The sequence below is a fragment of the Paroedura picta genome, chromosome 3 (genome assembly GCF_049243985.1).
Source record: "Paroedura picta isolate Pp20150507F chromosome 3, Ppicta_v3.0, whole genome shotgun sequence".
NCBI classification, from domain to species: Eukaryota; Metazoa; Chordata; class Lepidosauria; order Squamata; family Gekkonidae; genus Paroedura; species Paroedura picta.
This window is the reverse complement of record NC_135371.1, coordinates 13,469,212-13,695,813: the sequence shown is the minus strand read 5'-3', so window position 1 is coordinate 13,695,813 and position 226,602 is coordinate 13,469,212. Positions and strand designations below refer to the sequence as shown.

The 226,602-nt window shown below is 47.8% G+C and overlaps 11 protein-coding genes and 1 non-coding gene across 26 annotated transcripts; 5 read left to right on the top strand and 7 right to left on the bottom strand.

Annotated features, from left to right (window-relative positions):
* Nucleotides 1-2,859: 2,859 nt before the first annotated feature.
* On the top strand, nt 2,860-16,673 carry LOC143831594 (uncharacterized). Its single transcript, XM_077324698.1, has 8 exons — nt 2,860-3,265; nt 4,338-4,433; nt 6,976-7,188; nt 8,032-8,054; nt 8,931-9,034; nt 10,544-10,723; nt 13,580-13,720; nt 15,758-16,673. Exons 2-8 carry the CDS (start codon nt 4,368-4,370, stop codon nt 16,300-16,302), a joined length of 1,272 nt encoding a protein of 423 aa, XP_077180813.1. The 5' UTR covers nt 2,860-3,265; nt 4,338-4,367; the 3' UTR covers nt 16,303-16,673.
* Nucleotides 16,674-19,460: 2,787 nt separating this feature from the next.
* Nucleotides 19,461-20,912, bottom strand: LOC143831606 (histone H2A-like). The gene has a single exon (XM_077324719.1). It carries the CDS (start codon nt 20,759-20,761, stop codon nt 20,285-20,287), a length of 477 nt encoding a protein of 158 aa, XP_077180834.1. The 5' UTR covers nt 20,762-20,912; the 3' UTR covers nt 19,461-20,284.
* Nucleotides 20,913-23,326: 2,414 nt separating this feature from the next.
* LOC143831611 (histone H2A-like) lies at nt 23,327-24,537 on the top strand. The gene has a single exon (XM_077324730.1). The coding sequence runs from the start codon at nt 23,462-23,464 to the stop codon at nt 23,936-23,938; it is 477 nt and encodes a 158-aa protein (XP_077180845.1). The 5' UTR covers nt 23,327-23,461; the 3' UTR covers nt 23,939-24,537.
* Nucleotides 24,538-26,818: 2,281 nt separating this feature from the next.
* On the bottom strand, nt 26,819-31,872 carry LOC143831588 (uncharacterized). Its single transcript, XM_077324684.1, has 3 exons — nt 31,620-31,872; nt 30,299-30,400; nt 26,819-29,966 (listed from the first exon to the last, which is right to left on the bottom strand). The coding sequence occupies exons 1-3, from the start codon at nt 31,645-31,647 to the stop codon at nt 28,594-28,596; spliced, it is 1,503 nt and encodes a 500-aa protein (XP_077180799.1). The 5' UTR covers nt 31,648-31,872; the 3' UTR covers nt 26,819-28,593.
* Nucleotides 31,873-34,563: 2,691 nt separating this feature from the next.
* Nucleotides 34,564-47,973, bottom strand: LOC143831595 (uncharacterized). 4 transcript variants are annotated; one of them, XM_077324699.1, is made up of 6 exons: nt 47,666-47,973; nt 44,457-44,605; nt 44,198-44,314; nt 39,809-40,390; nt 36,739-36,819; nt 34,564-35,178 (listed from the first exon to the last, which is right to left on the bottom strand). In XM_077324699.1, the coding sequence occupies exons 2-6, from the start codon at nt 44,488-44,490 to the stop codon at nt 34,736-34,738; spliced, it is 1,257 nt and encodes a 418-aa protein (XP_077180814.1). In that variant the 5' UTR covers nt 44,491-44,605; nt 47,666-47,973; the 3' UTR covers nt 34,564-34,735. The 4 variants fall into 4 exon arrangements, with proteins under 4 accessions (XP_077180814.1, XP_077180815.1, XP_077180816.1 ...); XM_077324700.1 differs by lacking the exon at nt 47,666-47,973 and adding an exon at nt 46,932-47,561; XM_077324701.1 differs by lacking the exon at nt 47,666-47,973 and adding an exon at nt 46,638-46,858.
* Nucleotides 47,974-53,469: 5,496 nt separating this feature from the next.
* Nucleotides 53,470-53,559, bottom strand: TRNAY-GUA (transfer RNA tyrosine (anticodon GUA)). The gene is given in 2 exon segments: nt 53,470-53,505; nt 53,523-53,559. It is a non-coding gene; the product is annotated as a tRNA-Tyr (tRNA).
* An 8,572-nt stretch (nt 53,560-62,131) lies between these two features.
* Nucleotides 62,132-105,840, bottom strand: MGAT1 (alpha-1,3-mannosyl-glycoprotein 2-beta-N-acetylglucosaminyltransferase). 9 transcript variants are annotated; one of them, XM_077324691.1, is made up of 3 exons: nt 105,704-105,840; nt 104,261-104,795; nt 62,132-66,924 (listed from the first exon to the last, which is right to left on the bottom strand). In XM_077324691.1, the coding sequence occupies exon 3, from the start codon at nt 66,847-66,849 to the stop codon at nt 65,503-65,505; it is 1,347 nt and encodes a 448-aa protein (XP_077180806.1). In that variant the 5' UTR covers nt 66,850-66,924; nt 104,261-104,795; nt 105,704-105,840; the 3' UTR covers nt 62,132-65,502. The 9 variants fall into 9 exon arrangements, with proteins under 9 accessions (XP_077180806.1, XP_077180804.1, XP_077180805.1 ...); XM_077324689.1 differs by lacking the exon at nt 105,704-105,840 and adding an exon at nt 105,570-105,668; XM_077324690.1 differs by lacking the exon at nt 105,704-105,840 and adding an exon at nt 105,542-105,628.
* A 7,220-nt stretch (nt 105,841-113,060) lies between these two features.
* LOC143831598 (carbohydrate sulfotransferase 6-like) lies at nt 113,061-125,780 on the bottom strand. Its single transcript, XM_077324705.1, has 2 exons — nt 125,750-125,780; nt 113,061-114,393 (listed from the first exon to the last, which is right to left on the bottom strand). Exon 2 carries the CDS (start codon nt 114,370-114,372, stop codon nt 113,221-113,223), a length of 1,152 nt encoding a protein of 383 aa, XP_077180820.1. The 5' UTR covers nt 114,373-114,393; nt 125,750-125,780; the 3' UTR covers nt 113,061-113,220.
* A 9,554-nt stretch (nt 125,781-135,334) lies between these two features.
* On the bottom strand, nt 135,335-222,458 carry LOC143831597 (olfactory receptor 2G3-like). Of its 3 annotated transcripts, XM_077324703.1 has the most exons (5): nt 222,343-222,458; nt 216,856-217,476; nt 194,183-194,208; nt 174,881-174,948; nt 135,335-136,681 (listed from the first exon to the last, which is right to left on the bottom strand). In XM_077324703.1, exons 2-5 carry the CDS (start codon nt 216,984-216,986, stop codon nt 135,725-135,727), a joined length of 1,182 nt encoding a protein of 393 aa, XP_077180818.1. In that variant the 5' UTR covers nt 216,987-217,476; nt 222,343-222,458; the 3' UTR covers nt 135,335-135,724. The 3 variants fall into 3 exon arrangements, 2 of the variants coding, with proteins under 2 accessions (XP_077180818.1, XP_077180819.1); XR_013228927.1 differs by lacking the exons at nt 135,335-136,681; nt 174,881-174,948; nt 222,343-222,458 and adding an exon at nt 190,266-192,206 and having other exon boundaries at nt 194,183-194,205; nt 216,856-216,980; XM_077324704.1 differs by lacking the exons at nt 135,335-136,681; nt 174,881-174,948; nt 194,183-194,208; nt 216,856-217,476; nt 222,343-222,458 and adding exons at nt 154,482-155,643; nt 159,809-160,550.
* Nucleotides 148,770-149,726, top strand: LOC143833774 (olfactory receptor 2G3-like). The gene has a single exon (XM_077330007.1). It carries the CDS (start codon nt 148,770-148,772, stop codon nt 149,724-149,726), a length of 957 nt encoding a protein of 318 aa, XP_077186122.1.
* POLR1H (RNA polymerase I subunit H) lies at nt 165,636-173,767 on the top strand. Of its 2 annotated transcripts, none has more exons than XM_077324732.1 (5): nt 165,636-165,881; nt 167,079-167,229; nt 168,018-168,118; nt 169,924-170,033; nt 171,164-173,766. In XM_077324732.1, exons 2-5 carry the CDS (start codon nt 167,100-167,102, stop codon nt 171,186-171,188), a joined length of 366 nt encoding a protein of 121 aa, XP_077180847.1. In that variant the 5' UTR covers nt 165,636-165,881; nt 167,079-167,099; the 3' UTR covers nt 171,189-173,766. The 2 variants fall into 2 exon arrangements, with proteins under 2 accessions (XP_077180847.1, XP_077180848.1); XM_077324733.1 differs by lacking the exon at nt 165,636-165,881 and adding an exon at nt 165,892-166,101 and having other exon boundaries at nt 171,164-173,767.
* On the top strand, nt 173,993-183,673 carry PPP1R11 (protein phosphatase 1 regulatory inhibitor subunit 11). Its single transcript, XM_077324731.1, has 3 exons — nt 173,993-174,234; nt 176,759-176,867; nt 182,184-183,673. Exons 1-3 carry the CDS (start codon nt 174,169-174,171, stop codon nt 182,402-182,404), a joined length of 396 nt encoding a protein of 131 aa, XP_077180846.1. The 5' UTR covers nt 173,993-174,168; the 3' UTR covers nt 182,405-183,673.
* Nucleotides 222,459-226,602: the final 4,144 nt, after the last annotated feature.

The window sequence follows — 226,602 nt, the reverse complement described above, 5'->3', positions numbered from 1 at the left end:
ATTACAGCCTTGTGCTCTTCGCATCTTGATACATTTCACCATACAACTCAACTTCGTATTTGCTTCACCCAAGGGAAGTGACACAAAATACAGCCCTGACCAGGTATGTTCTTAGGGCTTCCAGCTTGACTCAGAACATGGGCTGCAATCAGCCAGCATCAAAGCCTGCTTTAAATAGAAGGAGTGACTCCACAGCTTACTGCATCCCATACTAAAAATCCCAGCTGAAGTGTGAAGCTGTGATATACTGTATAAGGAACTCTCGGATCTGTAATGATTTGGAGAGACAAGGAAGGAGAGATCCCTGCCTGTGCCATGCTAGAGTTTACAGCATTCTCAAGCATTTTTGACCTTATTTTTAATTTAAATGAATGGGACTTCTAGACAAACCTGCCTGGGTTTAAGAACTAAGAACAAGTGCGCTTAAATCCCACTGCCTTCAATATCTAAGGTTAATATAGGGCATGCGCCATGTGCGGCCGAAATCGCGCATGTGCGGCAGAAATCGCGCATGCGCAAAAGCGCCACACATGCGTGATTTCGGCTGCGCGATGCGCGGCCGTGATTCCCTCTCCCCGCCCTCCCGCAGTAAGAAGCTTCCCGGGCTGCAGGCTTGCGGCCTGGGAAGTTTTTTACTGCGGGGGGGCGGGGAGAGGGAGCCGCGGTCCGACACCAGGCCGCGGCCCACAGGTTGGGGACCACTGTTGTAGAGTCCAGGACAGCAGAATCACCTTGTTGGGATGAGAGGTAACACATTTCTAGAACTTTTGCTCAGCTATTAGCTACTGAGCAATGATTTTGCAGCCAGATTTATTTTCTGATTCAGCAGGCTTGTTCTATAGCAGAGAGTACAATTTGCTGTCCACTTTCTCGATAAGCTGGTAGAATGAGGCTCACAGAGAGTAACGTCTATGTTAAAACTAAACTCAAACTGCTTGTCTCAAGGCCAGGATGAAGAATGGGGAGGTACCACGGCTTCTGCTCATGTAAATATTGGAGGTTGGGAGGGGTGGGGGAGGCATGCAACTTTTTGAACCCTGTCAGCAGATGATGTCCGGGATTGCAGCTTTAGCATGTCACCTGCAATTCTGATGAACACCATTTGTTAGATCTGAAGGCTCAGTCAGAACACAAACACTTCAGCTCCCACAAATAATCTCAAGAAGGGGGGGGGGGAAACTGAACTGAACCAGGGGGCACACACAGGCTAACGGGCATCTCCAAGTACTTCAGGACATGTCCCCTAGACCCGGTATTGGCTGTTAACGCTCCCTTATGATTGGCTACTAACACACTTCTCGGATTGGTCGCTTGGTGTAATCTGACGAATCCCAAGAGAGGAGCAAGGAGCCAGGTCCTGGCTCAAGCCCAGAGGCCTTCAATTTACTTCATGAACATTCACAACACCATAAATGTAGTAGTTTCTACTCACACCAGCAGTGGCTCTCCAGCAGAGGTCTTTCACATCACTTCCTGCCAGATCTTTTAACTGGAGATGCCTGGGATTGAACCTGGGACCTTCTGCATGCCAAGCAAGGGCTCTACCACTGAGTCCTATGTCATTACAAAGATGTCCCACATTTGGAGGGGAGGAGGGGGAGCAGCATGGAAAGTTAGGGAACCCAATCTTTGCGTTACATGCGGTGATTCAAAGTCCTTGATTCTCTTGATATGGTTTATGGGGGCAAACAATACTAGACCTCATTCCAAAGCCTGGCCTTGTGGGCAGAATTTTGATCTTGGTTCTGGAAGATGTGTGTTCGAATCCTTCCTTTGCCACTGACTAAATCCAGGAAGATGAAACTCAAATACTTTGGTCACCTCGCGAGAAGGAAGGACTCCCTGGAGAAGAGCCTTATGCTGGGAGCGATTGAGGGCAAAAGAAGAAGGGGGCGACAGAGAATGAGGTGGATGGATGGAGTCACTGAAGCAGTCGGTGCAAACTTAAATGGACCCCGGGGAATGGTAGAGGATAGGAAGGCCTGGAGGATCATTGTCCCTGGGGTCACAATGGGTCGGACCCGACTTCGCACCTAAGAACAACAAAATCCAGGAAGCCAGTTCTTTTCAAATATTTCTCCATCTTGATGTATCTTGAGCCCTTTGTGAACAGATGGGGTCCGAATGTTTAAGACACACAGCGTGGCATAGTGGCTGAAAAGCTGGACCTGGGAGACATGAAGGCCCAGGTTGCCATGAAGCCTGACAAAATGTAGAGATGACAATGTCTGCCATCCTACAGGGTCTTTTTGGCTTTTTTTTTTTTAAGATTTCTATTTGTTTCAGATTTAATGCAAAATGGGGGGCACAAACCGCTAAGGAGAAAAAAAATAAAATAAAATGACGGTCTTGTGTAAAACGTGGTGCAATTTTGACCTTGGTCGTCTTCGGAGCAAAAGAGGAAGTAGGTCACTATTTTCAATTGCAGGTGGTAAACAGACTGGTACGTAAGAATGTACAAAAAGCCCTGTTGGATCATAATTTTTTTACAAGCCTTTCTCAAGCCCCCACTTAGTCACCTTCTTCTCCACAAACAATCCTGCCATTTCCTCCTCGGAAACGGTCCCGGAAGAGAATTTACACGGCACTTGAACCCAGCTCCAACGCGCTTTCCCCCGAAGCGTGTGAACTTCTTTTCTGGATAGTTCACTTTTTTTGTCCACCAATGAAATTTAGATTGTTCAGCCAATGGACAGTTTTCTTCTTCCCCGCCTCGCCCATACTTGTCTAGAGATCACCCCCACCCCACCCCCATTATCTACCCAAAACCACACGGGTCCGTGCCTGTCGTGTGTGTGTGTGTGTTTGTTTGTGTCTGTTTCTCTATGCACGCGGGAAATCCCAATGGCCACGGGAGGGGATCCAGTTGCAGCTCTCCAAGATGAATCGACCTGCGCCATCTGCTTGGATTATTTCCAAGATCCGCTGATGATCACCGACTGCGGGCACAACTTCTGCCGCGCGTGCATCACCCGGTTCTGCGGCGGAGGGCCGGATCGCGGCGTCTCGTGTTGTCCCGAGTGCAGAAAGCCCTTTTCTGCGAGCAAACCGGCACTTGGGGAATCTGGCCGAGTTGATCCAGCGGTTCCCATCGCAGTGGCCGAGCGAGGCCGAAGGCGCGCAGAAAGTGTGCTGGAAGCACAAGGAAGCCCTCAAACTCTTCTGCCGAGAGGATCGAGTTTTCATCTGCGTGCTCTGCAAAGAAGCCCCAGATCACAAGACACACGCGGCGCTTCCCATAGCCCAGGCGGTGAAGGAGTACCAGGTAGGCGAGGCATAATTTAGCAGATACGCACCAGCATGAAGTTGTAAAAAAGGTCTGTGAGCGGCTTTTTAACAATCAAGACTTTTAGGCCTTTTTGCATTATAAGAGGATAGTTATTTGCTGCCGTTTTGCAAAAGAACCTCAGACTTTGGAATCTTTCCACTCTGCCTTTAGGATGAACCCGGTTTAGATTTACTTGGGAACGGGGATCGTGTCCAGTGGGATCTACTTTCAATTACACGGGCACAAGAGTTGACTGCAAATTTTCTTTTTCTCCAGACTAAGCGGACCAAATTTTGTAAACCTTTCCTCGTGTGCCTTGGCTTTATCCGTCTTTTCAAACTCTTGTGCAATCCCGTTGCTAGGCCTAAAAGCCACTTAATTTACTGTGTAATCCACCTTGAGTCCCAGAGACATAGGTGGATTATAAATAATATAAATAAATAAGCAGATCCCTGTCGGATCATAGAATCATAGAATCCTAGAGTTGGAAGGGGCCATACAGGCCATCTAGTCCAACCCCCTGCTCAACGCAGGATCAGCCCTAAGCATCCTAAAGCAATCAGACCAATGGATTACCTAGTTCAGCATTTTATTAGCAGAGTGTCCAAGGAGATACCTTTGAAAGACCTGCAAGCAAGGTACAGAAACCCAAATCTTCCCCTGTAGCCCCCATCAGTGATACAGTGCCTTTGGACATGGAGGTTCCCTTAGTCACCATGGCCAGTAGCCAGTGATGGAATTTCCCTCCAAGAGTTTGTTTAGTCAACTAGTAATCACAGGACTGCCTGGCTTTGCTAGCAAAGAAGGATCACGCTGCATATTTGGACTTATGATACTGTTTACTAATTTGCTACTAATTTACTTTCTCCTTCTATTTGTACTCTTATGATCTTTGTTCCATTGTCGGAGGAAGCTCACACCTTGAAAAAAAATTTGTTGGTCTTAAAGGTGTCACTGGACTCTAAATTTTGTATCACTACAATAGTTATCTTGAACTGCACAATGCTCTTAATGAGACCGGTTCTTGCTCCCGTGATGATGGACAGGTTAGATATCTTATTTCTTTTAGGACCAAATCCAAAATCACTTGACGTTGCTGATGAAGAGGAGAGATGAGATTCGGAAGACAAGATTGAGTAATAAGAAAGTAATTCAGGATGTTATGGTAAGTGTCATTTTCATTTGCCATCAGTTTTCTTTTTTCAATCACATGAATTCTTGTAGTTTGCAACATAGGTATGTTCTAAATAAACAAATCCTCCAAAACGTATATCATGAGCCTAGAAATTCCACTTTGGGGGTCCTCCCTTTTTACTCAGCCATCTTATACAAAATTGACCATCACAACATGCATTGGGATCGTGGTTTTATTCCCAACCCTGGTGACATAGAATTAGCAAGGAAAGTTGAAAGTGTGTGCTTGCTTAAACAATGTATGTCTCAAATGTAATTTCTTTTCTGCAAGTCAGGGGAGGCTGATGAATAGGGTGGCCAGTCTCTTGGTGTTGAGCCAGGAGATCTCCTGCAATTACAACTGATCTCTAGGCAACAGACATCAGTCTCCCTGGAGAGGCTGCTTTGGAAGAGGGACTCTATGTCACTAAATCCCATTGAAGTCCATCCCCTCCCCAAACCCTGTCTTACTAAGCCCTCCCCCTCCCAATCTCCAGGTGTTTCCCAACCTGGAACTGGCAAAATTCTGATGAAGTTTGCATACTTGAGGAAATTCTGAGTTGGACCATTGTAGAGATAAACTTCTTCTATTGAAATAATTGAATATAGTTTACGAAGTATGGGCCTGGGCCAGGTTCCGCCCTGTGACCCCTGTGGGAAATTGAGAAGTCCACACCTCTGCTGAAAAGGGGAAGGCTCTACCCTTCCCGGAATGCTCTGTTTTGCTGTAAATCAACATTTTTTTGTTTTTGTGGTTAGATTAACAAATTAGTGTACGTCATCTTTTAGGAAAGATATGACATACCAATGGGAAACCTTGTTTACGCCAGTGATTTAAATGAGCTTTTATTCTTGGTCATTTTAGTTGCTGCTTCAAATTTCCTAAATCAGTTGATCAGGATGCACCTCTACAAGATACTGAAAATTGATTTGTTTCCTAGCACAGTTTAGAATGCTGGTTTTTTACCTAAACACCTTGAGATCACAGTCTTTTTGTATCTGCTTACACCCTTGTCAGCTGAGATCAACGGCTGAGACCTATCTCCATGTTTTCCTGAGATCAGATGATTAGAGAAAAGCCCCCCCCTCTCTTTGCAATAGATGGAACTCTCCCCCCCCCCAATACTCCTCTAATTGTTCAGCCTCCAGGTGCATTCTTTCCTGTTTATTGCTGCGGTTAGCATTTAAATAGGAGGTTACTAGCTGGTCTTCTCTAATTGCTCTAAGTCTAATGCTCTTCTGTGCTATCTGATTTGTTATTATAGTCCTCATCTTGCATCACCGAGTTGGAGGCTATTTTTAAAGAAAGAGTTTCAAAAATTAAAACGTGGCTGCACTCCCTGCTTTAGGTGCCCTTTGTCACTGGCGTTGAAATAAAAAGCACTGTAAGAATTGCTCTGCTGGGTGAGACCAGTGTTCCGCCTGGCACGGGGTCCCCTTGCACAACGGCATGGCATAGAGGCCGTCCTTCCCTTGACATAAACTCATAGCAGCGGGTTTCAGAATATGGACATGGAGGATCCCTTCAGTCGCCACAGGGGGTAGCCCCTGATGGATCTCTCCTCCATGAATATCTAATGCCCTTTGATAGCCATCCTTGCTGGTGACCATCACTACCTCTGCTGGCAGGGAATGCCACCATTCAGTTAACTGTTAAGTGAAGAAGCATTCCATTTTGCCCATTCATTTCTTCGGATGCCCTTGAGGTCTAGTGTTTTTTTGGAAGAGGGAGGAAAAAATTCTGTGTTCACTGCCTCTACCGTATTCATAATGTTATAAACCTCTCCCACGTTGCCTCTAGTTGTTTTTTTTTTCCAGCATGGCAAAGCCTCAGGCTCTTCGGCATTTCGTCATAGGGAAGGTGCTCCAAGCCCTTCGTTATTGTGCCCTGTGCTTTTTCCATCCCGGCAATATCTTTGTTGAGAGGTGGCAACCAGAATCGCGCACAATAGTCCAAATGAGGCTACACCATAGGGCCAATATCAAATTGGCACTCTTATTTTCCGGCCAGATCCGAATAACCCCTAGCATGGAGTTTGTCTTTTTCCCTCCTGCATCACACTGAGTTGACCCAGAGAGCCAGTGTGGCATAGTGGTGAAGAGCCATGGCCTCTATTCTGGAGAGCCGGGTTTGATATCTCACTCTTCCACATTCAGCCAGCTGGGTGGGCTTGGGCTATTCACAGTTCTGTTAGAGATGCGCTTACAGAGCAGTTCTGTCAGAGCTCTCAACCTCACCTAGCTCCCAGGGTGTCTGTTGTGGGGAGAGGAGGGGAAGGAAATTGCCAGCTGCTTTGATACTCTTTCGGGAAGAGGGGGAAAAAACAACCCTCTTTTTGCTGAACTATCTATTTTAAGAGGTCTCTTTCCCTCTCAGTTTTAGCCTTCAAGGAGGTGGCAGGTTACAGTGAATGAGCGTTAGGGTTGTGAGTGTCCTGCGTAGTTCAGGGGGTTGGACTAGATGACCCAGGAGGTCCCTTCCAACTCTATGATTCTATGATTCTCTCTTTTTTCCTCATGCCTTTTTTCTGCAGAAGGGCATCATAGACATTAGAGAATGGAAAGAGCGCGCCTTTCCAGAGAAAAAAGTCCACACTTTGTCAGCACTGCTGAGAGACGCAGAAGAGAAGACTCTGCAGATGGCAGATGAAAACGCAAGTGACGCCCTGGAGCACAGTGCCCATCTCACCAAGCTGATCATGGAGATGGAGGCCAAGTGCCGGCAGCCGCCCTTTGAATTCCTGCAGGTGAGCCCGTGCCTGTAGCTCCTTTGTGCAGAAAAAGGAGAGGAGCCAGCAGGGTCCAGTTCACACGTCTTACTGTTTTAATCAGTGTTACCTGGTCATTTCTGCCTCTTGGCCCAAAGGGACCATCCTGTCAGTTGATGGCAGCTGGCTGGCAAAATCTAGGAGGCAGGAAACACTCCAAGGCAGGAATGCAAGTGCGGAATCTTGACAGCTGTCCGTCTAGCCGTTTGATTCCGCACTGCAGAGATACGGTGAAGGCCGTTACCTTGAGGCAAATTGGGACATCAGATCCTTTGTCAGACACCAGAATGGGACTGTGCATGCTGCACCGGCTGTGGCATAGATCAAGAAGGTGTGAATTGAATTCCCATGCAATGAAATCTATCATATTTTGGCTCGACTAATATTATAGAGTCCTAGAGTTGGTCAGGGCCATACAGGCCATCTAGTCCAACCCCCTGCTCTACGCAGGATCAGACTAAAGCATTCCACGAATATGGTGAGTTAGCAGATTGTTTGTGTCCCAGAAAGCCTTTTATGCACCATTGTAAAGCACCAAGGAAGTGACTTGTGTACCTTTTGTCTGTGTTTCTTGTTCCTTCCGAACAAGTTTTGCCTCTTTTAATATTTTAACCCAAGGTTCTCCAAATAATTGGAGGCTTGCATGTGGCTTCTTTAGATTCTGGTGTCAGATTCTGTGTTGTGGCTTAAACGCCATAGGTTCACAGCTTCAGTTGCTACCTTTGTTGAGCTTTGGGTATTAGCACCCAGCTGGCCTGTATATGGGAAAGTTTTGTGTCAGTACAGGGCATGAGAGGCTGATCTCTTTTCTCTCCCCTCTAGGACATTGGGGCCTTCCTGAGCAAGTAAGTAAAACACTTCTCTTTTGTAGGCATGTGGAACGTGCTCATCCAATTAATGTACAGTCAGCTGTGGCTCTCTAGGACAATAAAGAGTGAATGTAAGCCCAGCTGAGTAATGCAACCCCCGATGTGCATTTTATTTATGGCTAAGTTTACTTCTTTCCCAGCGTGAGAACGGAATAGCACAGTGTATGGGGACTCTGTCATGACCTCTGCTCCTCTTGCACATCGAGGAGAAAGGAGGTGGAAGAGAACTGAGCCTTTAGACTCATTCCGCACACAGTAGATAATGCACTTTCAATGCACTTTACAAGTAGATTTTCTTGTTCTGCATAGGAAAATCCAGCTACAAAAGCACATTGAAATTGCATTATCCAATGCATGCGGAATGGGCCTTGGTCTTCCTGGGGGGCCACTGAAATATTAGTCTTTCCCCTTGGATTTTTCTCGTGAAGGGACCAAAGGATCACGCGGCTCCCACTGAACTTAACAGTATATCTTTGTTGTTGTTAAATATGTTATCATTTTGTTGGAGGCACAACTGGTATGCATGTAGGGAGGAGTGAGTAGGCTGGCAGTCACGAGGTGAGAGCGGGCAGGAAAGGGGTCTGTGTAATGCGGAAGAGGAGGCCTTGTAAGTCAGTGACATGCAGAAGGTTCCAGGTCCAACCCCTGACATTTCCAGTTCATAGGACAAGATAGGAGGTGATGTGAAAGACTTCAGCCTGCAGACAGCCCCAGCCATTCTGAGTAGACTGTAATGCCTTTGATAGACCAGGGGCCTGATTCAGTATAAAGCGGCTTCATGTGTTGGGAGCTTACATGTTGGCTCCTTTAGAGCAGTGCTCTGTTTTAATAAACATTTTTTTCTCTTTCCAGATGTGAGATAGAAATGGCTAGGACACCCAAGGCTGAACTGGGGATGCTAGCCAATTCTGTCCTTCAAAACCTGTTGATTCTGCGCAAAATGGATCTCTTGGCAGGTAGCAGATTGTTATTTAAATATCCATAATAACCAAAAGACCTAAGGGTGGCCTGGGGTAGCCTGATTTTGTCAGATCTCAGAATCCCTGGGCAGCACAGCTGAGGGACCGCCCAGGAAGTTCCAGGGCTGCTGTGCAGAACAGGCCTTGACAAACCACCTCTGAACATCTCTTGCTTCAAAACTCTTCGGGGGGTCACCATAACTTGACTGTGACTTGATGGTGTCTTCCCCATTCACTGCAGGGATCAGCCAGCTTTCTTTTGCTTTAAGAAAATTGACAGTGTCTTAAACCACAACAGGAGAAATGGTTGTCGTGACGGGTATATATAGAACTGCTTTCTCATATCTGCAAACCAGGATTGCTGCTTATGGAGTTAAACTCTCATGCTTTGTTCCATCTCTAGTCATCGGACCAAATTTCTGCTCTTGCAAGAACATCAGTCAGTTTGATCTTTATGCTGCACCTCATTCCTTTTTTATGTGCAGTGGATTTTACTTGCATTTTGCAGAGGATATGCCTCTTGGAAACTGCTTGGGTGGTTCACTGTGGAGGACACTGCATTTGATAGGGGCAGACTAGCTATTTCTTTCTGGATCACAAGGGCCCATTATGCACGGCCGCCGAACCGGCGATTTCGGGTCACATGGAAAACGCGGAGGGGGAAGACGCGAAGCACACCGGTTATGCACGGGACGGGGTGCGACGGTGGCAAAACCCAGAGTAACTGATTATGCACGCGGCGACCCAGGTGCCGCCTCTGGTTGCACCCCGGTCACCCGGAAGCTGCGCTTTCTTCTGCGTTTCGCTAACGCGGCTTTTTTTGCGGCCTGCACCAAAGCTGCAGCCGGTTGCAGCCGGCACCGTGCGTTATCCGTGATTTTAGTCGCGGCCATTCCACCCCGAATGTGCGTTATTCCCCCCGTGCATGATGGGTCAAAGTGATGTATACAACGTTCCCGGCCCTAGGGAACCATGCCTAGCCTCGACCAGGGCCAGGGCTTTTTTGGTCCTGGCCCCTACCTGGTGGAATGAGCTCCTGGGTGAGCTGCGGGCCCTGTGGGATTTGTCAGCTTTCCGCAGGGCCTGTAAAATGGAGCTCTTCCACCAGGCTTATGATTGATGCTGGGGTCAGCGAATTAGAGTCATCGCCCCCCCCCCCCACCTTGGGATTGGAAGTATACATCATTCCTCTCCACTCTCCCTGCCGCTTTGGTAGTGGGGGTGGTAATGTGGTTTTTCCCATCATGTTGGGATTTTTAAAGTCTTTAATGGGAATTTTAATGGAGTTAAGACTATCGTTACCCGCCACGAGCCTCTTAGGGAGTGGCAGGAAATAAATCCAGTAATAATAATAATAATAATTGCAGGATTTACACAGACACGGATAAAAAACTGCAGTGTACCAGTAGGCCAACCTGAGGTTTTTTTTGAGATGTTGCTATGCCCAGCCCTCAAAACGACCCACGAAGGGAATTAGGTGATGACAACTAAACTTTTTCCATGTAGGAGGCAACCCGACACGTGATTTCAGCAAGCCCAGGGCTTCAGGAACCTCCTTGCTACTCGCCCAACAGCCTGCCAATCAACAAAGAGGATCTCCAGCTTGCCTGCCTGCCAGTCAACGAGCTCATTCCCACACTTTTCTGCCTGCCCATCCTGGGCAGCAGCCAGGAGGAGCTGAGACAGGTGAGAGGATGGCTGGAGACTGGGGGAATATACCCTGGTGCCGAAGAACCCCCAGAAAACCGAGGACTGGATCACGGGTGCAGCTTCCTAAATATCTTTTTCAGCAATTAACAGCATGAGAAACTAGTCAAGGCAAGGTCTTAGCATGTTGGGAAGAAAGGAGATAGTGATGGTCATAGTTGGCAGATGCCTAGTATATGTTTGGTTTCTTAGCATCCCTGGACAAATAACTCAATGTGATGTAAGAAGCAAGAGTTCTAGGGGGAGACCTTGGCTACCTTTCCTGAGTCCCTCTGTCCTGTACCTGTCTTTTACATTTTCATTCCAGAGGAACTCCAGGCAATGTGCATGGTTTCCCCATCCCCACTTTATCCTTGTGAGGTGGGTTAAGCTGGGAAGCTATCCGTCCCAGAGTTACCCAGTAAACTTCATGGCAAAATGTGTGATTTGAATGGAAGGCTCTTGAAGGTCACAGTCTGACATGCTGATCACTGTGCTGTGCCAATCCCAAGACCTGGAATTCTGATACAGGGTGTTGGGTGCAACCACAAAATGGCTTCCAATGAAGGTGGAGCCAAACACAAAATGGCTGCCACAAGAGGCGGGTGAGTATTGGTGAGAAGAGAGAGTTCTTTTTTAAAAAATACAGTGGAAAGAGGAGGAGTACATGAGAATAAAGTCAATACTACACTGGCAACAGCTGCTGAAATGTTTCAGTTAGCATTCAGAATCCCAGAAGGACCAGGTGTTCCAAAAACACTCAGCATGCACCCCAACAATCCCTCTCGGTGCCACCTTGGGGGATGATAGTGTAATGGTTCTTCTAATTAATACTGAGGTAATAATCTTTCCGTATCCCTGTTTTCTGAGGATTTAAGCTAAATGTCAGGTTAGAAGACTTGTGAACAGAACTGCAGGTTTCAATTTCAGCCCCTTTGTAACCTTAAGTATTTTGTCTTTTCCCTGATCGCAGCCACCCCCTTCTCTACCAGCTTCGATCAGTTCTGCAGGGTGGAAATGACCAGATAATGACACTCAATATATTGCAAGCCCCCTGGCCATTGTGGTGTTACCCCCCTGGAGTAGGAGGAGATAAGTCTCAGTAAGGGGTGGCATATAAATTCAGTGAATAAATAAATAATAAGGTGCAAGCTATATGTTATAAACATTTCAGTGCTTTATTGCTTCTATATCAAAATTTCTGATTTTAAACAAGTGCAATATTCTCTTTAGTATTTTTAAGGCATTTCAGGTGGATAACTGCCAATCTGTTGCTGAAAAAAATAAATGAGAGTCTAGTGTAGGGTTGCCAGTGGCCTGGAGGGAAAAATCATCCTGTCCTTTTAACAATGAGATTTTATTTACCGGTGATATAATTTACCTCCATCCCATGCAAAGCTTCAGCTGCCCATTTCCACATCTTAAGCCTCTGCTAAAAGGGACAGGAGATTTCCCCCCAGATCTGTTAGCAGCCTTTGATGATACCTTAATGAGCAGAACAAACTTTTACAATCTAAAGCCCACTTCATCAAATGAATGTTGTGGGTCCTTCTAGACAGGTGTTATAATCTCCTTGAAAATGTAGACTGGAACATTTTTTGTTGAATTTAAAAGTGCCTGACTCCTTTATCTCCCTTCAGATATGTAGGTATGTGGTCCTTTGTATTTTGAGGAAGGTGTGTGTGTTTAATTTTTATTGTTCCTTCTCTGCTGTAGTTCATGGGAGTATTCCTCCCCTGCCCCTCCGTTGGAGAGATAAGGCTGCAACCCACATAGGCTTGTCTTTTCAGGAAGAGTAGATGTGAGTGTGAAATAACTGATCACAAGTCATTGCTCTGAGAATTTTGCTTCTTGCTCCAGATAAAGTCAGGTACTTCTCTAAAAGAGCCTCTTGTGGCGCAGAGTGGTAAGGCAGCCGTCTGAAAGCTTTGCCCATAAGGCTGGGAGTTCGATCCCAGCAGCCGGCTCAAGGTTGACTCAGCCTTCCATCCTTCCGAGGTCGGTAAAATGAGTACCCAGCTTGCTGGGGGGTAAATGGTAATGACTGGGGAAGGCACTGGCAAACCACCCCGTATTGAGTCTGCCATGAAAACGCTAGAGGGCGTCACCCCAAGGGTCAGGCATGACTCGGTGCTTGCACAGGGGATACCTTTACCTTTACCTTTACTTCTCTAATGTTTCTGCTGTTCACAGTATCTGCCCTCTGGACACTTTAAATCACTTCTTTTTTTCTTAACAAAAATAGAGTCCAATAGCACCTTTAAGACCAACAAATATTTATTCAAGGCATGAGTTTTTGAGTCGGAAGCTCACGCCTTGAATAAATCTTTGTCGGTCTTGAAGGTGCTATTGGACTCTATTTTTGTTTTGCTACTACAGACCGACACGGCGGCCCACTTGAATCTATTCTTTTTTTTTCTGTTTCCTATTAGCGCTTGAGATTGTTCTCACAATGTTTTCTTCCCCTGTGCCTCCTCGGTTGACGTTACTATTTCAACATTCTCCTTCTCAGCTCCAGTATGAAAAAAACAGACCAACTCTGATGCAACTTTCTCTGAAGAATTTCTCACACACCAGACTTCCCCACCTTTTTGCACAACAGCATCTTTTGCTTTTCCTTTCACAGCATGGTGTGCGTTCATTCCTGAACATCCTTCATTTCCCACAACAAATAAGGACAATGCAAAAGAGAAATGTCATCCCTCTGTGCTGTGGCCAAGGTTCTCTGCTGGCCAGGGAAAAGAAATGCCCCATCTATGGTTAAATATGCAAGAATAGGCAGTTGACACTTTTCATGGCATGGAAGGAAACTACAGCCTGTTAAGCCTTTATTAAAGGGACTTTTCTTTTCCCCAGGCACTTGGGAGCCCGTAACTGTGCTCAGCTGCAGAGAGAACAACTTACTCAACATCATAACATTGTGGTCCAGAAGATTTCAATCCTGTCATGTTATTTCTCCTGAAAAACCTCTGATTCTCGCGCCAGACACTGAACCATGTAAGTTTGATTCTAATTAGAAGAGGAATGCAATGATGTTTACACAAAGGGAGGGGGAAGATGCAAGTTCTTAGAAGGTTCCAGGCTGTGAAGGGAGGACCTCTGTCCACTGATAGAAGGTGTTGATTGTCACATTTTCATTGCCTTTTTCCTCCGAGTTTGGCGTGGGTTTATCCTCACAACATCCCTGTGAGGCAAGTTAATTTGACAGGGTGAATGATTGGTCCAAGACCACGCAGTGTCCTTCCAGGACAAAGGGGGACCTGAATACATATCTCCCCAGTGCTGATCCCATAGTATAACCACAACAACCCCCCCCCCCAACACACACGCACACACACACATGGATCCACAGGACTGAGTTACAAGGAGAGAACGACTTCTGCTCGTGTGTCTTGATCATCTTTTTGCAATTTTTATCACTGGGAGCAATATTTTGGGCTGATGGAGGAGTGGGGACATGGGAAAGTTGCATTCTGCAGCCAGAAAGCCATCTGCAGAAAGGTTCTGATGAATCCAAGCCGCTCACTCCCCAAACAGAGTATTCTCAGAGCAGATTAGAAATGCAGTCAGGGTCTGAACAGTAATGCTTCTAATCTAGAATTTAGCGTCTTGCTTTCCTTACAGCAGTTCTCAGGGTATTGTGTACTGCTGGGGTTGAAGAGCAATTTACTTAAAGCCACATAAATCAGGGCCTTCAACTCTCTCTTAACCAGTTTGTTGGACCAGTTATGAATACCATCCCGTTTATTTTATGCTATCATGATACCTTTCAGAGTGACAAGCAAAAAAAGACCTATTCCCTCTGCAGACAGTAGCTTACAATCTAAATTGCAACAAAAATAGAGATTTGGGGGGGGCATCTTTGAACATATGAAGCTGATTTTTACTGAATCAGACCCTTAGCCCTCTAAGGCAGTAGTACGGCCTACTGCAAGGTCTTTCACATAACCTAACTACCTAATCCTTTTAACTGGCAATGCCAGGAATTGAACCTGGGACCTTCTGCATTCCCAGCTTATGTCCTACCACTGAGCCACAGCCCTTCTATGTGAAGACAGATTTTTTTTCCATCTGTGGACTAGAAAACATATGCTAGAATAGAGTCTGGGGCCTATTATGCACGCGTTGGATAAAGCACTTTCAATGTGTATTCGCAGCTGGAATTTTCTGTGTGGAACAGGATAACCTCCTTCTGAAGTGCATCATTCAATGTGTGCATAACGGGCCTAGTTCAGTCTTTCTTAACTTTTTTTTTCCATTGAGAAACCCCTAAAACATTCTTCATACTTTGAGAAACCCCAGAAGTGGAACCATATGGTCTATTCTGCTTAACAAATTAAAAATATATATATTAAAATTAATTAAAACTCCCACCCATTCGGGGCATCCTTCATGGGCCGTCAAGAAATCCCAGGGTTTCATGGACCCCTGGTGAGGAAAACCAGGTCCAGTTAGTCTTTCAGGGTCCAGAATACCCCTGTTTAATCTAAGCCAGGTTTTCTCAATCAGGGTTTCGTGAATCCCGGGGGTTTCTTGGCAGCCATGGAAAGGTTCCCCCAAATGAGTTGCAGCCATGGAATGGTTCCCCCAAAGGTTCCCCCAATTTTTTAAAACATATTTTAAAAACTTGTTAAACATTTATTGCAGGGGTAGTCAAACTGTGGCCCTCCAGATGTCCATGGACTGCAATTCCCATGAGCCCCTGCCAGCAGGGGCTCATGGGAATTGCAGTCCATGGACATCTGGAGGGCCACAGTTTGACTACCCCTGATTTATCGGGTGATAGGACCATATATGCCCATGTCGACTTGTGCCCCCCCCTCCAAACTGGCCTGGAGGGGAGGGGCAGGGGAGGGGTCCCGGGTGAGTGTGTTCACAGCTATGCTATGAGAAAGGCTGATCTACACTGTCGTTCTTGCATGTTTATCAAAGTCGGCTTTATTGCTCGAGATATTATTCGGCGAATGTCGGAAATTCTTCAGCCATTAAGCTGTCTGGTCGGTTTGTGTGCGTATGTCTGTCTCCCCCCTCCAGTGACTTTTGATTCACGGACAGCTCATCCTTTCCTGGTGGTCTCCAGGAGCGGCAAAAGTGCAAGGTGGGGAGGGCTGATCCGAGAAGACCTCTGCCCTGGCACCAAGAGGTTCGTCTGCAGTCGCTGCTTGCTGAGTAAACAAGGATTCACCTCCGGGACTCACTCCTGGGTCATTGAGGTGGTCAAGGAGGGGCCCTGGGCTATTGGGGTAGCTCTGGAGTCCGTGCCGAGGAAGAGGTCGGTCAATCTGAACCCCAGGGAAGGAATCTGGGCCATGGCATTTAGTGGCAGCAAATACGTGGTTCACACACCTCGTACGACCCCTCTGATTCTGAGCTCTTTACCCAGAGTAATCCAAGTGTATCTGGACTACGAAAAGGGGGAGATTGTTTTTCTGGACTTTTACAGTAAAACTCTCCTGTGTGCGTTCCTCTACATCTCTCTGTCAGGGCAGAAAGTCCATGCTTTCTTCCGTGTCGGTGGACCGTCAGCACATCTCCGGCTGTGCTGTCCAGGCTACCTTGCCAGACTTCGCTTTCCGTAACATGTGACCTTGGATGGGAAAAGAAGAAGATCTCGCGCAAGATCTGAACTATCCCATCAAGAGAAAGAAACAACCCCAAACTTAAGCCATTCTGAATAACATTTATTCAGAGGATCTTCGATTAAACTCTGATCGACAACTGAAGGCAGCAGCAGAATACAGGATGATCTTGATAGGCTTGAGAAGTGGGCTAAATTGCATAGTGCAGGCGGTTGGACTAGATGACCCACGAGGACCCTTCCAACTCTGTTATCCTATGATTCTATGAACCTGCCCAGTCTAGATTTTTTTCCTCCCCTCTTCTGTGCCAATACAATACAATACAATGTAAGCTTTAAAAGACTGGACTCGGTGGCTATCAGATTAAAACCAGCACAATCTTTGCTCTTGCTTTCTGTATTTTCTGGCTCCGTAGTGCCCAACGTGGTGGTGGTAGAGTGGTTAGACTGGGAAATTCAGCTGTACATTCACTGTGCCGCCTTAGGCCAATCCCTCTTGCGCTCTGCCTGTTCAACCCCACAAGATTGTTGTCAGGTTAATATGGGGGGGAGGGGTACAACACATATGCTGCTCTGTATTCCTTGGAATAAGGGTGGACTATAAATGCTAAGGGCTCTGGCTCAGTGGTAGAGCATCCGCTTGGCATGTACAAGGTCCCAAGTTCAATCCCTTGGCATTTCTAATTAAAAGAACGAGGCAGTTGGAGATGGGGAAGGCCTCTTCCTTCAGAGCCTCAGCCTGTCTGCATAGATTATACTGACCCTGTTGGACAAAGGGTCTGTGTCGGTAGAAGGCAGCTTCATGCAACATGGGACAGGCAGCTGTTCTCATGGTGTTCCCATCTCCTGGATGATACCACAATACCGACAACCAACAATGTGCATTCTCTTCTCTGGACAGAAGAGAGTCACTGGAAGGTGCACCTTATCTCTCTGTGGCTTCCTTTGTGCTCCTGACATCCCATCACAGACAGAGGGAACACTTGTGCTCTTTTTTATTTTGCCATAAAGTGCAACGTTATTTTGGGCCTCTTGTGGCGGAGAGTGGTAAAGCAGCCAATATGCTGTTTGAAGCTCTGCCCATGAGGCTGGGAGTTCGATCCCAGCAGCCGGCTCAAGGTCGACTCAGCCTTCCATCCTTCCGAGGTCGGTAAAATGAGCACCCAGCTTGCTGGGGGGTAAATGGTAATGACTGGGGAAGGCCCTGGCAAACCACCCCGTATTGAGTCTGCCATGAAAACGCTGGAGGGCGTCACCCCAAGGGTCAGACATGACTTGGTGCTTGCACAGGGGATACCTTTACCTTACCATGCTTGGCAGGTCCTTTGCGATAAAACAGTGTGTACCTGCTCTGGACTTAAAGCTTGTTCTGAGAAACCTTCCCTGCCAGAATGGCTTTTTGAAATCTTGCTACTGGTGACATCTTGTGGGCCAGAAAGAAATTACTTCAGTTCCTTCCAGTTCCAGAATAAAGTCGTGACAATGAGACTCCTGGGAAGGGGTCCCCCCCACTTATAAATCTTCATAAAGACTGGGGAAAAGGAAGGTCAGCTTTTCTTAAAAACTAGCCATTTTGGAGCTCTTGTGCTACCTGAAACATGGTCTAGTCATACATCAGGTGAGGTGATAGGAAGGACGACACCGTTGCATTTTGCAAGTTCAATGTTTTGCAAGATAACATGGTTCAATGTTCCCCTGGGATTTCCCATAAATGGGGAAAGTTGCAAGGCAATCCTAGGGCAAAGGTAGAACCTTTTCACCTTGACATGCCTTTTGAGAAATCTTTGCTTTTAAAAAATAAACGATTCTTAAATTCTTGTTTTAATGTAACTTTTCTGTGACTCCCAGAACAGCTGTGGAAGTGCTCGCATCTTGCACATCTGACCCCTTCTGCCATGAAGGTCAGCGTAGTGCGCATTTTATCCTCACAACCCTGTAAGGTAGATTAGGCTGAGCCTGTGTGACCCGCTTTCCACCACTCTGAGCTTCATGGCAGAGAGAGGATTTGAACCTGGGGTCTTCCAGATCTTAGCCTATTGCACCATACTGGAGTTCTCCAGTAAATGTCCTCACGATGCACACACTAATTTGCAACAGCCATTCTCCAGGTAAAGCTTTGCAATGGAGTGCAGAGAACAGATTTCCAATGTTTCACTCTCACAAAGCATGCTACTAGTTACTTTACTAGGCCATATTTCAGTCTGCTCTTGTTGCTTCCCCTACATCAGAAGCTGCCTAGCAGCCAGCAAACCCCCCATTCCCAAATTGAAGGATAGTCCAGCCCAGGGGTAGTCAAACTGCGGCCCTCCAGATGTCCATGGACTACAATTCCCAAGAGCCCCTGCCAGCGAATGCTGGCAGGGGCTCCTGGGAATTGTAGTCCATGGACATCTGGAGGGCCGCAGTTTGACTACCCCTGCCAGCCACAGTCCCCAGGGCATTTCTCCCAGAGAAAAAGGGTACGGGTCCAGTGGCTGAGTATACAGGGAACATGGGCAAGAAGATGAATGGATATTTAAGCAAAAGCATATTTGACAGTCAAGGGAATCAAGCAAGGCATACACACTGATGGGAACTTCTTGTTTTAGCCCATTAGCTGGGAGCCAGCTTGGTATCGTGGTTAAGAGCGGTGGCCTCTAATCTGGCGAGCCAGGTTTGATTCCCCACTTGATCTCCACATGCAGCCACCTGGGTGGCCTGGGGCTAGTTGCTGTTCTCACAGACCTGTTCTGTCAGAGTTCTCAGCCCCACCTACCTCACAGGGGTATGTATTGTGGGAAGAGGAAGGGAAGGCAACTGTAAACCGCTTTGAGACTCCTTTAGGCAGTATTAAGTGGGGTATAAAAACCAACTCCTTTGGTTTTCATACCCCACTTAATAGAACAACTTTGTGCCTCTGCAGTTCCTTCAGGGTGATTTGGCTAAACAGGTCACAACCCAGTATCTCTCAAAGGATGTTGGAAAAAATTCAAAAGACAGAAATAAAGTGTACCAAAAAAACCCCAGGCTGCTATGGAATTTAATTACAGTCTTTACTGTTAATGCCAGCCAACAAAGCTTTTACTGATAACATCTTTTTAGCAATTGATATTAGTATACAGAAGCATCATAAACAAATGCTGAAACAAAGAGCACAAAATGCTGTTCAAAAGACATTAGTTAAAATATTGCTGGCAGCATGCCAGGAAAGGCAGGGTATAACCCGAAAAGTAATTTAAAAAATAACAGTAAAGACTATTAAGTTCAATATCAGCTTGATTTTTTGCTTCATTGAGACCTTTCGCTTTATATCTAAAAATTGACAACCGTATTCTGAAATGATAGTTTAGAGGCAAGTCCCACTTGGAAGAAGTTTGAAAGCCCCTGGGCTAAGATAAAAATATCATTTAGCTTGGAGAACTGAAGACATTATGTTACAAAGCAGAGATGTCTCAAGTTGTAAACAGAGCAAGAGCTGCAGAGCCAACCAAATGTCTCCTCTAAGAGGTTTGTCCTCGTCCAGCCACTTCCCCCAAACTTTAAATCAGCTGCAGCCACTATTACAGCTGGTATATAAAGGCACTTTCCAAGGATGCATTTGGCCCTCATATTATATTACATAGAAGCCTCCATGTTCAGTAGTGGCCATCCGATTACTATTAGGAGCCCTGGCTGCTGTTACAAGCGAAATGCTATATTCCACCTTTGAATATTCATCCCCTCTTATCAAGCTAAGGGCTTTTCTCTAAAACTTGTTAGCCGGTTATTTCAAACAAGTGTAATCAGCTCAGAGACTAGGCAACGACTCTTGTCCTGACTTGAACCAATCATAATTCGCTCCAGCCCGTTTTTCGGGAGCCCTGGGACAAACGGATTTGAGTATCATGGACACCAGGACACGTAAAGAAGACAGCCGCTTTTTCAGACTTGTGTGGGTGGCTCTGAAAAGAGCCTTTGGGTCTTGACTAAGATTTGCTCCTGGCCGGGATAAACCTGTGCTGCCTTCACTGGACGGCCACCGGGGCGGTGGATGGCTTGAGGGCCGCCTTGGACGCTTTCGTGGACTTGCTCATGCCGCTGCTGCCACCCGCTTGTTTGGTGCCGCCGTGCAGCGCCTCCGTCTTCTTGGGCAGTAGGATGGCGTGGATGTTGGGCAGCACCCCGCCCTGCGCGATGGTCACGCCGCCCAGCAGCTTGTTCAGCTCCTCGTCGTTACGCACGGCCAGCTGCAGGTGGCGCGGGATGATGCGGCTCTTCTTGTTGTCTCGCGCCGCGTTGCCCGCCAGCTCCAGTATCTCGGCCGTCAGGTACTCCAGCACGGCCGCCAAGTACACGGGCGCTCCGCCGCCGATGCGCTCCGCGTAGTTGCCCTTGCGCAGCAGACGGTGCACGCGCCCCACCGGGAACTGCAGCCCGGCCCGCGACGAACGAGACTTCGCCTTCGCACGCGCCTTCCCGCCCGTCTTCCCGCGCCCAGACATCGCACCACGAAGCAACCAACTGCCACTGGGTGAGAACCGCCGCGCTCGGACGCCTTTTATACGCTCGCCGGAGACCCTGGCTTGTCGCGATTGGTCGAAGAGGGCAGGCCAATGGGGGGACGCATTCGGGTTCCACCAATAGGACGACAGCATTCGCCGCGAGGGAAAAGAAACACCTCGTGTTCGTCAGCCTTCGCATCCGAATCCCATTTGAAAGGAAACAGTGGAGAGCGTCAACGGTTCTCCCGTCCCTCGACTACCCGCGCCCGCCCTTGAGTGGTCTAAATGAATCTTGCCGCTCTATGGAAGAGCGGAAGGTCCTGCCGTACTTAGCGCGCATGTTGAATGACAAACTTCACTTTAGTCTTTGTTAAACGTGTATCAGTTTCTCTTGCTGAAGAAACGCCAGGCTCAGGCTTGAGGGCGCCCCGCTGAGCCCTTCAGAGGAAGGGGGGAAAAAAGCGCGCGAAGAGTTGCCCTCCCTCCCCGTATCTACCGCACCGCTTTTTACTTAACCACAGCGAAGCGGGCAGAACTTTGTAGGGCGGTCCCGAAACATTAAAAGCTTGAGCATGGCTAAAGCGCTGAAATTTAAGCGCTTTTTATCCATTGAGGGAGCGCGCGCGTGCTTTTTAAAAACCCCGGCCAATACTTCCCACTTGAAACGCCCACGTTTTGGGCCGTGCGACGGTAGCGCTTCTTACTCGCGACCTTAGTCTCCTTAGGACGACAGCATTCGCCGCGAGGGAAAAGGAACACCTCGTGATTTTCAGCCTTCGCATCCGAATCCCATTTGAAAGGAAACGGTGGAGAGCGTCAACGGTTCTCCCGTCCCTCGACTACCCGCGCCCGCCCTTGAGTGGTCTAAATGAATCTTGCCGTTCTAAAACTGAAGGTCCTGCAGTAAATTGGTATGCATGCCGAGGCAAATCGCGCCGGTCCTTTTCAGACGCGGATTCGTTTGCTGAGGAAATGCCAGGCGCGAAAAGTGTATAGAGGGGCGAGACTTGAGGGCGCCGGTCTGGCCCCTGAAGATGGAGGATGACCGCTCGGGTAATCGCCCTTCAATGTCAAACCCCCCCCCCCTTTATGCACTCCTGTAATTAGGCAGCGGAGAGGACGACGTTTAAACAGCAGTCACTAAATAAGTCAAAATACTGGCATGAACAAAGAGTGGAAGTAATATATTTTTAGGAGGGTTGCATTCATTTTTTACTTTATACAAGAGGGCAATTTTTAACAGCGAGACCCTCCGTGCTGCCGCCAGCTCTGGTATTCAGACGTTTGCCCTCTTTGCATATGGAGTGCCCCTTACTCGCCATGACTTGTCGCAGCCTGAGCTTCATGGTATAAACAGCGTGCAACAAATGATTTATTAAGCACGCTTCGGTCAACGGGAGAGATTTTCGGACTGCTTGAGCGGCTCGTAAATCTCGAGCCTCAGGATAGCTCCTACCTCCCTCCCCACCCCCGCCTTTCAGGCCGGTGCTATTGATTGTATTTCCAGGCACTCACGGGACGGGAGGCTGCGGCGTAAGAAACCTTGTATAAACAAAGAGGACGACGGATATCGGGCCAAGCCTTCCAGCTGCTGATCCCAAGTCGCTGTCGGGGCTAGATTCCCATCCCTGCTGACTGAGACGTTTAGTTCAGAGTACGAATCTCCCCGAGACTGTTTCCCGAAGGACATGATAATACGTAAAGATCTGAGAGATAATTACTATTGAGACACACGGGGGAATTCTTAAGCAAATTCATATCCAGTTTTCCTTGCTGCTAGCTGTCATTTGAAAACCACGCAGATTTCTTAAATGGCTTCCTATATATGGTGCGACTATCCGTGATCCCAGCTCAGGACAACAGTTTGAAAGGCAAGGCCGTGAGAACCGAATCAACATTAAGCAAGAATTGGTTCCTGCAAATGAAAGTGAGGTAGAGCAGCACTGTGGGATCCGCGAAGACTAAGGTCGCGAGTAAGAAGCGCTACCGTCGCACGGCCCAAAACGTGGGTGTTTCAAGTGGAAAGTATTGGCCGGGGTTTTTAAAAAGCACGCGCGCGCTCCCTCAATAGATAAAAAGCGCTTAAATATCAGCGCTTTAGCCATGCCCAAGGTTTCATTTAATGTTTCGGGACCGCCCTACAAAGTTCTGCCCGCTTCGTTGTGGTTAAGTAACGAGCGGTGCGGTAGACACGGGGAGGGAGGGAAATACGCGGCGCCGGACGGCAACTCTTCGCGCGCTTTTTTTTTTTTTCCTCTGAAGGGCTCAGCGGGGCGCCCTCAAGCCTGAGCCTGGCGTTTCTTCAGCAACAGAAACAGATACACGTTTAACAAAGACTAAAGTGAAGTTTGTCATTCAATATGCGCGCTAAGTACGGCAGGACCTTCCACTCTTCCATAGAGCGGCAAGATTTATTTAGACCACTCAAGGGCGGGCGCGGGTAGTCGAGGGACGGGAGAACCGTTGGCGCTCTCCACCGTTTCCTTTCAAATGGGATTCGGATGCGAAGGGTGAAGAACACGAGGTGTTCCTTTTCCCTCGCGGCGAATGCTGTCGTCCTATTGGTGGAACCCGAAGGCGTCTCCCCATTGGCCTGTTGTCTCTGACCAATCGCGGCAAGGCAGGGTCTCCGGCGAGCGTATAAAAGGCGTCCGAGCGCGGCGGTTCTCACCCAGTGGCGGTTGGTCGCTTCGTGGCGCGATGTCTGGGCGCGGGAAGACGGGCGGGAAGGCGCGTGCGAAGGCGAAGTCTCGTTCGTCGCGGGCCGGGCTGCAGTTCCCGGTGGGGCGCGTGCACCGTCTGCTGCGCAAGGGCAACTATGCGGAGCGCATCGGCGGCGGAGCGCCCGTGTACTTGGCGGCCGTGCTGGAGTACCTGACGGCCGAGATCCTGGAGCTGGCGGGCAACGCGGCGCGGGACAACAAGAAGAGCCGCATCATCCCGCGCCACCTGCAGCTGGCCGTGCGCAACGACGAGGAGCTGAACAAGCTGCTGGGCGGCGTGACCATCGCGCAGGGCGGGGTGCTGCCCAACATCCACGCCATCCTGCTGCCCAAGAAGACGGAGGCGCTGCACGGCGGCGCCAAGCAAGCCGGCGGCAGCAGCGGCATGAGCAAGTCCACAAAAGCGTCCAAGGCGGCCCTCAAGCCGTCCACCGCCCCGGTGGCCGTCCAGTGAAGGCAGCCCAAGCTTATCCCGGCCAGGAGCAAATCTTAGTCAAGACCCAAAGGCTCTTTTCAGAGCCACCCACACAAGTCTGAAAAAGCGGCTGTCACTCTGGAGTGTCCCTGTGTACAAAGCTCAAGAACTTATAGGGGGTTCTGCAAAGAATTGGCAGACTGAGGCACCATTTGCTAATGCTTAAACATACTGTACCCAGCCAAAATTTATCTTTGCCCACCCATTAGATGCACCTTTGGCACTGTTGTTTAATGCACCATGAAATACAGCCAGCAGTGGATGTTCTGACCCAGTAATGGGAAGGGTGGCAGCATCACTAAAGGTTTATGCTGCCCTTCCCAGGAGCCCTAGGCATTGTATTTGATTCATCTTTACTCTCCTGGCTACCTACCATAGGCTGAGGCTTAATGTCCACTAATCTAAACTTAGTGCACTCTTGGCTCTAACTACTTTGAGGTGATGCCTTTCCCTCTTCCTTCTGTGACTGACACAGTCTGGTTTCCCCGGGGCACAACACTTTGCTTTCACCTGGACCACCGAGCTACTGCAGCATTTTTGTTTGGCAAAAGCAGTTCGTAGGACAATTGCAAGATGATTGCTGGTATCACTATTAAAAAAATATAAATCTGCCTTTCTTGGTCATCTGGATAAACCCAGATTTCTCTAGTCCAGGCCCTATGCCAGGGGAAGCCAAACTGGCCCTCCGAGTGTCCATGCACTACAATTATGAGCCCCTGCCTGTATGCACTTCCAGGGACTCATGGTAATTATAGTCTATGGACATCTGGAGAGCCACAGTTTGGCCACCCCAGCCCTACATGGTACCCATGGGCACCACAGTATTCTCCCAAACCTTTCCTGTTGTTCCCCAAGTATTTAAAAAATGGGTGGGGCCAGTGAGGCCTTTGACCAGCAGGGCTTCTGATCGGCCTTTGGACACCTGACTGGCTATACAAGAGTCTTCATTATGTGACTGAATATAAGCTGTTTATATGCAAGGAAATATTTCCATCAAATAATATCCATTTTGAAAGGCTTCCTGTTAAGAGCATCCGTGTTAAGTGCTGAAGAGTCACTATTAGAGTTACGCATAACCCCTTTATCTGAACATAGTATCAGAGGGTAATATTGTGATATTGTTACCCGCCACGAGCCGCAAGGGAGTGGCGGGCTATAAATCTAATTTTTAAAAAAATAGTGTTAGACTGCACTGCAGTAGAACTGCTAAATTCAAGTCCAGTAGCACCTTAAGAGCTCAGCAAGGTTTCCAGAGTATGTGCTTTTAAGAATCTGAAAACTCGGGCCTTGAAAATCTTGCTGTGCTCTAAGATGCTAGCTCATTTCCTGACATTGTAGCTCTCCCTCCTATGGCATCCATTTTGTTGGCTTAACCTCCCATGGCAGCCATTTTGTGGCTGCCCTCAACAACCTATGTCAAAATTCTAAACGTGTCTGCAGGCTCAAAAAAGTTTGTGGATTCCAGACCTCTGCTGTTGCAGACCTGGCCAGACCTTTCTGGTTGGAAGGCCTCATCCACATCTAAAGGTTGGTCTCTCAGGTGCTTCTTGCTCTTCTACTGTAGACCAGCATAACCACCAACCTCATTTTACTGTTACCCTCACCCCCTCTGTTACACAAAATGCAGTTACATAAAACACAGCCTGGTATAGCAGGATGGGATTGGGCCTGGGTTCAAATCCTTCCTCAGCTGTGAAGCTTTCTTGGTCACCTTCAGAATTACAGTTGAGGGATAAGGGCTGCTGGGTTTTCGGTCAGCTTCTAGAATTGATTGAGCAGATATTAGCAAGAGAATATTGGAGATCTCTCTCTATATATCCAATCAGCTGGATCTACATGATTCCTGCTAACTGAAGGGGAAATGTGATTTCCCACGAATTCCCCCTTCCTGCTATAGACCCTTCATGTTGCCCCTCATGCCATTCCTGAGGGTACCCTGTCCTACAAGAGCAGCATTGAAAGGACATCAATAGCTTATCCTAGGATGGGTGTGAAGAAGTTCTGTCATTTCAGATCCAACTTGTTGATTCCTGCAGACCAAGAGGCACAGGAATAACTTCACACTCTATTTTCCCCGTGGCCTGTCAGCAACTTGATACCATTATAAGGTGGGTTTGACTCTCTGCTTTCAAAACCCAGTTCTTTTGAACATCTATTTTTTTGGGAATTAGAGGTTCTAGCCCATGTACCTTCTTCTCTTCTTTCTGCCTGCTTCTCTCTCACCCCTCACTTCTTTCTGAGCATTACTGCCTTTTACTACATTGTTTTCCTCACCTTTACCACTGACCTACCCAATAATTATTCACAGGGAATGTATCTAATGAAATTGGCTAACCCTCCCCTGCCGATGCTTGACAACTGTTTTTTTTGAGAGCCAGAACTGCCTCTTCAGTCAGAGATGCACTGATGAAACTCAGATAAACTGAGATACCCCCCCTTTTTTTTTTACAGGTCATAGTAACCCTGGGGCAAAGTATATGGAGGGCTTTTACATGCTGTGTCCACCTTCTCAGGTTGCCTCGCAGAACCCTGCCCCTACAGAAACCCTGAGAATCCTAGAATCCTAGAGTTGGAAGGGGCCATACAGGCCACAGAATCCTAGAATCATAGAGTTGGAAGGGGCCATACAGGCCATAGAATCCTAGAATCCTAGAGTTGGAAGGGGCCATACAGGCCACAGAATCCTAGAATCATAGAGTTGGAAGGGGCCATACAGGCCATCTAGTCCAACCCCCTGCTCTACGCAGGATCAGCCCTAAGCATCCTAAAGCATCCAAGAAAAGTGTGTATCCAACCTTTGCTTGAAGACTGCCAGTGAACATTTGGAATACCTGTAAATTACACAATGACCACTTTGGATTGGATGTGATTGTTTTTATCTCTGAGATACTTGGCACACGGATCACTTGTTTTCAAACTTCTGCTTCCAGGCAGCCAAGAGACAACAAGCCTTGTACAACGAAGGACAACCTGACTGGTCAGCAATGCCTGGATGCAGGGGCGGCATTTTCTTTGTGCCTCTCTCAGCTGCAGTGAGGCTCTTCCTTGTGTTTGGTCAGAGTCAGCTAAATTCTTCCTGCCTTATCGCTCCAGCCATGTCCTCTCCGCTGCCCGTTGCACTGAAGGCCTGGGCATGGGAAGACTTGAGTGACAGGTGAGAGGGTAGCACCCAGCTCCAGAGGCCCACTAGATCAATAAGAACAAACTTTATTTTGGCATCCCACCCTTCCTACTAGGTAGCTCAGGGCAGGTAAGAATATGGTTTAAAACAATCCATCCATCTCATAATAAAATCAAATGTTAACAGCACAAACATTTTTATAAGTTACCCTAGCTAATCAGAGCAGGGGGAGGAGATTCCATATGCTTGAAGGGAAGATCTTCTTCTGCTTCAGCAGTGAGGCCAACATTGCTTGGTTGTCTATTTGGGCCTCAACCACAGGCCTGGTGGAACAGCTCTGACTTGCAGGCCTTGATCTTGCTTGGGAGAGCATTCTGCCAGCCCCGGGCCAAGGGTAAAAAGGTCCTGGCCCTGGTTGAGATCGATCTCATGTCTTTGGACCAGGGATCCTAAGGAGGTTTTGGTCAGATGACCTTATTGCTCTTTTAGGGACACTGTAGAAGAGGCGATCCCATAGATATGCTGGTCCTAGACTGTCTAGGGCTTGAACTTGATCCAGTCTCCAATCTGGAGCCAATGCAGCTAGGAGAACGCTGGTGTCATATGTGCACTCCACTGGGTCCCTGTGAGGCCATGAGCTCCCACATTTTGAACAGGTTGGGAGTTTCCGGAGCCGTCTCAAGGGAAGCCCCGTGTAGAGCAAGTAGATCAACAGCATGCTTCCTGGTCACCTGTTCATCTGTTTTGTCCTCACAACAACCCTGTGAAGAAAGCTAGGCTGAGATGGTGTGACTGGATCAAGGCCCCCCACCAACTTTCCGTGGAAGAGCGGGGCTTTGAGCCTGGGTCTCCTATATCCAGCATGCTAGCTGCGATGCCACACTGGATCTCAGCCGGAAAACAGTTAGGATCCCTCTGGATCCAACTTTTCTCTGAGGGCACAGCATTCTGAGTCTCTCTCCCTGCAGTGTCTGTGCTTTCTAAAACCGAAACTGAACCTAAATTGTCTGTAAAAAAGGAACCTCCCCCCCTCCTCCTTCTCCAGTCCCAGATCATTATCCTCACCTGTCCAGATGATGAAATCCAGGATGTGACCTGCTATATACATTGAGTTTGACATCAGTTCAGCGTTGCCCAGGATGGTTATTGAATCTTGAGTTACTCTAGATAGATCAACCCCAAGAGAAAAAGCTTTGGGAGCTCTGGCATCAGTGCCGAGGCCAAATTCATCGGCTCAGGCAGGGGCACCAGTAGGCAGAGTATGATTCATCAACAGAATAGTCTCCTCTTAAAGAGACAGATACTCAAAGTGCAGTGACCTTGACAGAGGCCAGCTGGCCAAGGTTATGGAATCACAACAGCCCAAAACAGGAAACCAACACATCAGGCCGTGCTATCAGAATTGTTAATGGGTTTCTTTTTAAAACAACTGTACCAAAGAGATGGGATTTCACTTATACCAGAAGCCAAGTTTAGTACGGGAGGAAAAAACTCCACTAAACAGATCCAAATTTTAGCTTCCCTGCTCTCTCCTTTGCAAGTACGCACTGAAAAGGTCCCTGATCTCCCGAGCATGGGGATTTGAGACGTACACAGGCTGTCGCTCTGGCTGCTGGTAAGATCTCGAGACAGATCTCACCACCTCTTCCCACCCCTCCTGAAGGGGTTCCCCTCTGGCCTCACAGATATTGTGCAATATGCAGCAGGCCACAATGACCCTGGGCGCATACCGCTCCCGCACATCGAGCCGGGACAGCAGGCATCGCCAACGGCCCCGGAGACGGTCAAAAGCATACTCTACCACCGTCCGGCAGCAGTTCAGGGTGTTGTTGAACCGCTGCTTGCCGGGGTCCAAGTAGCCGCCGTAAGGCGTCATTAACCACGGCAGGAGAGGGTAAGCAGGATCCCCGAGGATCACCGGCTCCACTTGCTCACCCTCCATGTCCATAACAACCTTGGGACCGAACGTGCCTTGATTCATAGCACGGAAAACGGGAGAGCTGCGGAAGATCCTCGCGTCGTGGACCTTCCCGGACCGCCCGGCATACACATCGGTGAATCGGCCCTCGTGGTCCACGAGGGCTTGCAGGACCATGGAGTAATAGCCTTTGCTGTTGATGTACTCTGCCGCTCGGTGCGCAGGAGCGATGATAGGGATGTGCGTCGCGTCGATGGCGCCGATGCAGTGAGGAAACCCTTTGGCTGCAAACCCTTCCATCACCTCGTGGGGGCGGGCCAGGTGGACCACGTGGTGATAAACGTCGTAAAGGGCCTGGCAAACCTCCATGACTATCCTGGAGACGGTGGAGCGGCCGACACCAAAGCACTCAGCCACTGACCTGTAGCTATCGGGGGTCGCCAGCTTCCAGACGGCAATGGCCAGCTGTTTCTCCACCGTGATGGGGGCCCGCATGTTGGTGGTCTGCCGCTCTAGGACCGGCCTCAGCATGCCACACAGCTCCGTGAAGGTCTGCCGGCTCATCCTGAAATTCTCCTGCCACAGCGGGCCGTCCCAGTGCGGCAAGACCACCTTCTCCCACCACTCCGAGCGGCCCGGCTGCACCCAGAAAGCGCGCTCCATGATGTACAGCTCATCTATCAAGCCGGCGAGGACAGCCGGTGACTGGAAGAGGCAGGAGCACATCATGGCTTTCAAAGAGTCGATGCTCGATTCGACGACCCCTCGGAGGCGAGCGGTGGCGGCACTTTCGACCAGCTGCCCAAGCTCACGCAGGTCGTCCCGCTCCCGCCTCAGGAACTTCCGCCGCGTGGCCAGTCTTTTGAAGACACGGGATTGGATTCCAACGATCGTCTTCACCGCGGCCACTGCTGCCGTGGCAACCGTAATGGCAGCGGAAGCCATTTTGTCGTCATCTGGACTCAGTTCTGAAGGAAAGGAGAGAGAGAGAGACCTTTTGAGTGGAGATGATTCGACAACTGGTGTTGGGAAAGCCTCATCTCATCCCGTTGTCACAATCAGTCAGAGTAGGGGGGACTAAACTAGACGGACCCAGGGCAAGACTACCAAGTTACCAGGTGGTTTCATAAATTCAAGAGCTCACTCTATCAGATGGATTAAAATGATTCACCGTAATTAACCAAAACATTTTTATTCTACCTTTCCTTCCACAAAACCAGTCAAGATTACACAATTAAAACATTTCAGTTTTAACTGCTGAATATTTAAAAAAACAACAGTTCTTTGTCAAAAGTGATACCTTCTGAGGACTCCCCTTCAGGAGGGTTTCCTGGATCCAGATCCTGTTTTTCCTCCCCTCTCTCCATGCCGAAGATGACCTTAGGTTTGGCGTTTGGAAATCCTGATTATGGAAGAGAAGAAATGTAGTCAAAAGGTGATACAAACACCAATGAAGACTGCTATTCAGAGTGTGCCAATATTTTAAACCTAACCCCGTTCTTTGCAAGAAGTCATGTGCACATCTGTGCAGTCTTGCAGAAGGCAAGCGCATGTTGTACAGAGTGTGTTCTGGGGCAGATTTGTGTAAGATTCCCAAAACGACTGGCAATCCCTTCTAAATGCTTTGAATGCTGCTTTCTCCTTTCCCAGCTTGTTTCAGGTATTTTTATTTATTATACATGCATACCACTCTCCCTTGAGGCTCAGGGCAGTTGACAAGGAAAATGGAGCTACAATACAATTTGTGGTATTATGAGGATAAAGGCCGTTTTGTTTTCCATCACTTTCATCACCCTAGAATTCACCCTTCTCATTGCTGAAGGTCTTTTCCCAGCAAGACCACAACATCCCTTATTTGGATAGCCTCAGCCAATTCAGGCTAATCCTAAATTAGGGTTTAAAAAAAAACCCAAACCCTGAAGATGCATGATTATACTCTAATCTATTTACCATTCTTTTTGCCAATTCATGCAATTTGGAGACACTTTCATATCATAACAATTGATAACCAGTGTGCATTTTCACCCTCCTGAATAACTTTGTGTCTTCTACGAATTTAGCTAAATCGAAGAGATCACATAGGTCCCCAAATGAATGTCTGCACAATCTTGATGCCAACTTTTGTCTATTGCCCTCCAGGTAGTCAGTTGCCCTCATAAGAAGCCCAGCCGCGCCCACTCAATTTAGGCCAGGCCACGAATCCATGCATCTGCCAAAGGGATGTGCCAGTGTTTGCCTCTTGTGGCCCTTCCTTGCAAACCCTGGGAATTGCTGATCGCCACTGTGCGATGGTAGGTGAATCCCTTCCAGGTCACGCTGGATTCTGGAGATATTCGGTGTCACTCGAGCATGATATTTGGGGGTGTCACTTCGGCATGAAATTGGGGTCACTGAGGGTGGGCGTGCAGTTGTGAGTTCCTGCATCGTGCAGGGGGTTGGACTAGATGACCCCGGAGGACCCTTCCTTCCAACTTTATGATTATGACTCTAAGAGAAGCGCCGAGTCCCTCCCGCTTGCTCGGAGGCCTCCAGGGGCAGCTTTCTAAAGCGGATCATTTCCGACTCCCAGCCACCCTCCGCTATGCACGTGTCTCCCCTCGCCCGCGGGAGTCCTCCGCTACCTGGGTCGTGGGAATCGTCTCTCCGCATCCATGGAGGAAGGGGCCTCTCCGCTCCTCGCTCCCTCCCTCTTCCTTCCCTCTGGAGGGGCTGCCTCGGGAGCGGCAAGGCCGAGAAGCCGCTCTCCTACGCCCGGAGGGGGCGGCTGCAGCAAGGCCGGGCAAAAGCCAGCTAGGATCGGGGCGCGCAACCCGGACCCGCGGCCGGGCACAAAGCGGTGGCCGCAGTTTCTCTTCCTTGTGCGCCTGAACCCGGCGGTCCCGCCCCCGCGTCCGCTTCCCCAGGGTCCTAAAGGCTGCCTTAGCACTAGGCAGTCTCGTTTAAACCGTGGTCTTAGTCCGGCATAATTTCGAGTTGCGCCGAGTGGATCTTTTGTGTGCTTTTTTTTTTTTGGGGGGGGGAGGGGGGGTTAAGCTATGGAGAGGAGGGGAAGGCCCCAAATTTTACAGCAGGGTCAAGGGGAAGTGCAGAATCAACGGAAATTATGTAAAATTCAAATCTGGCCAAGGGAGGGAGGGAACAATGCAGAGACTTTCCCTTAGAGCAGGGGTAGTCAAACTGTGGCCCTCCAGATGTCCACGGACTACAATTCCCACGAGCCCCTGCCAGCAAATACTGGCAGGGGCTTGTGGGAATTGTAGTCCGTGGACATCTGGAGGGCTGCAGTTTGACTACCCCTGCCTTAGAGTCAGACTCTGTCAGACACAAGGGCCTAGTCTGCACACAATAGATAATGCACTTTCAGTGCACTTTAGAAGTAGATTTTCCTGTTCTGCACAGGAGAATCCAGCTGCCAAAGCACATTGAAAGTGCATTATCCTATGCGTGCAGACTAGGCCAAGGACTGTAGTCAAGTCTCGTTTCCGTACAAGAGGCTTGCTTCACTTTTACTAAAAGGATTTCCACCTGTCGGCGACCACTTTGTGCTGGAGGCCGATGGAGCGCTGTGACAATCTCTCTTGATTACTCCCAGGTCCCCCAATTGGGAAGATCTCTGTCCAATAATCTTTCGTCTTGACATTTTTCTTTCCTTTACAAGGTTTTTTTCCCCTCCATCCAGGGTCCAACCCAAACAAAACAGGATCTTGTCAATTTAGCTTGTTATTCCTGCCAGGCCTGTGCATCTGGCAAACATCTTCATTATGTTGTGTATTAATCCTTACATATGTGGCCTCCTTCCATTTCATTGTCTAACAACTTCAAAGTGCCATACATGCAGAAGCTGAGCCTTGAATAACACTCTGTTAAAGGTGCCACTGGGTTTCAAATGTGTTCTGATGCTTCAGAAATACTCAGCTACCTGCTTAAATAATGCATATCTAGTTTTATAGACATAACCTTGCATATCTAGTTTTATTGTACCAATACTCCACTTTTTATGTATGAAAACAATAGTCTGCCTGCAAGTGTCCAGCCTCTGGTATTGTGTTTCAACCAATGAGAAGCCTGTATTGTATTCCATCCAACCAATCAATTGCATATCTTATTGGCCAATCACAGGGTCTCACTAGGAACCAATCAGGTTCCACTTTGGAAAGCCCCAGTCAGGTATAGAAGACCATGGGCTTGGGTAGTCAAACTGTGGCCCTCCAGATGTCCATGGACTACAATTCCCAGGAGCCCCCTGCCAGCAAATGCTGACAGGGGCTCCTGGGAATTGTAGTCCATGGACATCTGGAGGGCCGCAGTTTGACTACCCCTTAGTGTTTCTGGTTGGAGTTGGTGTTAATTTAAGAGCTGTGTTCTCAAAGAACTTGAGCCCACAGGCAATGTCACTTTTCTTCACACTGGAACTTGGATTCCTCACAATTCTGCTGTTCAGACAGGGACTGCCTGTTCAGTGCAATGCTATGCCAAGTTAACTGCAGAAATGAGATGGGGCTGGGACTCTTTAATATAGGATTGCACTCCAGGGTTTGTTTAGCTTCAGTAAAGCTGCTGCACTGTGCACTTTCATACTATAAACTCATTCCTAAATCATGATTCTCAATGTTACAAAGATAAATGAACAGTTGGACACTTATAACAGACATACAACTTTCAAGTTCTCCAGAGTTCCTCACCTGCCAAAGAGTTCTGCAAAACTCAAAAGCTGACATGCTTTGTGTTATTTTGGTGTAATATATAAGAATAGCTGGTCCTTGTACCTCCCAGGTAGGTAGCTTAGGACATTTATGGAGAAAAGGCAGGAGTGTCCTTTCTCTTGGGTTCAATTGCCTCTTCCCACAGCAGATGCAACTGGACAGACGAATCCAATGAGGTCTCTTCTGTTCTTTCCGTCTTGCATTGTCGCCAGATTGGGTTGATGGAAACAAGGGACTGGCCACTTAAGCTGTGGCCTTACAGCCTTTCTCCAAAAAGCATTATGCGTGCCATCCTGACTTTAGGCTTTGTGGGAAGTTTTTTTGGCCAGCATATTCCTGGCTCATCCACCCTCCTTCCCCACCACCACCACCACCACCACCCTCTCTCCATCAAATTTTCTTAGCTTCTTCCACCTACAGCCACCTTGCTCTTTACTTGAGTCTCTTGAGCCCCAACACCTGACTCTTGTGCTGCATATGTGAAATTTTCCTTTCCCCCAACCCTACTTCTTGTAACTTTTCATCTTCCCTACACAAAACCAGATCTGTCTAGTTCCAGCATTGTTCCCCCTGGACTGGCTGAAGTTCCTCCAAGATCTCAAGCAAAGATCTTTTGGCAAACTGAAGCGGAAATGCTGCAAAATGGGGCTGGAAGCCTTCTGCATGCAAAGTATATGCCCTGCCACTCAACTAGGGCTCCTCCCCAGTCCATTCGCCTTTTGCATACAAAATCACCACTGAGTCACAGTGTTCACAGGGAGGTCCTGGACAATCTAACATGGGAAATGTCTCACTGGTCTTCTTCCCCTTGCTATTCCTCATACTCATATAACACACAATAAAAGACACAGGGCTACTTAAATTTTCTCTAGGCTTTTTTTATACAATCAGCAAATAAAACATCATTGTAAAAAGCTTTGAAGTTCCTGAAAAGTCAATCCACACACCCGTTACAGAGGTACCACTCCCAAGGTCCGGCATGCCAAGAAACTCTCAAGCAAAAATCGATCTGCGAAAGTGGCGCCGCTCCGGAGTCACCTTCGGTACCTCGCCCTGGAAACGGGCCGCCTGGGAACAGCCAGCCGCAAGGGAGGAGGTTCCACTGGATGGCTGGGCTGCCCGAGCCGCTGTAACCGGGCATGCCGGGTGAGCGTGGGAGTCGCCAGGGCCTGAGCCTCTGCCTGCCTCCGCACCAGGGACTCCAGCAGTTCCGTCTGCCGATTCATGAGAGCAATGATCTGCTCGGTGTCCATGCGGTCTCTCTCGCGGTCCTCCAAGTCCGCCTTGGCATATTCCCCGAGGGCGGCAAGGATCCGGTCAGTGGCCGCTTGCACCCTCTGGTCGGCCGCCTGGGTGATTTCCAAGGCCAAGTCTTGCCTGTTTTTCCGCTTCCGTTTCCGGATGTTGGCAAGTCGTTCGGCGGCGTAAGACCTCTCGGGGCCAGGAGAGGGACTCTGGCAGGGGGTCACGGCCCCATCTGAAAGACAGAACAGTGGGTGGAGTCTCTGAGGTGGCCTAGCTGAGACGTGTGCCAGAAATATAAGCAAGAGAGGCTCAGATTCAGATATCCCAGCCGTTCATCTGGCTTTCCAAATGCATATTCTTGGACCCAGCACTAATGCTCACAAACGGACAGGAGGAAGAGGGTGATTTTTGCTGATTTCCCCCTACCCAATGCAAACCCATAATCCACCCCTCATGCCACTCCCTAGGAGACCTAGGACTAGCGTTTTGGGAGCCATGCTGGGCTGAAAGAGGCCAGAGATTTCCATTCCACTGATGGAATTCCCTCTGTGCCGGGAATTTCCACGGGATCCAAGCTTAGCCCAGCCTTTCTCCACTTTTTCACTGTTGAGAAAACCCCTGAAACATTCTCCCGGCTTCGAGAAACCCCAGAAAGTGGTGCAATGGTGCAGAGTATGCTTGGGAAACACAGCCCCTGCCCTTCCCACCCCCTCCAGACCCATCACTGGCCATTTGGGGAGGGGAGGGTGGGTCAACATGGCCATATAGGGTCATATCACCAGAAAATGCTTAGCAAATTATATATATATATATATATATATATATATATATATATAATTGGAGGCTGGCACCCCTACACTGTACTTTCCTTGATGGGACACAGAACATTTGCTCACCTTCCTGCTGTGTTGTTAGGCTTCTAAGTCCCCCCACTAGATTGCTTGGAGCAGGCTGGGATTGCTTTCAGGAGATCCGGCGAGGATCCTTTTGAAAGCTGGCTACTGAGTCACACACTACTAACATAAAGTGAGTTCTGAAAAATATTTATGGACTAGTAACTCTTGTGGCTCAGAGTGGTAAGCAGCTGAAAGGCTGTCTGAAAGTTATGCCCATGAGGCTGGGAGTTCGATCCCAGCAGCCGGCTCAAGGTTGACTCAGCCTTCCATCCTTCCGAGGTCGGTAAAATGAGTACCCAGCTTGCTGGGGGGTAAATGGTAATGACTGGGGAAGGCACTGGCAAACCATCCCGTACTGAGTCTGCCATGAAAACTCTAGAGAGCGTCACTCCAAGGGCAGACATAACTTGGTGCTTGCACAGGGGATACCTTTCCCTTTAACTTCCGGGAACTTATTTGCAAGGTCTCCCTTCTTTCATGCCTCAGCAGCAGAGCAGGTCCCCGGTTCAACTCCCAGCATCCCAGAGGAAGGTAATGAGGAAGAGCTCTGCTTTAGACTCTGGAGAGCCACTGCCACTCAGAACAGGCAGCAGTCTGGCTCAGGGTAAGCTACCTTCATCCTGCTCCATCTTCTTCTCTCCTTCTGTTCTCCCCCAGGGCAGGGCCAAGTGTATCATTGCTTAGGCTTCAGGGTGCCATACAGAACTCCCTGAAGTACATTTGTACTTTTACCTGGGGCTAAGCACTATGAACTCACTGAGATTTCCCTGTTGGTCAATAGCCGTAGGACCAGGCTGCTAGCATTCTGGACACTTAAAGGTGATTTGACAGCTGACTACTTAAACGCTTGGGTGATTTGGGTGTCAGCACCAATCACAGGAGTTCTCTGTTCGTACCTGCCGTCGAGGCAGAACTGCCTGGTTTATCACTAGGAGCAGAGGCCAAGTGAGGACCCGGACTGCCGTCTTCCGCAATGCCTGAAAAGACACACAGAGGACAGTCGTGTTCATCTGCTGCAGGGAAAAGCCCAGTGTTACACCATCATGCAAATGTCTTGAGACTTTCCTGCATCCATCTTCTCCTTGCTTTTGAGTTTTCTTGTTGCTTTGGTTTGTTCCCCCCCCTCCATGTTCCACAGGTGTTTTGCACCCTCTAGTGGTTGATTTGTTATCACCTTGCTTTCTGTCTGCAATATCTCCCTGCAGCTCTAAACTGGAGATTTTTATGCAAGGTGTAAATCTATGTAATAGCGAATCATTAGAGAAAGCAAAACACCTGTGGAACTGATAACCTCCCTCCCCAAACAACAAGAACACACAAGTGAGGAAAAAAAGAATGCGGAAAAGCCTTGGTTTATTGCAGAACAAACACCATGCAAGCAACAACATGTTTCATCTGATGCCTGGAGAGACAGCATGTTGTATTGGTTAAGAGTGGCAGACTCTAATCTGCAGAACTGGGCTTGATTCCCTACTCCTCCACATGCAATCAGCTGGATAATCCTGTTGGAGCTGTTTTTTGCAGAACAGTTCTGTCAGAGCTCTCAGCCCCATCTATCTCACAGGGCGTCAGTTGTGGGGAGAGGAAGGGAAAGGTGTTTGTAAGCTGCTTTGGGATGCCTCTGGGTAGTAAAAAGCGGGGTATAAACAACAGCCTTTTCTCTTTCTCTGCAATGGTGGGAACTTCCATGTATGGTCAAGTAACAGCAGAGGACAAGGACATTAAAAGTGAAAAACATGATTACTACAGCAGTGACATTATATGTGAGAGAGGTCAACATGAGGGCAACACAGAAGCCACAAAAAGATTTTTTTTTCCTAGAGAGGGAAAACATCACGTGCTCCTCGTTCAGACCTTTAGCAACGTTTCAGCTCTGTGACTATCTCCCCTGAGATTGCTCTGAACCTTGGGAGGTGGGAGCGTCTATCAACTTTGGCACAAAATCCCGGTCACACCTGAAGCTGCTTTATTTTGAATCAGATTGCCCATCCCTCAAGATCAGTATTGTCTACTCAGAATGGCAGCAGCTCTCCATCTCCTCAGGTGAAGAGGGCTTTTAACATCACCTGCTCCCTCAGCCTTTAAATAGGAGATGCTGGGGATTGAACCTGGGACCCTCTGCATGCCAAGCAGATCTTCTGCCACTGAGCCATAGCCCCTGCCTGTGGCGAGAACAGAGAAATCCCAATGAATGCAGATTACTCTAAAAATCTGACAGCATTTCTCAGGGATTGAGTGATTGTTTGCTCAATTATCACAGGGGGCTGTCCCTTTGAGGTGGGTATTGTTTGCATGTCAAAGCACTTTTAAATCTACAGACACTGTGGGTGGATTTAGGCACCCCCCCCATTACCTCTTGGGTTCATCTTCCATTATAACAGGAGAGTGAGAAAACTGGAACTCCTCCAGTGCATCCAATTAAACTAACCCTCAGGACATCCAAGAGGAAATACTTCTTCACACGAGCTATTAAAATGTGCAGTTTGCTGCCAGAAGATGGAGTGATGGCCACAAACATAAACAGCCTCAAAAGGGGATTAACCAGATTCATGGAGGAGAGGTCTGCCAGCGGCTACTAGACACATTGACTGAAGGGAATCTCCATATTCAGAGGTCCTAAAACTCACAATACCAGTGCCAGGAGGCGACAATGGGGAAGGCCTTGGCCTCTAGGGAAACAGGCTGGCCACTGTGTGAGACGGGATGCTGGACTAGATGGCCACTGGCCCAATCCAGCAGGGCCCTACATATGATTTTACAGCATAATTTATCAGAATACATTGTATTCCTATCACATTTTTATACTGTCCTTCATCCCCAGAACTCACAAGGGTCTGTTTTACAACTGCCCTGTGAGGTGGGTCCAGCAGAGTGATCTTCCTAACTCTCTTTGTGCCTCGCATGAAACAGTCTTCTGCTTTTCATGCCATTGTGCCAAGAGTTCTCCCTCAGGGATGGCCTTCAAGGGCTTCCATTCACTTGACTCCCCACAAGCCCTGGCATCCCCCCCCCTCCACTAGTTAATAACTCCAAGCCCCATCTACTGATGGGCTCTACCATTTCACCTGCAGGTGGGGGGGGGTGTGATTTTTTTTTTTTACTGCTCCTCTATATAAAATATACTCTACCATTGCAAAACTCCCGTCCCGGCGTGGTGGTTAAAGAGCAGTGGACACTAATCTGAAGAACCGGGTTTCATTCTTCACTCCTGTACATGCAGCCAACTGGGCGACCACAGTTCTTTTAGGGCTGTTTTCAGAGCAGTTCTGTCAGAGCTCCTTCAGCCCCACCTACCTCACAGGGTGCCTACTGAGGGGAGAGGAAGGGGAAGTTGTTTGTAAGCTGCTCTGGGACTCCAGCCATTGAAAAGCAAGGTATAAAAACCCAGCTCTTTTTCTTCTTCTCTTGCCAAGAGAAAGGCTAGCCTTCAAACCTTCATCTATAGGGGATACTGGCAGGATATCAACATTGAGACACCCTCATGGGGAAACAGTGCATCAGCTATCTCACAGGTGACTTCTGCCCATCTGTTTTTGTGCTCTTGGCTTCTTCTGCTCCCTGAATCCTCAAGATGCCTGTGGGAGGGGCATTCTCTATATAGCTTCCATGCCACATTCTTGAATTACAAGCCCAAGGAATATCAAGCAGCCACTGGCCACCTACACACTGAGAGAAGACCATGAAAATGTGAAATCACAGACTCTGCCGTCTAAACGTTTCCCAGTGGCAGAGAGGGGGGAAAGTCCTATGGCCATCCGCATAGCACAAGCTTTGGGCTTGGGAATGATATCCATGCTTTAACTTTCAAACAATCCATGCTAGCCCGAATGACTTTCGAGTACCGCAGCAAACTTGTGCCATTGCCACAAGTCAAAGCGGGTCGATTGTGCAGAATTCACCCCCAAAAGCCATCTTGGAAACATTGTGCCAGTGGTCATCAAGAGCCCCCAAGAGCCCCCCACTCACCCATCGGAGGCGTTACTGGGGTTTCCTCAGGGGCTTCTTCCTTGACAACCAAGACAGGACAGCAATCGGTCATATTGGAGATCTCGGTGGGCGACTGAGTTCTCGCAGCAAACGGCTCCTGACTGGCCGGGCTGCAGTCCTTGGGCCCCTCCGGCAGAGGCTCCTCCTCTGTGGAGCATGGAGAAGTTGTGTCTCCTAGGGATGCCCCTCGGTGACTGAAACTAGGCAGTCTATCTGGAGGCGGGATGTTGGTGTCATTGGCCAAGAGGTGATCCAGCTGATCATAGAAAAGCCAAGCTAAATGCCCTTTGCCGGGGGAGTTGTTGGCCTTGGCGATTCTATAGTCCCTCTTCAAGGTTTTGATTTTGGACCGGCACTCCAAGGCGGAACGCTTGTGGCCCCTCCTGGCCATCTTGCTGGCAACCACCTGAAAAGTTTCGATATTCCTGTGGCTCCGCTGAAGCTCCTGCTGGATCTCCCGCTCCCTCCAGATGACCAGGAGGTCAATGACTTCCGGGTAGGTCCACGTAGTGCCTCGGTACTGCCTGTAGGGAGTGATGGTGGGTTCTGACGTCACACCACCTGCGGGGAAGGACGAGAAGTAAAGGCCTGCAGCGCTGAGTCAAGCACAGGGGATACGACCAGGCAGGAAATGCGTCTGTGCTTCTCTTTTAGCCCAGCGAGCAACTCTGAGAGGCTGTCGGGTAAGTTAGGAACTTTGCAAGCCGATGACTTGGGTGGGATCGTGTTAAAGTTGACTCATAGAATCATGGAGCTGGAAGGGACCACCAGGGTCATCCAGTTCAACCCGCTGCACAATGCAGGAACCTCACAACTACCTGCCCACCCACAGTGACCCTAATTCCATGCTCAATAATGCTCCTCTGCAAAAAGAATCCCAGCGTCCCTGGCCTGTGTGGCCTGGAGGAAATTCACCTCCTGACCCCAAAGTGGCGATCGGCATTCCCCTGGGCATGCAAGAAAGGGCCACATGAGCCAACCACTGACACAGCTGTCCCTGCCTACCCACTCACAGTCTGCCTAAGATCACAGAATCAGTGATGCTCCTTATCTTTTCAACTTAGTAGGGGCAAGCCCAATTTTACCAGGTCTCGGTAGATAAGCAGGGTTGGACTGGTTATTACTTGGGTGGGAGACCAGGGGGGAAGCCCCGGGCTGCTACACAGGCAGGAAATGGCAGACAACCTCTGAATGACTGTTGCGTTGAAAGCCCTTGCAAGTCGGCTGAGATTTGGTGGGGGTGGGGAACGGAAGGGGATAGGACACAGAGGAACAAGGGGAGGAGCCATCTCAGGAGCTCAAGGCATCATGGAGAACAGTCCTCACTGAACTCTGTGAACTAAGATCAGGACGAGGGATGGCGACTGACCAAGCTTCGTTTCATGGTGGGATGTGAATCCTAGACACTGCAAAGGACCCAGAGGAGGAATCCTAGATCTTTTTCTCATTCTACCTCACCCCTTTTCTGATTCCAGGGAAGTTTATTCCCAGGGCCCCAGTATCCATGTGGACTCACAATGGGTTAGTGGACTGCAGTGAGAAAGGGGGGGAAATGGTTTCCTTCTTCCTCTCTTGTCTATGGAGCTTTGTTGACAGAAGAGGCAGGAAGGGAGTTTTCGTCCTCCTCTTCTGCAGTTCACCACCCCATTTGGCTGCTAGTCCTTGTGGGTCTCACAAGTGCAGGAAGAAACTTCTCCAGGGTCTGCTGAGAAGGGAGAACCCCTCATCCTGGATCTAGCATGCACTTTGCCCAGCATGCAGTCACACCAGGCTTTCATTTAACACCGCGTCAGCGAGAGCTCTCCGAGGTTTTTTGATCATGCAAGAATCACTCAGGCTTGAGATGCTTAAGGTAAGCCTGGGAGCTGCTGCCTGCAAGACCTGCCCCACCGCCCTTTCCGGGAGCTTCGTTCACTGACGGAGGGTATTTCTTCGCCTGCACCAGCTCCCCGGTTCAAATGGCGGCTTCTCCATCGAAAAGCATGAAGCACAAATCAGTTAGAGGGATTTATTCATTTATTGTATGGCATGTGCGTAATATAGCCAGGAGATCCTCAGATTGTTTGACTACCTTGCAAGAGATGTTCAGAGGTGGTTGGCCATTCCCTGCTCCCACGTCATGACCCTGGTATTCCTTGGAATATTCCCTCCCGATCCTAGCCAGGGCTGACCCTGCTTAGCTTCCGAGCTCTGATGGGATCAGCCTTGCTGGGGCTGCCTACGAGCCTGGAGAGCATCAGCCAGCTACAATACTGGTGCTTAGCCCAGCCCAAATTGGGCTGTCACTCAGGATCGATCCACACATCTTTGGAGACGGGGCTTTGGCTGTGCGGTAGCGGCCATTCAGAACCGGACTGCCTTCGCCACAAGGGAGAAATCCAGTGGCGAGAACCGAGTGTCTGGGCAGGAGCCCACAATGCGTGGATGCAGCCACTCTTTTCATACTGTATATTGGCAGAATTATTTACCAGCCACTTCAAATGCCCAGTCTTTAATCCCCCACATCTCCTGACCAGGAGAGGCCAGACCCACCCTGATCTTATCAGATCTCAGAAGCTAAGCAGGGTCGGCCCTGGATAGCACTTGGAGGGGAGACCACCAAGGAAGTTAGGGTTGCGAAAGAGGTAGGCAATGACAAGCCGTTCCTTGCTTTAGAAAGCTGTGGGGTCCCCGTAAGTCAGCTGCGACTAGCCTGCGCTTCCCACCTCTGCCGTCTCCTGATAGGCTACCTCAGGCGACATGATTGGGAAATCCCTCTGTCAAGCCTGCTGGGTCAGTTAGGCTGGACTGGATCACCTGGGCCCGGGTTCCGACTCAGAGGAAAGCGGCTCCACATGAAACCTCCACTCCCAGCCAAACTGAGACGGGCTCTGCTCACCGGCAGGAAGTCAAAACCTCAGATCTGCAAGATTTCTTCTGTCTCAACACGTTTCGGCAGGGGGAGGTGAAGCAGACAGACCTGCCTTTCTTCAAACCGGTATGATCCTCAGCCTGGTTTAACATTAATTCTGAGGGAGCCGTTTCACGGACTGTAGACCAGGAAGGGTTGTGTATTTCTGGGGCCTGCAAAACTCAGCGTAGTAAGTCCACCCGCATCAATAAGGCCTTCAAAGAAAAGCCCCTTTTGATGGGCCATTCGTTCTCAAAGCTTCAAGCGCTCTCTCTCTGTCCTCAGCCTGCCCAAAATCCAGGTGTGAGATCAGAGCTAAGGCTCTCAACCATACTTTGGCTACTTTTTAACACTGGCTGCTGCTTCCAGCAGCCAGGAAGGCTTGGCTTTCTTGCTTCCTGTGCCAGCAAGGCTAAGCAAGTTCGTTCCTCCCATGACTGCTGGCTGGTCAGGGAGCATTATAAGGGAGAAACAACAAGCAGTAGGGCGCACGGTGAGCGAGGCACCCCACCACAGTCTACTGTGGAAGCTTGCTGGGTGATTGTCGGCCAGTCACCCACCCTCAGCGGTACCTACCCCACAGGGTTGTCATGTGGATGACACCCAGAAGGTAGAACCACACATGCCACTCTGGGCTCCTAGAAGAAAGGGCAAGGCTTGTGTTCCACCTGCTCTCTTTTGACTAGGACATTGGTACTGCATCCCAGGACAAGTCACACCCCGAAATCATCCAGAGAAGCCTTTTCCCACCTTCCGACTGGGGAAGAATCCCTGAAATATTTTCCAGGCTTCAAGGGAGTGGCGACATGCCTCTTCTGAGAAGTGGGGACAGAAGTAAGATGCGGGAACTAGCATGGCACTGTTTCATAGGCTACGGGGGGAAAGTCCTATGGCCACGGCTGACACGGCAAAGAGGATAAGAAGCAGGATGGGGTGGGAAGTCTTGACCCACTTCAGACTGTGAGACTTCAAGACAGAGAATGATTTCCAGTCGTGTAGAACTGTATCCTTTAGCACACAGGAAGATAAAATCCAAATACATGGATATTTGTTTAAGAGATGAGCAAACTCGGCATGGCTGTGTCCTACACTGCTAACCAACACACCTCCGGCATCCATTGAGTTCATCAGTGGCTACTAGCTAAGGTAGCCAAAAGCAAATGCCATATTCAGAAGCCAGAATTCCCTGAATCCCAGTGCCAGGAGGCAATCAGGAGAAGGCCTTGGACTCTCTGCCTGGCCGATAACCCTCCAGGTTACCTGGCAGGCCACTGTGTAACATGTGCCAGTCTTCCTGCCCTGGGAAGGACTTTTCAAACCTAAAGCATGTGAAAGAATCACAAGCAGAACATCTCTGAACATGCACAGAGTACATTTCCCCCCCCCACACACACACACACACTGCTGGACAGCCACAAACAGCTTCTGCATACTCTGAAAGACTCCGATCAGAAAAGAGGAGAAAGGACATTCCTCACCCAACTTGTTTCCAGGCAAGATCCGCCTCTCTCTGGGAGCCTTGGGATCGCTTGGGATCCACGGCTCTTCCCCTGGCTCAATCTTGCAGATCAGCTCCGGTTCATCAACAGGCAACCCTGCATGAGCGTGAACGAAAAAGTGACACGGTTGCTCCAAGCCAATCCCTAGCACGACAAGAAGGCATCACCCCCCACGGCCTCATCCCATGCCTGAAAGAGAAAGGAGGTTTGCCTACCAAGCAAGGAGAGGGATCCTTACCCATCAAGGCCACAGGCGTGAAGTTATTCTGCATGGTTTCCAGCTTTTGGGTTCAAGGCGAGCAAGGCTCTCTGGGGAAGCCCACCGCTGCCACCTCGGGGGCCACCACCCGGCGCTCACAGTTTGGTCCCCCAGCCTGGTCCTGGAACCTGTAGCAGTAGAGACAAGGAAAATGGGGAAGGGAACGGTCAGACTGCTAAGCATTATATTTGATCCTCCTGTCAGAGGTGGGTCTGACTGATGCCAGGATATAAAGGAGCTCCAAGCAAGCGGTTTGGAGCATGCCCACAGCTAAAAACGGAGCTTTATTTGTGTTCCGCACAAACTGCACAGATCCATCACTGCAGAACAGCAGTATCAAAATAGGGTTTTTTTAAAAAAAAAAACCAACCTATACATCATCTTAGAAAGATGATACAAAACGATAAAAGCCCAGGGAATTCATTTTAAAATCCTGGCGCAGGAATTGGCAGGCTCCAGGCAGGTGCGTTGGCGAAAAGTGCCATCAAGTTGTGGCTGACTATGGCAGCCCCTTGAGGTTTTCCGGGCAAGGGACATTCCTCGGTGGTCTCCCATCCAAATGCCAACCAGGGCTGACCCTGCTTAGCTACCAAGACCTAGCCTGGGCTATCCAGGGCAGGGCAGGCCTGAGGAAGTGAGGCACACAAGTCAAAGCCCCAGTGTAGGCGCAGGAATATCCCTGGTGGGAGACCCCACAGTTCTCTCAGAGGGCGGCACCAGCCCTGTGAACAGATCCTGAGAATGAGCAGTCAGCCAATCAAATGCTTGGGAATCCAAGGGAAACACAAGGCCTGGGGTCCGTACCCACCAGCCATCTTGCTGCTATGTCCTCGGCCAGTTTGCAAAGGCAGCCCCACAACTTGAAACATTTCCAGTGTTATTTTGAACTTCAGCTTTAAACCACTGGGGGGCGGGGGGAAGAATTGAAAAAACTGAGAATTAGCCCAAAGGTACAATCACCTGTGTGACAGCCAGTGGCCCTCCACCACCTTTCTCCCAGAGCAGAAAATGGGGAGTTTCTCAACCCCAGCCATTTCAGGGCTGTTTTTTCCCCAGGCGGCTGCCTCGAAGGGCTACCGGAGCCTGCAAAACCAGTCGGAGCAGCGACCACAGGAAAAACAAGCAGCGAGTGTGACACAGATTGAGCAACGGCAGCGGGAGACGTCGCCTCCGGAAAAGTGAGCGTCCGAACACGGTCCCCGTCCCTCGTAGAAAGCAGAATTAGCTGCCCTGCAGAGCAAACACCTGGCCGATTCTTCCCATCAAAAATGGGATGGAGGCCATAGAGACTGGAGGCAGGAAGAGAGACCTTTGCAGAGGAAGGTATACCAGCAAGGGGTGAGGGGGCATCTAGAGAAGAAGAGGTGGGGTTTTGTACCCCCCATTTCACTGCCCAAAGGAGTCTTAAAGCAGCTTATGATTATCTACCCTTCCCTATGAGGGAGGTGGGGCCGAGAGAGCTCTGAAAGAGCAGTGCCTGGCCCAAGGTCACCCAGCTGGTTGCACATGGAGGAGTGGGGCATCAAACCCGTTTCTTCAAATTAGAGCAGGGATAGTCAAACTGCGGCCCTCCAGATGTCCATGGAGTACAATCCCCATGAGCTCCTGCCAGCGAAGGCTGGCAGGGGCTTGTGGGAATTGTAGTCCATGGACATCTGGAGGGCCGCAGTTTGACTACCCCTGGATTCGAATCGGTCGCTCTTAACCACTACGCCAACCTACAACAACAATACAATTTCAAATGCCCCTAAGGTTGTCAGTTCCAGGCTGGGAAACTCCTGGAGATTTCGGAATGGAGCCTGGGGAGGACAGAGACAGCAGAGACAGCAGTGTGATACCCTCCAAAACATCCCATTTTCTTCAGGGGAACTTTTATTTAAGTCTGGAAATGGTCTGCAATTCACAGGGATCCCCAGGCCCCACCTGGAGGCTGACAATCCGAAATCCCCCTCTCCATTGTGATCAACATAAACTTTAAATGAATGGGGGGGGATCAAAGCTGGAGACACACCACCTTTTTATTTTTCATTTTTAGAGAAGCCAAGTTAGCACCAGAAAGCCATCCTGCGCAACTCATCCCACTGTGAGTGTTGACCACACTTTGCAGGGTTTTTGTTCATGCTTCAAAGCAAACAAACAAAACCTCCAAATCCCACTAACCTGTAGAACTTCTTTATCCAGGAAGAACAAGCCCTGCTGTCTCCACAGGACCACCTTCGACTAAATAAATGAACAGATGAACGAATACCTCGTGTGTGAGCCAGACAGGGGGTTGGAAGGTGGGGTGTCAAAAGGGCAGAGAAGCCCCGGAAGCCCCTCTCTTCTGCAGCAAGAAACTGGTGTCTCAACCAGGAACAGGAAAGAATGGAGGAGATAGATATCTCCCCCCCCACACACACACTTTACACACACACACTTTACAGATTTTGTATGAAAGAGGAACCAGCAACCCACCACGGTGTCCAGAGCTGCAGCCTCTAATCTGGAGAGCCGGGCCTGATCCCCCGCTCCTCCACATGCAGCCAGCTGAGTGACCTTGAGCCAGTCACAGTCCTGTTAGAGCTGTTCCCATAGCAGTCCAGCCAGAGCTCTCTCAGCCCCACCTCCCTCACCGGCTGTCCGTTGCGGGGCGACTGTGAGCCGCTCGGAGACCCCTCCGGGGGCTAAACCCCCCCCCCACTCTTCTTCTCCCACCCGGCGTTTCCTTCCCTCCTCCAGCGGGAGCCCGGACGGATGGAGCCAGCCCAAGATCCCGCGCACTTTTCTCCTTCCGAAAAGACCCCCGACGGGACTCTTCCACTCCACGGGCCGACTGACTTTCCCCCCTCCCCGGGGTCCGGGGCCATGCGGGTCCCGTCGGGGAGGGGGCGCCGCGGGGCTCCCTTTCGCGTGGCCCTTCAGGGAGGGAGGGAGGGAGGGAGGCCGTCGGGCTTCCTTCTGCTCCAGGCAGGACGCCTCGCCTATTGTCTTCCGACGGCCAGGGACAAGGGCGAGGGGAGATCGGGGCGCCGGGAGACGCGCATTGCAGCGCCCCTAAGAACTTCCAAGGCAGAGATTTGCTCTGGGGGGGAGACCCCCCCCAGCTGCGCCCACGTGACGATTCCAGTCCCCCCCCCCCCAAAAAAAAACCCGCGGCGCTTCCTGCTGGAGGCAGCGCTGGGCCAGCTGGCTGCCCGTGGATGACTCACCCGTCGGCCGACTCCCCCGAGGTCCTAGAGACGCGCCTTTCCGGCCTCCTGCCTTCGGAAGCCAGCGGGGCTCGCCGGGACCCGCGCTGCGACCATGGAGAGGCGGTGGCCTCGCCGTGGCGGCAATGGCTGCGGCGGCCGCCCAGGAAGCGTGGCCCGGGAGGCTCCGGAGCGCGTCCGCCCGCCGAGCGCAAACACACACAAAAACCCACCCTTGCCTTTTCGCTGTCGTGGCTTCCCTTGCCGGGGAGGCCGGGGGTTGTAGTTTCGGCGAGCGGTCCGGCGCGGCTGGAGAAGTCGCGCCGAGAGCCTCTCGAAACTACCGTTCCCGGCGTGCCTCGGGAGACGTTCGTACTCGCTCGACCCGTTTGGGAACCAGATTCGAGTTTGGAGCGGCGGGGACGTCGAGAGAGGAACGAGCAGCAGGGAAGCAACGCCTTGCAAGTGGGGCTTCGCGCCCGGGACGCTGCGCTGAGCGGAGGAACAAGGCTGTGGCAGGCTCAGTTCGCAGCCCCAAATTTCCCAGAAGAGTTTTTAGCCAGGGCAAGCACAATAACAGGATGCACACTCTGCACGCCGCCCAGTTCTCCTGAAGTCTTGGCCAGGCTAAGGAAGGCAGGGAGGGAAAAGGAAGGATGGAAGAGGGTAGGAAATTAGGAAGGGGGTAGGTGGTTTTAGGGCAGGGGTAGTCAAACTGCGGCCCTCCAGATGTCCATGGACTACAATTCCCAGGAGCCCCTGCCAGCCCCTGCCAGACTGTCCGACCTCTTGAAGAGTCAGAACTTGAAACCTTTCAGGCCACATTGTGTCTTGGTTGCATTTATGCCTGACCTTGGTCCTCTGCATTTTGGTGGGCAAGGGACAATCTGAGAATGAAATGTGATTTAATAGGCTTTATGGAGCCTGGAAGAGTAATGGGGGGGGGGGGGGAGAGAGAAGTATTTTGAAACAATTTAGACCTGCTGTTGCCATGATTCTGTTTTAAGAGAAAAGAAGCAGCCTTATTAATCTGTTGTTCCAAAATAAAAGCCCAGAGGCAACTTCAAGATTAACAACATGTATTTGAACATATATATGTTTCAGTTATTTATTTATCCATTGTGACATGAGCCTTTGAGAGTATTTTGTGACAGCCCAGCACGCAGAAATTGAGCAGAAGTTTCCCACGTTATTTTGGAAAATACATGCCCAGCCCGTTTACTCTAAATGACAACCGTGCACTCTGGGAGATGGTGCGTAATACAGGCGCCTGTTGTAAAGGTGGAAATGCTGGATCAGGGTTGGCAGCAGGCCTGGAGTAAAAAAAAGGCATGTCCCTTTCATAGAAGCTTAATGTGTGCGTAGGTTTGCCAGCCTCCAGGTGGTAACCTAAGTTTCCAAAAAGTCCTGGCGGTCCAACGAAGTTTCAAAGTGTCACTATACCTTTCAAAATGGTCTCAAATGTTCACCATGTAGAACTCTTTGTATTATAATCACCTTTTAGAGAACTAATGTTCAAACCAAGATATGTAAATTTATCAGTATACAGATTCATATTCATATTGAAATTCATACACATGAGATAAATACCTACTAGTTCATGTGATAATGCTGTATATTTATGGATTATGTTTATATCTAGGCAACACCACTGATGACGCGTTTGAAAATGGATGTTGTTTTAATCCAGATTCTCGTTTTGGCATCTTGACCTGGTTGATACACATAATAAAAGAGACCATGTTTTTCAAAAACTGAATTTATTGCATGACAAGTGTTGGTCCTTTTCCTTCTTTTTTGAGCTTCCAGGTGGTGGCTGGACATCTCCTGAAATCACAACTGATCTCCAGGTGGCAGGATCAGTTCACTTGGAGAAAATGGAAGGTAGACTTTATGACATCATACCAAACTGAGCTCCACTCCGGTCCCCGCCCTAACCCCAGCCTTCCCAGCCTCTGCTCCAAAATCTCCAGGGATTTCCCAGTGCAGAATTGGCAGCCTTATTTGTGGAAATGGGCGACTGAAGGATTTTATGGCATGGAGGCCTACAGAAAAATATTGCCAAGAGACCTACAGAAAAATTGTCTGTTTCAAACAGGTTTAATGGGATGTTATTTACTGGATAATGTTTTTTACATTATCTGGTAAATGAACCTATGTGAAACAGACAATATTTTTCTGTGGGCTTGCTGGCAACCCTCGCTCCAAAACTCAACCGTTAAAAAAATGCTGGTGTTGTGTGGATACAACCCAAGTAAACTGGCAGCTGGTGCAGATATTTAGCACCTGCAGAGGCAAGACCTGCATAATAGTCTACATGCAAACAGCACCATGACAGTCACACATCTGATCATCTCTTGTTTGTTCAGATAGCCCTTCTAGAAAATACCTCTTATTTGAGGTGTATTCTGAGTGACACCTTCAGCCTTCATATCAGAAAAGGCAAAAGAGCCCCTGTAAGGGATCAAGAAGGTTGGTCAGAATTAGTTTTGGAGAAGCTGCTAAGCCTGGAAGTAGGGCTGCTAACCTCCAGGTAGGGTTTGGAGCTCTCCTGGAGATCACAACATCTCCAGACCACACTCACTCCCATAAAGAAAATGGCTGCTTGGGAGGGTGGATTGTATGACATTATATTCTACTGAGGTCCCCACCCTCCCTAGCTTCCCCACCCAAACCCCACCCTCCCTAGCATCCACTTCCAAATCTCCAGGAATTTTCTGACCCAAAGCTGGGAAGCCTACCTGTGTATTCCAACAGTTTTAAGCCATTCCAGCTTTCCAGATTATTGAGCTTGTTTTCAACATCTGGTTTCAATCAAAGTTCTGATGAAGACATTGCCTCTCGGCATGTACAGAGTACTTCCCCATTCATAGAAAGTGATGAAGAGCTTCCCTGGTCAGAGGATGTGATATTCAGGCACACTGGATTCTTAGCACCATAAAATTAATACTTAATTCTAAGATTGATTGTCCCTCTAGATTCTAGATGCCCAAGGCACATTGAATTCAGAGCAGTGTTCCCAGACACCAAAGATGGGATCACGCCAAATTCCCCTTCCCCAGCCTGAGAGAGGGCTGATCTACTATTTTTGGCAACTGCATAACTTCACCATGAGGCCAAGTTATGTCTGAATAGAAAATTGCCCCATAGTATCCAGAAGGAGGCAGCAGAGAGTTAAAGACTTATAAAGCCTGTGTTGGTGTGAAGCAGCACAAAAACCTCAGGCAAACTGAATTTACTGTGAAAGACAGAGAATAATCAATTCCCTGCTATCTCTTCCCCCAGATGTTCTTCCCAGATAGGGAACTCCAGACTATTTCATCCCCGGGCCCACCATTCCTCTATAGCCATAACATTTTCTTCCATGGGATCTTATTCCACATTTTCTATACATATGTGTATATATATACAGACTCAGGAGAGTACCAGTGTGGATCTAAAGCAGCAGACCAACGTTTGAGACCAGTAGCACCTTTAAGACCAACAAAGTTTTATTCAAGAGATATCTGCTTTTGTGGGCAAGCTTATACCTTGAATAAAACTTCATTTTCTGCCATTGGACTCAAACTTCATATGTTTGTATGTTGTCCATAGTCTGTCTTTCATAGCCAGACTGATTTACCCAGTCAAATACAACCAACAGCATGGGACATCTGGTAAACAACGTTGTAGGATTTGGATTGCAGAAATCTGCAACAGAGCTGCAACAATGCAGAAGCATTTAAATGGGGCACATTAAATTACACAGCAAGAGCTGATTTACAGCAGCAAACGGTCCACAGTACCAATCCTTTTATCCCCCTGAACCATTAATTGAAATACAGCCCAATCACTTACATTTCAAAAACCCCTCCTGAATAATTCAGTTTTAAATAGTTCGCAGAAAGCCAGGAGGACGGAGGAGCAGTCTTCCTGACTTCCTCAGAACGGCCATTCATAGAATCATGGTCTTGGAAGGGACCTCCAGGGTCATCTAGTCCAACCCCCTGCACAATGCAGAGACTTACAACTGCCTGCCCACCCACAGTGACCCCAATTCCATGCCCAGATGATGCCTGGAGAGTCTGGCCTGGAGGAAATTTGCCTCGCACCGACACAACCCTTCCTGCCCGCCCACACACAATTTGCCTAAGTACACAGAATCAAAGTTTTCATCCCATAAGGGGGAGTCTCCAGTGGAGAATTCTCATGTGCAGGCTGTTGTTAATTGTGCCCATCTCAGGCTGGCTCCTGGAGAATGCCCAGCCAGACAACCATACAGGGATACCACATTACTTTCCCCAACACAAGAAACCTTCTGAGGACAGAAAGTAGGCAGAAATCCATTGCCTCTCAACAGGATCACTTGGGGCCAGGTAAGGGTGAGTTGGGGTGAGTCCAGCTAAGGCATTTTGGGTGAGAGCCCAGAACCAGTTGGCAGGCGCTGCAGGAGCCACACACACGGTCATGAGATGGTCGCCAGGCAGCGAGCAGACCAGCCTACTTCCCGGAACACACATGGCAAGGCGAGCGGGCAGGCCTCACAGAGTGGTTTGTCCCCGGTCTCCTACCACCCTAGGGATAGCTCTGTCTGAGGCTATCCCACACCATTGGCCAGCGGTCAGAATTAGGATTAACCAACCTTTATGGGCTGAGGTGCACAAGAAATCCCCCCCTGACCTGGACGGCCCAGGCTAGCACACTCTTGTCAGGTCTCAGAAGTGAAGAGGGGTCAGCCCTGGTCAGGGGTCGGAGGGGGGACCACCATGGAAGATCAGGGTTGCCGCACAGAGGCAGGCGACCACTCAGTGCTGGTCACCAACTAATTTTTTTTAAGAGTACAGATCCTTCACTGCAGCTAAGAGGGACCGTCCGCCATTTTGGGGGGGGTTCCCCTCTCTCACCTCCCCCCCCTCCCCCTCCCCGCGCGGTTTCCCTGCAGCACAGCTCCAAATCTCGTCTCCCCTTCGGGGCATGTCCGTGCTTCCTCGGCTGCTTCCCACCCGCCCTGTCGGGCCAGCCACGGTCCTGGGCCAGAGAGCAGCCCCTGCGGGCCAGTCCTGCTCCCCGCCTCTTCCCCCAAGTTCCCTGCCTGCCCAGGCCTTTCCCATTCCAACCCTTTGTTGTCCGTCTGAGCGGATTCTTTGAATCCCACGACACTGTCTCCGAGGAAGGGAGCGTGCACATGGATGCTCATGCCTCAAACGCAACTTGGTTGGCCTAAAATAGGGTGACCCAATTTGAACATTGGTAAAGCGGGACACCATTGACGGGGGGGGGGGGAGTTCTTAATTAAAAATTTGGTCTATATGGAGCAACAAAAAGTTCCATAGAATCCATAGAATGCAAAAATAGTACTGTCATATATATTTTTTAATTTCAACATAAGTACAATTTGCCAGGCACCCCCAGATGCCCCTCCAAAAGCGGGCCAATCTGGTCGCCTTACCTTAGCCTAAAAGCCCCCCTCCCCGACTCTAAATTTGTTGGCCGCTTGTATTATTCCGGGGGGGGGGGGTGCGGCATTAAGTTAAACTTTGGTTTCTGCAGCGGAGCGAGCCGCCGCCACCCGCCCGATCCCGGGCCCCGACAGACGGGAGCGCAAGAAGAAGCGCGATCCAAGCTCGTCGGCTTTCTTCCCAGCGAGGCACGGCCAGGGGAGGCGCACGTGGTGTAGATCTGCGGGATTCCCGACCCTCACAAATGGCTGCTGCAGGGTCAGGCGCACAAAGAACCCCCCCCCGCCCCCAAAATCATCCCAGGTCCAGGAGATGCAAACTGAAGTTAAATGTGGGCGATTTGTAAGGGCAGGATTATAGGGGAGAGAAGGAAAAAAAAATACAACGTCCTTCGAGCCGGAATCGAACCAGCGACCTAAGGATGACTCTTGAGATATCCTCTACAGTCCTCCGCTCTACCAACTGAGCTATCGAAGGAACACGTCAGAAGCGGTGGATCATACCGTATTCATGCTTCTTCCGCAGAGCTCGGTTATTTTCATAGCCGCGTTCCGGGAAAGCCCAGCCGGGGGAGCTTCATAATATATATGTTGGAAACGCTTTGATCCACCTGCTTCTGCTGCTCAGGAATCTCGTTCCAGCGAAGAGGCGTCGCGTTAGTCTCGTCCTTTACCGATCAAACGTGTCTGGTCTTTCCATCCGCATTTAGGGTGGTTTGTTTTGTTAGAAGGGTGCTCCAATGGGCGCCTTACAGGGACCTTTGGCTGACCCGCTGCTGAAAGACCCCCCAGCAGGGCAGCGCCGGGCGCAGAATTGGGGGTGGTGGGGGGAGGATCTAAACAGGCGTGGGCTTGTTTCCTTTTCTGGGTCTCCTGGGGAAAGCCTTTCTCCGCCATCCGCCAAACACTTTAAAACCGGAGACGTTACCAAAACCGGCCCTGCACAGGCCAGTTTCAGACCCCCGGAGGCTGCCCAAGAGAAAAGCCCCCCTTTTGCCCCTTTTGCAAAATCGCGCTTTGATGGGCGCACCAGGCTGCCGTCCTACCCTTCGGCCACACGGGGGCAGCACGCCAACGGTGCCAAGGAGCCTTCGCTCAAGACCGGCCGCCGCCACCGCCGCCTGCCTGGAAAAGCGTCTGAAAAATCAACGCGAGATGGGATCAGAGAATCGCTTTGCTTTGGTCACCGTCTCGCTTCTTCACCTCGACAGCCACGAGCTCGACTGCCGCGACGCTTATCATGCTCTGATTACAGAACAGGCTCTTGAGAATGACGGTAGGGGGATGTTCCTGGGCACGTGCAGAGTGCCTTATTTGGGGGAGGGCGAGGAGAAGAGATGGAGTTCCAAGTCAAGACGAGGTCAAATTTGTGCAAAGCACTTTCAGTATGTGTGTGTGTGTGGGGGGGTATTCTTTAAAATAAACATTTAAAACGTTAAGCATCTTTTGTGCATATTTCTTTCCTCTTTCATCTTTGGAAGATAGATAGACCGGTGGCATAAATGCCGACCACCTATTTTTCTGGGCTTGATCTGGCTTTGCTCTGAAATTCTTTACTTCGCACAGATTACTCGTTCACAAAGGTGGGGAATCGAGATCTGACATCCTTTAAAGATGTTGGCGACCCTAATTGCCCCGTTGTTTTAAAACTGGTCAGGATCAGGCTTGCTTAAGAAGCACAGGGCAGGAATAGACGTCTCCCTTGGAGGATGGGGATCGAATTAAAGGGACATAGCATCACACCATATTGCCTGCACTTACTGGCTCCTGGTTTACAAAGAGCCTACATCAGTGGTTCTCAACCTTCCTAAAGCCAAAACCCTTTAATGCAGTTCCTCACACTGTGGTGACCCCCAACCATAAAATTAGGCAAGTATTCTTTCACAGAAATTAAACCAAAACTGACCAATGGTGTGAAGATCCATTGTTCAGGATTGTATATAAATTGTTTTTCCCCCAGGGTTTCTCAGTTCAGTTCTGCCTCTTGTCCCACCATGCTGATCTTGCTCTTTTCCGCTACTCCAGACAGATTAATGTTCTATCTCAATCTACCCTACAAGGCTGTTGTGTAGATTAGCGATCCCCAACCTGTGGGCCATGGAGGTGGGCCCCGAAGGATGCCTTCTCCGCCCCCCCCCCGGCCCTTTACAACACACTTCGGGTGTCATTGTCTCCCATCACTCCCAGATGGGACTGTCTCGTAGCAGAGAAACAAGCTCAGGGTTCCCATTGATTTGTCATTGTCATGAGTTAAAATTTCCATGAAAATAAAATGTTCCTTATGTTCATTGTTGTGGCGTGTCTGCATCTTATTTTGAAGGGATGTTTAAACATTACCATAGCGATCAGAGAGCGTTAGGGCAGTGGTTGAGAGTAGAGGAGTAAATTACCCCCCCACTGGCCCTCAGTTAAAGACACTGAGTGGTCCCCGGCCGTCGTTGAGTGGTCCCCGGTGATAAAAAGGTTGGGGACCACTGGTGTAGATGGCATCCCACAGCGACCCGTGTGAAAGGGTCGTTCGACCCCCAAAGGGGTCCTGACTCTCCGGTTGAGAACCACTGGCCTACATGCTGGTGGGGTGCCATGAACTGCCATCTGCCCCTCAACAAGAGAGATCTATAAAAACTCCATACTGGGAGAAATTTTGCCCCTGTGGACAAGGAGAGATAGAATAGCTGGCTCATGGTTTTTAACTCTAATAACAGCCTTAAACTCCATAGCTCGTTGTTTGGTGATGGGAAATGCCCATCTGAGGACTTCAAGGCAAGATTGAAGCTGTGGTGAGGTTTCCACTATTGACAATGAAGTATCGTGAACTGAATGTATTATGTTGTAATGCCCGATCTAATTTGTGCCGTGGCTGTCATCGGTTCCCTGGACAATCTTGGTTTTGTATGCCAATAAAAGTGATGCTTAGAAATCACCTTTCGCGGACAGGGAAGCCTCAGCTCGATTGGGGGGAGGTGGGGGGAGGAGCTGGAGGTGGCTAATTGTGGTTACTCCATGGAAGAAGAGTCAGGCACTTTAACATGATGTAAACAGCCCAGAGCCAGCTTGCTGGGAGGACAGGCTAGAAATGGAATAAATAAACAAATTGCACTCCTGCCACGCTTCCCGCTGCTGGTGACCGTTTCAGCCTGAGATGATGCAAGGAGAGGTGATCTTGATGGTCCTCTGGCCTTCTTAAGCTGCCCCTCACTTGGGAGCATCGCAAGAAGCCCCTGCCTCAAGGGCCCCTGGCTGTGCTTTCTCACAGTTGTTGTGCCCCACCTGGGGCAGTGCTTGTGACTGATGCCCTCGCCTCCGCTTGGGCTGAGCGAAGTCTCTCTCTGAAACCTCCTGCTGGACGGCTCACTGGCTATGAGTTCATTGCTCCTCTGTCTGTGTATGTCTGGCTCATGGTGCTTCTATTTTCTATAAATAAATAAAAGCCACTCTCCTTGAAACTACTTGGATCGACTTCATTGAGGCAGAAATGAGATAGGATGATAGAAGACAGATGGATGGACAGACAGATGATTGATAGGGGATAGATTGATTAGGTAGGTAGATAGGTAGACGATAGATTGATAGGTAGATAGACAGGTGGACAGATAGATGGACGGACGGATGGACAATCGTCAGGATCTACAGCCTTGACTCTCCCCACCAGAAGAGCGGCAGCCTAATTATATTTTTAGGTGATTAACAAGGATGGACTCGATCTGCTACTGATGAAAGCACTGAAAACGGAATGCAATCTAGACCGTTCTGGCAGAGTCCAAGTCTAAATAAATATAAGAGATAAAAGAGACTCTTAAACTTTTGATCTTTAAGTAAGCCATTGGACAGATTCTTTCCTTTGTTGTATTTCTGGAATCGTCCACCTTCTTGCAGCACTTTCTTTGAAAACATCAGGAGGTGTCATCATGAGTCAGTTGCAGCTTACTGGGCCTTTACAGCACAGGCAGAACAACTCCATCGCCCCTAGGCGGTGGTCAGGATGCCAGCCTCCAGGCGGGACCTGGAATTACAACTCATCTCCTGACGACAGAGCTCAGTTCCCCTGGACAAAATGGATGCTTAGATCATTATTCTCCACTGAGAATTATTCTCCATTCTAATTATTCTCCATTATTCTCCTTTCCGGGCTGCATCCACAAATCCCCAGTGATTTGCTAACCTGGATCTGGCAGCAATGCCCCCCCCCCCCATCTTCTGCCAGTGGCTGGGGGGGGGGCGGGGGAACTCAATATGGTGCTGACCCCACTGGCTGTGAGGCGGGGGCACGGCTGTGCCCTCCTCATATCCAACCTGCAACCTCTCCCTTTCCTTTTATACAAGCAAACAAAGCTTGCAAGGAGCAGGTAAAAGACCTGCCGCCAGGCAAACCTTGAAGGAAGGAAACACCAGTCTTCTTCCCGCCCCCCTGCAGGCAACAGGATACAGTATAGTTGCACAGATTAGACCCTTTGAGTCAGGCCAGCTCTGGTGAGAAAGAGCTCAATGAGCGTTCTCCCTTGAAGGCAACGTTTCTCCTCCACAGACCATTTGAACACCGACCTTCCTTGACCCCAAAGACTTTTCCTGGCCAGACTTGCTTGCAGAGAGGCCTGTGATAAAACCACCCTTTGACCCTTTTCCTTTCGTTGGCACACGAGGGCGTATACGTCCACAGTTCCAATCACCACATCTCAAAAAGGGCACTGCAGATGTGGGGAAAGTACAGGAAAGATCAGAAATCACACGGCGATTAAAAAGCTTATTAAAGTGATGGAGAGAGGGGACAGAGAGAACTTCTCCCCTCTCTCCCCAAATTCTTGAAACCTCAAAGGTATCCAGTGAGGTTGGTGGGGGGGCAGGAGATTCAGGATGGACAAAAGGAGATACTTCTTTGCAGGGTGATTAAAAGGTGGGATTTGCTGGTAGAAGATGTGTTGATGGCCACAAGCAGAGACAACTTTAAAGGAGGATTAGACAGATTCATGCAGGATAAGTCTATCAGAGGATACTGGCCATGGTGACAAAAGGAAACGGTGCCTCATGCTTGCACTGTGGTCAAGCTGAACTTCTCTTTATTGTTCCAAAGTGAAGAAACTTCCACATTCAGGGGCAGTAAGCCTCAGATACCAGTGCCAGGAAATGATGCCCAGGATAGAGAAGGCAGAGAAAGAAGTTCTTTTCTCCCTTTCTCACAATACCAAGAACCTGTGGGCTCTCAATGAAATGAATGAGCAGTAAGTTTAGAACAGATAAAAGGAAGTCCTTCTTCACCCAAAGAGTAATTAACACATGGAATTCACTGCTGCAAGAAGTGGTGGCAGATACAAGAACAGACAGATTCAAGGTGGGGTTGGATATACATCTGGAGCAAAGGTCCATCAGTGGCTATTAGCCACAAGGTATAGATGGGGCAGCGATGCTCTGTATTCTTGGTGCTTGGGGGGCCATAGTGGGAGGGCTTCTGGAGTTCTGGCCCTGCTGGTGGACTTCCTGATGGCACCTTTTTGGTGTGATCCAGAGCATGAGACTGGAGGGGCCATTGGCCTGATCCAACATGGCTTCTCTTATGTTTTTAACGTCAGGAGAGTGTCTCAGCCTCTATGCCCTGTTGTTATTCTCCAGAGTACCTGGTTAGCCACTATATGAGACAGGATGTGGGGCTAGATGGTCTGACCCAGCCAGGCTCTTCTGATGTTTACATGATAAGATTTAGTCATCAGTGTGTTATTTCCTGGGACACCCCCTCCCCAAACTTTGAGCGTGACTTCAAATGGGCTTGATTTGAGCCTGACCTTGGTCGTGTAGCATCCTCTATGGCAGAGGTAGCCTGAATGTGGCTCTCCTCATGTCCCTGGACCACACGTGCTGGCAGGGGCTCATGGGAATTGTAGTTCATGGACATCTGGAGTGCTACAGAGTAACCCCCCCTGCTCTATGGGACAATTATTGAAATGGATACAAATTCTCTCCCCCACACATGTACCTTCCTCAAAGGATGAGAAACAGTCTTATACCAAGTCAACTTGGTCAGCATTGACTAGCAGCAGCTAGCTCTCCAGAGCCTGAGACAGAGAAAGGACTTCCCATAACTTGCCACTGGAAACTGCTTAATTGGTGTTGCCAAAGTCTTGACAGGAGACTTTCTGGGTATAAAAACACACATTTGTCTGCTGCACCAGGCAACTCCCCCCCCTCCCTGGGACTGCTACTAGTACAGACAGTTTGGTGTAGTGGTTAGGAGTGCAGACTTCTAATCTGGTGAGCCAGGTTAATTCTGCACTCCCCCCACATGCAGCCAGCTGGGTAATCTTGGGCTTGCCACAATGCTGATAAAGCTGTTCTGACCGAGCAGTGATATCAGGGCTCTCTCAGCCTCACCCACCTCACAGGGTGTCTGTTTTGGGGAGAGGAAGGGGAAGGCAACTATAAGCCGCTTTGAGCCTCCTTCGGGTAGAGAAAAGCGGCATATAAGAACCAACTCTTCTTCTTCAGCATTCTCAGCTCTGTGGAGCACCGTTGAATACATTTTAACAGGAAGATGACCACAAGAACTAGGCTCAAGTTAGGGTGGAACAATGTCCTTCTCTTGTCCCAATTCCATGCAGTGAGGTTGGCCCATGGCAAGAAACATCTGGAACCATTTGGGTCGGTATGCGATCAAGGCCACGAAAGACAGAATTTTGTGTTGCTGCTGGGTGGATGGTTGGGTCTTGACGGTGGGAAGGAGGCGGGGAGCAGAGATGTCGGGTCTTGTCCTAATTCTTGGGCATATAAAACTGGCCAGCCAAGAGCCTGGAGAGATGCCAACCATGGCATATCAAAGAAGGCTGATCCATACCTGGTAATGAGATGCTGGGATTTCTGGAAAGAGCACTTCACAGGGAAAAGTAGCTGGAGAACGGGGACCCTGACACCACCCCCAAGTTCAAAAGTGACACACCCTTGACATAACATTTTGTGCCTTGGGGTTCCCTGGCATAGAAGGTCCTCTAGCTGAAACTGCAGCCCATTCAGGAAGCTCCTCCAAGGTAGACGAGAACATTTTCAGCTGTTGAGTAGGAGTCCCTCATCCATCTTGACCCATTTATACGGCCACCTGCTTTGAAACAGGACTATTAGAGCACCCCCCCAGCACACCCTCTTGACTGGAGCAGGCACTAGCTGCATTCCTTTTAATAGCCAGTTATAGCTGGGAAATGCTCTTTTCTCCTAAGTTGTTCAAGCCTTCCCTTCCTTTTATTATCACAGTGATGTTTTACGCTACAGGTAGGTTGTCCTGCCTCTTCTTGCTCCTGCATTTGGCTCGGTGCCCCTCTTCCACCCCAGATTTATGCTCCCACGCAGGAGCCAGGACAACAAAGTTCCCAGTGCAGAAAGGGCCCTGACCTAGACAGCCCAGTCTAATTAGATCTTGGAGACTAAGCAGGGTCCACCCTGGTCAACTACCGGAATGGGAGAAATGCAAAGAACATCAGGGGTGCTCTGCAGACGCAGGTCATGGCAAATCACCTCTGAACATCTCTTGCCTTGCTGCCGTGTCAGCTGCGATTCGAGAACCAAAAAGTTATAATTGGTGGAGAAGATGGACATGCCCAGCCCTTCCCCTTCCAGGTTTAGGAGCTATTGAATGGACTTGCTCTGTACCCAGCACCATCTACCCTGCTTCCTTAAGAAAAGTACACTTTGGGGGAGGGGGAACACACACACACACACACACAGAGGTACAAGTATGGTAGAAACCTACTTTAGCCCCTTGTGTCATAGAAATAACTTCACGTACAAGACCAACGGAGCTGGAAGCATCCCTAAGATTCATGGCTACATCAGCTGCTCCACCCAAAATGGCAGGGGAATCCTGAGTGGGCAGTTGTCTGGCCAGCTTTTCTGCTAGGGGTCAACAAAAAGATTCTCTGTGGAGAGAAAAGGGATGGAGTAGAGGGGAGGTGTTCCGATCAGGGGAACCAGATGAGAGCAAGCAGAAAATCCAGCAGGATCTGACTCACTGGCAGCGAAACCACCTCCTTGGCAGAGGACGAGAGGCACAGTGGGGCAGCCTCCTTGAGAATGGAAGAGTCTCCGGTGACAGATGGCATCCCGCCAAAGCCAGGCCTCGCAAGAACTAGGCTTGTGTCTGGACACTGGATCCGTCTGGCAAAATTTCAAGGCAACAACAGGTTGAGGGGGAAGAGCTGGCAACAGCAGAATGTAGGCTGCACTCCGGAAACATTTTTAAGACGGAGGTTTCTTTGGGAGGATGAAATCGTGCAGAGTTATTTCACACAAACTTCAGTTTGCAAAGAATCTGAATTGGAGGGGAGGGGCTAGAGAAACAGCAGCATGGAAATGAGGACAGGTGGGATGGAAACCGCAGCCATGAAGGACAAACATATTCAGCGGACTGAAAAATCACATTCAAAGGCCTCCAAATTGCACTACTCCACGGGTGGGCAAACTGTGGCCCTCCAGATGACTATGGACTACAATTCCCATGAGCCCCTGCCATGGACCTCTGGAGGGCCACAGTTTGCGCACCCCTGCCCTATTCAATGGGGCTGGAGATTTCGCCAGCAGTCGCCGCCCAGCAAGTCTTTTAAGCTTATTCTTGTGGTTCCCTCCTGTTCTCCAGAATCCCCATTTCCCGTATGCATTTTCTTTCTTCAGGGCCAGTTCTGCAGGGGCACAGACTGCCTCCCATAGGAGGGGCAGCACAATTCCGAGCCAAGCTAGAATGCAAAGATTCACTCTGATATCCCTGATGTTAGCACAGCCTAAAGCCTCCGTCCTTCATGTGGCATCTCAGGTTTACATGGAAGAGGATGAAGGGCAGGCGTGGAGCTAAGAATCAAACTCCGCACTCCTCCAGTTGCACGCTTCCCGTCCCCCTCCCCCTAGGGAGCCCTGCTTGCGAGCTTCCCACAAGCTGCCCTTGAGCTTTGCTAGCAACAGAAGATGGGACCAGATGGAACTTCAGTCTGAACCACCCAGCCCACGCTTGTGCTTCTAAGGCCTGCCTGCTTCACGCTGCCTGGACAGATCTAGGCATTCCACAGCAACCAGAGACACCAGGCTTTTTCTTGTTTCTTGGAAAAAGAACCAGTATTTTTATTATGATTTTATTCTGGAAAATAACTTTTTGCAATTTTGAACTCTTCTTTCACAGGTTGAAATTTGGACGTGAAAAGAGCACCTCTCCAGCAAATGGTGCTTCTCCCCCCCTGCCCCAAATTTGCACAGTTTTATTTCCAGCTGGTCATCACTTCCAGACAGACGGTTCCAGCAGTGGGAGGAGGCTAGGGAAAGGGCGAGCGAGCGAGCGGACACCTTGAAGGCTGCTAAAGGAGAGCTCCTCCAGGGACCCAGAAATTTGCTCTCTTTCTTGGGGCCTCCACTGACCACTTTTCCCATTGCTCTTCTCTGAAACCGACTGCTTGGAATGGAAATGGAGGAAAATAGCACCATGGGCTAGAACAAATCAACACAGGATGAGCGACAGATGGGATGAATGAAACACTGACACAGGATTAGGCCATCCAGAGAAGGAGAGGGGGGGAGGAGGGAGAGAAGTCCTCATGGATCAGGCTCTTTTGATACAGGGACGAAGGGCTACGTCGGTCTCTTAAGACACCGTCCATTTGCAACTTTGGGTGGCAACAGCAGGGGGAAGCTGTACATGCCAGAGAAACCCTCCAGAGTCCTACAGAGGGATGGAGTGACTCCTTCCTGGAAAGAGGGCAGAGGTGCGGGCCAGGTGAGCTGATGTGGCGGGAGAGAGGCAGCTTCGCTGGCCTCCTCCTGCCTGCTCTGCTCAGGAAGGCTAGCTTGGTGCCTGCACCCTTCGGGATGGAAGGCGGAAGCAGCAGACGGGAGCGGAAAATAATCCACCCACCACTGTCTTTCATAGACATGAGGGTCCATTCATTGCTGGTGGCACTCCTTTGCGAAAGCCCCAAGGGGGAACAGCACGGGAGTCACTTCCAGCGTAATATTCCAACAGCTGAAATTCAGACCTGCTGGGAGCACCAGGTGGAAACCCCAACACACACACACACACCCACACACCTCCCCCCGCTCTAGGAGGCCATTCCCACTCCTGCACACTCACATAAAAATGCAGGAAGGACACAAGGAACCGCCTCCTCAAAGGCCTCCCTCTGCCCTCATGCGCCTGAAGACTAATTCTGTTCCCACGTTGTTCCTTTTCCAAGCCAGGTCCTTTCTGACGGCCCCTCGTCCACAGGCATCTCTTCACCAAGGTCCCTCCTCTAAAGTGAATCCCCCCCTTTAGCAGTGACAGCCCCTCCTCCTCCCCTCAAGAGATCCAGGGCTCCATGGCAATGCTGGTGCCTCACCCGGTCAGAGCAGAAAGCAAACTGGAGAAACCAGGTCGTTTGTTGGGAGTCCTGCCCACCCCACAACCCAAGGCACCATATCTTGGCCTCCTCACCATCGGTCACGACAAGAGAGGGAGGAAGACCTCCTTCTCCCCCTCCAACCCCCACATGCACGCACTCTGCTGAACCTGGTTCACAGGAATTTCCTGACCGGAATCCAATTCTAAAGCGGAGACAGCGTCTTTTGTCCCTCCACTCACCGTGGGGACAGCTTTGTTTGTTTTTTTTTAAAGAAAAAGAAAAGACAAAAGTAATACAGCATCCAAACAAAATATTACCCTTTGGTGTGGTCTGAATTTTGGCCAAATGAGGTCTGAAGCCCCCATCCCCACCTCTCCAAGTGGCCCCGGAGCAGCTCCGCAGCACTTCCTAGACGCTAGGCTGGAGAAGCGGGACTCCACACTAAGGCAGCGCCCCCAATCCCAGGGAGCCCCTTCTGGTGTTCCAGGCATTCTCTCCTCCCGCGGATGTGGCGGTGACCGGTTCTAACGTGGCGGCCCCAAAAATCGAGCTTCAAGGAAATGGTTTATAGGGGAAAGAGTAATGTCCCTCCGATTCGTTTAGGAAAGACCACTGCCCCCCCTCCCCACCACTGAGCAGAATTAAGGCAGCCTTGTGGTAGGAGGGGGGGCACATCTCCTTGCTACAACCTATCAGGCCATGGTGACTCAACCTCCCCTTGAGCACTATGCAGATTTTCTCTAACGTGGCTACAGAAGATACTCGGGGCTCAACCAGAAACCACACAGGGCATCACCCATCTTCCACTGTAGCACTTCAAACTGCAGATGGGGAGGGGGGTGGGCATAACCTTCCACATATAATACTTCACACAAGGGCACTCATGCCCCTAGCATGCTGGAGGGGATGGGGGGGACACGAGCCCACCACCCTTCCGTCAACATGCTGGCTCCACACAAACGTTCATGCCGAGAGGCTTTCAGACATCTGATTCCCAGACCTGCTATGGGAAATGCTGCAACCCGGGAAGGTTCCCTTTTTCTGGCCGGCTGACTGGATGGTTCTTTTGAGCAGTGCTGAGTGCAAAGGCCATCTCAGCACTGGATGGGAGAATGAAGGCAGCTGGAAGATCAGTGGCTGCCTCTTTCAAAGTGTGCGCTTAGGCGACACTGAACAGGCCTGGCATGGAGCTCTGCTTGCCCCCATCTACTTTAACCCTCCAGCACTTGGGGGTCAACGTGGCTCATCTCTCCGGAGTTACTGAATGATGATCCGCTTGGCCTTTCTCAGCGCTCTCCTCTTCCCCACTGTCTTGTCCTAGGTGATTAAAGCAGTATCTCGAACGTCCAGGACGCCCGAGCGAAAGAGGCCAATGTGGTCAATAAAGATGATCTTCCAAAGGGGCTTAGCAATCAACCAAAGGAGCTTCCTGCCTTCTAAGCTTGCACTTAAAATGAGAACTAATTGGGTCAGCAGGAGAAGAGAGGCTCTCCCTCCCTCCCTCTAGATCAGGAAGGAAGCAGAGAGCTCTGCACCAACGGCGACCCCTTGACTACGGCAGACAACCAACTGGGCTTCCGCCTTCATGCGTCTGGCACTGCAAAAGCAGATGACGACCTTGGCGGGTCATCCCCAACAGAGATGGGGCTGCATCTAGTTTGCCGAGTCACAAGTTGCTCAGGCCCGTGACGGATCTAACGGAGCTGAGGAAACCTCAGCGGGTGGCTGCTTTGGTTCAGTGCTGGCTCTGGCTTCAAAATCACCCACTTTGGGACGCCACCAAGGATCTAGCAAGTAAGCACACCGCCACATCCGGAAAAAAGAAAGAAAAAGAAAAGTGGAGGATAGGCACTGGAGAGAAGAACTGAGAACACTCAGAAGGCTCCACATCACCCCTTAAGCTGGGGCTTCAGAATATCTCTAACCACCCATCCCCACCCTATCCGGTATTTTAAGTGCACAAAAACAAGCCTCATCTCTGGAATGCACTCGAATGCCACACAGGAAAAACAAAATACAGCGTTTCCCTCCCCCGCCCTCAAGCAACCCCCCCCCCCGAGTCCAACATGCTTCCGGATCATCAGCCGCTAACTCCAGCTGGGGTCATAGCCTATCCAGTCAGAAGGGGGCGCTAAATAAACACGCCGGCTTCGGTAAAGGAAGCTGACAATGCCCCGGTAGCCGGCACGAGGCACTCCCGACTTGAGGTCGTCCATGACGCCCAAAGCCTTTGCAAAGGCCTTGAAGGAGTCCCGAGTGGTATACTGCACCCTGACGGTGCCCAACTCCCGGCGCTGGTTGCCCTGCAGCTCTTCTACCCGCAGTTCGGGAGCGGCGTAGACTTGGTCCCGGAATGAGCGGTCGTACTCATTCTTCTTGAGGTAAGAAAGGTCCATCTGGGTGAAAGGCACGAAGCGGTCGTTGAGCTTGATAAACTTCAGGTGCTGGTCAAAGAACTGACCGTGGCTCACCCCCTTGCGGCCGAAAGTCATGGTGCGCGACACTTCGGGCCTGATGCACGAACGGCCCTGCCGCTGTTCAGGCTGCCGCATCCAGTCATCCCAGAAGGCCTTGGGCCACTTGGGCTCCAGCTCGTTCCACAGGTCGGACAACAGAAGCCAGCCCAAGCCGGGGAAAAAATCCGTGCGGTAGAGAAGGTCGGGGTGGGCCGCGTCGACCATCTGTTCCTTGCCGTTGTCGTTCCAGGCAGAGACGCACCAGAGGGTCGGGTCGGCCAGCAGGAGAGGAAAGGCTGCCTGGAAGTACTCAAAGAAGTCTGGAGCCACTTCCAGGTCGTCTTCCACCACAATGGCCGCTTGGTGCTGGAAGGTCCGGAAGACCTGGCTCAAGGCCCAGTGGTAGTGCCGGGCGATCTTGTAGTAGCCCTGGAACTTGCGGTGGTCGGTGGGCACGGGGATGTCGCTCAGGTTGGGCTGCTTGATGTGCATGATGGCGTCTCCGTAGGAGGCGATGACCCGGGCCGTCTCGTCGTGCCCACAGTCCTGGCTCACGATGATGGGGAACCGCTCCGGCGAGGGGCGGTAATGCAGCAGCTTGTCGAGGCAACGGCGGACGGTGCTGCGGTCGCAGGCGATTACCAGCACCGGCAACACAGCGTCGGGAGAGATCTGAGAGTGACGGGACAAAGGGGCGGCTGTGGAAGGCTGGACCGAGGCAGCTGCTGGGGGGTGAAGCTCGGCCTCGCCGGCCTTCCTCCTCCTCCAGAGGTCACTGTAGCGGTAGATTTGCTGCAAGAGGTCCTTCTGGTGCTCTAGCTCCGATTCGGCATCCTGAGCCAGACGGATGACCTCCTCGGTGAGGCGGCCGTGGTCTGAGAGAGACTGAGGCCGGGTCCACAAGAAGAACAGGATCAGGGCGTTCCAGGCCACAAAAAGCACCACGCCCCAGAGAACCAGACTGCTTTTCTTCAGCATCCTTCACAGGCGCGGGCCTCCACGCTGTCTTCTTGTGCTTTCCCCTCTTATGGGTATCACGCTGCCACCATGGACCTGCAGAAGGGGTGGTAAATGAGAGATTGTTAGGGGAAATTCCCAGCCTTCTCAGTTTGCCTCCCTTCCCAATCTGCTAGAAGTTACACCCTTGTCCTTCGAGGTCTGTTTCAAGTGCCAAAACAGGATGGGGTTTTGCTATAGATCAGGGGTAGTCAACCTGTGGTCCTCCAGATGTCCATGGACTACAATTCCTATGAGCCCCTGCCATCATTTGCTGGCAGGGGCTCATGGGAACTGTAGTCCATGGACATCTGGAGGACCACAGGTTGACTAACCCTGCTATAGAAGACACCCAAAGCTCCTAGAGTCAATACCATTCTTCCCTAGGTGGGAGAGACCTATGAGGCCTTCTCTTTGAGGTTCTAGAGGAGTTAAGGGGAGTCACAAGCAGCAGCTGTGCAGAGTTGCTATGTGGTACCTCTGTTGTTCTCCCAAACAGTCTGGAAGTCCCTTGCCTTTTTGCTCTCTATAACCATGGGACCTATTTAAGAAGCATTAAGAGAAAGCAAAACAAAAGCTGCGGCGTAACCAACTTTAAGATGCATCCAGGTTGAGGTGGAAGGTGCTGGGAGCCTTCCTATTCGAACTGATGACCTTTGCTTTGTAGGAAATGTTAACTGTGAAGAAAATTCTTGGCCATCTTTCTCACATCACATTAAAACAGCCGCTTTGTGAATATGTCCAGAATTATTTCTATCACCCTGACCAACCTTATTGATTAGTGGACTTAAAAAAAAAAAAAAAACCAGAAAAAGAGGCACTAATTTCTGCAAGATCTGTTTGGTTGATCTTATTTGCACCAGGTGAGCGGACAAGGGGCTATTTGCATACATGAGATGCAAAAAATGTACAGGCTAAACATATTGTGTAAGTAACCATTCTAAAATAAGGGGGAAAGATCTGAATTTAGCAATGAAAAACGCAAATACAAGCCTCCCCATATCTTCTCTCACCACCCCAAAGAGGCATTTATTTCTGTTTATTCATATCCCGCCTTTTCCTGGTGGCTCAGTGTGGATCACAACAAGTCAAGGCAGTTCCATAGGGCTGGCAAGGCAGAGCTCTTTGAGAGCCAGTTTGGTGTCGTGGTTAGGAGTGTGGACTTCTAATCTGGCATGCCGGGTTCGATTCTGCACTCTCCCACATGCAGCCAGCTGGGTGACCTTGGGCTCCCCACGGCACTGATAAAACTGTTCTGACCAAGCAGTGACATCAGGGCTCTCTCAGCCTCACCCACCCCACAGGGTGTCTGTTGTGGGGAAAGGAAAGGGAAGGCGACTGTAAGCTGCTTTGAGCCTCCTTCGGGTAGAGAAAAGTGGCATATAAGTACCAACTCTTCTTCTGAGATTACTGATTAGGAGTCTGCACTCCTAGCCAACTACATCAAGCTGGGATAGGGAGCTAGGATAGGGAGGAGGCTGCTTTTTAAACCCACAGTACTCTCCTAAGGATGGGGAAGAGTTACCACTCCCTCCAGGTTTCAAGAACTGTCTCCAGGCAAATAATGTTGAATAAGCAATGTCAAGATGGCTGCTGTGCTGTTTGGGCAAACGGACCTCAAGGTAACAGGCTCTTTCTCCTCAAAAGCCAACGGGTGCCCTTAACTCCTCGCATCCCTCCACTGCTCTTCATTTCCCACCAGTGTCTCTGAACACCATAACAGCTTCTGCCAACCTCAACTCCGAGAACGAAGGCAGCAGCTCATGTAGTCGTAGGGGGAAGCCAATCCACGCCGCTGTCATTTGAGTGATTCATCTGATGGACAAAATATTAACAGCTCCCCTTTCAGAGTAAAGAAAAGACCACAGCTAACATCCCGAGGGAATCACAAGAAACCCTCACAGAACAGAGCCTGATATCGGCTGGCACAAAACCTAACCCAACAATGCCAGGCTGTGGCTACAGGACAGCTGCTGAGAACCAAGATGGGTCAAAGCCAAGGCTGGCATTCAGCCTGGCGTGTGTCATCCTTGCCCTTCTGGCTCCACTAATTCTTCAATATTCACTGACACGGGATCTGAAAGGATGTGGGACGGTACTTGACAGAAACCGTGGCCAGTCTGGAGGTTGGAAGGCTTACATGACAGGACTTAAGATGAGCCAAACTATTTGGGGGGTTTATTTTTTGCAACCACTCTGGAGCACATCCCTCCAATTCCCAACGCTGCATTCATTCCCCCCCCCCTCCAATAAACTCAAGCTCCGCGACAAAAAGAAAAGAAAAGAAAGAAAAGCTATTTAACTAGAGCAACTAAAACGTGTTCGTTGCTGATATTTAAGGCTGTTTTAATCAGCTTAGTCGCTAGACTAGTTGGAGCATCCCTTCATTGATAGGCAGGGGCATTTTAATCACTAGGGCTGTATTTTAATGGGTGGGGTTGTGAGTTCGGGGCATGCTCGTTCCCGTCTCAAGAAACCGGTTCTCGCGGGCATGAAAGAAAGCAGACCCGCAAAGAGCTGAAGTCTAGGGCAGGAGTTACTTGGCGATCGGCCACAGTAATAAAACTCAGGCAGCGTTAAGTCTTTCCTGTGTGTGTAAAAATGGGTGTAAAGTCTAATTTCCTGTGGCGTGACTTTATAAAACTTGCAGCAGCCAACAGTTGCAAAGGGCTTCAAATTATGTCCGGCTCAGGAGGTGATTCTGCTGCGTTGTTGTGAGATAGGGAGCTGTGGTTCGTTCCCAATGACAAGAAAACACTGCAAACTTTGGAAGAGCCAGTGGGGGGGGGGGAGTGAAAAGATACAGCAAAAACAGTTTTCCGTTTTTTTCCTCCCTAAAGCAGGGGTAGTCAAACCTGTGGTCCTCCAGATGTTGTTGGACTACAATTCCCATGAGCCCCTGCCAGCAAACGCTGGCAGGGGCTCATGGGAATTGTAGTCCATGGACATCTGGAGGACCACAGGTTGACTACCCCCGCCCTAAGGGACATTTATCAATTTTTTGAAAGGAAAAATGGGCAAATTCCAGAGAGTGCTAAAAAAAATCCTGTGAAATATTTTTTCTTCTTTTTTTGTTGTGAATCGGTGAAAATGCTTCTTCAGGCATGAGTTTTAACAACCGAGAGATATATTATGAAAAGACTGGAGACATCTTCCTGGGAAAAACTCTGCCACAGGAGAGCCAGCTTGTTGGAGTGGTTATGAGGGGCAGTCTCTAATTTGGAGAACCGGGTTTGATTCCCTGCGCCTGCACATGCAGCCAGCCGGGTGGCCTACAGCCAATCATCAGTTTTCTCACAGAGCCCTCGCAGCCCCACCTCCCTCATAGGGGAGAGGAAAGGGAAGGTGAATGTAAGCCGCTTTGAGACTCCTTCAGGCAGTAAAAAGTGGGGCACAAAATCCCAGCTTTCCTTCTACTATGTAACATTGTCAAGGTATTATTTTGCTTATTTTTTGGTTGCTACAATGATGTGTTCTCCTTAAACATGATGGAGGATCATATCTTTATTCACTGGTTTCAATGTTAAAAGGCTTAGCTTAAAAGCAAAATATGCACTGAGACTGGGTTTTGTCCAATTACTTTCGTTTGTTACGACCAAATTTGTTTTCTCCCTTTACATTTTTCTTCCCACTCAGTAAAAATTGACAAGCACGTGTTCTATGGTAGCACAAAGAGCAGCAATTTACAACTCTCTCTTTCTTATAGAAAACATAGATATTTATACTTTAAAATGTCATAAATATGCTGAAGAGTATAATCAATGAGGAGGAGTGCTTGCAGGAGCAGGACTGAAGTGGCTGGTAAGTGCTTAGTACGATGCTTAAAGTGAGTGGCGTCCTTGCAGCCCATATTCTGGATTGATTCCCTCGTCTCTGACCTTCGCTTATGTTCTACAGAAGAGCCCCTTGTGGTGCAGAGTGGTAAGGCAGCCGTCTGAAAGCTTTGCCCATGAGGCTGGGAGTTTGATCCCAGCAGCCGGCTCAAGGTTGACTCAGTCTTCCATCCTTCCGAGGTCGGTAAAATGAGTACCCAGCTTGCTGGGGGGTAAACGGTAATGACTGGGGAAGGCCCTGGCAAACCACCCCGTATTGAGTCTGCCATGAAAACGCTAGAGGGCGTCACCCCAAGGGTCAGACATGACTCGGTGCTTGCACAGGGGATACCTTTCCCTTTCCCTTATGTTCTAGAACTCTGCTTTGGATTTCCCTTTGGCCTTGAAGTCATAGATGAGGTCTACCTGGCATCTGGATTCTGGAATGATATTGTGACAACCTACTATGTGTCTGCAGTCAGGACAAATATACAGTCAACAGAGCCTGATTTTAAGCCTGTTGTTCGTTCTATATGCCGTGGACTACAGCATGGATAGCCTAAAATTATTCTCACACCCCATCTAACTTCACAACTGATCCCTGGTTGCAGACCCCACTCCTTCCTTAGATATTAATCCTCAAATCTTCTTACCTCCTTGACTGGCCTCTTGCCCCTGCTGCTTAGCATCTGTATCAGGAGAATTCTTAATCCTCCCCACTCACAGGGAGGATCTCGGCTACATATTTAACAGTGCAGCTCTATGTAGACTTCACAGCCAGATATTATTAGAGCAAAGTTAGCCATTTCAAAGTCTTCACATCTCCCAGAAACTGTACGCAAGCCGCAGAGAGCTGCTGTTGAGGATCTCGGTAAAGCCTCACATACAGCTGACTCTAATTTGGGACAGTTCAATTATAGCCACATCTCCATTATGGTACTGGGCTCAACACAGCCATCCTCAGGTTGCAGCAAAATTCCAGAGGGGTAGCAATGTGTAAATTTGCCACGACAGATTGAAAAACGGGTCCTTATGGCATCCCGAAGACCTCCCAGTTCTACATATGATGCCCCCCCAAGTCAAAACGTTGACTGCCCATACTATTTGCAGCACAGCTGAGCATATGAAACACTTTTACACCCACACACAAACTCCAGTTCCTTATCCATCAGGGAGAACATATGGCATTATGTACAGAGTAGCATAGTCACTAAAAGCTACAAATCAGTCCTCACAGTTTCTGTCTCTGAAATGAGCCCCCGAGGTATCCCCAGGAAAGACACTCCTGCCTCAGCTAAGATATGGCAATGATGCCGTTGACCTTCCTTGCAGGGGGGTTGTAATTATAACAAGGCAAAACACCTGAAGGCAGTCTGTGCATGGCAAGTAATATTTTACTAACCGTTTACAAGACTGGCTATGGAATTGTATATAATGGTCACAGAGGAAGGTGCCTTGCCCTTAGCTGATCCAGGTCGCTAGTGGTTATTCTGACGGGCAGTGGCTCTGCAGAGTCTCAGGTTAAGCTCTTTCACATCACTGGCTTCTCAATCACTTTCATGGAAGGTGGCGGGGACTGAACCAGGACCTTCTACTGGCAGTCTTCAAGCAAAGGTTGGATACACACTTTTTTCTTGGATGCTTTGGAGGTTGGACTAGATGGCCTGTGTGGCCCCTTCCATGATTCTAGGATTCTATAAATCAGATGCTCTGTGACTGAGCCACAGCCCTCCCGTTTCACACTGGAAGGTACGTTTGACAACTAAGTTGATTCCAAGAATTGTTAGGTCCCCACTAAGCCTCACTTCTACCCATTCACTGCAGATGGATGGGTGGTGGGCTGGCTGCACCAACGCTAGAAGATGCCTCCTAGTCACCTGAAGCAGACTAGGATGCAGTATAAAGCTTCAAATAGTAACTTATTTTATGGGTTTAAGATTGGGGATTTTATTGTCATCAGATTATTCTTATGTAAATATGTAAATGCAAATATTTACATTTTTATATTTTTATTTATTTATATACATATGTTGTGAACCCCCGCGAGCCAGCTTGCTGGCAGCAGCAGTATAGAAATCAAATTATAAATACAAAATAAATAGCCCCAAGAACAAAGAACCCAGCCGGTGCCTTGCTTTCCCTTTTGATCTCAGATCTAAGTTTGCCAGAATCTAGCTTCCTGAAGGAGAGGACAAAGGACCATAATATTTTAAACAAATAAAATAGTGCCCCCCTCAACCTGCTACATACTTATTTTTCTGTATTCATGACTGAGGCCATTCAAAACATTACACAACTCATAAAAACAATCCAAAGTAAACCCAAAATTAAACCCAGCAACAATACAAATCAGAATGCTAACATACCCCCTTGTCAATAGAGAACATCCCCTAATAATTGACAGAACACAAACAGAAATACTTGATAGCTTGGTGCCTGAGGATGGTCATTTATAGGACAGGGCATTTCAAAGTCAGGGTGCCACTATTAAGTAGGCCCTACCTGTAGTGCTTACTCAAGTTACTTCTGAAGGCAGGTGATCCAAAGCAGGGAATGTGATGGTCATGTTTCCCTTGACCAAAGTCTCAGCAGCCCTTTGGGATGTCTGACCTGTAACTGGCCTGTCCTCCTCCCCCTCCTCTTTTCTCAGGCTCTGGAGACATCTGGCCCCCTATCACACATGCTGGGATGTTGTGTCTAATTCTCCCAGCCCTGGCCTGTCTCCTTGTAAACTGTACTCCCTTTGATGATAAGCATTATTCTGTGTGATCCTGTACTGTACGCACAAACAGCTCCAAAAGGAGGTGCTGTTTTACCTTATATAAGTTTACAAGAAGAAGAGCTGGTTTTCATCCCCTGCTTTTCTTTACCCGAAGGAGCCCCAAAGCAGCTTACAATCGCCTTCCCTTCATCTCCCCACAACAAACACCCAGTGAGGAGGTGGAGCTGCTCTGTGCAAACAGCTCTAACAGGACTGTGACCGGCTCAAGATCAGCGTTCTAAGTGTTTGCACGTCCCCACCTTCAACAACGCCTACAGCCTTTGTTTACTATATGCAGTTCTCCTGGATAAACTGAATCCGGACGCTGAGTTTGTCTTTTCTGGGGAAAATGCCATGGACCGTGACAGTGATGCAAAGCACATCACAGGGGCGGGGACAAACGGAAGCAGGCAGTCCTCCAAAAGCTTTGTTAACAGGGGCCTGGAAAAGGACACAGGAACACCTGCAGCTGCCTAATACTGCCTAATAGGAATCACACCCTTGGCCCATCAAGGTCAGCACTGCCGACTCAGACAGGCAGCAACTGTTCAGGATTTCAGGCAGAAGAACCGAGTCCTTTTAACTGGAGATGCTGGGAATGCAGAGCCAGTGACTGGAGGTAGGTTGTCTGGGGCTGAGGAAGACAAAGGGGATGGCCTGGGTATCTGTCTGGGGCCCATCTGTCCTGCTCAGGAGGATTCCTGCTAAATCAGTTTGCTTCTTTACATCTAGGGCACCCAACATGCCTCACAGGCCTAATGCAGCCTGCATTTTAAACCTAATTAGCGAACACACCCGGATCTACCACCTGTCCGCCCCAACTGTTGTGAGAGGAGGAAAGTACAAATAAAGCCCACAGTGCACTTAATTCAGATTTGAGTCGTGTAAGACACTCATGCAACCGGCATGAACCCTTTCAACTCTGACATTCAGGGGGAGCAGGTCTGTTAGGGACAAAGGACCGTTCTTGGCCTCTTTTACAGTAAAAGTAAAAACAAGAATCCTTACTGGATTCCCTACCAGCGTAGGACTTGCAGGCTGCCAGCCCCACCCCACCCATTACAGAGCAATGTGTTAAAAGCCGTCAGGAACCACCAAAGAAGACTCAGACTTCGTGTGCTGAAAATCACAGGATCAATCCCGAGTGGGAAACAGAAAAGGAGACTAAGCAATATTGCGTCCTCTGCCACAACGTTCTTTCCGTTGCTGAGAAATACAACATTAAGGACCATTATGCCTTAAATCACAGTGGAATGAAGAAGAGATTTCCACTCCAGTCGGGGGAAAGAAAAGAGGCGATATTGGGCGAAGAACACCGACAAACTGAAAACGGGACTGAATTGCTGCCTGGCGTGTAGTTGTGCGCTTAATGAATCCAGAGATACGAGAGACACAGCACAGTTCTGCACCTGGATTAGACTGGACACGGAAAACTTTGAAGTGCAGGAAGAATTACTAGCTGTGTCCCTGCTTCGAGACTGCAGAAAGGCCCCGGTGCAGTGGAATTTGCCAGGAAGGAATATGAGACGTTTAAGTGCGGAAAAGCTGAGATCACTTGTCAGATGGGGCACCAACAGTGAAAGAAAGAAAAAACAAACCAAGTTTTGAGCAGTTGGTTCAAGGCAGAAGAGAAGGCTGATGTGCCCTGCTTCTGTTGCATCATTCATCAGGCAAGACTGTCCTGCAAACAGGCAGGTCAGGCTCACTGCATGAGGTGATGGAAGAAGTGATCAAAACTGTGGATTTTCTTCTTGCTTGTTGCGCCTTTAACCAATGCCAGCTGACGGGATCTTGGGAAGAAGGTGAAATGGAGTATAGAGATTTAGCGTATTTTAATGCAGCCAGGTAACTTAAGTCATGGAAACTTGAAGAGATTTACTGAGCTGCTGGTTTCTCAGATCAAGGGCTGTTTGGGAAGATTTCAAACTTCTCAAACTTCCATTGGCTCAAAAAATAGTGTTTTTTTTTTAATTGGGCAGTGATGCTCCGCATCCTTGGTGCTTGGGAGGCCATGGTGGGAGGGCTTCTGGAGTTCTGGCCCCACTGGTGGACCTCTGGATGATGCTTTGGTTTTGGCCATTGTTGGACACAAAGCATAGAATTGGATGGGCCACTGGGCTGATCCAACATGGTCTCTCTTATGATTTTATGTTCTCTGAATTCAACAATATATCTGAACAACACAGAATTTGAAATAACAGCCGGGGAAACAAGAGGCTACTTGATCTGTCCAAGGAAGTGCAGGTATTGAGACTCAAGCTGCATACGTGCATTCAGCAGATGGCAACTGGAGACTCCATTTCTCCTTGCTGAACTGCCCGGAGCGCAATGGAATCAGATTTCCATGGGATACATTGGGATTAGAAGGTTACAACACTGATTATTATTATTATCTAAATTTCCAGACTGCCCTTTGAAGACTGGTTTGGGGAGGTGTACATACATAATGATTCAATAAGCAATAAACACATTAAATAGCATCAAAACATTAACCATTGCTAGCCAGGAGGTTCATCTCTGCCCAAAGTTTATCGCAGGCTGGATATTACTAAAGGCGTGTTTTTTGTCAGGGGGGGGGGCATAGATCTTACCTGATCATTGGCTCCAACCAAGAGCTGTCTCACAGGCCCTGTGGAATTGTGCCAGCTCTGACAGGCCCTGATCTCCTCTGGGAGCTCATCCTACCAAGCGGGGGCCAGGACTGAAGATGTCCTGGCCCTAGTTGGGTCCAAACGTGCTTCCCTGGGACTGGGGACAACCAACCAGTTGGATTTGTCGAGCGAAGTGCTCTCTGGCGGGATAGGCAGAGCTTTCAGAATATATCAAAAGCTGTTGCCCCTGAGGAACCCGGACCCGGAAAGGCTGCAGGCAGTTGTTAGGGAACTCACCGGCAGGGGCAGCTCTCACGCAGCAGGGATCTGTAGCCTTGAAGCCTCGGAGGGAAGTGGAAGGAGGAGGGAGTGGTCAGGGTGGGGGACGGAAGGCGAGTGGCTGGCCGCTTGACTGACAGGCAAGCCGGTTGGAGGATGAGAGGGCACTTAGGGGTCCAACAAATACTAACAGGTATGCCAGCCCAGACCACGATTGCACTGTGAAATGCACTTCTTTCTACCTATCATTTTTACATTTTTTAAAAGCTCCGGCCTAAAGGGTGTATTAGGAAAGGAAATCTCCTACCAAGCAGCATCTATTGAGTAAATAACAGCTGACATTTTGAGTCAACAACAGCTTAACAAAAGACTGGCCTGCCACCAACTGCCAGTTAGGAACAAGCTCCAGAACCTAAACATCAGCGCCAATGTTTGTTTTTCCTGCTGGTGAGCTTCAATTTGGACTTGTTCAGCAGCCCTTATTTTGCTTCTCAGCTTAAGGGAACCCAAGCGGAGCACCAAAGATCAAGTCACACATGTGAAATGCTTGCACTCATCAAGTAAACATGCTTCAGGAGGGGACCTGGTCAAGCTTCCAGTTGCAGGGTACTTCAGTTGCCTCCTCCAAGAGGTTAATTAAGGCCCATTTGTGAGGAAGGGTCATAGGAGGAGCCTTGAAGAGCCAGCTGCTCCCATGTTCCAAGAGGAGAGTGCAGGGTTCAAAATGGAACCTAGACTAATGGGCCCAAGAACTGGCAGACTCTTAACAAAGGCCTTTTGTTGCTTGGGTACATGAGTTGGCTAGTATGATTGAGATCCTATGTCCTGAGCTGAACAGCCCAGGCTAGTCTGATCTCACTAGATCTTGTAAGCTAAGCAGAGTTGGCCTCGGTCACTATGTGGATGAGACACCATCAAGGAAGTCCAGGGCTGCAATACAAATGTCAAACCACCTCTGAATATCACTTGTCTGGAAAAGCCCATGAGGTTGACATAAGTCAGCTGTGAGTTAAGAGAAAGAAATGCGCGTGTCTGCAGAACTCAACCCTTCAGAGAAGGAGGTCCTATGGCTGGGTAGGACAGGACCAGGACGGTGTACAGCTTACGGATGTGTACACAGCCACGAATCTGGGTGTGTGCTTCAATGCCTTCCTCGCTATGGAGGCGCAGATCAAGAGTTCTTCCGTTCTTCCACCTTCGCTGTTCTTCCACCTTCGCAAAGCCCAACTACTAACGCCCTACTTGGCCCCTAGTCCCAGTGATCCATGCCACAGTTCTAGATTAAAGGTAAAGGTATCCCCTGTGCAAGCACCGAGTCATGTCTGACCCTTGGGGTGATACCCTCTAGCGTTTTCTTGGCAGACTTAATACGCGGTGGTTTGCCAGTGCCTTCCCCCGTCATTACCGTTTTACCCCCCAGCAAGCGGGTACTCATTTTACCGACCTCGGAAGGATGGAAGGATGAGTCAATCTTGAGCCGGCTGCTGGGATCGAACTCCCAGCCTCATGGTCATTAGACTACTGTAATTCACTCTTAATGGTCCTACCTTTATCCCTGACCCAGAAGCTGCAACTGGTCCAGAATGCAGTGGCTTGGGCCATGACAGGAACAGCTTGGAGGGCCTCCTGCACTGGCTTCCAGTTGAATTCGGGATCAGGTTTAAGATATTGGTACTCACCTTTAAGGCCATCTGCAGTCCGGGCCCAGCATACCTGAGGGACTGCCTCTTTGCCTATGTCCCCCTAAGAGGCCTCTGCTCTGCGCATACCGATCAGTTGGTGATCCCTGGCCCCAAAGAAGCATCTCTGGCCTCAACCAGGGTGTTTTCAGTCCTCATCCCAACTTGGAGGAATGATCTTAGAGGAGATCCAAGTCCTGACAGAGCTGGCTCAGTTCTGCAGGACCTGTAAAATGGAGCTCATCCACCAAACCTTTGGCCCATGAATCTATAACATCAATGTCCAACCCCCCCCCCCCCATTTTTTTTCTTAACTGGAAAGACCTACCGATCAAGTGAATGTGCTAGGAGTTAACAGTTATTAGAAATGTACTAATTCCCATGAGCCCCTGCCAGCGTTTGTAGTCCATGGACATCTGGAGGACCACAGGTTGACTACCCCTGAGCTAGCTGCTGTTTTATACCACCCTAAGCTTGCTGCGAGGGTGGTATATAAATCAAATAAATAAATATCATAAGTATGATTACTAACTCTAGAACACACGTTCTTTGACACAGAACGGTTTTTGCATGGGTAGACATCAAATTGAGTGAAGAACATGAATTAGACAAAACAGTCAAGAGGTTGAATGCCAGCCGAGGCAAGTATGATGCAACAAAACAGGTTTGCTTTCAACGCTTTTCCTCCTCTGCTAAAAGCAGTACAGTTTCTCTCAAAACAGGATGTTGCATTCCCCCCCCCCCTCTGTTTCACAAAACAAAGGATTAGTTAGGGGGGAGAGACGATGATATAAACCTTTCTCTTAACGTTAGTGCTTGTTTTCCAGAATTTTACTCCACCACTAAAGACTTCTGGTTTGGAAGGATGATCTCCCAAAATGCTTTGCAGTGAACCAAAGGACTGAAGACACAGTGTGAGAGCCCAGCTGTTGGCCTGGAAATGATGAGAACATGAGGCGCTTGCAAGGGTAGTCATGCTACAAAATATGGGATGGATGAGCTGAGATTAAAGGCGGCAGCAAACTTCATCTCCCTGGAGGCCGGCAAAGAAATATAAGAACAAAATTTCAGTCTGGCACTTCAGCAGACTTTTGTTCTGGAACCGAGGACACATTCCCTGCTCTATCCATGGATCCCAGAAGAAGCCATTTGGAAGCAAGGAGGCTGCTGGACTGAAACAATTTTGCGGCTCAGCAACAGAAGACACATAAAAGGACTTTGGATGAGAAACTTCCTTGCTCGATGGAGTTAATTATAATTGGCACAGTTACTTGCTAGTGACATGTATCCCCACAAAGGCAATCCCTAGCACCACACTGGCACCAAAAGCCAAATTCCTCAAGCCATCTGTTCCACTTAATATTTATGGTAAGGGCTTGGAGGAGGAGCATGTCTCATGGCTTAAGTGCCACTCAGCCCTTAACACCCACTCATTTCAGCTGTCCCCACCCATGAGTGCCTCCTCCTCCAACCGGCTTGCCTGTCAGTCCAGTGGCCAGCCAATCGTCTTCCGTCCCCCACCCCTGACCACCCCCTCCTCCTTCCACTTCCCTCCGAGGCTTGGAGGCTACAGATCCCTGCTGCCTAAGAGCTGCCCCTGCCGATGAGTTCCCTAACAGCTGCCTGCAGCCTTTCCGGGTCCTGGTCCCCCAGGAGCAACAGCTTTTGATATATTCTGAGAGTTTTGGCTCAAAACTGGTGCCAAGGGGCAGGGGAGCATAGAGGCTTGCAGCTCTGCACATTTCACTCAGGCATTTGATGTTGATATGCTGATGTGACTTTGGCAAGCACATACATTTAGGGTTGTTATTTGGTTTACTTAGCTTCATATCCTGCCATTTTGTCAAAGAGCAGGGAAGCTAACAAGACATTAAGTACCACCACCCAAGATGTCTACTGTCTCAAACCTCCAGAATCCTCCTTATTGGGAAAGGGGTTGAATATAAGACAGCCAATATTATAACGTCCTCTGTAGAAGATCCATGATGGGTCCCCATTTGGAACACCGTGTGCAGCGCTGGTAGCCAGGTCTCAAAAATGACACTGCAGAGCTGGAAAAGCCAAATCACAATCTGGAACACAAGGAGTTGGAGCACTCTTCCTATGAGGAAAGGCTGAACATCGTGGGACTTTTCTGCTTAGAAAAGATGACTAAGGGGAGGACATGATAGCAATCTATAAAATTATGCATGGGGTACAGAGTCGACAGAGAACCCCCCCCCCCCCCCCCGCAAAAAAACAAACGAACTAGAAATCAGGGGCATCCACTGTAATTGACTGGCAGTTGATTCAGGTCAGACAAAAGGAAATACTTCTTTACAGAGAAAGTGATTAAAATGTAGGAAGCGGAGGACATAGAGATGACAACAGATGGCTTTAAAAGGGGATTAGACAGATTCATGGAGGCTAAGTCTAGTACCAGCAATGGACCATGGTGACCACCATTGATCACTCAATGGAATGAGATGGTGGTTGTCCCACGCAAGGAGACAGGATGTAAAAACTAGTTTCCAGAGTGATTGGTGGGAAAACCCATCCAAGATGTCCTCCACCTCAGAAGGAGGACTTCCATATTCAGAGGCATCAAACTTCTGAATACCAGTGTCAGGAGGCAATCTCTGGGGACGGCCTCAGTCTGTATGCCCTGTTGTTGGTTCTCCAGAGTAGCTGGTTGGCCACTGTGTGAGACAGGATCCTGGACTATATGGACAACTGGTCTGATCCAGCAAGACTTTTCTTATGAGCCTGAATTCTCTTCCCCAAACACAAATGCAGTACCATGACTCTCAGCCTATGGAAACCCACCACAGAGCTATCCACTCCAAAATGAAGTAAGCAGAAATTTAGATTCGACAAAAAGCACAACTCTTTCACATCACTTTAAAAGGAGCGCAAGCACTAATACACATACATGCTCGCATGCCCAGAGTTCCACTGGAGCTGTGAAACAATGGCCCAGGGGACAGGAGCAACGCCCTGCCAAATGGAAGACTTGAGCTGGATTTCATTGCTTTGCGTGTTTTGAGTGTTCACTGTAGAGACAAAAAAAAAGAGTCATGTTGGAAACTTGGCAACAAGAAGGATAACTCAGCTGTAAGGCACCAAGTTCCAAAGATTGTTTTAGGCCAAAAGCCAAGGCAAGGAGAAGCATTGCTTTGTGGGTAAGTAGATGAGATCCAGAGATGACTCTGATTTCACAGCCTCCAAATCATCCAGATTCCCAAGTGGCCTCAAGTGCCCTGGGGTCAGCTTAACGCTCCTTTATTACATCTACCCCTTTATCACCCCCTCCCATGCTGGCGCCCCCGTCACCCTTTTGTCCACCTACGGCTGCTTCAAAATGGGCAGCCTGGACAGGACCACTTCCTTTAATCAAACGCCCGGTGTGCGGTGCCAGTTTTCTAATCAGGGAATTCCTCTGGGCATACGAGGAAACAAGAAAGAAAGTGAAAGAGATTGCAAATGACAGCCTGCCCAAGAGACAACTCGAAGGATTAGCAAAGAGTTGCTGATAAATTATAGGAAGACAGCAGCGAGGTGAATGACAAGGAAACGATTCGAGACGGTAAGCCTCAAGAGAGACCAGAAGAGGCTCCCAAAGTGATCTGCACTGAAGTAGATTAACGGGCCTCAGGAAGGAAGAGGAGCTATGGTAAAGCGACTGAACATGGGGACCAAAATATCCTTCCATCCCGAGTGCGCTGATGGGGCCTAAACTGGCAACAACGCACAAGGAGAGAGGCCATGAAAGCGTGGCAAAAATCTCACTGAAAATTTTACTCTGTGCACCGTGACAATAAAACAGAATCAAATGGGTGGCCAGGTTGGTCTGAAGTAGCACAATAAAACCAGAGTCCAGTAGCACCTTTAAGGCCAACAAAGATTTATTCAAGGCGTGAGCTTTCGAGTGTTCATAGTCTGAGGAAGGGTGCTTGCACTCAAAAGCTCACACCTTAAATAAATCTTCCTTGGTCTTAAAGGTGCTACTGGACTCTGGTTTTATTGTAATAAAACAGAAGTTAACTTTGGGATTCATTACCGCAGGGGGCAGCAATGAAGCACCATGATAAATACCGTTTTACAAAAGCTCGATGTGACCGACATTTGGAATATTATTCGGATTTCCAATTATCTGATAATACAGCAAACGGGAACTGAAACAAGGGCGGGACAGAAGCCTCTCCTGCGTAAGGGCTTTCAGCCCAGGATGAGGCAATATACTGTGGGGGCATAAAGATCCATCACACGAGGGCAGCCTGGGCACAGCGGCTAGGCCGAAACTTCTCTTTCTCACTCACCCTCACCCACCCACCCGCCCGCCCACGCAGAGCAGAAATGGGAGCCATCCGACAATAATGAGCGATGGCAGATTAAGGACAGGCAAAAGGAAGTACTTTAAACCAGGCGTAATTATCTTAAGAGAGTCATTACCCCTAGACAGAGCGCTGGCCACTATTTTGTGATGGCTTTTTAAAAAAATGAGACAAATTCAGAAAGGACAGGCCTATCAACTGCTATGACAACCCACGGAAAACCTCAGAGCACCCTGTGCTTGGGATGAATGCTAGGAGCTCAGGGTAGCTCGGAAGGCAAGGCGTGCTTCTTGGCAGTGCTGCGCTGTGCAGAACAGCCACCAGGAATGGAGAAGGCCAGATGCAAGGCATGTAGATCCCAACCACAAGCTACGCATGACTGCAGGTCTCTTCGGAGTCTGGTCTTTCCTGAAGCTCTGCCCTGCCTGATGGCTCTCCTTAAATGGAAAAAAAACAAACAAACCAACAGCACTGTCATGATCCAGTAACTTTCTATGGGCCCTGATCTTTATTTTAACAATGACGGAAATGCAGCCAAACCAGCAGAAACGATAACTCGAATACATTTTGGGCACTACCTGTCCTTCTTATGTGCTCCTCGGCATTAAGGCAAGCATGATCGAAGAGCACAACACGCCCCAAATGTGTCCATTTCCCAAAGAAGAGGAGCACTGTATATTCTGATTGCAATACCTGCAGCTATTATTTATTTATTTAGATTTTTAGGCCGCCCTTCCCTACGGCTCTGGGCGGTTTACTTTACATAATACATTCTGAAACATTGACATAGAAAGGGGAGCCACAAAAGAGTAAGGCATGAAGGCACAAGAGGCCGTCACCGCATGGAAACAAGCCGTTATCAGGGCAGACAGAAAGCGTTGAAGGACAAAAACAAACAAAAAAACCCCCACACAGTCCAGCTACGGGAAGGGGGAGGGGAAGGGCCTTTCGGGAACTGAACTTTGAGCGTGGACTGCTGACGTGTGCTTCAGGACTGCTTTAAACAATGAGAACTGATAGGACAGATTGCACAAGGCAGAGTGCACGGGCACGTGAGCCCAAAATTGAACAAGTCGGGATACGGTTGGAGTCTGTGGCCTAAATGGAGGTCACACATCCTCTGTCGACAGGCACAGCTCGCCACAGAATAAAAGTAAGATGAACCTGGCCTGTATTAGCACAAAGGGGGGCTGCGGGATGCCAAACCACAGGGCAAGATGGCCCACCCCCCATCCCCCTTTCTAGGCTCCAGCAAAAGGCCAGATCTTCTCTGAGTCACATTAGAATGCCTCATAAGCTCAGTTAACGAATTCCATGTCTCCTTTAGAGTTTGGAGACCAGGGGAGGGGGAAGTGAATGGGGGAAACCCCGAAGCTGCATCACACTTCAGAGATGCTCCAAATGCTTGGGGAAGCATGCCCCAGATGAATTCTACCCCTCCTTCTAAGTCAGAGGTATGAGAAGGGGTTGGGGAAGATCATCTCCTCAGAGGTGGGGTGCTTGTGAATTGTTCTGGGCACCTTTGGCACACTGGGGCCCACCAAAAAGGACTTGGGACATGTGACATGACAAGCGTATTTGCAAAGTGTGTTTATTAAGGCCAAGTATGGCTGCAAGTTTATAAAGGTAAAACTCTATATTGAGAATGACAGCTAAAGAAGGAGACTGCCGTCTACCTTGCTTACAGACCTGGGCTGCCTGCCTGCTGTACCATTTCCTGACCAGGGCAGGGTGGGCAGGGAGGGTCTATACCTGGTTCTACCACCGTACACCACATCGTTCCGCCTGATATGAGGTGAGGGACGAGAGAAAATTATTTCGTTAAAAATTATGTCCTGCTTTGTTGTTCTGCATAATTGGCCCCCAAAGCAGCTTTACATCATTCTACCATCCTCTGATTTATCCTCAAACCAACCTCCATGTGTGGTAGGCTAGGCCAACAGACTGTGACAATCCCAAATTCAGCCTGCCAGTTTCCATGGTAGAGCAAGGATTCAAATCTGGCTGTGCCAGATCTTTGCCCAATGATCTAATCACCACCCCAGAAATGTATTAATACATGATGCATAAACGTATTAACAAAGTGATATATATTTAAACAATGCACACTTGCACAACAGGGGGATGGATGAGGGAAGGGAAATCTCACCTTCCTTGCTGGCCTTTACTTCCTTCGCATTTTCTCAAAGTTTCCTGATCCTCCCACCCCAACCCATCCATTTTTTCCCCCTTGCATGATATGTGTGTATGTGTTTGCGCAGAGTTTTTTTTTTTATGTGGCATCCTTATATGAACAGATGCTGAAGGTTCTGTGAAAGTTTTAATGCCTTATATTTTTAAAATAAGTGTTTGTGTTTCCACAAACCTAGGGAATTACCATAGCCTTAGTTGGCAGCTGTCCATTAGTATCTGATACATTTAATTTGCACAGCATGTTTCCCTTCTCTTGGAGTTGCAAAATCAAATGCTAGATTTTATAACTAGAAATGTAACTAGAACGTGGCAGGGTTGTCCAAATTCTGATGCATGACACAATTCACACTTGCACAGCCCTAAATTACAAAGGATCTGCAACCAGATTTGCTACTACAGTGGATTTTGGCTGTTCATCTGAGAAAAAAAAAAACCCAGCAGTATTCTCTCCACATCCTTCCTTCCACAGCAGCCTTTCTCAACCAGGGTTTCGTGAAATGTTGGAGTTTCTTGATGGGTGGGAGTAATTTAATTTTGTATATTTTAAAAAAATGTTAAACACTGATTGCATGATATGACCATATATGGTCATGTTGACCTCCCCCCCCCCCATGGCCAATGATCAGTCTGGAGGGGATGGGAAGGGGAGGCCCCCAGGCGGACATGCACACAGCTACACTTCTCAGCTATATTCTGCACAATCCTGCCGCTTCTGGGGTTTCTGGAAGCCTGAAGAATGTTTCAGGGGGTTCTCAATGGTGAAAAAGTTGGTCAAAACCCCAAAATAGCCTTATCAGTATTTTCTGGCTATTCTTTCAGCTTAATAAAGATTGGAGCTGAATTTCAACTATCCAAAATGGCAGCCCCTACCTCCCCAAATCCCTTTAAATGCCCTCTAGGTGAACTCTCCATTGACAGAAAGTGTTTTAAAGCAGTGGTCCCCAATCTTTTTAAAACCAGGGACCACTCAACACTTTAAACATCCCTTCAAAATAAGATACAGACACGCCACAACAATGAACATAAGGAACATTTTATTTTCATGGAAATTTTAACTCATGACAATGACAAATCAATGGGAACCCTGAGCTTGTTTCTCTGCTACGAGATAGTCCCATCTGGGAGTGATGGGAGACAATGACACCAAAGTGTGCTGTAAAGGGCCAGGGGGGGGGGATGAAGTAAAGGGCTGGGGGGGGGGAAGAAGGCGTCCTTTGCGGCCCACCTCCAATTAGTCGACGGACCACATATGGTCCACGGCCCACAGGTTGGGGATCGCTATTTTAAAGGACAACAAACTCTTTAGATACCTTTGAAGTTCACTTGTGGTTTGCAAAGGGCATTTAAAGGGGCTGAGGTCCCTTTAAATGCTTTCCTTGCTTTTCCATTGAAAGCAATAGAAGATGGGGACACCTTCTTTCGGAGGTCCCTGTTTAATCTTTTCGAATCTTCGGGGGGGGGGGAGGGTTGAGGAGAGGCACCAGCAGATATATTGCAGATTTGGTGCCTCTAGCTTACAAAAACAGCCCCCCCCCAAAAAAAAGCCTCAGATCCATTCTCCATCTTTACACCGCCCGTGGCGCCGCGGGCGCCATCTTTACACCGCCCGTGGCGCCGCGGGCGCCATCTTTACACCGCCCGTGGCGCCGCGGGCGCCACGGACTAAATAAAACAGTAAGCCCTTGGAAGGCGGGCTGTGTCCGGGATGAGGAAGGGTACCGATTGGCCCCTTCCTCATGACAGACTATCGGAGGGACCAATCGGCAGGCGCTTCGCGCCTGCCGATTGGTCCCTCCGATTCCTTGCCGGAGCAACTGCGAGCCGCGCGTAGCGCAGCTCGCAGTTGCTCCAAGCCAGCCGGCCTCTAAGAACCTCTAAGCCAGTGGTCCCCAACCTTTATTAGGCTGGGGACCGGCAGGGCATCGGGCCGCGCCCGTGGGGGCCGCCCCCGCGGGGGCCGCGCCCACGCATCGGGCCACGCCCGCGAGCCGCGCCCGCGGATCGGGCCGCGCCCGCGGATCGGGCCGCGCCCGCCGGCCGCGCCCGCGGATCGGGCCGCGCCCGCCGGCCGCGCCCGCGGATCGGGCCGCGCCCGCGGATCGGGCCGCGCCCGCCGGCCGCACCCGCGGGCCGCGCCCGCCGCCGCCCAGGGAGCCCCCGGCCTCTACAAACGCATCGCCGGCACAAGAAGATGGCCGCCGGCAAGAAGACCGAGCCAGGGAGCCGCCCGCCGAAGGAGCTGCCCACCGCAAAGGAGCTGCCCGCCGAGAAGGAGCCACCCAAGGAGCTGCCCGCCGCGAAGGAGCTGCCCGACGTCGCTACAGCCCTCTCACCGGTAAGCTACCTTTCCTCACCCTGCCCTCGCCAGTCTCTCGCTCTCCACCCCCCTGCTAGGGCCCATTGTATTTGGAATACAATGGGCTTTTTTACTAGTTATATCCTATTTTCCATTACACCACTCTCAAAGTTTTGAGAAACATTCAGGATTCCCATATATTTTTGAAATTGGAATACCATCCCAGTATTAGGATTCAGGAATATTGGGAAATACTGCTATTTTTGGGGATTCAATACACTTGAACCTGAAAAATACCAGCATGGGACCTTTCCAGCCAAGTCAGATACGTTGACTAATCTGTTTCTGATTAAAGCTAGCCTTGCTTGCTTTCAAAAGCCACGTCACCGCTAATTCACCAGCAGCTGAGCTCCAATCAACTCCACCTAGGAAAGCCAGAAGACCTATCCTTGTCCCCAGACTACCATGCCAACACCTCAGTATACTGCAACATCCAATCTATCCCTCAGTGCAAAGACTAGTTCATCTGCCCAAAGCTGAACTCTGCCCTTTTTATTAAGAAAAGTATTTTATTAAGAAAAGTAGAAGGATCAAGGAGTTCTTGCTCTCTCTGCTTTAGTCTGATTCCAACTCTGTTCGCCATAAGAGAAAAATCCTGCTCCAAATTCAACCAACCAAGACACACTAATCCCCAGCAAATTTCTCAGAGCTGCCTGCCCCAGCAGTTGTTTACCACTAAATATTTGCTTTTGCAAGGCTTCAGTGCAAGAAGAGTGAATAAAATTTCCCTCCCAATACCACGTGGAATTTTGAAGCAATATTTTGTTTTTTTCCCCCATCATATTTTTTAAACGCAGCACCAAATATATAACTATATATATCATTCACCCACTGCTATTGTGAAGGTATTTTGGTTCTTAATGAAATCAAGTACTCAACTACAAGATAATGATTACAATCAATGTTCAATTATATGCAACCTACCCAGAGGGGGAGGGGGGATGTCTTGTCCACCCTCCCCCAATATTGGCATCCCAGCGGTGAGAGGATTTTCGGGAAATTTTTGTGCCATTGCATATGGGATTGAACGTTTTTTTAGGGTGCTAAACATCCTTTTCATTGCTGCTCTCCAGAAAGCTTTTCTTTAAAGGTTCTCTGTACCCAGTGACTGAACTTTATTAACTTTTGAAGAATTCAGTGGCAAGTTAACCGATGCTATGATGCCTCTCAAGTTTATACAGGCAATACATTTCTCTCTGTATACAATCTGTTTGTTAAACTAAGTGGCATATGTTGACTTTGCAGAATGAAATTATTTATTGAACGGGTGAAGGTCTTAGGGGCCAGAACCTTTTCTTTTATGCACTCTTAGAATCATCAAGCAATCAATAAGAAAAGACCAATGCTCTGAGTTGTTTTAGGACATTCTTCAATTGCCTTACATTTCCTCCTCCCCATTGTCTCTTACTGAATGTGTCATTCCTGGTCTTCTTGAGAGGTGGTGGAGAAACATTCCCCCTCCCGCTAAGGCACAGGCAACGCGGAGTGACTGTGATGCACTAGGTAACGTATGACTAGTGCAGGAAAGGGGAAAGAAAACAAAGTGATTCTTGGCAATGGGAAGAGACAATCCAATGCCATGACTGGTCGCATTTCCTCACACGGTCAGAAAGCAACATGAAACAGTCTGTTCCGAGCAAGCCTGTTGAAACCGCTCCTCCCATCCCGGTTGATAAAGGACTGGCAGCCAATGGGCTCCCAAAAGCCTTAACGAATACGAATCTACCAGGGAATCCAGGTAAACAGTGTTAACAATTTGACTTTCTCTCATGGATCGGACTGTCCTCTCTGGGAAGGTTCAACGGGGAGCTTTTTTAAACGCTTAACGGTGGACTACTTCTGGACTCTTACCCTTTTCTGCTACTAACGGCAGGTTGCTGTCACGTCCACGTTACTATGGCTTCACAGAGGAGACTGTGACCTCAGTGTCGGATCAGGGAAGCGGTCTTTCTCAAACACAGCCAGACACACACCCCCTCCCAAAAGGATTCAACACTCTCCTGGCTTGCTTCCACTTCCAGTGACTGCAAGGCCAAAATACCTGCCTTAGCCTCGGCCGTGATAAATGCAATCAACAGGTAAATCAGATGACTAAGCAAGTTGCAAGACGGAACACGAGATGCCGCTTGGATTACCAGCTGTTCCTCCTGAAGTGGCAAGGCAAAGGAATACGGTCCAAAGCCGGTCAACCGGAACTCCAGACAACAGGATCTTCTGTGCAGAGACAGAAAGGGGCTTTGGGGATCCAGTAATATCATTACAAGGCTGGAGGCTGTACCCTTAGAATGGGTGAAAAAGCATACGTTGTAAGCCATGGTAATGACCTCGACATTATTAGTGAAGAAGCCCAGGGCAACTCTTATCTAGACCCCAGAAGCATTACATTCTGTGAGACTGTTGCCATAATGATTCCAGTCTCCTGGGTTTGCCAAAGCTTAATGTGCATATCTCTAAAGGACCGCAAAATCTTCTGCCTAAATATTTACCTACAGTCATATCTCTGAAAGAAAGCGATTTAGCTAGGTGCGTGCGCGCGCGATACGCAAGGAAGGGGGCCCTCAAGGCAAATTCTAAACCAGTTCATCATGTCAGAGATCTGCTTAGTTAAGGGATCCTGCCCAGAGGAAGTAATTACTGTGCTCACACTTTATTGAGGCTATAAATGCACAGATATAGGTCTTGCGGAACAGCTGCAGATCTAGAGCTAACTAAGACACCATTGTAACCCAAAAAGAAATTGGAGGGGTGGGCAACTCTTCTCCATTTGGGTTTCACATTCACAAGTGTTCGATTTTGCTCTTCACCGCTTTTACAGTCCTAGAGAAAAACCCTACTAAATTGCCCACATAGGATCTGCTACACTGTTATGACCATGGAAATGAAAAACATGACAACTTGCAACACCAAAAAAGCCAAGCAACCCACAAAACAGAGAACATACACGAAGTTCTGGGGTCTCACCTATTCAGCAGGCTGCAATGCTTGCTAACTGACCACCAGGCAGTCCAAAAATGCGGCGCATCAGGACAGCCCCCATCCTTCAGCCTTTGGACTTCAACCTAATTCTAGGCAGGGCACAGGCAAGTTTGTTGAACTGGTGGCCCAGCCACAGCTGTACTTCAAAAAATGCAAGGGTCAGCAATAAGGCCGCCTACAAAGGATTTCTACCACCTTCTAGTCTTTTAGAGAACAAACAGCAATGACAGAAAAGAGAACAAGGATCATGCGTCATAGTCCTTTTACCGAGAAATGGTTTCGCGCGGGGGGGGGGGGGGAGTCACCTGTAAAAAAACCCCAAAAGATACAGTCCCATTAACTACATTCATTTTGCATACGCTTTCTGACAGGGACTTCTTGTTGTACGTTAAGAGATATTAGAAACAGGGCTAAGAGGCCTAGAGATAACAAAGGGATGCTAGAGGGTATGCAATGGGGGGGGGGGAGAGAACCGTAAGTGTCTGGCACAGCACATTCGGTGCACAGTCAACCCTGAAGCCAAAGTTGGGGGATCTTGTACTTCCAGACGTCAAAGCTCTGCATACATGAATATAACGCAAGCGTGACCATATGGACATACAAGAAGCTAAAGTAATGGCAGACATATGCTCTAACATCATCAAACGCACAACTGTATAGATACGCTTTACACACCAATGCCTCCACATGGACAAAGAAAATCACAGGAAAAGTCGAAAATTCAACCAGTTTTTCAAAGGATCTCACCGCTTCAAGGCTCTCTTGCAGGTTTTTGCATAGCTCCCTTTTTGAGACGTGTCGTCAAGGTTTAGCTGGCTATTACCACGGGGTGCCAGTGCTTCTCCTTCTACCAAAGGTCTGTGTACTCAGAACATGGTTGTTCTTGGATTACAAAAGTTGGAGACATTTGCCGTTCGATGACACAGAAGACTCCAGCTCGAGCGTACCTTGTTGCTGTTAAGTTCTGCCTTTATTTTCTCTCTGACTCTCTCCCCCTCTCGGCATTACTCCCCGACCAACCATCCAAGTTCAGAGTTGCAAACTTGCTTTCAGTCTTTGGCAGCTTTAGTTGCTTGGGGGGGGGGGGGGAGGGAGAACTACAAATCTTCCTGCTGGTTTCCAGTTTCCGATCCCGAGAGAGGAGCGCCTTGTCCGATCAGTTTGGGACACGAGCCTGGAGAGCGGCAACGCACGCTGCCCTGAAGAAGTTTGACGCCCCGAATGCCGGTTGTACTTTTCTGGGGAATTCAAGAAGCACAGCCACTCCCTAGGAGGAGGAACTAGGGCAGGGTCAGAGAGGTTGCCACAGGGCGGGCCCTCCCTATCAGGAAGTCACAGCCTTTCTCTTTTCCAACCTGAAGAGGGAAGACATAACATACACACACACACACAGAAGAGCTGCTGATTCACCCGCAAACACACTAATGGAGAAAGGGACTGCTGACGACCACAGACCTGAGCTTACACCTTGCCACGTTTTCAGTTAGCCCAGTGTGAACGCGACACCATTCTACTGACCAACATGAGCAAAGCTGAAAGGTCAGGGATTGGATTCTGACCTTAAGGTCTTAAGTTACCGGCGTGACTACTCCTGTCACAGTGATTCCACTGAAGTCAAAACCGGGGGCAGCTTCTGATCTCGGCTACAAGAACGGATGAAACACAGCCCTTGCTTGCTGCCAGCAAAAGTGACACGCGTGGAGGGGAAAGTCAGAGGAAAATTTCAGCAAGCCACGGGTGTTGGGGAAGTGGTGGCTGAGAAGACATTCTAGAAGAGAAGCAGCTTTTCTGGAGATGATTAGCCAGACGGAGCGAGCAACAACCACCACCGAGAGCTAATTTCTGTGACCACATTTCCCTGTGGAGAGAGCACTGTTAACTATTAACTGTTCTTCCCCCAGCCAGCTGGTAGCCTGTTTCTGCTGCGGAAGGCAGAGTGAGCCAGCTTAGAGGTAAACAGGATGCAGAACAGGAAGGAGCAAAACTGCATGGAAATCAGTGAAAGAGACCCCAAGGCTCTTATACTTTAGGGCAGGGGTAGTCAAACTGCGGCCCTCCAGATGTCCATGGACTACAATTCCCAGGAGCCCCTGCCAGCATTCGCTGGCAGGGGCTCCTGGGAATTGTAGTCCATGGACATCTGGAGGGCCGCAGTTTGACTACCCCTGCTTTAGGGGTTGCAACATGCACATTGCAGGATGGGACAAAAGGAATGACAGAGTGACCTGCAGGTCCCATGCTATTCCAAGATTGAGCAGTTACAGTGTCACCTGTGGCATGAAGCACAGCTTTCCTTCCCACGGCAACACAGCACAGTTGTGAGGAAAGGGAAGTGACTGTCCAGAGGAAGGAACAGGAAAGACAATGAAGATAAGCCTCTTGGGGCCCTCCAGCAGATAAGCTTACATGCCATTTAAGCACTCATTAAAGACACATAGGGGAGAAGGAAAACGGATTGGCACTGGGGGGCCAGGATGCGTGAGCAGGCAGTTTGAACCTTATATGAAACACCCAGGTTTACATCTCCTCTTATTATTCACCTCCCCAGTGAATAGCACCGGTCTCAATGACTTTACAAGTTTGCTCTGAGAACAAATCCGACGGCAGTGCCCTTAAAAGTGCCACATATAGAATAAATAAAAGCATTTATGGGATCATTTGGATGCCATTTGCTTCAGAAGATCAAGGCCACCACGGAACACAGGGAGAGCCAGACAAATGCGGAACAGACGGCCTAACTCTATGCCTACCACAGCTGTCTGTTCGCTAATAGGAAACAGAACTCCATTCCAGGTTGCCAGGTCCCCTGCAAGATTATTCCGGGGGGGAGGGAGAGAGTAACCGAATGGACACACACAAAATGGGAAGCCGAGATCAAGTCCTAGAGATGAGACGAATGACCAATGAACTGAAATGGGACAAGATCCAAATAATGGAGAAGAAGAAGAGCTTTTATACTCTGCTTTTCTCTGCCCAAGGGGATCTCCAAGTGGCTTACAATCCCCTTCTCTTCGTCTCCCTACTAAGGGCTTCTTGTAAAGTAGTTAGGGCTGAAAGAACTGTGACTGGCCCAAGGGCACCCAGCAGCCTTCACATGGAAAAGGAGGGGGGAATCAAACCCGGTCCTCCAGATTAGTCCACCATTCTTAACCACACTGCAGTGAACAGAAGGGAACAGTGTGTTAGTTGCATATGGAAACAATGTGTTAGTTGCACATGGAAACAGGTTGACTTCCAAGAGAAGGCTACAGCAACAGAGGAAGCACGACTAAATACCTAGGTTAGCCCTCCCTACCATGGTAATAATGAACGCCATTCATGATAATCCCTGAGCCTTTGAGGAGGGCAGTATGTAAATGTGAAAAATAAATATAAATAAATAAATAAATAAATAAATAAATAAATAAATCATATTGATCACAGCAGGAAAAAAATGGAGGACTGGATGATGTCACTGAGACACCCAAACCATCCAGATCATCGGAAGGAGTATTTCCAGTTTACACTTATGAACTGAGAACAAAACAGCCCAGTGCAGTCTCTTTCCAGACAGACTGAATCCTTACGCCTAACCTTAAATCCTCCACACCTCAGGCTCCCAGGCACTGTGGCCAGAGAAAGAAATGTCCTGATATTCTACCCCCAGAGGGAAGAGGCTTCAACAAGAACAGCATGCTTCCCCCCCCCCTCTACCTCGCCCTTCCCAGTCAATCTCATTTGCCCCATCAATCAAGCCCTTTATAAGATTGTCATCTCGCATAAACAACCAGCACCTTTTTCACAGGAGCACAAAACACACGTTCCTTCCAGACCCATGCTCTGTTTCCAGACCCTCCCTCATACTGACAAGCACCCTTACCTTGCAGCCATCAGCTGCCAGAACGGAGAAGACAGAAAGAAAACGATTCCTTAATGCAGTGACATATTGGTGCAATCATTTCTGTCGATGGAAAGAACTTTCCATCTGTGGACTGTATTTTCACTTTGCCTTCCTTTCCCAGTTGCGGCCCACATGTTCTCTGAAACGCTGCTCCTGGGGAACAGGGGGCCTTAAGGGAAGAACTGGCAAAATTAAGCAAAAATGTACTGCTGGATCTAATCTGTCGTCTGGCCTATCCCCCACTTAAAATCTGAGAATCTTAAAATGGAGATGAGGAAATTAGAAAGAGAACTTGGGAGAGTAAAAACTCTAACATCATGCACGGTGTTATGGAATGCTTGACGCGTGGAAACAAACAAAGACAGCTATCTGGGAACAAAGTTGGTCCTGGTTCAAGATGGGAAATGTTTTTAAAAGAACAGGCTGGGATTCGGCAGCCATTTGCAGGGGCTGCAAGGGAGAAATGGCACCACCAAAGCCATTTTGGTGTAGTCGTTAGGAGTGCGGACTTCTAATCTGGCGAGCCGGGTTCGATTCTGCACTCCCCCACATGCAGCCAGTTGGGTGACCTTGGGCTCGCCACAGCACTGATAAAGCTGTTCTGACTGAGCAGTGATATCAGGGCTCTCTCAGCCTCACCTCCCTTACAGGGTGTCTGTTGTGGGGAGAGGAAAGGGAAGGCGATTGTAAGCCACTTTGAGACTGCTTCTTGTAGAGAAAAGCGGCATATAAGAATCAACTCTTCTTCTTTAGAACAGGGCAGAAAAGAAATAAGCACAATAATTTCACTCTAAGAAGTGTCAGTTTCAAGGACTGAAGGTTCAGACTGAAGGTCAGGAGGGGGAGGCTCTCTGAAAGCCCCCAGGAGAAGTGGCCTCTCTCCAATCAGTACTAATACACACTTTCCTGTCATTTCTCTAGGAAAACAGAAAGCTGGAGGAGGACTGAGTGGGCCAGATTAATGTCCAGCTAGGCAAGCATCCTGTTGCCTCCCCTGGCTTGGAAGGGCATCGACCCACCAGAAACTGCCATTCGGAAGTCCACTGCCTTATGACATGCAGGCCTATAGCTACTGGCATGTACTTGTCCCTAACCCTATATTATGTAAGTAGCGAACCTCACTAAATCCTGTGGCAGTAAGTTTAATAAGCTAAGTATGTGCTATTATCAAGCAATAGTTCCTTCTGGCAGCTGTGAATATGCTACTCATCAACTTCACTGGGTGTTCCAGCATTATTGTGAAGAAGGAAGTTCTCTCTCCCTTATGATGCCTAATTTTGGAAATTCTAGGATGTCCCCCCCGCCATAGACATCCATACTGAGAATGATCTAGCCTTTCCTCATAGTAACTTGATAATTTTGGTTGCCTTCCCCCACTTTGCTCCGGCTCTACAATTTTATTTTGGAAATAGGGTGACCAGACTTGTGTACAGTATTCTAAAAGTAGCTGTGCCTAAATCTGCCCTGAGTTCAGGGCAGAATATAAAGGAGTCTCGAAAAGGTTTTGCGAAACAGAACTGCAGGGGCCATTTACTTCTCACAATCCTTAGGGAACCAGGATCTGCTAAGTGTCACTCACAGTTTTGTAAACTTAAAGTGTCTCGTGGAAGTCTGTGTTTATATGAGACTGCCCTGGAAGACTGGAAAACCACAGCTATTTAGAAAATTTCCAACTGATCCTTACAAGGCTGCAAACTTAAGAACACAAACGTTATGTAGTATCTGGGCCCAGTTTAAGCTGACGATTCCCTTAAGAGCTCCCTAAGCATTCTTGCATGTTCATTTTTTTCTAACACAATTTCATTCAGCCATTCAGATCCATAGGGAAGCCTTCTTCAAATTCTACCAGCCCATGAATGTCTGGCCTCCCTGAATATGGTCCCTGACCCGTTGAATTCTCTTCCTGGGACAGCTCACCAACCTCCAACTCTATATTTATAGGAAGAAAATGAAAACTTCGTAAAGAGGTTTTGACTTCATATTCAGAAACCAGCATTCTGACCTTTGCTTTCAAAACAATCTAAGAAGCTGAGTGTTACTTTATGAGTTTTGTTACTTATCTCATGCTTTCTTCTGGAAAGAGGAGCAAAATAAAATGTCTAGGAATAGACAGACACCTCATTCTGAAAATCTGATCAGCAGGCTGCTTTTACCACCCACTGCCCTGCTTTATCGTTTGTGTCCTAGCCGAACAAACTAGTGACAGATACCTTCCCTGGACATAATGGGCGAGGGAAACTAATCTGCTCTGCTTGGGACATAATGACCTAGCTGGCAGCGAGGCAAAGGACTACAGGTTAAGCACGAGAGGCTGAGAAACTAAACCACTTCTCCAGCCGTACGTAACAAAATACAGTTGAAACATTTATTTCTGAGATCTCATGCTTTTCCAGGTCGCTCTCCAAGTCAAAGGACCAGCATTTACAAAAGGCTCCACTGCCTGAGGTGCTTCAGGTAGTCATGAGATCTAGGGCACCTTGGACATGGTGCCCGAGCTTCAGAATTCCTTGTTCACCTGGCCAAATCTTTAGAAAACAGGTGAAACTGGTCTTGTCCCAGAGAGGATATTCCTTCCTGGAACTACTTTAGAAGCTGGTATTTACACACTCCTTCATTTTTGTTCTCACTCGGCTGTTCCCTAGCTGTAGGATTATTTTACCACTGTCGTTTTCAACTATTATTTTGCTGCATTTTATGGTTCAATTTGTTAACCCCCTTGGATGCCTCATCAGATAAACAGGATTGGAAATCTGAGCAGGAAAGCAATAAAAATACAACAGAAGATGGGTAGACCCATGCTGGGAGATTAGAGCAAACAATAACAGGGTGTGGCAGAAGGAGTCAACCAACGAAACAGGGCTTGATCGTTCCTTATATGTCACAACAGCCTAAGTATGCAGAGTGCCTTGCTATCCTGCAGATCTGGGGCTGTGCTTCAGAGTGACCTAGTGCTGCATTTGCTTTCTTCTGCCTGGGAAAGATCTCTCTTGAAAGGAATCGGATCACAGGCTTAACCAAGAACACGGCTGGACAACTTCAAAGGTATTCAGAGAGACAGAAGCCTTTTGCGCAATCCAGGTTAGAGGCCAATCTGAAAAGTTTCAGTTTCAAGGAAGCTATTTTTATAACATTCGGCTTGTTTATGACACACAGAATGTTCTCTCAGACCTGACAGTTACCACGTTCTCCCCCCCCCCCCCATCTGAAGCCATGCACCTCCTTCCTTCCACGCTCTATTCTACCTTCCTGTTGCAGCTGCCTCTATTCTAAGCGACACATTGAATCCGAAGACGATTGAAGATGATCTGATCTTCGCAGAGAATGATCAAAAAGTGTGAGAGAGAGAGAGGGGGCAGGATACCATCATGTTCCTAGGCAAGAGATAAATGGATACAGAATATCAAGCGGCATATCTAGGGCAGGATAGTTAGGACTCCCAACTTTAATAAAACCAATCGATAGCTTTTGTGGTTTAAGAACTGAAGGAGCTAAAAAGATATCTCTGGCATCACGCTGGATTTGGGATTCCGGGCCTTTCAGAAGCCATGGCACCTGCTTTCCTGCCGTTATCTCATAATGTGAGAATGCTTACTGTATGTTCCCTTTTAGAAAATGAAACCCTGCCGGTTTGCTGTAGTGGTTAGAAGTGCGGATTTCTAATCTGGCATGCTGGGTTCAATTCTGCGCTCCCCCACATGCAGCCAGCTGGGTGACCTTGGGCTCGCCACGGCACTGATAAAGTTGTTCCGACTGAGCAGTGATATCAGGGCTCTCTCAACCTCACTTTCCTCACAGGGTGTCTGTTGTGGGGAGAGGAAAGGGAAGGCGAGTGTAAGCCGCTTTGAGCCTCCTTCGGGTAGAGAAGAGCAGCATATAAGAACCAGCTCTTCTTCTTCATATGCCCAGTTTAAATTTAACTAACAGGATACAAGCTCGAGAGTTTCTTGTGCTACAGCTGACTTTGCCACTTAAGGTACTTTGTGCCAGGATCAGTCAATGTACAGCCACATCCAACCCCACCACAGCCTGAGAAAACTTCAGCGACTGCCATGCAACAACTGACCCAAAGAACAGCCCTGCTGCGGAAAAGGGGAACCCCTTTCAGAGAAAAGGCCTTCCTTCATCTGCTATGTGTTGCCTACAGCCATACAAGACAGCCCTCCCACATGACCCCCACCCCGAAAGAACTCCTCACATGCTACTCCCATTATGAAAAGCTTTGCATTGCAACAGGGCAGACTGACTCAAGCCCAGTTGACTTTTGAACAAGCTACATACCTGCTGATTTAGAACTGAACAAGCGCTTTCAATTTATTGCAGGGGTCCCCAACCTTTTGGCACATGGGGGCCACACTAGCATGCTCAGAGCCTAAAGAGGGCCACATCTTAAACCAAAATGTAACAAAATTATTAACCTACTTAATTAGATCAAAAGTTAACATTCAAAGGTAAATGAAGAAATGTTAACTGTAATTTTACTGTGGATTCTAAACATGCTCACCTAGTTGGTGTGATTTTTGTGGCCGTTTTCTGTTAGCCAAGGCATTGATGTCCAAGACAAGGGGCGCACAGAAAGAGGTCGGGGGCCGCATGCAGCCCATGGGCCTCAGATTGGGGACCCCTGATCTATTGCCATCCCTTCCTAAACTACAAGTCACATCAAACGTGGGTCTTCAGTCAAAACAAGTGTTACCGCAAGGAATTTCCCAAGTGCAAACACATTACAGGGAGCAGGTTTGTGTTTTTCTGCTCCGAGAAAAACTGTGCACCTCTTGGGAATCCACACTGATTGAACAGCAACTATGTTTTTCTCAGAAACAGACACAATGCTCGTGCTTTCAAAACACATCTTGTACAACAACTCGCACTATTCCAAGTGTTCAGGTTCCATTCTCTTCCCCAAAGCAGCAAGAACCCTACAATTAGATCATCTAGTGCAGGGGTAGTCAGCCTGTGGTCCTCCAGATGTCCATGGACTACAATTCCCATGAGCCCCTGCCAGCCTTGCTGGCAGGGGCTCATGGGAATTGTAGTCCATGGACATCTGGAGGACCACAGGTTGACTACTCCTGATCTAGTGCAAACAGCGGTCCTAATGCACACTGGGAGGGGGGGCCCTCTCCTACTGCTTTTTATTCCAAAATGTAACATTATGAAGATCCATTATGGGCTCCGCATATCCCACATAGCTTGTTACCAAGTTACAGCACAAAGATGGCAGGAAGAGAGACTGAAGAAATCCTCATTCTATTATGAAAACTTTGTGTGATCTATACTGCAAACTGTGTAGCTTGCCTTTCTATCTCGGAGGTGCTAGTTTCTCTCCCTTTCAGCACTTTCCTGCTTCAGGATGCTTAGGGCTGATCCTGCGTTGAGCAGGGGGTTGGACTAGATGGCCTGGATGGCCCCTTCCAACTCTATGATTCTATGATTCCTTTTACGCCATTAGGAATGGATGCTTGGGCTTTTGTTGGCACTGCACACTTCGGATTGCCAGGCTCATATGCAGCAGAGGTCACTGTGAGTTCCTAACCACTTGAGTACAAACCGGGCCCTCATGATGCACTCTCCCCAACAATTATTAAAACTCTTTTCTGAAGGCACTACACATTATCTAAGGCGGTGGTTCTCAATCTGGGGGTTGGGACCCCTTTGGGGGGTCAAATGACCCTTTCACAGGGGTCGTGGCAGGGCAAGCAGCTTGGGGGTGGGCACCTTGTGGGGTAGATCGAAATCGAGCATTTGCCTGTCTGGAGCAGCAAAAAAGAGCATGGACATTGTGGGACAAGAGGTAGAACTGAACCGAGAAACCCTGGGGGGGAAACCAATTTATATACAATCATGAACAAGGGATCTTCATGCCATCGGTCAGTTTTGGTTTAATTTATGTGAAAGAACACTTGCAGAATTTTATGGTTGGGGGTCACCACAACATGAGGAACTGTATAAAGGGTCGCGGCTTAGGTTTCAAAAAGCCAATATGGTCACACCAGTTTCTATCCTTGTTTGGTAGGGGAACAAGGTAATTCCAGTAGAGTAGACCCATTAACCTACTGGAGCAAAATAAAGCAGAAGTCCACTAGCACCTTATTCCAGTACAAGCTTCTGTGACACAGAGCTCACTTCTTCAGATATAAAAGAAGAAACAAAGTCATTTACCTCACAAACAATGACAGAAAGGCTGGGGGAAAGAGGGAAGAGGTTGAGCAAGTGAGGCCTGATATGATAAATCTGGTGATATGCTCTGCACAGGGATTTGAACTGACTGGGGAGTTTAATAGAAGACTGCAAACAAAAGTGCAATAACAAAATGTGCATCCAAAGGCACCTTTAAGACCAACCAAGTTTTATTCAAGGTGTGACCTTTCGTGTGCATGCACCCTTCCTCAGACAAGAAGGTTGGGTAGGAAGAAAGAAGAAGCAGCACAGAGCATGAAAAAACAGAAAGACTTCAGTAAAGGGTTATGGCGTGATAAAACATGTTAACATCAGTCTGCTGAAGTTCTTGGGTTCAGGATGACAGTCAACTGACAGTTTAAATATTAGCAATTGACAACCTATTATTTGACACTGTTCAGAAGCGGTTAAATATACCATACAGTAAAGAACACAGCTTGCCTAAGTAGCACCCTTCCCTTTTTATTGCATTCAAGTGTCATCTGATAGCAGGAGTGAAGGCTCCTTGTCTCTCAGGGCTGCAGCAGACGGGATTGTACTTGCACAAGTATGCCCCTCCCTCCCTCCTGCTACTCAAGAAGTGAGGGGGCAGGAAGTATGCTTCTGCCTTCTCCCCATTAAGCGGCATGGCCTAACTTCTCCCATTGGTTTTTTTGCTTACCGTCTGAACAGGAGAAAAGACAAGAGAGTTCAGAACGGAAGCATGTACTAAACACACAAACAGGCTAACAGTTCAGCGAGTTGTCAAATAAGATGGAAAATGGAAAGAAATTCCACCCATGCAGTTTTTGCTGTTTGTGAGAGAGACCCGAATTTGATCTTGCATTCTAGAAACATTGCCATTTGGCCGGGAAAGGGCTTCATTTTTTAATCTCATTCGTTAACATTTAACACTGCTGGGGGGAAGGGAAGGAAATCTTACATACAACTAAGGAGCAATTACACGTCTCCAGAACACAGGGATTCGAGCAAATCTCAGCTGGCCTCTTGATCTGATAGCTAGACAGAATGTGAGTTTCAGAGGGCAGCTGTGCTAGCCTGCAGTAGAACAGCTAGGTTCAAGGCCAGTAAACATCTTACAGCCCAAGAAGATTGTCAGGGTATGAGCTCTCGAAGAGTCAAAGCTCTCATATGGCGAAAATTTTGTTGAATCTTGTATGTGCAATGGCCACTAAGTAGTGATGGTCGCTATCTTAGACAGCTTTTTAGAAGGGCAACAAAGATTCATGATAATTCTATGGACAGATGCAGTATTCAGCTGCAACTGACTCCAAGCAATTATACTGCCTTCATTGATAGGAAGAGGAAGGAAAGTCATAAATTCAGCTGTCAGTTGCAGAGGCGTTTCAATACCTCTAGATTTAGAGTAACGCGATGAAAGTTGGGTTTCCCCTATAGTCAACGCAGGAGTTAAACTATGAAACTGGTGTTCCTAGCTATCTGCCAAGCTGAATTTATTCACTTCATCCTGAGACCTGAATGATACAGTCGCAACCAGGAGCTCTTGGCTGGTATGCTGGTATGAATGATTATGTAATTATGTGAGGCTATTTAAATACTATGAAAGTATTTCAGCTAATCAGAAATGAGTGGCTGTCACGCTTGGCATCAAAGACCTGATAACAGGGTGTAGCTGGAGCATCACACCCACAGAAGAAGTCTAATGACCTACCACTGAAACCACTTTAGTTATCACTGATCTTTCAGCTAACACCTAAATACCAACTTAATTTATGCGGTATATTTTACTCAAGACGTGCAGCCATTGCAACCCCGTGGAGAAGCAAAGCTGAGCCCGTCTAAGGGCATCATAGCCACAGGAAAATATGATGTCAATATTCTAGAAGCAGATCATCAGCACGGTTTCCTCCAAAGTTGCAGGACAGCAGAAGCATGTAGATCCTCCCCCACCCGGGTTCTATTTGGTTAGGATCTTCTAACATTCCCTTCTCACCCCCCCAGTTCCAAACAATGGCCAATTTATAACATGAAACCCAGAGCGACACAAAACGCTCTCTCTGTACTGGCGAAACCCAAATCTAGCTTTTGGAATAAACTGTCCCTTTACGGATTTGCTGTACTCAGAATAAATCATGCTAAAGTGCGTAGAGATTTAATATGCATATTAGCTTCTGACTAGAATCAGGGGTTTTGAGAAATGGTCTTTTTTAGCAAGGATCGGAGTGGGAAAAGGTGAATGAAGACTGTGGGCATGCTAAGGGCAAAGAATGGCGGAACGACGACCAAGTTTTCCGAAACAACATGTGCTGCGCAGTGAACAGATACTACAAGTACACATCCAACGCCAGTATTCTCTGACAGTCACCCAACTCAGACTGCCTCACTGTGTGGTCTATTATACCAGTGTTCAAATTCCTTGGGCATAAGCCATGTCCCCATCAGCTGTAGCAACGGTGACTGTGATTTGAACCAGAAGTTTTGTGGCTCAGACCCCACCTGGGAATGATCTCAACAGGAGGCCTTAGGCAAGCAACAAGTTACAGTTGTGGGGATGACAGAACTGTGATCTCATGCCAACCAGATACTCTGCCACAGAGTCACAAAACGACCACTGAAAATACTTAATACCAAATGAAATTCCTTGGTGCCACGGAACCTGCAATTTGCTAAACCCTGGGTTATGTATTGATTTCAGAATCTTAGTCTCTGTATAGTAGGCACCACAATACTTTATCCTGCATGCCCCCCCCTAAACTTCTCACTTTTACTCTATCTCCTCCCCTTGAGCCCAGTCTTTACAATTCTGGCCCCATGACTAGCCCTTGCCATTCACTTTCAGTTCCCTCTACTATTTTTAAGAACCTCAGCGTCAGCTCTCCTGAATCATCAACATTTCTGCTGTTCATCTCTCCCATCCTACTCTTGCTCTGCCAGAATCAAGCCTTGCAGGCATCAATGATAAGCTCTTTTGGGAAGAGAACACGTTCTCTAAAACATCTAGTCCTGGAAGGGCCATTTTTTCCTTATATCAGTCATATTGGCACCCAGTACATTCAGGGATACCTTGTTGCAGGAGCCTGCACTCTCAGCAGGCTTCTGCAGCCACCAAACTGTGGAACCTTTTCCCTATCAAGGCATAGCTCTCCCCTTTTGTTTACTTTCCCAATGGGGAAATAAAGTAGCTTACATTATTCTCCATCTTATCTTCACAGCCACCTTGGGAGGTCACGCATCAAACTTCATGGCAGAGGGTGGGGGACTCAAATCTGGTTGTCACAAACCCTAGTCCAACAGTCCACTACACCACACAGACTACTCTTTGATGGCAATTCAGGGACATCTTTAAAACTCCTCTTTTCTGAAAGGCTTCTGATATTTAACTGGCACTGTGGGATGGGATGGGGATTTTTTGACCCGCTTTAAATCAATTCTATACTGCTGATCTAATCTGCTTCAAATTGGGTCTGCACTGCTGCTATTCAGATATGAACTAATGCTTCTATTCTATATTGCTTCTAATTGTGTTTGTTATCTTCTATTTTAAGAACCTTCATTTTTTTAAATAAACTAACACAAACTCAAATACTTTGAAACTCAAATACTTTGGCCACCTCATGAGAAGGAAGGACTCCCTGGAGAAGAGCCTAATGCTGGGAGCGATAGAGGGCAAAAGAAGAAGGGGACAACAGAGAATAAGGTGGCTGGATGGAGTCACTGAAGCAGTGGGTGTGACTCCGGGGAATGGTAGAGGACAGGAAGGCCTAGAGGATCATTGTCCATGGGGTCGTGATGGGTCAAACACGACTTCGCACCTAACAACAACAACAACACAAACTTACAAGAGACCAAACTGTACACGCCTTATACTGATCTAGGATATACAGAAGCAAGTAAAACAGCACAGCTGTAAGACACATTCCAAATAACTGTATACAATTAGCACAAGAAAGTACATCAATATAGAGAGATCATCAAGAAAACTCTCATTGTTCCTTGGCAAAATGACTAACATATCTAAAGCAAGACTGCCATTACTCTGCACCAAGTCAAAGGCGATTCTGAGCCCAGAATATATACCGAAAAAGATATGTGTAAATCTACTTAACTTATTCAGTGCACTAGAGCAGAAGTGTGACACCAGCAACAACAAAAGCAAAGAGAACTAGAAACCATGAAGAGAAGCCTAAATCCTAAACACAGGTCCCACCCAGTCAACCTCACAGCAGATTCTAATGTGAGGGCTAGGAGCTTAGGGCTTAATCCATTTATTTCATGCTTGAGCAATATCCTGAAAGCAGAGTGCATAATGCCTAAATAAAAGTAGTAAAGCAGGCTAACAGAAAGTCTGCTGCAATGTAGAACAAGTTGAAGGTATCCATGCACTGCAGCTATCCCTCCAAGATAATGACTCTCACCTGAAGGGTGGCATCTTCACATAGATGCAGGGTGGCCACCCTAAAGTTCTTCTCTCCTGGGGGAGGGGGGGTCTTTTGGCACCCCCCTCCCCCTTCAAAGTCTCCACCTTGAAAAATCAGTGCAGGAGGATCTCAGAAGAGGTCTTGTTTCTTCAACTGTATAGACAAATCCCAATGTCTAGAATGCAGGGGAGGGAAGCGTTGTTTTTGTAGTCCCCACTACTGACTCAAGAAGTGACAGTCTTGTCTTCTGATGTCAAAATTATGCATACCTCTTGCAGAATCTCCCATTCACAGGGAGGGATGTCTTGTTCTTCAATAATGACCCAGTACCTCTTTGCCATCAGTATCCACTTGCTCTGCACAGTCAGTGTTCTCACACACAGTTCTGTATATTGAAGCGTAGCAGTTTTGATCAAATGCAGCGTAGAGAAAGTGTTACACTCTCCACTGGATTTAAACTGGCCAAGTGTGATCTCCCAGAAGGAGGCACAACGCAGCACCTCCTGTTGCGTCAACCTCAGTCACCATGATCCTGTATAACAAATAAATCTGGATTAGAATCCACCTTTTGATCTCCAAGCCCAATAAAGTTGATCGCTGCTGCTATTATTACCCAGATTATGACCTGGCTTGATAGCTTTTCCTATACGTGGATCTACTGCTTCACACTGACTCTGCTTAAATAAATAAATAAAATCATCTGCCATATCTAGAATGAGTTGTAACATTGCATCAAAACCCAGAACACTCTCCCCTCCACCTACCCCTAAAGCATTCCATTTTCCTAAACACAAACGCACACTATAGGAGTGTCCCCCTGAAAGACAGAAGCAATCAAATTTCTGTAAAAGCAGACTTTGCCTGAATATGCAAAAGGGTGCTTGACACTCATCCCCTTCCCTATATATATTTAGGTTTTGGATTCTTTGCACCGATGCAGTTACCTTCTGCCTCTTTCAACACAAATGCTCTATACGTCTATCTGGGGAAAGAGCCACAATTGACAAAGCACTAGGACAGCCAGATACTCTGTCACTCTCCTCACAGGGAGAGTGTTCGAGACCCGTTTGAGGGTTTCGCCTTAACCCCACTCTGCCAGAAGCCGTCCTCACACCCCCTCCCCCTTCCCCCGTATTAAATAAAGTATGACAGCCCACACAGCCAGAGGATTGCGCTTTCTCCGGCCCCCTGTCCCTCGCGCGCCTCCGTCGCCGTCCCTCTCTCCTCACCCCCGACCGCGTCTCCCCCTTTGCGCGAGGAAAAGCGCTCGCGTCTTGCCTCTTCTTCCCCCCCTCCGCACACCGACCGGGAGCAACGGCAGCAAGCGCCTGCCAGCACCAGAATTCCAGCCACTTCCGTCTGGCAGCGCCGGAAGCGAACCCATGGCAACCAGCTGTCCCACCCACCCCCGCTCTCGGCTTCCCATTAGGCCCTGCCCACCTTCCCGCCTCCTACGAAAAAAGGCCTCGACGCGGCTTCTGGGGGTTTCCATGGCAGCCGCTTATCTCAGTAGCGGCCACGCCCCTAAGGAAGGCCGCGCGCCGAAACCAGGCGGGTGCGCTCTCCAATGACTGCCCTCCCTCCAGCCCCTGACACGTCAAAAGCAACGCCCCTCCGGGATCAAGGGGAGGGGTCGGAAGGAATGGGCCCGTTCTAGTCTCTCTTGTGCGCGCGTGCTGGGAAACGACGTAAACGAACGTCTCATGCCGCCTCGGAGGTCCGTCTAGGCCACGCCCACGGTGTCAATCACGGTGGGGGCTGGCGCTTTAACTCACCCACGTGCCTCTCCTGCCCCCTAACGGCTCCGAATGGCCGTTAATTAATTTCTTCTCCTGCCTGGACAGGCCTGATGCAAGTGAGGGAAAGTGATCGGTCCACCGGCAAAAGTCCCACTGGCCATAATGGCCGGCGCACCCTTGGGAGGCGAGCGCCACCCTCTGTCCCCATGTGCCAAAATCCCATGCAAATGGAGCTCTTGCAGTCCTGGGGAAAGTTCCAAGCACAGAAGGCCGGGATATGACTGTCAACAGGACTAGGGGCAGACATCTGGGCATGTGCAGAGTGCAAACACATAGTCTGAGCAGTCCCCGAGTTCCCTCAGCACTGACAGCATGGTTGCTGCTTTCTTGTGAATGTACAGTGAGGAGGCCAAATAAGTGAGGAGGATCACCAACAACACGTGGGCCCCACTGCATCAATGTGCTTTATTTATTTACTAGGGGCAAAGCCCGTTGTATCCAAGAATGCAGTGGGTGCTAGAGCTTGGCAGTGGGAAGAGGAAGGGGAGGAGTTGTCCAGCCTGTAAGGGCATGGGGTTGAATGTGTGTGTTGTGTGGGAGGTTGTGGTGGCATGGTGGCCAATGAGGCCATGGGTGTGGAGATATGGGTGTCAAGAACCTGTGGTGTGGAATGTTCGTTGAGTGTGGGAGAGGACCGACCTTTGGGAATTGTGGCATAGTGGTTACAGATGAGCTTTCCAGAGCCATGTACTCAGATATGTGAAGGGAAAATCAGACTGGAGACTCTTCTTAGGGGAAGATTACATGGCAACCAATTCCCCCCAGTTCTGCGTCATTTCCCTTCTTGTGTGAATTAGGCCACATTCATCGAAATACCCCTCTGCCCTAATACACATGGGGACACAGTACACAAGTGTCCACCCTATTCCTTCTATCTCCCATGTTTTCACTGTTGGTAAAATGTTATGTGCCCACATGCTTCTTTCATGGTTGCTCCTTAGAAGAACGGATTTTTGTACCCTATTGCTTACTACCCAAAGGAGTCTCAAAGCGGTTTACCTTTTCCATTCGTCTCTCCACAATAGTCAACCTGTGAGGTATGTAGGGTTGTGAGAGATCTGAGAGAACTGGGAATGGGCCGCAGTGACCCAGCAGGCCTCAGGTGTCTCAAAGCATTTTCCAATCGTCTTCCCTTTCTCTCCCCATAGCAAACTCCACATGAGGGAGGTGGGGTAGCAAGCTTCACATGTGTGGCCTGGAGAGCTCCTGGAATTACAGCTCACCTGCAGAGTATAAAGATCAGCTCCCCAGGCAGAAAGGGCTACTTTGGACAGGGTTGTGGTAGAGAAGAAACATTTAAGGCTTCCCACACAGGTTGTTGTTGAATTGAAATACTTGAGGCCTACTGCACAGGGTTGTTGTGCAGATGAAACAGGAGACAAAAGAGCCAGTTTCCTCTGCAGAATAACGCTGTGCAGTGGCCTCAAATCTGCAGAGAGTTGCAAAGAAGAAAGGCACATGGCTTGGCTGTGTCTAACCTCTGGGCAGAGCAGTATTTTAACTGAGAATGGGCTTTTCTGTGGCCTCCCTGTCAGGCAACTGTTTGGCAGAAGGGGAAAGTCCCCCCCCCCTCAAAAGGAAGGCCCTCAGTCTCCCCTGCGTTGCTCTTGGAAAGGCCTCCTTCCCTCAGTCAGGGCCTGTCAGATGTTCCTTCGCAGCAGGCCTGAAGGGGGGAGGGGGAGCACTCTGCAGCCTCCTGCCAGCTCTGTCAGGGTTCTGAGGCAATTTGCAGTTGGACATGGCAGTTAGGACAGCCTTGGGGCAAAAAGGGCTGGCGCAGCTTGTGTTCTCATCCCCCTTGGCAGCTCTACTGACCTCCTCTCCCTGCGGTGGTCAGGAGCAGACTGGCAGCCAGACTGGGCTGGGTGAATGGAATTTTGGTCTGTCCTGGTGAGGGGCCAATAGGAAGTCGCTTTGCGCGCCTCCCCATTGGCTGCTTGGCCCTGGATGGACACTCGGAGGGCCCAATCAGGAGACGCTTCACGGCTCCTGATTGGGCCCTCTGAGTTTTTATCCTGGACAGGGCCCACCCTAACTCCTCCCCAGGTGGCCTTACCCTTTTATTTAATACCGCAGGAGCGGATACCGCAGGAGCGGTTAAAGATTCCATTCCTTAGATTCTCCAGGGACTCATGGTGGGTTACAATATAACCCCCCCCCATAAAACACGATAAAACCGCATCCCATAATGATAAAACTAGATTGGCCGTATAATCCCTCCCCCCATCCCTGCAGTTGTCTACCTTCCAGAGTGGAGGTAACCACTAATGGTGGCATAGGTATGATGTCCAAACCACTAATGGTGGCATGGGTATGGTGTGGCACTCTTGTGTGATTTTGGCTACAACTAAACGGTTACAGTAAGTAAATATTATTGGCCAGAGGGAGGTTTAACTTCTGTATGAATGGCCGTAGGATTATGCTGTCAGTCACCCAAAGCTATCAGAGCAGGATAAGAACTAGCCATGGAAAGGGGCAATTGGGCATCTCTGGCAGGTATGCTGCATTTTGGCAGGCCTTTCCAATGTCACTTGACACAGCAGCCGGACACAGATGTTTCCCAGGCGAAAGCTTTCCTCGTAGCACCATGCCGGAAAAAGCGTAGTCTTCTGCATTTCTGCAGCAGCATTGCACAAAGAAGATAGTCACTGGGTGCTGCAAGAACTTAACTGGGACTTCAGGCACTGTTAGATGTTATTGCAACTGGAGCCCATGGGCAAGGCTGTTCCTGAAAGCGCCCTAATGCTGCCTTTGTTCTCGAACCACTCTCCTTGAATGAAGCCTGTCAACAGTGCTGAGAGGCTGCTTCAGCTCTAAGAGCTTTGTAAACAATTCGCTGTTAAGTGAGCAGTCAGACAGTGATGACTGAGCGTTTTCCCTGGCAAGGTTTTTAATTCATTCTCAGCCTTCTGGTTATTCAAACAAACATGACAAGGAGCCAATAAAGTTCTCAGGAGCTCAGACCTCCTGTATATGTTGCCTCTGAGCAAAGTAGACTCTACAAAAACTTACGTCATCATGCTCATATTAGCCTGAATTCACAGGCAGGTCTGCTGTTTCCTTTTGGGTCAATCGGGACAAAAGTTCTCATAGCACATTTTTTTCTTGTTGGAATATGCAAGATCTGCCATGTTCATGATTTAACAGCAAAAAAAAAAATTCACTTGGCATTGGAAGAGAGATGTAGTTCGCATATTTAGATTAGGAACTTCCTGGTATTTTCAAATAATCTCTTTCTGATTGGCTCAACTGCAGACTTCCTGCTCTTTTGAGCACACTTCCTCCCTGATTGTCTGAAGAACAACAGTTGGTTAGACAGTTAGGACTATCTCTCTCTTCTCTTACAAAGTTTGTTTCGCTTTTCAAAATTTATTTTCCAGTTTATCCCCTGCATGCTGGCGCTTCTCGAATAAAACTGTTTTATCCTTTTAAGCAGCTTGTGCTGTGCTTTCCTGCATATTTAAACTCTGCCAACATTTATGCCATGTTTCCTTCAAAGAGCAATAGTGTATTTCAGGGCCATTTTGCCCATTCTGCCAAGCAATCGCAAACTCATCAAGCCCTCAATCTTTCTTGTAAAGCAGGTGTCTTTTTCTTCCATGCGACAACTGCAGCAAGGATGGTGATCGCAAGAAGATGGAGACAAGATGATATTCCATAAATAACAGACTGGATTGAAAAGCTGGGAGACTCACTAAAATGGCAAAGCTTACTAATCTAGTTAATGGAAGACCAGTAGAAGAATTTGAAGAACATTGGGGGTACTTTTCACAATATCTAGCGAGATAGGTATATATGTATCAACAAGTATCAATAAGCTAGTAGGGTAAGCTAACTTGTCATGGAATTATCATCTTTTGCTCTTCTCTCTGTGTTATTTCCTTTCTTAAACTAAATAAAGGCTGGAGCTATCCAGCATTAAAAAAAATAAAAATAATCAAGCCCTCCAAAGCCTCTCTCTGCCCCACCTCCTTTCTGTCCCTGCAATACACTGATAAGAGAGCCATAACCTGCTTTGGGGTCCAAAACATTGTCTGAGCACTGATCAAGAGTGCCACCAAGTTGCAGCCAATTTCTGGTGACTCCATAGGAATTGCAAGGCAAGTGGTAGCTTGCCATTGCTTGTAGCTGTGTAGCAACCCAGGACTTCATTGGTGGTCTCTTCTCCAAGATACTAACCAGGCCCAACCCTGCTTAGCTTTTGAAATCTGATGATATTGGGCTAGCCTGGGCCAGAGTTGTGTGAGGCTTGGTTAATATGGTGCCTTGCCAAATAATGAAACTCTCCTTAGCCGCACTTAATCATTTAGGAGTTTTACCATTTTCCTCCCTGCATTTGTCTCCAAACATATATTATCTTCCAGAGTGTGCTGTGGCTGCCTTGGGGTCTGGAGCCTGATCAGGGCCATCCTGTTTACTTCTCCCAATTGGACGGGCCTGCTGACAACATATTTGAGCTCTCAGATTCAGCAGGTAGCCAAATTAGCCATCTGTGCTGGAAAAGGAACTTTGGCTTCTTTCCCAAGAAGAAAAGGGATCCTTTAATGGTACCCACAGGAGGTGTGACTTGGGAGACCCCTGATTATGATCTCCTGCCTTTTTCTAAAAGGATAAAAACTAGGGGGGGGGGGGAGTAATTTGGAATGGGGACACCAAACTGGGGAGGGGGGAATGGAGTTAACCCTTTCCTCCCCAAACCATTCTTCTGATGTAAATCCATCACCCCTTCCTCTCCAGGGCTATTTACCATGGGGGAGAAGCCCACTAGAGTCAAAAGACATATAAAGATGCTGGATTAGAATAGGAATGTTATTACTCTCCCTCCCTGTCTGATCCTGGAATATTACCCAGACGCTCTCCCTCCTCCTGACACACACAAAGCGGCCCGGCTGGTAGTGTTGCACTTTCTCTCTGTCTTTTCCCCAAACCCATTACAGGATAGGATTGATTCCTCAAACTGCTAGAACCTCTAAAAATACCATTAGAGGTGGCACCACTTCAGGTGACCATTAATAGCTCCAGAGATTCTTTAAACATGCTTATTTAAATAAAGGAGAAAGAACCCCGATACAATCTGAGTTTAAGCCTGCTAACATGACCAAGCAGCGCTTAGCAGGTAGTCTGTATAAGTCCAGCCACAGCATTGCAATACACCAGCCTTTCTCAACCTTTTAACTGTTGAGAAACCCCTGAAACATTTTTCAGGCTTCGAGAAACTCCAGAAGTGACGCTATCATGCAGAATATGGTTGAGAAGCAGAGCAGTGTACATGCCTACCCGGAGCCCCTCCCCTTCCTACCCGCTCCAGGCCCATCATTGGCCATTTTGGAAGGGGGGGTAGGTCAGCCTATGGCCATGTCACCCAATAAATGTTTAACAAATTCAAAAAACATATTAAAAAGTAATTAACTCCCACCAATTCTTGGAAGCCTTCCAGGCCCATCAAGAAACCCCAGGGTTTCATGAAACGCTGGTTGAGAAAGTCTGCAATAAACTGAACGTATTATGAAAGAAATCAGAATGTCCTACATGGCACTGCTAAAGTTAAAAAGAAGAAGAAGAAATGTTTAAAAAAAATAGCATGTTTTCTCCACCCCCTGGTCCCGAAGATCTTCTAGCTAGCAGGACACCATTTATTTGGTTTCCAGGACATTCTTTTACTTGAGTCATATCAAAACAGGGTTGATTGCAAAACCAAGGAACAGGATGCTTATCTCGTGTTCTGCCAAGGTAAGCTGAAGCCAGCTTTGGATGACTAATTCCCCCTGGAGGCTCCTTCGCCTTTGCATCCTGCAGCCTCCTGTCCTCAGAGAGCGGTTGTCCATATCAGATTAGTCAGAAAGGGTTCATGGGGGGAAAAGAATGAAAACGAGCCAGTCCCAGAAAAGCGGACAGTGCTCTGTCTTCTTCACTCTTTATACTAATAATTAGACTGAGTTTCCATAAGAGGCTGAGCCTCACTTTGAGGAAGGAAAGAGGCCATTTCGTACCACCTCCAGGTGGTTCTCTGTATTTATAGGACACACACTCTGAGTCAGCGTAATGTAGAACTACAGTTTAATGCAATCTCTGGTCATTCCACTGTGTGGGAGAGCTGGTGAGTTTTCAAACAAAAAATCAGAGCTAGGCTAGCTCTGCACGACATATTTGTGCTATGCGGAAATCAGTCCCCTGAAGGATATGGCTGCTTTGGAGGGAGGACTCCATGGCCTTGTACCCCGCTGAGGTCCCCATTCTCCCCAGGCTCCACCCCCAAATCTCCAGGAGTTTCCAAATCTGGATCTGGCAGCCCTCCGCCTCCTCTGCCAGTGGCTGGGGGAGGGGCCTGGAAACCCTAAAAATGAGAGTTCCATCTCCATACTTAATTCAAACTCCACAAAACCTGAGTAGGAAATGTCCTCCCACAAAGATGATACAATTTCTGTTTCATTGTTTTCAGTTTAGTCTTAGTAGCACTTTGACTGGCCATAGAAGATATCCAAAATGAGTTCTTAAAAAAAAACAACCCCTGAAAACACTGGAAAAACACTTTCTTACATTTAAAAAATTTCATGACAGTGTGCTTTGTTCTCTTTGGCTGTGTTTTATCCTAGGTAGGGATACGAGAGAATGACAGGCCTATCAATGCTATGGCAAGCCCAAGGTCACCCAGCTGATTGCATGTAGGGGAGCGGGGAATCAAATCCAGCTCGCCAGATTAGAAGTCTGCGCTCCTGACCACTACACCAAGCTCCTAACCACTACACCAGAAAGGAAAGTGACATAATGAGATTGGTCTTCTAGAAACTGCTGTTCAGGCCAAAATAGAAAATTGACACCCAACATTCACCTTTTCATGCAGCATGGAACTGCTGTTAAGGAGGGCAGCAGGGATGGACAGGTAGTTTCGCCATCCTCCAGGTATGCTGGAGAAAGACTGTCAATCCAACAAAGATGCAAGCCAAGAACAGAATCGACAACAGCTGTCCAGTAAAGATATTTATTCAAAAATTCCCCTGGTCTCCAAGTCTCTCTATCTTGTGCCACAGACACTTTCCAAATAATAATTAAAAACTCTCCTTGTTCCTCCACAAATCACCAGGGATTTCCCAGCCCGGAGATGACCACCTTAGCAGACAGGGCTTGTTTGCCCTCCTTATTCTCCCTTATGTGATTTCTTCAGTTCCCTTGTTTGAGATTTAATCTCTCTCTGGGAAGGACCAGGCCCAACGTCAAATCTCTGTGCTCCTCTTCCGACGCCACCTGCCTATAACCAAAGACTTGCATGGCTAGTTGGCAGATGCTTTGCACTTCTTTCACCTCCTGAAAGTCGAGTTGCTTCCTCCAAGCCTTGGAGACCACCTCGGCATTCTTCTGTATCCCCAAGGGCTTGACATTGGATCGGTCAGTGTCGCTGGCGGGCCAGTGAGTCATGTTGTACACCCAGGCCTCAAGCCTACGGGAGGCGGTCAAGCCTGTGAAACGGTACCACTCGGCCAACTGCCCCACGGGGTCCCTCACTAAGTCTTCGTACCGGGTTAGGAGATACCGCTTCCTCAGAGCGGGAGGCATGCGTTGCGAGGCTGTGAGGTACATCTGGACCTGGCTGTGGCAGACCTTGTGCATGACCAAGGGGGTGCTGGGGGTGGCGCTGATTGCCGTGCTGATGAGCAGATCGTCAGGGAAAAGGGAGATGATCTGCCGGGAAGCGTACACAGCCCGGGGGTCCCTGACCAAGTGTATAATGTGGAGGTTGAGGGAAGGATCTGTCAGGAGCGGATAGAGCGCTTCCAGCTGGAAAAAGCGTACTGCCTTGACCACCACGTGGCTGTAAGTGGTGCAGGCCTCTGAAACCTTCTCGATGGGGCTGTGACCACAATGGGCTTCGCAGGCCTCTTGGTCTACGATGTCCGAGCGACTGAAGGCTTTGCAGGCCGGGGGAGAGCACAAGGCCCGGCTCATGGGCCACATGAAGAGATGGTGCACCTTGCTGGGAGCTTGAATGTAAGAGAAGAGGGCCGACATGTCGCACAGGAATACGGAGCGCAACAGGTCCCTCAGCGGCCCCTGGAGAAGCTCCGGGCTGCCCCAAGGCATGCTGTGCCACACGTGTTTGGCCGGCTCCATCAAGTAGAAGACGTCCGGGTTCTGGTTGAAAAGCTGGCCTGCAAAAGTGGATCCGGAGCGCCAGGTAGAGAGAATCAGCACATGGGTCTTGTTGGGAGAACAGGCTCCCTGGTGCCACTCGTGTCTTCTCCAAGGCAAAAACACGAAGAGCAGGAGTAACGCCGAGGCAATGAGAATGTGGCAAGTATGGACTCTAATAAGCATCTTCCCAGACTGAAGAGGTGCCTACAAATGACAGAACAAGAATCAGAAACACATTCCTCTGGGCACGGTCAGACACACAGGGTACGATGAGCAGGTTGTTCTCCTACAGCAGGGATAGTCAAACTGTGGCCCTCCAGATGTCCATGGACTATAATTCCCATGAGCCCCTGCCAGGGAATGATAGTCCATGGACATCTGGAAGGCCGCAGTTTGACTACCCCTGTCCTATAGCATGTTTTGCGAGCAGAAGTTCCCAGGTTCAGTCCTTCTTGCGACTCTCATTCAAGTCCATCCTGTATTAAGTACCCTCCTCCAGTGTCCCTCAGGATCCCCATCTGGGTAACATCCCCTTTTAGCAGGTGTTGGCAGCCCAGGGGATTATGTGGGTGGGAGATGGGGGGAATTTTATGCTGCTTTAATGTCTTGGTTAAATTTTTAACTTTGTATTCAAATCTGATGTCAGCCGTCACAAGCCGGCTGGTTGAGAGTGGCAGCCTAAAAATATGATGTAATTAATTAATTAATTAAAGACTGGGGGTATTTCTCACGCGGCAGGGATCTTTCTTAAGCTAAGCCTCCAGAGGGCTACATCCTTTTAAAAAATAATATATTTTTATTTTCAAAGTAGCCATACATTTGTAGGCACCTTTTTGTTGTTTCATGTAAACCACCCTGAGCCTTCGGGGAGGGCTTTATATAAATATAATAAATACATACATACAAACATACAAACATACCAACATACATACATATTTGCAACAATAGCGATAAAGACCTGTGCGTTAACATTGTTGCGGTTTCTTCAGAGTCCCTCCTCCTGAGCCTGTCCTCCAAACTTCCGGCGAAGCGATCGCCATTTTTTTTCCCCCGAGCGAGTGGAGATCAACGCACCGGCGAGCCTCCGTTTAGCCAGTGAGGCTTCCCAGGCTGCAGTCCCTCCTCAGAGCTGTTTACAGTCACTAAGCACAAGAAGCCCGCAGAAGCCCGTTTGCTGATGTATTTTCCCTTTATTTTTCACACTGTTTCGGCTGAAAATCGCGCCCGTGAGGGGGGGGGAGGGGGGGATTTTTTTTTTCCACTCGGAGGCAGCGTGGCCACGATCAAATGACAGCTCAAACAGAGGCTTCCCGGCTTCAGTCCCTCCCCTTCAGTTACTAAGCACACACATTTCACACATTCCATTCAGCCGAAAATTGGGCCCGTGAGAGGGGGGGGATTTTTTTTTTTCACTCGGAGGCAGCGTGTTAACGATCAAACGATCAAACGACAGCTCAAACACCCCAGGCAGCCGGATGGGTCTCTCCGTTGCAACGAATCTACCCAGATTCGTTACAATGGGTCTGTTTTTTTTTTTAAAAAAAAAACCTTCCTTAAAGGGAAAGGGGCTGTTTGGGAGCATGCTAACAGCTGCCCATTGGCTGCTTGACGGCCAGGGGCGGGACGAGCTTGGCAATAGCGCTTCCTTTCTAGAGATTTCTGCCGAGACCGGAAGCCTGTGGGAAATGCTAAAAAACGCAACTGATTCCACTACAAAGGCAGGTATGCATAACGACGAATTCCACTATTTTAAATGGCGATTTTTCATTCAGTGACCAATTTGCAACAAAGATCCCCGTGCAAAAAGGCCCATAGAGTTGGAAGGGACCTCATGGGTCATTTAGTCCAACCCCCTGGATGTGAGACACCATTTCTTCCCCATTCTTCACTCTTGCACTGGACCCTTCCAGAAGTAAGTTGCCTTTAAAAAAACGACACTATAATGATATACCTACTATGGATTTTTTAAATGGCAGAAAGTCTGCCAAGGACGGAGGAGAGAATGGGGGAAGGGAACCCCATGCAGCAATAAGAAATTGTCCCATGTGGAAGCAACCTAAGTGGCTTCTTGACAAAACAGGTAAGATCTGCAGTGTGCATGACTGAACAGAACATGAAGGATGTCCAGCAGGGGGTGTCAGAAGAGATGAGTATTTAGCATAGTTAGATCAAGAACTTCCTGATATTTTTCAGTTATTTCCTCCAGTCCTGATTGGCTTCAGGAGAGACAATCTGCTCCTTTGAGCATACCTCCTCCCTGCTTGCCTCCAGAACAGCAAAACAACAGAAGAATGACCGCAGGCAACAGTTAGAACAATTGGTTAGGCCTCTCCTCTCCTCTCCTCTCCTCTCCTCTCCTCTCCTCTCCTCTCCTCTCCTCTCCTCTCCTCTCCTCTCCTCTCCTCTCCTCTCCTCTTTCTATACGCAGTTGTTTCTCTTTTGAATAAATTTTGCTCTTTTTCAGCAGCCAGGTGCTTTGCTCCTCTTTACATATTCAAACCCGGCCAATGCTGCTAACATTCAGGATGCGCATCTGGCTGGGATCGCTTAGAATACTTTGTGGGTATAAATGTAAGCGCAACAGTAAAAGTCAGGGACATGGAATCCCTCCAGGCCTGTTGGCCACCCTGGGGAATCCCTTCAGACAAATCTCTCTGAAAACCTGTCCAAGTAGCTGGCTGACCTGATTGTGAACTGGGTCATTTGCCACCAGAGTTTTTACAAAGAGGCTCCACGCCCAACGAAGACTTGGCAGGAACTGAGGGTTAGTGATGGCAGGAGTCCAACTGCTTGGGGAATAAGGAAAAAAGAAAGGTATGATGTGGTTGCTGAAAGCCACATGGTGGGGAAAAGACAGCTGGAGAGAATGAAGCCTTGTATTTCCTGGAGCAAGTGGAGCAGAATCAAACATCAGCACCAAGAGCTCACCAGATTGCCCCCCCCCCTTTGCTTGCTTTCTGCTGAAAGACAGTATGCTCAGTCCTATTCCAGCGGAGAGGCTGAGCTTAGGAGTAGTTTTCCTGAAGCCCATTGTCTGTTCTGCTGGGACCCTGAGTCTGCAATCGCAAGAGTTTCCTCTCCCAATTGCAGTGACAAGCTGTATACCTCCCAAAGAATCTTCACTCCGAAGCTGGCATCTAGATCCTGAGAAATCTTTCCGAAACATTGTATTATAAAAACCCTCCCTATTTCCGCCCCTGCCCATTTCATCTTCATTTGTCTGCCCTACATTTTCAATAGGTGAGCTGCCTGGAGTTCTCAGAGAAAGAAGTTGGACTAGATGGTCTGTATAGCCTCTTCCAACTCTAGGATTCCAGAAATAAAGAAATAAGTTCATTTGCACTTAAATCTACTATAGAGTTACTCATTGAGTAAAGAAGCACTTCTTTTTGTCTATCCTTAATAGGGTTGCCAACGATCTGGAGAAAGAAATCTGTTCTTTTTGTAAGCATACTTTTTGTAACATACTGTGGTTTAAACATATTTGTGACGTGGGACAAGAATGTTCAAAGGAGGAACAGTTCTGTCCGTCACCACAAGATGGAAGCTTTTACCAGAGGAGCGTAAAAATCACCCGACTGCCCTCAGAGATTATTTGGAAAACTGCATTTTATTAATCCTGGGAAAAACGTCGTCATTTTAATCCCTATGGATATTATAATTCCCACCTAGAAAAACTTTATCATGCTAGATGCCCTAGTCCTACGTTTTGTAAATGCCTGCAAACAAGGGGAGGGATGAGAGGAGAAAGATCTCTGCTGGACGGGACCAATGATCCATCTAGTCCAGCATCCAATTACCTTAAAACCTTCTGAACTAGCCGTCATTATATGCCATCATAGGGAATTTTATAAGTTCCCTCCCCAGACTCTATCCCTAAATCTCAGCCTGGAGTTGACAGCCCAACTAAGAATACCAGGGAACCCTGCGACAGGAGCATGCAGGAAAAATTAATGCCTTGTGTTTAGATCTGTGGCGCATCACCACCCTTTGTAAACAGTGCTTAAGGAAGAGGTTTGTTTCCTTCCCCCTTCAGTGGAAGCCAATCTAAACAGGCTTTGTGCTTATCCCTGCAGTGCCTCAGTCCATGCATTGTTCCGTCATGAAGAACAGCTAAGCCATTAAGTCTGCAGTTGGCAGAAAAGGCCAATTTTTTTAAAACAGATTGTATGCTAAGTCAGTCCCTTCCCCCAGGTCCTCCAAGGTATGGGAAGCTTTACCAGCTTGCATGGCATGGAGATACACCTACCAGCTGCCTGGTGAAAAAATGCTGTCCTTCACATGGGATAGAATCCTAAACTCATATAGTTTGACGTGGCCATACAGGCCATCTGGTCTAACCCCTTGCTCAATGCAGGATCAGCCTATAGCATCCCTGACAAGAATTCACCCAGCCTTTGCTTGAACATAGCCAGCAAGGGGAGCTCACCACCTCCCAAGGCAGCCTGTTCCACTGCAGAACTACTCTTCCTGTAAACAAAGTTTTCTAATATCCCACCAGTACCTTTCCACATATAATTCAAACCCAATACTGTGGTCCCGCTCTGCAGTCAACAGGAACAGATCCCTCCTCTTCTCTATGGGACAGCCTTTTAGATATTTAAAGAGAACTATCATGCCCACAATGAGCCTCTTGTGGCGCAGAGTGGTAAGGCAGCAGACATGCTGTCTGAAGCTCTGCCCATGAGGCTGGGAGTTCGATCCCAGCAGCCAGCTCAAGGTTGACTCAGCCTTCCATCCTTCTGAGATTGGTAAAATTAGTATCCAGCTTGCTGGGGGGTAAATGGTAATGACTGGGGAAGGCACTGGCAAACCACCCCGTATTGAGTCTGCCATGAAAACGCTAGAGGGCGTCACCCCAAGGGTCAGACATGACTCGGTGCTTTACCTTTACCTTATCATGCCCACTCTCAGCCTCCTCCTCCCCAAACTGAACATTCCCAAGTCTCTCAACCTCTCCTTGTAGGATCTCCAGGCCCTGGGTCATCCTCGTTGCTCCCTTCTGCCCCAGACGCTCATGACTGAAAAAATTAACCTCCCAATGTTACTGTTAATTGTTATTTATATTACAGATGTGGTTTTGTAATCTTTTGATGCCATATTTGAAAGTTGTTGATGTTACAGTCTGTATATCGTTCCATGTAAGTTATATAATGTCCAATGTAAACCTCCCAGAGCTGCAAAGAAATGGGTGGTATAGAAATCTAAACAAACAAACAAACAAATAGATAAATAAATACTCCATTCTCTCCATATCCTTTTGGAAGCAAAGAGGCCTCCACAACTGCACACAGCGCTCCAGGTGTGGCCTGCACAATGAGATGAACAGCAGCTCTATGACATCTTGTGATTTGGATGTCATGTCTCTGTTGATACGCCTCAAGACTGCATTAGCCATTTTTGCCACTGTATCACACTGTATTTAGCTTAAGTTTACCTGTGCCCCCCAAGATCTTATTTACATGCACAGCTGCCCAGAAGTGTATCCCCCATCCACTATGCCCGATTCTCCTTTTGATTACCCAGAAGCAGATCTCTCTGCACTTCTCCTTGTTGATTTGTACCTTGTTCACATCCTCCTGCTTTCCCAGTATGTTGCTTACCAGGTGGTGTTATTCAGTGGTCCCCAACCTGCGGTCCGCGGCCCGGTGGCAGGCCGCGAAGGCCAGGGTGCCGGGCCACGGTTCCGTCTCCCCCGCCCCCCCGCATTTAAAAACTTCCGCGGGCCGCAAGCTTGCGGCCCAGGAAGCTTCTTACTGCGGGAGGGGGGGAGAGGGAATCAGGGCCGCGCCGCGCATCACGCATGTGCGGCCTGGCCGCGCATGCGCACATGTGCCATGCGCGGCTGAAATCCGTGCATGCGCGATTTCGGCCACGCATGCACGCTGCGCAGGCGCGGGCGCACATGCGCGCTGCGCGGGCGGGGTAGTTGCCCCGCTGGTCCCCAGCCGGAAAAAGGTTGGGGACCACTGGTGTTATTGACCTCCGCACTATGAAAAGCTTCAGAGCCCATTTCCGCACACCAAGCCGTTACTAAAGGGACAAGAGAAGCCCTGATAATAACCCCCAAACTGGCCTGCAATATTCTCAGCTCTGAAGCTCAGCATGGTGTAGTCTGCATGGGGATTTTTGGGCACTGCGAGCTCGAATAAATCCCTGCTGTCTACACTGAATTCGATTTCCACTTTGATTTGGGGCGTTTTAAATTTCCCCTCTGCAGCATGCATGATTGATCCGGAGTGACCTTACCTTTCCCCCACAATATCCAGAAGTGGATATAACCCGAAATATTTGAAAAATCGGCATCAGGAAGTGTGCAGATTTTTGCATGCCCTTCTCCATGCCTTGTAGCAAAGCAGTCTCCCGTGATTGGCCAGGGCATCAATTCAAAGACTTCCTGGTTCCTGGTTGCAAGGCTTGTTTTAAAGTGACTGCGCTGCAGAAGCCCTAACTTCTCTCAGCAGAGATTTGCCTGTTGTTATTTCCCTCTCCCCTGCTTTTATTTCCTCTCCCATCCCACTCCCATTCAAGAAAAGAAAGAGATTCCTGCTGCCCTTGGCTCCCCACCCCATTCCGAGCTTCCCCAATCAAGCACAGAACACTCTATTTCAGTGGGGGGGGGGGGAGATAGAGGAAGAGCCAAATTTAAATCGATCTGAATTCAGCAGGATCTAGAACAGAAAAAACAAACTAAGTGCAGAATCAGCTAGAACAGAAAAAACAAACTAAGTGCAGAATCAGCCCAGGTTTGGTTAGCATTAATATTTGTCATGAGCCAGCAATGACTTGATGGCAGTTATTTTCCTCATGGCTTGCTGGCAACTCTATGTGGAGAAGAATCAAGGGCAGAAAGTGTTCCTGTGCATCATCTCCAAAGCCTTTTGCATTTAAAAAGGAGTAAAACAACACATGCACTGCTTCTGCACTGAGTATGGAAAGCGTGGAGCGCATACCCATGCCAGAGTCTCTACTTTCAAGAAGGGATTCCAAAGAACTGAATCACACTGAGGTGATAAGAGATGAAGTCCTAGGACTTTGGGGCAAATCAAAAACTAGTAAGTGTCTGGATCTAGATGGCACTCACCCGAGGACTCTTAAGGAAACCCAACATAAAATTGTTGCCCTGGAATCATAGAATCATAGAGTTGGAAGGGGCCATTCAGGCCATCTAGTCCAACCCCCTGCTCAATGCAGGATCAGCCCAAAGCATCCTAAAGCATCCAGGAAAAGTGTGTATCCAGCCTTTGTTGAAGACTGCCAGTGAGGGGGAGCTCACCACCTCCTTAGGCAGCCTATTCCACTGCTGAACTATTAACGAATATATACTCACCCACTGCACGAAAGGACAGGAGAGTAGGTCTTTGGCTGAGATCAGTGTGGGTTAAATCTGGGACCCGTCCTGGCAAGCCAGGTCATCGGGCACCCCTTTTAGTTTTTCCATTGAGGTATCGTTTTTATCAAAGGGTCTGTTGCACGGGGGTAGAAGGGGTGGGTTTTATATAGGGTTTTTGCAATTGATTTATGGGGATGTTAATGTTGGGCTGATTATTGTCACCAGAAAGAAAGAAAGAAAGAAAGAAAGAAAGAAAGAAAGAAAGAAAGAAAGAAAGAAAGAAAGAAAGAAAGAAAGAAAGAAAGAAAGAAAGAAAGAAAGAAAGAAAGAAAGAAAGAAAGAAAGATTTCTAGCCACCTTATGATTCAGTTTGTGATGTGACTCCCTGGAGATCTTGCCATATTACAACTAATCCACAGACAACAGAGATCAGCATCCCTGGAGAAATTGGCCGTTTCAAAGGGTGGATTCTACTACATTATATACAAGGGAGGTCCCGCCCATCTCCAAATCCCACCTTCCCCAGGCTGCACCCCAAAATACCCAGGTATTTTCTAGCAGAGAGCTCACAACCCTAAATTTTGATAGGTTTTTGGCAGGATGCCTCATTAAAAACACCTGATGGCTAAACTACATGCTACATTTTTTAACAAACTGGAGTTCCCAAGACTTGTCACCCTTTCCCTGCAGGGAATGGCATATTTAAAAACCACAGAAGCCTGATTTTGCTCAGAACTCCAAGGTGAGGGCAGGAGAGGTTCCTACCTTCCCTTCCAGGGTGTTTTCCAGATCTTCAACAACATTCAGAATTCTCCACGTGCAGCTCCAAAGTTATGCAAAATAACTTGTGTCTGGGGACCTTTTGGCCTGGGGAACTGCACCGCAGGGGGAGGTAGGAGCCTCTCTTCCCATGACACCAGAGTTTTGAGCAGCATTGGGCTCCTGGGAGTTTTTTAAATGTTCTTCACTGAAGCTGCTGGGTGACTTCAGGGGAAGCCTGTCCAACTCCATGAAACATCATGTATAGTTTAGGTATTAGGGCTCAGGAATAACAGAGTGGGTCTTTTTATGAATTAAAACTTAGTTAAAGGTAAAGGTAAAGGTATCCCCTGTGCAAGCACCGAGTCATGTCTGACCCTTGGGGTGGCGCCCTCCAGCGTTTTCATGGCAGACTCAATACGGGGTGGTTTGCCAGTGCCTTCCCCAGTCATTACCGTTTACCCCCAGCAAGCTGGGTACTCATTTTACCGACCTCGGAAGGATGGAAGGCTGAGTCAACCTTGAGCCGGCTGCTGGGATTGAACTCCCAGCCTTATGGGCAAAGCTGTCAGACGGCTGCCTTACCACTCTGCGCCACAAGAGGCTCATAAAAACTTAGTTAAATGATAGCAAACAGAGAGTAGGACTAAAGGGACTAAAGGGACAATTATTTGACTGGTGGGAAGTAAGCATCAGGGTCCCATAAGCATTGGTACTGAGGTGGGTGGTATTTCATTTGTTCATAAATGATCTGGAATTGGGGACGAGCAGTGCAGTGGTCAAGTCTGCAGGTGACCCAAAATTACTCAGGAAGATGAAAACCAAGGTTTGTTTGTTTGGATTTTTATACCGCCCTTCCCTACATCTCTGGGCGGTTGACTGCAAAGAGCTCCAGAAGCATCTCCACAAATGGAGTGTGCGGACAACCATGTGGGAATAGTTTGTAGAACTGCAAAGAAACAAGATATTTTCAGAAAGATCTTTGGGCAAATGAAATGTGGTCTATACTCCTGTGTATCGTTTGTACTGTCTATTGCTCTAAGTAGAATAAGGTGACCAGATTGTCCACTTTTGGAGGGACATCTGGGGGCACCTGGCAAATTGTATTACAATACTATTTTTGCGTTCTATGAAAATTTTTGTTGCTCCATATAGACCAAATTTTTATCGAGAACCCCCCCGGTCAATGGGGTCCCACTTTACCAATGTTAAAATCTGGTCACCTTAAAGTAGAACCCTACTATATAATTTCCCCCCATAATTTAACATATGTAATTATTTATCCTTTGCTTCACTTCTGTTTCAGATTTCTGGTTGGTCCCAGATTTCTCCCGTCTAAACACTAATGGCTGGTTCATTGGCTGTCCCATACTGTTAATTGTATTGACTTATTCTCAAGTCCCAGTTAGAAAGGAGGACTTTATATAGTATAAATTAATAAAAATAAATAAATAAATGGAGATCTATGTTGGTAACTGCCTCCTGAGGCACATCAGAGCAAAAATTCCCAACTCTAAGTATACGATAATGGGGTTTGAACTTACTGAGACTGGTAAAGAGAACTTGGGGCAGAGTGAATAGCTCAATTAAAAAGTCAATCCAGGGAGTGGCTGCAGTAAAAAAAAGGCAAACTCCACCCTGGGAATTATTGACTAAACAAAATAGCCAATATTCTAATGCCCCCATAGAACTTCATGGTTCAGCTGTGTCTGGAACACCTTGTGCAATTCTAGTCACCAGTTTGGTGTAGCGGGTAGGAGTGTGGATTTCTAATGTGGCATGCGGGGTTCGATTCTGCACTCACTCACATGCAGCCAGTTGGGTGACCTTGGGCTCACCACGGCACTGATAAAACTGTTCTGACCGAGCAGTGATATCAGGGCACTCTCAGCCTCACCCACCTCACAGGATGCCTATTGTGGGGAGAGGAAAGGGAAGGCAAATGTAAGCCACTTTGGCTCCTTTGAGACTCCGGGTAGAGAAAAGCGGCATATCAATACCAACTCTTCTTCTTCTTCTTCTTCTTCTTCTTCTTCTTCTTCTTCTTCTTCTTCTTCTTCTTCTTCTTCTTCACCATAGCTCAAAAAGGATATTGCAGAGTTTGAAAAACTGCAGAGGACAACCAAGATGATTCGAGATTTGGAATGTCTTTTCTATGAGGAAAGGCTGAAGACCCTGGGACTTTTCAGTTTAGTAATAAGGGAGAACGTAATAAGAGCTAGGTAAAGTTATGCACGGGTCAGAGAGAGACAGAGAGACAGAGAGAGAGATTTCTACTTTATTTTTATATTTATTATATAGATTTATAGGACCACCCCTCTTGGCCCAGCCATCTTGGGTTGGTGTACAACGCTCCTCCCAGAATATAGAACTCAGATGCATGCGATTAAGTTAAAGGGCAATAGATTCAGGGTGAATAAAATAAAATATTTCTTTATCCAACAAGTGACTCAGATGTGGAATTCACTAATAGTGCAGGTAGTGCTGGCCTCAAGTATAGCCACCTTTAAAAGGAGATTAGATAGATTCACGGAGCATTAGATCTTAACTGCTGCTAGCCCATGGTGAATAATAGAAACCTCCATATTCAGAGGCAGCAATCCTCCATCTAAGAGCCTCTTGTGGCGCAGAGTGGTAAGGCAGCAGATATGCAGTCTGAAAGCTCTGTCCATGTTCAATCCCAGCAGTCGGCTCAAGGTTGACTCAGCCTTCCATCCTTCCGAGGTTGGTAAAATGAGTACCCAGCTTGCTGGGGGGGGGGGGGGGGGTAAACGGTAATGACTGGGGAAGGCACTGGCAAACCACCTGGTATGACTCAGTGCTTGCACAGGGGATACCTTTACCTTTACCTTTAATCCTCCATCTGGCTGCTATCCTAACAGTAAACATAACTGGAGCTCCAATATAAATGGGATTTATTTAGATTTAGTGTTTATAAGCTGCTACTCTAGAGGCTTGCTTTCAGTGGCTGAATGAAGAGCATGCGTCCTGGTCAACTCTATCCATACAGTTTAAGATTGCAGATTTATGCAACCTTAGCTAATCTCAAATCAGGGAGACAGATTTTGAATAGGAAAATCCAACAGAAATTGAAAAAAAACTAAAATTTCTTTCTTCCCTTCACAGACATGAGGCTAACTGAGGTAGTACAAGCCTGAAATGTGAATTTTATGGACTGAACTAGACTAGATATATAATCTTCATCTCGTCTGTTTGAGTTAAGTTTTACATGGTTAAGAGCGGGCAGTTAGGACCCTCTTATTCCCACTAGCCCGTCAGATCTCAGAAGCAAAGCAGAATAATTCCTGCCTAGTTGGAAGGGCAACCTCCAAACATCTCTTGCCTGGCTGCCAGAGAATCTTAGGTTTTCCTGACTACATAACACACATGCCGTGCAATAACTAATAATAGCCCTTAAGCTTTGACTAGAATTGGGGAATCTTAAAATTCTTGTCAATATTCTCTTACCAGTTTCTGAGAGCCAGCTTGGTGTAGTGGGTAGGAGTGTGGACTTCTAATCTGGCAAGCTGGGTTTGATTCCACGCTCCCCCACATACAACCAACTTGGTGACCTTGGACTCGCCACAGCATTGATAAAGTTGTTCTGACTGAGCAGTAATCTCAGGGCTCTCTCAGCCTCACCTCCCTTACAGGGTATCTGTTGTAGGGAGATGAAAGGGAAGGTGACTATAAGCCACTTTGAGACTCCTTTGGGAAGAGAAAAGCAGCATATAAGAACCAACTCTTCTTCATCAGTAATCTCAGGGCTCTCTCAGCCTCACCTCCCTCACAGGGTATCTGTTGTAGGGAGATGAAAGGGAAGGTGACTATAAGCCACTTTGAGATTCCTTTGGGTAGAGAAAAGCAGCATATAAGAACGGACTCTTCTTCTAAGGATATGCTGAAACCTTAAAGAAGCAAACTAAAACCCTGATGGTTCCTGACTGTTGACAGTTTCTTTCCCTGCCACCATACAGTAAAACGACTTTTCACATGCTGAAGCATATACCACATCATGGAATACCACAGGTGCGAGCCAGAGAGAGAGATGAAGTTCTCGGTTTCTGCTGGGTGACCTTCAGACTATAAAACTTGTGTCCTTAACCCTGCATTTATCAAATCTTGCCAATATGGGGAGAGGGACATTTTCATGGGATACCTTGGGAAGGAATCAGCTTAACCTCCCTCCATCCTCTTCCTTTTCTATTGCAATCCTTCCCTCATTCTGTCCCCCATCTTTAGACAGACATATTTCTGGTCTCAGAAATAAATTGCTGGGAAAGAACCAGCCAGAAGAGACAGAGTTCATAATGAGCAAATTTGGGGATAGGGACAAGAATATAAAATTGCAGCCCATATACTTTCATAGTATTTATTTTGGTAAAAAGAAATGTATCCATAACAAGAGCAATAACACTACAATCTTGATTTTAATTGTGTTATACTTTTTCTGCCCCTCAGCTTTATATCTCACTTTTGCACTTTCTCACATATCTCACTTCCCTTGCCCTTTTTACTGCTCTGAGGAGAGGGAGAATGTAGAATGCAAGCAGTTGGCAAAGGAAGAGTTACGGTTCCCCTACCATTACCTCTGCTGTGCTTCTCCTGCAAATGCAAAACAGCATTGACATAATTCAATAAATACAGGATTAGGAGCCTCTGTTTTGTCTACACAACGTGCAGGTCTGGCTTCAGAGGTCTCCCTCTTCAATAATAGCCCCCATAGTCATGGCTGGTAAGTCAAACTTTCTTTTTTTTTTTTACCTTCTGTTGTTGTCAACTCTTCCTTTCTCAGGTGGTTCCTTCAGGCAAGAAGAAGCGTTTCTTCAAGATCGACACTGTCTTGCTTGGGTAGGTAGAAGGAGAAGAGCTGTGTTTTTTAATATACCTCACTTTCCTCTGTCTTAAGGAGTCTCAAAGCGGCTTGCAATCGCCTTCCATTCCTCTCCTCACAACAGGCACCTCGTGAGGTAGGTGGAGCTGAGAGAACCGTGACTGACCCAAGGTAACCCAGCAGGCTTCATGAGGAGGAGTGGGAGAATCAAACCTGGAACTCAGGATTAGCATCAGCCGCTTTTAATGACTAGACCATACTGGCTCTCAAGTGTGTGTTCAGAGGTTGGTTCAGGAGTATTAAATCATAGCCCTGGGGGGGAAATGATAATACACAGCAATGCAGGAACAAGAAACATACTTCAGGTATCTGCACTGCAGAATGATGGATCAGCTTCAAATCCAGTGTCAACAATCCTTGTCATGAGAGACCGGTGATTTCTGTGTGTTTTTTTAAAGGACAACATGGTTGAAAAGGACACAGAGGATTGCAGTGGGGGAGGAACTCTCCCGCTCCTTTCGACTCCCTTGCTGATGTGGGGCTTTGGGCTGGGTTGTCATCAAAACGCAGATGACATCCAACTGTATCTCCTTAGGGACGGCCGCCCGGACTCCCCCCCCACCCGGAACCATTCGCCAGATGTTTGGAAGCCGTAGCTGGGTGGCTTGTGCAAAGTTGTCTGAAACTCGACCCCTCCAAGACGAAGGCCCTATGGTTTGGGAGGAAGGGGACAGGCCAGAAAGCACGTTTACCCAAACTGGCTGAGACACAACTTAACTCCGCACCTCTTGCCAGGAATTTGGGGGTGATCCTTGATGGCTTCCTTTCTATCGAGCCACAAGTGACGGGGATAGCCCGCCAGGCTTTTTACCAACTATGCCCGTTGAAGCTACTAGCGCCCTATCTGTCCCCAGAGCACCTGGCCATGGTGATCCATGTGGTGGTCATTTCCAGAATTATCTTCTATAACTCGCTCTACACTGGCCTACACTTGTCCCTGACATGGAAATTGCAGCTGGTACAGAATGCAGCCACTAAATTCCTAACAGGAACACCTTGGAGGGTCCACATCCAGCCTGTGCTGAAGCAGCTGCATTGGTTGCCAGTTGTGGCTCAGATCGGGTTCAAGGTTTCGTTTTTGCCCCTTAAGTCCTTGGACCCACATATCTGATGGACTGACTGCTGCCTTAATGTCCCCCATAGAGTTTTACGCTCTGTGGGTACCAACTGGTTGTACCGAGCCCCCGGGAGGTTGTATGTTTCTTAAATTTGTGCAGTTGCCATTATGTGTCCTATAAGACTGCCTGTGCCTTTAAACATCAGCCCCCTTTTGTCTCATATGGGACTGATTTTCTGGACTCAATTCAATCTGGTTTGAGGTCACAATCTGGAGCAGAGGCTTCTTTGTTCGCCTTGGCTGATGATCCAAATTGATCACTAGATAGAGGGAATGTTACCCAGCTAGTTCTGATGGAACCCTTAGTGGCCTTTGATACTATTGGCCATAGTATCCTACTGAGCCACTTCCTGACACTGGGACTGGAGGGCACCATTTTACAGTGGTTTGACTCCTCTTTGGGGGGGGGGGTGAGTCTCTGAGGGTGGTGCTGGGGAATTTCTGCTCTGCCCTGTGGCTGCTGCCCTGTGGGGTTCCATAGGGTTCAATTGTTCCACTAGGCAGGGGCCAGAACCTATATGCAAGGTCATCAGGAGATGTGGACCACAATGTCACTTACATGTAGGTGGTACCCAGCTCTTCTTTCCTTTTCTATCTAATTTCGAGGTTGATGCTGATCATCCGAACTGGAGCTTGGAGCCAGTAATGGTCTAGGTGAGGGTGAACAAGCTGAAACTTATTATTGACAAGACAGAGGTTCTCTGAGACTTGAGCTCTCCCTTCTTAGACTCCCCTTGAAAAGCCCAGCTTGCAGTTTGGGAATGCTGCTTGACATAACAGTCACCTTCAAAAATCAGGTAGCTGCTGTGGGTGGGATTGTGTTGACCCAGCTCCACCTGGTACATCAGCTGAGTCCACTCCTGGTTCAGTCAGGGCTAGCCACAGTGAACCATGCCATAGTTACCACTATACTGGACTACTGCAATATGCTCTACTTGGGACTTACCTTGAAGAGTGTTCAGAAGCATCAGCTTGTTCTGAATGCTGTGGCTAGACTGCCGGTCAGGGCTAGCAATCAGGAGCATATGTCTCTGGTATTACAACAATTACACGGCTACCAAGCATATCCTGAGCCCAGTTCAAGTTATTGGTTTTGTCCTTGGATTTGGGTATCTGAAAGACTGTCATCTCCCATACGTTTTGAAGAGCCCTTCCTGGCAGTTCCACCAATCAAAACGCTCATTTGGTGAGTACACAGGAAAGGGCTGTTTGAGTGGCAGCTCCACAATTATGGAGCAACCTCACCAGGGAGGTATATGTGGCCCCTTCATTGTTGATCTTTGTGAGGCAGTCGAAGGCAAGTTTTTATTAGGATCGCATTTGATTGATTTAATAGTAACAAACAGTAGCAAAAGCATTAGCCATGAGCCATCACAATCATTCCTGCTACAACATCCATACATTTGATGGATTTAGCTTTTATGATTGGCAGTCCTAATGGGAATTTTGAAATTGTGGCTTTTATCTGTCTTATAATTGACTAGGAGCCAAGCTTGTTGCATTCAGGAATACAACGGGTGCTAGATTGGGTGGGTGGGGTAGAAGAACTCTGCAGGATTCCTCGGGAGGTGGTGTGTTCTCCATCTTTGGAAATTTTTAAACAGAGTCTGGATAGCCATCTGACAAAGAGGCTGATTCTGTGAAGGCTTAAGGGGGTGGCAGGTTGCCGTGGATGAGCGATAGGGTTGTGAGTGTCCTGCATAGTGCAGGGGGTTGGACTAGATGACCCATGAGGTACCTTCCAACTCTATGATTCTTTGACTCTATGATTCTATGATTCTCCCTTCTCTCAGGACCTGGAAAGGCTGCAGGCAACTGTCAGGGAACTCACCAGCAGGGGCAGCTCTCACAGGGCAGGGATCTGCAGCCTCCGAGCCTTGGAAGGAAGTAGAAGGAGGAGGGGGTGTTCAGGGGTGGGAGACAGAAGGAGATTGGCTGGCAACTGGACAGACAGGCAAACTGGTTGGAGGAGGAGGCACTGAGGGGTGGGACAGCTGCCCTGAGTGGGTGCTAAGCACTGAGTGGCACTTAAGCTATGAGACACGCTCCTCCTCCAAGCCCTTACCAGAAATACTAAGTAGAACAGATAGGGGTTGTATTGTGTTTTATAATATTTTATTTTATATTGTAAGACACCTGGAGTTCCACGAAGGAGAAAGGGGGGTAATAAATGTCTGGAAAATTAAATAAAGATACATGACTGGCATCATTTCATCAAATGAAGCTTTCTCTCTCATTTAGGATTGGCTGCTGGCCTGGAGGGAAATGTCCCCTCTCATTAACAGAGGCTTAATGAGATTTTTCCTGGTGATATCATTTGCCTCCATTCCATTAGAACTTCATCTGCCCATTTCTGCACATCATGCCTTTATTCTCCAGACCTGTTGGCAACACGACTCCCGATATATCTTTCTTTGTGCAGATCAATTTCTGCTCATCCTGCTGTTGTTAAAGGCACAATAATCCTCCTCAGGGCAGGGAAATTAAAAGGTAATCCTGGGGCTTCCCCTGAGTCTTTCAAGACTCATTGAAACTATCCCCAAACGTACCGTGCCACTGAGACTACAAAGAAAACTTCTCTGCAACTCACTCTGGGATTCATCAAGGATTTTTACATTCTGAAAGTCTTGGCAACTTTTTAATGGTTCCATTTCGGCAAAGAGCTGTATCTTTAACAAGATGCAAAGCCCGCTTTACTGGAATTCCCCAGCTGGGAAATTCTAACAAAGCCCACTGTGCCACAGGGCAACAATTAATAATGCATTATGGGATGTATCGCTGTCTATCAATGGGGATGTGGGCTCTTGAGACTCCCATGTCCTCCACAGACAGAGATGTCCAAGGCCGAATCAAAGCTTTCAATATGGTGGACCTCAAAATTCCATCCCCTGCTTGGCCTATTGATATAACTACCCCATCCTGATGGCAAGAGCTGGCCCTAAAATGGTTTGTTTATTTAAGGAATCGATACTTTACTGTTCAGCATGCAGCCTTCGACAAGATTTACAATTACGATGGGCAGCGGGGCCCAGGAAAAAGAGTTTGTGGCTCTTGAGCAGAAGTTTAATATACAGAAATAGCTCATCATAGCATGGAGCTAAGTCGCGTTACTGGATAATTGTGTCAAATCAATTTAATATTGAAGGGGCAGCTAGATGGACCTGTTTCAAAGTTGGCAACCATGGTTGTAACTAGGATTGCCCACAATTCTGGAAGGAAATGTCCTGTCCCCTTAATGGAGGTAAAAGATGTGAAAACTGCACCTGAAGTGTTTCACATGGAAATAAGTAACATGATCTGGTCAATAATTAAGCCTACATTAAACAGATAGAACCTTTTTTGCTCAAGGTCAGTTGGCAATTCAAACACCCTATTTAAATGTTTGTTAGCTCACATGTAGGACAGGTGCAGATTGTCCTTTAAGCCCTCTGCGGAAAGTTGCCATCTGCCAATGGTCTAGTGAAAGATGGATCCAGCCTTGCCTCAGTTAGCATGGTGGAGGTCAGGCCAGAGCTGGTTCTTTCTTCCTACCTTCCTCTTTCGGGGTGGGACTGACTGGTTAGGAAAAATGCTCTTCTCTGCTCTGGTTCGACAAGGGATCAGCTGGGAGAGAGCTTCCAGTCTTCTGTTTGGTGAATTTTACCTAGCAACATTTGGGGAGAGGGAATCAGGAGCTCACTCACAGCTGATCAATTGGAAATCAGATTCATCTGCTTTTCATGAACTTGTTCTCCTTTCTCTCTTCACTATCCAGAAAGAGTCTCAAAGCAGTTTACAGTCAGTTGGGACTTTTGGACTTGGCTTGGTCCTGAATCCTTCCAGAGAAATAGAGCTGCAGAGTGTTTGTGTTTGCTCTCTCTTTCTCCCCCCCCCCCTTTTCAGGGATACTGTACATCCATGCAAACACAAAGGTGATAGGATTAAATATGGGGGGGGGGGGGGAGAAACAACTTCCACAATGAATTCTTTGTTTCATTTTATTTCCCAAATGTTTTTGTGATTTTGCATCTATCTGACAAAGGACTCAAGAGATCTCTGTTCCGATTTGCACCTTTTTAAGGGAATTTGATTTTTAAAAACGTACACCTTATACTCCCAAAATCTTGGTGGTCTCCAAGGTGCTACTGGACTTGAATCTGGCTGATCTACTGCAAAGAAATGTGGGCATCCTCTGAAACTATCCACATTTATTTAGTTGTTTTGAGCATAATCTGTTTTCCAAAGCAAGTGTATTGCATTGCCTTTTAGTCTATTTTATTTATTTATTTATTTATTTATTTATTTATTTATTTATTTATTTATTTATTTATTTATTTATTTATTTATTTATCATACTTCTATACCGCCCTCCCCGGAGGCTCAGGGCGGTTTACATTATAACAGAGAACCATACATAAAACAGTCTGTAGAACATGTACATCGATAACCAACAATTGCAACCAAACACAACACAGTATAACAGTAAACAATCGTAATACAAACAGGTCCAGGGCTTGTTGATGGGATTCTGAGGGGGGTGGCTTATTGATTGAATTCTGAGGGGGGGTGGGGGGGGAACAGGGGCCCTTGGTCGCTGTAGATTACGTCTGGTCTCGGCCAAATGCCTGGTGGAGGAGCTCCTTTTTGCAGGCCCTGCGGAACTGTTTAAGCTCCGTCAGGGCCCTGATCTCCTCTGGGAGTTCGTTCCACCAGGTAGGGGCCAGAACAGAGAATGCTCTTCATGCTCTTCTTGGCTTTTCCTTCCTTATTTTATGTGATCAATAAAGATTAAAACTCAGTTATTATCTCCTTCAGTTTTCATGATTCAAACACAATATATTAGTCTAAGTTTGTGCTTGTGTTCAAATAGGCTCCAAGATGACTAGAACATCCTGCAGGCATTACCTGAAATAGATCTTTCACCTTAATTTATGATGGGGAATTAGCAATTCTAGGAGACAAAGTTTTGTGAGAGGGGCAACAAACAGAATTCTCCACCTCCATATACAAGGAAGTATCAAGACAGAAATATCAGGCAGAGGCAGTTTTTAGAAACTAATAAAAGTATTTTATTAAAAATAAAAAATCCCTAACATGCAAACATATACATTTAAGCTAATGCCTATACACAGAGGAAACAAAAGAGGTGAATGTTTGAGATAGGGGATTAAGCTTTGGATCAGGGAAAGTTATAATTACTATCTGATGTGAAGAGAGTCCAGTACTGGGGAGGAGAAGCAGCAGCATGTAGAAATCAGTGTTCAGTTTTGGGCTGGGTTGTCATCAATATGCCAGTGACACCCAACTCTCATGGATGGCTGCCCAGACTCCCCCCAGAACCATTTGCCAGATGTTTGGAAGCCATGGCTGGATGGCTTGAGCAGAGTCATCTGAAACTCAGCCCCTCCAAGACAGAGGTCCTTTGGCTGGGTTGGAAGATGGCAGAACAGAGAAACCCATTTACCTGTCCTGTCCAGGACTCAACTGAACACAACACCCCAGGCCAGGAACTTGGGGGTGACCTTGGATGCCTCGCTGACCATAGAGGCACAGGCCTGCCAGGAGTTTTTCAGTCTTTGTCAGGCAAGGCTATTAGTGCCCTACCTGTTCTCTGAGCACTTCACCATGGTGATCCATGTGGTGGTCAACTGCAAACTAGATTTCTGTAACTCGCTCTACACAGGTCTGCCCTGGTCTCTGACTCAGAAATTGCAGCTGGTGCAGAATGCAGCTGCTAGGGTCCTCACATCTTGGAGGGCCCATATCCAACCTGTGCTGAGGCAGCTGCATTGGCTGCAAGTTTTGGCTGGTTCCAGGTTCAATCCCTGCCATTTTTGGTTAAAAGGACCAGGTGGGTGGTGATGTGAAAGATCTCTGCCTCTGCCCATCTGTGTAGACCAGGGGTAGTCAACCTGTGGTCCTCCAGATGTCCATGGACTACAATTCCGATGAGCTCCTGACAGCAAACGCTGGCAGGGTCTCATGGGAATTGTAGTCCATGGACATCTGGAAGACCACAGGTTGACTACCCTTGGGGAAGACAATGCATTGTTGACCTTGCTGGACCAATGGTCTGATTCACAATAAAGTGATTAACTCAATGTATAGACACAAAGGATACAGTAAATTTATATTATATTCACAAATGGCATAATAAAATACAACCAAAATATCTGTTCAATGCACTATTAACACGAATATATATTTAGCTTTTTTTCAAAACAAGTCCTTGTAAACAGAGCTAAAGTCTATAAAGATAACATAGTCCTCCCATTGTAGTTCCCAAGGGATAACCTGGAAACTCCTGATGGTAGTTGGGTCCACCCGTTTTGCAGGTGCTTCTTCTGGAGAGACTGGGAAATAGCTACATAGCACTGCAATAAACAATGAAATGGCACATTAATTTCAATTGAAACAGTTTACGATGTTGTACAAAAATACTGATAAGTTTTTCATAATATTTACCACTTGTCTCTGTATTCTTTGGGGTTTTTTTTTTTCAATTTAATATCAAAACACCAGCTGCAGCAACAAAACAAGGAAATAATCATAACTATGCTTCTAAGACAGTGGTTCTCAATCTTCCTATTGCTGCAACCTTTTAATACCATAAAATTATGCAGGTATTCTTTCACATACATTAAACAAAAACTGACCAATGGCGTGAAGATCCATTGTTTATGATTGTATTTAAATTGTTTTTTCCTGGGGTTTCTCAGTTCAGTTCTGCCTCTTGTCCCACTATGCCAATCTCACTCTTTTCTGCTGCTCCAGACAGACAAACGCTTGATTTCGATCTACCCCACAAGGTGCCCCCCCAAGCTGCTTGCCCTGCTGTGACCCTTGTGAAAGGGCCATTCAACCCCAAAGGGGTCCCGACCCCCAGGTTGAGAACCACTGTTCTAAGAGTTATTAAACCTCACAGTACCTAAATGTACTTACTATGCCATGTTGTAAGAAGTTGTAGTATCTCTTATATGGGAGAGCTGCTGATAATCAGGTGCAAACATCAAGACACTGCAATGCGTTACTGATCAGAAACAACATGCTGTAGATGGCATGAGCAAGATGGGAAGGAAAGTGTCATATGCTAAGGATTTAGAGAAAGCAAGCCAAATCATGGTAAGAATTGAAGCCATGGGGCTGCATAGCATTAAGTAAGAAAATGAAGTAAGATTCCTGCTATCTTAAAATGTGAGATACATCCACCTAGTTATGGAGGGGAGGTTTTATTTGTCTGAAGGCAAAAAAAACATATAATCCTGAAAGGTGTGGGAAATATTTTGTACATAGCTTGGTGTTCTGGCATTTCTACCTTGGAACGAGTACATGTGAAGCTAGACTTAATCCTGGAACTCAAGTCTAGAATCCAAAGGAATATCTCTGAAGCACCTCTGGTTGAACCTCGGCTGCATCCCTGCTTGCCTTGGAACGAATCTGTGGAGACAACAGGCTAAATGGTTGCATTTCTGTTCATGGTTCTTTTCAGAGCACGGCGGACCTCTTTGTTTCTCAGTGTATAAATTAACGGGTTCAGCATGGTAGTGACAAAGGTATAGAACAGGGACATCATCTTGCCGGTGTCACGGGAGTAGTTAGACGGGGGCTGGAGATAACAGAAAATGATGGTGCCATAAAACAGTGACACCACGATCAAGTGGGAGGTGCAGGTGCTGAACGCTTTTTGCCTGCCTGTGGCTGATCGGATCCTCAGCACAGCAGCTGTGATGTAGGCATAGGAAACTACGATGAGGCCGAGTGGAACCAGCAGGAAGAAGGCACTGAAAACAAACAGCACCGCTTCATTGACAGACGTGTCCACGCAGGCCAATTTCAGCAAAGCCGGCACCTCGCAGAAAAAATGGTCCACCTTGTTGTTTCCACAGAGAGGAAGCTTAAGAGTCATCGCCGTCTGCAGTAGTGAGGTGCATAAGCCACTGACCCAGGAGGTAGCGGCCATTTTGAGACATACGGAATGGCTCATGATGGTAGCGTAATGGAGAGGCTGGCAGACAGCAGCATAACGGTCGTAAGCCATGACCGCCAAGAGAATACACTCTGCAGAGCCGAGAGCGAGAGAGACGTACAGCTGGACCAAGCAGGCCACGTAGGTGATGGCCTTTCTTGTCCTCCAGAAATTCACCAGCATCTGGGGGCCAATGCTGGTGGTGAAACTTAGATCAAGGAAAGACAGGTTGCTGAGGAAGAAATACATGGGAGTGTGAAGGCTGGGATCCAGCCGTGACACCACAATGATGGCTGTGTTGCCCAAGAGGGTCATCGTGTAGCAGAGCAGGATGACTGCAAAGAGGAACATCTCCAAGCGGGGGCGGTCAGCCATTCCCAATAAAATGAATTCTCCAGGGTAACTTTGGTTCAGGTGCTCCCAGGAGGCCTCACTGGGCTTCATCTGTAAAAGACAAACAACATGTCAAACACCATGGATTTTTTGGGATTTCCCTGGAAGCGCTACAACGAAGCGCTTTTTGCTGATCGGTTTCAGGAGTGTGGCAGATTGTGTACGACGTTGTGCATAATTGCATTTTAGTAGTGATTACAATTTGCCACACTCCTGCTACATTAAACCTGTGCGGAATGGACCCAAGAAATGGAACATGGTGAGAACAGGGATACAGAGGAAACATTTCATATGCTGAGACTGTGTGACTTGTCCATGGTCACCTTGATTCCCATAATTACAGGGAATTCTGTCAACTCGCCAAAGTTCAGGTTTAGTGGTTAGACTGTTGGACTAGGATCTGGGAGACCCAAATTCAAAACCCCGCTGTTCCATGGGTGTGTTTGGGCTAATCCTCACAGCTTTCCCTACATCACAGGGTTGTTGTGAGGATAAAATAGAGAAAAGGAGAATGTTGCGAGCCAGTTTGGGTTCCCACTGGGGGAAAAGTATAGTTTAAGTAAAACAAAAAATACACTAGGTAAGTGCTATCATATCTATTCTAAAAATGAATCTTTTGATTGAGAGAAGAATATGTTCACTACTACAGGGGATTAAATGATCAATTATTATTTAACAAAATTTCACAAGGGCCACCAAGGCAGCTACCAAATGTAAACATATATAATCCAATTATAAATAAATTATAAAATAATTAAAAAATAAATCCAACTATAAATAGATAAAAATAAAACCATATTTTAAAACCGTTTAAACAAAGACCCACACATAATTAAAATCATGCCACTTTTCTCTCCCCGAAAGAGACTAAAAGCGGCTTACAGTCGCCTTCCCTTTCCTCTCCCCACAACAGACACCCTGTGAGGGAGGTGAGGCTGAGAGAGCCCTGATATTACTGAAGAAGAAGAGTTAGTTCTTATATGTCGCTTTTCTCTACCAGGAGTCTCAAAGCGGCTTACCCCTTCCCTTTCCTCTCCCTATAACAGACGCCCTGTGAGGGATGCAAGGCTGAGAGAGCCCTGAGGTTACTGCTCGGTCAGAACAGCGTTATCAGTGCTGTGGCAAACCCAAGGTCACCCATCCGGTTGCATGTGGGGGAGTGGGTAATCAAACCTGGCTTGCCGATTAGAAGGCCACACTCCTAATTACTACACCAAGCTGGATCTCCGCTATGGAACAAAAGCCAAATTCCAATAACTGTGTGATCAGTTAGAAGGCTGTAATCATTTCTTCCAACACCACTCCAGCACCTTCTAACTTATGGTAGCCTTGAAACAGGCAATGTCTGGTTACAAAGAAGAAGAGGAGAAGACCCTGCAGAGGGCAGCAAGAAAACTGTAAGATAGGATAGTGAGGTCAGGACCTTCTCTCCTGTTAAGTGTCATTCCTTGGCCCATTATGCACATCTTGAATAATGTACTTTCAATGCACTTTAGAAATAGGTTGCCCTGTTCCACACAGGGACATCCAGCCACAAAAACATATCAAAAGTGCATTACCCAATGTTTGCATAATGGACTCTTGTCTGTCTCCAGATTGCTACTCTTAGTGGCAATTTCCTGCTTCTACTTGGAACCCACAGTTCAGTCTTTCTCTCTCTCTCTCTCAGCTAGACATTATCTCTGTCTTTCCTCTGCATTATCAAATATGTTGATACCTGAATAAACCTTTTATCTACTCGTTAATCAGGTCGTGCAGCCTCACTGTGTTAATTCCTCTGCTAACAGAACTCACAAAATCAATCAGGGGAGATGCCTGGGATTATCGAAAAGAACTAACAGGAATTCTAATGCAGAGCACTCGAGATTAGAAAAGGTACAAAGAAACTGAAATGTACTCCAATTTGGCTACATACTAGAGGGACGGAGAGAAGACATAAAGATTCCAACTGCAGGGGGGGGAGCACAAAGAGCAGCTGAAATGCAGCCAAGGGGTGAAAGGATGCACAATGAAAAAATCTTTGCATATACGGATGAGGACACAAGTGGCAGTAAATACCAGAGTGCAAGGTGTATTGAGCCCTCTGTGAAAGGGTCCCTCAACCCCCAAAGGGGTCCCAAACCCCAGGTTGAAAACTGCTGATTTAGGGGCATTGTAAGCATGATGTAGACGTCTTAAAAAGCAAAGTTAATATTAGGAATTAGTAGGAAGGAATCAAAAAATAATGAGACAAGTACCATACGCCGTATGTATCTATGGTTACTTATTTTGAATGCTGCGTGACATTCTGAAGGCTAGATCTGAGGAAAAGGCTGCTGAAATCAAAACGTTGGAGTCATCTTCCGTTCAACAGAAGTCTAAAGACAAAAGGTAGTTTAAAAACACATTCAGAAGAAAGACCACCGATTACCTAATGAACTGTTATTCGCAAAGAGGGGTAAAACAAGACCACAGACTAAGGCTTTCAGAGACCACAGACTAAGGCACTTTTGAAAAGGAAAAACAGCTTCAGGAGGGGGCAATTGTGAGTGAGAAAGCAGCAGAAGAAAGATATGATGCACTTCTGCAGCTTGCTAAATGCTGTTTCGTGTAGTCTGGAAAAAGCACACAAGTCCCTGCTTCTGTCTGCAGCCTTTGACACATCTTTGTTCTAGAGTTTATCACCCCCATCCCCAATCTCACCTCTGGCTGCAGGCAGCTGTTCTTCCGGCACGGCTTTTTTAATCTCTTCGCAAAAGTTATCTGACGCGTCTATGCCAGGGTGTGTGTCCATGAATATGCTGCTGTTTTGCAAAGGCAGAAGAGGATTATTTTCAGGAATGATTGTCATCCATAAAAGAAACGTGGGGAGGGGACAGTTTGGCAAAGCCGAAAGTTGGGCCGTTTACTTGGGACAAACGATATTGCCCAATGGCACCCACTTCCATGGTAAACAAAGAAAAGCAATCAGGGGGATGTTTGGCATTATTGAAAAGAACTAACAGAAGTTCTAATACAGAGCACCTGAGATTAGAAAAGGTACAAGGAGACTGAAACGTACACCAATTTGGCTACCTACCAGGGAGATGGAAATTATAGAAGACATAAAGACTCCAACGGGAGGACAGGAGGGGAGCACAAACAGCAGCTGAGATCCAGCCAAGGGGTGAAAGGATGAACAGTTTAAAAACAAATGAGTAAGAAAAACTAGGGAGTACCTAATGTAAGGTGACCACTTTTGGAGGGACATCTAGGGGTACCTGGCAAATTGTGTTGTTGTTGTTAGGTGCAAAGTCGTGTCCGACCCATCGCGACCCCATGGACAATGATCCTCCAGGCCTTCCTGTCCTCCACCATTCCCCGGAGTCCATTTAAGCTCACACCGACTGTTTCAGAGACTCTATCCAGCCACCTCATTCTCTGTCGTCCCCTTCTTCTTTTGCCCTCAGTCGCTCCCAGCATTAGGCTCTTCTCCAGGGAGTCCTTCCTTCTCATGAGGTGGCCAAAGTATTTGTACTTATGTTGAAATTAAAAAATATATATTACAATACTATTTTTGCATTCTGTGCGTTCTATGAAACTTTTTGTTGCTCCATATAGACCAAATTTTTAATCAAGAACCCCCTCCCCCCCCCCCCCGGTCAATGGTGTCCCGCTTTACCAATGTTAAAATCTGGTCACCTTAACCTAATGGCCTGTTATTCACAAAGAGGGGTAAAACAAGGCCATGGACTAGGGCTTTCAGAGCAAAAGGTATTGTTCGATCGCTTGAAAAGGAAAAACAGTTTCAGGAGGGGGCAATTGTAAGTGAGAAAGTAGAAGAAAAAAGAAATTATACACCTCTGCAGCATGCTAAATGCTATTTCATGTAGTCTGGAAAAAGCATGCTAGTCCCCGCTTCTGTCTTCAGCCTTTCACACATCTTAGTTCTAGAGTTTATTGCCTTGGTCCCCAATCTCACCTTTGGCTGTCAGGAGCAGGCAGTTTTTCTTCCACCATGGCTTGTTTTCACTATGGGCAAAGGCTATCTGATGCGTCTACTCCAGGGTGTGTTTCCCTGCATATGCTTGCATATCACCATCTACGGTGAATGATGGATGATTTGGGTGGAATTGTGGATGGAGTGAGTGAGGCTGGCAAAGACAGATGGTCCCTAGATGCAGAAGAGGCAGAAAGCAAGCGCCCAGACAAGAGAAGCATGCAGACATAGAAAGATCCAGACCGGGAGAGAAGGAAGGAGGGAAGCAGAGGGATGAGAGGATAGCTAAAAGGAACACCAAGAGTAGGTTACAGTGGGAGAAAATATTAGATTGAGAAGCAGGAGTAAACGTGATGTACAGAGGTGTTTGATCGGAGGTCTCGTTGAACATGAGCATTCATAAGATCGTGGCCTCAGTTTTTCTCCCTCTCTCTCTCTCTCTCTCTCTCTCAAACACACACACACACACACACACACACATGAACTAAAACTCCAGGCTTTGCATGTTGAGACTTTACCTGAAAACGGAGATGACACACAGAAAGATCCAGTACACCTGAATGGTTAGTGAAAGGTTTTGTAAAGAGATAGCAAGTGGGAGGTGGAAAGAGATACAGGGAGAGGAAGGATAGACAAAAGTAGAATTTGGGAATTCCACACAGGGAAGACTGAGGGGGCAGAAGGAGGTGTCAGCTACTTCTCCCCGTAATTCCTCTTGTGGTCGTCCTGTCTGCCCCCCTTGAGGGCACCCTCCCCCCTTGAGGGTGGTAAGAGCCCAAACTACCCTAAATAATCGTGCTGGCGAGAGCTCGTGGATGTGGTAGAGGAGGCGAAAAACTCACATTTCGCCATCTTTACTGCCATCTCATACACCCTCATAAGCGTGCAATAAGATGTTCCCAAAGCTTCATCGTGAGGCTTTGTCCACTCTCATTCTAGCCATCTCATTTCCCTCTTGCTCTCCCCGAGCTCTGCAGAATACCACAGGGCCTGTTTCAGGTAAGGGCGGAGAGGGCAATGGGGAGCGTCTGATAAGCGCGACTGCCAGTCCTCCACCAAAGCCACCAACGAGTCACTGGGAGGCATTAGGCCCCACAGGGCATTCAGGAATCCATTTGGATGAATAAGTCTCTGCGGATGGGCAAAAGTACTCCCGGCACCCAAACAAGGTTCCACTTCATGCTCTGTGAAATAATCCTGCAGAGTCAAGGGCCTGTTCTTAATTGACCTGGTCTTGCGCAGCAGGGGTAGTCAACCTGTGGTCCTCCAGATGTCCGTGGACTACAATTCCCATGAGCCCCTGCCAGCAAACGCTGGCAGGGGCTCATGGGAATTGTAGTCCATGAACATCTGGAGGACCACAGGTTGACTACCCCTGTTGCACTCTAAATGTTGAAATGATTATTGTTCTTGGGAGGAGGGGTTGTTTCTTTGAGGAGCCAAAATACAGGCCACGATACTGACAGGTGTTTTATGACTTTCGAGGTATAAACTGCTCCTCTCCTACAGGCTAATCATCTGGGAGCAGCAACCTGTTCCCCTGGCTCTAAACGATCTCAAGTGCGTGTTTGAGAATGGACTAGGAGATGTTTTTGCTTTAGGATGCTTAGGGCTGATCCTGCGTTGAGCAGGCGGTTGGACTAGATGGCCTGTATGGCCCCTTCCAACTCTATGATTCTAGGATTCTGTGTGTCTGAGGGGAAGAGATTGGGAGATCTGAGGCTGTGTGGGAAGAACTCAGGTGAGGCACAAGGTCATCAGAGAGCTGTGCTGGAGAGGGAAAGTCTAAGCATTCAGGGCCTCCCTCTGCCAAGGATGGAGCCACATCTCATGAGGCATGACCGTTCAAGGGAGGAATCCTGTGGCGTCCATAGGCTGGTGAATCTCAAAGGGTGGCCAGAGGAGGGGTATCTTGGGAGTCCAAAACCACTGCCCCCCCCTAACCTCTCCCATCAGAAGGGGGGATGGAAGCCCATCTCCTTGCTGGGGGAGGCCAGAGGGAGTGGGGAGGCCCAGAAATATGGACTCAAGGAACATTCTGCAGAGATTCCCTATTGAGAATTTGGGTAGGCAGGACGTCACTTCTTCAACAAGGATGTTCAGTAGGCCAGTCCCCACAGAAGAGATCTCAAACTATCGAATTGTATCTTATACTAGAATTGGCTACTCTTTTCTTTGAGGTAAGTCTCTGTACTATTTATATGTTTTTCCTCTTTACTGAAATTCCGATGCATGATATGGATTTGAAATTGTGGATTTTGTAGCTTTTGAAAAAAAAATTAATTATGCCACCTCTATATGTAGAATCAGAATAAAATTTGTTTTATTTTTTGCTCCTGAATCTTGTGTACATTTCACATATTCTGCATTATAAATTTATTAGAGATACTGGCTGCCGTTGAGCTCCATAAAAGGTAAAGGTAAAGGTATCCCCTGTGCAAGCACTGGGTCATGTCTGACCCTTGGGGTGACGCCCTTTAGCGTTTTCATGGCAGACTCAATACGGGGTGGTTTGCCAGTGCCTTCCCCAGTCATTACCATTTGCCCCCCAGCAGCAAGCTGGGTACTCATTTCACCGACCTCGGAAGGATGGAAGGCTGCGTCAACCTTGAGCCGGCTGCTGGGATTGAACTCCCAGTCTCATGCGCAGACAGCATGACTGCTGCCTTACCACTCTGTGCCACAAGGGGCTCCATAAAAAAGCCAATTCAACTGGTAGGCTTGTGAAACTCAAGGGGTGCCCGGGGGAGGGATGCCACAACCTCTTCACAGGACGAGGACTACAAATCCACAAGAGCAGCCAACCACTAGACTCACCCCAAACTCTCCCCTGAAACAGAGGCCTGAGGGAGGAGGGAGAGGGGCTCATTTCCATGCCATTGTGTGACATCCCAGGGCCATGCCCCCAAAAAGGGCTTGTTACCAAGGGGACAGTAGCGGATTCAGAGGATGGCCAGCTCAAGGGAAGGCAGGGGGTTGTGAGGGAGGAGGGGGCAGGGGGTTGTGAGGAGGAGGTTGAGGATGGGAGACCCAAGCAATCCACCCCGAGCATCCCAGAGGAAGGGTGGGATCCCATGGTATCCGAGGGATCTGTGATGAAGAGTTTGCTGCCCTCCCTGAACGGCTGATGTGGGGCTCTTCCTCCCAGGGAGCAGGGAAGGGAGCCTGGGAGGACTGTCCTGCTGGCCAAAGTCCAACAGCCCCTGACTTCTCAGGCAGGCCTTCAAGTCCTGCGTCTCTCTGTTTCTCCCCCCAGACACAGGCAGGCACCCGAATCCAGGACGCCGAAGAGGAGCAGAGGGGATGCGGAGAGGAGGAGGCTGATCCTGGGGAGGGGAGAGGCGCCCGAAGGCAAGTTACCCCACTCTGTGGGGCAACTTGTAGTGTAAGCAGTGGTAACTGGCAACTCGAAGCTGGTGGAGTGCCTTGGTCGGAAGCGCCTGATGACGTTAGCTGACGAAAGCTGGCAAAACTCGGTTGGTGGAAGGGGGCGTAAATTGGTGACGGCAGCTGGGGAGTGTGTGTGTGAATGGGATGCCTCAGAACTGAGGAGCTTTCCGCCATCAGCATGGGGCACGTGGTGTGAATGTGTGTGTGAATGTGTGAGTGAATGGGGGTGTTCCTTTGCTGTGTGACTTCCCATCCTCAGCGCAACACACTGTTGTGGATGGATGATGGATGAATGAGAGCCAGTGGCCATTCGCAGGTGGAAGTCCATGGATGCCAGCTGACGGACCCCGGTGGAAGTCCTTGGAGGATGCCGGCGGAGGGTAGTCCCACGATCCCTGCTTATTGCCTGGTTTTGCCTTGAAGGAATGTGTCCCGCTGGTTTTTGGAGAAGCCGGGCCACAAGGAGGATCCAGAGGACGTGTGGGGAAATGGCCTTCTGCCCTCCTCCAGTGTTTTTGCTTTTCATTAACCGTTCTAATTATGATGCGACCTTTTTATGATTAAAAAGCTATTACAGGTAATAAACATTTTTTACTTCATCCAGGAGTTTTTTGCCTGATTCATTTTGGATTATTGGGACGTTTCCTACTTGAGGGTTTATACATCTGTACCAGGACTTTAGGCTTAACAACCATATAATAATAGCAAGAGCTTTTATTCCTCTAGTGAAGTCCAGCTGCAGAACTTTAGAGGACTTTAGATGATAGGCTGCAAGTTGAAGAACGTATGTTTTGGGGGTGGGACATGTTCGAAGAGGTGGCCCACCATGCCCCAAATCTGTAAGATGCAAAAATAATTTGGAGTGTTGCAGCTTTGAAAACTGTCACACAATTTTTTTTTCCTTGTAAGGGTTAAGTGGTTCCCTTTCCCCGATTTCTTCACTGAGGAAAATGATTTCTGCAAATCATCGTCTTCTGACTTGACATAGACTTGACCTTGGGAACTTGTTACAGGCCCCACAGGGTTATCTGTAGTAGGTCTCTCATGACACCATCTCAGATCTGAGTCCTTGAGGCTCCGTGTTAGTTCTCCAGACAATTTCCTTACAACATTCAAAGCTGCTAGACAAGAGCAGTCCCCTCTTCTTCCAAGACTTCGCTCCTAAAAACTGCTCTTCTCCCCCCCCCCCCGCTCTCCACAAACCTCAATGAGATTCTGCGGCAAGGTTAAAATGTCTAGCTATCTCTGAAGTATCACTTGCAGGAGACAGTCTGTGTTGTGATTCTGAGTGAGAATTTGGATTGTCAGGTCCCGCCTGGTCACGGGTGGGGGATTTGGAGTAAAGTTGTCCAAGGATTTCTTTTTCCCAGGAGAACTTCTCTGTATAGTTTAGAGATGGGGTGTAGCTCCAGGGCCTTCTCCGGTCAGAATGGTGAAGATGCTGGGCAGAAGCAGACTGGACAACAAAAGAGGAATTGACACTGCCTTCCTTCTTCAGTGTGTTGATCTTCCAAATTCAGTCTCTTTCATCCTATCCCCTGCTCCTTTCCCCTTGCTCTCTCTTTTATACCTTTCCAGGTGCATCATTGTATATCACCTTTATTTCCTTGAACAATACCAGTGTGTAATACCCAGAGTTTTAATTCATTTGTTTGTTTTGTGAAAATGAGGCTACTGTGCATGCTCACTAACAATGAGACCACGGATCAACTATGCATAGGACTGTGCTGCCCATCGAATGCATTCCTGTTTCTCTGTAGCATAATTCTGCTTTTCCCAGTTGTGTTCTCGACTCAGTCTTAGCTTTCCCCGTATTCTCCTCAATCCTCTGTCCCTCTCTGTCTCTGTCTCTCTGTCTCTCTCGTTCCCCACCTGTGTGCTTCTCTTGACTGCATGCTTGGGACTGCGTGTCCAATAAAGAATAAAGAAATAGTAGAAGATTCAAGACTCTAGAGAAGTCTATTTTGGATATTGTGCTTGCCACCTTGGTATCCTTTTTGCTTCTATACTTGATTTGTGTCTAAGCAACCCTCAGCATGAAGCTGTAGAGTGGAGCAACAAGAGGAAAGGGGATCTGAACTCACAAATAAATGTAAGTGAAATCATCAAGTGGCAATTTAGAATCTGACAGGGATTTTTCAGACTACTGGAAACAGTATTTCCTTGCTTCAGGGGTGTGTCCCCCCCCCCAATTCCTGAACTGTCTAAATCGGAGCCCAGAAACCCTTCAGAAATTAACAACATTTATCGTGTCATAAGGTTTAATGAAGAGCCTCTTGTGGCGCAGAGTGGTAAGGCAGCTGTCTGAAAGCTTTGCCCATGAGGCTGGGAGTTCAATCCCAGCAGCCGGCTCAAGGTTGACGCAGCCTTCCATCCTTCCGAGGTCAGTAAAATGAGTACCCAGCTTGCTGGGGGGTAAACGGTAATGACTGGGGAAGGCACTGGCAAACCACCCCGTATTGAGTCTGCCATGAAAACGCTAGAGGGCGTCACCCCAAGGGTCAGACATGACTCGGTGCTTGCACAGGGGATACATTTACCTTTACCTTTTTAAGGTTTAATGAATCAGAGATCGCTTCCCCAGCCATAGAGAACCTCTCACTCTTTTGAAATATTTGTTCGGACTCCTGGAACAGACAGGCAGAATGTAGGGGCGGATTATTATGCCCCTTTCCACTGCATCCCCGCTCTCCCCTGAAGCTTTTTTTTAACCTTTAAAACACAAGCAAAAAAAAAACCCCTCCTCACTCTTAAACTTGGGAGTGCTTTTCCTCATGCTTGTGAGTAAAGTGTGGCTAGGCGATGAGTCGTCTCTGTTTCTAAATTAAAAACAGCACAACCTTTTCAGACGGTCCTTGAAGGGAAGACATTTCATGAGAGCCAGTTTGGTGTAGTGGTTAGGAGTGCGGACTTCTAATCTGGCATGCCGGGTTCGATTCTGCACTCCCCCACATGCAGCCAGCTGGGTGGACTTGGGCTTGCCATGGCACTGATAAAACTGCTCTGACCGAGCAGTGATATCAGGGCTCTCTCAGCCTCGCCCACCCCACAGGGTGTCTGTTGTGGGGAGAGGAATGGGAAGGTGAATATAAGCCGCTTTGAGCCTCCTTTGGGTAGGGAAAAGCGGCATATTTTGGGTAGGGAAAAGCGGCCAAGTCTTCTTCTTCTTCTTCTTTCTAGGTGGTTTCTTTCATTGTTCCTTCATGTCTACCTCCTTCTTCAGATCTGGCCTCCAGAATGGCCAAATAGGAGTGATCATACACTTCTTGAATGATCTGGGATATAAATCATTAGTTTGTTTCCTCTTGCTAACTTATTATTATATTATTTGACTTTATTTATAGTTTGCCTTACCCACCGAGACTCGGTAGATTATACAATGTAGATCAATGCTCTCACATCCAACACGTTCGATGGTCAAACTCCACATCATTAGCTCTTACCTATTTATTTATTCCTTCGATTAGTAGACCGTCCTCCAGGCAAGCCGGCTCAGGTCAGTGTACAAAATTATGTATAAAATACAATGTGAGGAAATAAAAAATTGGGAGTTAAGCTTTATTTGAATTTAAAATAGGCAACAAACAGTTTTAAGTCGATTAAAAACAACAACACAAACCTAAGTAGTACAATTAACTAAGTAGTACAAATGATTAGGATTTTTTAAAGCACAACATTCATGTATGACTGCTTTAAATAATTTGATACTGATTGATTTAACTAAGATTGTATCAACAAATTGTCCCTGTCATAACTATCATAATTGCCTCTGTATGTTTTGCTTGCGCGGCCACCAGCAGGAGTTTTGCTTTTTAAAGTCATTTTAAGTCATTAAATACCATTGCACAATTGTTCAACAACTTGGGGTAGTGGCTAAGAATGGCCGTCTCTAATCTGGAGAGCCAGGTCTGATTCCCCGCTCCTCCACATGCTGCCAGCTGGGTGACCTAGAGCCAGGCACAGTTCTCTCAGAGCTCTCTCAGCCTCACCTACTTCACAGGGGATCTGTTGTGGGGAGAGGAAGGGTAGGTAATTGTAAGCCACTTTGAGACTCCTTTGGTATTAAGAAGTACAAAAAACAGCTCTTCCGTCTCTTGTCCTCTATTCTAATGCAGTGACGTAGCTCAACTGATCACGGTGGCTGGGGTTTCTCCATCGCTTTACAAGTAGTGAAGCTTACAGAGAGGTTGCTGGAGAAATGTTACACTGGGAGAATATTGGACATTTGATATAGTAGGATATGAGGGAGTTGCCACTGAGGAAAGGGGTTCCCATGAAAACAGGGCAAGAGCCTAGGACCTCATTTTGGTGGTCTCAAATTTTGGTTTAAGAGATGCACTGTACCATTATAAAAAGGAAGAAACACAGAAATTTGTTTTTGGAATCAGATTGACCTTATTGGACAGCTGGTGTCGATTCTCTTCTTGATGTCAATCTTGTGTAATCGTCAGTTCTTCTTTGACTTGTGCACCAGGGCCCATTCTGCACACAGAGGATAATGCACTTTCAATGTGCTTTGGCAGCTGGATTTTCCTCTGTGGAACAGAAAAATCTACTTCTAAAGTGAATTGAAAGTGCATTATCTATTGTGTGCAGAATAGGCCCAGGTACAGCACAGAGAAAGATTTTGCATTCTTAGACTCAAGCCACAATTCATAAACAAGAGTTACTGACTGATCATGGACAATTCAGTGTCCCTCATCCCCCCAAATACTGCTTCGGTTTCAATTGTTCACACCAGCTCGTCTTCCCTGTCCATTGCCCACTATTCATTATTCTTGACCTTTGCAGATGATGGACAGTGACGCATCACGGAAACACCTTAACCAAACCTACCAAGGACAATTCATCTTACTGGGAGTGGCTGACCGCCCTTGCTTGGAGAAGTGGCTCTCAGCAGTCGTCCTGATCTGCTATGTAATGACCTTGTTTGGAAACACAATCATCATTACGTTGTCGCAGCTGGACCCTCGTCTCCACACCCCCATGTATTTCTTCCTGAGCATCCTCTCCTTTCTGGACCTCTGTTACACAACCAGTATCGGGCCCCAGATTCTGGCGAATTTCTGGAGAAAACAAAAGACCATCAGCTATGTTGCCTGTGCAGCCCAGCTGTTCATCTCTCTTGGGTTGGGCTCAACCGAGTGCCTGCTATTGGCAGCCATGGCCTACGACCGCTACGCAGCAGTATGTCGACCCCTGCACTACACGGCCCTCATGAGCCATTCCAAACGTTACAAAATGGCTGCCGTCTCCTGGGTAACTGGCTTCACCCACTCACTAGTGCAAACCACAATGACCCTGACGCTTCCATTTTGTAGAAGCAACAGGATAGATAATTTTTTCTGTGAAGTACCAGCTCTGCTCAAACTGGTGTGTGTGGACACTTCGGTCAATGAGGCTGTCCTCTTGGGTTCCAGTGTAGTCATCCTTCTTTTCCCTCTGAGCCTTATCACAGTATCTTATTGCTACATCACAACAGCCGTACTGAGGATCCGCTCAGCGGAAGGCAGGAGCAAAGCTTTCAGCACCTGTGCCTCCCACTTCACCGTGGTGTTTCTCTTCTATGGCTCGGCCATTTTTAGCTATCTCCAGCCTCCTTCTAACTACTCCCGGGACCAAGGCAAGATGATGTCCTTGTTCTACACCATGGTTGCTCCAATGCTTAACCCGTTAATCTATACGCTGAGGAACAAAGAGGTCCACAGAGCTCTAAGAAGAGTAATGGGCAGGGACCCGACAGATTAGCCCAGTGATTCCGACATTCATCTCTAGAACAATTGGTTTTTATGCCCACTTTTTCACTATCCGAAGGAGTCCCAAAGTCCCAAAACCTTTCCCTTTCTCTCCCTACAACAGACGCCCTTTGAGGTGCATGGGGCTTGGAGTGCTCTAACAGAATGGTTCAGTGAGAACTGCTCTAACAGGACTGTGACTAGCCCAAAGTCACCCAGAGGGCTGCATTTGAAGGAAGATGAAGGCAGAGGGGGTGGGCAGGCGCATTCTCCTTGACCTCCTCCGGGAGGGAGGAGTGTCCCCGCCTTTCCTTGAGTCCAAAGCACCTCGGAGCACCCCGAAGCACTCTGAGGTGACTAGGGTTGCCCCAAAGAGCACCTCGGAACGGCCACCTCAGATCCGTGTGGCTATGGGGCTTGGCGCTTTGGGCCGCCTCAGGGCGATCTGTCTCTGAGGCTGCCATGCTTTGGAGGTTTTTCGGCCGAGGCGGCCCAAAGCGCTCAACAGGCTGAGTGAGTCATGTGGCCTATTTATAGATATGCACAACTGCTTAGGGGCCATAGCCTCATGCTTGTTTATCATATCCACTTTAGCAGGAAGAGAAGAATTCTCCTTCCTCCCTTTGTTTGAGAAGATATCGATTTTAGGCGGAGAGAGATCCCCCCCTCCCTTTTTAATATAATTTCCACCATGTAACAGCTAAGGTGTAGAGCTCCTGAATGAACTAAGGAAGCTATGTGTTTTCCTTGTTTTATCTTCCCCCTCTCCTGTTAGCTGGTAAAATTGTCTTTTTATATACTTGAAAATTGCCTTGACTGGCCTCATCATTTATAGATTAACTCTGCTACTTTTATACCACATAAACCTTCCTTTTACCCAACATTTTCTCCCTCGGAGTCCCTAATTCCTATTTCAAGTTCAGGTCAAACGGTTTTAGTGTTCTGGCTATTTCAGCCTAGGTCTCCTCACCGAGTCATGCTGTTTCACTATGCAAAGTCTGCAGTGTGCATGATCTCAAAAACATAAGATAGAATATCCTGCAGCCTCCAAATGTTGACGACTTTTAGAGCCCGTCCTCATGACGTTGCCAACATCCCAAGGCTGTCCAGCAGACCTGTGGGAGTACAGCTCTAGTGCCCTGGTTTCTTAACTCTATTCTTAAACTCATACAGATGTTTAAATTCCTAGGCTTCTTCTCTTGATGGGTGTTTTGGCGTTGCGATGCTGCAGTGCAGCTTTCCAGAAACCCTGTTTGTCCAACTTTCTGATGTTACAAACATTTCTGAAGCCTAAAAGATAAAATTGATGTCTCTACAGAACATTATTTAATTAGTAAGCTAGGCATTTTGCCAATGAAGCTATCTGCTTGTAGGTGAGGTACTATGTGCCTGCAAAGAAAGAATTTGTTGTTGTTGTTAGTTGCGAAGTTGTGTCCGACCCATCGCGACCCCATGAACAAAGATCCTCCAGGCCTTCCTGTCCTCTACCATTCCCCGGAGTCCATTTAAGTTTGCACCGACTGCTTCAGTGACTCCATCCAGCCACCTCATTCTCTGCTGTCCCCTTCTTCTTTTGCCCTCGATCGCTCCCAGCATTAGGCTCTTCTCCAGGGAGTCCTTCCTTCTCATGAGGTGGCCAAAGTATCTGAGTTTCATCTTCAGCAAAGAAAGAATAGTTTGTAGCAAATATTGCACTCGTCACTTAAATCTGCATTATGGTTAATTGTACTTGTATGTGAACATGTAGAATATGAATAGTCTTAGTTACTAATTTTGGACATTGCTACTGTTAGCATTTTTCGAATTCAGAATACATTGTGAATCTATTTTTGAGCGCTTCCGCATGGTGATTTTTTTTTGTTTGTTTCAGTATTTGGAGATTCACTGCGCATCATTGTTTGTTTGATTTATTTATCATTGGTTTTATAGACCACCCCACCCCGCAAGCAAGCTCTGGATGGTTTGTATCTTAAATCGTACTAGTAAATTTAGCCACTTCCATTGCCCCCCCCCCCATGAGCATGAGTGAATTATCTTGTGGTTTCTGCACCTGGGAGCGTGAGGAGCCTGCATACCTGCTTCTACCTTAAACCACCTCCTGTCTCTCCCCCCCCAGTCCTCCTCAAATCTGCCTGTTACAATGGTTAGCAATGTCACTTCTAGTGACATGACGCATGGCAAGGAAGTGTGGTCAGCTGACATCATATCCAGGGCTTCTTGAATTCTGAACAACTATTTCAGGGGCTCCTTCATGGACAAAAGTTTGCTCTAATCAGTCAGTCCACCTGTCATTCCACTTACGGGCTTTCTATGATTTTCCCTTTGAGTTTAGTGGCTGAATACCCCAGAGATGTAGATTTTATTGGTTATTTTAGCTTGTTCTAGCCCTAATCATAAGCCTGGTGGAACAGCGCCTTTTTGCAGGCCTTGCAGAACCTGGGTAGTTCCACAAGGGCCTGGATTTCAATTGGCAGCTCGTTAAACCAGGCTGGGGCCATGGCTGAAAAGGCCCTGGCCCTGATTATCTTAATGTTCTTTTGGGGGCATACTGGGAGAGGTGGTCTCTTAGATACGCATGGTCTTGAAGGTTAAAACAAAAAACTTGATCCAGAATTCAACCAGCAACCAGTACAGTTGCTGGAGGAAAGGTGGTATGCGGGCCCTCCATAGTGTCCTAGTAAAGACCCAAGAAGCTGCAATCTGTACCAGCTGCAGTTTCTGAGAAGGCTAAGAGCAGATATCGATGGAGTGAGTTACAGTAATCCAGCCTAGAGGTGACCATCGCATGGATGACATTGGCTGGGTTTTCAAGGGTCAATTTGGGTGTTAGTATCTTCACCTGGAAAAGATGGAGAAATGCTTGGCATGCTACTTTCATGACCTGAGCCTCCATTGTAAGGGGGCATCGAAGATCATCTCAAATTCATGACAGAGTGTGAAATTGTCAGCTGCACTCCATCAAGACAGGGGAGGTGTGCTAACTCTTCTGGCCCATTCCTCCCCAGCCACTGGACCTCCAGCTTTGTGGGATTGAGTTTCAGGTGACTCTTTTGCAACCATTCTGTCACAGCCTCCAGACACCTGGCCAATGAGTCCAGGAGTGTATCCAGCCAGCTGCTCATTAGCTGGTAGAGCTGGATGTCATCTGCATACTGGTGTAAGGTGACCAGATTGTCCCACTTTTGGAGGAACATCTGGGGGCACCTGGCAAATTGTACTTATGTTGAAATTAAAAAATATATATATTACAATACTATTTTTGTGTTCTAAGCATTCTATGAAAATATGTGTTGCTCCATATAGACCAAATTTTAATCAAGAACCGCCCCCAGTCAATGGTATCCCATTTTACCAGTGTTAAAATCTGGTCACCTTATGTGTGGCACCCAAACCTATGTCTTCAGACCAGCTGTGCAAGAGGGCCCATGAAAATGTTAAATAACATTGGGGAGAGAACTCCACCCTGAGGAACTCCACAAAGGAGCTCACAGCGATGTGATTGTGACTCCCCGACTGCTACCCTCTGTCCTCAGCCTTGGAGGAAGGAGATCAGCCACTGTGAGGTATCCCCACGTCAACGAGGAGTTGAGCTAACAGGTCGTAATTGAGTATGTCACCTGCAGCTGTGAGATCTAACAACACAAACAGCCCTGACATGCCTCAGTCCAGAGCAACCAGAGCTGTTTCCACCCAATTGCCAGGCCAGAAAATGGACTGAAATGGGTCCAGAACTGTTGAGCTAGGCACCTTTGTCAATGGCATTCACATACCGTGAGAAGCACTTTTTATTTTATTCTTCTTCTGAGTTTGTTCTGGGATGATTTGCTTCTTCCTTTGTCACAGGGCCATTCCGCACCGGGATCCATATTGCAAATTGGTTGCAGAACGAAAAATCGCTATTGTAAATAGTGGAATTCATCATTATGCATACCTGCCTTTGTAGTGGAATCCAGTTGCGTTTCTATCATTTCCCACAGGTTTCGGTCCCGGCAAAAATCGCTTGCCAGGAAGCGATATTGCTGAGCTGTGTCCCGCCCCTGGCCGTCAAGCAGCCAATGGGTGGCCGTTATCATGCTCCCAAACAGCCCCTTTCCCTTTAAGAAAGGTTTAAAAAAAAACACACAAACACACGTTGCAACGAATCTGCGTTGATTCGTTGCAACGGAGAGACCCATCCAGCTAGCAGGTGGTGTTTGAGCTGCCGTTTCATCGTTGCCACGCTCCCCCCGAGTGGAAAAAAAAAACCCTCCCCCACGGGCGCGATTTTCGGCCGAAAACAGTGTGAAAAATAAAGGGAAAATAAACCGGCAAACGGGCCTCTGTGTTGCTTGTGCTTGGTGACTTTAAACAGAGGGACTGCAGCCGGGGAAGCCTTGCTGGGTAAACGAAGGCTTGCCAGTGCGTTGATCTCCGCTCGCTCGGAGAAAAAAAAAATGGCGATCGCTTCGCCGGAAGATCAGAGGAGAGAGCCAGGGGGAGGGACTTTGCAGAAACCGTAACAATGGTAATGCACAGAACTTTTCCACTACTGTTGCAGATTGGTTGCAGGAGTGTAGCGCTTTCCGGAGGGTGAATCCACTTTTTGGGATTTCCCTGAAAGCGCTACAACGAAGCACTTTTTGCGGATCGGTTTCAGGAGTGTTGCAGATTGTCAACCATGTTGTGCATAATGGCAAAACTGTAGCAATTTCAATTTGTCACCATTGTGCTATTGTGGACGAGGGCGGAACGGCCCACAGTATTCTGGCTGATTTATCTTTTAAAAAAAAATGATTCTGGCAGTCTCTATTGCTTCCTCTCTCTGATGTTTTGCATTCCTTCACAACCTAAAGTGTTACTTTACAAATTTTAGTATTTGAAGGCAAGCCACTTCAAACAATGAATCTGAAGAACTGAGGTAGAAATATTTCCAATTGTTATTTATTTATTAAAAGAGTTCCGGTCTTCCAAAAATGAATTTGAGAGCCACGGGACTACAAGGTCAGTTCCCTGTGCTTTACTCTTCTTAGAGCTTCATGGACGTCTTTGTTCCTCAGTGTATAGATTAAAGGATTCAGCATTGGAGCCACCACAGTATAGAACAGAGACATCATTTTCCCTTGGTCACGGGAGTAGTTAGAAGGAGGCTGGAGATAGCTAAAAATTGCTGAGCCATAGAAGAGTGACACCACAGTTAAGTGGGAGGCACAGGTGCTGAAAGCTTTGCTCCTGCCTTCAGCGGAGTGGATATTTAGGACACAAACTGCAATGTAACCATAAGAGACTATGATGAGGCCCAAAGGGAGCAGAAGGATGATTATGCAGGAAGCGGAAAGAACAGCCTCGTTCACAGAGATGTCCACACACGCCAGTCTCAGCAGTGCTGGTACTTCGCAGAAAAAGTGGTCTATCCTGTTGTTTCCACAAAACGGAAGCCTCAGAGTCATGACTGTCTGCACCAGCGAGTGGCTGAAGCCGATCACCCAGGAGACGGTGGCCATTTTGGAACATATGGAATGGCTCATGATGATATTATAGCGCAGAGGCTGGCAGACGGCCGCGTAGCAGTCGTAGGCCATGGATGCCAAGAGAAGACACTCGGTTGAGCCCAGACTCAGGGAGACGTACAGCTGGACTGCGCAGGAAGCATACTTAATGGTCTTTCGTTTCCTCCAGAAATTCACCAGCATGTGGGGACTGAGGCTGGTTGTGTAACAGAGGTCGAGAAAGGAAAGGTTACTGAGGAAAAAATACATGGGGGTGTGGAGATGGGAATCTACCTGGGACACCACAATGATGATTGTGTTTCCAAGCAAGGTCATAATATAGCAGACCAGGACGATTGCAGATAGTAACTTCTCCAGGTGAGGTCGGTCAGCCACTCCCAATAAGATGAAGTCTTCTAGGCGGCTTTGATTAAGGTGTTTCCATGATGCATCATTGTCCATCATCTGTAAAGTCAGGAATAATGAACAGTGGGCAACAAGTAGGGAACGTAAGATGGTGTGAACAACTGGCACCAAAGCAATATTTGGGGGAGATTAGAGACAATGAATTGTACGCAATCACCAAGTGAATTGTGATTTCAATCTAAGCCTCCAAAATCTATGCCCACACCCTACCTATGGAAAAGCCTATCAAAGCTATTATTTCTAGATTTTGTCTGCAGTAGAAGAGCAAAAGCTAAGTCCAGTAAGACCTTAAAGATTAACAAGATTTTCAGGCTATAAGCTTTTGAAACTTAAAGCTCTTTTTGCCAGGAAAAGTAGGGTTGGAGGCCCCTGAACTCATATTGTGAGCCTGCTGAACTTGAGTTTATTCATACATTTAGAGCAATGGACCCCCAGGGCAGAATAGGGATACAGGAATCTTATCTCACTACAGATGCTAATTTGCTTTCCCTACTCATTTCTCTACAGTTGAAGACAAACACCAAAACATGCATTGTATTAAAATACAACCTAAAAATATTCCTGAAGCGTTAGAAGACCACATAAAAAACAGATTGCAAATCAGAAGAACAATGGGTTGAAACCAGAGATATTATCAAGGAAGACTGTGCAAAGACTATGTAGTTAAAAGGAATGAAAAGCCTCAATGGATGACAGATGAAACTCTTAACATTGTTAAGAGTAGAGGAGGCACAAAAGTAAAAGGTGACAGAAATAGAATCAGAAATTGAAATGCTGCATTCCAAAAATATGCACTTAGAGACAGAGAACTATTAAAATAACCAGTGTAAAGAAATAAAAGAGAACAACAACAGCAAAAAAGGAAGAACAAAAAATCTGTTCCAGAATACCCAAGAAATCTAAGGACAATTTAAAGCATGGTTAGGCATACTGAAAGATCAACATGTAAAATATTAACAGAATACAACAAAAATGTAAAAATGAGGACAATACACTGAAGAACTAGTCAAAAGAGGAAAGGATGGCAGATTCCGTCAAAGAAGAATCTTTTGAAGACCTACAGTTTTAGAAAGTGAAGTGAAAGTTACACTGACAACAATTGGGAGAAACAAGTCATCAATAAAAGATGGACTATCAATAGAATTTTTTCAAGCCCCTGAAACAGACTCCATGATAATCTTAAAACAAATATGACAATAAACTGAAAAAACAAAACAATGGTCCACAGACTGGAACCAATATACATTCCAATTCTGAAAAAAGAGATGTCAAAGATTGCAGCAACTATCAAACAATTATATTGATTTCTCATGCAAATAATGCTCAACATCTTATAGCAAATACTGTTACTATATATGGAACAAAAACAGGAAGAGAATTATTGCAAATTTATGTTGGTTACTGGAGCATATGAGGTCATTTCAGAAGAAAATTGGAGGAAGAATATTAACAGGTGACACCACATTACTCTTAAAAAAAATAATGCTTAATTACTACCAATGTAAATCAAAGCAGAAAGGGCCAAAGCAGGATTACTGGGAATGAAACTTTAAAGTTGACAATAAAGTAACTGAAATTGTTAAAGATGTTATGTTCTTCATCTCCATCATCAACTAAAAGTGAGACTGCATCCAAGAAATCAGAAGGAGATTGAGACTGGGAAGGGCAGCCATGAAGGAGCTAGAAAACATTCTTCAGAGTAAGGATGTATTGCTGGCAACCAATATGGAGATAACTAATACCCTAGTATTCTCCATTACTATGTACGGGTATAAAAGTTGGACAGTGAAGAAAGTTTATTCATTAGAAATGGTATTTTGGAGGAGAGGTTTGCTTCTGTAAAACAACAACAACACCTACACAGTCCAAATAATTGGGTTCTAGAGCAAATGAAGCCTGAACTGTCCCTAGCTAAAATGACTAAAACCAAGGCTATTATAATTTGGTCACATTATGGGAAGATAAGATTCACTGGAAAAAGCAATAATGCTAGGAGAATCGGAAGAAGAAGAAGACTGGTAAATATCCTTGACATATGCTGACTCACAGAGCCTCTTGTGGCGCAGAGTGGTAAGGCAGCCGTCTGAAAGCTTTGCCCATGAGGCTGGGAGTTCAATCCCAGCAGCCGGCTCAAGGTTGACTCAGCCTTCCATCCTTCCGAGGTCGGTAAAATGAGTACCCAGCTTGCTGGGGGGTAAACGGTAATGACTGGGGAAGGCACTGGCAAACCACCCTGTATTGAATCTGCCATGAAAACGCTGGAGGGCATCACCCCAAGGGTCAGACATGACTCGGTGCTTGCACAGGGGATACCTTTACCTTTACCTTATGCTGACTCAGTCCACTCTTTGCCTTTCTTTAAGTTAGACAATTTTATTTAATTAATTTATTTTTATTTTATTTAGATTTTTATACCGTCCTTCCCTACAGCTCTGGGCGGTTTACATAAAACATTTTAGAACATTTACATAGAAATGTAAATTGGCTGCTAGAACAATATCCTGATCCAAATGATTCAGAACATGACTGACTGCCATTAATTTCCCAGTTCAGATGAGCTATTAGAATTAGGTTTGCTACCAGAAAAGATACTTTAAAGGAACACAGTGTGAGATACAAAGAAAATTATGCATTATGTTTACACTTCCTTAGAAGGGTCACCCTTCTAATATACTATAAAGGGCTTCTTCCGGGTATGGTATATCTCTCCTTTCCCAGGACTGTGTGTGGTAAACAAAGCACAGATGTTCCACTAAACAACAGATAGCAAGTCTGATAATACTGAAGTCAAAGAAAGGGTTGTATAGGGTCATTTTTTGAATGCTTATGTCAAGCTGCACATTCCTAACAAAGAGTAGGAATAAACTCAGGGGAAAGCAGTGAGTTGTTGTGGGGCTGGTCCTGTTTGCTCCAAGCAGCTGCCAATGAAATAAGTCATGTTACTAATGGTGACAGTAATCTAAACTGTATTGCTTGGAACTTTACAGACTCCGAAGATCCCTGTAAACTGTCTAACAAGACAACAGAGGCAACAAAGCAGGTAAGAATGCATGCAGAATTCTTTCTGTCTAGCAGGGAAGCTTGCCTAGGTAACCTTGGGCCAGTCTGTCTCTGTCTCTGTCTCTGTCTCTGTCTCTGTCTCTCTCTCTCAGTCTGAGAGGTAGGTGAGAGGATGAGAGAATGATGCTTTCTTCCCCATCACAGAGAAATTAAGGTAGTATCTTAACAGAAGATACAACTATCAATGACTGTTTGAAAACAGACATTGGGGGAGAGGCAGGCACATGCTAGAAAATGGTAACTTTAATATTAGGAATTAGCTTGAGAGAAATGAAAACAACAGGGTAAGTGTATGACTCTATGATCACATAGCATTCTGCATGCCAGATCTGATGAAGAAGGTAGATCTGAGAGAACAATAGAAATCAACATATTTAGAAATAAAGAGTTCAAGGGACTGGAGCATCTGCCATTCAAGGAATGTCTAAAATGGCTGAACGGTTTTCATCTAGAAACAAATATGATTGAGTACCTAACTATATGTTCACAAACACGGGTAAAAGCAACCTCATGCCAAAAAGTTTAAAGGTAGGAGCTTGATTTGCTTGTGTTTTAAAGGAAAAACTTAACTTCAGGAGGGAGTGGGGAAGCAGTGGAAAGGGCATTAATAACCCTCCCCATAAAAAGCTGCCTCGGTTCCAGGATTAAAAACACATATTTCAGAATTCTAAGAGGACCTATATAGCTGGAGAATCACGCTCTGATTCATTGAACCTTATTGTGGAATAAATTTTGTTAATCTATAAAGAGCTCTTCGGATCATAGTGTTGGAAGATAACTCCAGGGTCATCTAGTCCAACCCTCTGCACGATGCAGGAAATTCACAACTACCTGCCCACCCACAGTGACCCCAATTTCATGCCCAAATGATCCCCCCACCAAAAATCTCCAGAATCCATCCTGGCATGAGAGACATTCGCCTACCACCCCACAGTAGCGATTAGCGATTCACTGGGTATGCAAGACTACTGGAAAGTTCAGAAAGAAAAGAGAATCTTTCTAAGGCAAATGCTATTTTCCCATATTCTGAAAACGGCCTGTGAAATCAATTCTAGGTTGCTGCTGTTTTCATCACTTCACTGATATTTATTCTAGACTTTACAGCCCCTTACTTTTCTCTAACGGTCCCAATCCCCAACCTCACCTCCGGTTTGCTTAGAAGCAGGCAGTTTTTCTTCCTCAAAGTCTTCTCTTACGCACTGGTGAAGAGCATCTCTGATGCATCTGTGCCATGGAGAGCCACAGAGAGGTCCATGAATGGGTCACTTATTTTGATCCTTGTGATCAGGGAAGATCTGGCAAGTGAAGATCTGAGAGGAATCATGGGTGGAAGGAGATGAGGTGGGAAGGAGACATCCCCTTGAAAGGGGAAGACCCAGAACGCAAGCATTTAGTTAAGAGAAGCACACCAATGGGGAAAGATACAGAGACAGAAACATGAGATGAGTCTGAGAAAAAGGAAGGCTGAGAGGAGAACATAATTAGAAAGAAAATGATCAAACTAGACAGGCGCAGGAGATAATCTGGTGTATAGCAGACTCCTAGGCATGCTTGATCAGAGAGTTCACTAAGTATGAGCATGCACAGGAAAGCAGCCTCAGTTGCGCAAAAAACATGAAATAAAACTCTAAGCTTCACACGTTGATATTGTACAAGGAAATAAATACACAGATAAACCTTATGCACCTGGATGGTAAGCAAAAGGCTGAAGAAGGTACAGAAAGTGAAAGGGAGCAGGGGATAAGAAACAGAGAAAAGATGGATAGAAAGAGGCAGGATTTGGGAGATGGACACATTGAAGACAAAGGGAATGGAAGGAGATCTCAGATCGTTTTCACTGCAGTTCTTTTTATTGTACTGTCTGCTTCAGCCCAGCATCTTCCCAATTTTGGCTCAGCTCACATGATAGACTGTTTCCTGCCAAGTGATTGTTCAAAGATTGCTGGACAGCTTAACCTCACCACATCACCATAAAGGGCTTTGTGGAGGGCAGGAAGACCTGAGCAGCAGTTTTGATAAGCAAGATCTTGGATAAGAAGGCAGCTGTTGGTGTCTACCACCGTCTGAATATCACAAGGAAATTGTCTGGAGAACTAAGATGGAGCCCTAAGGACCCAGGACAGAGAGGGCATAAGGGAGATGAACCACATATTACACTGTGGGGTTGGTAACAAGATCCCAAAGGCCCTTTTATTTTCATAAAGTTGGAAGAGGATGATTTGCAGGAAAGGGTTTTAACAGTTTTTTTATTTTAAAAAGTTTTATTTAAAATATAATCATGTTATCAAAAAAAACAAGCTAACAACAAAAATAAAGATACATAAGATTAGGAATATTATTGTAGTGTACAAATGAATAATATAGATAATCCTCCTACTCTATCTTCATTGTACCGTATGATGTATTTGATATACCTAACCTCCTTTCTTAAGATAATCCATATAGTAACATGAAGAACCTTAAAGGTAATTCTAGGTCTCTTGCATCCCCAAATAAATTTGTTAATTTCAGATTGCCATTTATCAATCGTGAAGTCATTAACCGTCAACAGTAAAGCTTGGAAAAGAAAATTATGTTTTGGTAAAATAGTCTTTTTTACTGTTGCCATCCTTGCTGACCAAGAGAGTTTCAAGTTATTCCATTTCTTAAGATCTTGTTGGATTGGGGACCAAAGTTTACCTTAGTTATTTTCCAACAATGTCTCTGGATTAATTCCAATTTGTACACCAAGGTATTTAACCATTTTTGGCTTGATTTCACAACTTAATTTACATTTGAGGAAGGATACATGCAAATCTGATAAACCAAACAACATAATCTTTGTTTTGGACATATTTACCCTATAACCAGAGTATTTACCAAAGTCATATATATAATACATAAAACAGCGACTTTAAGGTTCTCAATGGGTTTGTTAATATACAAACAACATCATCAGCATAGCTTTTAAATTTAATTCCTCTCCTTCTACTCTTAGCCCCAAGAAATTTTCATTTGCTCAGATCTTATAGGCTAGTGTTTCTAAGACCAAGTTGAACAATAATTGGGATAACAGGCATCTTGTCTAGTAACCTTCCTGATTTGAATAGTTTCATTGATTAACATACCGTTGACCAAGATTCTAGCTTCTTGGTCCGAGTAGAAATGTTTAATCAGGCTTGAAAAGTTGTCACCACACTTCCTTTGAGTACGAGTTGCTTGTAAAATGTTCCATTGTACCTTGTCAAATGCTTTTTCAGCATCCAAAAACACACAAACAGCTTGAACATCTCTTGTACACACCACCTCCATAGCATTAAGAACAAATCAAATGCTATTTTTCATATGTCTTTTTGGAATAAACCCTGTTTGATCTGGATGGATAATTTCGCAGATACATCTCGTTACTCTTTTATAGTCCACATTTAAAGGTGATATTGGTCTATATGAGTGTGGTGACTGTGTCACGTTTTGGGAAGTATTTTTCTGGGATAATCTATAACCTCATTTATCATTTGTACTCATATAAATCTCTAACATTTCACATGTACAATAATTTAGAAAAATACATATATACCCGATAGCCTTTATTAACCATGTCACAAGGTGTTCCTCACCCATAATGCTCCCACTACACTTGCAGACTCTCCAAGCGGACCCATACTTAAGCTAGAGCTAACCTAATCCAGAGAATTTACACGAATTTAAATCCCCCTATTTTTCCATTTACGATATTGTCAAAGAATACTTATACTCCTCATAAGCTTCCCTAACCATGTCACAATGTCTTCCTGAACACTAATGTTCCCACTAAACCAGTGGTTCTCAATATGGGGGTCGCCAAGACAGCTAGGTGGCTGTGGTGGCCGCATGTTACTAGCCTCTTCCATGTCGCCTCGGTAGTCATGGAAGCCTTGGGGGAGGCCTGCTGTAGGGGTTGTGGCATTGGGGCGGTTGAGAACCGCTGCCCCAGAAGTTCACCAGCATCTGAGGCCCAAGACTGGTTGTGTAACAGAGGTCCAGAAAAGAGATGCAGATGAGGATGGTGTGTGGAGACCAGATGGATTCTAGGACAAATTCAGCCAAATCAATTTGACCAAATCGATTCGGTGCCATGATAACCTATAGCGCCATTGAAGTCATTGGGTGTGTGGAGACGGGGATCCCGTTGTAAGTTGTCAACCTCTGGGTCAGCAATATGCCTTGATATTTGGAGGTGGCACCTGAAGAGTCCAAGGGTGGGCAGGAGCTTTTGCCATGTAGCCAGCCCCCAGGAAGGCCACGGTGCACTTGTGCAACCTAGCATCCATAATATTCCTGGGTACAACGTGCTTTCCCTCTATTATATCATATTCATCTGCTTCGATCTCCTCACAGTGTACAAAAGCTTAGAAATAGTTACAAAGAAACATATTACTGGCCTGCCTGTAGGACTACATGCCCACACATCAACAGATGGAGAAAGCTGAGTGCCTAATAGAGGAAGCTTCTCCCTGCAAGCAGAAAATCCTTCTTGTTAAATCCGTGGATTCAGGAACATACTGGAATTTTTGCAGCTCTTTACTGGTGAAGACACATGATGCAGGTATCACCAAGACACACGGGTGATCGGACACACTAGGTTGGAACTGATTAGCTCCCCGGAGGATCCTGCTACAAACTGATCAACAGGCTGCAGCTAAGCCATTTGAATCTACTGGCTCCTGGGGGGACGCCAGCGAGCTCTGAGCCAATCAGAGGCTGCGAATCTCAATCCTGCCTTGGACCTCAAGCTCGGTTCTCATCAGGGCTGCATGCAATTCTCTTCCTGATTATACAGGAAGTGGGCAGGAGCCCAGGTTAAACAAAGGAATTCCCAGACATATGGAGTGGAAAACCCCCAGCACGTGGCTGAGAATTCGGTGTCACTAGTGAGCACAAAGGTGTAGCTTAGCTGCTTAAACAACAACCCTTCAAGGCAGACGTCACCAAATTACTTGCTGATTGCAATTCCAACACTTTTAGCGAAACTGCCTCCCAGGAAGAGTGACAAGCAGCAACACCTGGCCAAACAGCTGGTTTACTTGGCTTTGATTGTGCTGGCATTTAGGAAATGAAGTGCCCCAAGTGCAGATCCCCCTTCTGCAGGGAAGCTCAGGGGGAGACTTTGGGTTAGTCACTCTCAGCATAAGTTTTTATGAGGGAAAAGTGAAGGAGGGAAGCCCCATGAATGCCACTCTGAGCGATTGGGTGGACCAAAAACAAAATCCCAAACCCTAAATGAATAATGCCAGATGGATAATGCAGTGTTAGTCTATCCATCCATAGCAGCAAAATAAAACAGAAATCCACTAGCACTTTAAAGCTTATGCTGGAATAAATCTTGTTACAGTATTTGTTCCATCGTGAGCTTTAAAGTATTATTGTTTTCAGACAGTTATATTTAAATATAAGCTGCAGAAATTTCAGTTCTATCCCAGCTATGTTGTCAATGATGGATTTTTTTTTAATGTACTGCTTTTAAATATGTTGGTATTGCTTTTAGGTAAGTTGGACGAATCAGTAGTCAGTACATAAAGTAAAATAAAACTTTAAAAGCTTTTGCAAAGAGAAATGTGTACTAATTTGAATAAGGTAGCTGGTGAACAACATGAGCCTACTACAGAGATCTTTCTTTGCACGCATTCATTTATAATTCTGACTGTTCAGGGGTGGGAATTATCTATCTAACCCCTTGCCTGGGTCTGTCTAACACCTGATTGGGTCTTGTATGTCAAGAAAATCCAATATACCTCATCACAGAAGCAGAAAAAACCTTTCAAAATCATGTTCAGTATAATTTTTTTTAAATTCCACTATCAACAGATAGTAGCAAGTTTGGGAGGAGCAGTGAAAACCACAGAAGATATACAGTTCAACGAGATCTGAACATGCTGGAAAAGTGGGCAAATGAGAACAAGTGCAGAGTTCTGCACCTGGGTCATAAAAAGGAGAAACAGGCATGCATGCTGAATGGGAGATACACTTCTAGGTAGCAGTGTGTGTATGAACAAGATGTTGGGGTATTTGTGGAGTCTTAGCTAAATATGAACAATAAAACAAAATCAGAGTCCAGTGGCACCTTTAAGACTAACAAAGATGAACAGACAGTGTGATGCAGCGGTAAAGAAGGCGAATGAGTCTTGGGCTGTATCAGCAGAGGCATCAGGTCAAAATGTATTTATTCATTCATTCATTTTATATTCTGCCTTTCCTGAAGGCTCAGGGTGGTTTGATATGGAAATCGGAACGATACAGGTAAAATCACAAGATATCATAGTCCCGCTGTATAATTAGTCAGACCACATCTGGAAAACAGTGTGCAGCTCTGGAGGCCTCACTTCCAAAAAGAACATGGAGAGGGTACAGAGGAGAGTGATGAGGATGATCCAGGGCCTGGGGACCAAGCCCTATGAAGAAAGGATGAGAGACCTGTGAATGTTCAGCCTGGAGTAAGTATAGAGGAGACAGGATTGTTCTCTTTAAGCGTTTGAAAAGTTGTCACTTGGAGAAGGGCAGGGAGCAGTTCCTGTTGGCAGCAGAGGACAGGACCCGCACTAATGGGTTTAAGCTATGTACAGAACGGTACTGGCTAGATATCAGGGGAAAGAAATGCATTCCGAGTAGTTCAGCAGTGGATTCGGCTGCCAAAGGAGGCGATGATGAGCTCCCCCTCATTGGCAGTCTTCAAGCAGCCGCGGGACAGATACTTATCAAGGATGCTCGAGGCTGATCCCGCATTCAGCAGGGGGGGGTCGGACCAGATGGCCTGTCTGGCTCCTTCCAGCTCTGTAATTCTATGAAGTTTTTTTTTGGGGGGGGGAGGGGGGTGAGTGCTCAGTTAGCCTTTAAGTCGCCCGCGTCCATCACCAGTTATGGATTTATGTATTTTTTAAAATCACAGCAAAGAGACGAATCCCTTAATCTGGATATACTCCGTCCCTCTTCGCGGTAGACCCTGTCCATTGTAACCACAGCCGTCATTTGGAAATCCACGAGCAACCCGGTCTCATGCACGTGTCAACACGCTGGCTAGGAACATCTCGACTCGGGTTTCGCGCCCGCGGAGCCGTTTCAAAAAGGGAGTCCTTCTACTTCCTCCCCTTTTTCGACTGCTCTTGACGCCGCTCTATGCTCGTGCTCCTCCGAGGCTTGTCTCTCCGGGAAGGGAAGAAGCGGCCTTTGCAAGCACGTGAGGGTTGGTCCGGGGAGGCAAAAAGGTAAGAGGACTTGGGGGAGGGCTTGAAGGCGAAGTTCACCATCCTTACTAGAAAGCAAAGCTCTGTTTTAACTGGCTGGGAAACCCTCTTTGGGATTCAGGAGGAGATGGGGTGTAAGGAGAAGCTGCAGTTGCAGGAAACTTTCTTTGCACTCAGCATTTAAGTGCACCAGTGTTCGAGCTCTGTCTCCTTGAGTACATCCAGGGAGGAAGATGCGAAGGTAAGAAGAGCTGCGTATAGCAGCTGTGCAGAGCTTTTGATTGCCTGAAAAATTACAATCCAGCGTGGAACAGGTACAAGATGTTGTATAAGGCGGTATAACAGTCCAGAAATAAATAAAGTTAATCTCTCCCTCTCTCCCTCTCCCCTTCTGTTCAGCATGATTGAAGCTCAGAGCATTGTTGTAGCTATGCTGCTAGCCAAACCCTACTCTGAAGGATCTCAGAATGATCCTGCAGTAGCCTAGTTATCATTCAATCCCCCCATCCCCGATTAAATAGGTTTCAGGCTAGTAGCAGCAGCCTGCTTTGGTAGGCACCATGTAAAACTATGGGAACTGGGGAAATTGGGAAAGGGATGGGAAGTTATTGAATGTCCCTGAAAAATGACAGCAAATTATGCTAACAAGGTTCTTTCTTATACTGGGTCAGCCCTGGTCTATCAGGAGAAGTGTTGCCTGCTCTTATGAGCAACAACTTAACAAAGCCTTAGAGATTTTCCATGTCACTGTTTTCTGAATTTTCTGATCTGAGGAGACCAGGGACTGCTGGCTGCTTCGGCTGGGACGGCCACTTCGGATGCCAAAGTGCACAACCTTGGCCACCTTCAGGGTCTAAGTCTGTGGCATGAAACAAGATGAGGGAATTGCACTGGATTCTCGCATCTCAATTTGTGGGTTTCCCCTCTGCTTGCTGTGTTTTATAACTTGATCCTGACTATGGTAGGGTTCTGCTGGTTGATCCTGATTGTGCTTCCTCAACTGGCTAAGATGCCTCCCCTGGCAAAATCTGTTCCTCGTTTGTACATGTGGCAATGTCTTCTGTTACTCGTAGTGGTTCAGTGAATTAGCAGAAAACAAGAGAAGCTGGAAAAGATTCAAGAGAAATAAGCTATCAGACGTAGCTCCCAACACAAGCGATTTCTCCACAATTTACTGCCACTTTAAAAATTGTGTTTGCATTTATTCTTTTCTTTCAGTGTCCAGTTTTGTTTGCAGTTATGGAACATAATACCTCTCGTTTTCAGTCCGAACTTGATTTCTGCCCTGAGTGTGGTACAGTCCTGCCTTTGCCTGGCATCCAAGATAAGGTGACGTGCCTCTGTTGCTCCTTCTCCATTGATGTACGGGGTGAGTGCTTTAGGATTTCTCCGGATTGTTTGGTTGAGATCCTAGACAGGAACTGTAGTCAGGGCACTGTTTCCTTCTGCTCACATCACCCCCTCCCACCACTGAATGTTTATAACCAATAGAGGAGCCCCTGGATTGTTTCAGGTGTTTACTGAGTCTTGGGCATGGTAATTTATTTAGATTTTGATACCTCCGCTTTTCTCTCTGCTAGGGACCCAGCGTGACTCAACAACAGTTTTCGTCTCCTGACAAAACGGATTTTCAGTGGAACAGGCTCTTTTTTTTGGGGGGGGGTTCTGTGAAGGTTCAAGGGGGTGGCAGGTTACAGTGGATGAGCGATAGGGTTGTGAGTGTCCTGCGTAGTGCAGGGGGTTGGACTAGATGACCCAGGAGGTGCCTTCCAATTCTATGATTCTCCATCTATTTTATTATCACAAAGATGAAGTAGCCCAAGTTCACCCAGTGACTTTCCATGGCAGAGGTGGGATTTGAACAAGAGCTTACTCTGAAATCCTACCCCACCGTGGCACAGCATCCTTCTGTTGAGCAAGCTCCAGGAAGCATGGAATGTTGAGTACCACTGAGCATCCATTAAGGGTGGGGGGCTAAACTAGAGGGAGATGAAGAAGTAGGCCTGCCCAAGTCCCTAAAGGTTGAAGGACAGGTGGAAATTGCGGTGCTCTACCCCCCTGCAATTTCTCTCAGATCCCAACTTGCAAAGAATGTTTAGTGGAGGAGTAGGACTTAGACACCCAAATTTATGGGCTCTGTGCTTTGTTGTTGGACAGAATTTGAAGGGAGAGAGATCCAAACATCCATCACGTTCAATACAATAGATACCACATCTGAGAGGAAAATGGACGAGGCAAAAGACATCAAAGGACCCTTGGTGAGTACTGTGGGGAGTTAAAAGGTGTGACCATCTTACTAGAGGTGTCATCTAATATGGGTCTTTCCCCCTTTTCTAGCCTTTACAGTTAACTTGTAGCTGCAAAAGGGTGTGGCAGAAGATCGTGCCTTAGACTGAAAAGTGTATCTGTCTGGGTTGTAGATGCCAATTTTTAAAATAGATATTTGAAATATTTATAATCCAATTCTTGGATTTAAGATTTTGCATGTAACTCTTGGGTCCTAACAACAAGTACTGGATCCTCACTGTGAGCTTTATTTGTAGTGTTTCTAACCCACTTTTCTTACTTGGTGGGAAATCCTTTGCTTAGGATTTCCAGGGAATCTCCAAAGCAGGCATTGACCACAAACCAAAACCTGCTTAGTTTCAACAAAGATGCTGTGTTGCATCTCTTCTCAACATACTTTGTGAGTATCTCAGAGCAACGTCCTGTCTCATGCAGGGGCCAACCAGTTCCTCTGGAGGGCCAACAACGGAGCATAGAGGCTGAGACCTTCCCCTGATGTTGCCTCCCAACACTGGGGTTCAGAGATTGCTCTGAATGTAGAGATTCTGTTTTGGCTCTGCTTGCCTTAGGGGGAGAAGGAAAATCCCAAGGATAGAAATTATTGTCAGATTTGTTAGTTTGTTTATTTGTTTGTTTATTTATATTCTGCCACTCCCATACAATGGCTTGTGGCAGTTAAGAAAATCACTAAAAACCATTAAAACCCTCATTAAAAGGACATACCAACACAGTAAAGAACAAACACAGCAAACAAGGCGATAAATTATCCCCACAGCCAAAAGACCGATACACCCACTATCATGGAGGGATGGGGGGGGGGGGCTAGCTGGCAACAACCCAGGTGCTAACACCAGCCGTGGGCTTGTGGCAAATTTGCAGTAAATTCCAGGAAATAAGTCCAGTAAATAATAATATTGTTATTATTGTTTGCATTGCCAATATGAGGAGGGTGATGACACCAATTAGTAGGCGTAGGTATTAGATCCTCCTTGCTGAAGGTGCTGCTCTCAGGAAGTTCAATAAGTAGGCTTGTGCACCAGGGACCCGATCCGGACCGATTCAGCTTCAGTGCCCATTAAAGTCAAAGGCGCCCACCAATTTGGACCACAGAGTCCAGGGTTTCTGAAAGAGGGTGCCCCATCTGCTCCATTCTGTCCATTGGGACAGATTCTTCATTGGATAGAATGGAGAGATGGGAGCACCCTCTTTTGGAACCCCTGAACTTGGACCCCGTGGTACAATTGTTGTGAAATTCAGAGGGGAGTTAGGGAAGGGCTACCCTGCAAGTTTGGAGGCTGGAACTGGAACCCCTTCCCCAGGTCCCAGGAAAGGTGGGAATGCCGAAATTCCCATTAAAGTCAATGGTGCCATTGACTTTCATGGACGCCAAAGCCAAATTGGTCTGGTGCACAAGCCTATCGATAAGCTCGATCCTCAACTCGTTTGGGGCAGAAGGAGGCCTGCACCATTATAGACAAATGGAAGAGCCATCAATTTCAAACTTGACTCATTGGCAACTCTATGGTGGCTCTGTGTCCACACTTGATTTCCACTTTCCTTGTACCCCCCAGACTTACAATGGAATCTCCCAGCCCCCTCCCTGAGGGTGCTCTCAACAGCTCCAACTCAGCCAGTTTTTCCTCCTCTTCTCCATACTGGAAGGCCTGCCCCTCCAGGCTTTCCCGCAGCTGGGCAATCCACTACACCAGCACTCCTTACAAGTCATTGGAAGTGTATGGAAAAGGGATTCCCCTTTGCTTAACTTGGCCCTTTTCAGCTTGACAGGAACTGTCCCCAGTGTGGGCACGAAGGCATGGTGTACTACACCCGGCAGATGAGGTCAGCAGATGAAGGACAGACGGTCTTTTACACCTGCCCCCGCTGCAAGTAAGGAAATGCTCCTGCTAACAGTTTATTCAATGTTGCTGCTCTTAATTCCTCTGATCACCGTGATCGTACATTACTAATGGGTGGCTTTTTCTCTACTGACTTGTTACCATTACGAGCAACTGAAATCCTGGCCATTAAGGAACTTGTAGTGCCCTTTTTTTTGGTCCTCCTCTTTTAAATAGGTTGTGCCCAGTGGCTCCCGGGTTCAGCCCATACAGAGAGGAAGTGAGGCAGCCGCATAGGTGTATTTTGAAACAGGAAGCGGTTCAGGGGAAGCTTAGTTCTTCTGCCTTTCCTCCTGCACCGATTCTCATGCCTGATTCCAGAGTGAAAGTCCACTCCACTCCTGTGCTTTTAGCAAGCTGCCACTTCATTTTCTGTTTTGTTTTCACAACCCCCACAAAGTCATTGCATTACAGTCTTGTTCGGAGCGTTATTTTGGCTTTTTGACTTACTTGTTGAAGTCCTGCCTTCCAGCAGGGGAGGCAGGATTGGCTGTGTGAATAGCTCAAGGGCCAACCAACTGAAGCTGCACACAGCACTGCTGTGAAAAAGGGGAAATCAGCTTCCAGCCAGGACTTTCCCAAGTCCCTCCCCCTCCCCCTCTTTTTCTTCCAACCCAATCCTGCAGAAATTTTTACCACAAATAAAATTATATTCCCACAGCAAGCTCACTGCCGAACAGTTTTATATCTGTACTTTGCCTTAGTTGCCCTTTATCTTCCCATGTTAGTTTAAGAAGCTTGAAGCTTAATGTGCACATTCAGATGTTTTATGTAACTGCAGGAGGAGGAAGAAATCCAACACTTTTTGTATTTCCTGTCCCTCTCCAGTTCCGAAAAATGCGGTCACTGTAAGATGCTGGCTCTTATCCAGAGTTCTGTGTGGGTGCACACATCTCTGTTACAGCCAGACAGATCTCGGTTACTGTATGCCAAAATAGACAATCATCAAGATTATTACTGCCAGGAAATCTGAAACTTCCACAAACAGTTATTGTCTGGTCTTCTGTTTCCCACATACTTTGTTAATGGAGTCTATGGACTTGATATATACCATTGGTGCATTCCATGACTTGGCAGTTTATTATTTTATTTTTGTTTTAAAATTTTTGTTTTAACTTCCAGATTCCAGGAGAAGGAAGACTCTTGATCAGACAGCATCAACGTCCACTTGGAGAAATATGAACAAGTGTTCTCTCCATGATTTTGAATCTCTCCAGCTCATAGTAGGGAAGGGTACATTGACTGTGCAGTGTTTATGGGTGCTGTGGAACCATCCTCTTGCATCAGCCAGGTGGTTCATGAATGGTGATCTTTGTCCTGCAGAAGACCATACTGGTGGCCACCACCGAAGGGACGAAAAATGGCAAAAATGGCATGGCAAAAATCTTACAAGTCATCTGAATTCTTCTTCTGTCATCTGCATATGAACAAATGGGATTTCCCAGTGCACAGTCAATGGGGCTTCTAAAAGACTAGAACATCTGTCTAATGACAGCATCCTACTTCAGCCAAACCAAAGCTGAGAATGACAAATGTGTGCTGCTCTTGCAGAGCTCCCCAATGCTTCTGCTACAACCACTGTGGTCACTTATCTCATGGCATCTTCTGTGTTATTTCTGCATTCACTGGTGCAAACTCCTAACACTCTTGTGCACATATGAATGTATGGCATTTTTGTTGCTGGTTGCCTCATTGTTGTCCTGTGACCTGATCCATTGTGGTCTTGAGGCTGGTTACAACAGGGTAGGAGAGCCATACAAGTGCTTGTATAGCAGCCACTCACACATTTCCCCTTCTTAGCCTTCATCCTGTTGCAGGGTGAGGGTGAATTCATACTCCTCTGTCCGCTGTTTCCCTGAGGGGTTCAATTAGGGAGAAAGGGCTAATTGGTGGCCTTTATGGGCCATCTTTGGTTCTCTGGAAAGAGGCCTTGATGCCCAGAGGATTGCAAAGGGCTGTTTGCAGTGACTTGCAAGAACAATGGTTCTGTAGTGACACTACCCTCTAACTCAGGGATAGTCAACCTGTGGTGCTCCAGATGATCATGGACATGCTGGCAGGGGCTCATGGGAATTGTAGTCCATGAACATCTGGAGGACCACAGGTTGACTACCCCTGCTTAACTGCAGTCAGTTGTGTCAGTCAGTTTCCAAAGTATATGTGAGTCTCTTCCATTGTTATCTTCACAGAAACATTAGGTGAGCTAAACTTAAAGCGATTGTGATTAAACTAATATCTGATCTAAACTAAATTCAAAGAATAAGAGATTGGAGATTCTGATCTTTTAGCCTAAGCGTCAGACAGTTTCAAATTGTAGAAATTCCCAGTATTCTATGCAAACAACATAGCCAAATTCACCTTAATTAAGTGAGAAAAGATGCATCAGCTGTCATGTTTTGGAATACAATCTGAAGCATAGTTACACAGAATCTTACTCTGGTACATTTAGTGAGGTTTACTCTGCAGAGAGTATTCTTGGGATTATGTGGGGGGGGGGAGGCTTGGAACCTGTGGGACTGGCCTTTTGGTTTAAAAAAAAAACAGGATTTGGCTGCTGGATTAAATGACTGACAAATATTTGTAAATAAATAACTTATTATAGTGACAGTATAAATTAATGTAAATTACAGAAACAATCTAGATAACACATGAATCAATTCACTTTTTAAAATTGTAATGAATAACTTAATTATAGTCTTTGGCTCTTATCCTGGCACATACATGGGGGGGGGATCTGAATAGTGGAGATAGGGCTGCTCTGTCCACTTTTACCACTGATGGCATTTTGCATTCCTGCTTGGAGATGCCTGCACTTATAACACGTGGTCAGTAAAAGAAGCACTGCTACTAGCTTTGCTGTTACCATGCTAAGTGCCTTGTGCCAGGTGGTGTGGACAAATGACGCAAAAACTACCACCTGTACAGTGGGGTTCTTGGCTTTACATCATATTTGACTACTCTTGACTGACATGCCTGTAACTTAAGAAGTTATCCTTCAGGCTCTCATCAAACTGGAAATGTTAAGGACAAATAGTTGTATTCTACATGATTTAGAATTTCCAACCTCCAAGTGGAGCCTGGAGTTCTGCCGTTAGAGCTGATCTCCAGGTGACATCCATCAGTTTCTGTGGAGGAAACAGCAGCTTTGGAGAATGGAATCCATGGAATCACGTTCTTCTAAACTAGTTCCTCAGGTACCACTTTCAAATCTCCAGGAATTTCCCAATCCTCAGCTACTGAAGAAGCAGGAAGGTCCAGACTCTCCAACTGCCTTCTTAAATTTTTCAGACAAAAAAAAGTGACTCTAGAATCTCAAGTTTGAACCAACCCTATATTCAAGCTTTTATGTGCATATTTCTTCAGACAATGAAATAGAAATCCTCAAACTATCATTGTTTGGGGAAAGAGTGCATGCACACAGCTCACAATTTGAAGAAGACCTAAAACTTCTTAATTGCCATTAGACTCAAATTTTGTTCTAATTCAGACCATGCCCCCCCCCCAAAAAAAATTATCCCTACCTATGATATGCATCCTAAAGATTTAGAATATTTGCATTATTCTGTGGCCCAATGAGAGCCTCTTATATGTCTGGCCGAATGATGCTGTTTACTAATCTGGTATCAATTCACTTTCTCCTTATGTCTGTACACTTATGATCCACTGTCTGAGGAAGTGTGCATGAACACACGGCAGCTCATGCCTTGAATAAATCTGTTGGTCGTAAAGGGGCCACTGGACTCAAATGTCATATTTCACAAAGATTCTCTCCCTATATATCTATATATATACGCGTACACACAGGGGATAGCGCTGTAATGGGATAGTATGATCTTGGAGAACTTCCCGCCTGGGGCAGCCTCTTGCGCAGACGTCTTTTTCGCGTACGGCGGAAGTGACTCGGGTCCGGACGGGGGGACCTCTCCGTGCACGGGACGCGCACCGGAAGTAGGAAGAAGCGGCGCCGGAAGTGGGCTGGAGCGGCGAGCGTCGCACGGGCGAGCGAGGGAGGGGGGCACCCGAGCGATTCCCTGAGGGCGGGGCGCATTTGGGTGGGCTCCGTGACGGGGCTCTCCGAATAAGCCCTCCCTCCCGCTCCCGGCGCCACGGCGAGAAAGGCCTCCAGCATGGCCGAGTCCACAGCCGGCGTGGGATCCACCGCGACCGTCACCGAGACGGAGGTGACCGAGCCGGTAAGCGGGAGGAGGAAGGGGAAGAGAGGTACTCGGATCGCCATGGCAACCGGGAGGATGCAGGCGCCATGGCAACGCCGGGGGCTGCGGTCCGATCCGCCCCGGTTGTCGAGGCAACCTCGGAGTGTTCGGAGGACCCCGGGCGGCCTGGAGGCTTCGGGGGCACTTATTGGGCCCCGTTTCCGTGTTTTCGGCGCAAGGGTAGGAGCTGAAAGCACGCGGAGGCTCGGCTGCTGTGGGGCCGGTCGCTTGCGGCGCTGGAGAGCTTTAGTCCAGGGGTTGTCAAACTGCGGCCCTCCAGATGTCCATGGACTACAATTCCCAGGAGCCCCCTGCCAGCGTTCGCTGGCAGGGGCTCCTGGGAATTGTAGTCTATGGACATCTGGAGGGCCGCAGTTTGACTCCCCTTGTTTTAGTCAGCCAGGCCTGGAATTTGGGGATGATGAGGAGGAGAAATCCCCTTTTCCCCCCATCTCAGGATGCTGTGTGTGGGGGTCTCCAGGCACTGACTAGCCTCAGTCCCTGACTGGAGAAATAGCTGCACAAAGTGTGGGCGCGGTGGTGTGGCTAGAAATGTCAGGCTGTGACTGGTGAGATCCAGGTTCGAATCTTCCCTTTGCCGCCCCTCCGCCTCAGGCTAACCTACCTCACAGGGTAGCTGTTGAGAGGGTGCAGTGGAGTTGGGGAGAGCCGCGTTGTAAGTTGGTGTGAGACCTGTTGGGGAGAAAACCAGTATAAATATCTGAATAAATGCAATTGGTAAGCTGAGTGTCTAGGTGTCTGCTGAATTTTAAAGTGGAGGGCAACAGTCAGAGGTTTAGGTTGGTGGATTTGGTCAGTGGTCCATTTATTGTGTGTCATGGCCAGCCACGGGATTTTGGCAAGGTTTTGTAAATATAGAAATATATTTGAAGCAAGTACAAATGACTGGAATGCTAGAACACCACATAAGTGCAAGGGGGGGAGGAGGAGCAGAATCAGTGCAATCCACCCAGCTGCCTCAGCAGGCGGTAATCAAACCTGCTGTCAGCCAGTTTCTCCTGTGGCATTTTGAAAGCTGTAGCACTAGCAGGCCTGAAAGGCTCATAGGGAAGGCTGTGACCTTGTATTCATTCTGGCAAAACAGGAGCACCTTAGTAATTGTCACTATGATAGTAGGGTGTATGCTATATTTAACTTACCAACTAGGGCTGGGGGTGGGAACCCTGAATTCACCAGAACAGCCAGTGGCCTTTAGCCATGTGGGAGAGCCCTTGGTCTGATGTGAGTAGGAGAGCTGAGCAGTCTTGTAACAAGAAAGAAAGGTAGTTCTTGCTTGGCAGAAACCATGGCAACTCCAGAGAGGTGTTGGGAGCGGAGGATGAAGAAGCCAGTGAATCTGCAGGCCACGGGAGACAGTCTTTGCAGAGATTATGGAGAACGAAACATTCAAAGAAGGGTCAACATGGGAACCAGAACTGAAGTGGGAGTGGATCTAGAAACCCACTAATCTCCTTCAGCAATCCTGAGTGGGGCTTGAACAGAGGGGCTGCCCATTTTATAGTCCATGAGACAGAACCTCAGATCTTTGTGGTCTTCCTCGCTGCTTTTTATCAGTGTGAATTTTTCATAACCTTTTGTCAGGAGTGTTCTGAATGTATGCATCGTACTGAAATACATGCCTCCAATAAAGTGGTGAGTCCTCTGTGAGCCTCAGTAGCCTCCAGAGTTCCCTTGCTGAAGCAGGAGCCGTTTCTGTTTTCTTAACAAAAACTGCCGTTTCACAACACCACACAGCAGGGTGGGACTGCAAAAGACCTAACCATTTTAGCTTAGCTCCATGGTCAGGAAAGTCAGTAACTTCACATCCCGCTTGGCCTAAGGAGGCTTTCACATGGGTGAAGCCTAACAAGAAAAGCAAGAGGAGCTCTATTAGGATGGCCATTCAGTTAACCAATGTCCTAATTTTCAAGTTGCCAGGTTTTATTTAGGTGTAGAATGATGGCTTTTTAAAAAAGGGGACTGACTGTGGCTCAGTGATAAAGCATTTGATGTAGACAAGAATTCTATGCTCAGTCCCTGGTATCTTCTGCTAAAAAATATATTGGGGGAAATGCCTTTCTGTGTCTGAGAGCCAGGAAAGGTTCTGCCAGTCTGAGCTGGGTGAGCCTGTTCTCTGACTCGGCTTCTGACTCTATAGAAAGCATGCTGGCAGTTCCTTAGATGTTGCCAAGGCTGAGAAGATCAGTGAGGTCTGAGAACATTTCCTGAACGAGAGCTCTCCCCCACCCCCACACTGATGATGCATTTCCTCATTTACTTTTGGATATTTTCTGAGGCGAGGAGGCCGGACTCAGCAGGCCTTGGACATGCTCCGAGCATCTTTTGCAACGCACTGTGGACATTGTGCCAAGTTCTTCAGCAGACGAGCCAGCAGAGGACAGATTCAGTGTCTCACATTTATGAGAGAGGAGTGCATCTTTTTAATTTGCACCGCAATTGAAAACTCTTCCTTTTTCTCCCCCCAACGCTGCCCTCCTTGCAGGAGAATCGCAGTCTTACCATCAAGCTGAGGAAACGAAAGCCGGCCAAGAAGGTGGAGTGGTCGAGTGACACGGTGGACAATGAACACTTGGGACGCCGATCGTCCAAATGTAAGCAGCACACTCATTATGTGTCCCATTGCGTGGGCCTCCATCTATCCGTGCCGAACGGTTGATTTCTGTGGTTAACATATCCCTCTGCTCAGGGTCTTTCTGACCCAATGGGTGGGAGGGCATACGTTTACAGAATCCTAAGGAAATGTCCTCACTGACTAATAGGAGCATAGGAAAGCTAGGTTTCTGTTAGAGCTTGAGGGCCAGTTGTGGAGGTCAATGGTGCATCACTCATCAGCTTGGCAAACAGGGAGGACTGGCCTTAGGATGGTTGAGGAAAGGTAGGATTCCCAGAGTATTTGTCTCAGCGGTGGTGTGGAAGCAAGGTCTACTGCATTGCGAGGCCGTGGGCTTGGATCCAAGTCATCAGTCCCTTCTCCCCCCTTCCCCCACAGTGCTTCTATCGGTTCTGTTTTTTTCCCAGACTCAGAAGTTTGGATGAACTTCAAGAAACATTTTAGTCCTTGGAGTGAGAGAAACAAAGCCCTTTTTTGGGGGGGGGGGGTTGGGGGGTGGACAGTCACGTTGTTACTTGTTTAACCAATCAGTCAAAAATATGAAATGTTTAACAAATTCTGTGACATGCATTAATCAAGAAGAGTGACCTCAAGGTTAACCCAGGCATTTCCCAGAATTCTTGACATTAAACTTTTAAAGCTGAGGTCAGCAGCAGTCCTTGGGTTAGATCCAGACAGATTTTTTGTGTGTGTGTTGTTCAGTCTTGTGTAAATTCTCCTCCTTGAGCCAGCATGGTGTAGTGGTGAAAGAGCAGCAGACTCTAATCTGGAGAATCGGGTTTCTTTTAAAATTATTTTTATTTATTATATTTGTATACCGCCCTCCCCGGAGGCTCAGGGCGGTTTACATAAAACTTATAAACAATACAGGAAACAATCCATAACCTATGGGTTTGATTCCCCACGCCTCCGCATTCAGCCAGCTCGGCGACTTTGGGCTTGTCACAGTTCTTTTAGAGCTCTCTCAGCCTCACTTTCCTGACAGGGTGTCTACTGTGGGGAGAGGAAGGGGGAAAAAAGGTAAAGGTATCCCCTGTGCAAGCACCGAGTCATGCCTGACCCTTGGGGTGACGCCCTCTAGTGTTTTCATGCCAGACTCAATACGGGGTGGTTTGCCAGTGCCTTTCCCAGTCATTACCATTGACCCCCAGCAAGCTGGGTACTCATTTTACCAACCTCGGAAGGATGGAAGGCTGAGTCAACCTTGAGCCGGCTGCTGGGATCGAACTCCCAGCCTCATGGGCAGAGCTTTCAGACTGCATGTCTGCTGCCTTACCACTCTGCGCCACAAGAGGCTCATGAGGAAGGGAAAGGTGTTTGTAAACTGCCTTGGGATTCCTTTGGGTAGGGAAAATCATGGTATTAAAAAACATACCTATTATTATCATTCATCATCATAATTGCCTCTGTCCAGCATGGCTTTTGTCCATTCAGGCCCCGTTGTCTCCAGGATAGCCTGTTTAGTGGTCAAAGAGGACTTCTTCCTATTTTCACCCGTGGAAACTGTCTAGATCCAGCCCATTCTGAGCAGCGCTAGCCTGCATAATGGAAAACTGCGGTTAATCATGAAACTAATTTTCAAGAGCAGAACGACAAAAGCTAGCATGACATTGTGGTCAGGGTTGCTTCAGAGAGACCCAGGTTCCAATCCCCCGCCCTGCCACAGAAGCTTGCTAGGAGTCCTCAGGGACAGGTTTGTTAGAGGGATAAAGTGGAGGAGAGGAGAATAATTTAATCGTGCTTCCATCCCCATTGGATAGAAGGGCAAAGTATAAATGAAATAAAATAAGCTCTGGCCACCCCTGGATTAGAGTGTGGGGACTGGGAAGGAAGGTAGCTGTAAGTTGAGATTCTTGGTTTCTGTTTGTAGAGATTTACAGATTTCTACAGATTGGAAATCGGGGAGTGGAGGGGGAGGATCCCTGGTGAGAATGTATACACGATATGCAGGAACCTTCTGTGTAATCTCGTCCCAGTCTCACCAGGCCAGGCCAAAGCTGAAAGCTAGAAAGAAAAGAGAAACAACCATCCTGTCTGTCTCCTGCTATGACTTCCCTCCATAAAACCCCAAGGGCAGACCCTGGGTTGGAACCGACATCCTTTGTAGAGCAAAAAGACTGCCTCGGCCCTTCTCAGTCTATTTACTGCCGCTAACTGGCATCCGTTCAAGGTATCTTGGGCACTCAGCAATTCTGGCTAAAAGCTCAAAGAGCGCTGCATCACATGAGAGGCGCAATGGGATGGGGGGGGGGGAGAGTGGCGATTTTAGCTGTAGCTGAATTGATGGAAGAAGGGAGCGATGGTAAGAAGCACGGCCGCGGAAGGGGGGTCAGGAAAGGAAGGGTAAGTGTCCTGCATTTAGGTCCAAAAAGCAGGAGAGGGGCCAGAGGACGGGGAGATGAAAGATGGCAGGGGTGGGGGAAGTGGGTCAGTGACTTTGTGGTGAGGTTGGGGCTTGATAAGTAAAGGAAGTAAGGGGATGGGAAGGGGCAGGCTGAAGTGAACAGAGTTGGGGGGCACCCTGAAGGGCCTTCCTGGATTTGACCAGATGCATTTCCGTCTGCACCAGAAACCAAGCAGGAATTGGGGGGAGAGGGGGAACAGGTGTGGATGTCATTTATCGAGCGAGTGTCCTTTGTCACATTCATGTTTTCCTTCAAGGTCTCGTCCTTGGACAGCGTCAGGGTTTTGATCGTGAGCCTAAGGAGAAAAGGTTGGGTAGGGGTTCAGTACTGGTTTGCCTCCTCTGAAGCTTTAGGATGCTTTGGGCTGATCCTGCATTGAGCAGGGGGTTGGACTAGATGGCCTGTATGGCCCCTTCCAACTCTATGATTCTATGAAGCATGAATTTCTTGGCATCCACCAAGGAATCCATTCCAAGACTCCCCCAGTCGGCCTTATGCTTCTGGATCCTTTCTGGGGTGTGTGGGAATCGTCCCCTTTTGCCCTGCTTTTCCTTGAGCATCTTTTTGTTTGTCTCTGTTTGCTCCCTTGGCCAGAGGAGGGTCACAGTGTCAGCTAGGAGATCCAGGTTTAAAACCCCAATCCTATAATGACTCAAGTAGACATGTTCACCCTTACACAGTCATTGTGAGGATGAAATGGGGATATGGGAACCGTCAACGCCGCTTTGAGCTCCTTGGTGCGAGAGCGGCATAAGAATGTGCTAGGCGCATATGCAGCGACATGTACATTTTCTGGAAATTGTGATGCCACGGTGAATTGAAATTCTGAGGGAAATGGAAAAACATGCACAATTTACTGTCTTGGCAATCCTGAACTAATTTTACTGCTTTAACAATGCAAAATGTGTCATTGGTAACTTTCATGGGGTATAAATTGCAATATTTGCCAAAATTAGATGAAGAAGAAGAGTTGGTTTTTATACCCTGCTTTTCACCGCCCAAAGGAGTCTCAAAGCGGCTTACAATCGCCTTCTTTTCCCCACAATGGACCCCCTGTGAGGGAGGTGAGGCTGAGAGACCTTCTGACAGGATTGCTCAGTCAGAACAGTACTATCAGGGCTGTGACTAGCCCAAGGCTGCATGTGGAGGAGGAGCACGGAATCCAAGCCACCTCACCAGCCTAGAAGCCGCCGCTCTAAACCACTACACCACGCTGGCATTTAGAAGTTATAATTGCTTCAATCTCCTACGAGCAAAATTGCAAATATACCCAGTAACTCGAGCGAAAACTCCAAGCTTATTGCACCCTGTCCTGCTTTAGAACACGCACCTTAATTTTTGCTATCTGGTTAAAGAGAGCTCAGTTCTCAGTGGAACATTCAGGGCTTTCCTCTGAGTCACTGGTGCAGTTTCTGCCCCACCTCCTTCTGGTCTTTTTTATTATTATGAATCTCCGGCCAGACAAGGCAGGTTTGAAGGTGAGGTGAAAGGTTTCGACAGCAAGGGAAGAATTAGGTCCAAAGGACTACAGAAGGCAAGCAAAAGTTGAGAAGCGGTGAAAGCCCTGCATGCCTTTCTTGTGGAAATTATGTATCCTGGTGCATGGACTACAATTCCCATGAGCCCCTGCCAGCAAATGCTGGCAGGGGCTCATGGGAATTGTAGTCCATGGACATCTGGAGGATCACAAATTGACTACCCCTGCTGAAAAGCACTTTGGATTTAAGAGCTTTGTACGTCTGTGGACTACAAATACGATGAGCCCCTGCCAGCAAGTGTAGTCCATGGACACCTGGCAGGGGCTCAGGGTAACTGTAGTCCACTGACATCAAGTGAGCTGCAGTTTGGCCACTTCTGGTCTACCCCTTATCTTTAAAAGCATGTTCGTTCATCTAACTAATACAATATTTCCAGAGGAGAGTCGGTGTAGGGCTTCCCAAAAAGAGCTTGGGAAAAATTATCCCTCTCCCCCAAAATTTCTGTCTCCCCCCCCCCTCCCCCAGCCATTCCCATGTCTAGATGAACAAGGGAAGTAAGGAGATCAAATAAAGGAAAGGATCTCTGCTGGTACCTGATGACAGCCTCCTGTAGTGGTTGGGTTGTAATGTGGTGCCTCTCCTGGATGTTTAGTAATAGTTTGCCTCATCTGAGGCATGGGTTTGTTGGCACCCACGAAATAATTATTCCAAGACACACACACACACACAGACCCAGGGCTGCAGAAGATGAGGAGGCTTGTGCCAAACTTGGGTGTTTTTGCAGAACTGACATCATACGGGGAGAATCACACTAGAGGAACAGGGCCCACATTTTCATTTCCTTCTCCCAGAAGAAGAGCTGCATTTTTGTACCCCGCTTTTCGCTACCCGAAGCGGCCTACAAACACCTTTCCCTCCCTCTCCTCACAACAGACGCCGTATAGGTTAGGTGGGGCTGAGAGAGCTCTGAGAGAACTGTGACTGGCCCAGGGTCAACCGGCTGGCTGGCTGCCTGCCTGCGGAGGAGCTACACCTCAGTGGCTCTCTTAAGTGCGGGGAGTCCTGTACGAGAGAGGCCTTCAGGGCTGCTGCTCCCCCAGAGGTGCGAATGACTGCCAGATGGCGAGTTCTGATTTTCTTTCCTTGTCTCTCTTCTCCCTTCCGGCCGCTCTCCTTTCCTGCTTTGCATTGACCTCTTGGCTTGCGATTGCACTTCCCTCTCCCACGTTTCCGATTCCCTTTTCGTCCCACCACTTGTTAAAAACGGGCCGCACCTCGTCCGCCCACCCCTTCATCCCTCTGCATGATACGGTTCCCCCCCCCTCCGCTTCCATCTTCTCGCCTCCTTTCCTTTCTCTCCCCCCCCCATCCCCAATTGTTCCCCAATTGCTCTTCTCCCCCACCCCTCTGCAGGTTGCTGCATCTACGAGAAGCCACGGGCTTTCGGCGAGAGCTCGACGGAGAGCGAAGACGAGGACGACGAAGGCTGCGGCAACGCCCACTGCATCCGGGGCCACAAGAAAGGCCAGCGGGGGAAAGCGCGGGATAAAGCAGGCGACGCCGGTCCTTCAGAGGACAGCCCCAAGAAGTCAGAGCCGCCCGACCAGAACCACGCCGGGGCCATGCAGCACTGAGCCCCGCCCTGCCACGGCGGGGAGGAAAGCCCCGTCTCCAACCAGGGACTGATGCTGCCCCGGCTCCGGGGCGAAGGGGGAGGGAGGGGAGGGCAAGGCAGGGCACATGCATCCAGCTCCCCCCCCCCCCCCGTCTTGTGCCGGTGCTCACGCCATGCCAACTCTGGGGGGGAGGGGCACACGCATCCCGCTCCCTGTCTGTCTCGTGCCAGTGCTGCTGCTGTCGTCGTCTTCTCTGTGGCTGGTGAGTCCGTCTGGTGCTGCCCGTCCCGCCCCACGTGGAATGTATTGACAGAGCCATCCGGGTTCCTTGGCTGATTTTTTTTTTTTTAGTCTGCTTCTCCATTAAATATTTGTATTGGTGATGAACCAGGTGGCCAACGGGTGCTGCTTAGAGAAGGGCAGGGATGGAGCCCCTTTGGCCAGCACGAGTGGCCCCTTTCCCTTCTGGCCGGTCCCCCATGATTCCCGTTCCTGCCAGCACCCAGCTCCCTACGTGCCTCTCTGCCTTTCCGTACACTGCCTTTGCTCCCTCTCTCCCTCCGTGCCTCAGCTGTAAAGACCCCCTCTGGGTACCAGCCCCACTGCCACCATCTGTATCCCTTTCCTACTCCCCCCCTTTCCCCCCCTCTTGCTGCTCGGTCACCACTTTGGAGTTTAGCGTGACACACAGCCGCCTCTCGGGTAGCCTCCCGTTCTCTGCACTGCCCTAAATTTTTCCGGAACGCAGAAATATAAGCCTTGATTCCACTTCCTTGTTTCTATCTGACTACCTTTGTTATTTGCAGACGTGTCTTTCCGAGAGGGTATCTGTTCCCTCTGGTTTTTGTTGTAGTTGTTGTTTGAAATGTGTTTTCCCTGCCCCCCTCCAAAGATGCTGTGGAAACCTCTGAGAGATTGTCTTGTTTTGGAGGGTGGAAGTGAAAGGGAATCTGAAATGGGGAGCTGGGTCCGCCAGATGTGGCTGGGATTGTAAAGCATTTCAACGTGTCTTGAGATGCGGGTGATTGAGTAGTTCGGGGAAGGAGGCGTGAACAATCCTGCTCTCCCATGGAATTTGAGACAAATTGAGATGCTGGGCCCAGCCCCAAGAGGGTCCAGGTGGGCCAACCGAAACCATTGATCCTCTCCCACAGTGAGATGGACGACACGCTGTCACTATTTTTTTTTAGTCCGGAATATTTCTTATGCTGCCTCTCCAAAATTTTGCTTGGGGGCTGGCCAACCAAACAAAGACAGAAACTAATAAAATACACACTTGAAAATGAATGATGAGTTCCAAGTCTGAGAATCCTCAACAATAAAGCCATTTCAGTATCAAGCAGTGATCGGTTAAATCAGCAGCATAAAATAATTCACAGCAGGGGGCAGACATAGCGGCTGGAGAGCGCCGGCCTCTAATCTGGAGAACTGGGTTTCGTTCCCACTGCAGCCAATGGGGTGCCCTTGGGCCAGTCACAGCTCTCTTAGAATTGCTCTTGTAGAGCAGTTCTCTCAGAGCTCTCTCAAACCCACCTACCCGCCGCTTTGAGACCCCTTTGGGCAGTGAAAAGGGGGTATTTAAAAAAGCTCTTCTTCCTTCTGCTGACTTCCCACCTTCCTGTGTAAGGCTCCTTTCTTCAATTGTGCATGGATCCAAAATTTGTCCGACAGATGTGACACAGGGGTGAGGTTTCATGAAACCCTGGCTGAAACAGTAGTGAGGTTCCCGTTCCCCAACTGGGATGAGGGATGAGGTTGCTTTTGTCTGCCTGCTGAAGCGAGGGAAACTGGACAGCGTCTTCCAAGGCGGCTCACTTGGGGAAAGGAGCTTCATGGGAGGGGGGTTTATAGCTGGCCACTAGGGAGCCTGCCCTTGTAAGCTTCGGTGCATCAAATAATAGTGATCAAGAACCTTGCTCAGCAGTAACATGGCTATTTCCTGTTGGCTCTTGTCGTAAAAGAAAGCTGCTTCATTGGCTCTTTTTAGAGTTCTTTGCGAATGGAACCACAAGCAGACTTTTCCACAGTTCTCCTAGTGCAAGATCTCGTGTAATGCCCAGCATTTTCCTCTCTGCATATCCTCCTGCCTGGAAATAGGTTGCACAAAATCTTGTGCAAGCAGAAACGCAAGTGGCGATGCAAGGAGTCCAACTTGGCGCCAGTAGCTAATCTGCAGTCTTTCCCTTGAGCTTTCCACACGCACAAGAGCTCTGCCGTGAGTGTTGGTTTTGTGCTGCACTCAACCCATTGTCTGCCGAAAGCAAATCATTTTCCCGTGCTGGCCGGCTTCAGAGATAGCATACACTCACTATTTAATACCTCAGTCTAGTTGTTCGGCCGAAGTGTGGATGAAAGTTTCAAGGCCTCGCTATCTGTGGTTTCCCTAGTCTTTAGCACTTAGCTGCTGTTAATATTTGAGCAGTGGCCTCCTGGGTGGAGCCTGTCCGGCCTCTGTTTCTGGCCGTGAACCAGGATGCTCATGACCTGATTGGCCCATGGACCGGAAACAGGCCAGACCGGTCCCCAGCAAACCTGGCGAGGAGGTCGGTTGGTCTGTTGGGGGGGGGGGGGGGAGCGTTTCCTGGCCCGAAAATGCCTGTGAAGTCTTGGCCTTTATGGACGGGGGGGGGGGGGGGGAGTGCTGGCAGGAGGGCTGCCGGGGGCAGAGAAGGAAAGGGGATGCTAGCACCCATTGTATTTACGGATGCAACGGGCTTTAAAGCTACTTATAAAATAAAATAGCATACAATATTTATAATCACAGAAGAAATTGAGCTAATGGAGAAAAAACACCCTGCTGTGCTGAGAAACCAGATGACAAGATGTTGCAAAGAATGAAGTTGTCTCTAGCAAACTGCAACCCTTCTTACATCTCCTGTGCCCCTCATCAGCCCACGTGATTTCTTCAACCAACGAGGAGGACTAGCACTATGCTTTCTATATATATATGGGATGTAATGAAGGGACTTTACCCTGCAAATTACATTTGATTTCCTCAGGTGCCGTCGAGGCCAAGAGGCCAATGAAGGTCTCAGCTTGTATGAAATCTGAGCCAGAACCCGACGCTGCTTTAAACTCAAGTGTGAGGTCCGTGTAACAAATGTTACTTGATGAAAACTCTTGGTCTCACCACTAGAGGGCAGGCAAGTGGCATATAAAAAAAACCGGGTACTAGCCCTGGAGGATAGCCCAGTCTCCTTAGATCAGGGGTAGTCAAACTGCGGCCCTCCGGATGTCCATGGACTACAATTCCCGGGAGCCCCTGCCAGCAAATGCTGGCAGGGGCTCCTGGGAATTGTAATCCATGGAGGGCCGCAGTTTGACTACCCCTGCCTTAGATCTTGGAAACAGCCACCTCAGCCCTGGTTGGTATTTGGACGGGAGACCACCAAGGACTACCAGGGTTGTTATGGAGAGGCAGTCGGTGGCCAGCCACCTCTGAGCAGATCTCGCCTTGAATAACCGTCCTGCAGGGTCATCACAAGCTGGTTGCAACTTGACAGCGAAAGAAACAAAACAACAAGGATAAAGCAAAGTTTGTTGAACCAGTGGGATGAAATCAATGCAAAAGAAATTCTGTCACAACATCCGGAAGAAGTTCCTGACAGCTAGAGCAGTTCCTCAGTGGAACAGGCTTCCTCGGGAGGTGGTGGGTTCTCCATCTTTGGAAATTTTTAAACAGAGGCTAGACAGCCATCTGACAGAGAGGCTGATTCTTTGAAGGCTCAAGGGGGTGACAGGTTACAGTAGATGAGTGATTGGGATGTGAGTGTCCTGCATAGTGCAGGGGGTTGGACTAGACGGCCCAGGAGGTCCCAACTCTATGATTGAACTTCTGTTGTGCAAAAGGATGAGGGCAAAAGGTTTAGGGTGAATCTAAGGGAGATGTGTTTGATTCAATCAGGAGAGGCTGGCAGGTCTCTTCAGGGTGAAGCATTAAGGGGCTGCTGCAAATGAACACAGGCAGTCAGGTTACTTGCTACAAAACACTTCCAGCTTGGTGTAGTGGTTAGGAGTGCGGACTTCTAATCTGGCATGCTGGGTTCGATTCTGCACTCCCCCACATGCATCCAGCTGGGTGATCTTGAGCTCGCCCCAGCACTGAAAGCTGCTCTGACCAGGCAGTAATCTCAGGGCTCTCTCAGCCTCACCTCCCTCACAGGGTGTCCGTTGTGGGGAGAGGAAAGGGAAGGTGAATGTAAGCCGTTTTGAGACTCTTTCGTGTAGGGAAAAGCGGCATATAAGAACCAACTCTTCTTCTTCCCTAATATAGCCAAAGTGCAATGGAGTCCTTCTGTCCTGCAGGGTCCAGATTCCCTGTTTGCTGATGAATGGGCCGCTTCTATGCAGGATGATGCGTGTCCCAGCAAGCCAGATTCTGCAGCAAGAACAGCCCTGTCCCAAGGAGTATAAATTTAGGAAGCTTTGCATAGTAATTTAGCATGCGGTCGTTAAGTTTACCTGTTTTGCATGCATTATGTTGAATAGAGAGTAGGGAAGGCAAAGAGGTTCTCTAATCAACCGTAGCCTTCTGGATTCACATCTGCTGCCTGTAAATCACGTCAAAGGCAGACATGTTGAAGAGGGGGCCGACTTGTTTCCTGCAGTTTTAGAGACGAGGACTTGGGAGGATTGGGTTGAAATTACAGGAAATGAAGTTCCACGTCAGTATTAGGAAGCCTGCTTTTATTGGTACCCATTTCCATGGAAGCTGATTCCTTTTGCTGGATGGGGGTGAGTTTATAGGGCTGCAGGTCTGCAGTATAACAAAATGATTGTGCTCCAGTTTTCAAACATGCACCTTCCTTCTTCCCACCCTCCTCCTCTGTCACCAGGAGTCAGACCATCTTTCCGTCATTTGCACTCCAGGCATGATGGGCTTTTTGTTTTGTGTTTTGCGTTTCCACGGCTTTGTAGTTAGGCCATTCTCGTAGATTCGGCTTCAGAATGGCCCGCATGTGGCATTTACACAAGATGCTATGTAGATTAAGAGGTATTCAGACATCAGCTGGAGGCGTTGTCCTCTGGGTCATTTTGGGGCCTCTGAGGTTACCCCGTTGGTGTCAGCGAGAAAGGAGACTGACTTGGGGCTGATCAAGCGGAGCTTCACTCAAGCTTTGGTAGCTGGTTCTGACGGAAGCCACTCCAGGCCAGATGCCCACTATAGATCATCTGGCCCTCACTGGTCGAGCACATGTGATTGTAGGAGTAGCATATAATAGAAATAAAGAGGCAACCCTTTTTCTTTTTTTACACCCTGAGGATGCATTGATGAGGCACTGTTTTTATGCCACACTTTCCCCCCTGTGGTCTGTATTCAGTGGAATTCTTAGTGTTGTTGCTTCTGTTCCTGTTATTCAGTTTTATCGTACTTGCCAAGCAAAAAATAGATTTTATTTCTCCTATTCCTTTGCAAAGGAAAGCAGAGACATGCAATGCAGATATTCAAGGTGCACCAGAAACTCTGAGCTCCCACCTCAACAACATTGATTGCCTGCTCCCTTTGTGCTTTCTCTTAGCAGCTGGCACACAAAGACCTACAAAAACATGGATCCTTTCTAGCCCCCAAATTTGGCTGTGCAACCTCCCGTTTCCTCATCCCCCCTCCTCCTCCCCACAGACGTGCTGAGGCAGACTGGCCTAGCATCAGAAGAATCCAGGTGGGGTTCCTGAGCAGGCAGGTACATATAAAAGCTGAGTTTTTCAGCAAACCTCACAAAATGCAGGTGTGTTAATTACCTTGGCAAGGCCCGGCCTGAAGGGCTCAGAGCTTTGCATCATACTTGGAGAGGGAGAGCTGAGACATCATCGCATACCTCCAAACACGATGAAAGAATACGTATGTTCCCAGGGCTAATAGAACAAACAGCCTCCTTGACAGGTTCCTGGCTTGTTGTTAAGAGAACTTCCAATGGTTGCCAGCCTCCAGGTGGGGCCTGGTGATATCTTGGAATGACGGGCTCTCCAAACTAGATCCTGGTCTGGAGAAAATGCCTGCTTCCATGGAAGAAGAGCTAGTTTTTTTATACACTACCCATTGGAGTCTCAAAAGCAGCTTAACAGTCCCCTTCCTCTCCCCATAGCAGGCACTCTGCAGGGTAGGTGGGGCTGAGAAAGCTCTGAGAGAACTGTGCCTGGCCTACCGCCACCCAGCTGGCTGCACGTGGAGAAGTGGGGAATCAAACCACGAGCCACAAGGGAGTGGCGGGATATAAATCTAATAATAATAATAATAATAATAATAATAATAATAATAATAATAATAATAATAGGCCACTGCTTTTAACCACTACGCCATGCTGGGTGGGCCGTCTGGCATTATGCTCTCCTGAGGGCCATTCCCTCTGCTACCCTGCCCTTCCTAGGCTGCACCTCCCCAAAATCACCAGGGATTTCGCCATCTGGAGTTGGCAAACCTCGACTTTTTTTCAGGTAGGCAGCATTCAAAGGCAAACTTCTCGCCTGCTTTCAGAAACAGCCTGTGTTTGTCAAGTGATCATTCTGGTATCTCCCTGAAAGCCCTGGGCATTCGCCTGCGGGTCACCAGGCAGGGTCCCACTGGCCTCTCTGGCCACACCCAAAGTCAGTCTAAGCATCACATGAAAGTCACGTGACTCGCCCCGGTCTGCACCCTCCCCTTTGACCAGGACCACGGAAATGCCATCAACTTAGTCCCTGTCCCTCCCTGCCCTAGCTAGGGTTGCCAGCTCTGGGTGGGGGAAGACTGGAGACTTGGGGGTGGATCCTACAGAGGGCAGGGATTGGGGAGGGGAGAGATTTCAGTGGGGGTATAATGTCCTACAATTTCCCTTCTAAGCAACCATTTTCTCCAAGGGAACTGATTTCTGTTGCTCGGAGCTGAGCTGTGAATCGGAGGGGTCCCAAGGTCCCGCCTGGAGGCTGGCATCCCTCCCCCCCTCCCCCCAACTCTGCTAGAGCCATTTGCTGACCAACAAGGAAAGGAAGGTGTCTAAAAAGTGTGGAAATCCCGAAGCTCAAGAACCTTGCGGAGAGGTTGGTTCCTATCTCATCTCTGGAGTCCCGGGCAGAGCATTTTACAAGCCAGTCCTTCCCACAGAGACTGTCAACACGCCCTTATCGTGCCAGTGGATCGTCTCTGGCCGCCTTCAGTAGACGTCTTAATTTAAACCGAGGATCAGAGCAGACCCAGAACGTGCGTACGTGTCAGGACTCGGCTCTGAGGCATGAAGTCATCGCAACAGGCTACGTTCCCTTCCGTGTCGCCCTTGCCACCCTTCTTACGAGGCCCATTCTTGTGTCTCGACTAGACGCTCAAGTTCCCGAAGGTTTAGAAATCGAGTCTTTCCCTGAGGCTCTGCCTGCTGGATTCCTGCCCGTCAGGCAGCAGTGAGAAGTCCCGGCCAGGGAATGAGGCTGCAGCTTTCCCCTGGAGAAACTCAGCTGTGTGCCACTGGAATTTCTTCCCCCCGACCAGTCAGCGCTGATGTTCTTGACCTGCTGGTGAATGTGTTGTACGATCAGTACTGAAAATTTCAAACGTGTGAATTCGTGCCGGGTGGGAAGGAACGTTCTGTATATGACAGATTCAAGTGGGTAGCTCACACGAAAGCTGATACCTGGATTAAAATGTAGTTGGGTCTTAAAGGTGCCATTGGGCTCTACAGTTCTATACAGCAGGGGTAGTCAACCTGTGGTCCTCCAGATGTTCATGGACTACAATTCCCATGAGCCCCTGCCAGCGTTTGCTGGCAGGGGCTCATGGAAATTGTAGTCCATGAACATCTGGAGGACCACAGGTTGACTACCCCTGCTATACAGGATGTTATACTGAGGCTGACCTCGGTTTTTGTTGGATGTGGTATTCGTTCCCCTTCCGCAGGAAAAAAAATATCCAGAGTTTCTTGGCAATGTTATTTTTATTTACCTAAAACGTTTACACTTGTGAGTCCATTCCAGTGGAGGACTGTAGTAGCTATGCACACACAAAGAAACTGAAATTGATATTTGGCCACAAATAAAATCTAGTTTTAACTGCATTTGAAAGCTGTTTGGCTTTACCCGTGCAGGTGACAAACAGCACGATATATTGTGGGGAGGGGCTTCGGGGAAAGAAAATATATTAATGATGTTTCTCGGTGGGCTTCAGGGAAAATGCCCTGTCCACTGAATAAAGCTGGCACAGAGGTAAATAACACCATCTTGTAAACGACACCCCATTATTAAGTCTCTTGAAGGGTCAGGAAGCCGGGAACTCCATATAAAAAGGGCAAGCATGGTGTCGTGGTTAAAGAGGAACAGGCTCTAATCTGGAGGAACGGGGTTTGATTCTCCACTCCTCCACCTGCAGCCAACTGGATGACCTTGGGCCAATCACAGTTCTCTCAGAGCTCTCTTAGCCTCACCCACCTCACAGGGTGTCTGTTGTGGGGAGAGGAAAGGGAAGGCGAATGTAAGCCACTTTGAGACTCCTTCAGGTAGAGAAAAGCGGCATATAAGAACCAACTCTTCTTCTTCTTCAGTAATCTCAGGGCCCTCAGCCTCACCTCCCTCACAGGGGGTCTATTGTGGGGAGAGGGAAGAATTCAAAGCTGCTTTGAGGCTCTGCCCTGTGCCCCACTGAGATCCCCGTCCTCCCCAGGCTTCACCCCCAGTTCGCCAGGCGTTTCCCAACATGGATCTGGTGATCCTATCTGCCATCGCCCTCCAGTGGCCGGAGGTACGTGGCAACCCTACCTCCACACCAGCCTAAATTATATAAACCCTGTCAGCCAAAAGCGGGAAATGAAAGATGGCTATGAGCATTTAAGGCATGATTGCACCAGGCACTCCAGTGCTGTCCAGTGAACACTCAGTCATCGTTAAGACTAAGAGCCACTTGGCACTAAAAATACATCAGGCCCTGCGAAGGAAGTAGGAACAATGCGATCCTTGTCTAGATGGCTTTAAATGTCCATTAGGGCAGATGAGCAAACAGTAGAGAGTGGCCTCAGAGGTTTATTTATTTCTGTATTCTGTACATTTATTTAAGTCTGTATGTTCCGCCTTTCCCTTGTGTCTCGCAGTCGATAAATGATTTGCAGGGATCGCAAGTATCACGAGATAACAAGATCATAAGCAGAGACCTCCCTTCTCTCTGTTGCAAAATCATACCAGAGACACCAGAAGACTTAACCTGCTCATGGTGTAGATTCAGCCGTAGAAGCTAGAGATCAGCAGTTCCTCTCCAAGGCCCAGCAGCCACCTACTAGAGCAATTAATCTCTTGGACTGGAGTCCTTTGCCCTACGTATTGGAATACCTCGGTGGGTACCGGGGAAAGATTTCTCCAAGATGCTGGCCAGCGGATCTGAAGGTTTTGGCCTTACGCAAAAACAGTCACCCTTCCCTGATTTAGTCCAGCCAGTCTGTTTTGATAAGTCTTGGGAGGCCAGGCTTCAAATCAGGGCTTTAAAAAAGTCACCCCCCTGGACTCTGTTTTCAGCAATCTGAGCCCACTGGGAATGTAACTTCTTCCTTGCTAGGATCTAGGGCCCATGATCTCCCGAAGGCTTGAGTACTGGCATCTGTTTTGGTTTTAAATTAAAGCACTGTAGGAAGGATTCCCTTTAACTCTGGCAGCTCCATTCTGAAGAGTAGATCTCCATGCTTGGGTGCAGGCCCTCAGTTTGGGGCTGGGCCTCCTCAGAATTTTGCTCTCCTCCATGTCCGAGTCTGTTCCAGAGAAGATGGCTCCCTCTTGGGTCTTGACTCCCTCGTCTCTCGGCAAGATAACTGGAGGGGCTTCACATGGAATGTTCGGAGAGAAATGTGGGTCTGGGAGGGCCACGGAACCACGCTAGCTGTGGATTGGAAAACGGAAATATGAACAGGCTGTTTGCATTTCTGCGTGCTGCTTGCACATTGGTAGCCCAGAAGTATGCATCAAATGACATTTCAAGCTTCTCTTAAACGTTTACCTTTTTCACAGAATGCTCTTGCTGGGGTGAGGATATGGAGGAGGAGACAGGCACAGAGGGAGAGGGGCTGTGTAACCTATTACCCCACTTCTTGCTGAAAGTCACCCTCTCCCCAAGCTGCTTTCCTACCCAGTGTGAGCAGGGTTATCATATAGGGATGCCAGTCCCCCAGGTGGGACCCCCAGAATTATAGGTCATCTCCAGGCGACAGAGATCAGTTCCCCTGGTGGAAATGGCTGGGTGGACTCCGTGGCATTATACACCACTGAGGTCCCTCCCCGTCCACTCCCAGCTCCACCCCAAACCCAGAGCTGGCAACCCTAATCAACCTCCTGGTGAGATCTAGAGTTCATCTGGAATTACAATGGTACACCATTGAGTCTGGGATAAATGATGCAATGTCATCTCCCCACTGAGCCCTCTGGCCAAACTGCCCTACCAAGCCACCATGCCCAAATCTCCAGAAATTTCCCAAGCCAGAGCTGGCAACCTTAAATAGAAGGAAAATCTAGATATGTGTATATTTTCTCCAGCAGCATAAAAAGCAGCTGTGAGGGGGGGGGAATAATTTTTACCAGGGAATAAGGCTGATGACCAACAGTTAGACAGCCCTTCCTGTGGCATCAGTCTTCCACCTCCAATACAGAAATACAAGGGTGAGCTCTGTGGAGGGAAACGGAACTCAAAAATCCATTTTTAAATGGATGAGAGACATTATCACATCTTCAAAAAAGCTTCGGAATTGCTGTTGTTAAGTATCAGTATAAAAAAGATAATGAAAGATAGGCATTTGTGATACAAAAATAAAGAAGAAAACCTTCTGCTGGCCAGTGTCCAGTTTATATACCCCTTACCCCAAAAAGCAACCTCTGAATGAATCAAGAATCATTTAAGTTCCTAGGACAGGGTTCCCCCAGCCTTGCTGAAGCTTGGAATTCTGAGAAAGGGCAGTGGGCGACACAACAAAATAGCTGCCATTTGCAACAGTCACAAAAAGCTGAGGAGTCCCAAAGCAATTGTCTCCCTCTATTTCTGAATGCCCCCCCCCCCCACAAACACAAAGCTGATAACTCTTCTGAAGGCCCTGTAAAACAGCACTCTTGCACCAGGCGTTTGGCTGAGGCCAAGGTTGCACTGTTGCCATCCCAGTCCATCTTGGCCATTAAACAGGCAACTCTGCCTCCGTTAAACCCAGGGAGTTAAACTCCATTAAACCTGTGGGACACTGATCATAGGACAGGGCGTGTGATTAGCATATTGTATATTGACTCCTTTTTATGTCTTTTAATAATAACCTATTTGGGGATGTTATCATGCCTGTTGTAAGCCACCCCAAGACCGCTCTGGAGAGGAGCGCCTCCAAAATCCATAAATAAATAAAAATAAATGAAACTCCCGAGCTTGTCTGAAGCGTTTCCTCCTCTAATGAACTCCAGGAAGTGAATGCTGGCAGGGGCTCATGGGAATTGTAATCCATGGACATCTGGAGGGCCACAGTTTGCCTACCCCTGCTCTAGGGAGTCCTCCAACATGCCCTGAAACATCTTTTTCTCCACACCCTTTCCCTTTTTCCGTGTGTTTTTTGACCGAACATCCAAGCTCGTGAATCGTTACCAAGAACTCAGACACTTCCCTGCTGTTGTCTGATACCTATTAAAAGGTGTTACACAGCTGTTATTTGTAAAGAAAATTCTGCAGGCTAGTCTTTTTTAATTCAGTGGGGAATGTGCAACTCTCCCCCACGTGCACCTGAGTCTGTATCTCACTGGCAGGGCACATGGATTGAATGCACGGGGGTTCTGTCCTTGAGGACCCCAATTACAAAGGCGCTCCAAAGGAATATAAGAAGAGCTGCTTACCATCTGCAGAGTTCGCTGATGCCCTGCTGGAGAAAGAGAGAAGAGGGCATTAGGCAGATGATCGGAGATGGTGATCTTCACCTGTCTATTGTTACGGTAAAAGAGAAAGCTTAACATGGGCTTCCTCATAGCCCTTTTCACTGTCTGAAGGCTTATGGAAGACAAAAGGAAGTGCACATAATGCATCATTAGTGCGCGGAATTTGTTGCCACAAGATAAAAGGATGGCTTAAAAGGGGGACCGAGGATCAGTCAATCAGCAGGTAAATGGAGCCTCCATATTCAAGGGCAGCCTATCTGCGAATGCCAGACAGCGGAACAAACAAAAATCAGCAGTCATTATGCTCTGTTTCTTCATATAAGGGCTGTCACATAGAAGATGGAGCAGAATTGTTTTCTGTTGCCCCAGAGGGTCGGACCAGAACCAATGGGTTGAAATAATTTCAAAAGAATTTTCGGCTAAACTCTTCTTCTTCAGAGGGCTAGATCAGGTAGACCTTGGCCTGATCCCAGCAGAGTAATTCTCCTGGTCTAACTTTTTGACTGAGCTCTCAGACTAGATTTCCTTCATGCATAAATAGCCACAGTTTACTCCCATCAGAATGGGAGATTAGGAAGGAGAGCTTCCGGACTGATTTGATCTCTAGCACTTTTCTCTTTGAGGAAACTGCTGCCATGCAATTAATTAAATGCTACAAGGCAAGCAGCCCTTGTTTGATGGTAGAGGCAGCTTCTCACATATGTTCAGTGTTCCAGGTGCCATGTGTTTTGGCATGCGTGATGCTCAGTACTGCGCACGCTTTCCAAGTACAGAGGCAAGCCCAAAACACATGCTCCCACTGATTTGTTACCTCGTTTTTAAACAGCGTGCATTATTTAATTATAAGGTGGGAAGGTGAACTGGAACTTCCTAATTCGGTGTCATGCAGTCAAGGACACGTTGTCAGAAGTCATGGTGTAAACTTCCCCCCCAAACCTGTTACAAGATGATTCGTCTCCCGAGTCATGTTTGTCACAGGGATTGTGGCTCAGTGGGAGAACCTCTGGTTTGCATGCAGAAGGTTCCAGGTTCAGTCACCAGCATTTTCAGTTAAATGAAAGAGCCTTTCTCAACATTTTTACCCTTGAGAAACCCCTGAAACATTCTTCAGGCTTCGAGAAACCGCAGAAGTGGCGCAATCGTGCAGAATATGGTTGGGAAGCAGAGCTGTGGACACGCCCATTCAATGCCCCGCCCCCTCCAGGCCCAGCATTGGCCATTTGGGGAGGGGGTGGGTAGATTTATTTATTTATTTATTTATTTATTTATTTATTTATTTATTTATTTATTTATTGTCGCTCTCCCTGGAGGCTCAGGAATACATGTCCATGTAGACTGAGATGACTACATGTGGTCATATCATGGATAAATGTTTTACAAATGCGAAAAATACGTTAAAATTAATTAACTCCCACCCATTCGGGAAACTCTTCCAGGGCTGTCAAGAAACCTCGGGGTTTCATGACACCTGATTGAGAAAGCTTACCTCAGACTGAGACCCTGGAGAGCCACATTCAGTCTAGGCAGTAATGACCTTAATGGACCAATGTTCTGATTCATGAAGACACCTTCACGTGTGTTCAAAAGCACAACAACAAAAGAGAGGGTTTTTATACCCTGCTTTTCCATACCTGAAAGAGTCTCAAAGTGGCTTCCCTTCCTTTCCCCAAAATAGGCATGATATGAAGCCATTAGGACTGAGGTTTCTGAAAGAACTGTGACAGGCCCGCCCAAGGTCCCCCAGCAGGCTTCATGTGGAAGAGGAGAGGGACAATCTAAACTTATTTATTGATTTTATTGTTTGTTTGTTTATTGTTTAGACTTATTGCCTGCCACTCCCAACTGGCTCGTAGCGGGTTACAACTGTCTGCATTAAAAGCCCCATTAAAACCCCCTTAAACCATTTCCGGACTTCCATCCATGTACAATCAACAGACTCCTAAAACTTTTAAAAAACATGGTAGCCTGCAACCCACTAACCCCTCCAGAAATCCAGTACAGGAGTGGGAGGAGGGAGCGTGGATATCATAGTGAATGCTGACACCCGTAACCTTGTTTTGCAGATTAGTGTCCCCTGTTGCCAGCCACCACATCACCCTGGATTTCTTTTAGATGTGCATCTTTGAGCAAAGGAGGGTTCTGAGATACCATGCTTCACCTCAAAAACACTTCTTTGCCATCTCTCTCTTGCCTCCACCCCCCACCCATTGGTATCCCATTGCTCCACACATACACCTAGATCCGGCCTTTCTTCTTTCTGCCACATGACTCTGTCAGGTCACCTGCTGGCAGCTCAGCAAGTCCCATAACTGAGCATTCAATTGTGTCTCAGGTTCGAAACAAGTGGGAGAGCACTGCCTATAGCTGCCAACCGTAGGGTTGCCATTCCCCAGGCCTTGATGCCCAGTTTTTGACGTGGATGGCCACTGTGTGAGATAGGGTGCGGGACTAGATGGACAACTGGTCTGACCCAAAAGGGTGCTTATTCTGTACCTTATAGCCCCATTGACAGCTGCATAACTATTTATCCTATGGCAGAGTCACATACAGGAAGCATATAATAATGGAATACATAACCAAGTTGATACGATAGGTATGCAGAATGATTGGGCAATCCACCTAATTTTACCTGGATTTCAGTAATGCTTCGGACAACATGTCATAGTCCATCTGGATACCTCATTGGTCAGACTGCCCCTGGAGTACTGGGTGCATTTCTAGAGGCCTCACTTCAAAAAGGATGTAGGCAAAACTGAGAGGGTGCAGAGGAGAACCATTAGGATGAGCCAGGGCCTGGGGACCAAGCCCTGTGAGGAAAGGCTGAGAAACTTGGGAATGTCCAGCCTGGAGAGGAGGAGGTTGAGAAGGGACATGATTGCTCTCTTTACATATTTGAAAGGTTGTCACTTGGAAGAGGGTAGGGAGTTGGCAGCAGAGTATAGGACCTGTAGTAATGGGTTTAAATTATATGTCAAAGAATACTAGATAGACATCAGGGACAAAAACTTCACAGACAGAGTAGTTCAGTAGTGGAATTGGCTGCCTAAGGCGGTGGTGAGCTCCCCTTCACCCACGGTCTTTAAACAGCGCCTAGGACAGATACTTATCCTGGATCCTTTAGGCTGATCCTGCACGGAGCAGAGAGCCGGACTAGATGAGCTGTATAGCTCCTTCCAACTCTATGATTATGATTCTAAACGCTAATACTTCCATTTTCAATCCAATCAATTGCAACTGGGGGGAATTCAAAGAGCTCTGTTGTCATGTGCCATGCCTGGCTCATGTCAGTTTGGATGTTTTCTCCCGGGCTTGAGTAGAACTCCTAGAAGGTGCCCCTCCCTTCTTGCCATATCCGGCGTTTCCGAGCTCTCTGCATTTCAGGGAGTTCTTTGCAGTGCAAGCGCCTTATCTTATGTCCTAGAGTGGCATGCATAACAATCCCGCTAGTTCCTCAAAACCTGCATGTTACCCAGACAAACTGTCTCCTGCTTTCGCACTGTTAGTGATCAAAGGAACAAAATGTGTGAAAGAAACTTCACACTCAATATCTGGTTGTTGGGGGCATGGGTCAATGGGAATGGGGTCTGGTTCCCATCTCTGCTATTGTCTTTGGCAATGGCTACCTGCCGATGATCATCTGATATTTGCTGCCTGGTTTCCTTCAACAACGAGTAACTTCATTATCCCAATGCCTGGCATTCCTGTGTGTTTGTTCTGAGGGAGTCTTTTAGACTGCATTCTTGGGGTTGTGACATCTGTCCCATCTCCCTGGAAGTGTCACAAACCGTGGGCTGGTCCGACTGACCAGGAGAGACTCCCCTTGGAGAAAACTGCTCCATGCACATGCGGTGAAAAGGAATCCGTCTTTATTGAAGGGTTCCATGAGGTAGCAGGACAAGGCATGGCAAGAACATTGACAGAGACAAGCACAGATGGCCCCCTCAGGTCTATAGATAGGGGTATAGTTTAAGCGGGAGAAATAGTTCCCATAGAGTCGGCTTTTGATCTACAAGGTGAATATTGGAGACAACCAGTCTGCTTTCCTGGCAGTAAATTTCCAACCCCTCTGTGCGAACCAAGGACGAAGATAGATAAGGGTGAGTTCTTTGCAGAGGGAGAGAGAGAGTCTCTACAGGTCATAAACTGTGTGATGGAGGAGGGCAGGAAAGGTACAGAGAAACAGAAGGAACATAGGGGTTAGGGAGAGGTGAGGAAGGGCCCTTAGGCCTGTTGAACCTCTAAGTAAACACTCCCAAGAAGATCAGGAGGGAGGCCATCACAGGAAGGCATGACGCTCACATTCCTGTCACCGATGGAAAATAGTTTGGTGGATTGCACCATAAACCCATTCAGGTCCTAGTATTTCATCCCATTTAAGCAAAAGGCCTGCACAACTGCCAAAGGCTATTTGTATTCTATTAACCCCCTTCCATCTTTTACATGGCAAGACAAATCCTGCAGGCCTCTCAGTGTTACTAAGGTCTGGGCTGTCAGGGGGAACTGATCGTACCCATGTTCGCAAGCATTCATTCCCTAGGTCAATCTTTTGTGATTGCAGGATTTGTGCAGATCTTATTGCCGGGTGAAAGGACCTTAGTCTGGATAGGCCTGCGTCAGTCATGTCTTTGTGGATGGGCAACTCTCTGTTTTGAGTGATCTTTCTAAATTCATGAACAGATCCAGGGAAGAAGCAATGTTGCCCAACATGGGCACCCAATAGGTCAGAGTGGATAGAATACATCCGCTGATGGTTCTCATTGTTGTCAGCATGACTGACAACCATAGTAACCTGGAAATTACACCCTTGACTCAAAGATCTGTGCCTGACGTTTATCTAAACATGTTATCACAACATCCAAATTATCCCAACATGAGCCAAGCTGTGATTACAACAAACTGGTGGCGGTGAGTGACCTAGCTGAAAGCCAGAAAGGACCAAAGCCACAGTTCTATCCCAACATCCAGCAAACATGTGTCTCTAACAAGGTTGCCCTCCTTATCAATCCTCCTGTGTCTTTTTCTAAATTATAGCCCCCCTCCCCGTCTAGGAATCCCAGATTATGTAAGGAAATCAACCTGAGAGAAGATTTATTCAGGGCATGAGCTTTCGAGTACAAGCACTCTTAGTCTGACGAAGAGTGCTTGCACTCGAAACCTCATGCCCTGAATAAATCTTTGTTGGTCTTAAAGGTGCTACTGGACTCTGATTTTATTGTGCTACTTCAGACCAACGCGGCTACCCATTTGAATCTACCATGAGAGAAGGTCACCAGGGTATCTTCTGCAGTCTCATCTCAGCCATGAGTTTTCTGGAGGGTCTTTAAAGCAAAAATCACTTAGCCTCACCCCTCACAAAAACGATTGTATAAATTTTGGATGGCAGGTTTTGGGACACTATTAAAGGAAGTTGTATTCCACCATGGAAGTCATGATTTGTAGGAGCCTGTAGGAACCCTCCTGCCGCTGTAGCCTGACGGATCTTTCTGGTTTCCAGATGGCATTAGGGAACTTCCTGAAAGGCATTAAAACAGCTAGACCTTAAAACAGCATGTTAAATAGCGTCTATGCAAAATAGAATCAACTATGTAAATAGTTTGAATAGACTCTACTTAAAATGCTGTTTTAATGCCTTGTTTATTTTAATGTTTTGATGGTCATTGTCTTGGAGACTTCGATGGCAGAGAAATGTTTTAAATAAAATAAAATCAGCCCGGTTGCTGAGCAGCACAGCTTTGGAATGGATGCGTTCATCCTGGGCGTTCAGACTCTCCCCTGACTGGAGTATATGGATGAGAGCTAGCCTATAGTTTTGGCCCCAGTAAATGAGTTTCAACTGTTTGTTTATTCACATTAAACCTCTGTTAAAGGGATTTCATTTCCCCTCCTGGCCTATTGGGAATCCTGCAAGGAGGGAGAACTGGAGGAAGAGACGCATAAAGGCAATGGGTAACTAGAAAAGGCTGGATCAGGGAGGAGGAGGAGGAGGAGGAAGAAGAGGAAGAGGAAGAGGAAGAGGAAGAGGAAGAAGAAGAAGAAGAAGAAGAAGAAGAAGAAGAAGAAGAAGAGAGTTGGTTCTTATATGCCACTTTTACCTACCCGAAGGAGGCTCAAAGCAGCTTACAGTCGCCTTCCCGTTCCTCTCCCCACAACAGACACCCTGTGAGGGAGGTGAGGCTGAGAGAGCCCTGAGATTACTGCTTGGTCAGAACAGTTTTATCAGTGCCGTGGCGAGCCCAAGGTCACCCAGCTGGTTGCATGTGGGGGAGTGCAGAATCGAACCTGGCATGCCAGATTAGAAGTCCGATAAGGAGTGCATCTTGTACGGGGTGATGAATTCTCATCCCGGACCACCACAAGAAAACTTAGGTCAGATGAAGCTGCCTGATTGACCATCCGTCCCTCTAGGTCAGGGGTTCTCAACCTTCCTAATGCCGCGAGCCCCTTTGGGTCGCCAAGGCTATCACCATGGTGGTGGCACAGCAGCAAGCGGCAGCCTTGGTGACCCCTGGGAAAAGGGTTGATCAACCCCCAAAAGGGTTACGACCCCCAGGTTGAGAACTGCTGCTGTCGGTCAATAGCATCTATTCAGACTGGCAACAGCTTTCAGGGATTTCCAGCCAGGAGTCTGTGGACACCAGGAGGTCCACAGGAGCTCTGCAGGGGGTTTGCGGCCTTTCCTCTCCTGCCTTAATGGACTCAGCCACAAGCAAGGGAACTGGATGCTTCCACTGCTCCATCTCCCGAGCATGAGTTCTTTCATGGTTTATGCACTTGCATACCAACTCTTGCTTTAAACCACCTATCTCTCCCCTACTCAGTCTTCCTGGAGGCTGCCTCTTAACACAGGTAGTGATGTCACTTCAGGAGACATGTCCCTTCCAGAGGGCGTGGCAGGGAGGTGTGGCCAGCTGACATCACTTCCGGGGCATCCCAAAGGCTGAGAAATTATTTCAGGCACTCTTCCAAGGTCAAAAGGTTGGGAAAGGCCGCTTCAGGGTCTCAGGCAGAGATCTTTCACATGACCTCCTCCTTTGATCCTTTTTAACTGGTGATACCCAAGACTGAACTTGGCGTCTGCTGCGTGCAAAGCATTAGCTGAGCTCTGCCTCCATCCCTGTCGCTGATGCCCCTAGCTAGGATGCACTTCTGTTTACCGGAAGATGACATTGAGCTCCCTGCCATCCAGAGCTACAGCTGCCAATTTCCACCTATTAAGCCTCCATTCAAGGGCCAGGGCATCTTCTCTAGGCCAATAGGCAACCCTCTGGGCAGCAGACAAAATATTTCTTGTAAGAGGTTGTCAGACAGAACTTAGCTGAAGGTACCAGCTTCTTTCACCCTCCAAGATCAGCTATGCCTGTAAAGATTTCCTCTTTTTAGTCTTCTACAGCAGTCCGGTTCTCCTTTGTATCTGGCCTGCTCAAAGATCCGATAAGCGGATCACACATTAGAATCATAGAGTTGGAAGGGAGCTCCTGGGTCATCTAGACCAACCCCCTGCACTATGCAGGACGCTCACATCCCTATTGTTCATCCATTGTAACCTGCCACCCCCTTGAACCTTCACAGAATCAGCCTCTCTGTCAGATGGCTATCCAGCCTCTGTTTAAAAATTTCCAAAGATGGAGAACCCACCACCTCCCGAGGAAGCCTGTTCCACTGAGAAACCGCTCTAACTGTCAGGAACTTCTTCTGGATGTTTAGACGGAATTTCTTTTGAATTAATTTCATCCCATTGGATCTGGTCCGTCCCTCCAGGGCAAGAGAGAACAATTCTGCTCCATCCTCTATATGGCAGCTTTTTAAATACTTGAAGATGGTTATCAGATCCCCTCTCAGTCGTCTCCTCTCTAGGCTAAACAGACCAAACTCCCCCAAGCTTTCCTCATACGTCTTGGTCTCCAAACCCCTCACCATCTTTGTTCCCCTCCTCTGGACATGCTCTAATTTGTCTACAACCCTCTTCAACTGGGGTGCCCAAAACTGAACACAATACTCCAAGTGAGGCAGAACCAGTGGTACCATCACCTCCCGTGATCTGGACATGATACTCCGTTTGATACAGCCCAGAATCCAATTTGCCTTTTTAACCACCGAGTCACACTCGCAGTTTGTTTAGAGTGAGAAGGGCTAATGAGTTCATCAAGTTTGGGAAGGGTGGTATTCCAAAATCTCTTTTCCACTACATACACACAGGATCCCTTTCCCCCTTTTTCTTCATAGAGGCTTTACGGCAGCCTGAAGTCCAAAAGGTGCAGCGCTCCCCATTGTGGTAGGAAAGGGCTCCACCAGCTGAACTTCTGCCTGTCGTCACTGTTACTATGGCCATAGTTGCTTGAGCAGAAATGAAAGTGGCATCCCCTCCTCACCACACACGCACGCACGCACGCACATGACTCCACATGTCATTTGCTCACTTGGGATCCCACGTGCTGTTTATTCCCAAGAACGAAGAGTGCCTGGCAGCAGGCCAGGCCAGAGGCGTAAACACCCCAGCGCCCTTAGCTGCCTTACCTAATAGTTGGCTTGCGAGTTATCAGTCATGGGGAAGGCGGCGTCCCTGGAATCCTTCCAGCCAACCACACACACATACGCCCCATCCCTGTTCCTGAGACATCCACCTCTCCAACATTCTCCAGCCACCCTGCACATATTGGGTAACCAGCATCCAGGTCAGCCTCTAGGAATTTACAAGCTGCTTAAATGAATCTTTGAGCTTGGGGCAGAGACATCCGGAGCACACCATGAGCTTTGTTCCATCCCTTAGTTTGGATGTATCTTCATGGTCTATAAAACGAAGTTATTTGAAATCTGGTGGAATGGAATATCTAAGAGCTCCAGTCTCATCTCAGCCATGAATTTGCTGGAGGGTCTTTAAAGCAAAGATCACTTAGCCTCACCCCTTAACTGTGGAGCAGAGATAATACAGGCCTACCTTCTAGGTTTGTTGTAAAAATATCTGAAATAACAACTATGATGCACATATCAATGAAAAGCATTATTGTTAGTGATCCTTAACTTGGTGTCATGGTTAAGAGCAGTGGCCTCTAATCTGGAGAACCGGTTTGGAGTCCCCATGTCTTCACACGCAGCCAGCTGCATGACTTGGGCTAGTCACAGTTCTCTCAGAGCTCTCCCAGCCCCACCTACTTCATAGGGTGCCTGTTGTTGAGGGAGGAAGGGGATTGTAAGCTGCTTTGAGACTCCTTCAGGTTGTAAACAGTGCGGTACACAAAACCAGCTCTTCTTCGTCTATAGCTTGCATGGGCCTATTAGTGGGCAAACTCTAAACATCACTATTTATTTATTTAGTTTATACCCAAAATGGAGACCCAAAGCATCTTACAACACTTTTCTCCCCTCCCCTTGTTTTTATACTCACAAAACCTTGCGAAGTAGATTAAGTTGAGAGAGAGAGAGAGAGACTGGCCCAAGGTCACCCAGTAAGCTCCCATGGCAGAGTGGGGATTTGAACCTGGGTCTCTCAGATCCTGGTTTGGCGTACTAAATACAACATCATGCAGACTCAATGGACCAATAGCCAAAAGTGGGACTGAGAACAGTACAGATTAAGCCAAGTGTGTTACTGTTGATACATAAACCCTTGAGAATGGACCCTGCAGTTGGAGGGGCTGTGCTCATGCGATTGTCTGGAATCGGATGTGGTGGTAGCACTTCAAAGTTCTCAAATGCAGGAGGTGAGCTTTTGGGGAACATGAAATAAATGATGTGCCCATCAACTGTACCTTGATAATAGATACAAGACCTCTTTTTTCGTTGTCCGTACTCAGCTGCTGTTTTGCACCTAATGGGTACCTTTGACACTGGAGCATTTTCTGGTAACAAATGTACATATGGGTACCTTTTAATTAGATAGCATTCCCAGCACAGCAGCACATAGTGTGCTGAACACAGGGTGACCAAGGGCAGGGGCAACTTCTTGCCTTCTTTCTCTGCAACTGTAGGGATCACCGTTCTAGCTGCATTGCCACCTGATTTATTTGGCCCTTTAAATGCAGTGCAGCCCCTCTGGGGCTTCTCCCAGTGCAGGCCTGGGAAGAAGAAAAAGAGCTGGTTTTTTTGGTACCCTGCTCTTAAACACTACAGTCTGGCTCTCATCGCCATCGAAAATGAGCTTGTAGCATAAGGAACGCTCTGTTGGATCAGACCGAACGTCCATCAGGTCTAAAATCTTTTCATCCACAGGGGCTACCTCTACCCATTGTCTAGCCTGGCTTCCTTCCAGCTTCTGACCAGATGCTTCCTGGGTAGGGTTTGCGAACTTCCAGTTGGTGGCTGGAGATGTCCTGGTATTACAGCGGATCTCCAGGCAACAGAGAAAATAGCCTGCTTTTGCAAGGCGGACTCTATGGTATGATACCTCACTGAAGGCCCTCCCCTCTCAAAGCCCCGCCCTCCTCAGGCTCCTCCCTCAGAATCTCCAGGTATTTCCCAACCCCGATCTGGCAGCCCTGCTCCTGAGAAACCCACCAGCTGGTCAGGAAGGAAAAAGCCCTCCTCAAAACAATCTTTTACCACCATACTAAAAAGCTTGGGCTACCTACTTCTATAAACGAAGCTGTTACTGGCGACCCAGAGCAAGCCAAGCTGCTTGATGGTACCAGGGCCAGGAGGCAACCTCTGAGACCTGATTTGGAATTAGGTACATGATAACAAGTCTGCGCAAACTGAGCACTGAAGTTGGGCCTCAAGAAACCTGCAAGGAAATCTAGTCAATGAGGAAGCAGTGAAGAAACAGGAGTGACCCTTTTCTAGTTGGGTCTTTATCATTTGTTTTATTTTTGGTGTATCCTTCTTTTCCCCATTACACCCCTACTGCAATGCCTGTCAAAAACATTTTCTTGAGGCCATTTTTTGCTGGTGCCTGAAGCAGGAGGGAGTGGCTCTGTACTCCCCAGACGTGCTGCGCCCCAGAAGGGAAGAAAGACTAAAGAACCGGGGAAGCTCTGTGCAAAAAAGGAGAGGTTTTTTTTTTTGTCTTCCAGGAACCAGTCCTTTCGAAGGCACGAATCTCCCCTCTACTGTTAGAGAGTCATTCATGCATTCTTGTTGCTGCTTGTTTTTATTTCTCTTCTTCTTCCAAGGAGGCCATTGTGCAAATTGATACTGCCCCTTTCCCACAACTGCCTGCCTGCTCAGTATGTTACATGTTTGCAAGAAGAGTTGATTTTTATGCCCCACTTTTCACTGCCCGAAGGAGTCTCAAAGCGGCTTACAAATTCTTCCCTCTTCCCCCACAATAGACACCTTGTTAGGTAGGTGGGGTGCGAGAGCTCTGAGAGAACTGTTCTGTGAAGAAAACTCTAACAGGACAGTAACTGGCCCAAGGTCACCCAGGTGGAGGATTAGAGGCCGCCACTCTTAACCACTACACCAAACTGGCTCCTTGACCAGATCTGGCCTAAGATCCCTGTCCTGTATCCCCTTTTCCCCACACCCAGCCTGATGAAGAGTCCTGGAGGACTCTGAAAGTTCGCACGTTGTTTTGTGTCATTCAGGTGGGTCCTAATGAACGGTGTTGCGCAGGAGGCAGCCGTCAATGTCGGCCACGGCACCGGAACTCAAGACAATAATAATAGGTCAGGATCTGCCGCGTGTGTCACCGCCAGGCGATGTGCAGGATGCAGAAGCCGGTGACGTCAGTTCTGCCTCAAGAATGCTGGCAGGGTTTGCGTTACGAGCCAGTGTGAGGTCACTGCTGCTGAGCAGATGCCAGGTCTTCTTCCCTTTCGGGAGAATCCGAAGCTGGTTCTGATAGCTTTGGAGTGATGTCACACCCAATGAATGGGAGGAAGGTTCCCCCCCCTTGATCACTTCCTCATATTTTGAGCACTGAGCACCTCTGGCCTGAGGCACCCATGGCATGGTCTGAGGCTAGTCAGTTTTCTGTGTGTTGCCAAGTGAGTGGCATTATCACTAAGGGTGAAAGAAGGACTGGAACAGAGGCCGTCTCTGCGAGCAAACCTAAACGGGTCTACTCAGAATAATTCCCAGGCTATCGAACAGGGCTCTGTCCTGAAAAAGTGCCCCTAGGACTGCACACAGTGCCCTGCTCACTAAGGGTGTGAGAGGAGGGCAAGTGAGATAACCTTTATTGCCCATGAATTCTAAGGGGCACAGGGAATCTATGCCAGATATAAGGGTGTGTGTGTGTGGGGGGGGGCTCTTGTAATTCTGGACGTTTCTGCATTCTCCATTTATTCCTTGGTAAGGGGGGGGAGTCTGTTCTGCATGGGTTTTACTGCCTCAGTATGATATCATGCAGATTTATGTCTGGAATAAAAACCTCCTGTTTACATGTGCAGGCAGACGTGCTGGAAATAAGTCTGTGTGATACTGAATCAACTGCCAGAAGGAGCCCCAAAAGCCCCCCTACCCCAAGAAACAAAAAATTTACCAGCTAGTAAAAGGCGAATCAGAATCACACAGAGCTGTCAAGACCACAAAGGGCTGTCCAATCCACCCCCTCACCTTCTCGGGGACTTAAAAAACATACACTCCTGTCAGGTACTCACCCAATCTCCTAAAAACAGCCAATGAAGGAGACTCCACCACCCTCCAAGGCAGCGTAGCCCATCTACAAACAGCCCTCATTGTCAGGAAATTCTTTCTAATATTTAAGTGGAACCTCCTTTCCCATCATTTGAACCCCCTGCTTCTAGTCCTTGTCTCTAAAGCGGCAGTAAACAAGTTGGCCCCTCTTCAACATGTCTGCCTTTGACATAATTAAGCACAGCTCTCATTCCCTTCCTCTTTTCCACATGAAACATGCCCAACTTTTCAACTTGTCCTAAGACATGGATTCCAACCCCTCAACCATCTCTGAAGACATTTTCCAACTTGTTGATATCCTTCTCAAATTGCAGCACCCAGAGCTGGACACAATATTCCAAATGAGGAATAGAAAGGTATTATAACTTCCCTTGCTTTAGATTCTATGTTCCTAGTGATGCAGCTTAATATCGCATTAGCCTTCTATGACAGTTGGCTTATATTCAACTTATTGTCCACCAGAACTCCTAAGAGCCAGGTTGGCGTAGTGGTTAAGAGCACAGACGTCTAATCTGGCCAGCTGGGTTTGTTTCCCCGTTCTTCCCCATGCAGCCAGCTGGGTGACCTTGGGCTCACCACAGCACTGATAAAGCTGCTTTAACCGAGATGTAATATCAGGGGTTTCTTAGCCACATGTACCTCGGAAGGGGTGGTCTGTTGTGGGGAGAGGACAGAGAAGGTGATTGTAAGCTACTTTGAGACTTCTGGTAGAGAAAAGCAGCATAAAAGAACCAACTCTTATTCTTCTAAGTCCCTTGCACGGGTATTACTACCAAACCGGATATTCCCCATCTTATATTTATGCACCACATTGTTATTACCCAAATGTAATACTATACACTGTTCCCTATTAAAATTCATTTTGTTGGCTGTGTTTCTTGGCTTTTAATGGATACCTACAAACAGAGTTACCGGCTCTAGGTTTATATATTCCTGAAGTTTGGGGAAGGGGGGGTGGAGCCTGGGGGGGGGCAGGTTGAGGAAGTAAGGTACCTTAATGGGGTATAATGTCATGGAGTTCACCAAAGGTGCCATTTCTTCTACAGGAACTGATCTCTCTCATCTGGAAATGTTGTAATCCTGAGAGATTTCCAGGCCCTACTCAAAGGTTGACAATATCTTTCCCGAAGAAAATCAAGTTCAGCAAATACCAGAAGGATCCAGTTTGCCTGATGAAATGAGCTGCTAGTGAAAATCCGGGCCCTGACGGAGCTGTTAAAGTTACACACTGCCTGTAAAATGGCACTCTTCCACCAGGCCTGCAGTTGAAGTCAGGCCAAGGTATAAGTCATACGGGCCGGCCTCCTGCCTCTCCTCTCCATGTTCCTCCTCCCCCACCCCCATTTGAGGCCTCCCTCTCTAGGGGATAATAGCCCCCGGGATATTTTTTCCTGCTATAATGTTCACTGAGTTCACCAGTTTTATTGCCGTGACTACGGAACAAATTGTATTTTATGATGTTTTTAGACTTTTATAGCTTTTAAAGCTATATTATTGTATTATATAATGTTCAATGTAAGCCGGCCAGAGCTGCAAAGAAATGGGCGGTATAGAAATATGAATGAATGAATGAATGAATGAATGAATGAATGAATGAATGAATGAATGAATGAATGAATGAATGAATGAATAAATAAATAAATGTACATTATTGTTGGAAACCGCCCCAACCCATCACTGGGGAGGGCCAGTCTGTAAATGAGATTATAAATAAATATAAATAAATAAATCAGCCCAAAAAATCAGCCAAAACACTCCCCTCTTCCCCGGCAACCTAGAAACTTGAGATTCATTGTAATTCTGTGGATTTTCTAGGTCCCACCAAGAGGTGGCACAGCCACGTTCTAGAGGGCCTTTCCGTAGGCCAGCAAAAAAATTACCTTGCTTGTCCTTCTGACTGGCAAACATTTATTCCAAAGGCATTTAAATAAAATATTTATAACCCTGCTTCTCTTCTCACCAAGTCCAGACCCACGTTTAGCAAACATCAGCAGAACACCTAATAAGCAAGCTTAAACTGATAGAAGCAAAGGCAAATGATAAGAAGAGATGACACGCCAAGATAATAAGGATGTTGATCAAAACGGTGTGATACGAAGAAGAAACATGCATGTGTGAGATTTGCCTCCCTGTTCATTCCACAGATCCACTGCGAAAGAGACAAGCTGCTATTCAACATGAAAAATGACTGACCTCTGTGGCACGGGGGACGGCTTCCCAGCGGGAAACAATGCTCTTTGAATTCTGGTCTGTTTTGTTTTGCTGGAATGATAAATACGTTTCCACTTCCCTTCACTTGCTTGTGAACATTGCACCAGAGAGAGGTGGTGGAGGAAAGCGTTGTCATGTTACAGCCAATTTAAGTCTCAGGCTTTTAAAGGCAAAAGACATTCAAGGTGCAGTGGCGCACCGCCGCCAGCGCTGCCCCTCCCCTCCGCACCACGGTGCTGGGCACCTGGTGCTTCAGTACTTGCCGAAGCAGCCAAAGCGCGGCAGAGCATGCAACCCTACATCACACTGCTTTGGCTGTTGGCACTGAATCACTCTTAACACATTTCTGTCAATTAAGCCCTTGATTATGGCCCCTCTTGCCTTTTCATTGTTGGAGTCCCAGGTTCCCTGCTTCGCCGGGTCATGATCATCTGGTCAGACATCCTGAATAACATCCCATAATCCTGTTTCAAGAAGGTGACTCTTAATTTGTCCTCTCCAAATCAGAAAATTGTTCTCCGTGAGCCTACCTATCAAGTGACCATGCCGCACACCAAAGGAGGTTATCACCGTTGTTCTTTCCTGCTCATGCCAAGAGCCTCTGGCAATCTTTTCACTGTTAATCAGAAATGCACTGTATCTGGGCCACCATAACCCCTTTTGGCAGAGTAATTAACACAGCAACGGTGCACAACCTGATTAAAGAACAGATACAGGTTTATTTAAGGATTAACATACTTGATAGGAAAGAGGGAAGGCAGAGTGGTTCCTAACGACATCTCTTGAGTGTGGCGCTTCCAAGAAGAAGGGGGATACTGCCCTAAGAATAGCAATCTGGAGACAGAGGAGGAATGACACTTAACAGGAGAGAAGGTGCTGAACTCACTATCCTATTTAGTTCTTTTCTTGCTGCCCCCTAGCAAGGTCTTCTCCTCTTCTTTGTACACCAGACATCGCCTTGCCCAACAGTAATCATAGGATATCTCCAGCCACCACATAGAAGTTGGCAACTCTAGTCCAGGTCAGGGCAGCCAGTGAAGAGGCCATTTTAAATGTATCCAAGGGCCTGGTGGGAAGGTGGATTTGCATCCGTACATAATGCAAAAGGCCCGATTTTTGATCACTTGCAAATGAATGCAATCCTGTAGCACCACTGAAAATTCAAGAGCCAGGCTTCCTTCGTGTGAACCAGCCCTCTTCCCATTATGCTGATTGTCGCAATGGAAAGCATAAACCCAAACAAACATCACAGAGATGGCCGTGATTTGGAAACTCTGGCCTCTGCATCCCTTGTGAAGTCATGTCCTCATATTTTGCTCCATGAAATTTCCACTTTACTGTTTTATTAATGGCACTCTTATTCATATGGAAGATGCTTGTGCCGTCTGTTCTCTCATTCATTATTCAGGCCCCCAAATCCCATGTTTACATGGTAATGACTGGGGAAGGCACTGGCAAACCACCCCGTATTGAGTCTGCCATGAAAATGCTAGAGGGCGTCACCCCAAGGGTCAGACATGACCCAGTGCTTGCACAAGGGATACCTTTACCTTTACAGGGCACCAGAGTCCATCTGCCATTACTTCCAGGATATAGTTTTTCAAACTGAACCAGTCCCATGAGGGCAGGACACGCTTCCTGCATCTCTGTCCATCCTAGCTTGTGAGACTAGGTTTGATGCCTATCTCTGCTCTATCCTGTCTAATTTTACAAAAATAAAGAGGCTCCGTCTGTTACTTTGCTTCTTGTATCAATTTTCTGATTAGTATCCGTGGTAAGTATCTGTTTGACTGAGGGGCGGATCATGGAGACTCAGCTGATGTTGTTTACCTGGATTTCAGTAATACTTTGGACAAGGTTCCCCATGATGCTCTGATGGGGAACTCAGACTGCAGGCTGGATTTTCAGATGGTTAGGTGGACAGAGAACTGGCTTAGAAAGCCGAACCCAAAAACTAGTTGTCTATTTCATCAGACTGGAGGGAAGTGAGCAGTGGGGAGCCACAAGGTACTCAGTCCGGTACTTTTCAACATTTGGATCAGTTATTTGGACGACGGGGTGGAGGGACTACTCATTAAATCTGCAGATGATGCCCAATTAAGAGTAGCAAACACCCCAGAACATAGAGAGTTCAATGAGATCTCAGCGTGCTGAAAAAGCGGGCCAATGAGAACAAGATGCCATTCAATGAGGAGAAGGGCCAAGTTCTACATCTGGATCACAAAAAGGAGAAGCGTGCATACTGGATGGGAGAGACCCTTCTGAGTAGCAGCGTGTAAGAATGAAATCTTGTAGACTAAATATGAGCAGAAAGGGTGATACGGGGATAAAGACGGCGAATGCAGTCTTGGGCTGTATCAACAAAGGTATCGCACCAAAATCACAAGATGTCATAGTCCCGCTGTATAGTCCCGCATAGGTCAGATCCCACCTGGAGGACTATGTGCAGTTCTGGAGACCTCATTTCAAAAAGGATGTGGACAGAACTGAGACGGTGCCCAGGAGAGTGACAAGGATGGTCTGGGGGACCCATAGCAATGGGTTTAAGCTCCATATAGAATAGGACTGGCTATATATCAGGGAAGAAACTTTCACAGAGTAGTTCAGTGGAATCGGACGTAGCGAGATCCCCCTCACTGGCAGTCATCAAGCAGCAGCTGGACAGATCCTGGATGCTTTGGGCTGATCCTGCGTTGAGCTAGATGCGTTGAGCTAGTTGGACTAGATGGCCTGTGTGGCCCCTTCCAACTCTATGGTTCTATGATTCCGTCCAGCTACTGCTTAAAGACCTCTAGTGAGGGGCAGACCACCACCTCCCTGGGCAGCTAATTTCACTGCTGACTTACTCTTGACTTAAAAAAAAAAATTCTGCTTTGAAAACCCTGCAGGGGTACCGTAATTCCACAGCGACTTGACAGAACTTTACACACAGGCTGTTTTTAGCCACAAAGGACAGGTCAGGCCAACACACATTTGGATAAAGGAACAAGCTGGCAAAAAGGGGCAGGTTTGCCCTCTGGAGGTGGCAGAAATACTTCCCACGTCTTGGGCCTCTTGCCTCGGGTGTTCAAGGAGGAGGTCAGCCTCAAACTTTTGTCCCAAATACTAGTCTTAGCATTTCATTAGTGTAATGACACAGCCCATTAACACAACCCTTTCATGTTGGTAAAATCTCAGAAATCTCTTGATGTGGCCAGCAGGTGAAGCCAAATCGTGCTCGGTTTGGACAGTACCTGAGTGGGAGGCCTCTATGGACAGGCCCCCTCTGTGTACGCCAGAGTTGATTCCACGAGGGAAGAAAAATGGGATGCAAATAAAAAAGTCATAAGCTGCTGGATGAACGCTCTGTATTTCAGACCTTGGCTGCCCCTACACATTGGGATTATGCTTAGAAGCAATTAACTGGGCCAATGTACGAGGCACACATGGCAAAGCCACAACATCCTTTTGCTTCAAGAAAATTAAAAAGCGACTGTGCCTTTAATGAGGAATGGAGGGTAACCGCAAGACTTGCTGTCCAAACACTGGACCCATTTCAGCATGAAGGCATGTTTCAATAAGGGATTTCAAACCTGGGTGTAGATCTTACCCCCACCCACACTGAAATGTCTTAGCTGCCATCCTCATGCTGCAGAATGCCTATCTGCCATTGCCAAGTTAGAATCATAGAATAATGGGATAGACCTCCTGGGTCATCTAGTCAAACCCCTTGCAGGACACTCACAACCCTATTGCTCATCCACTGGCCAAAACTGAACACAATACTCCAAATGAGACCGAACCAGAGCAGAGTAAAGTGGTACCATCACCTCCCGCGATCTGGAAATGATACTGTGTCTGATACAGGCCAAAATCCCATTTGCCTTTTTCTGGATCCATGATAAAGATGACACTTGATTACTCTGCCATGTGCTGGAATAATGGCGCATCCTAACACTTTCATAGAATCATAGAACCATAGAGTTGGAAGGGGCCATACAGGCCATCTAGTCCAACTCCCTGCTCAACGCAGGATCAGCCCAAAGTATCCTAAAGCATTCTGTCATGCGCCACAACCATTGCATCACTCAGCCTGCTTTTGGAAGTCTGTAGCACCCCTGGGATCCATGTTCAAGACCCGCTAACTGACCTTCATTATTTAGTTCAGTGAGCACATTTTTGATCTGTCCTTTCTCCCAGGAGTTGGAGGCAGGGTATACAGTTCTCTGCATCTTCCTGCCATCCTCATGTCACTCCGATAAAACAGGGACAGTGCCTGGCCCAAGGTCACTCGGCAAGCTTCAGGCCAGATTAAGGATTTGACCTTCAGTCTCCTGGCCTGACACTAACCACTCCATCACACTGGGTCTCAGCTGGTTGCGTAAAATGACCCTAAGTCATTTAGAGAATCACAGTAAAATGCACAATAAATCAACATTGGAATTCAGAAGAAAATGGAGCCCTGTATTAGATTATACTGACGGGCAAAAATTGAGGTGAAAAGCAATTTTTAGACTGTATGTGTTAACTTTGGGGGAAATATAAACTGGGGGGGGGGATGTAGCATGTGGTGCATGAGATTAAGGTGATGCAAAAGAACAAGATATGTATTGTCAAATGCTAGCTCTGTGCTTCTCATTTCTTCAGGCAGGAGTTCTGTAATGCGTAATACATAGAATTTCTCTCTTTTCCAGAATTTTTTTTTTAAAGGAATCACAAGGTAGGAATAAGACTGGGAACTCTAGAGATGGACACAAGCAGCCATAAATTTATTATATTTTCCCCCTTAATCTGCTTTTTTCCTACTGGCATTCTGGAGACCACCAGAAAGAATGCCTTTATGATCAGAGGAGCAAACGGGGCGTGTGCTCCAGTTGACGGATGGGTCAGCCTGGATCCGCTGCCCCGTTCCAGGCCAGACTACGCATCTGACATTGATGCAGTCACGAAACTCCAACATCTCCCGGCGGGTGGCTCTGTTTCGCTCTCCCTCCTGTCTCGTACCTCCCTCTACTCTGACAGACAGTATCGGCCAACATCCTGTCAGTCTCGACTGGCAAGACGGCTTCTTCTTGGCCGGATTTGCTAAACATGAGAAGATGAAGCAACAGAAGGGAAAGGGATTCTGGCTGTCGCAGGTAATTTATGTCTGCTGCTAAGGAAGGCGGGTCCAATTTATGAAATTCCCACCGCTCAGGACTCTGCCATTGGCTCTCCTGCAGGGATCTGCGCTGTAAATCAAACCCTCTTAGTAAAAGAGTTTTGTTTTGAGTAGTTTGGGGCTACACCCGACTGGGTTGTCTCTTATTGCCAATAATGTATGTGGGACCTTCAGGGGAAAAAAACAGAAAATCTCAAGCCAAAAGCTAGCAGATAGGATGTTGTAACCGAAATCTCGAGATTGCTATCAAACCAAACTCATTACCAATGTAAATAGATCAGTTACACCAGGCTAGCCTGTTTTCACATGGCCTCCCAAAACATATTTTGTTCTCCCCACCTCTGTTTTACCCTCACAACAACCCTGTGAGGTAGCTCAGACTGAGAGAAAGGGAGAGACTAGCCCAAGGTCACCCAGCAAGCTTCCACGGCTGAGTGGGGATTAGAACCTGATACTGTAACCACTGCACCACACTGTCTCTCATAAAAATAGACAGGGCTCACCATCTCTCGCATAGGTGCCTGCCTGTGGGGGGGGGGGGTACAAGAAGCCATTTTAAAACTCCCTTGTGTTTCAGGACTCCAGTGTCCATAACGCACGCAAATATTGATAAAATCAGAATCCAGTAGCACCTTTAAGACCGACAAAGATTTATTCAAGGCGTGAGCTTTCAAGTGCAAGCACTCTTCCTCAGACAAATATTGTAGTTCTCTATAGCTCTCCCTCTCTCAGAGGTCTTTTCTGGGTCGTGGCAGAGGGAAAATCCCTCGTTCACTGAGAGCCAGCTTGGTGTAGTGGTTAGGAGTGCGGACTTCTAATCTGGCATGCCGGGTTCGATTCTGCTCTCCCCCACATACAACCAGCTGGATGACCTTGGGCTCGCCACGGCACTGATAAAACTGTTCTGACCGAGCAGGAATCTCAGGGCTCTCTCAGCCTCACCCACCTCACAGGGTGTCTATTGTGGGGAGAGGAAAGGGAAGGTGACTGTAAGCCGCTTTGAGCTTCCATCAGGTAGGGGAAAGCGGCATATAAGAACCAACTCTTCTTCTTCTTCTTCTTCAAATCTTGCTTCTGTCCAGACTGCACTTGGTGGCCATTGACTGCCCCTCTCTTTCCCTCAGCACCCCCCTCTCTGCAAGTTGAGGCCCATAACCATAGCCTTCTTTGCAGAGCATCTGCAAGAGCTACAGTGACAGACTGCACGCGAGGCATCTTGAATCCTAAAAGTCCTAAGGGACGGCTAATACTTCTAGTTTGGGGTGGCCTTGTGAGGGATGAGGTATGAGTGGCCCTGGATGGTGGTTGGGGTTCCAGCCTCCAGGTGAGACCTGGAATTACGGCTCATCTCCACAGTGCTGAGAGCAGTTACCCTGGAGAAATGCAATGCTTTGGAGAGTTGATTCCGTGGTATTATATCCCACGGAAGTCCCTGACTCCAGAGGCTCCTTTGTTTCATTTGGACCATTTGGGTTGGTGCCATGGTGGGAGTTCCATCGCGGAGAACAGAGATTAGGGATGCTAGCCTCCAGGTGGGACCTGGGAATCCCCTGGCATTACAGCTCATCTCCAGGCCACAGAGATTAGTTCCCCTGGAGAAAAGGGTCTGCTTTGGAAGGGGGAAACTCTGGCGTTGTATTCCACTGAGGTCTCTATCCTCCCAGGCTTCACCCCCAAATCTCCATGAGTTTCCCAACCTGGAGCTGGCAACCCTACCCTGGCCAGTGTCAGGGGATGGACAAGCTCGGGAATCTCATGTCAAGATCTGAGCAATGAAAACAAGCCTGGGAAGGAACTCAGCAGGGATCCGGCCAGAGTGTCCTACAGAGGGGAAGGAAATGCGGAAAGGCAATGAGTGGGGAGAAGAGGCAAGAGGGAAACCAAGGGCAACTTCAATATTCATGTCTTCCTTGGGATTAACGCCTCTGTTGTGTCTGCTTTCCCCACAGCCACCCTCCCAGGCTTTCCCTCTTTAATTTCTGCTCATCCGTGAACTGTTCAGAGATTGCGGTCTTTCCTGATCCCTGTTCCCTCCCAAGCCTTTTGAGAAACTGCAGATGCTCAAGGCGAAAAGTTGAAAGAGCTGTGAGTTGAGTAGATGTCCCTGGCACGGATTAAAAGCAGAGTGCCCACAAGGACCCTGGAGTCTGCCGATCGGTCTGTCTCATCCACAGAATCATAGAGTTGGAAGGGACCTCCTGGGTCATCTAGTCCAACCCCCTGCACTATGCAGGACACTCCCAACCCTATCGCTCATCCACTGTAACCTGCCACCTCCTTGAACCTTCATAGAATCAGCCTCTCCGTCAGATGGCTATCCAGCCTCTGTTTTAAAATTTCCAAAGATGGGGAACCCACCACCTCCCGACGAAGCCTGTTCCACTGAGGAACTGCTCTAACTGTCAGGAACTTCTTCCGGAGGTTTAGACGGAATTTCTTTTGAATTAATTTCATTCCATTGGTTCCGGTCCGCCCCTCCGGGACAAGAGAGAACAACTCTGCTCCATCCTTGCTTGTAAAAGGAAAGTGGCCAAAGCAAAAGCACCCCTAAAAGTCCATCTTGTGCCTTGAAAGCCCTCCAGATGCTGGACAAGAGGCACCCTGCACATGCTCAAAAGAACACACCCCTTTGCATTGCCAAGGACTGAACCCCGGTGTTGGCCTTAGCATTCGACCACCCTCCAAAGCCGACAGGATCTCCTGGTCCTACCTTTTGCTCCCGGATGCTGGTTGCGGGTATCCACCCTCCACGCCGCCTCCGGGGCTTGGGGCCGAGGGGCCCCTCGGCCGTCTTGGCGTTGAGATGTTGGGTGATCTTGACTTCCACGGCCAACTTGACATTGGTCCGGAGGTTCTTCCTCTCGAAGACCATCTTGCACTGCGGACAGGACAGCACCCGGGGCCCCTTCCCGGCAGCAGCTGCCTCTTCCCAGTGACGGGTGATGCAAGCCCGGCAGTAGCTATGGTCGCAGTCCAAGGTCACTGGGTCCTTGAAGTGTCCCCTGCAGGCAGGGCAGATAGCAGCTCTCTGGAGCTCAGCCACAAGCCCTTTCCCTTCCATGGTGCGCCTGGCAGACGGAGCGCCTAGCAGCGTCTCCTGCTGTCATCTGCTGCCAGCTAGGAGCTGTCTGCTTCTTTATAGAAAGGGGCGGGAGGAACTGAGTGGTCAGGGCGGAGCATTCTTCCTGCACAAGGTAAATAACTCTTGCATAAGCAGCCAGTTTTTCCACTTTGTGAGGCCGGCTTTCTGTGCCGAAATAGATAGATTGTGGCAGGAACTGCCGGTGGGGTGGAAGGCAGGTCTGTTTTGTTCTTGGAAAGATGTTGTAGCCTGATAAACGGAAGGAGAGGAGGGTGGTTAGAATCGTAGAATCACAGAGCTGGACGGGGCCATGCAGGCTATCTAGTCCAACCCCCGGCTCAATGCAGGATCAGCCTAAAGAGGAGAGTGGAGGGATGAAGCTGGGGTTCACGCTATTGGGGGCGGGGGAGGTACCTGGTTCCATCCCTCTCCTGACTTCCTTTGTTGACATTTCTAAAATATAGTTATGGATTCCATTGTCTTTGGTATGAATTATATAATGTTATTTTGTAGGTAGTTTGATGCTGGGGTTTGAAATGTTTGACTGTATTTCTGCTTTTTGTAACCCACCCTGAGCCCCTGGGGCAAGGCAGGCTAAAGTACAACTGGCATCAAGAAGGGCCAGAGCTTTTTTAGCCTTGGCCCCGGCCTGGTGGAGCACTCTGCCTACTGAGATCAGGACCCTTCAGGATTTTAAACAATTCCGGAAGGGCTGCAAGACAGAGCCGTCCCACCAGGCCTGTGGTTGAGGCCAGGAAACGAATACCATCAGAATCTGGAAGCCATCTGATGATACCCACCCAAATGCCGACCAACCCCCCACCCCAAAGGTGTTTTTTTTAACTATGAAGAGATGGCTTTTAATCCTAATTACTCATTTTAAAACCTAATTAATTATACAATGAATGTTTGAATGCTTATAATTTATTGATTAAATGTTGGTTTTGTTTGATTTGGGTCCAGGAACATATGAAGTCATGATTTCAAAAAGCACCCTGTGCAGAACTCCTTCCTAGCCAGTTGCTCTCTCTCAACCTAAGCAACCTCACAGGGCTGTTTTTTGTTTGTTTTGCTATCAAGCTCGACCAACTCATGGAGATCTCTCCTGGAAGCTTCAAAGCGAGAGACATTTAGAGGTTTGTGGTTCTATGGCTCTGCCCAGCAGCCCTGAAACTCCCTGCTGGTCTCCTATTCAAGTAGAAGAAGAAGAAGAAGAAGAAGAAGAAGAAGAAGAAGAAGAAGAAGAAGAAGAAGAAGAGTTGGTTCTTATATGCCGCTTTTCCCTACCCGAAGGAGGCTTCCCATTGCTCTCCCCACAACAGACACCCTGTGGGGTGGGTGAGGCTGAGAGAGCCCTGATATCACTGCCCGGTCAGAACAGTTTTATCAGTGCCGTGGCGAGCCCAAGGTCACCCAGCTGGCTGCATGTGGGGGAGTGCAGAATCGAACCTAGCATGCCAGATTAGAAGTCCGCACTCCTAACCACTACACCAAACTGGCTCTCTCAGGTGTCCCTCTAGATCAGGGGTAGTCAAACTGCGGCCCTCCAGATGTCCATGGACTACAATTCCCAGAAGCCCCTGCCAGCATTCGCTGGCAGGGGCTTCTGGGAATTGTGGTCCATGGACATCTGGAGGGCCGCAGTTTGACTACCCCTGCTCTAGATACTCTGACATATAATCCACTGATTTTCTGTCACATTTAAATCTCATCCTTTCCACAAAGTCCCCTGGACAGATCACAGTGTTTTCTTGACCTTGGTTTTTTCCACCACAACAACCAGGTTAGGCCATGAGTGGGAAGTTTCACCCACCGAGTTTGCCTGGTTCTCCTCTGAAACTGACTAGCTTCTTGTACTCATTACAGGTTAATCCTCGTTTTGCCTATTTGTTGACTATCTTTTGGGTTGTCCTTCTTTTGAAAAACAAAAGCAACAAAAAAATGCCGTATGAGCTGGAATACTGTAGCTTCCTTGTTCTCCGTAAGTGCCTGTCCTTGATTGTAACCGTTGCCGCTGTCAGAAAATAACTGTAGATCGTCAGATCCATTGTGAGATTAAAAATTCAATTGATGATGCCAAGGGAAATTGTTAGGGCCAATTTATTATTATTAATGCACTTCCTTCCCAGGCTAGGTCAGGTCCTGCCTTAGCAGAATAAATTAATACAGGCAGCATGTAAAGAAATGCCTTTAGCCATGTCAGATAGTACTTGGGGTACGGTATAATTTCCAGGGGTGGCCCTGGAGGTCTCCCAGAACTACAAAGACCAGTTCCTCTGGAGAAAATGGCTGCTTTCAAGGGCAGATTCGATGACATTGTACACTGAGGTTGCTTGTCTTCTCAGGCTCCACCTCCCACCATTCCGGGAATTTCTAAACCCAGAGCTGGCAATCTTATGCTACTGCTTAGTCAATGATCTGTGATCAGAATATAGAAGTGTCACTTATATGTACTCAAGAGCATTCCAGTTTCCATTAGTGAAATGTTATTTATTGTATTTACGTCTGGTGGAACGAGCTCCCTGAAGGGACTTCCAGAATTCTACAGAGCCTGCAAAAGGGAGCTCCTCCACTAGGCATTGGCATGGGGCCGACCGACTCGGAACATCTGCTGGCCCCCCCCCCCCGCTCAGACGCCCTTCCATGACCGAACAATCTGACCTGCCCAGGGATTGTCATTGTTATTGTTCTGTTAAAATTCTGTTCTGGTTGTCATGTTATGTTATGACTAGAAACAAAGCTCATTTATAAAAATGGGCAATAAGGATAAGCTTGGGGAGGTGGCGCAGCGGAGCTAGGGAGGGGTGGGTGGAGGGCGGAGTGTGGGGACGGGCTGGGCTACTGGCGGCCAGCGGGAGTCGAGCGGCTGGTTGGGGTTGGGGGGAGGGGGAGGGGGAGGGAAACCACGGATGTCCGAAGTCGGCGCATGTGTGGTCTGGCGGTCTGGGGTGGGCGGGGGTAGCGTGGGGGAAATGAGCCACGCACGCTCGGAACCCCGCGCATGCATGGCTCAGTCTGTTGGCGTCGCGGCAGCCGCACAGGGTGCGTCGGAGGGTGGGTGAGTGTGTTGCGGGGCAAAGGCTCGTGTTGGGGGGTAGGGTTTTGGGTGATAAGCACGGCGCAGTCGGTGGTGCTCGTTGGGGGGTGGGTGTTCGCGCGGTCGGCGATGGAGAAGGTTTGGGGCGTCGGGATGGGGGGGTCATAAGCGAAGGGGGGTGTAGTGGCGGGTGGGGGCTTACCTGGGTCATGCGGCGGTGGGGTTCCGTAGGCCGGCGGTGCTGGGAAGGCTGAACGGGAGGCATGGGATTCCTTCCATGCTTCCCGAGCAAGTTGGGAGGGTGTGCGGCTGGAAAGGAGCAGGGCCGCCGCGTCTTTGATGCGGCATCCCTGCTCCTTTCCCCGCATCGAGGCGCAGTCTATGACAGCCAAGCAGGCAATGGGGAGGTGCGCTTCGCTCGTCTCACCATTGCCTACTTGGTTCAGGAGTGACAGTCGGAGGGGCAAATCAGGAGCCGCAATTCGCCCCTCCGAGTTTCTATCCCGGACAGCGCCCGCCCTAACTCCTCCCAACTTGCCCATAGCCTTTTATTTATTACCATGTCCGGGTTAAAGATTATGTTATGCCGTTATGTGATGATTGTTATTTATTGCACTGTTTATAATATTCTATGTAACCATTCTACGACATTTTATGTAAACCGCCCAGCATCGTATGGAAGGGTGGTATAGAAATCTAAATAAATCCTCCACAGAGCCAGTGGCAGGGTACATGTGACTCTTTGCTGATTGCTCTGCCAAACATTGACCAGAAAATCAGTTTAAGTTTCAGGAAGATGTCTACCTCCTGTTCATTTAGACCCTTGAATACAGTTCCTCATCTTGTGGTGACCGCCAACCATAAAATTATGCAAGGGTTCTTTCACAGAAATTAAACCCAAACTGACCAGTGCCGGGAAGATCCACTGTTCAGGATTGTATATCAATTTGTTTTTTTCTGGGGTTTCTCAGTTCTGTTCTGCCTCTTGACCTGCCATGCCAATCTCGCTCTTTTCCGATGCTCCAGACAGACGAATGCTCTATCTCAATCTACCTCACAAGGCTGTTGTATGGATGGCACTCCCCCTCCTGCCAAGCTGCTTGCCCTGCCATGACCCCCTGTGAAAGGGTCATTCGACTCCCAAATGGGTCCCAACCCCCAGATTGAGAACCCCTGTGTTAGACCATCTGAACCGAAGGCTGCTTTTTCGTTCACACACCTGGGCCCAGTGCTTTTCCTGGGGGGGGGGGGAGAATGTCAATTGATTCCTCTGGGGGACCACTTGAAATACAACAGCATGGAAAGTCCTCAGGTGATTTCTGCAAATGGCCCTTCCTGGCATTCTAATTCCTTTTAAATTGATGCACGTTACGAAAACAAAAACAACCGTGATGTTGACTGTGTGGGCGTAAGACTTCCAGAAGTGCTCACAGTGCTGCTTCCCAAAAATGGGCCTGCTGAGCAGTGTTATTGTGTGACGGGTGTCACATAATGAATCACGCCTCAGCCAGCGTCCTGAAATTAGTGACCCTTTAACCGCCTCGTCACACTCAGTGTCAGAACGGCCCAAAGGGGATGAGAAGGAGGGACTCCTCTATTCTTTCCTTCACGACCAAGTGAGAAGCTCTCCTTCCTCCCGCTCTCTTATCTAGAACCAGAAGATGGATGTTATTCCAGGTTACTTCATTGTGTTGCGGGGAGGGGAATCAGATGCCGGAAAAGAAGCTAACCCAAAACCTCTTCCCACCTCCAGAGATGGTGGTGGGAAGTTCTGTCAAGTCGAAGCCAACTTATGGTAGGTTTTCTCCCCAAGGCACGAGACAATCAGAGGAGGTTTGCCATTGCCTGCCTCTTCGCAGCCACCCTGGCCTTCCTCAGCGGGCAGACCCCGTTTAGCAGCCAAAGGCCTAGCAAGATCAGGCTAGGTCAGGGCTCCACATTAAGTAGGAAAGAAAAAAGTGACTTCTGCAGAAAGTAAAGCACTGATAAAGGACACTGCTGCTTCTAACCCAGCCACACTAGGGCTATTGGGTGGCAAAGAGCAGGAAAAGAAACCTCACCCAGGTGAGCCTTCTTACCCGTCTCTTGGGGTTCCCTCCAGGTATGTGACAGCCTCTTGTCTTGTTTGTTCTGTCAACTGTCTGTTCTGAATTCAACGGAATGGAATGTTTGGTAGGGAGCAGGAGGCCTTGAAGGGTGCCCATACAATGATTTGCTCCATCCTGTCTGCCCTCAGCTCCAGCATCTTATGATCTTCCAGTGCCTTCCGGCCTCCTAAACAATTCTATTTCCTTGCTTGTGCCTGGAATTCCCACCTGGAGTTGACCTGCGGGATTCAACGACACCCGATCCAGGCTGCTAGCTTAGGAGGCTTTTGGGGAAAGTATGTGACAGGCCGAGGGTCTGTCCATGCCTACTAGCCATGCTTACCCATCATGCTTTGGGACACCAGGTGGGCAGGGGTATGGTTGCCAGCTCTGGTTTGAGGAGTTCCTGAAGATTTGTGGAACGGTACCTGGGGAGGGAGGCGTTCTGGGGAGAGGGATCTCAGCAGGATGTGATGCCATCGATAGAATGTAAAAATGTAAGAGCCTAAGAAGAGCCCTGCTGGATCAGACAAGTGGTCCGTCTAATCCAATATCAAGTCTCGCACAGGGACCAGCAGTTCCTCTGGATGGCCAACAACAGGGCAAAGAGGCTGAGACCTTTCCCTAATATTTTCTCCCGGTACTGGGATTCAGAGACTTAGTGCCTCTGAATGTTGAGATTCCCTTAGACAATGATGGACCTAGCCTCCATGCATCTGTTACAGCTAACTACACCTGGGGTCATCACTACAACCCCAGGCAGCGAATTCCATATTTGATCACTTGCTGTGTAAAATATTCCTATTTCCATCCCAAAATCTACTGCGCATCAGTTTCATTGGATGCCCTTGAAGAATTCTGGGAGAGCGAGAAAAAGTTCTCTCTGTCAGTTCTCTCCATCCAACAGATGATGTTATAAATCTCTATCCCGTCATAGTTGTCTCTTTCCTAAGCTGAAAAGTCTCACACTCTTCAGGCTCCCCTCATAGGGAAAGTGCTCCAACCACCGAATCAACTTGGCTGCCTTCAAATTCCCTGTATTCAGCTTGAGGGGAAAGCCATTTTTGTCTGCTTGTCTGCATTCTTCTGAGAAACATGATGTTAGAGCCAGTTCCTTATTTTATTATTATTATTATTATTATTATTATTATTATTATTATTATTATTATTATTAAATTTAAATTTAAATTTAAATTTAAATTTAAATTTAAATTTAAATTTAAATTTATTACCCGTCACTCCCGAGACCGGCACGTGTTGAGTTACAATCATCCATGCTAAAAAAACCCCAAAATCCCATTAAAACAATATAAGGACACAAAAACATACAACAAACCTAACAACATGGTGGTAGTCCTCAATCACCCCCCCCTCAATAAAGCATCTAATAAGGGGAGTGGGAAGAGGGGGCCATAATTATGCCCTCCTCCAAACAGCACATCCCCCCATTCCCAACCCTGACCATGCATCCTCCTCCTCTAATTCTACCTGCTCCCTCATGTAAAAGTACTTTTTAGAGTACTTACCTTTCTGGGGCTGTAGAGGCAGGGCTAAATACAGCAAGAGCGTAAGCACTCTAACTCCTCCAGCCTCTTTCCAACTGAAAAAGATTATCTCTGGCAAGCTCAAAACAGGACTGGCAGGCTCAAATCGGGATCTCACGGCCAATATACAATAACAATAACAGGGCCAAGAGCCCAGATGGTGGAAAAACAGTGTTCAAACCATCTATCGGTGGTTCTTTAATCCTGTAGCTTTGTAATTCAATATGATGAATGTAGCTTCAATTCAATACAATGAATGAACTGAGGTCCGGTCCAGCTAGTTTCGTTATTGCATCAAACGTTTACACTTCATCAGTGCAGGTCCCTTAAATAAAAGACCATGAGCTCTCACAAGCATATAACTTCCACAGCCTATTATTCACCACAACGGTCAGAGGTTCAGAAGGCAAAGCCTTAAATTACTCTCAAGGTCATCCTGCTGGAGGCCTCCATGGTGTGGCTGGAGTGACAGTCACCCGGAGGGAGGGAGCAGGGTACAAGTGTCACAGAAGAGAAACTCGTGACCCACTGCTTCCCCTCCCTGCACTCCTATGTTGTGTATACAGGGAAACAGACCCACAGAGCGGAAACCACAATTTAGACAGTGGGGACATTTATTGTCATTGGTCAGCACGCAGGATTCCTCTTGCCACTGGATCGTTTGAATGGTCCAGTTAGTTTAAACCTGGGGACTTGCAAGGAGCCAACCACAGGTTTTGGTGGAAACCCTAGACTGCATATAAGTTTGGGTGGTGGGCCTGGTGTAGTGGTTAGGAGTGCACACTTCTAATCTGGCAAGCCAGATTTGATTCCACGCTCCCCCACATGCAGCCAGCTGGGTGACCTTGGGCTCGCCACAGCACTGATAAAGCTGTTCTGACTGAGCAGTAATGTCAGGGCTCTCTCAGCCTCACCCACCCCACAGGGTGTCTGCTGTGGGGAGAGGAAAGAGAAGGCAGCTGTAAGCTACTTTGAGCCTCCTTCGGGTAGAGAAAAGTGGCATATAAGAACCAGCTCTTCTTCTGATGTTTCGCTCTATGAGTGACACTGTGCCTTATTGAACCCACTGTTCAATAACTTCGTATCAGGGATCACTCCCCCATGCTGAAACATTCACACCAACAATTACCCTGGCCCCACAAACATGTGCACACGTTGCCCCTTCTTCTTTCCCTCAATGCAGAAAAATGCCAGCCAGTCATAAGAATTAGGGAAGAGTCAATAACAGCTCATCTCCAGGTGACAGAGACCAGTCCCCCTGGAGCAAAGGGTCGCTTTGGAGGGTGGACTCCATAGCATTATACTCTGCTGAGGTCCCTCCCACCCCAGTTCTGCCCACATCTGGCTCCAGCCCCAAAGTCTCCAGGTATTTGCCAACCCAGAGCTGGCAACTCTGGATGGATGGATGGATGGATGGATGGATGGATGGATGGGTGGGTGGGTGGGTGGATGGAACGTGTGTTGCATAGCCAGGAGATCTTAGGATTGTCTGGCAGCCAGGCAAGAGACATTCAAAGGTAGTTTGCCATTGCCTGCCTCCACATCATGATCCCAATGCTCCTCGGAGGTCGCCCATCCAAATGCTAGCCAGCATTGATCCTGCTCAGCTTCCAAGATCTCATGAAATTGGCCTTGCTTGAGCTATCCCTGTCAGTACCAATGGACTGGACAACCATGTATCTTCCTGTGTGTTAACATGCTGTAGAGCACCGCACAACATCCTAGGGCAATTATTTATTTAATTTATTTCTTTAAAGCGTTTTGATGCCATCTTTCCACCCAGTCAGGTCTTACAAGGTGGCAAACATTGGAGAGAGAGAAAAAATCACACACACACACATTAGAACATCTGAGCAATTAAAATTGCAGTTTAATTTAGAAAAGAATTCATTTAAAAACTTATAACCACAGCATACTGGAAGCAGGACCAGTGACCAATTATTGGGAGTGTGCCAGGTGAAATAAACAAGTCTTCACCTGCTGACAAAAAAACATCAACAGAGGGAGACAGATGAATATCCCCGGGGGAAGGAGTTCCAAAGTTCTGGATTCCACAGCCAAGGAGGCCCCTGCTCATCTAGCTTCAGATGACAGGCCAACCAAAGCAAGACTCCCAAGGATAACCAGAGCACATGGGTAGGTTAATAAGGGAGGAGCATGTTGGTCCCAGACCAGTTACCCTTGCCAGCTTTGCCCCTTTTAATATGCCCACTCCTCATGGTTGTAGAAACATCTTGAAAGGTTGAGGGTCCTAGAAGACCAAAGACCCACAGGGGTGGCTTTCGGTGTGAGCCAAGGCCTCTGTGTTTTGTCTTGTCCCTCTCTCTGCTGAGCCTCTCTTGCCTGCTTCTGGCCCTAGCGCAGGGGTAGTCAAACTGCGGCCCTCCAGATGACCATGGACTACAATTCCCCTGCATTTGCTGGCAGGGGCTCATGGGAATTGTAGTCCATGGACATCTGGAGGGCCGCAGTTTGACTACCCCTTCTGCTGAACCATCTGTGATGTCTCCTCTTATGCAGAATACAGCCCAAAGGGTCCGGCTGAACTGCTAGTTCCATTGAAGGTCGAAGTGGAGATTTGTGAGGCTGCTGAGGACCACAGCTTCCTCCGCGGAGCCCGAGCTCCTCATGGGATTGCGAGACTGCCCTATATGGTTGGTGGTGGAGCAAAGAATTTACACGGGATCTCTGCCAGCCTTTGACAGAT

What these genes read in the sequence shown, in the direction of transcription:
- LOC143831594 (XM_077324698.1), top strand. Translation starts at nt 4,368, where the DNA reads ATGAAGAGGAGAGATGAGATTCGGAAGACAAGATTGAGTAATAAGAAA. An exon ending in AAGTAATTCAGGATGTTATG is followed by an intron (nt 4,434 to 6,975) that starts GTAAGTGTCATT and finishes TTTTTTCTGCAG; the next exon opens with AAGGGCATCATAGACATTAG. An exon ending in CAAAATGGATCTCTTGGCAG is followed by an intron (nt 9,035 to 10,543) that starts GTAGCAGATTGT and finishes TTTTCCATGTAG; the next exon opens with GAGGCAACCCGACACGTGAT.
- LOC143831606 (XM_077324719.1), bottom strand. Translation starts at nt 20,761, where the DNA reads ATGTCTGGGCGCGGGAAGACGGGCGGGAAGGCGCGTGCGAAGGCGAAG.
- LOC143831611 (XM_077324730.1), top strand. Translation starts at nt 23,462, where the DNA reads ATGTCTGGGCGCGGGAAGACGGGCGGGAAGGCGCGTGCGAAGGCGAAG.
- LOC143831588 (XM_077324684.1), bottom strand. Translation starts at nt 31,647, where the DNA reads ATGCGGAGAGACGATTCCCACGACCCAG. An exon ending in AGACGATTCCCACGACCCAG is followed by an intron (nt 30,401 to 31,619) that starts GTAGCGGAGGAC and finishes TTCCATAATCAG; the next exon opens with GATTTCCAAACGCCAAACCT. An exon ending in TGAAGGGGAGTCCTCAGAAG is followed by an intron (nt 29,967 to 30,298) that starts GTATCACTTTTG and finishes CCTTTCCTTCAG; the next exon opens with AACTGAGTCCAGATGACGAC.
- LOC143831595 (XM_077324699.1), bottom strand. Translation starts at nt 44,490, where the DNA reads ATGCAGAATAACTTCACGCCTGTGGCCTTGATGG. An exon ending in CTTGCCTGGAAACAAGTTGG is followed by an intron (nt 40,391 to 44,197) that starts GTGAGGAATGTC and finishes CCTTCCCCGCAG; the next exon opens with GTGGTGTGACGTCAGAACCC. An exon ending in CAGTTCTGCCTCGACGGCAG is followed by an intron (nt 35,179 to 36,738) that starts GTACGAACAGAG and finishes TCTGTCTTTCAG; the next exon opens with ATGGGGCCGTGACCCCCTGC.
- MGAT1 (XM_077324691.1), bottom strand. Translation starts at nt 66,849, where the DNA reads ATGCTGAAGAAAAGCAGTCTGGTTCTCTGGGGCGTGGTGCTTTTTGTG.
- LOC143831598 (XM_077324705.1), bottom strand. Translation starts at nt 114,372, where the DNA reads ATGCTTATTAGAGTCCATACTTGCCACATTCTCATTGCCTCGGCGTTA.
- LOC143833774 (XM_077330007.1), top strand. Translation starts at nt 148,770, where the DNA reads ATGATGGACAGTGACGCATCACGGAAACACCTTAACCAAACCTACCAA.
- POLR1H (XM_077324733.1), top strand. Translation starts at nt 167,100, where the DNA reads ATGGAACATAATACCTCTCGTTTTCAGTCCGAACTTGATTTCTGCCCT. An exon ending in CTTCTCCATTGATGTACGGG is followed by an intron (nt 167,230 to 168,017) that starts GTGAGTGCTTTA and finishes GTTGTTGGACAG; the next exon opens with AATTTGAAGGGAGAGAGATC. An exon ending in TACACCTGCCCCCGCTGCAA is followed by an intron (nt 170,034 to 171,163) that starts GTAAGGAAATGC and finishes TTTAACTTCCAG; the next exon opens with ATTCCAGGAGAAGGAAGACT.
- PPP1R11 (XM_077324731.1), top strand. Translation starts at nt 174,169, where the DNA reads ATGGCCGAGTCCACAGCCGGCGTGGGATCCACCGCGACCGTCACCGAG. An exon ending in AGACGGAGGTGACCGAGCCG is followed by an intron (nt 174,235 to 176,758) that starts GTAAGCGGGAGG and finishes CCCTCCTTGCAG; the next exon opens with GAGAATCGCAGTCTTACCAT. An exon ending in GGGACGCCGATCGTCCAAAT is followed by an intron (nt 176,868 to 182,183) that starts GTAAGCAGCACA and finishes ACCCCTCTGCAG; the next exon opens with GTTGCTGCATCTACGAGAAG.
- LOC143831597 (XM_077324703.1), bottom strand. Translation starts at nt 216,986, where the DNA reads ATGTCAAGTTGGCCGTGGAAGTCAAGATCACCCAACATCTCAACGCCA. An exon ending in ATCAGCGAACTCTGCAGATG is followed by an intron (nt 174,949 to 194,182) that starts GTAAGCAGCTCT and finishes TCTCCCCAACAG; the next exon opens with GTCTCACACCAACTTACAAC. An exon ending in CTCAACAGCTACCCTGTGAG is followed by an intron (nt 136,682 to 174,880) that starts GTAGGTTAGCCT and finishes TGTCTTTTACAG; the next exon opens with ATGAAGCCCAGTGAGGCCTC.